Source organism: Callospermophilus lateralis, chromosome 2, assembly GCF_048772815.1.
Source record: "Callospermophilus lateralis isolate mCalLat2 chromosome 2, mCalLat2.hap1, whole genome shotgun sequence".
Taxonomy (NCBI): Eukaryota; Metazoa; Chordata; class Mammalia; order Rodentia; family Sciuridae; genus Callospermophilus; species Callospermophilus lateralis.
In genome coordinates this window covers 35,028,943-35,317,300 of record NC_135306.1, presented here as the reverse complement: position 1 = coordinate 35,317,300, position 288,358 = coordinate 35,028,943, and the positions used below count along the sequence as shown (strand labels likewise).

General features: G+C 47.1%; 1 protein-coding gene and 1 pseudogene across 2 annotated transcripts; one reads left to right on the top strand and one right to left on the bottom strand.

Moving 5' to 3' along the window:
- Window positions 1–74,932: 74,932 nt before the first annotated feature.
- Window positions 74,933–255,006, bottom strand: Pax5 (paired box 5). Of its 2 annotated transcripts, XM_076843276.2 has the most exons (12): window positions 254,964–255,006; window positions 249,142–249,307; window positions 243,791–243,988; window positions 236,225–236,277; window positions 233,428–233,440; window positions 232,825–232,866; window positions 232,424–232,533; window positions 198,538–198,713; window positions 156,386–156,515; window positions 115,617–115,718; window positions 82,267–82,353; window positions 74,933–75,121 (listed from the first exon to the last, which is right to left on the bottom strand). In XM_076843276.2, exons 1-12 carry the CDS (start codon window positions 255,004–255,006, stop codon window positions 75,045–75,047), a joined length of 1,197 nt encoding a protein of 398 aa, XP_076699391.1. In that variant the 3' UTR covers window positions 74,933–75,044. The 2 variants fall into 2 exon arrangements, with proteins under 2 accessions (XP_076699391.1, XP_076699390.1); XM_076843275.2 differs by lacking the exons at window positions 232,825–232,866; window positions 233,428–233,440 and having other exon boundaries at window positions 232,424–232,552; window positions 236,213–236,277.
- Window positions 191,809–192,614, top strand: LOC143392072 (small ribosomal subunit protein uS5 pseudogene; annotated as a pseudogene).
- Window positions 255,007–288,358: the final 33,352 nt, after the last annotated feature.

Genomic DNA, 288,358 nt, shown 5'->3' with positions numbered 1-288,358 from the left:
TTAAAAGGGCTTTATCTGGAAAGTTCTGGCACACAGAGGTGTTCAGTTACCTATCATTCCTGGGGACTTTGTCATCTTGTCTTCTGGATGGGACGAACACTCAATAGGAGCTTAGCAGACAGTTAAGAGTTGCAAATGACTTGGGCATGGTGGCACAGGCCTGTAATCCCAGTGGCGTGGGTGGCTGAGGCAGGAGGATCACCAGTTCAAAGCCAGTCTCAGCAATTTAGCAAAGCCCTGAGCAACTCGGTGAGAACCTGTCTCTAAATTTAAAAAAAAAAAAAAAAAAAGGAAAAAAGAATGTGGCTCAGTGGTCAAGTTCAATCCCCAGTACCAGGAAAAAAAAAAAAAAAAAAAGCAAAGGAAGTTGTTTGCCTGCTGTTTGCCTGTGCAGGTGCTATAGCATCTAAGGAGCTGTGCCCTCCCCTGAAAGCTCTCCCTAAGTGACCCAGAGCAGGACATGGTGGGGTGGGGGGCGGGCTAGTGCTTTGAGCTAGGCAGGGCCTGGCATGTCTACATGGTCTCTGATGGGTGCCCCCACCCACAGATCTACGCTCCAGCCCTTCCCCAGCGACTCTGAGGAGGAGAGAGGCAGGGCCGGTGTGTGCTCCCATTTCACAGAAGGGGAAACAGAGGCAATGAGACTTGCTAAAGTTTCTCCTGGAGGTGGGATGGAGGCCTGGGTTCCTCTGTGGGGATGATAGAGGACCTTGAAGTCAGCTTGTGGCACGCTGATGGCACACAAACGGTGGCAGGTGGCAACGTGAGCATGTCTGCTGTCTACAGTTAGCGATGCACTGCTTGGGTGAGGAGGGCCTTGCTCAAGGTGACTGTGAGCTCCCGAATTCTCAGCGTGATGGTGAATGAATCCCATCCATCCTGGGGAGAGAGGGAATCCAGACCCTCACCCTGCCCAGCCTGTCTGGTGGGCATGAGCTCTCCAGACACCCAGAGGAGTGTGAGGGCCATTTTACTCAGGACCCCAAAAGCTAAGGACAGGCCTGGCATTCAGCTGCCCAGTGCCTATTGGATGATCTTCAGGTTGTACTTTCCTTGGTGGGGGTGGGGGGAGTGGGAGAAGAGGGCTTCATCGTAGGATGGAGACAGTGTGTGAGTGTGTGTGAGTGTGAGTGTGTATGATGTCTCCCCAGCTTCTTTAGGGGGAGGAGGGCATCTAGCTGAGTCTCCTCCCAGGTCCTGTCAGCCAGGAGGAGAAACCTGGGAAAGAATGACGTGGGGATAGTTCACCTTGAGAACCTCCCTGAGATCTGAGCTGGAACCTGTTTCTGCCCAACCTATGGGACAGAACCCGTCTACCCATGATTACAATCAATGCTAGTTAGCAGGTGTGTCAAGTACTATTTTAAGTGCTTAGATATATCAGCTCAGTTAATCCCCATGTTATAGACTATAAACTAAGATGTGGAAGGCTTAAACAGTCGAAGGTCACAGAGCTACCAAGTGACAGTCAGGATTCAGAATCTGCTCCTAACCCCCTGTCACTCCCTCCCACTGATTGCCACAGAGGGCCACATGCATCAGGAAACGCTTTCATGAAGCAGCTCAGCATCTGTTAGGGGGTCCAGATAGACACAAGCAAGGTGCTCTGGGCTTATGAGATGGAAACAGGACCACAATGATATGTGTGGTGCAGGGTGTGCGTATGTGTTGTGTGTGTGTGTGTGTGTGCCAGCTGTGGGATGTGTCGTGTGTGGGAGGGGTATCTGGTGTGGAGGGTGTGGGTGGTGTATTTCTGTGGTGTGTGCATCAGGGAAGAGTTAAGGAGAGTTAGCACAATGAGTGGGGAGGGAGCTCCAGACAAGGGGACAGCATAAACAGAGGGAGAGAGGCAGTAAAATGCTGTGAATATGCAGCTTGGTTGGCATGTTGGAAGTGCAAAATATTGTCATGAAAAATGAGATGGGAGATGACTGGCTAGAGCAAGATTATGGAGGGCCCTGGTTATCAAGCTACAGATTGTGGGATTCACTCTGAGAGGTAATGACTGCAGGTCTTTAAGAAGCCAAGTGACATGCTCTGAAGCATGTTTCTGAAAGTCAAATCTAGCAGTCATGGGTAAAGATGAATTAGAAGGGGAGAAAAGATGAGACGACAGGAAGAGAGGAATGAGATGAGCAAATAAAGACTTGAATGGAGCCAGAGATGGTGGTACATGCCTGTAATCCCAGCTTCCAGGAGGCTGAGGTAGGAGGATTGCAAATTTGAAGTTGGCCTCAGAAACTTAGTGATACATTGTCTCAAATTAAAAAGGAAAAAAAAAATAAAATAAAAAGGAGTGGGGTGTAGCTCAATTGTAGAGCACTTGCCTAGTGTACACAAGGCCCTGGATTCAATCCCCAACGCTGCCAAAAACAAAACAAACAAAACCCTGAAATCTGAATGAAAGCAAAAGGAAGAGACTAGTGTTAAGAGGACGTGGGGAGAGCGTGAACAGCCGGATGGGGACTAGATGGGGTCTCTGGACTTTCCAGTCAAGTAAAGGGGCGGGAGGGGGAGATGTCACTCATGGAGAGAGATGGAATGAGTTTGGGGAGGTGATTCTCTCACCCAACTGGTCTACTCCAAAATCACCTCCTCAGAGGGGCTCAGTCTTCTTCCTTCACAACAGTCATGCCTATAAGGAAAATGAAAACACTTCCTGCAGTAGTGTCTGGCATTATAGTAGGTGATCACTAAATATTTTTTTTTAATAAATAAATGAATGAATCACGTGCTGGAGGGGAACTGTGAGGCAAACATACAGAATCTCTCACACTTGGAAATCAGTAGTACTAAGCCTAGAATGTCTGAGATGGTCCAGAGAATGAACAGAAGGAACACTGGTTTCATATTTTATGTTCCCAAACACCTCCTACAAAAACCTGACACATAGCAGGTGTTGTGTGTTTGTTGACCAAATTAACAGATGAGCTTACTCTTCAGCTTGCAGTTAATCTTCCTCCTGTGCATAAGGGGCTAGTGCAAGAAGAGAACAGGAAGCAGGTTTGTGTGTGAACTGGGGTCCAGAAGGCTGCTCCAGCTCCTGTTTGATGAGCTGCGATTCCCATGGATTCCAGGCAAAGGAAGGAGCACAAAGAGGGACCACACAGTTATCTCTTCTATAGAGCTGGGGAGGTGGGACTTCCTTGGGCAGGTAGTGACCAATGAGGAGGTGCACTGTGCAAAAGCCTGCCCTCCAGAACAGGACCAGGGGGCTGCCCTCAGCTGATTGGTCTGCACCACTTCCTGGCCCAGGGGAGGGATCTCAGGTTCCTGGGCTCCCTTCTCAGACTTCGGCTTTCCCTGGGCATTCATCAGATGGCTTCTTGTGCCACTGTGCCAGATCATGTCCTTCAGAGGGTCTCCATTGCCCTGTGTGGCTTTCCCTCCCTCCCTCCCTCCCTCCCTCCCTCCCTCCCTTCCTTCCTTCCTTCCTTCCTCTCTTTCTCTTTCTTTCATTTTTTTTTTGATTTGTTTTTTGTTTTGTTTTGTCTTTTTGGTACTGGGAATTGAATCCTGGGGCTTTTAACCACTGAGACACATCTCCAGCCCTTTTTTATATTTTATTTAGAGACAAGGGTCTTGCTAAGTTCCTGAGGGTGGCTTTGACTTGCGATCCTCCTGCCTCAGCCTCCCAAGCCACTGGGATTACAGACTTGTGCCACTGCGCCTGGCCTTGTGTCCCCTTTTATTCAGGCTAAAGCCTTCAGGGTTAGCTTAGTGAGTCTGGTTTAACAAATGTATTCAGCACTTCTTGCACTGGGAGGACACAGCTTCAGATCAGGTCCTCACGAGCCTCACTGCCCCTGGGTGGAAGCAGAAAGCAAGCTCACCCACCAGTCTACTGTGAAACTGCACATCATTGTGAGTGGACCAGGAAACAAAATAATAGTGGCATCATTTAGGTAGATCTATTCGGGAAAGGGACATTGCAGCTTGGCTTTAGGTAAGGACTCCATTCACCACAAGGGCAGTTGGAGGTGGTGGGATTTCTCCAAGAAGTCTCCAGGCAGAGGGAACAGAAAGGGTGAAGGTCTTGAAGCTGAAATGAGCTAGTTACATGCTGGGCTGAGCAGCCAGCCTGAAAGAAAGGCCAGAGATGAGAGAAGGGCAGGCAACGTGGTCCTCTAACTGTTTTCTGGAGTTGAGATTTACCCCCTTTAGGACATCAGGGAGCCACTGAAGATTTTTGCAGGGAAAGCACCATGTGCTTTTAAAGCAATTCCTCTGACTTTGTGTGGAGAACAGATTGGAGAAGAACATTTTTGTCGGGTGACCTAATTTTCCTCTTAATGGTAGCTAAAGTGAGTCTAAGATGAGCGACATCTAGAACGTTGAGTTGAAAGGTGATGCTTTTGCAGAGAAGGCACAGACTAGCAGTATCCTCTCTCGAAATGTGGGAGCTTGCCATGTGGGCCGCTGGCAAGTGACTGTCAGGACTCCTATCATAAGTGGAGGGAGGGAAAAAGGCATGGGGTGTCTCAGAAGCCACATAGATCTACCCAGGTCCACCTACCACTGATGTCCCAGTGCATTCCATATATTTTTCCAGGCTGGACTCTTCTCCTGTCCTGGGCAGCTGTAAGGCCAAACTTATATTTCCAGATTCTTCCATTTCCTTGTCAAAGTCTCCTTGCTTTGATGTTCTGGTTTCTAAGAGACATTGACCTGTAAAAATATGACCACCACGACCCATAGTTGAAAGAGGGTCCAAATAGCCCATAGCAAGTGAAAAATGATCTGTCCAGACAGTCCACAGTGGAGGAGGCTGATTGGGTGATCTTCCAGAATGTAGAGACCACGGGAGCAGGGATGCATAAGTTTTTATTCCTTGTTGCACTCCCAGCCCTTGCCCCCGTAGCAGGTCCTCCATAGATATTTCTTGTATGGATGGTGCTTTTACCATGTTTTCTCGAGCATGCCGTCAACTGTAAGAAACACTGTCAAGCCATTTATAACTTTTCGGGAAACACAATAGCCAGACATGACATTAAATATGCATAGCAATGAAAAGATGCATCTGGACACTAAAATGTGAAAAGGCAATATATGCATTTGAGAATTGAAAGCATGGTGTGATAACAATCATCCCTCTGAGAACCAGTTTGGAAAGGACTCATGTGGCCAGTTTGGCTGTGAAGGGCCCATCACTTTCTCTTTTTCCCACCAGTGCTGGCTTTATGCAGACACAGCCCTAGGCCTGTGGATTTCCTGAGCCCAGTTTTCCTCTTCTCCAGAAAGTAGTCAGAGCACCCCTGCCATCAGCAGTTGTGCATGGATGAGCTCCCTGGGCCATCTTGCCACTGACTTTGTAAATGACCAGCTCCACAACATATTTTCTTTGGAGTTTATAGAATAATGAAAGTGACATAGAACTGTGCAGCCAGATTCAAATGAAAGGACAAATGTAGTTGGCCAAAATGAACAATTATAGGAAACAAAGGGAAAATAACGATTAAAGATCTTTCATTACAGCCGGCTAATTATCATGAGTTCTGGACTTAACTGTTCAGGCATAGAATTAAAAACCTTAATTATATTGTCACCTTTGTCTCTCAGCTCCCATTGCCACAAATGAATCCATTTACTGTAAGTGCCGCTGATGAGCAGAAATTGATGGCAGTCCCAGCGAGGTGGGAGAGGGGGCCCAGGAGTGTGAAGGGGAGGGGCGCGCCAGGCAGCACTACCAGGCCCGCACAGCTGGGCGGCATCTGCATTCCAGGACATTATAAATTAGAACCACTTTTAATGAGACAAATACAGGTTTGATGGATTTTATGATTTCTTCTCCCCTTCAAACCACTAACAATGCTCCTCCTCTTTCTTTCTTTCTATTAGAGCTGGGCTCTTGTTAAGTGATTGCATTAATGGTCTTTGGAGACAGGCTGAATGTGGGAGGACAAGGGGGACTTCCCTTGTGAGGGCACGGGAAGGCTCTTCTCTCTGAAGGAAGACAATTCCCAGCTGCTGTTCCAAATGGGAGCCTTTTAAAGTCCGGCTCAGTGAGTGGAAATGCAAGATCACTTTGAGAGTAGGGAAATTGTAAAAGGAGGCAGCTGGCCGGTTAGGGAGCTAACCCCCTTCTGGCTAGCCAGGTCAGTGAGAGGTAGGCATGGCTATGGCAAAAGTGGTCAATTTCTTGACTTCAGAGCTGTGCGGCCTGTGGTGCAGCTAGAAGTGAGGAGCCCTAGAATTAGAACTGTACTTCTGGTCACAAACGCAGGAGCCAGATTGCCTCGCTAGAGTCCAGGCTCCATCTCTTCCTTGTAGCCCTGGGCAATTTACCTAACTTACTTGTTTTAGTTAGGTTTTGCATTGCTGTGACCAAAATACCTAACAAAACCAACTTGGAGGAGGAAAAGTTTATTTGGGGCTCACAGTTTCAAAGGTCTGAATGTATAGGCTTCCTTACTCTGGGCTCAAGGCGAGGCAGGATATCATGGGGGTCTAGTGTGGAAAGTTGCTCAGTTCACGGTGGGATATCAGGAAGTGGGGTACAGGGAAGATGCACCCTTCCAGGACAGACCCCAAGTGACCCACCTCCTCCAACTACCCAATCTGCCTAGAGTTACCACCCAGTCATTCAAACCAGGATGAGCTGATGAGGTTACAGCTCTCACAATTCAATTTATCTTTGAACATTCCTGCATTAACACTGGAGCTTTTTGGGGGACACAGATCATCCAAACTGTGCCTCAGTTTCTTCATCTCTGTAAGATGGGGCTATTGATAGTATCTACCTCAGGATTGTTAAAATGATTAAAAAATGAATATGCATAAAGCGCAAGCCAGTGCCTGGCATATTGTAAGAACTACATAAGTGTTAAACATACCAAGTTAAATACATTTCTAAATTCAAAAGTTAAGTCTCCCACTTAATGGCAATGCAAACTGCAGTGTATTACCTAACATCTCTGGGTTTCAATTTCTTTCTTTTTTTTTTTTTTGGTACTCAAATTGAGCCCAGGGGCACTTAACCACTGAGCCACATTCCCAGCCCTTTAAAAAATATCTTATTTAGAAGCAGCATCTCTCTGAGTTGCTTAGGGCCTCGTTAAGTGGCCGAGGCTGGCTTTGAACTCATGATCCTCCTGCCTCAGCCTCAGGCTGCTGGGATTTCAGGCATGCACCACTGTGCCTGGCTCTGGGCTTCAATTTCTTCTGAAAGATGGGGGGAGTCAATGTATATACTTTAGAGGTTTACAGTGCAGAGTCAATTAGAAAACGAGTGTATAGCTACTTTGTACCATTACTATATAAGCTCCAGGTCTGTTGTGCACCAGTTTAGGTTTCGGTGCTTTGGATAAAAAAGGGCAGGGTGTAATCCTGGAGGAAGTTAGCCTGAAATAAGCTTCAAGCCTTGTCTACACGGCTGTCTGGGATGAGGGGCTGTTTCCGGAGGCACTCACTCTGGGAGCACTGTGTGTGGCTACCCCGAATGGAAATGAGCAGAGGTCTCTGCCCCTCCTTGAACATCTGGGGATGGAGTGCAGGCCACCCTGGGGTCGGTGGAACTCCTATCTCCTGTCTTTGGGAGAGTCAGGAGGCTGTGTTGCCATGGTGACATGGAGGAGTTAATGGGATGGAACTCCTCACAGGGTTGACGGTGGGGTGGCAGTGGCTGCATGGTGTTAAGACATGGAAAACAAAAGGGGAGTACCTGGGTCACTCAGGGTCACCACCAAACTTAGCTCACAGGGTTTTGGGCTCTGCTGCCAGCGAGCAGGAAGGAGTCTGTGGCTGAGGGTATTTCTTCCTGCCATCTGGCTGTCCCCCTCTGCCTCCCTTTTCCCCCATCAAATAAGGGTCCTGAGGAAGGACAAAGACGAGGACAGGAAGGAGATGTCAGGGAGATGCCCCACCTTGGGGTGTGTGGAAGAATTCCCCTATGCTGTCACTCATGCCACAACCGAAGATCCTGGGCAGCTGTGAATGATGGGTAACCAGGCACTTTCATGTTCTTAAGCACCTTTGCTTCTTTAGAAACCTCAGGAGTAAGCAAAGCGCAGTTGATTATGTCCACTGTGCTGAAAAGCGAGTTGAGACTCAGTGGGGCACACTGAGGTGCTGAACCTTCCCCAGGGCTAGGTTCTTAAAACCATGACACTGGCAGGACTTCAGGGGTGCGGATGGGCAGAGCCCCATGCTACTCTCACTCCAGGTCTCTTGGCCTTTGTGGCCCTGGCTATCTGTGCAGAAGGCCAGGTCCCTTCCTCAACCCTGAAATCAGATCTCTGTGTAACTAAAGCCAATCTGGTGGAAGCAGCTTCTTGACCCGGCCCCTCCTCCTGCATAGGGCCCTGTAGAGTTGACAGGGGGCCTGGGGAGAAGAGCTGGACTGGACACCAGGAGTGGGCCAGCCTGCATCCTTCTCCCCCATGGACTCCGTGTGTGACCTTGGGGCAGCTTCCTACCTCTGAGCTTCAGCTTTCTTTTCTATAAAATGGGGACACACACGACTTGCCTTCCCATTTCAGGGTTGGCTCTGGATGTTGAACCACTTGGTAAGTTGGGTACTAAGGTTGGGAAGAGTTGGTTCTTCCATCTATGAATACCCTCCTGATGCCCGGGAACTGTGTCCCTCTGTGCCCCACTGTACTGTAGGATCATCTGTCACGACAATGTCTCTAAGTGTAACTCCCTCTTTGGCTAGACTAAGCACTGGAGGACCTGACCCATTGAGCCCAGTTTGCTGAAAGCCTGCTGGGCATGGGTGAGCTGTCCTGACTGCACAGATGTGGAGACTGAGGCTCACCTCAGGGAAGTGGCTTACCCAAGTTCCCTCTGTGGCTGAAGCAGAGGTCTCAGGTTCTGAATCCAGGTTCAATGCAATGCTGTCTCCTCATTCTTTATTCAGGTCCCATTCTTGAAGCCGGGTAAGTCTGTGGGAGTATATACCTTTATGAAACAAGGTTCATTTTGTTGCAGATGATAGAAGTAACTTTAGTTATTTAAGAAAAAAAAAAGGGACTTAAGATGGAGAACTAGGTGTTTACAGAATCTCAGGCGGGCTAGAGAAGCAGGGCCATGATATGGTCAGGTCTCCAGAAATGTCTCCTGGAACCACACTTCAGAATTGACCTGCCAGGGGAGTTCTCACCTCTGCCACAACCAGGGAAGAGGGGGATCTGGGAGCAGCCATCAGCTAGCTCCACGGCAGTAAAATGGCATGGCCAAGGCTCTGCTTCTTGATGTGCTGAGACTCCTGCAAATACTTTGGCACAAGCAAAAAGGGCATAAGCAGCAGAAACACAGCCCCTGCTGCTCTTTAACCTGTCAAAGGCACTTTCTCAAGGACATGTGATTTGCTGAACTTAAATCATGTCTTAGCTGCAAGGGCATGTGGGAAATTTAAAGTTTTGGTCTTCTTTGTTTTTGGCGGGGGGTACCAGGGATTAAACTCAGGGGCACTCGACCACTGAGCCACATACTTAGCCCTATTTTGTATTTTATTTAGAGACAGGGTCTCACTGAGTTGCTCAGCACCTAGCTTTTGCTGAGGCTGGCTTTGAACTCTTGATCCTCCTGCCTCAGCCTCCTTAGCAGCTGGGATTACAGGCGTGCGCCACTGCAACCTTGACTCTATAGTACGGGAAAGCTGATTAGAAAGAGGACAGAAAAGATATTGAGCACTGAGCCGCCAGAGTGGTATTGAGCAAAGGCCAAGAGACCAGGGAACAACTTGGACCAGGAGTGTGGTTTGCCCAGGGGAGGACCTGTCTTTGTCCAAGGCTTTTGCAGTACCCCATTTTAAGCAAAGGTGCATTGTATTTAGAATCCAGCATCCAGAGGTCCTGCTAACTAACTGGCAACCTTGGACAGCCCCTCACGTGTACACGGAGACAATTGCAAGCAACTGGAAGGACTGATGGGGAAGAACCTCCACGGCTCAGTTTCACCAGAGTCTGGGGATGACAGTCTTTAAGATTTTGGTTTCTGGGGTCAGGCCATTTGCCATATAGGATTCCGTTCTGAGATCTCGCTTCATTCTGCCACCCTCCGCTGAAAGCCAATGCCCAGGAGTGATTAAGAGCAGAGGTGTCAGCCAAGCACTCTCCCCGGCTGGGGCTGGCTAACACCTTCTGAACTCTGACTTCCCTGTGTCCCCTCCTTAATAAAGATGAGGCACTGACACTCAAAGAGGTGAGGTCAGGACTGTGTCCCAGCCAGGAGGCCAGAACTGAAATCCTGCTGGGTAGGATCCATGTGACCCTGGGTGACTATTGACCCTTTTAAGCCTGAGTGCTTTCATCATTAAAATTGCCTTCCTCCCAGTGGCACCTCCAGGATTAAGTTAGGATGAAAAGAGACATTGCTCACACCAAGTGCTCACCACAGAGTCCAGCACCCAGGGTGGGCTCAACGAACTTCTGCTTCGCTGTCATCATTGTCTTTGCTTCAAGTCAGGGTCCCTACTGCTGCGTCATAAGCAGGGTGTCATCATTCCTTTTCCTGTCCTTGGGAGTGTCATGGTAGGGCTGCCCCCAAGCCCACTGAACACAACCACATGTTAACCACCTAGTGCGTGACCAGAGCTGATCCTGGGCCCTGAGGAAAGGGAAGGGTAAGTGAGCAAACCAGGCAACAGCTTTTTAGCCCTGGCTGCACGTTGAAAAATAGAGGCCAGCTCCACTGGCAGAGATCAGGTGTGATTGGTCCAGGCTGGGCCCAGGGCACCATGTTTTATTCATTTATTTATTTTTACAGCTCCCTGGTGATGCTAACATGTAGCTCAGGCTGAGACACACTGAACTAGGTGTGCTGCTTTGGTCTGATTGGGTAGATCTTATTATTGGTCCATATGTCTTACCAGTGTATACACTTGGTTTTGCTGAATCCTTGAAGGTTAGGAATTAAGATTCTCTCTTTATGGATGAGAAAACTGGGGCATGTAGGCTTTGGTGACCTGGCTCCATCCAACTGGAAGGGCAGGGAGGAAACGCAAGAGGGTAACTCTTTTCACAAAGCAAAACCCTCTGGAAAGAATTACAGGCAACGGGAAATCTTTCTCTAGGTCCATTTGGCTCTTGCAAGAGCTGAATGCTCAGACTGGTGAGGACCAGGCTGCCTGTCTTGCCTTCCTCTGATCCCATCCAGCCCTTATCCCCTGATGCAGGGGGATGGGGAAGGGGGTCCTGCAGTTCTTTGAAGCAGGCTTAAGCTTGTCCCAGGTAGAGAGGCCTGGTGTGAAGAGGAGGGAATTCTTGTTTGGAATGAAATGTGGGGGAGTCAGGGGACTGTCAGTGTGGTGGATTCTTAAACCCCTGGAGTCCCAAGAGCAGGTTGTCACACTAGCTGGGCCCTGAGATTGGCCGCCTGATCCTCCCCATGAGGATTTCACCTCTTGCCTGGTGAACGGGGCACATTCATCACCCTGAATGTCTCAAACATTGAAAGAGATGGGATTATGGATGGCACCAGGAGAAAAATGGAGTCCCAGCTCCTGCGTAAATGAATTTATCTATTCCCAGACCTGGGTCGAAACACACTGGCCAGAGGAAGTCATTTATCTCTTTGAGAGATGATTTTAGAAATACAGTCAAAGATGTGTCATTTCTGTGCTTCCAACTTAAGGGTGAGAGAGGAAGAACTGGTGTCCTCTGCCATTGGAAGACAGCAGGAGGCCCCACTGTGACCAACTGATCTGCCTGACAGCGGGGTCCAGGCACCGGGTGCTAATTACTACATCCTTTTCTGAATTGGAGTCTGGGTTGTTCCTCTTCACTTCCTTTTGATTATCTCAGGGCAATTTTGAGAGAGCTGGGGACGAATTAAGCAGAGCTGGTGTGCACATTATTACGGCCTCTCTCTGGGCTTAAATGACTCTCTTGAAAATAGGCCTTTTTATTTATCTTCTCTTCTCCTCTCTTTAAATTGTAGCCCAACCCTAAAGGCGTGGATTGATTGTGCATATCCTTTGCCTTGTAATGAGCCTGTTTATCACTTCTGTGGTTCTGGAAATAGGAGTGGAGATGGGGCTGCTGGGGCCTCGGATCCTCCCACCAACCTCTCTTGTCCACTCAGACCAAAGGCAGCTCTGTTTCTAACCCTTCAATTTTTAAAGAAGCCACTTCAACTTTGCATCAGGGAGAAGCAGATGCAAGGTGGATGTGGCAGGTGACTGGAGCTTTTGTTTATTTCCTTGTGATTGGATGAATCATGGCCCCAGGATGGGGGCTGTTAAAGGTCTATTTAGACAAGGGAAACCACATCCGTTAACTTCCTGGCTACAGCCTGGTAGTAGATTCACAAAAAAAAAAAAAAAAATGGGCCCCAGGCCCATGGGGAGGAGACCGTGCCCTAGTGCACTTCAGCTGTCAGGGTCGGGAAAATCTGTCCTGGGACACTGATCTTTACTCTGACTCGGATTCCAGGAGTTCATGCAGAAGCTGGGTCACGGACTGTTTCTACAACCTTCTTCCAGTATTTTCTTCATCTTGGCTTTGTCAACATTTTAACTCTTTGACAACTCTTTTGGGGGAGGGTCAGAAAGATTCCATGCTGAATGCTTTGGATACAGGTGTTCTGCAGGTGAGATGTCCTTGGGGCACCACAAATGGACTTCAGGTTGGAGGGAATAATGCTAGTTAACCCACACGGCTGCTCTGTACCAGGCCCTGTGCCAAGGATTGACGCATATTAATCACGGGATCCTCTCACAATAGCTTTGGGACACAGTGTCATTATCCGCGCTACACAGATGAAATCACTGCAGCAGAGAGACTATACAACTTGCGAGTGGAGAAGTCAGGATCAAATCTAAGCAGTCTGGCACCTCAGTTTGAGCTCCTAATCTCTGTCCCACAGAGCCTGTGCCCGGTCTTGGGAGATGGACAGGATGGTTCACTGATGTTTCCCAGGTGATCCCATGCTGCTGCCCTCTTACCTGACCACATTTTAGCTCCTCTGCCTGTGCCATGCCTGTAGAGTGGCCTTCTAACCACTCTCTACTCCAACTTGCAAGGACCACCCTAATCCAGAGAGCTTCCTGACACATGCCTTCCCTGGGTTCCTCCCTACCCTGCTCTTAAGGCTCCCAAAGGTCTGATTTCTGGGTGCTCCCAACCCCTCTGTTCTCATCATCTCCAAACACACCTTTCATGGATCCTAACCAGCCAAACAGAAGGACTGCCCACATTTTCATACCTGTTTTCCCATGTCCAAGCCTTATCCAAGCTGTTCCTCTGGCTAGGAATGCCTGTCGTTCCCCCAACCCAGTTCTGTGACAAGTGCCTATTAGCTAGATCTTGTGTATTCTTGGTGCCTTGTTTGCAAAGGAAAATTTATTGTTCCTTTTTTTAGACTCCCCCAAAGAATAGATGCTCATTTTTAGAGACTTTGGAAAAACTAGACAATTGCTCTGAAGAAGAGATAACTTGAAATTCTACATCTACTGTCAATATTCTGGCATATATCATTTCAATCTATATTCGTTCATTATTTTTTATTGTGAAACATTTCAAGCACAGAGTCAAAAAGAGCCTAATATTCCCTACCCACCCTTTCTTTAATCAACTCCATAGTTTTTCTACACATAATTGCAAATTTAGTTTAAATACTTTAGGGTGATGATGTGAAAATTGTCTATACTGTTTTGAAAGCTGTTTCCCTCCCCATCCTCCCTCCCCACTTGATTAATCACAGATACTTTCCATGGTTAAAGAGTATTCTTTAAAAAGCTACATGATACTTATTCAGTTAACCAATCCCCCTTTTTGGCACATTTATAATTATTGTAAGCAATGCTGCACGTCTATGACTATTTACCAAGAACAAATTCAGAGATGTAGAATTACAGGATCAGAGAATATGAGCATTTTGATGTATTCTGCTAAATTAGCTTCTCGAGTGATTATGCTCATTCTCCTTTACAATTCCATAAGCAGCATATGAGAATATCAATTTTGTTTCATCTTGGCGAGCATTGAGTATTATCATGTTCATAAAATATTGTCGGTTATGAATGAATGAAGGAATGAATGATAAGAGCCTTTTATGGGAGTGATAATGACTCTTTGTGATGTTGCCACCACACTGCCATTCTCCTGTGACCCTCCTGTGTGAATGTGTGTGTGTCTAGGGGACCAGGGACCATGAGGGCTGACTTCCAGATTATCTTACTGTGGCTTTTAGACGTTAGCCAAGTCTGGGAAGTGACCATGCAGCCAAAGTAATCACCCTTCCTTGGGCCAGGCTAATGTGCTCCTCCCTGGCTGCTAGGATCAATACCATACTTACTGCAGATTAGCTAAATGAGCCAGCGCAGCTGGGAATGAGCTTCCAGAGACAATTACTATGGAAAATGCAGCCATATTTTAGTGGACACCACATGCGTGAGCCTCTTTGCAAATATCAATATATATTTGCTTGCTTGACAAAAATAGATCAGACTGAAGTCAGGAGATTAATCCAAATGATTGGACTGTAAATGATCCTTGTTGTGCAAAGTGTGGTGAAACCTTGACCTTTTCCGTGGTTGCTGTTGTTCAGATGATGCTGGAAATAACCCAAAATAGGCTGCTGGTTAGTGCAGCCTGGTGGTTTATTGTGGGTAGAACTTATAATGCTGCTGCTGAAGATAACCAGTCATATTTGTGTAGCATTATCTCACTTGATCTTCATCACCACCTCGGAATGCTCAATAAATGCTTAGTTAATAAATAAATGCATTTAACAATTTGCTTTGAATAGCCTTTATGGACTTGACATTGTTCTAGGTGCTGGGGGAACCGTCTTTTCCAGGAGAACTTGCAGACTGGCCTGGCAAGAATGAAATGGAACAAGGAAAGATGTAAATAAATAAGCAACCACACATTGAGACGGGGGCGATGGGGGAAGGAAAGATGATGCTGGAGGCTGGGAAAGAAACCAGGTGGGGGTGGTCGTCCTTATTGTCAGTGAGCGGCTGGGGAAGCCTTCTCTGAGAAGGTAGCTCTGAAGTGAGGATGAGCCAGGGCAAGAGAAGGAGAGAGAAGTTGTTCTGAGTCGAGGGAGCAGCATGTGAAGAGGGCACAAAGTAGGGACAGACCTGGAACAGACAGCCCAACAGACAGGCTGCTGTGTAGGGCCAAAGTGTGGCGAGAAAGAGAAGAGCCTCCCACGAGGTGGGAGAGGCAGACAGCAGCCCAGCTCTGTAGGACACAGTAAGGAATTTAGGTTTTATTCTAAGAGGCACAGGGAGCCATCAAAGGACTTTGTTCAGGGGAAGGACATGATCCAATTTGCATTTTAAAAAGATCACTCCAGGTCCTGGGTAGAGAATGAGAAATATTCTATATTCACTTTGAGAGCTGGCTCCAGAAGAATAACAAGTCTAAGTAGACAGGCTGGCAAGGTGGGGGTCCTTGGGCAGATCCTTGAAAGGGCTTTCTGGGATGCCAGGGCCCGCCAAGGCTGCAGGCTCTGATTCTGTGTTTTGTCTGATTTCACATCTCATCTCGCAGTTGCGCTTTCCCTGGGGAAGGTTTGTTACTGGCGTGATTCTTGGTTCAGTAAAGTAGAAAGGCAAAGGATGGAGAGGAAAAGAGGGAGCTGAGAGTTTTCATTGTGGATTCCACTACCCCAGCCCTGGCTGTTTTCATCCCAGAGAACAGTTCAGAGCCCCTTCTTGCTGGGCTCAGTGGAGGGGTCCCCTCAAGGAGGGTACTCCAAACTCAGGCACCAGACTGGAGGTGGCTAGGGTTCTGAGGGCAGGAGGCCTCAAGTTCCACTGTCCTAAAAGTTGTGAGGCTGATTGGTAAGGTCTCTGGCTACCTGGGTACTGAGACTGTGCCTGGGTTCTTGAGATTTCTCACTGCTTTAGTTGAATCTTCTTTTTTTCCTTCTGGTACCTGGGATTGAACCCAGGGGGGCTTAATCACTGAGCCACATCTCCAGCCCTCTTTTTAAAAAGCCATTTTATTTAGAGACAGGGTTTGCTAAGTTGCTTAGGGCCTCACTAAGTTGCTGAGGCTGGCTTTGAACTTGTAAAACTCCTGCCTCAGCCTCCCGAGTCACTGAGATTATAGGCATGCACCACCACACCCAGCTATAGTTGGATCTTAAATGTCCCCCAGAGGCCCATATGCTAAGGGCTTGGTCTTCTAGTTAGTCCTATGGGAAAGTGGTGGAGCTTTTAGGAGATGGAGCTTAGTGAGAGGTCTTTATTGAGGTTATTGAGGTTATTGAGGCTGTGCCCTTGAAAGGGATTGTGGGAACTGAGCCCCTTCCTTTTCCTCTCTGCTTCCTAGCTGATGAGGCGTGTCTTTGCTTCAACATGCACTCTTTTCATAATGTGCTACCTTGCCACAGGCCCAAAGCGAAGGGTCCAACCAGTCATGGACTGGAATCTACAAAACAATGAGCCCAAATAAACATTTTCTCTTTATAAGTTGATTATCTCAGGTATTTTGTTCTAGTAAGGAATGGAAAGCTGACTAATGTGTTTACCTTGAGCTATCCAGGCAAAAATCCACTGTTGGGTGGTATTCTGCAATGGGTTACAGTCTTCTGTCCTTGTTCTTTCCTCCACAATCTTCTAGTTCTCACCCATACCTTCCTTGTCCCTTCACACAAGTATAAACTGAAGGAACAACCACAATGTCTTTTCTGTGTGTAGCTTTTATGTAGACTTGTAGCTTATAAGTCTAGATAAAAAGGTTCGGTGTGAGTGAACTATGAAAGGAAGGGGATAAAATCGATCATTCCTTTTAGACTTAAGTCTAAAGTAAAGTATGTGTTAAATGTTTAATGGTTCAACACTAAACAAAGAGGAATAAAATGTAGAATTTCCCGACTAGTTGAAGGAAAGGAATTAGAGGAAGAATAACCCAGTGAATGCTTTGATGGATTCTAATATAGCAAAAGACAGAGAAAGAGGGAGAGAGAGAAGGAGAGAAAGAGCAGTTCAATTTTTTCATAAACAGGCTGAATATTCTCATTTGGCCACAGAAAACCTGGGCTTGGTCTTTCAGGAGCTTGGGGAGTGGGGAGGCCAGAATAGGCAACCCTAGTACCTGGGTGTGCAGTCAAGGATTTACCTATCTGCCGGCCCTCAACTTCAAGCCCCTAGGTGGCAGGACCAGACCCAGCCCCTTTCTATGTCTGCAGAACAGGGAGGTTCCATTCCTGAAGTAGAACGGGGTAAACACTGTTATTGCTCCCCACGAGCTTTGCCCTTACTTTTGGCTACTGCTAACTTCTGAAAGGAGTAAATTCTTTTTGTAAAATATTTATTTAACATTAGAATGCATTTTGACATATTGTACACAAAGGGAGCACATCTTCTCATTCCTCTGGCTGTACGTGGCTCAGAGCCACCACAATAGTGTAATCATACATGTATATAAGGTAATAATGTCTGTCTCTTTCTACTGTCCTTACCATTCCCACAACCCCACCCCTCCCCTCTACATAAACCAAAGTTCCTTCATTCTTCCTTATCCTCCCATCCCACTATGGATCAGCATCTGCTTATCAGAGAAAACATTTGGCTTTTTTTTTTTTTTTTTTTTTTTTTGCGGGGAGGATTGGCTTATGTCACTTAGCATCTATTTACATGCAAATGCCATAATTTCATTCTTCTCTAAGGCTGAGTAATATTCCATGTGTATATGTACCACATTTTCTTTATCCATTCATCTGTTGAAGGGCATCTAGGTTGATTCCATAGTTTAGCTATTGTGAATCAAGCTGCTATAAACATTGATGTGGCCGTGTCACTGAAGTTTGCTGATTTTAAGTTCTTTGGGTATAAACCAAGGAGTGGGATAGCAGGGTCAAATGGTGGATCCATTCCAAGTTTTCTGAGGAATCTCCATACTGCTTTGCATAGTGGTTGCACCAGTTTGCAGTCCCACCAGCAATGTATGTGTGTACCTTTCCCCCACATCCTCACTAACATTTATTATTTCTTGTATTCTTGATAATTGCCATTCTGACTGGAGTGGGATGAAATCTAGGAGAGGTTTCGATTTGTACGAAAGAAGTAAATTCTGATCCCACTCTGAGGATAAAAAAAATGCCTCAAAGAAGACCCAGAAGCTAAGAGACCTACATGAATGTGCATCTCACCAACAGAAAGAAAGCTCTCAGTACTGGGGGATATGAACCTCTCATACCACAGTGCCTTCCCTTGCCACGGTCCCTCCTCCTCATCTCCATCCTCCTCCTCCCTTTTTGACTTTAGCTGGAGGTTGGCTTAGAATAAAGCAGTCCTCTGAAAGGTACTGAATTTCTCCCGAGGAGTAAAAGCAACTTGAGAACGTCTGGACTTTGGTTCAATTATCTCTGGCCCCCAGAGCACTGGGGAACCAGGTGAGAACCAAGCCATCCAGAACTGTGATGACAATGGTAGTTAACATCCATCTTATCTCAGAATGAGGTGTCTCCAGAGAGGACTCATGCCCACACCACCCACACTGGGAACCTCTGTCAGAATCACACCAGAGAAGGCAGGAATAGGGCCGTGCTGGAGGATCTTGCTCTGTCTAGAAAAGTGCATCTGTTCAATCCCCGACCTTTGCTAAGTACACCAACTAATGGAGCGAGAGACATGAAAGATCTTCACAGGCCATGTGGAAATGTAATTCAAACCCAGCCTGAGGAGGTCACAGTGAGTTAGATTAATTTTCATCCTGCTCTTCCTTGCGAGGCTAACCTTTGCCTTACGAAAGAGTCCTTTAAAAAGAGATAAGTCCATGTTTATTTGGCATTTGAAGGAGTTTTAATCCTAGCAACCCTGTTGAAAGTGTCCCCGTTGCCTTGGGATTCAGCTCAGGAAATCTTGTATCGATCCTTTACATCAGAAATAATTGTTCTGGTTCAAAATCTTTCAGGTATTGGAAATTCAAATTAAGCCATTTGTGAAATTCAGTCTAATGAGGTTTATCAACTGGGAAAGTCATTTGTCAGAGGCATCTGTTGGTTTCCTCATCCCCTCTGCCATTTCTATAGGGGCCAACATCTCTGTGTGTCCTACGGTGCAGTTGAAGGGGCACCTTCTTTAGTCTGGGCATCTACACCCTGCAAATGATGTTCTTCGGTCACTCTGTCAGCCTCCCTGCCCCCAGGTCTCTTTCCTTCCCAACCCTTCCACATCTTGTCTTCTTCCATTTCTGTTCTGGCTACAGTCTCCTTTCCATTGCCCTGTCTCCTCTGTTTCCTCTTTCCTTCTAGCTTCCTGCCTCTGGCCTGATTTGGTCCTTCATTCAACAAGTCTGTCAAAAGACCAGCGAGTATCACCAGCCAGCTCCATAAGAGGCCTCTGAAACTCCCCAGATCCTCTTCAATGTGTGGTAGTTTGACTGCTTGGGATCCTGAATAATGAAAATGTATCACCAGGTTTTTATTCATAGCATTTTTTTTTTTTTTTTTTTTTGCCTCAAACTCCATCTTTCACCTGCCGAGGGCTGCTTTCTGAGCTCTGGGGTTGAGAATTGATAACATATTCCCAGCGTCTCTTCTCTAGCCCTCTGGGTTCCACAGAGTGTGATCTGGTGTCCTCTCAGCCTGGGGCGCCCAGAATAAAAAGCTCCGACCTCAGAAGCCTCCCTCCTTTTTAGCATTTTAACTGTATTTTGTAGGACTTTGTCAGTGCTGGGGTTTCTTAGGAGATAAAGGGCCAGACTGGAGAGATACTTGGAAAGAAATGATTGACAGGGCGGAGAGCCATGTGGGAAAGGGGGATATGAAGATGTTTCTCCTTTTTTTTTTTTTTCCTCTTTTCCCTCTCCCTCCTCCTTCTTTCCCAAAATGTCTCCAAGGCCATGCCCAGGCCTTTGCTGATGTCCTGAAGTCCCACATGAACTTCCTGTGTGTTTGTCCTTATTCCCCTTTCCTCTGATTCTCTCTGCTTCAAACACAGGAGAGAGAATTTCCTGTTGAATTCTTTAGAAACTCTCTCCCTTACTATAGGAGGATGTCCTTCTTAATTTCTTGCCTTATAACAAGCAGAGTGTCTTTAAAATGACACACTTTCTGAAGGTTTACCAGCAATCTGTGACATTCTTGGTATTACTTTAATCCTCTTCATGTGACACTTTCCCTGTGGGTCTCCACACTATATTCTCTTTCTGTATTTGTCTCTGTGTCCAGATTTCTCCTTTTTATAACAATGCTAGCCGTCATGGATTAAGGTCCTCTCTGATGACCTCATCTTAACTTGATTACCTCTGTGAAACCCTATTTCTGTGGGCTGGGGATGTAACTCAGTGGTACAGCACATATCTAGCATGTAGGTTCAATACTCAGTTCTGTAAAACAAACAAACAAACAAAAAAACCCAGACAAACAAAAACCTGTTTCCAGGTACTGAGAGTTGGAACTTCAATATATCTTTTTTTTAAAAAAATTTTATTCGGGGGGCAGTGCACAATTTTGCCTATAACAACAGCTATTATTCTCTCTCTCCCTTCTCTTTTCTCTCCATGCCCCCCTTTTATTTTTCCTTTGTGTTAACTTTGGCAAAGGTGACCACTGCAGTTCTGGGCTTACAGTCTTCCATCTTAGCCTCTGATCATCTTTTCTTTTTCTTTTTCTTTTTTTTTTTTTTTTTGTTTTTTAGATGTAGATGGACACAACACAATGCCTTTATTTTTATGTGGTACTGAGGATCGAACCCTAATCCACCCGTGCTAGGCGAGCGCTCTACCGCTTAGCCACAATCCCAGCCCTCTGACCATCTTTTCTAATAGTCTTGACAAAAGTCCCTGATTGCCTCTGATTGGCTGTGCTTGTCTCAGATGTCCATCTGGAGCCAGTCCCTGTGGTGTTCAAGCTGGCCATCCATGGAGCTGGGTCTAGGGCTAGTCCCACTCAAACCACCGAGTGTGTGAGTTGGGCAGAGGTGGTGTTCCAGAAGGATGACTCTGGTCTTGCTTCTTGGTGGGGGGTGGTGCCCAACAGGCAAGAGAAAACACGAACCTCAAAAGAACATGGTGAAGAGGCCTGGAGTGCTGCCTTCAGCTCCCTTAAGTTTGTTGTCTGGGGTGGGGTTGGGCTTATTTGGAGAGGATGGTCAAAGAGTGAGAGGAGACCAATGGGAAGGAGAGCAAGAGGCCACTTGGAGCTGCCTGTGAGGAAGCACTTCCTAGGCACATAGCAGTTGCAGGTGGAAAGGGCTTTAGCCATCCAACTCCCGTCCAGGAGGTGAGCAAGGGATGTTGTGCATCTTATTGAGGATGTTGTAAAGGCAGTTCACAGCAAGGAAGGAAAGGGTTAAATCAGTGGCTTTCAAAATTCTTTACTGTGACCCACAGAGTCAGATTGATATTGTGAATCAGCGAGCTTGCGCTCTCTCTCTCTCTCTCTCTCTCTCTCTCTTTCTCTCTCTCTCTCACACACACACACACGAACTGAAACAAAAGTTTCACAAAGCAATTTTCCTTTACTATAAGTGATGCACTCTGACATTGTCCCTTCTCTTTTATTTTATTTGAAAAACACTCTGAGCTCAGTAAATTGATTTCCCAGCCTGGAGCTTGAAACCCGGACTAGATGACCCCCGAGGTCCCTGCAGCGCAGTGATTCTGGAATTCTGACAGGTACCATTGGGCCAGGAGGGAGGAAAGGTGGTTTGGTAGCACCAAACATCACCTGCATAACTAGAGGTGACACTTGACTGAGCGCAGCTCTCTGGACCCTAAATTGCTGCAGCCTGATTTCTGATGTTCCTCTGGGCTCTCTCCTCCATCTTTGATGACTGCCCTGTCGGCCAGGGAGTATTTGTGACCACCTAATATTTTGCCCAGAGGCCTTCAGAGGCTCTCCATTGTCTATTTTTTCCTCTGCTGCCTTGACCAATTTTCTATGAATCTCAGTATTCTCCCAAACTCTACCCACTTCAAGTTGCCCCTCCTCCAATCTACAATCCTCATGTTGGATCCTACCCTTCCCTCAGCTTGGACGTCCTCCCTCCATTTCCCCTTCTCTAAATTCTCTCATCCTCCTGGGTAGCAACAACGCCCCTCTTCTAGCCTGCCCTTGTCCACCCCCCGGTAGTCATGAATTGTCCTCTCAGCCTGGTATTGTTGAAGGCATGTAATGAAAGCTAAAGAGAAAAATAAAACAGAGAAGGAGATAAGGAACGCCGGGCAATTGCAGCTGTAGATGGCAGGGCCAGGAAAAGCCTCTCTAAGAAGGTAACATTTGAGTAAAGACATGAAAAAGATGAGGAGTAGGCCATGGACGCCTGGGGAAGCGCCTCCCAGGCAGAGGGGAGAGCAGGGCAAAGGCCCTAAGCCAGGAACATATCTGCCACTAGGAGAGGAGAGGGTGGAACTGAGAGGGAAAGGAGAGGCAGGATTCCCTGGAGTCTTTGTTGGAAATGGAGGGAGTTGGCTTCCCCAGGAAGCAGACCCTGGGAGGACGGTGGGCAGAAGATTAGTAGGAAGTGCTCTTGCGATCAACACCTAGGAAAGGAAAAGAAAAGGAAGGGAAGGGGAGGAGAAGTGTAAGGGAGGGCAGAAAGTTGGACAAGGCAGAGGGAGGTGCGGAGCAGTGACTCATTCTCAATGGAGGCTTGTGCTGGCTCCGTGGGGGGCTCTGGAGATGGGCTGAGCTCTCACAGGTGTCCTGAGCTCGGGTGAGACAACCAAGCCTTACACTCATAATCAGGCATTGGGTGCGGGAGGGCCCCAAGAAGGGGGTATGACCTTAGTAAGGGGACTTTCCTGGGTTGATGCAGTCCCTGATGGGACGATGGCTGTGGGCTGGTTCTCCCAAAGGGGAGCCCCAGGGGTAACGTCTCGTATCCACTGTAGACTTAGAGACCAATGTGAGGAGCCTGTTGTTATTCAGGGAGACACTGGAGTGTTCTGAGAGGAAAAGAGAGATAGCTGGGCTTCTACAGGATCCCCAGGCTGCTGCGTGGAGAAGAAACTGCAGGTCTAAGCGAGGAAGCAGGGACGCGTGTAGGGAACCGATGGCTCACAATCCAGGTGAGAGGGTGGCAGCCGTGGAGGTGTGAGAAGGGCTTGGATTTTGGACGTATCTTGAAAGCAGAGCTGGTAGAATTTGCTGATAAATTTGATGTGAGGTTTGAGAGAAATGGAGGAAGCAAGGATGTTTCTCAGAACTTTAGCAAGAGCAACCCAAAGATGGTTGTGACTACCCGAGATGAGGAAGCCTAGGTTTAGAGGAGGCTGGGGAGGAGTGGGCAGTGTTACACATGCTAAGTTTGGGGTGCCCATTAGCCATCCAAGGAGACAGGGCTTGTAGTCTGGAGTGCAGGTCACAAGTACAGGTGGGGTGTATCATTTGGGGGGGTGGTTATGAACATCTGGAGTCTGTTAGTGGATTGTATGTGTGAATGATATGGGGAAATGGTGGCGATAACCTCTGGACAGACACTGGGATGCTTCTTCATGAGCTCTTCTAGGTTTGGACTGAGTGCTGGTGGCAGTGGTCTCTCTAGGGAGTGTCTTAGGCCAGACTCTGAGGAACATTCTATTCTAGGGCTTCCCCCACCTCCAGATGGTCTGAGCTCTGACAGGTCTCTGTGCCTGAATTGGGGATGTTGAGAGTGAAGTCTTGATATTGGGGCAAGGGTTGAATGAGTGGTCCCTAAGGTCCCTTCCCACGGTAAGTCTAGGTTCTGTGTGGCTCTGGAGCCTCCTCTCCCTTCACTCCTGGCCTTGTCCCTTCTTGTGCCCAGTTTGTTCCACTCTGGAGCCACTTCTTCTGAAGATGTTCCTGGTGTTTCCTTTACCTTATTTTCAGTATTCTCAAATTTCCCAAAGATCTCAGTAGCAGGCAACCTGAAGAGCAGAAGGGCGTTGACAAAATGAATTCTGACAAAGATAATTGCATGAATCCTTTATAGCTCAGCCCTAAACATGGCTCCACACTGTCAGTTTTTATTTGATTCAAGTCATGGAGGTGAATGTTCCCCTGTAGATGGGAGTGGTAGGAGGCAGGTGGGAATGGTGCTGTGGGTCAGAGGTGAGATGTAACCCCTGCTAGGGAGCCTTCTGGGGCTTGGGCCTCAGTGCCACATCCCTGAGCTTCCTTTGGTCTGGGGACCTAGATGGTCTCCAGGATGAATAGATGGATGCGTGAAGGGCTTCCGGGACCACCACGTTGGCACCGCCTGCCAGGCTGGGGATTGCAGCCTTAATGAACATTGAGTTTCTTGATGAAGCAGGCACAGGGTTGTTCCCCTGGGTAAGAAGAGGGAGCCACTGGCAGGAGGGGTCACAGTGACCTTGCAGAACTGCACTGCAGCTGGCTCTCCTCAGGGGTCCCTGTCATCATTGCTGACAGGGGCCTCTGGGCCACCATAGCCCTCCAAGCGTGCTCTCACGTCCAAATGCTCTCACTCCAAACTTCCCGGTTGTTGTTCATTGGACTGCATACCAACACCTAGGCTCCTGGGCTTTTTTGGATCAGGATCCAGGTGCCTTCGGGGTGCTTGGTGTGGATGCTCCCATGGACAGACTGTGTGGCCAAGCTTCGCCTATCCTGGCCCCTTTGACTGGAGTGACCTAACTCAATGTCCTGATCTTGTGAAATCCAAGTCATCCTTTGGCAGGTTATTTTGGTCCTTGAAATCCTTCTGAACATAGGCTGTAGCAGCTGCCATTGGCAAGTGAGATGAAACCTATTTACCATCTAGGATCTGGAAGAGGCAACTAAAATTTAACCAGCATTGTTGTCTAGTGATATTGGAGGTTAGTTTATGTGCCATAGGTATAAGAAGTTAGTCTTCTGCTGGGGCTGGGGCTCAGTGGTAGAGTGCTCGCCTAGCACGTGCGAGGCCCTGGGTTCAATCCTCAGCACCACATTAAAAATAAATAAATAAATAAAATAAAGGTATTATGTCTGCCTACAACCAAAAATAAATATTAAAAAAAAAAGAGAAATTAGTCCGGCTCCTGTTATGACGGGGTTTTATAATGTTCCCTGGTGAACATTTGATCATTGTGTACAACGTTTAATTAGTATGGCATGAACTTAAAGAGATGGCCAATGACCTACCCTCCTGGAGGTTATGTTGAATGGTCCCTTGGCTATTTAATGCCATGAGAAAAATGTAAATAGATATATGTTTGAATTCTCCACATTAAAGACATGAATGTTGGGTAATTATATTTCATTAATCATGTCAGTGTGTAAAGCAGTCAAATCAGTGAACTTGGCCCAAACCCACGCTCAGGCATTGTCCAAAGAGACCAGCAAGGCAGAGCTATTTGGGACTTCTCCTTGCTTCTTTATTTGGGGTATTCCCCTTAACCATCATTGCACAGAATAACACCTCAAAAACTAGGTGTGGGGTGGGATGGGAGATGTTATTTCAATCAAGAGTATCTGAGAAGGTTGCCTAGAGAACTAAGAGTAGTTACACTAGGAAGGCAGAGAGTTCACATACCTCTACCAGTTACTTATCTCAGCCTGATGTCCTTATTTGTAAAACGAGGGCGTTGAGCCCAATTAAACTCTGGAACATTCCAGAGACCTGATTTTTGATGCCATGGTTTTGAATGAGCAACCAGGAGCAGGATGGGCATATTGAAGACCAAATGTATGTATTTACCAGACAACCCAAACAAAACTAGCTGGCACTGCTCAGGGACATGTTTTTGTCTCCAAGGGCATCACCCATTAGCAAGGGTTGGGCCAGGATACCTATTACAAGGCATAAAGTAGGAGTGACCAAAGAGAGGTGCAGACACTGTATCCAGGAGCGGGGAAAGAGCAAGTCTCCCTCTTACTAGGAAGTATGTGTGGATCCAGGAAGTCTTTAAGGGAAGCAGTGACTTTGAGCATAGCCCTGCAGTTGGCTAGGATTTGGAAAAGAAAGGGGAAAGACCCTTTTCTGTCCTTTACTGGGGGCCTGGCACATCAGAGGTACATGGGACATGCTGCCTAACCAGCTGCTAAGCCCCTGCCAGCACATCTAATTCCTCCTTAGGGTTCTTTGGGCCTCATGGGGTGTTGCAGAATGGGAGCAGAATGGCAAAGATAAGCACAGTCTGTCACTTGTCATAGCTGTTCTGAGATGCTGATGGTATGGTCAGGAATCATTTTGAGGAAAGGCATAGAAACCCACAGGGAGCTCCAGTTAAAGAAAAACAGGAGTTACAAAGGTACTGGGAACTCACAGGCACCCAGTTAACAAAAATCACAGATGGGCCTCACGGGACCTGGGAAGACCTCAGGCACCTTCTCTGAGTTTCTACTTCACTCTTTGTGTTCTCAGACTGACTTTTCTGCTTGTTCACACATGGCCCTTCAAGGCCTTTACAGAAGGGTAATTTCTGCCTTCATCTTGACAGGTCTTCCTGCTCCATTCCCTTTGGCCAGTTGACCAGTATCCCAGTGACCACATTCCACATTCTCAGGAGAGAATCTGGTGGGGTGAGCCTGGGTAAGATGTCTTCCTTGGGTCCAATCAGCTGGGACTGGCAGAGGGCTCAGGCCCTCACACGCTGTTGATCGTTTCTTTCCATGATATTTTTTTCAAGAAAAGATAGAGAAGAAAAGATGGGCTTCTCCACCAGGAAGAGCTTCCATTTCCTGACTGTGACATGTAGTATGGGTCTCCACACCTGCCGTTTAAGAACTTGAGCTCCCCTGGGGAAGGGTATATCAGCCTAGGTCTGTTTCCACCATTGTTGGCATGATGAATATTAACAGACCACGGACAGCGTAACCAGTGCAGGAGCAATTGTCTTTGTCTACCTGGTATCTTTTCTCTAGAGCAAACCAGGCACTTTTAAAGGAATGTTTTCTATGTTGAAAGTAGGAATGATGAGGGGCATTGCTCCCTTCCAGGCTAAGTGTTTCAATGGCCTTATTGGTACTCCCAAGTTCCTAGGGTCATTGTAGGGGTCTCTAAATACTGATAACCCCAACTGAGACATAGTCAATGCTTGGACCTCAGAGGGTATCTTCCTGTAGAAATAGATATTAAATGGTCAATTGGTTCCCAGACCAGCACATAAAGGTTAGGTAATAAATCCTTTGTGATCCCTCATGGCTATTTAATGCAGGCTTCTCTACATTCATGTGATGAAAAAATAAACCCAGAAGCAAAATTTTTCTTAGGGCTAAAAGAGAACTCTGCAATCATCTTCTTATTGAGATCTGGGAGAGTATGGACTATATTCAAAATTGCATGCTATTCAGGGGTTGAATTACAACTGAACTCACAGAAGCAGTAAGCATGCAAAATACCCGGTCCATACAGCTGCATAAGAATTAGATTGTTGAAACTGGGCATGGGGGTGCACACCTGTAATCCCAGCTACTCTGGAGGCTGAGGCAGGAAGATCACAAGTTCAAGGCCAGCCTCAATAACATAGCAAGAACTTGTCTCAAAATAAAGAATAAAAAGGGCTGCGGATGGGCTGTAACTCAGTGGTAGGGTGTACCTAGGTTCAATCTCCAGTATCACAAAAACGAAAGAAAACAACTACAAGACATTGTTATGTTGTTGTTTATTTTGAATACTGATTGCAGGTTGAATTACATGAGAGATGATAGTGAGATACATTTAGGGAGTTTGAAAGGGCTTCCAAATATCTTTAAAGAGATTCAAGGTTATAATATGTGAAAAATCTCTCTTTTATATAACATATATATATAATGTATGTCTGTATTATATTATACTATACACACACGCAAATACAGGTAAGGAAAGAATCTTTTTTTTTTTTTTTTTTTTTTGCTTTTAGAAGTTGAAATCTGCATTCCTCTGTGTTTCTCTGCTGTTAGAGGACTGTAGAGCGGTATTGTCAAGTAGAGCCTTTCGCAGAGAGAGAAATATTCCCTAAAACTGCACTGTCCAATTCAATAACCACATGTGGCTCTTGAGCCCTCAAAATTTGGGTAGTGCAACAGAGAAAAACTGAATTTTCAACTGTCTTTGATTTTAAAGAATTTATCAAAACATTATTGAATTTAAATTTAAGTGTAAACAGCTACTGTGGCAAGTGGCTACCATGGTGGGCAGTGCACCCACTACTCAAGGTTCTCAGCCACAGACTTGGGGTCAGTTAGGGGGAGATAGGGTCAGACAGAAGCAGTTTCAGGGAAGATGCCCGTTTAGAGAGGATGCTGTGAGAGGCAAAGGGAAAGAGTGCTTGATACTCTCAGTATCCTATGGGGTTAAATAAGGAGGGTGAACAGTGGTCTGACACATTTGTGGTTTGGCCACCGGGGGACGCCACTGACCTAGTGCAGCTTTGTTTCTGAGGCAGGAGTGGCCAGTGTTTGTGACGGGGAAGCAGAGGATGTGACACAGAGAAGCAGCAGCCGGTGAGTCAGAAAATAGGTTCAAAGAAGAGGAAGATAGTGGCTGTTTCAAAATAACCCTATGAAGCGAGTATTATTTAAGCACTCCCATTTTATAGGTGGGGCAACTAAGGTGTGGATATTGGATAGATAACTTGGACAAAGTCATGGATCTGCTAAGTTTAGATTTGGGCTCCAGAGTCTGGGATGAGTACTCTGCTCTGTTCCTCCCATGGGGATCCTATCGCTACCTGGTGCCAGAGTCCTGCCTAGAATGTGTCAGTATGTCTTTGCCCAACTGGGTTGTCAGCACTCAAGTCCCCCTTAATGTGAAAATGTTGGGGAATTTTATGTGAAATATCTAATATTTAATCTTTTAATATTTTCCCCCTCTAGTCACTCTTTTCATCCATTTATTCATTCAGGTGTTCAACAAGCAAACGTGGAAGATACTCTGGGCTGAGGCTGGGAATACCAAGCCCCCAAAGAGCCTGGCCTTGGGAACATATAGCTCAGCAGGGAGCTGTGAAATGGATGGAAATACCCTCCATATAGTGTAGAGGGCATAGGACTTTAGGACAGGGACAGAAACAGAAGACTGGAGGGATCCTGGCCAGCTGGGGTCTCCTGGAGCTTCCTGGAGGAGAGGGCAAACTTCCTGGAGCTGAAGTTTGAAGTAACCACAGGTGTCCCTGTTGGCTTTCAGTACCCTCCTGCCTTGGGCTGACAATCTACGTCACTAGTAGGAGGATGACCTTTGACAGGAAATAGGGAACTCAGAGTCATCCAGTGTTCAGCAGCCCTGTGTGCTGGTGAGAAGCAGCCCGTTCAGGCTCCTCCTGCCTCCTCCACACACTGACCTCCTTCAGACATGCAAGACCAGCCAGAGGGGCCCTCTGAGGCCTGGCCCCCCACACAGGTCTTGCACATACTCTGGGTGCCTGGATTCCTCAGAAGCTGGCTCCTGAGGCTTGTCCAGCAAGGCTTGGAAGCCCAGGTCCCTGAAGACCTGCTAGTTAATGAGTTCTGCAAAAACTAGGTCTGTCTGTAATCGAAATGGGAGTACAAGGCTCACATGGTCCCTGAATTAATTCAGTCCTGTTAGGAAAGAGCATGGCAGAGTTTCCGCTGTTGCTGGCAGCATCCACGGAGAGGCTCTGTCTGCATTACTTCCATACTGGGACCCATTGTTTTTCATCACTTCAGCACAATCTGGAAAACATTCTCCAAGTCTATTATTCCTGTCTCCTGCTGCCACACTGAGGCAGTTGTTAACAATGCCCTTTGCCCACCTTGGACCCCTCTTCCATTTAAGTACCAGGCTGATGGGCAAAGACAGCATTTAGTGATTGCTCCAGACTAAAAATTCTTATTATTTTATTCCCTTCTTACTCCTCCCACTTTCTCTCCAGATGGGGATAAAATAAATGAAGCTGGAATTATACCTGCCAGAAGGTCTGGATGCAGTGGGGAAATGGAATGTAGTTGGGAAAATTTTCCAGATATGTTCCTGAGATCTCACAGGTCACCACCATTCCCACCCCCAGCCCGGCCATCCTCCACATTCTCTGTGAATAGGAAATCAGAGTGTCTAAAACTTCCCTTAGCATGGGACTGTTCTGAATATCCAGAGTGAAGGAAAGAAGAAATTCAGCAAAAGGGTTTTTCAAAATGGCAACCTTTAAGAGGCATCGTGCCCGCCAGAGGCTACCTTGATCTCCAAAAGTTGGGCCCCAGGATGATGGCATATAGCCTTTGTACCTTCTGGGATTCTCTCTTCTCCTTTCTACTCAAATGCCATCTTCACTGGAAAACCTTCCTTGAATACCCCAGAATTACTTATTCACTCCTGTACGCTCCCCAAAGACTATTTGTCTAGTAAGTGTTACCGGCTTATGATGCTCTTCTGCATTACAAGACTGTCTCCACTTGTGTTGTTTGGTGAATTCCTATAGAGGAGGCTTTAACAACATCACATTCAAGAATGGCTCCTTTTCCTCCTCTTACTTGCTGTATGATTTTGTGCCAATTCCTTCATCTGCAGCATGAGAATAATAACAAGCCTGTTGTAAGGAATAAATTAGAGGCCAGCTTCCTTCTCTCCGCCTTGCAACTCTTTAGGTCCACTACTGTGAGAGGGCTGGAGTTTTGGAGTCAGACCAATCCACCATTTTCTAGCCATACTTGGCCCTGTTACAACCTCTCTGTGCCTCTCTTTCTTCATCTACAAAATGATAATAATATCTGATCTGTATCTCCTACACTTATTGGGAGGATGAAACTAGGTAATGCCTGTAGAATGCTTAGCATAAGTCTGGCACAGACTAAACTTTCAAAAGGTTAGCCATTATTACTCCTTTGGTTGTCACTAAAGCTGTAAGTTTGTGGGGGCAGAAATCTCAGTCTAGTACAGTGCCCAGTGCGAGTGGAGCATATGAAGAAAAGGAAAATGATTCATTATAAACATGGAAGCATGATCCAAATATAATGCTCCATCATGTCACCCTTTTCCAGTCAAGGTTAATGTACATAATCAGAGTCTGCACTAGAGAATATGGGCCTGGAAAGTTGACGGGGACCACCTGAATCTGGGGCTGTCACCGTCCCCCTTTGCCTCCCAGCTCCTAAAGCCTCTGCCAGGTGAGTTGGAGGTAATAGACACCCACTGACAGCCAGAAACTTAACCCAAAAGGAAAGAAAATCCATGGCTGCCAGCTCACATGTAGCCGGGAGCAATTGCTAGTGAGTCAAGGTCGATGGCCAGACAGATGGGAAGAACCAAACAAGGGGCTGGCATTTGCTAAAGTTTGCTGATTCTCCAGCAGGAAATGTGCAAAACTGAACCACATGGGGCCTGTGGAAACCTTGGCTCTCCTTTTAGGCAGTGAGGGCCTGGGGCTGCCCTGAGCATGATTTCTGGCCCAGATTCATATTCAGGTATCTTTGCTTACATCTGTAGCTCTCTAGGATATGAATATCTGCATAGCCAGCATTTATCAAGGGCTACTCATGTTCTGGTTTAGGTAGACCAATCTATATAACATTCAGTCACATTTATGCAATGGACAGTTTTCTCACTATTAAAGAGGGATGGTAACAGGCTCTGCATGCGTTAGTCAGGGTCAGCTACATTGTGCTGTAGTAATGAGCACCTCCCAGGTCTCAGTGGCCTGAAGTGGCCTCAACCACATTGCATGTTTCTCCTGAGTTAGCCAAGGGCATTTGTCCCTGTTATTGTCAATAGCAGTGAGGCCCAGGCTGACAGGATAACTACTATGTGGAACAATGCTGGTCACTATGACAAAGTGAGCAAGAAAGAGTGGCAGCTTATGCATGGATTCCGAAGGCTTCCTTCTGGAATTGACAACACCAACGCTCACATATCATCACCCAGGGCAAGTTACATGACCACACTTAGCTCCAAAGGGAGTGGCAAATATAACCCAGGTTCCAGAAAAAACTGGAAATGTTAGGTGGGTGGGAAGGTAACGGTGTCACCTGGATCGGTGAGTTCATACTGCATGCACTTAAGCAGATGGCACCAGGGAGCCCTGCGTGGGCATTAGATAGGGGAACCATGACTGCTCCTATTTGCTTTGAATAAGCACAAGAAGCCAAGTAACTTGCCCAAGGTGATACAGGTGGAGCAGGAACTGGCAAATATTGTGGCCTATGCCACCCCAGCTCCTGGGAGCCAAGCATGGCCAGGATGGACAAGGGGGGCCCTCCGTGCCATGTACAGGATGTCACCACAGCAGCCCTAGGTAGGGGTTAGTATTCCCATGGGTAAGATGGGAAGCAGCTCAGAAAGATGGAGCGGCTTGTCAAACCCAAAGGCTGACTGGGATTGGGGCCAGGGCTCGTATTCTACAGTCAGTGGGGCTCCTCCATTGCCCCCCACCTGCCCACACCTGTACAGGAGGCATAGACAGGGACACAGGATGGCAAACAGCTTCCTGGACTCTTTCCTTAGGGATTGAGTCTTGGCTGTTTGAGGGGACTCAAGGGTGAATTCAGTAAAGTACCGATTTCTATTCCCAAGAGGGGTGTGTGTGTGTGTGTGTGTGTGTGTGTGTGTGTGAATGTGTGTGTGTGAGAGAGAGAGAGAGAGAGAGAGAGAGAGAGAGAGAGAGAGAGACGGAAAGAGCAGATAGGGTCCTCAACGGGAGGTCTGGGGTGACCCCCAAGGAGGCAGACATGGCTTCTAGTCAGTGGAATCCAGTGGGCTTCAAGGAAGAAGTGGCATTGGTCCTGGAATGAATGTTCTAGATTGTCTATACATGGAGATGTGGGAGGAAACTGTGGACCTCTGTTTAGAGTGTTTGGAGGAGTCAGAGTATGGCCTGTGTGGCTGGGGTCAGTCCTGATGCTGACAGTGTTGCAATCTGCAGTTGTAGGATCAACACTGACCTGCCATCCCTACCAGAAATGGCACAGAATGGAATGTTTATCATGACACTCCGGCAGATGGCAGCAAATGTCTGGAGGAAGGGGTGCTGGCTGGCCATTCCTGTCTGCCCCCAGATCTGCTCTCCACCCTTCTCCCCATTGCTTGGTGCCTGGGGAAGGCTGACCTCTATGCCCAGCATTGACGACTTTCCTGCCTCTGGCTTCCTGTTCAGCCAATGGGAGGCACCTGCTGGAAGCCAGAGGGTGTTTAGAGAAGCCAGGGTACTTACTCCCCAGGCTGATAGTGGCTGTGCCCTCTGTCACCGTCCCCTCCAGATGTGGCTGTGGTGGGACTTCATAACTGCTTTTCTCCTGGATTCCCCTCAGACCTAAGTGTGGTGATAACTCCCTGTTTCTAGCGTGTTCCACTGTCCTGTGCTGGTTTTCCTTAAACATGCTAACCGTTTCATAAATAATGTCTCCATTAAACTCCCTTCAGTCACCCCTTTTGGGTGAGCCATCTGTCCTTGCCCAAACCCTGACAATACGGGGCTCTTTCATAATCCATGCAAAGATGCTATTTGGACTTTGCAGCACTTTTGAAAGCCTGCTGGCCTTATTCTGTGGGTCTTGGGGGAGTTATTCTAAACAGAGGGAGTCAGGGAACAACTCAGACTCTACCACACATGGGATGAAGGAAAGAAGAGGCTGAAGACGGGGTAGGGGCAGCATGATGAGATCTTGTACTTTATTTAGATATTTCAGGCACTGACTAAGGGTCTCTGTGAATGTTTGGTGTGCTGAGATGATTTGAATTCTGTAAGCCAGGACAAGTCAGGCAGGGGCTCAGGGTGCAAGTGATAGTGACTAGCAGGTACTTGCCTCTCTTGCTTTCTTCTTTAGGATGTGGGTGCTGTCTCAGTTTTCCCATTAGATTGTGAGCTTTCTAGGGCAAGCTCGACCTCTCACATCTCTGTCTCTGCCAGCACCACTCAGTGGGAGGACACAGGAAGTCATCCCTGGTGAGGTTATCTGAGCTGGGCTCAGCTGGTTTGAAATGACCTGGAAACCTCTTATTGGGTGGACCCTGGTTTCCCCTGGAAGATACACCTGTCCATATCACAGAAACGTCTGACTTGCAAGGATTTTAGAAAACACCATTTTTTTCTTTTTCCAAACGTACAGCAAGCAATCAAGAACATTCCTCCTGAGTCCGGTGCTATTTCCTCTCCAGTTCACTGCCCCTCAAGCCAAATCCCAAGTCTGCTTTAATGAATATAGAAAACTCACTTGTCATTAGTTGGACAAAAGCTAATGGACTGGAGTCCTTGAGGACGGTGGGTCTCTTGAGCAAATTAAACACTCCCCTTGCAATCTTGAAGTCAATGTTAAATTGTTTATCAAACCCTTCCTTCTCAGGTAGCGTTAAGGTGAAATTTCCCACCTTCTGGCCATTAGGTCAGAAAATTTTATTGAGCTGGAGACAGGAAGGAGGTGGTAATTTCAAAACTGTTTTGTTTTGAAGAGGAAAAAAAAGCATATTGCTTAGGGTTTGGAGAAGGGTCCATAAATATACTTCACCTCTGGTGTCACTCTGGCCTTCGCTCATGGCAGACATTACTAATCAATCATATAATCCTTCCTGTTAACTCAGAACAAAAATCACGTGCAATCCAGGGCCTAGGGTAAGTGGATTTCTGCATTTTGGTACTCAGAAAAGAAGATGCCTCATGGGGTAGATACATGAGCACTGGGCTGGATAGCAGAAAGCCAGGTCCCAGCTCTGTGGCCTGGCCTTCCTTTTAGAGGCCAGTTGCCCCATTTGCCCACATGGGAAATCTTTCCTAGCTGCTGCCTGTAGCTGTTGTGAAGGTCTGTCAGGGTTTGGCTGGAGGAGTTTGCTGGGGCTGCTGAGTGCTGCCATACCAGGCGCACTGTCATGGTAGTCCTGGTGTCTTCGTCTCTCTCTCTCTCTCTCTCTCTCTCTATCTATCTATCTATATATATATATATATATATATATATATATGAAAGAAGTTTATTTAGGATCATGATGCTGAAGGGTGGGAAGTCCAAGAGCCTGATGTCACATCTAGTGAGATGTCCTAGCATGGTGGCCTGCGCAAGGGCAAGTAGCAGCCTGTGCAGAAGGCAAAGCACGACAGGCAGTCCCACTTTGTGACAGCCTGCTCTTGCAATAACTAATCCAGATCTGTGAGGGCAAGAATGGATTCCCTTGAGAAAGATATCAATTCTTTCCTCTTGAAGGCTCCACCTCCCAACATGGCCACAATGGCAATTGGATTTCATCATGAGTTTAAAGGGGACAAACCGTATTCAGATTGTGGTACCTGGACTCTGGCATTCAGCCAGCAGCAACAAGCTCTCCAGGAATAAAGATAGCTCTTCATAGCTTTCTGCTCACGGGGTTGTTGGCACTTGGGTCCTTGTGCTACATAACTACATGGTGGCCTGTGGGGTGAGGAGTGTGACCCAGGAGGATGTCTTGGGCCGACAGCTCTCAGTGCAGTATTTAAGAATCAGAATGCTGTCCTTTGTGGCAGAGATGTATTCACTTATTTACTCATTTGTTTACTTACTCATTGATTCATTCACAAATGTTTTCTGCAGGGCCAGATCCAGGCTCTGATGACTCACTATTGACTTCACTTCCTTCTATGGACCTTCACAGTCTCATGGGTAAGGGGCCCTGTAAGTGGCTGTGATTTTGGAGATAAGCTTCCATTGACTGGCTGTGTGTTCTTGGGCAAGTCATTTCGTCTCTCCAAATCAGTTCCCTCATTGTGAAACAGAAGCAATGTCCTCCCAGGGGAATTAAATGAGATCACACATATAAGAATGCCTGGTATCTGGAACTCCAGCAATGTCAATCAACAGCTGATATATGGACCAATAATACCTCAGCAACTGCTCACAGAAATGGAATTCAGGGAAATTACTCAAAAGAGGGGCTTTCAAATGCCGGAAATATTTTGATATTTGTGCAGGGTCAAAACAAATATTATTTGCCTTAAGACTGTGAGGAGCATGTGAAAGGCTCAGAATGAGGCCGTTGAAAATTGAATAACTTCACTTGCAGACACTGCATCAATTTCATTCAATTTGTAAGCGTTTGTCTCTGTATTCAGGGGGAAAAATGAATTCAGCTCCATCAATCAGCCTGTTCCTGGGTGATTTGGGGAAAGCCACCCTCTTTCAAAGGCCCAGGCTCAGCATTGTCTGGAGCAGGGCCACTGGTACTTGACTATTTCTGTGGTAAGTTGGGGACAGTACATGCGTCCTCAATTGCCTTGTTCTTTCTCTGTTTTCCCAAGTCAGGCTCCTGCAAAGTGCGGCTTTAAGAAGAGGCCTCAGCCTCATGTTTGGGGGCATTTAGAGAGGGATTGGAGAGGGTATGTTATGGCTACCTCTGTGTCCACTGCTCAATGCCATGGGAGTGACACATGAATGGGGCACTGCTACCAGGAAAGGCCAAGAGCAGGTGGACGGGAATCCTGGAAGGCTATTTATTGTCTCTCGTCACCTTTCCTCCTTATCTCTACTTCATGATACTTAACCTGAGTTGCTCCTGAGAATTCTCCTGGCAGTGGTCAAGTATGGAAAAAAAAATTTTCTGGACATGAATGTTGCTGAGGAGGAACTGTGTCTCCAGCACCCAAATGGCCATTCTTCCTGGACCTGCAAGTATAGGTGTTGACATCAGAAACCAGAGACTTGAAGAGAGTGGATCCTAAACACATACACCATTTACAAGGCCTTTACCCATCCCATTTTGCTCTCCTGACTCCTTTCTCTCACCTGCTGGCCCATCTGAAGTTCTACTGGATTCTTTAGGCTAGGACTTTGCACTAGGAGCAGCATTTCTATGAACTGAGTGTCCAGGTACAACAGTTGCGACTGAAGGCATGAAGAAGTGTGGATGACTACACTCACCACCCCTGGCCATGAACTGCCAGGTAGAGGTGGGTAGGTGAATGGGGCTGAGACATGTCAGAATCAGGAGGTACCGCCTTAGTGGGACAGGGGAGCACTGGAAAACAGCCAGTTTTGCATTTGTTCTGCTCAACCTCCCCAATAAAAGGAAAATAGAAAAGGAGGAAGGAGAAAGTGGTCTCATGAGAGAATCCAGCTGTAGGCATTTGTGCTCCTCTGAGAAGACAAGCCGCGCTCAGCTCCCCCCAGCCCCGTCACCCCCCATGATAGAACAAGCTTTGATTGTGTTAAATGTTGACTATTCTCATGCCACAGCCCCTCAGGGACAGATTCTGATGAAGATGATAGATAGACCTTGGAGTGGGAGAGCAGATGATGTTTGGAAGCACAGCGCTCGGGGAGAGCCAGTCTGGGGCTCAGAGAAAGAACACATTTTGTTTGTTTTTGTTTGTTTCAGCCGGATCTTGTTCAAGGGAGTCAGAGGGGAGGTTGCAAATTGTCCTTTTTGTCTGCTGTGGAAGCTCAGGTTTGGGGCAGCTGGTGTTTAGCATCCTATGCTGCAACGTCAGAAGCCCCCACTCTGGATCAGGCCTTGTGGGGTCTCTGGGAACACAGAAAGAAATCAGATGTGCTCCCTGGCCTGAAGGGTTGCCTCAATCTGGGGGGAGATAGATTGTATACAGACAAGGATGATGTGGAGTGACTCGTGCTGTGATAGAGCTGACATGGGGTGGGGGCATGTAGATGGAGGGAGCAACTGATGAGCTTGTGCGTGTGTGGTATATGTGCCAGGGAGGGGCAATTTCTACACTTTGTGCCTGGCAGGTCTAGGTGATGTGAGTTTTGCTATGTGTGATGGCCATTGCAAGGGGCTCACGCAGAGGTAAGACAGAAGTAATGATTGGAGAGAAAGCAGGAACCTGCTTGCGATGGGCCTTGAGGGTACTGGGGAGACCAGGAATAGTTTAATAGAGTAAGGGACCCAGTAAGATGGGAGTTTTAGGGGGAAGGGTGCCTCAGGATAGGAGGGAGAGGAACAGGCATAAGAAATAGAAACAGTGTAAGAGGTGATTCCATTTCCTTCCTCCCCTGCCCTGGGGTTCTAGGCTGCTTTTATAAAAAAATCACAGTTGCTCAGAAGCATTTCCAGGGGCTGGGAAGTACTTGCTATTAGACAGAGTGGGGTGCAATCATTTTCCCTTGGAGTATAATTACCCATGGCAGGCTCCAGGGGAGAGGGTTGTAGGGTAGTGAACTGGGGAATCAGGAAGAAGGGAGGCAGTGTGGTAAGTACTGATTGGAACGCAAGCTTTGAAACCAGACAAACCTGGCTTGAAATTCCAATTCCACAACCTTACACCTACCATTGAACACTTCTGTACCAATCAGGGTAGTCTAGGTTACATACCAGTAACAAAAAGCTCCTGAATTCTAAGTAACTTTAAATGACAGGGGTTGATCTCTTGGTTCATTTTTTTAAAAAAATTTGCTGTTTTTAGTTATACATGACAATAGAGTGTATTTTGACATATTTACAAACATGGAGTATATAACTTCCCATTCTTGTGGTTGTACATGATTTGGAGTTACACATGGAGAAGATATGTCTGATTCATTCTCACTACCTGCTCTTTAAGGGTTTGCTGGAGGTTCCTTTCATGAGTAACTCCATAGCCCAAGTTTGTGGAAGCTTTTTCTTTTTTTTTTTTTTTGGTTACTGCTTCTGCAATGACCAAAGCAATGTGGATTGGGTAGGTGACTCACTTCCTGCCTCTTAAAGTGACCCTCTTTCTACTCAAATCTTATTGGCCCAAACTAACCTGGCTGTGCCTATTTTCTCAGGGTATAGGAAAGTGAGAATTGAAATAGCTGTGAACAATCCAAATGAGATTCAAGTCTCAATTGCTTTATCTGTAAAATGGAAATAAACCTACCTGCCCCAACTGGGCACTGTGAGTCTAATGAGATAAGGCATGTAACAGTTTAGATGAAATATGGTCACACTTGAACAATGACAGCCCCAAACAAGAAAAGGTATGGGCAGCCAGGGGAACAGGAAAAGGCAGCACTGGTTGCTTTCAGGGGTTTCCTAGACAGCATGGTTGATTGGTCCAGAAAAATCGGCCATGCCTGCAACAGCTGTAGCGGGAGCTGTTGCTTTGTGTATGACCCAGGATCAGTCCCCAGTGTCCCTGAAACTCCTGCCAGTGAAAGGCTTTCCTATCCCTCTAAGAGGCTCAGGGCTGAGCTGGGGGTTCTCAGAAGCAGCTCCAGGTCTCCTCTCCAAGGCTGCGCATTTCAAATACCAACTAATGCCTTTCCTGCTGCTGCCACAGCCCCATGGAAATAGCATTTCTATTCCAGGAATCAGTTCCCATTCATCACCGTGAAGCACAATACCTGGGGGGACATGGTGACTGAGACTTCGTGAGTCTCCAAAGATGGGACTGTGTCTGCATGAGCTGAGTAATTAGAGCAGTTTTCTGCACACATGCCTAATCTTTATTTAAGACATTTCACTTAGGTACACATCCAAGTTATTCAAAAGTCAGTTTGATTGGAGACATGTATATCATCAAACTGTTTCTCATCTCTATTTTAGAACAGTCAAGTCAGCACCAGTAACCATAATGCCAAGTATTTACTGAGGCTCACTATGGATCAAGCAACTGTGCTCAGCACTTTGCTTGAAATAGCTTATTTAATTTTCATAACAACACTTCGTTTCTTGTACCTGATCTGAGAAGCTTGCAGATTCTTTCCATATGAAGGAGTCTATTAATTTTTAAGGGTAAATGCATGAAGAATGTCTAGTGTGAGAGACTGAGAAAATAATGGTAACTAACATGCATAGAGCTATAATGTTCTAGGCACTTGGGTGTACTGGATCATTAATCCCCTTGAGAACCCTGAATGATTTTTACAGTTAAGGTAACCATTTTACAGTTAAGGTAACTAAAGCATAGAGAGATGATATACTTCTTTCAACATCACAATAGCTAATATGTGGTAAAACCCGGATTTGAACCAAAGTAGTTGGAATTTTTTTTTTTTTTTTTTGTACCAGGGATTGAACCCAGGGGTCCTAACCACTGAGCCACATTCCTATCCTGTTTTATTTTTTTATTTTGAGACAGGATCTCTCTAAGTTGCTCAGGATCTCACTAAGTTGTTGAGGCTGGCTTTGAACTCCTAATCCTCCTGCCTCAGCCTGGTGAGATGCGGGGGTTACAGGCATGCACCACCATGCTCAGCTAGTTGGGTTCTTATCACTCTACCACCCTGCATCTTGCAGTCAGCAATCTCAGTGTCTTAAAATACTGGAGGGATCATTATGGGAAGACAATGATAGGTTGACTTTTTACTAACTCCTATATCAACAGAACGAGGCTCCATGTGTAAGCAAAGAGGCAATTTTGACTCCACCTAAAACGAACTACCCTTCAATTGGTATTGGGGCTGCTGTAAGATCAAACACATGAGCTCCCTGTCACCAGAAATCCTCAAGGATGGTCTGGGTTGGCTAGAATGAATGAGGCTCTGGGTTCAATCCCAGCATCAGAAAAAATAATAAATACATAAAGGGTTGGGTAGCCACTCCCAGGGAGGTGAGAGTATGATTCTTTCTTTGGGCTTGAGTTGACTTAAGTGGCCTTTGCTATCTTTTTTTAAATATATTTTTTAAATGTTGATGGACCTTTATTTTATTCATTTATTTATATGTGGTGCTGAGAATTGAACTCAGTTCCTCACACATGCTAGGCAAATGCTCTCCCTCTGAGCCACAACTCCAGCCTCTGCTATCTTTTAATGTAACAATTCTATGAACACAACTGCCATGACATCTGATTGTGCAGAATGGTTTTACACTAATATATCCTCTTCCTATTGAAAATAGTGAGCAGACGATGAAACCACATGGCAACATCTGAAGGCCCAGGGTACTTCACCAGAGCTCAGTGGCATCATCAAATTAAACTCATAGCAAAGCTATTCTGACACATGATAATGATGCAAATAATTGCTGTTACCTGGACGATCAATTAACCTTAGTTCACTTCATTGATTCTAAGTAGTATCATTTTCATTAGTCAAACTCACAAATTTGTTTTTCTTTTCTAGCTTTATTAATTTACCTGACTTTTAAAGCAATGATCACTGTGGTCGTTTTTCTTGATGCTATGTGGAGTTTTATGCTTCTCTGTGTAACCTCAGGAGGGTGGGAGCCGGGGAATCACTTGCAGGGCTAGTACAGCCAGGCAAGAGCTAAGGACCTGCAGGATGGGGAGGAACCCTGGGTGAGGGAGACCTGGCAGAAGCACAAGTCAGATAAGCCTGGGTCTGGAGGGAGCAGCCATGGCAGTGGGTCAAAACAGAAATCATAGCGCTCCTGCCAAGTGTCCCAGACCCTTAGGGGCTAAAGCCCATAGCAAGGAGTGAGGAATTGGTGACAGGTGACTGGAAGAGACTTGGTCTCTGCCTCAGCTTCTGGGCTATTATATGGCTTCCCTGGGGCAGAAGACAGTTCTTGGTGGATGGGTTTTGGCTCTGGATGCTGGGACAAGAAATCAATAGTAACACAGAAGAGATAAAGGCCCAGAACAGGGGTCCCAGAACTCCTGATAGCAAGTCCAGACGAGCATTCACAGGCAAATGTCCCGCCTCCCCAGCTCTTGCCCCCACTGGAGGCCACAGGGCCAGGATTCCAGTCCTAGGACTGCTCTTGACTCCTGATATAAAGCCTCAGTAGCATCCCTCCCTCCTCTGGCTCATCTTTCCAGCAGGGGAATTGGGATCGATATTTCCTAAGGAACTCCTGGTTCTGAAACACAGTGGAGGCAGTTCTCAAATAGCTCCTTTCCCTTACAAAGAAAGGACTGGCAGGGAAGTTAAACCAACGTGGAGTCTCTCTCGCCTCTGCTCAAGAATGGAGGATTTCTATGAACTGGATTTTTTGATTTACAGTCCCAGGAGCCATGTGGTACAAGAGGGAATAATAAGCTCTTTAGACTTGGAAGCTCCTACAAGAAATGATAGATGTCCCCAAGGGAAGGTTTATCCAGGCAGGTATCCCCAGGCCCCCATCAGGAATCAATCTCCCTGTCCCCTGAATGCCCGACATCTCCCTCATTGTATTTTCTACCTTGTCTTTTAAGCAGCTGCTTCTGTGTCTTATATCCCCCAACAGTTCAGAAGCCCCCTGAGGTCAGCCACTGTGCACCTGGTAGGCTCTTGGGCAAGATTCGTGGTGTGGCTGCTGACTGGCCAGCTGCCTGGGACTTCTTTGATTTTTAACCAAGTCTTCTTGCTGAAGATGAAAGTGTCCCACGTCATCTGGTTGGGATGGTGTACCAGAATTTGTGCTGCACACAAATGTACAAAAGTTCTGGTACTTTGGGGTTCTTGGCAAATAGGAAAAAAAATCATGGGTGGGATGGGTAATGGAAGTGGCTGAGCCATCCCCTGGAATGATTCACTGGAAGCTTCATTGCTCCTGGTGAGGGCCCTGACTCCATCAGCACCACAGTGCAGACCCCTGGTGGCCTGAGCCTCAGGCTGTTATGGGGTGTCCTCCAAAGCTTTCTTGCCACTGTCTTAGTATTGGGGACTTAAGACAGGGGACATGGTGGTATTATGCTTTAAATGATCAGAATAATTATTAATGGAGAGCTTACCCTTTAGCAAAATATAATTATGTCATTTATTTATTTGCTTAATTGATTATTGCCACTTCCGCTAGACTATGAGTTTCAGGAGGAAAAGGACAAATCTGTTTTGTTCAGATCTCAATCACCAGCTCCCAACACAGTTCCAGGCACATAATAGGTGTTCAATAGTATTTCTTGAATGAACAAGGAAGGTAGTGGAACTGAGACTAAACCTCAGCCTGCCCGACTTTGGAATCTGTGTTCTAAATATCGCTCGGCACAACGTCCCTCTGATTTTATGCCTTTCAGCTTGGCTGGCCCATTGTTGCTAGGGAAAGAGACAGCCAATCTCCAATTGTGTTCCAAGTAGTTGTCCCCCAAGTCCAGGCGTGTATATCCTGGGAGTTACTCAGAACCTAGAGAGACCAGGCAAGCAGTGTGTGAGGTACCGTAAGGGTATGGCTTCTAACTTGTGACCATGCTCAGGTGTGGCAGACAGTCAGGAGCCAGGATGAGCTGACCTACCAAGTGTAGGCCCATCTTGTTCTGTGGGGGCTGTGGGGACTTGACCCAGGTGGCCCCAATTACCCAGGTCTGGCTGGGGAGGGCAGCTGATGGCCTCGGGGTTTGGGGCTACATATTGGGGACTGTCTTATAGCTATTTCCTTCTGAAGAGGAAGAAGAAAAAGGAGAAGGACAAAAAGAAGATAATAAAAGCAAATTGTTCATGGTACCTCTTTTTGGCAAACATCTTATTGAAATTAAGATAAGCTTGACAGACTTTTGTGAGCAGTTTTTGGGACCTATCTGAGAATAACTTGCCTTGGGAGACTTCTATTAGAACTGACTCCACAACTAATAATGTGGTCTCTGTCACTTAACTCAGAAGTCCCTCCTGGACCCGCACAGTGAAGCGTTAAGGAAATGAAATCTTTTTTTTTTTTTTTTTAACATATACAGCAAAGTTTGATTTGTTGGAACATTTCTTCAACTGACAAGTTACAAGCCATGTCTGAGAGGCCCACTGGGAACTTTCAAAATTTGAGCAGCAGTTTCTAATCACTGACGATCATTAGCATTTCAGTGAATAGATTTTTGATAAGAAAAATCTTTGCTCTGTGGGAAGAAAAAAATTCCTGACATTTGATAATGCAAACAGAATAGCAATTTTAATTAGACCTCTAGCCCTCCTTGGCATGGCAAACATTGCACAAGATCCAGATATCTTCCATCTTGTAGAAGGTGAATGTTAGGCTGTGTCAAGGTCATTGGTATTGGTACCATGCCACCCAAATGGATCTCTAGAGCAAACAACAACCAGTATTTCCTGAGCACTTATTATGTGCCAGATGCTGTTGTTTAACATACATTATTTCAATTAGACCTCATATCAATCTTGAGAGAGAGCTACCATTATTATTATCATTCCTATTTTTTGGATGGGAAAACTAAATCTCAAGAAGGACGTTATCCCAAATTCCCCCAGCTTGTTAGTGGTGGAGACAAAACTCAGGTCTGTGTGACTCCAGTCTCCATACTTACCTACCACATGACAACCTCCCATATGACATTCAAATGGGGATGAGTTGAGTGAGCAGGAAGGAACAATAGGCACTCATCCTGGCTCCATCACTGAGTGTGTGGCAAGTCATGTGACCTCCACTGACTTCAGTCTCCTTGTCTGTGAAATGGGGATCCATCTGTCCTATCTTCTTCACTGGGTTCTTGGGGCCTCTGAAAGGGGGGTGGAAATAGACCCTGAAACCACATATCTTCTTTCCATTGACCTTAGCTCCACCATTTCCACCCAGAGGAAATTTGATGTGAGTTTCTAATCAACTCTTGTGTCTTCTCATGTTTATCGTCTTTGGACTAAATACCTCTTGTCACTTCAACCAGTCTGCCACAGCACTGCATTTAATACTCTGTAAAGCATCCATTATCTACAAAATGGAGTCATATTGGTCACTATGGAGATTAAATGAGCTAATGTATAATGCTCCAAGAACAAGATCTGCCATTATTGAGTACGTGTGTGGCTGCCTGCCCATTATCCATTCTTCCCTTTTACTTAGTGATTATTTTATTTGGTGCATCTGGAGGACATTATTGCCCAGTATTCCTTGCAGATACGGGTTGACCCATGGGGTATAACTGCACACAGAGAAGTGTCAGATCTTAAGTGTAAATTCTAATAACTTTATGAATACAATTAAGATAGCACTTTTACAGGTAGTTTTCCTCTGACCTCAAAGCAATCACTAATCTGTATTCTTTTACTGTAGGTCAGTTTTGCCCACTCTAGAATAAGTGCAATCATTTACTATACACTTTGTGCCTGGCTTCTTGCATTTGTCATAATATTTTTTGGATTCATCCATGGTGTCACAAATCTGTAGTCTGTTCCTTTGTGTTTCTGAGCCATGTTCTATTGGATGACTATACCACAGCTTGCTCATTCATTCTTCTGTTGATAGAAGAATGAATTATTTTCAGGTTTTTTAAACAATTGTGGATAAAATTTCTGTGACAATTGTTATACCAGCCTTTTTATGGTCACATGTTTTAATTTTTCTTGGATGAATACCTACAGGTGAAGATGCTGGCTCATGGTAGATATATGTTTAGCTTTTCAAGAAATTGTTATACAATTTTCAAAAGTGGTCATACTGTATTACATTGCAAACTGCAACGCATGTGAGTTACATCATTTTCAACAGCTGGTATTGTCAGCTTTTATCATTTTAGCCATTCCAGATGCTATGCAGTGATCTCTCATTGTGGTTTTGATGAATGTTCATTTTCTTAATTTTTTCCTTCTATGATTTATGCTTTCTATGTCTTTTCTAAGAGATGTTAGCTTACTTCAAGATCACAAAGGTATTCTACATTTTCTTTTATTAACATTATTGTTTTCACTTTTACTTTAAGATCTGCAATGCATCCTGAATTGGACTTTGTGTATGGTGTGAGTCAGGGTCCAGGTTCTCTGTTTTTCATATGAATATTCACCACGCCAACCCCTTGGTCGGACATTTTCCTTTCTTCATTTAAGAGCTTAGACTTCCTTGTCAAAAATGAAGTGAGAATGTATATGTGAGCCTATGGCTAGATTCTTTATTCTGTTCCATTGATTTATTCATCCATCCTATCACTTAAATCACATTGTTTTGATTGTTATAGCTTTATTGTGAGTTTTTAAATTGGTTAGGGTAAGTCTCCTCATTTTTAAAATTCCTTTTCAAGATTCTTTTATCTAATATTAGTCTTCAACCTTTCCAACTAAGTTTCTAAAACTTTTTGATTGGAATTGCATTTTTTTTTTTTTTTTGGTACCAGAAGTTTAACCCAGGGGTGCTTAACCACTGAGCCACATCCCAAGCTCTTTTAATATTTTATTCTGAGACAGGATTTACTAAATCACTTAGGGCCTCCCTAAGTTGCTGAGGCTGGCTATGAACTTGCCATCCTCCTGCCTCAGCCTCCTGAGCCACTGGGATTACAGTGCACCACTGTACTGGCTACATTGGATCTTTTGGTAATTCAAGGAAAATTGACATTATAATAATATTTAGTCTTCTAACCACATGACCTTTTAATTAAGTTTTTTAATTTACTTAATTTAGTTAGGTCTTTTAAATTTCTTTCAACATTATTTTATGATTTCAGTGTAGAAGACTTATACATCTTTTATTAAGTTTATACTTAAGCATTTGATATTTTAAGTACTATTTTAAATGGTATTTATTTTTAATATCAATTTTCTAATTATTTGCTCCAAATTATAGAAACTCAATTGATTTTTATATTTTTTTGTATATTGTATATTCTAAATTAATTTATTAGTTATGGTAGGCTTATTTTATTACATTTTTGTAACTTCTTTATGTTCTCCTTTGTGCATAGCCATGTTAATTACAAATAGAGACAATTCTACTTGTTCCTTTGCAATCTGTATGCTTTTTATTTATTTTTCTTGTCATATTGCATTAGCTTGTCTTTTCCCCTTAAATGTATCACAATTTTTGTAAAAGTCAGTCTTTACAAAAGCCTCATGTCATCTTTCTTTTCTTTTCTCCTTTTGTCTTCCTAAAAGAATTACAACTAATAGGTTGCCAAAATCCCTCTACTCACAGAATTGGTGTCTTCAAGATATAAAGAAAAGCTAAAAACATTTGGATTTAAGTTTTCTTGGATAGGATGAAATTTAACTTATGTAGTAGTTATCAGTGCTATTTGCCAAGTATATCCAGGTTTCTCTGATTTCTGGGCAGAAACATTGTATTTATTCTGTCTGGGTGAGGCTTTGAGATTGGCTTTGGCTAAGAAGTGAGCTCTGAAATAATATGTGCTTCTATTCCAGGGCATTGAACTACTAAAAAGTTTCCAGAATTTTATTTTCCTATAGTACATTGATCAACAATACTTGAAGTGAAAGCAACTCCATCTATTTGGATCTCTACAATTAGCAAAGCCCCCATTGCCAACCCAAAATGGACACATGGCTTGAGGTAGAAATAAAACTTTATTGTTTAAAGGCACTGAAACTTGGAGATTATTTATTATATCAGCATCACCTCACCTGTCCTGAAAACTTGCATGAAGTTTCAAAGGAGAGGTGGCCAAGCAAAATGATAATGTAAAAGAATACACTGTTTTCTTCTCTGAGTGAGGCAAAAGAAATATACCCTCAGAGAAACCAACAGTGAGCCAAAGCTTATAATATTATGCATGTCTTGTGTATAAACAGCTCCCCAGTGCCCAACACAGAGTAGACATTTAAAAAAAAAATGTCTGGCATTCAATTAAGCCAGAGTTCTCCTTTCAGCTTATACTCTTCATAATTAAAAGTACAGCACTTCCCTTTTCCCTACTACCTTCTTCTTGCCTGCAAATGGAAATGACAAAAACAACTTGCCCTCAAGAATTGTTGGGAGAAATTGTGCTGATTGCAAAATGCTTTGCAAAATGTAAAATCCTATCTAAGTGGCAATTTTCTCCATTGCTCTGCCAATTGTAATAAATAAATATTGTTTTTTAAAGCTGGTTCCTGGCTTGCTTTCCTGCGGTCATTCCATCAAACACTCCAACATGCCTGGGGTTATTGTCCACCCTGGATTTGCATGTGTGTGCATGGTGCTTGTGTAATGCTGTTTGTTTACCGAGGACTTGAGTAAGCCCATCTTGTAGCAATAAAACTGGAGAACGATGTCATAGCCCATTGGAGAGGTGATGGGTCAGAACAACTCACTCAGGAAAAGAACACTATGTGCTCCCCAAGGGCAGGGGGCTTGTTGCATTCATTTCTGCAGTCCTAGTGTGCCTGGGTTAGGAAATATTTTGATCCTTGGCTCAGCTTGGATTGAAGCTGTAAATTCCTGGCTCCTGTTTCAGCCGTGGGTGGAGGCCAGGAACTCCCAGAAACTATGCACCTGCTGATGGTTAAACTCATGTTCACCAGCCACTTACTATGACTATATTCTAGGAACAATGAGGAGTATAAAAATCACTTACATAGCCCTTTGCCCCAGCAAGCTCCCAGTTAGTAAGGAGCTGGGGGAGACATTTAATCATTCACTCACTCATTCTCATTCATATACCTATTTGGTAATTGATTCTCCCAATACCAATTCCACTAATATTGACTGATATTCCAGGTACTATTCTAGCTACAAAAAGTCTCAGCCCTCAGGGAGCCTGTGTTCTGTTAGAGGGAACAAGCATTAATCAAATATTTATGGTAATAAATATTTTATCATAAAATGTGATAAGTACTGTTGAAGAGGAATTTAGAGTGCAGTGAGCATAAGAAATTGAGAGAAACAAACTGTGTTAGAGCAGGGAAGTCAAGGAAGGCTTCTTGAAGTTGAGTTGAGACCTAAAGAATGGATTCAGAACTGGCTATGTTGGGTGGGAAGGGGTTTGGAGAGAATAAAGTCAGACAGAAGAAACTGTATATTAATACAAGACAGACTATATGAAGGGGCAACAAAAGAGGGGCAGATAACATGAAGGGGGTGGTCCTAGGAAACTGCATTATTACTAGAGGGACGGGGAGGGCTGCCTATGAGAGGAGGTATTGGGCTGGGCTTAGAAGGACAGGAAGGACTTTCACAGGTGGGTATTCTAGGGCGGGGGTGGCGGAGAAGAAGGAATAGCACAAATAAGGACTCAGAGGCAGGAGAGAAAGGCTGGGGGATCTAGCTCGAGCAGACTGTGGAGAGGCTTGAATACCAGGCTAAGGACAGTGCACTTTGTCCCATTGGCTGCAGGGAGTCACTGAGGGTTATGAAACAGTAGCAAGGTGTGATCAGAGTACTTGGGTGAGAGACTCTCCTTATCCCCTCCTAGACAGCCTGGCAACATAACCCAAAAGATCTCAGAGTCTCTGGCCACCCTTGAGCTCAGAGAGAGGTCCCAGTGGTCAGCTTTCTTCTGTCCCAAAGCCTCAAGGAAATAGTGAAAAAGAAGCAGGAGGGGACACGGGGTCCTAAATTTGGGGACTTCTTCCCTATTTATGAGAGAATATATGCATGAACACTGCACCCAAAAAGGCTCAGAACAGAGGGCTATTTGAGTACCAACTACTGCATGAAACAAGCTGACCCAAGAAAGGACTTTGTATTAGTTTTGGTACTTTTTCAGGTGCAAGGGAAAGAATGCCAATGCAATCTATAGTAGCAACAAAAAGAATTAATTGACCTATGGGATCAGGTACATCCAGGGTAAGGCACTGGCTTTAGGCATGACTGAATCCAGGGCTTAAATCTATCCTCAGGATCCTCCCTTTATCTATTTCTTGGGTTTGCTTCTGTTTGTGTATTGGCCTCATTATTTCCCACTGCTATGGAGCATCCTAGATTCAGGTAAAGAAAAGAACTGTTAAAAGCTGTATTACAGAAAAAGGACTTTCTGTATATATAAGGCCCAAGGAAGTGCTCTAATTGGTCCTAGTGGGTCACATGTCCACTTCTTGGACCAATCACTATTGCCAGAGAGAAGAGGTACTATTGTTGGCCAGGCTCATCCTGAGACTGACTGGCAGCCTCAGCAGATCACACACAGTGAAGGAGAACAGAGCCCCAGTGGAAGCTGATAAAAATAATCCAAGGGCTAATATGGTCCTTTGCTCAGGCTGTCCACTGTAGAGGAAATCATCCATGGGAGAGTGCTTACAAATTGTTCAGCCTAGAAGCCTGGGAGACCAGGTTATTTAAGAAGAGACTAACAATATAAACAAACATAACATTATATATATATATATATATATATATATATATATATATATATATATATATGAATGGGTTATATATATTATATATATAATTTATATATATTATATATATGTGTGTGTATATATATATGTGTATACTTTATATGCTTTTGAAGATAGGCATGACCAAGAATTTCAGAATGGCAAGATGATTTCTGCACTCAGTAGGGATCTAGTTGCTCTTCTGTGGGGTTTTGATGCCACAAAGGAAGCAATTCTCTTCTGTTGGAGGAGGAGCCCCGTAGGCAGGAGACCTGCCTCACCCCGTGACCTTGGATAAGTCCTTTCCTCTTTGTAGCCTTCAGTTTGTCCACTTTACAGTGAGGGGGTGTTTTAGGTCTGCTGTATATCTCACCGACTATGGCCCATTTCCACAGAACCAGCTCTTTGAGTTAAATCACTTTACAGGAGAGACCTATGGTCCCCTCAAGCACTGGCTATCCTCACAGGAAACAGGTGCGTTCTATCCCACCAGCTCCCCTCCAGGACTGAAGAGTCTGAAGCACATGACTTGTGATGAGGTTAGGAATTAACTACTATTTTGTATTCACCACGCTCCTGGCCCCTGGTTCCACTGACCACAAAGAGGGAACCAACAAAGAGGGCCTTTACCGGCTATGATTTCTAAGAAGCAGATGTACAGGATCACAGAGATGCTGGGCTAGAGGTCCTGAGAGTTCCTGAGGAAGATGACCATCCTATGCTGGAGGCTCTTCCCTATCCCCAAAAGAGTGCTGCTGCTCAACACCACCCATCCATTCTTGGACTCCTCAGGCATCCAATTTGCTATGACATCACCCTACAGGTCAGAGAAGAATATCCTACCAAGAGGGATATCCTGTGCAAAGGCCCTTAGATAGGAGGGCCTTTGAGAGGAGAGGGGGAAAGGGAGAGAGAAAGAAAGAGGGGTGGGGTGGTCAGAGATACTCCTCTCTTTTAGGGAACTGAAAGCTCAGTGAAACTGGAGTATTGACCAAATGACAGGAGCAGGAAAAAATAGGGAGGACCTTAAAGACTAAAGAGTCTGAATTCTGTCCTTCTGAAGAAAGCCAGGTAAGGGAGAAACTTTGCCCTTTGCAAGGACCCTTGGCTGTGTTGTGGAGGAAGACTGTGGCACTGAGCTGATGCCTGGGAGCCTGGCTAGGAGAGCAGCGTGCACACCTGAGAGAGATGGTAGATATGACTGGGGAGTCAATGGGGTTAGATAGACGAGAGGACTGAAAGTTTGCTGGCAGCCTGTGGTGACCCACTAAATGTAGGATACGACCCAAGTCTGAGCCAGGTGCCGTTGACTGGGATGGGGAATCTAGGGAGGCTTTGGAGAAGAAGTAGTTCACCTGGGTACGTGGGCATGTGCAATGCATGTGGAGCCATCTGGAGATTTGGGGGATGGCAGTAGAGGTGGGAGGTTCAGACCCTCCTCCAGATTCATGTCTACCCGACAGAGGCCTCAGAACATCTTACCTCCCTTGGGCCTCTAAGAGCATCAGCTCAACTCACCTGGTGCCTGGTGTTTCTGAGTGGCATTTTGTTTATTGTTTTTATTCTTGTGTTGTTGGGGATGGAACCTGGGGTCTCGAGCATGCTAGGCAAGAGCTCTACCACTGAACTACATCTCCAGCCCAGACATCTGTTTAAAACAGGGATTTCACTTCCTTTCTGGGACTTTCTCTGGGAGAGCTCTTACTTACAAGGTCTTGAAGATCCAGAAGGGCCTGTAGAGGGGGCCAACTGGGGGCCCAGGATAATCACTCTCTGGGGACAGAGAGATGCTCTTGCAGTTTTCCTTCATCAGTGACAGCTCCAGGACAACTGGAAAGTAAGTGGAGATTGAGAGGGAAAGAGGTGGCCATGTAGGTACCATTTCCTTCCTGTGGACTGCCCAGTGGGTGGGGCTCATCATAGCCACATCTGTGAGCATGTGTTCTTGTTTTATTAAACATTCCATTGAAGTATTTCTCATGGGCACCTGAGATGGTATTAATCTTATTTCTGCTTAAAAATGGAGACTACCTCTCTGAATCTAAAAGAAAAGAAATTAGAGTCCAGGCCCTTTAAAAGGCTTAGGAACTACTGAGGCGGTGGCAGGAATGGATCAGAACCTTGTAGAATTGAGTTTACATAAAAGCAAAAGGCACAAAATTGTGTCAAAAGCATTACATGATTATATTCTGGATTTAGAAAGTGTGAGGTGTATTGAAGAAAAGGAGAAAGGGTTGCCCCAACCTTCCCCTTCCCTTAGCCTTGGGTGGAGGAGGGATGGGATCCCCACCCCTTGTCCTGGAGGTTCATTGCCAGCCAGGGTAGGGCAGGGAGGGAGGCTGGCTCACTGGCAGGTGAACGATCAGGCAGGGGTCTGCACCTCTCTCGCTGTGGCCTTGGGCCACCTTCTCCGGAAAATGGGACGAGGTCCCTGATGGTGGGGGGCCTCCAGCCAGGGGCTGAGCTGATGATGAGCATGAGGCCGGAAGGAGGGAGCTGGCTGGAAGCTGGTAATTAATAAATGAAATGCCCTGGGACTGCTGCAGAGCTGCCTCACATGACATATCTGTCGCAGGCTCGGCAAACCATTAAATGACCATTTTCTGACAGAACGACTTCCCCGCCGCTGCCGAGCTGCCACGACTTGCCAGGGGACGCATTTTCTCTTCTCACCCCCACTTCTCCATCCTCCACCCCACTCCCACCCGCTTCCACTCCCTCCCTTCATCTGATCTGCCCTCCCTGCTGGGCTGCAGGTCCCTGGTGTCTCTCTTTTGCTGTCTCTCTGCACTCTCTGTGTGCTCTGTCTCTTTGTCTCTGAGAGTGTCTCTGATTGTCTTTCCATCTCTCTGTGTGTCTGCACAGCTATGTGGCTGCCTGTTTCTGTCCCCTTGCACTCCCAGTCTCTCTGTCTCAGTTTCTCTCTGTGCGTGTCTCTCTCCTCCCCTTCTTGCCCTGACATCTCTTCTCTCAGATCTCTTCTCCCTGGCTGCTCTGGCTCTCCCACCCCTTAGTGCCTGGCCCACTCCACCCCTCTCTCCCTGCTTTTCCTGTCTGTATCTGGTTTGACTCCCCCTTCCCCCCACCAGCCTTTCTCTGTGTCTGGCTCAGCCTCCCCCCACTGCTGCTTCCCCCCTCCCTGGCTGCCTGACGGCTCCAGTTCATTTCTGCCTGTTTAATTGGGCCCCGGATGAGTTTGGTCGACAGGGCCATTCATCATGTGGCCGCGGCTGGCGGCGGAGCCCGGGGGAGCCTGGCTGACAGCTCCGCCAGGCTGGGATGCGGCCTGCGTCGGGAAGTTCACATATTTGGGCATTAGTGCAGCTATTAGTTTAACAAGCTTCGTTTATCCTTGTCACTACCACTTCAGCTTCCCATGTAATCATTTGAAATGTAGATTACAGCCAGACAAATGGGACAGCACAAGACGCGTGGGGTGGAGGGAGTGACACGCAGCTCGTTAGGGCCGCCTTCCCAGCCCCATCCCTTCCCAAGCAAGGCTTTGATTAGCTTAATATTCACATGATTTCAGTGGGAAGCGCCAGTCACCTGTGCTGAGCCCAGGCGATAGGCAGAGGTGCCCAGGGTGCACCCAGGTGAGGATCCAGACTCTGCCAGGGTGCATCCCTCCATCAGAGATCACCTAGCCCTGCAAAGATACATACCAGTAGCCAGGGCCTCAGAGTCTGCCCCTGAAGCACCTTTCAAAGAGTCCTCATCCGCAGATGAGGTAGCTTCTAGATAGACCCTGGCTGTTCCCTCCCACCCTGATTCTGGTAGCCTGGACCCTAGACTACTCATCTCCCTGTGTGACCTGAGTGAGCCTCTCTGGGTTTTGTATCCCCATCTGGAATATGAAGTTTAGAATAGATTATGTGAGCCCACTTGTCCCCATTCCCCTGCCAGAACCATCTCACCCTGTTCCCTGACAGAGCCATCCGCTTCCCGCTTCTTTCTATTCTGTACGCTGAAGACGAAGGGCTCTCCTACAAATGTAAACCTGGCTGTGTCCAGTGATCCTCCTGGCCCTTGATAAAAGCAGAACCCTTAGCAGGGCTTGGGGCAGGGGTAGAGGAGGGATGGGGGCCTGGCACTGTCCCCCTCCCAGTATTCTCTCTGGCCGCCCCTCATTGTTTCCACACTTCAGTTCCCTGCACCCTTGGCAGCTGTCAAACGTCCAGTTCTCTGGGGTTTTGTACATGCTGTTTCCTCTTCAGGAACATCGCTGTCCCTGTGCCCCTCCCCCAACTCCTCTTATCAGACATCTCTTTCTCATCCTTCAGTTCTCAGTTTGGATGTTTCTTCCCCAGGAAAACTGTTCCTCCCCTACCCCATACCCAGTGCCTCTTCTCCTACATGCTCCTCAGAGCCCCAGCCTCCAGACCATAGCTCTGAACACTCAGGATCTAACTTGCTATTGGTTTTCATCTCTCACTAGACTGTGAACTCTATGAGGGCAGGGGCTGCATAAGTGGAACTTGGCCCCAGGATGCTCCCCTATAAAAGTCTGTTCAAAGAATTGAGTACAACCAGTGATGTGCCTGAGAAATCTCGATGGGGAGGCAGCCATGCACCAGGGTTCTCCAGGTAATAAAAGCATCGTGTCAAGATCCCTTCCTCCTGGTTCCCCTCTTTCTCATCCTGCTGGCTATGCATGACTTCCACTTATACATGCAGCTCCAGAAGGATTAGGGTCTGGTTTCCACTGGAAAGGCTCCATTGAGTCAGTGAGAGTTCCTAGAGAAAATGCCAGCCCCCTCACAGAGTGTAGCTGAGAAGAGTTTAATGTTGAGTCTATGTGCAGAGGTACAAACATGGGTCAGGAGACAATGCGGGATGGGGTGGCATCCGTAGGGATGAGAGCAAAGGGCAGGGAATGTTGTAGATAGAATCTGGAAATCTTGGAGCCTTGGAAGGGAGACTGAAGGAAGATGTGACTCTAGAAAGCAGCCACTTCCAGAATTGGGGGTGAGGGGAGGGGGAGTAGGGGACAAGCCATCTGACATCTACTCTTCTCTCCCTTCAGTCTCCTGCCAGTCAGTGTCCACCCTTGGCTAGATTCATCCTATAAGAAGCTAGAGGATAGGCATTCTGTATGATGTAGTCCCTGGGGATCAACCTGGAATACAGGGCAAGGCACAGCAAGGAGAGAGAGCTGGGGTGGGGGGTGGTAGGGAGCAAGTGGAGAGTACTTAGCATACTGTGGCCCCACAAGACACCTCTTTTCTGCAGGGCAGCCTTGCTCACCCCAGAAGAGCCACAGAAAAACAAATTTCAGGACCAAATGAAGATGCCCGATGGAGGGTTCCACATGGAGTGGACATCATCATCCCCTGCCTTCTACATTCATCCCTCTACCGTTACATCTCCCTGCTCAACCCAGCCGCCCAGAGTGGTCCTCAACTGAGTTTCTTTTTTCCCCTCTCTCCCTACTGAAAGCTTGTTTCTATTTCTTCCTGACACCTTCTGAATAATGACACCAGACCTTGAAACCAACGAGTCGTGAATCAAAGTGGCTTCTTGCTATCATAAAAGAGATGTTCTAAACCCCAAACATAAAGATCGTTTTATCTTTATTAATAGTTTAATGCATCTGAGAAAGCTATTTGACATTTTTTACACCTCCAACTCTTTCCTTCATGCATTGCTGGTCAGATTACACCAGGGTTCAGCCACTTAAATCCACTTAATAACTGACTAAATTCTACACTGAATTTACATTGAGCTACAAGCTGATTCTGGGATACAGATGAATTTTCTAGTGGGGAAAAAAAAGTCAACACCCTGACTCCAAAGTTGTAAATCTGTTCTTATAATGAAAAAGGAATTAGTCAAACTATTGGGATTGATGTCATGTTTAATGGCACTTCCTGATGGAGACTTTGCAGCAGAGAGTGAAGGAATGTATCTCGATTAATAATTGGGAGTGAGACATTTTCTTCACCTATATAATTAAAGCATCACACTTGCAAACACAGATGTGAAATTAATTGAAAACACATGGAGTTTGCATGGAGAACAATTTGACCCTTCCCAACTGCTGACAGACCCAAAGCATATCAGTTCACGACATTGTGAGGAGAAAGATTTGGTTGTTAATGACATCTGAATTGGAATATCATCTAATTGGCTCATTTTTATAATAGGTACACACACACACACACACACACACACACACACACACACACACATATATATATACCACTACCACGATTGCATCACAAACACATATCCAAGTACACAGGACTGCATTTAAAATAGACAGGTACACAGAGCATACCACACACAAACACACGACACCACATATAGACACATATGCAAATGTTCTCTCGACAAGAGATCCACATACATGGGTCACATATTGTACATGAATACTCCCAAGAAAGACTTAGTGAAGAAAAGGGAAAAACATGTTCTCTGCCTCTTCCCAACTTCCCAGAAAGGGAAAAAAAAAATTATAACTGTCAGAAATGCGATAGGACTGTCAAAGACATATGGAAAAACCCCAAACCAACCATGTAAGTTATGAAACATAAATCCCAATTCCATTTGTTCTCTGACAGTGTATAAACCACACATTTTTCATCAAGATAGAAAATTAAAATCCTTACCAGGTTCAGAATTGTCGGAGAAGTTGGATAGAAACCCTAGTTGTCCTGGCAAAAGGAGAAATATCAGTTGGGACCAAGGTCTCTTTCAGGACCACGGACAGCGGCAGGCCTCGACCTTGTCCAGTACCCAGGTCTGTGATTGGCCAATCATTTCACAAGCATATTCCTCATTTAAAAAATACTTTGGTTAAGCATAGGTTCAGCTTCTGGGCAGTCTTGAGCAGCCTTAATCTCCACATGGCTTGTAAGCTGTGTCTTCCATGCCTCCAAATCCATGGCTATTATTTTCTCTCTCCACTGAAGCTCACCTGTCATTTCAAACCTCCAAGTAGCCCGCTTTAACTGCAATTGGCTTAACTTGTTCCTCACAAGGAACTGTCCCCCAATAACTGTCAAATATCCACTAAAATCAGTTAATCCCAGCCCTAAGAGAATTAGATAATGCTACTATGTGCCATTCAGAGAAATGTCTATTTAACTCTGCATCTGGTTTTCCTTTCCTTAAGTCAGTTAGACATAAGGAAATGTTCCAGTAACTTCTAGCAAAGCTTAGTGTTTTCATGTATTTCCTGACAAATGTTCTCAAAGCTGAACAAGAATATTCTTTGGTTTTGCTAGACATTATTCTTCCTCAAAAGAGCCTCATGGACTGGACAGGCATCTCTTTGTGGAAGCCACACTCCCCTGTCCCCAAAGGTTGCTCCTCATGAACTCCCAAGTATCATTTTTATTTAATAATTGCCCTTAAAAACTACTGTTGATAAGCATTCTGCCTCCACTGGCAGCCTGATACTTCTTTGGCTTGGAGGTTATTTCCAATGACAGATGCCTTATTGTTGTCAGTTCTGCAATTTCATTATCCTACCTCCTAAACTTTTGGTGCTAATGTTCATGTGCTCTAGCTCACTGCCCCAGCAGGATAGTTTCTGAAGCTTCACAGGGCCTTTGAGGGACTAGGGTCACTATAAGGAAGTCCAGACCTAAGAAATGATCAGTTCTCTTTGATCACTCAGATCTGACTCTAAGTCCTCCTGGTGAATGTGTGGTCCCTTGAGTATGATTCATTTATAACCAGACTCATTGGGCTTTTGAGATGGAAAAACTAGAGATCACATGGGTCAATCTTATGTCCCATACCCCATTGCACAGAAGGAGAAACTAAGTCCTAGTGTGGACCTTCTCATATGGGTGTGAGAAATCTGGCATGAAGATACAGTTCACTGGAGGAAGTATTCTCAGCTGGCCTCTTTTGAATTTCTGAAGCAGGTCTGGGTTCCATGGCATCCCCACATGAGTCTACCCTATCTCCCATGGGAACTTCAATTCAACTCCACAAATATATCTGGTAACAATTGGCTGAATAAATAAAGAAATGTGTCTCTAGTCTGAACCAACTAGGCAGTGTGGATATAGCAGGACTGATAGTCATGTTCCAACATCTCCTTACTCCTTTTCCCAGAGTAATAGAACTTGTAGCTGGACAAACAAGACCACCCAGGACACAGATCACGTTGCTAGCATCCCTTACAGCTAGATGTCACCATGTGATTCAATTCTGGTCAATGGGACACATGCAAAAGTGTCAGGTACCAGTTTCCTGGAATCTTACTCAAGGAACAGATGAGTGTGTGTGTGTGTGTGTGTGTGTGTGTGTGTGTGTGTCCTCTGCCTGCTTCTAGAATCCTGACATTCCATTTTGGGCTCTGGGGCTGAGGGACACAGTCTCAAGAGGACCAAAGATGCCTGAGTTTGTGTCCTGAAGGCCTCCCCAGGCAAGCTGCCATATCAGCCATGGATCACCAACCTCTGGACTCCATATGTGAAAGAAGATAATCTGCCTTGTTTAAGCCACTATTATTCTGAATTTGTCAGTCATTCACAGCTGATCTGATTCTAACTATTACAGGCAGTAAAATAAATATTTACAAGGATTTGGGGAAAAGAAAGTCCTATTCTTTCTAGCTTTGCCAAGAACAAAACTGGACTTTTTCAAAAGGAACTTTTACTAAGAAACCAGACTCTATGTTTGAAAATATTTAAACTAAAATGATTTGTGTACATGTGCACCGACCCCTTTATACATATGCTTTACATAAGCATAGATTATCTCTGGGAGAGTTCACAGAGATTATCATCATGGGAAAGAAATGGGAGTCATGAGTGCCTGGGGATTGGGAAGGGAGGCAGTGAGACCCACCTTCCTAAATTTTTATTGTTTGAAATTTTTAGCCACATGTGTATGTGTTACCATTTTTATAAGCACAAATGTAAAAACAAATAAAAGCTCATTTTATATCTTAGAGGCCCCCAGTCCAGGTGCTATCCGATGAGCCTTTTCAATGCTGCTAAATGGATATCCAGCTCTTACTTGGACACCTTAGTGACAGGGTACTCACCTTCTCCCTAGACACCTTTATTTGGAAAACAAGAGAAAAAATGAGGCCAACCCCTCCTGAACTTCCCTGGGGAAAATATAGGGCCTCCTCATGGAGCAGCAGCAAGTGTTCCTGGCAGGTGTGGCACATCCCAGATGCTCTGTCAAGGCACTAGCTATAGGAACACACCCTTTTTGCAGGGTTCTCCTCCCTTCCCACAGCACCTGAGGGACTCTGCTTGTGAACCACCATCCTCCTACAACTTGCCTCCCCAATCCCCAGAATAGATGTTCCCTGTAGGCAGAGACCAGGTCTCTGTGCCTAGCTGAGACCCTGGCATGGAGTAGCCATCAAGGAGTATCTGCTGGCCATGCTTTTAAAATGCACATCCTGGCAGCTCTTCCAAGCCACTCCAGTGGATTAATGATTTTTGCTGTAATTTTAGTTTTTCCTAGATTCAAGCTGCATCAGGGACTTCCATTGTGAGGTTGGGGGCTAGAGGAACAGGGCCCTGGGAGCTCTGCCTGGCTCCTAGTTATCTCACCAGTCTTCTGCTGCCTGTTGCTTGGCCAACCAGGCTTCTGAGATCATTTAAGATGACTGCCCAGCCAGCCTGGGATAGTGTCTCTCAGGGACCTCTGTTCTGGGGTCACACTACCTGGCTTCAAGTTTTGGCCATACTCCCTACCAGTTATTTGATGGGGGTACAGTCACTCTCCAGGTTTTATGTCTGCATCTGTAAAAGTGAGGATGATAATATTTGTCTTTATCTTGTAGTGTTAGAGTAAGGTTTAAATGAGATGACATGTGAAACCAACATATCAAGGAGACATAACTCTTGGGGTATAAACATGATGAGTTAATCCCTCAGCTCCCCTAGGTGTACTATGTAAAAATATCCCCTCCTTCTTCCTGGAAAGGTTGCAGGAGATTTGACGTAGCGGTTAGATCCCAGAACTTCCTAGGAATTTCCAGTTACTAGAACTGTTTGATTTTGGTATTTAACATGAAATCCTGTTTTTGTTTTTCTTGGGGTGGTAGGTGTTGGGGATTGAACTCAGGGCCTCAAACATGCTAAGCATGCTCCCTTACCACTGAGTTACACCATAATTCCACAGTCATGTTCTTTTTGAAACTTCAATCCCAAATATTCAAAGCTGGATTTTCTCTTCCTCCCTCAGAGAAGACTGGACTTTTCTGTGGTTCCAGCAGCCCACAGAGAAGCTATAGCAATCTTCTACTGCTACACAAGTCGCCACAAACTCACTGTCTAAAGACAACATGAACTGTCTCATGGCTTCTGTGGGATAGGAGTTTCTGTGGCTATGACTTAGCTGGGTCCTTTCCAGGCTGAAATCAAGGTGCTGGCTGGGGCTGTTACTGTCAATGCCTGGGAGATAGTTAGTGCTCTGGTGCTCTTCCATGTTCCCGGGCTGCCGATAGAATGTTGATTCACTGCTTGAGGACTGTATTTGATTCCTACAGGTCTAGACTTGTCCTCAGGATCCTGGAGGCTGCTCACTGTTCCCTGCCACATAGCCCTCTCCACAGTATTACACTCTGCGTCTTCAAAGCCAAAAGGGGGGCAACTATTTCTCTGACCTCTAGACTCTCTTTGAAAGAAATGGCCTGATTAGATCATTCCACCCAGATAATATCCATTTTGATTAACTTGAAGCCAATTGGTTAGGGACTTTAATTAGCTCTGCAAAATCTCCTCACCTTCCCATCACATGGTGATCCCATATGCCTCCCATTCTCACTCCTGCACCCAGTTCTTGGGGGGTGGGCCATGGGGCTCTGTTTCCTTTGCTCCTTCCCCCAACCTCCCACCAGACTGTCCATCCCACAGCCTCCAGCTTGCCAGGGGGTGGTTCTTTGTGGGGGGCAAGTTCCACAAGACAGTGCAAAGGTGGCTATTATCAATGGTGTCCCTACTGCCCACAAGCACATGCATATCTTTGTCCATTCTCCTTTCTCAGTAGCAGGTCCCCAAATCTGCTGGTGAAGAAGATGCCCATACCAGGAGAGGGTGTGAATTCAAGTCTCTCCTTCTTGAAGATACCTCTAGACTTTCAAGGGATTCTCTTAAAGTCATCATCCCTCAGCTTTAGAGAGAAGCAATAGCAGTCCTGCCCACTGAAAGGGAGGGTCTAGCCTGTGTCCTGGACCTGCATATTCCCTGGACATGCATGTTGCCAGAGCTGACTGCCTCTCCCCACCTAATCTTGTATTTGTGGTGATAACTGTGGTTGGGGGGCTGATTAGAAGTGTGTTATTGGGTCATCAGATCCATTTTCTGAATTGTCACTTCTCAGCACTGCAGGAGATGACTGTACCCAATTTTTGGAGGTTTTATGAACTGTTGGCTCAACTTTGGATCTTGGCCGTTCAATTCTGGGACAACAGGAGACATTCCACTAAACATCATTGCCTGGGAGACAGTTAGTGCTCAATAAATGCTAATAGGCATTCTTACAATTCATCCAGAGGTGTATATTTAGAAGCAGGGCACAAGGTCAGATGGACCAGGAACTGAAGACAAACCACAAAACTCTTTTAACTCTTCCAGGACAGGAATACAATTGCTCTCTGACACTGGCCTGAGTTCAGCCAAAGGATAGGGTAGAGGTAAGGCGCAGCGAGCTGGGCCTTGCATCTTCATGCAGTTCTTTTGCTTCAGTTATTCTGCTTTTCACTGCCCCCAGAGTTTGTAGAAAAGACCTGTGTTCAGCTGAGGTTGGAGGTGTCTAGAATTCGCAAGTGTCTGAAGACATAGCTTTGGCCAGCTATCTCTAGACCGTTTCGCTTCTCTCTCACTACACCGCGAGGCTGCTTCTCAGTCTCCCTTCCTGTCGGATGTGGCCTGAGACCAGGTTCTGGGCAACAGAATGTGAACTAGAATGTGTAGCCCTTCCAGCCTTGCCCACGATAACCTCCCGAGATACGATCCCCAGGCTTTCTTTTTTTATAGGCCTGATGCAGACAAACAAGGTGAACCCTGAGGCTACACGTAAAATGGATGAGCCAAAAATAGAAAGGAGTGACAGAGGAGCAGTGCATTGTAGGACGCTCTGTGTCCTCTCCAAGAGTCCGGCAAGCCGGCATAGCACTTGCTCCCCAAAGACTAGCACCTCAGCCTGCCAGGAGCGACCACACCTCGTCCCACCAGACTGTACTTCAGCCCACAAGATCAGCACTTCCGCCTGCGCACCTTGATTCCTGAGTACCCGCGAGACGCACCTCTTCACGCGAGACCTGCACCTCTTCACGCGAGACCCTACTTCAGCCCACGAGACTGGCACTTTCACCCGTGAAACAGCCCCTCAGCCTGGAAGACCAGCTCCGAGGCAAAGAAAGGCTTAACCCTCCTGGAAGGTGAGCAAAGGCCTCACCACTACGGGCGGAACTGTTAAGGGCCCTCAGGCAGTTAGCGTTCCTTCTTCCAGAGAGAAAGTGTAGAGGAACATCTCCTATTTGACCAATTGGAAATGCCCACCACCCTTTGGGGAGGTTTACTGGTCGTTTGTAGAAGGCCTGGGTACAGAATATGAAAAAGCTGCTCTCAACTTGCCCCCCACCCCACCTTTTAAAATTTTTTACTACATCTGGACATCCCAAATGTAAAGAGTTTGCCGACGTATGATAGAAAATAACGTCTTATAAATGCCCATTTGTTTTAAAAAAATCAGAAATGTCTTTTGGAAGTGACTTTCAAATGGATGTGTTAGACCACCTCTAGGAGTAGCACTTGTCCCCGTTTGTTAAGCGGATTAGAATAGAGGACACGGGGAAGACTTTGACCGTCAGAAGAGGGAGGGCCTGTGCTAGATAGGTTTTATGTATTTATGTATTTTCCTATTATAATCATTATTTTGTTTGTGCATTTTATTCCTCATACTGTATATATAGTTGAAAATGCTAAGTACTTTAAAAAAATATCTAGACTTTCTAGATGTTCTAAAGTGCTGGAAACAGGTAAAAAGTAGAAGTGGTAAAATATAACACATTTTGTAAATTTCTTTTAAAATCCTTATGAAATTTTTTTGTGTGGGGGGGAAACAGCCAACCCCCTGTTGAGTAGTACATAATGACATGCTCATTATGTCAGTTGGCATCCTTTTAAAAGTTGTGTGCTGGTTCTTGGGAGCCCATGCCAGTGTACTTACATTGAGGCAAGCGTTGTTCCTTAGGTCTATGGATTTTGTTTTACTTTACTGTGTATATAGTGTATATAAAGGACAAATGAGTCCTGATTTACATCTAGTCTTTCTAGGTGTTAAAGAGGTTGCCAGTGTATGACAAAAGTAGAATTAGTAAACAAATTTTGTATGTTTTGTGTTAAAATTCCTAGGAAGGATTGTCATCTGAAAATTTGAGCATTTTAGCCCACTACCTTGGTGAAGGGCCAGAATGCTTATGTTATTAAGACATTTTCAAATTAGAACTATTGTTACATGTGTGCAGTTTATTCAAAACTGTCATGTACATAGTGGACAAATTGAGTCTTTACTTGAAACATCTAGTCTGTCTAGACCATTTTATTTTATTCTTAAAACATCTAGTCTGTCTAGATGTTTAGAAGTGCCCAGATATATGTTAAATGTAGAGGTAGTAAAATATTACTTTGTAAATATCTTTTTTGATAAATTTCATATGAAATGTTGTCTTTTGGGATTAGAAATGTTAAACCACCTCTGTGAGCAGTGTAGTACTATCTGTACATGTTCAGTGATGTGGAGGAGGTGAGAAAGAAGCAATTACAAAAGGTAAGATGTTAGCGTGTTCATATTTGTACATTTTCACATATCAGTTTTCTGTATGTTTTGTGCATTTTGTTCTGCTGTGTATATAGTGTCTATAATGGACAAATGAGTCCCAAATTTGCAACATCTAGTCTCTAGAAATTAAAGAGGTTGCCAGTGTATGACCAAGTAGTTAGTAAAATTAGCACATTTTGTACTTAAAAAAAAAAAAAGAAAAGAAAAGAAGAAGAGAAGAAAGGAGCCTGAGTCCCCTTGTGGAAGGCTGTCACCCTCCAGGAATGTATTATATACGAGAAAATCAGATTTCTGCTGTGTCAACTTTGAAGTTACAGGACATGCTCATTACGTCAGTTGGCATCCTTTTAAACTAACACACAAGTTCACACAGTGGGGGAGGAAATGATTGCACAGCCACATAGGGTATGCTTTAAGAATTTCTGAGAGTTTTAAAAGTTTATCTTCCATGCTCTGTAAAGTACGCACAATGTTTTAATTCCTCTTTGCAGAAAGGTTTTCATTCTAAACCCTCTTCAGGGGCCTTCCCTATTAAAAAAAATGCCCATTTATAGAAACTACCACTTAGCATTTTTGGAACTTGTTATCCTATTCAGCAGAGTCTAAGTCAGGAGGCTTTGAACTCGGACAATTACTGCTCTTGATTAACAACAAGAACTGATGAGTTGGCCTTTCCAGTGTGCTAAGCAAACTCAGCCAAGCAGAAAATATCATTGAAGGGGAAACATCAGGAAGTGATTTTCTTGGTTACATTACAGTCGTCGTGATATTTACACATGTTTGTGGATAATGTGGGCACCTCTGCTGCTTGCATGGCCTACCAGTTGACACCATTGGGTTTGACGTGTCATGTTTCGCACTTGACCTGGGCTGTAAACGTCATCCTGTAACTGCAGGCAGACAGCCTTGTGGAAAAACCACAGGCCAGGAGTGGTCAGACCTGAATGTGAGATCCTCACCCTGCCCCTTTCGAATCCCACTTCTCCAAGTGGGGCTCATGCCAGGCCCAGAGGTTAACAGGCAGCTTTGGTCTCATTGTCAGACAACTCAGTGGCAGCAGGAATAAGTACCCATTCTCTGCACACTTACCAGCAATGGGTGTTTTTTTTTTTTTTTTTTTTTTTAATGAAGTCCAGCCATGTTTTAATTTCTGTAGTAAACATGCTGTGATATTAGTTATGTGTTCATTTATGAATAATCTTCACATGTCTTTTTTCCATTTCTCTATTGAGGATGGTAGTACTTTTTCAAATAATTGCATACAAAATTTTCACATTTGAAGGACATTGCCTCTTTTCACATTTCTTAGGTTTATTTTCCCAAGTTATTTACCTTTGAATTTTGTTAATTTTTCTTAGAGAAATAAAAGTTCAAAAAAAAGTAGTCAGTCACTCTTTTCCTTTGAGACTTTACATTTTTTTTAAATTATGAAATCACTTTTATATGGAGTTTTGAAATATGTATCTATAATTCTTATCAGTTTTGTAAAAATTTTCTTTTTCTGAACAGTACTGGAGATTCAGCCCAGGGTCTTGCACATACTAGGCAAGTGCTCTACCACTGAGCTAAATCCCTAGACCATTTTATTTTATTCTTAAAAAATTTTGTGATAGGGTGTTGCTGAAGCTGGCCTTGAACTTTCAATCCTTCTGAATGATCCTCTAGAGTAATTGGGATTATTAATTTTTTTAAAATTTAAAGCAACTTCTTAATCTACAAGGAATTTATTTGAATGTAAGGAAGGAGAATCTTTCTGGGGCTACACTGGAGAGTTGAGAACTGAGGGGGCAGAGTCTCTGGTGTGGACAGAGAGGGACAGATGTTCCTGAGTAGAGACAGTGTTAGACTGGCCAAGGCAGGGTTGGCTTATCCAAGAGGATCTCTTTATTTTCAGGTGTGTTGTGGACTGAATGGTGTCATACCCAATCCATAAACTGAAGTCCTAACCTTCAGTACTTCAGAATATGACCATGTTTGAAGATATGGTCTATAACAGGTCTATAAGGTAAAATGTGAGTTCATTAGGGTGGGCCCTAATTAGAACAACTGGTGTCCTCTTAAAAAGAGACCAGGGCACAGACATGTAGATGGGAAGACTATTTGAAGACATAGAGCTAAGACATCCATTGGCAAGTTAAAGAGGGAGACCTGTTAACACCTTGCTCTTGGATTCTTCGCCCCTACAACTGTGAGAAAACAAGGCTCTGTTTAACTCACCCAGTTGTGGTACTGTATTGTGCAGTACTCAAAATGAATACAGGATAAATACTTTCAGGGCTGATCTCAAGTGGGGTCACCAAGACTCTTGTCACCATCTGCCAATAAAATCAAGCCAAGATAGCTATGCTAATTTTTAAAAATGATTTAAAAGTTGTGTAAAAATCATATTCATTGAAAAATCAGGACATATGAATAAGCAAAAAGTCAAGATCACCTGGGAGTTAATGCTCCCAGTTGTCCAAGATCACAGTGGCTGGGTCTCCTGTAGACAAAACCTCTTGCTGATGGCCACTACCTTCCCCCTGGGCTTTGAAGACTATGTGTCTCTCCTAGAGACAGCTCAGGAGGCAGTGTTCAAGGGGACCCCAGCAGCACTAAGTCAGAAGAGTCCCCTCCCCAGAGATTCCAAAGCTGTTAAGTCTATGGGGCTGGAAATGCATCTGCTCCCACCCCTCAGCAGCCTCCTAAGGAGGTCTTAAGTATCTGCATGCACCTACCACTTCCCTACCCTCCTTGAACAACTCTACCTGCTAGGAAATGACATGATCCAGGCTGGCCCTCCCCTTCCATCTAGGACCCAGGTTAGCCCTCATTTGACACAGGGCCACCACAGGACCTCACAGGGTGGGCTTGAGGAAAGGGCCATAATATCTGGTGAGCTCAGAGGTCAAGAGTCATATCCCTAACCTTGGGGCTTTGTGCCTGCTGTTGCCTCCCTCCTACTTTCTCTGAAATTTCCTGTTGACATCCTGCTCACCCTTAACAGCTCAGTTCAAAACCATCTCTTCCAGGAAGCCTTCTCTGACTACCTCTTGCCCAGCTGAATGGAATCCTTCCTCAGCCCACACTTCCCTGCCTGCCCCATGAGTAGGTGGCACTAGTCACATGATGCCTAGGATTAAAATATGCCCATCTCCATCCCCAGACAGCAAACTTCTGGTTGGTTCATTTTTACATTCTACTTTCCTCCTGCACTTAGCACTGAGGAAGTTCTGATAGACTTTTGCCTTTGGGTATAAGGTTTTTATTTCTTTTCACTATAGAAGACATTTTGGCAAAACTCACATTTGTCATTTGGAAAAACTTTCCCACAGTACATAGCACTTTTCTTCATAATACTGAGGTAAATGTTATGAAGTTTGTGCCCATTATATAGGTGAAGAAATCAAGGCTTCTAGAAGTCAAGCCATTATTTACATCAGCAAACTGACCATTAAAAGCTGGATCTGAGGCTCCCAGTCAAGGCCCTTAGGAGGCTCTGCCCTCTGCCATATGGGGATATCCTGGTGCTGGATATCCCTGTATTCAGCATCTGAGGGCTTGGCCCGGCCTTCTTGCCCTTTGTGACTGTCCCTGGAGGCTGCCTGAGCATGCTCAAGGTTGGCATTTCCATCTTCCTTCCCTGGAGGCCTCATCTGTTACCTCTATGCAGCTATCATGTGGGGGCTTGCACTGATTACTAGAGATACTGGTGCCCCATTTCTGAGGGCAGGTATGAGGTTTCTGCCCCCAGAAAACTAGGGACCAGAGCCATGGAACCAGGGCCTGAAGCGCCTGCCCCGCTTCACCAGTTCCCACAGGTTTGGGGTCCAATTTCAGCTTCCAAACACAGCTGCTTCTGTTTGAAGTTTGTGCTGTAAATGCCTTGGGAAGTAAGAAGGGCCAGAGCTCTGCCAGCGCTCTCTCACTGTCTCTCCCCCAGGAATCATCTTCGTCACCATCCATTGCAGAAATGAATGGAGGCTGTGCAGCCTGCTTTATTAAATATGAATGAGTCGCAGTCCACGGCCCCCACGTGGTCACTCGCCCACTCCATCTCTGGCAATTACTGAGTTGCACACACTGTGCCAAGGGGCACAGCGGTCCCTGCCTGCCCTTGCAGACTGACATTGCCTGGCAGGGGCAGGGCTCAGGTCTGCAGCTGCCCTGCCCTCTGATGAAAAGTCACTTCTGGGCTCCCATGTGGCCAAAATGCTCACTTCTGAAGGCTGCTGGAACAGGCACCTCCCTCAGAAGGAATGTGGATCTTGGGCTCTGAGTTCTGGCCAGGTGTACAGCTTGTGCTTTAGCGCCTAAAAACCACGTCGCCTGGCACAGGTGGTTTCTGAGCTCTGTCTGTTCCCAGACATTTTAGGTTCCTGGAGATTCAGGCTGGATCAAGGTTAAAAGCACGGATGCAGGCATTTTACCTGTTAACTTATCCTCACAATAACCCACTGGATTATATGTCTGATATAAGCAGAGTTTCTCTTTTGCTCCATTCGCTGCTCTTATCCCCAATGCCTGGGACAGAGTAGATGTTGAATGAATAAATGAAGTATGTATCACTGACCATTCTAGAGCTAAAAACGTTGAGTTTAAAGACTTTGGCTAAGGTTTTACAGCTAGTGGAGTAACAGCAAAGACAAGTCTGGGAGGGCAGGGGACAGTGCTCATCCATTGCAGCGCCCCGCCAACCTAGCTGGCAGCTTGCCAAGGGCAGGCCCTACCCCTCTGCCCACTACACAGAGAAGAGTTGAGTGATATGGCACATCATTCTGGACCCATGAATTTGTTTTGACTGGGATTTAATCAGGAGCCATCAAATTCCTCACAATCCCACGTGCTTTGGTTGAAGTTGTCAAAGAGCATCTGCAGATTTTCTAAAAATGAATGAGATAAAATTCTTTTTCTGAACTTAAAAAATTACTTTTATTTTAGGAACCAATAAAATTATGGCAAATATTTACAAATAATTATTTCACATAAAGGTTACATAAAATCAATTCTTCACAAGTAACAGTCACTCATGAAAAGACACACAGATATTGAAACTACGCCAATCTTATTGCATGTTTTTCCAACTAATCTAAAATAAAGGTGTTGCAGTCAACCATTTAACTTAAAATAAAAGCACAAATTCCAGATTTGACAAGAAAAAAAAGGTTAAAAAATTAAAACAATACCCCACCCCAGTTGCCTCCCAAGTCCCACCCCAACCCCTGCCCTCCTCCCAACAAAAGAAAAATATGTCCAACATCTTTGGCAAATTGGCACTGCTGTAATTACATTCAAATATCATTACACACAAAAGCAACACACGTCACTAAGAAAGAAAAAACCACCAATATTTCAAGTCAGTTATTTTCTACTAGAAAAAAAGAATACAAAACATAACACATTTTAGGAAGCATTTTTTTTTCAATCTGTTGGAGAAAGATCATCTCCGACTTTCAAAGGCAATTCAATTTTTTTGTTGGGTTTTTTTTTGTACTTTTTTTTTTTTTTAATAAGTAAGCGTCTATGCAGGCATCACAAACTTTGGCGGATACAGTAGATATGTATTTCTTTGATGCTGGAAGGTTGGTCCCTAAGACAAAGTCATCTGTCTCAAAGAATGAAAAGCAAAATCCATGTGTCTTCCTGTCAGAGAGTTCCATTTGCAATGTAATCTGCATTTCTACAAATACTCAAATGTCCAAAGGCCACTAGAGGGTGGAAAAACCAGGGCAGCATCTTCCAGCAGGAATCAGGGCCAAACCAGAGTTGGAATTCCATCCTTACCCTATGTGGGAGGCCCAGCAGTTAGGAACAAGAAGTGTGGCCCTGGCAATGCCAGGCCTTCACTGCCTGCTCCCCCATACTGTGCTGGTAACTTGGGGCCAGGGAAAAGGTTTGTCTCTTCCTGAGCCCCAGAACTGGCTACTGCCAGGTGTGCTCACCTTCTGTGACCAAAGGCAAGGAGAGCAGGCAAGAATTGGCATGAGGAGACTCAGCGCTTTTTCTGAGTTTCAAGTACATGTGAGGTCTCGGGGTGTGTGCGTGTTTGTGTCCGTGTATGTGCTCTGGTGTGCACACCATGGATGGAAGGCCAGATTCCGAGGCTCTGAACTTGGCAGGGTGTTTAAAATAGACTTGGGATTTATTTATTTTCTTTTTAGCTTGATAGCAATTAATTGGCTATTGATTGGTTGGAATGTTCAACTCTCCATTTCCTCAAATACAATAAAATAGTTTCATTAAAATGTATTCATGCTTGAAAATAAGGGAGCCATTAAATGGTTTCCTTTCTGTTCCACTCCAAGGAAAATGCACCGTTTGTAAATCAAAAATCCATCATCCAAAATCACTTGTTCTTAATGGTGCTATTGGAGATGAGAAATGTGGCCATAAGCATGGTAATTCGGGGGACAAGAGTGGCCCAACAGCCATAGCTGTTGGTGGACCTCAGCAGGTGAGTCTCGAAAATGGCTGAGTCACAGAGGGAGACATAGAACTGCCAATTCCCCCCCCCCCATTCTGCTGTTTTATCTGCTTCCCTCCCTGGGTTCTGCAAAAAGCTAAAGGGCAGTGCTGGCCCTCTGTCTCTCCTGCCACAGACCAAGTGCCCATCCCGAGCCAACTGCATTTGAGAAACCATTGAGATACTCCTGGTAAAGAGTATAACTATGTTTTCTTCTTGTGCTGTTCAGGTGTCTAAGATGTGGGCAAAAGAATATATAGACATACATCCAACTTGGGGATGAACAAACTGGATCCCCTGGACTGAATGCCTCAAATGGCAGTGACATGATCCTGAGATCCCCTTCAGTACTCAGGGAGTCCAGTAATGGGCCCTCCCTTGGTGCTGAGGAGCTACCAAAGAATGAAAGGAAAACCAGAATCTGCTGCTTCCAGTGAGCAGCAGTTTCACGGCCTCATCAGGTGCATGCACATAAGGGACTCACTGCCCTCCTCTGCAGCCAACCTCTGGGGACCTGGCTGCCTGAGCTGACAGTGGGGAAGGGCATATCAACACTGTGGCTCCCCCCATGAATATGCAAGAGGGAATCCTGAGGCCCGGGGACAAGGGGCTGAAGGGGCCACCAGAGGTGGGGCAGACTGCAGGCTAGGAGTCACGGCCTGACTGTCTAACTTTCCAATCATGTATTTTGTTACCTTTTAAGAAATGCACTTGCCTCAGACCTCTCCAATGCCAAAAGAACTAAAAGAATATATTCACCAGGAACACCAGTGTGCGTGCCTGGAAACCATCAGAGGAAGGCTCCAGATGGGTGACAAGGCCAGGGCTGCAGAGTCAGTCTCTCCACAGGGCTGCTGTGGAGCTGGTCTAGCCCAGAGTCCTGCAGGATCAGCCCTTTCTACCTGGGCCTGGCCTATCCAAGGGCCTGGATTTTTCTCTACATTCTTGGGATGATATATCTGAAACATAGCTCATTTCCAGCTATCTGTAGGGAGTGCTTGCTTTGTTTTTCAGATTTCCTCCCATGGCTTAGAGCTATCCTCCAGCAGAAATGTCATCCACAAGGGGATGGCTAGAGCCAAGGCTGCCAGAGGCAGGGCAGTATTCTGGGGTATGACTCCTCATGAAGGTATTTCATCCATCAGTGCTCTGTGGCCACAGCTGGGGTTCTTTGTTGTATGCCTGAAAGGCTTCAGCAGCATTTAGCTCTCTTTAAGAGCTAAACCACCACCTCTCCCATTCACCTCACCCTGCCTTCAAAGCCAGAGCCAAGGATGTGACCAGAAGGGTGGGTTTGACTATTTCTGCCACCAACTTGCTAGATGACCTGAAGCACATCTCTCACTTCTCTGGGCTCCCACCTTCTCCAAATGTATGATGAAGGTCAGGGAGGTGAGGAAGAAAGGGGGCATTTGACAAGAGGCAAGTTGAGGACCAATGGGTAAGATTTGGACCACAGATATATTTTTCTCTTGGTTGACAGTGATTTATAAGTTTCCACACTCCTGGGCATCATGGCCCCACCATGCCATGCTGCCTCTTGCCTTGCCTGGGGAATGGGATGACATTGCCTGCCTGGCTGGGAAAGCAGTTAGTTGAGGGCCCTTGAGATTGCCATCTGTGTTTTGGGAGCCTGTGGGAATCCTAAATCCTAGCTCAGGCACTCCTGTATATCGTCACAGTCTGCTCCAAATCAGAGCAGAGAAAAGTGAAGTAAGGGGACAGCTTATAATACTGGTACCCTGCACCTTGAGAATAGGATCTGGGCCTGCCAGGCATCATGGTGTATCCTTAGACAAGGTCTGACTACCTCTGAGCTCAAGGTGCAGTAGGGAAGGAACCTGGATGAAATCTCAGAAGCATTGGTGTGAATTTGAGGAAAGACTACAAGTTTCAGTGTTAATGGGAATCAGTGAGACTGACAAGTCCACTAACCCCAGGGCCCTTCCAGAGGCCAGCCTCCAGGTTCTGCTCTTCCCTCATTGTGGGTCTGGGGGTGTTTCTGGAGGATTGAGAGACAGATGTTTTCGAATTCTATAGTCGCACAACTCTGTAGATAGAGAATGGGCCCAGATATCAGAGTTCATTTCATCTCTGTCTTACCTGATGAGCCCCAAATGTCAATCTCCCCATCTGTGAAATGGGCATCAGTCAAGGATTGCAAAGCACCATACAACATCAGATATGAAAGCACTAACCCTAACCAGCACACTTTGGGAAAGAGATGATGAATTTGATATGTTTTCAGATTTCTTTAGGTTGGAGTTAAATGAATGGTATGAAAATGTCCTTTTTCAAAAAGTCAGAGCTGGAACACACAGTTGAAGGCCCATGGAGGAATGCCCCAGGCCTCCTACCAGGATGCTGGTGAAGCCCCAGTCTCAGGATTTCCATTCAGAATTCTCTGGCATCTACTCAGCAACTTGTGTCCTTTGAAACTGTCCTCTCCAAGCCCCCAGGCAGTTCTGCTGGGCAGCCTGGGAGCTCTTAATCCATGAGAGCAGGTGTGTATGTGAACTTCCGTGTGCATCTGTGTGCTCTTGTGCTTCTGCCTGGCAGCCCAGGAATCATGTGGTTGTCTAATTAATACAAATCCATCTGAGGACTATCAAGGCCTCAGGTGAGAGAGGAAAAACTTGGAGGGAGCCCCTTACAAGGGCAAGATCAGGAATGGGACAGGGGCAGGGGCTGCTGTGGTGCCACTTGGGCTCTGCAGAGGAATGATGGTACGTGTCTTTAGCAGCTAGTTCAGTGGGGGCTGACTTCTTCCTAAAGACTGAAACCACAAGAAAGGACCAGGACCCAAAGATACGGGTGCATGTCATTCCAAGAGAGGAATGGCTAGGGGTAGAGGCCCAAGACGCCTATGCCAAGGACCCCAACACCACTTCCTGTGAGGGATTAGGAGGGAGAAAGGGAGGAGCCAAGCAACATCCTGCTCCACCCTTACCTGGCAGGTGGAGGTTGGGGCCAGTTTGCCTCAGCTCCTGGAGGGGGCTCTGGCCCCAGCCACCTTCCTTCTCTGCCAAACAGTTTCCACAGGGGTGGGTACACCTGCTGTGACTCTCTGGTCTCCACCTCTGGCCAGGTACGGGGTTTCCTTGGTAGTTCTAACAGCCCCAGACACCAGTCTAGAGCAGAAACCTCTCTTGCCATCCTCACTGTCAACTCATCTCCCAGGAATATGAGATGATAGAAGGGGGTAACAGATCACCATGTATTAGGGGTCCAGGGTCCAAGTCCCAGCCCTACTTCCACCAGTCACTGCTAGGGAATCCACTTATGAGCCTGGGTCTCTTGTATTCTACAAGCCTGTTGGAGTATGGGGGAACAAAACACTTGGGGATGGCCAGAGGAAGTCTTCTCTAACTCTCTGCATGGTCCTGGGTTTCCCCAAGCTGGGCTTCAGTTTCCCCTAGGGTAGCCAGACTAGGTCTTTTTCAGGGCCCTTATAATTCCCACCCCTCAGAATGTTCTTGTTTCCCACTGGATCCAAACATTAGCAGGACTCAGGTGTCCATCCCCATATGCTTGCTTAAAAATGGAGGACATGCCCCCAGATGACCCTGTCACAGCCCCAGCTCCCCAGGAGGGAGGATGAGAAGAAGAAAGCAATCAGGCGACCCCGCTGTAACAAGTTAACCAAGGCCCGGAAAGGAAAAGGCAGCTGGGGCTAGAGGACTCACGGTAAAGCAGAGGTGTAGCCAGGATAAGACCTGCTAGGCCTGATGATCCCAAGTCCAGGCTCTTTCTACCCCAGCTCCCTGCTAACCTGGTGACATACAGACATGAGAGACTGTCATGAGATGACTAAGCCTGCCATCATGGCTATAATTCAGCCTGGTTTTAGATGGAGGCTCTACCTGGCCATTCTGAGTTGGCAAGAGAGACTGTACAAGGAATTAAGGTTCCAGGTGAAGAGATGGTGGCACCTGGCACCCTCATCTCAAAACCACTCCCAAGTCACACACAAGTTCATCACTGCTTGTTCTGTCCCTCACCCAGGAGGCCTTTCTCTGTCTCCCAAGTTTTCCCAGCTGACTTTCTCTTACCAGCCTGGCCCACAGTAAGTTCCTCAAGCTCCCTCTCTGAGCTCTCATGGCCTTGGCCACAGTTCTGACTATCCCAGCCCGTATATCAACAGGTAGGCCTATACTTTATGAAGTTAGGCATCTGTTGCCAACCCCATGCCTTTGGGCCCAGCTATATGCTCAGCTCCATGAGGATGGGGAGGTGCTACCCAAAGAGAAGGATCAGAAGTTCTGGCTGACTGCTGTAGATTCTGTGGTCCATGTGCTGGGAAAGTCCTTGTTGCTAACTGTTGTCTGTCACTGGCAGGCTTGCCCAGAATCCACTTGCTAGGTTCCTGGAGGATGGGTGGGTGAAGTGGCCACAGCAGGTGTCCCAAGTGATTCAAGCCTGGGTGTGCCTTAGAAAACATTCCAATTCCATTCAGCAGTTCCAGTGTCTGAGGGGTCAGGAAAGCCTCAGGCCCCTCCCTGGGGGTCTTCAGACCCACCCAGCCCTGACATTCAAAGTCCATGACATGATCAATACTCAGATGAACTCTTACTTTAGAACAACAGCTAAAGGCTCTCCCAGTCAGTTCTCTTGGAGTCCTTAGATCTGGAAAAGAGTTGCTCATACTGCAGTGGCCCCAGAGAAATGGAGGTGGGAAACCAGGGCATCTCCCCAAAGTATATTCCTCTTGGGAGACTTCAGGGAGGAGTTTGCAGCCCAACCAGCCCAGTAAGATTCCTAGTCAAGACACTAGAGAAGTAGGAAAGAGCAGGGAACTGGGGCCCTGTGGTGGACATCCTCAGTCCTAAGGACAGCTTCAAGCCCACCTGACGGGAGCACTCAAGGCAGAGGGGATACTCTGTGCAGAGTCAGATTGAAGATGTCCTGTGACACTGTGAGCTCATCATGGAATGGGAAGTCTGCTCATGTGGACCTTTAGGTCCACAGAAAAGCAAAAAGGTGTATATACACGGGTGCTGTTGAAGCAACAAGCTATCTTTCCTTCCCAGACCTATAGTGGATAAGATTCACAGAGGTCAGACAGTTGGGGGACTGGCAGGTTGGGCTGGGCTGCAGTTGTCTGGCAAACAGTCTATTGGTTGTCAGAGATCTGGTCACCACTGGGAGAAGCTCACTGATTGACACTTGAAATGGACAAAGGTTCAGAAGTCCAACAGGCCTACCATAGAACTTGGCAGGAAAAGGGGAGGGAGGGAGGGAGGGAGTTTCAAATGAGTAGGGCTGGTTGGGGGATGGTCTTGTTGGGCCCCTCTGGTTATCTTGGTAGGGAGGCTGGGAGTCTCTCTCTCTCAATGATATGTGTCATAAGTGCTTGGCGCCTGCCTAGCTCCGAGGGTCAGTGACGGTCATAGGCAGTGGCAGTGGCAGGTGGAGCGGCTCCTCGGGCAGCAGCGCTGTAATAGTAGGGGGAACCTGGAAGAGATGAGAGAGAGAGCACTGAAGTTGAACCTGGGGTCCCCTGTTTATAGTCTGCCCATCTCTTTTCCTTCTGTCCCCTCCCCCAGCTGAAGTCACTGTCCCCTCTCACCAAGATCTTCATCTTGATCTGTTTCCTGAAAAGCAAGACTGATGAGGGCAATAACTACATCCAAGATCTCAAGGCTCCTTGCCACCAAGGGCTGGGCTCAGCCAACAGGGGCCCTGGGCTCTAAACCTGGGCCTCAATCGCCTGCTGTAGTAACTGACATGCTACTGGTACAGTCTTGCTCATTTGTTTTACCACTCTCTATGGTGGCTTTCCTGCAACTGTGGAAGAACTGAGTAGTTGCAACGGAGACTGTGGCCCACAAAGCTGACAATATGTATTATCTGTTTCATTGTAGAAAAAGTTTGCTGGCCCCTGATCTAGAAGATGAAAAGAATTCAGACTTTATCCAATGCTTTGTGGTCTAACTCTTGCCAGCTTCTCTGGACTTAACCTCCCACAAGGACTGCCCCTGCCACTCACATTCACATACCACACTCCAGCAGAAAAGAACTGTTTGCAGTAGTCTCAAATATACCATAATGTGAATGGCAACTGTAGCTGGCTGAGCATTTCCGCCGTTCTTTGCATGTATTATCTCATTTAAATCCAGGGGCAGGTAGTTAACCCACTGATCAGACTCTCAGGCCTCTGTTCCTTTTCCCATGGCGGCCTCCTGCTTGGAATACCCAGCCCGTGCCCTTTCCCTCTTTCCTGTCTGTTAAACTTCTATGCCTCCTTCAAATCCCAGTATCCCACTCTCTCTTCTGGGAAGCCCCCTGCCCTGCACTAACACTCCCCAAAAGCCTGGGCCACACACTACAACCACTTTTTTCTGTACTTTCCCCATCCCAGGGTGGAGAGTTCCATAAAGGCAGGAGCTGGGTTCTGATCTTTTTGGCATCTGGAGCCTGGAGCCTGGTGCAGTTTAGCTGAGGTTTTGGTATAAATGAACAATAGCACTGAGTGAGCAAACAGTAGTGAAGAACCCCCTCAGCTTCCTTGCCATCCATTCATCCATTCAGGAACTCACTAACTTATTTACTCTCCTTTCCTGACCTTGTTGGGTGCAGGGATGGGGGAAAAAAATGTTAATCATCAGCCTGACCCAGTCTGATATTGAGTCAGGAAGAGGATTTGAGCTTTAAGAAAAAAGCTCTAGGGAAACACAACTTGTTCTGGCAAGTCAGCCTCCTAGAGGAAGTGGAGTTGGGCTGGGCTTGGAAGACAGAGGTGACTGGGAATGTGTGTATGTAAAAGGGCAGGTGCAGGCCCTTCCTGTGACAACAGGACAGAGCCATGGGGGCCTTCACATCATGCTAGGTTCTTCCCACTGCCTCTGGTCTGCTTTCTTCAATTCTGCAGTCTGTGTACGGCTTCCAGAAGATCTGCTCTGGTCTAAAACTCCTCCCCAGGGGTGAGAGGAGCTGGGGGAATAGGGCATCAGCTGGTCTCATAACCACAAAGTTAGAGGAACTAGGCCAATATCCTCTTTTTATAGGTGAGGAAATTGACAGTCACTAAACAAAATCACATGCCCAAAGCCACAGAGCCTCATAAGTGCCAGTTTCTGGCCTGGGATTCAGGCTGTCTTCCCCTATCTCAGGATTCTTTACATAATTCAATAACCCTAATCCTAACCCTACCTTTATTTTAAATATTTTTATGTGGTGCAGAGGACCGAACCCAGTGCCTCACATGTGCTAGGCAAGCACTTTACCACTGAGCCACAACCCCAGCCCTAGCAAGCCTCTTAATTCCCCAGATGAGACAACTCTTATTTATTCTGAAACTCACCCACTCCAATCCAAACCAATCTGGTGATTCTCCAGGATACCATAACTGGGGGCTGAGACCTGGGGTTTGCCAGTGAGGCTCTACCATATCTTGGCTGTAAAACCTTGAACATGTGACTTTGTTTTTCATCTGTAATAGGGGGTCACAGTGGGGCTATTGTGACCATAAAATAAGGATATAAGAGTACTGTGGATTGTCACTTTTCTAAGCCCTTCATGTCTATTAATTTTTTTTTTTTTTGTACTAGGGATTGAACTCGGGCGCTTAACCACTGAGCTACATCCCCAGCCCTTTTTATATTTTATTTAGAGACAGGGTCGCACTAAATTGTTTAGGGCGTACTAAATTGCTGAGGCTGGCTTTGAACTCATGATGCTCCTGCCTCAGCCTTCTGAGCTCCTGGGATTACAGGTGTGCCACTGTGCCCGGCCATGTCTGTTAACTCTTAATTTCCACAGCAATCCTATCAAGTAAGAACTATTATCATACTCATTTTATAGATGAGAAAAAGATGGTTCGGAGAGGTTTTAAGAAAGTCATAGAGCTAGTATGTAATCAAAGGAGGTGGCTTAAGAGGGCATTTTAGCATGCATCACCTCCACTCTAAACTCAGCTCCCCCTAACAGATACACTTTTCTCTCCTCCTGCCATTCAAGGAGGCAGCATGGCCTTTAGGGGCAGGACAACAGTGGAACCAGCCTGGGAGGCATGCACACTAATCCCATGCCTAAGAACTCCCAGAGACATATTTCTCTTGCCTGTCCAGCCACCTGGAGACCTGACTCAGATACCTATCTGCCTTCATCTGCTCCTTCTTCTGTGGGATAGAGACAGCGTCAGGACAGCCTCTTACAGAGTAGCTGCAGTGCCAGCCCTGCATCTCTGCTTGAGGACAAGCCTAGGGGACAGAGGTATGTGTGTGAACAGAGTCTCCCCTGTAGGCCTGGCATGGCACAAGGGCAGAAAAACCACAGAGGGGCTAGGATTGTGGCTCAGTGGTGGAGCACTTGCCTAACATGTGTGAGGCACTGGGTTCGATTCTCGGCACCACATATAAATAAATGCACATCAACAACTAATAATGTATCAAAAGAAACAACAACAGCAACACAGAAGCTGCCTCACGAAGCGGGTGGCAAGGGATAGGAAGTGGATGATAAGGTTCCCAGCAGATTCCTGGCCTGTATTCCAGCTCCCCAGCCAGCCACCTCTGGCACCCTGCACTGGCTCACCCCCTCCCAGAGCCCAGTATTGGCCAGACCAACCGTCTAGAGCACCTTGTGTGAGAGTTTGCATTTACTGTGAAAAATGAAAACATCACCTCACAAAGCGCTCTGTCTTCCTGGTGCCCATTAGACCTCCATCTAGAATAAACTTGTCCTTTCTTCTGTCATTTTTCCTCTCTAATTCACATTATCATCAATTTACTTCCTGACACAGTCATTCCGGGCTGGCTCCCTCTCTAATCCCTTTACAGCAGCCAAGGCGCTCCTATTCTAATCCTAATCGACCGCAGCCACCCTTTCTTTCCGCCAGCCCTGGCTGCCCCCTGGCCCTCATCAGCCTGGGGGGACCCACAGGATGGGATGCTGAGTCACAGCTTCCCCCACTGGGCATGCACACAGGGAGGAAAGTTCTCCCAAGAAGGTGGTGCAATGTGTCTTCTGCCTTCATTTGATGGCGTTGAGGGTCCTCACTCAGTGAAGAGGCCTCACTCAACCAGGCTAGCCAAAGTGTAGGCAGCATGTGCCAGGTTGTGTGCAATCTGAGAGCAAGTGATGGATGGTTGTGAGCACACTTGTGTGTGCCCACACACGCATGCATGCAGGGGCTCACCTATTGATTCTGCAGGAGCACCGTGGACCACAGGACAGGTTTCCATACCCTTGGCCCCTGGCACATCCCTACCCTCCTGTTAAAGAAGTCATCAGTCTAGATTCAGGGCACATGCCAGAAGAGCATCATGTTCAGTGCCTTCCTGAAAAGGTCACCACGATGACTCTCCTCATTTTACACCTGAGCCAACCAACTCCCAGACTGGTTGATGGCCTGACTCAGGCCAATCCTGGGGCCATTGCTTATGCCTGGAGCTGCCCCACAAGCTTTGAACTCCTCCTGTGTTTGCAGTTTCCTTTGCAGAAGACCTGCCTCATTGAGTGCATCCTCCCAGCTTCCCTTGCTGCCTGGGCACAGAATTGCAAACTGGAAAGAGGCCTTTCCAGGCTGTGCATTATGTGGGCTCTGCCCATGAGCTTCTTGAATGTGATTTTTAATGGAAAGGGAGCAACTTGAGGAAGTGGACTAGGGAACTCCATTGGTTGGGAGTGAATGGCAAAGAGCCCCAGCTTTGGGTGCGAGCAGGGCAGAGCTTGTGATGCTTAAGATGGGGCACCCTGGGAAAGTTGCAGCAGAGAGCAAGTGGCTGTGGGGGTACCAACCAGCAGCATGGGAATGTTTGCAATAGTGAAGCCCTGGTAGGGTGGCTGGGTGTGTTCCTGGTTGTAAGTCCCATGCCTACCCCCCATGATTCTTGGAGCCCCTAATATTCCTTAATCTGTTTTTTCCCTTTAAACCAGAATTTATAACACAAGTCTGACAGATACAGATACTAAAATAGACCAGTTCGCCTCATCACACACAATCCTTGAGTGCTGAAAACTCTCAGACCTGTTTCTACATAGGAACGAGGTCTATTTCCAAGCTGTAATATTCTGACTGAATAAGGGACAATCAGAAAACTGCATCATATATTGCCTCTGAATACAGGCTCTGGAGTCAGTGGAGTCCTCATTCTGCCACTTGCATGCTGTGACCTCATGTGAATTAACCCTTCTGAGCCTCACTCTCCTCATCTGATGATAATATGTTTTCCATAGCATTGTTGAAAGAACCAAATGAGATAACCCAAATGACGGGTTTTGCCCAGTGCTGGGTACAATTAGCAAGTTCTCATTTAGATGAATGGAGGTTTTTTTAAAAATATTTTTGTAGTTGTAGATGGATACAATACCTTCATTTTATTTATTTTTATGAGGTACTGAGGATTGAACCCAGTGCCTCATACATGATAGGCAAATGCTCTGCCACTGAGCTTCAAGTCCAGCGCAATAAATGGAGTTTTGATTCCTCTTCCTCTTCCTCATGCTATCTCCAGCCCCCCGAACGGCCCTGAGTACCTCCCAGCATAGACATGCCTGCCAAAGTCTCCCTCATTCCCCCAGTGAACTCTCTGGGACAGAGCCTTCATCTTCCCCAAATTGGACTAACAACTAGGGCTGTGACCTCGATTTCTCCCCAGTTGGAACAGCAAAAGCCTCAGAAGTGGTGCAGCCACCCGCTTTGGTTCCTTGGATACCTAGCCAGCAGCCCATGTAGTCAGTTTCCAACTTCTCAGCCTGGCATTCAAGGTCCCCCATTTGTGCACACTCCACAGACCACCCCACCTGCAACCCCATCCTTTTGTCACATCTGCCTCAGCAGTTTTGTCCTCACTTCTCTACCTCTTGAATTTCTAGGCAAAAAAATAAAGTCCACTGCCAACCTACATGATGCAAAGTCAGAAAAAGGTGCCCCTTCTGGGCAGGACTTTGTGCCCTATGTGGGTTGGATCTCAGCCTCCATGTGTCCCCCTAGGCAGTCATAAATTGAAGCCCTGGGTCAATGTGACCTCCTTGGAGTCAAAGCCTCATCAGAAGGAGCCACTGCTCCATACTGTTGTCCAGGCCTCCTTTGAGCCATTCCCTGTGGTCTCTTAGAACTGGGACCAGGGCTCTGTCTGAGGGAGATTTCTAGGGAGGGACTTCTCAGCACAGGACTCACCCACTTGCCTCCACCCTTGCTAGAAGACACTGGGTCAGGGAGACCAGAGCTGGCCCATACCTTCTGGTCCTTGAGATGGACAACTGGTCAGCTCAGAGAAAACCATCAGGTAAGTGAGACCCTTGTTCAATACTTAGAAATGATTTTGACCAAATCAAAAAAAGAAGTCTGAGATCAATCTGCAGATTCAGGTCCTCAGGGAAACTATAGTTAGTAAGAGGCTCACAGGCTTCTCTGAGATTGGGATTTTCCCCTGCAGAGACCTGCAGCACTAATTGGCAATGTGCCTCATTTCATCCACAGTTATGCATGACATGCCAAAATGCTTTGGGCAGCCCAAGGCCCCAAGGACATGGAGTGCTGGTAGCAAGAGCGAGGTAGTGTCTGTGCTGTGTGTCTGTCCTAATCACTAAACCAGGTTTGGGAGGGGGTCAAGGCTAAGACTTCAGGACTTCCTTCACAGACCTATGCTTTGTCAACTTGAGTTTGAAGACCTCAGGTTATTGCTTTTCTGATGAAGTCTATGTTTCTCAGTCCTGAAATAATTAAGGATCCAGGGAATTAACAGGCTCTCACTTAAAAAGGCCTTGTTAAGCTGGACAGACAGACCAGAGTGGTCTCAGAGGGCCCATGTCTGACCTTTTGCTCCTCCAAGTGGAAAATTCTCAGCTGACCTTGGGGAGGGATCAGTGTTGCTGCCTGCAGGCTCCACCCACAGGTGGAAAGTGACATCTATAACCCAGGGTCTCCGCTTTAGAGTTCCTCAAGTTCCAGTTGGCACTCACCAGTTAGTTTTATGTAAGTTTATGTCAGCAAAACAAAAGACTCTTAGACTTTTGAGGGCTGAGTTAGTCCTGCTTGATCTTAGGGGAACCCTAAAACATTGATGATGTTCACAATCAGACTGGCACCAGTCTTGGACAATCTGCCAATTTGAAGTTTGGGCAGGAGATGAGTACCAGCTGAGCTCTGCCTGGCAGGCCTTCAGCTATAAAGCAGCAAGCTTCCAAAGGAACTGGCACTGCTGCCATCCATGGCAGACATCACCGATCCATCAGTGGGCCTTAGCAAGACAGTTCTCCAGGAAGCCACCACTGATCTATCCAAGTTTATGTCTTTACTACCTCTTATTTAGAGAGTTCTCACATATTTTAATGGCTCTTAAGAAATACAAGTTCCTCATAGGCAGGGAATTTTCCTACCTTCTTTCTCCCTCAGTGTCTTTTTATTCTCTTCACCTTCTATGACATTTTCCCCCAACCCCCCAAGAATCCTGGGGAGGAATGGGAGCATGAGAAGAGTGGTGTTACTGCCCTAAGGGCCCCCATGCAACCCCTGTATTCCATTGTGTGGGGCAAGCTACCCACCCTACCTTGGTGACTAGACCTCAAGATGTCGAGGGACCCTGGCCCAATGAGAAGGTTCAGATGCAGCAGCCCATGGCCCAGGGCCCTGGCAGACCTCTGCCAGTACTCACCAAGCAGCCCCGGGTTGGGGAACCTCCAGGAGTCGTTGTACGAGGAATACTGAGGATGGCTATAGGGACTCCCGGAAAACTCACTCCCTGTAGGTGGAGGAGGAGAGAGAAACAGGAACTAAATATCAAATCAAGTTTGGAAAAAGCCCTGAGTCCCAGCCAGCCTGAGTGCTGGTGCCATTTGCCTTCAATATAAGCTTCAGGTACTTTTCATAACCAATAAAGGCAGGTTGGGGCCACATCCTTATTAAGTGAGCAGCCAACCTTGTCACTGTTTATTTCCCCCTAAAGCCCTTTGTATCCTGGGAGTGAAAAGCATTCTCATGTTGGCACCATGGAGCCACCAAGTTCCAGGTGTTCTGGGGGGTCACTGGCCCATTTTATAAGTCTGAGGGACTCACAGAACGGCCTTGATACACCTGCCCAAGCACAAAGCCCTAGATCACCATGCTCTCAGTCCTGGCTGAGGCCACTCCAGAACCTGGAGTGCTTCAGCTTCATGGCCCATAACCTCAGCTCCAGTCTGGCCTGTGAGTGCTGGGGTGGCTGCCTGTAGAGCCTCCTGTAGTCAGGGATGAAACATAAACCCAGACCCTCTCATTGTAGATGCAGATGGAGTCTTCTAGGCACTCTGGGGCAGTGGCTCTTGGTGTGCTCAGGCAGGTACTATGAGGTGTGCCAGGATGGGAGGTAGCATGGGATACCCCATGGATTGGCCCACCAGCTTAAAGAACAGTGTACTGCATCTGGCTCTTTCCTGGGTACACAACAGCCCCAGGAGGGTATCCTACCAGCATCCAGGTCAGAGGCAGGAGCCTGAATCCTGTCCTCCACACCCTTGCTGTCTTGCTGTCACAGCCACCATGGCCTGCTTGTCTCACTCTGTGGCCAGGGTCCCCAGGGGTCAGACTTGGGCCCTGACCCTTAATTGGGTGCCTGGCAGAGGGTGTCCAGTAAAGGCCCTGGGGCAGGGCATAGAAAGTTGTTGAGTGGTTTTCTTCAGCTACTGGGTGCAGAGCACAGGGTTCTCCTCTGTTGGTGATGACAGGCTTTACACAGCTCCATGAGCATGACTCCACAACACCCCCATAGAGATCTATAGAGGCCAAAGGGCAAGAGTCTCCAGAAGGGGCCAACCAGAACTCAGAACCAAGAGCAATGCTCTCTCCTGTGGCCTAAGCCCAAATGTGTGGCCCATGGGGCTTGGCCAGGTAGGGGCCCAACAGTGAGGCTAAGCCAAGGGGCCAGCCCTCACTGCTACTGGGACCAGCCAGCCTCTTCCCACCTCCAAGGCACACAGGCAGAGTGCGTGCATACACACACACACACACACACACACACACACACACACACACACGCTCCTCCTCAGGCCTCTCTGGGGGCCACTCCCAGCCTGACAGGCTGAGCCTTCCAATTCTCTGTTTTTTATGCCTCAGTGGTCAGGGTGTCAGGTTCTGGCATACGGAGGGAGAGCATGGTGACAGTGCTGGGCCGCAGCAGCCCAGCCTCAGCATATCCATCACACCACAGAGCCGCCTCCTCCTCCTCCTCCTCCTCAGGGGCAGGGTGGGGGAGCAGAGACACAGAGAAGGGACACCGCTCTCCCCTCTGGCTCTGGGTGCCTGTGGAGCTGCTCTTTCAGAGGCACTTCCTGACAGCACCATGCCTGGACCTGGGGCATCAGGCTACCGTGGCAAAGGCCATCTATATTTAGCAACATCTTTCTTACTGCCAGGCCCAGTCCACTGCTGCTTCTTCCAGGAAGCCTCCATGATCTCCAGCCCCCAAAATTGCAAGTCTCAGGTCCACTGGGGTGGGCGGGGACTGTGTTCATTTTGTACATGTTGTCCATCCCCAAATTGGCACTGGCTCCTAGAGGCCTACAGGGGACCACAAACAGCTCCCAACTCCTCTAGAGGATGCACCTAACTCAGGATCACTACCTTCCACCCCATCCCCACTTGCCTGGCCTTAGAGTATTAGTGACAAGGCTCTGGGATACCTCTTCCCCTGGAAGTCCCTCTCCTGCCTCTCCCTAGGCAGACCCAGTTTGCTGTATCAGCCCCAAGCACGAGATTTTCCCTGCCCTGGATGAACATCCTGGGGCATGGGTGTCTGGCCTCTGTGACTCCTCTATCTGTGTGCCAGCCCCCACAGACAGAGGGTACTCAATGGACCTCTCGTAGCTTCCTGGCTTATTCTGTTATAGATGTCACTGTGATTCCCTCCTCTACTCCTTCTAGTTTTCTTTCAGGCAAGACCCTACTATGAGGCCTTCCCTGACTACCCCATTCCTCTCTCTTGCTCTATTTTTCTGTATAGAGAGCATCCCACTCCAATCTGTCCTGTTTATCATGCTTACCTTGTTAATTACCTGCCCCTTCTACTAGGCTGTAGGCTCCTTGGGGAGCAGAGAGACTTGTCCATGTCTCTATCCCACCCGTCAGCACAAGGCCTGGCATCGAGCAGACATGGAAAACTATTTGTTGAATGAATGCATGGATAAAAAAATGGGAGCTTCTAGGTCAACCAGAGATATACTACCAGAGCAGACTTCTCTAACTCAGGTGATGGCTAGTATTACTTCCATTATTTGTCCCCATAGTCGGGGGTATATCCTGCTGTGTGCCAGGATTCAAACCAATTTCTCTGACTTCATTGCCTACCACACCATCCTGCCCCTCAGTGGAGCAAATGAACCTACTGCCCCCACCATGGTGTGCTAAGAATTGTGATGTGATAGGCAACCTCAGCCTGGGGCCCCTGTTCTATGAGATGGCCTAGAAGACTGGTGCACTCTATGTAAGGGGAGCTTGACCATCTCCAGGGCATGAGGCTGACCCAGGGGTTGGTCCAACCTCCTGTTGAGGACCTGATATGTATGGTGCCTGAGTATCTGAAGTGCTAGATAGGAAGCTTGCTAAGTATAGGACGCCCTCACCCCATGAGATATGGGGAGGCCAGGTCTTCAATCACCAAGAAAGCTATCTACATTCCTATTCTATCCAAGCCACAAAGCTTACTGGGAAGCAGTAGATCACAGGAGGTTCATGCCAACAAGCTACCACTGGATCCCATGGGCCACAGTCAGTTTGGCACAGAAGCTGGAAACAAGGGTCCTGGAGCCAGTGTGGATTTAAATCCTGGGTCTGTCTCTTCCTAGCTTTGTGACCCCCAATAGGCCACTCAACCTTCCTGTGCTACAGTTTCCTCCTCTATTAAGTAGGGCAATTGAAAGCTTATTGTAAAGACCATGTGGTTTTTGTAGAGGCCACATGAACAGAGTACCTGGCACACAGTGAAGGCTCAGCAAATGCCACCCACAATGACAATGACCCTGTATCAGTCCCCAAGACCTCCTTGCATCCAGAATCTCATGTAATGCTCTTGACTATTCTGTGAAGCTCACAAGAATGGGTATAACTGACTGCACTTCATATGTGAGAAAATGGAGCCTGCAGAGGGTGGGGAGACTTGCCCAGGTTGGGGGATCCAGGCTCCTGTCTCCCAGCACAGGGATCTCTTGCCTCAGTGACACTACTTTCCCACCTGGGCCTCTGTTTCCCCATTTGTAAAAGGACAGAATAGTCCAAGTCCTGTCTAAAGGTCCTTCTTGTCTGCTGAGCCTGATTCTACTCTGCTGCCACAGGGTTGTTCCTCCTGGGCCCTCACAGCTGCTCTGGACCCCACCTGATCCTGGGTCCCTGAGCTCTAGGGGGGTCTAGTCCTTTGCTTCATTTTCCCTGTCTGAACTCACTGCCATCCTCTGAGGGGCACTCACCTTCTTTGCTGAAACCTCATAAAAGCTGTTGGAAAAGTGAGGTTTGTCTAGCCAGAGGCCTGGGAATACCTCTGGGGAAAAGGGGAGCTATGAGCCTAGCCTTAAAGGATGGGTAGGACTTTGAGAGCACAGGGAGCTTAGGCACCCCAGGCCAAACAGAGGTCTGGGGCTAGGTGGTCAGGGTGTGACCCGAGTAGCCAGACCTCCTATGTGGCTGCTGTAGAGCAGAGCCAGGATGGGACAGGATGTTAGCATTTCCTCCTGTTGTGGCTGGGACAGCCAACGCTACAGGCCAGGGAGTGATAGCAGCTGGTGGACAGGCTGGAAGAGTAAGCTGGGGGTCCCAGAGATCCACCTGTGGTCCTGCTGCCACAGCACAGGTGAGAGGGGACACAGCCTGGGAGGTGACATAGCCATACAATCAATAGGCACAAAATCTTCCTCAAGAGCAGGAATGATATTCACAGGGCAAAAAATGCAAATCCCTGGTTCTGGCTTTTGCTGGGGTCTCCAGAGGTTCAGCCAGAAGGCCCAAGATAAAGATCATACAATAAATGCCTTTTCTAAAGATTTTTCCCCAGCACAAAGGACAAAGATATTGCCCAGCACTCGTCACCTCTTTCCACCAACTGATCCATGCTTTGGGCATTTCTCAAAAATGCCTACCTCGTAAATTGGAAACATATTCTTATTGCATTTATAGAAAAGCTTCTATGAGGCCTGCTTGGGGTGCCAGCTTGTGCCTAGGTGGCTGTCACTCAGTAGGCAGTGGGAGGTACACAGCACATGGGCCCTCCTCAGAAAGAAAGTGGGTACACACAGGACAGATACTGACTGACACAGAAGTCCCTCTACTCACTGGCTGTGTGGGCCTGGGCAAATGATTGGACCTCTTTGGGCTGAGTGTCCTCATCTTGAATATGAGCCTCTGGTCTGAATGTCCCCACTAAAACTCAAATTGAAACTTGAATCTTCATTATGAGGTATTAAGAGGGTACAAATTTAATCAAAATATGGTATTTGTAGGTATTTCAGACTTTTTGGGATATAAGGAAGGTTAAAGGAGGTCATGAGAGTGGGACCATAAGGGTGAAACCCTAATTCAATGGGTCTATATCTTTATAAGAACTGAGGTTCTATCTTGTTATATGATAGTCTTTGTCATCTTGGGACTTGGTAGAGTCCCCATTTGTAAGAAGGACTTCACCAGATGCCACCACCCAACCTCAAAATTCCTAACCTTGAGAAATGTGAGCTAAATCAGATTTTATTGTTTATAAGTATTGAGTCATAGCAGCAGGAAATGAACTTAGACAAGCACCTACATCACAGGATGGTGAGAGACAAATGATATAATGTTCCTGGAAGAACAAACCTAACTTCTCCCCATGCCAAAGAGACTGGAGAAGGTGGGAAAAAGAAATACCCTCCTCTAACAACTGGATCAAACTCTAAATGGAATTTTAGAGCTTTCGCTGCATTCTTGGATATGCAAAGGGAAGCCAAGCTCTGGGTACAGGAGTAAAGTTGGAAAGAGTTGAGTGCTGTACTAAGAAAATGGAAGGAACTGAACTGTGGGAACTAAAGATGCACACAACCCATGGTGGGCAGGGGGGATGTTTAAGAAGAGAAAGTTCAAGTTCCCATCTTAAATTGTCTGTTGGGAGTTTAACCTAGCCCCTTCCCACCTCCCATAGATTCACAAAGCCTGCTACACACTTGCTATGGTTTGAATAGTTTGTCCCCTCCAAAACTCATGTCAAAATGTGATTGCCATTGTAGCTCTGTGAAAGACGGAGGTCTTTAAGAGGTGATCAGGTCATTAAGAGGGGTTAACGCCTTTCTTAGGAGAATGGGCTTTATAAAGTGCCCATTCGCCTTCTGCCACATTATGATGCCCTGGCTAGACATCACTGCTATGGCCTAGAACTTTCCAGCCTCCAGACTGTGGGCCAAAATACACTTCTCTTCGTCACAAACTATTCATTCTTAGGTATTTTGTTATAGCAACAGAAAACAGACTAACACAACACTCCAAGACTGGCATTGCTGTTTTCTCCCCACATGAAAATCAGAGGAAGTAGTTGGGGTGTTGTGTTTGGGTGGCCATTGTGGGTGGGATGAAAGAATTTAATTAGAGAACAGTATAGATCATGGAGCCCAAGAAGCCTGAGCCAGAGGTGAGCATGGGAAAATGAGTCTCCACCTGGAGATGTTGCAAAATTCTCGGGGAAGACATCAGACTTTTCCATGAGATGGCAAACGAGGGTTTGAATCAATCTTGAGTTCAAGACACAGGGGATGGCAGCAACTCTTGGTATTGTTTGAAGAAGGGAAAGGTGTGGTGAGGCCAGAAGAGTCCACTGCATGTGCAAAGGCAGGGAGGAGGGACCAGCAAATGGTTCATAATGGGAGTCCTTGGCTACTGTCATCAGGACTGAGAATAGAGGGCTGTCCAGTGTCACCTTCAGGATGTGCTCCAGCCCCCACTCTTGTTCAGAGCTGCTCATCCTGGAGGAGAAGACAGAAAATGGCCTCTGGAGTCACACAGACTCAGGCTGTAGACCATGCTCTGCTGCTTATAGGTTGTGTGGCTTTGGGATTGTGGATTTACCTCTTAAGCCTCAGTTTCCTCATCTGTAAAATGGAGAAAAGGGAAGTCTATTTTTTAAGCTTGTGGAGAAGACCAAGTGACTTTGTGGTTACAGATGATCTCTGCAAACCTGTGTGAGGAGCAATATGAACCTTCTCTTCACTGATGGTGGAGCTATCAAGCTCAGCAGAAGGAGTGCTCCCCATACTCCTTCTCAAGACAGAAAAGCTGAAGGAATATTAGAGGGACATCTGTAAGGCCACCACCTGGTTCTGCCATAAAGTTTTGTTTGTGCTTGTCATATATCTCCATTTTTTGCATTTCCAAGTAAATTGCAAGTATCAGTACATTTTCCCTTAAGTACTTCAGCATGCATATTATTAGCTGAAGTTCATTATTTGTTTAATGAACAAATTTTTCTTTTTGGATGTAAAATTTACACATAATGAAATGCACAAATCTTCAGGGTACTATGGTGTTTTGAAAAATGCATGATACCCAGGTAAAGTTACAGAACATTAGCATCACTCCCAAGAGAGAAAGTTGTCTTGTGATGAAGAAGAGAGACATCTGACCAAATGAGAACCCGACTCTGGGGATCTGAGTCACCTTCCCATGCGTGCAGAGCTCTGAGTTCAGCACTTCTGCCCAGACCCTGACTTGCTGAGACTCCTGACCGACCAATTGAGTTCCACCTCAAACCCCTGCCACAGAGCCACTAAACAAAGAAGTTGGAGGAATGTATGTTCTTTTCTCAAAGACTAAGAAGGAAAGCAGAGGCTTAAGAGACCAAGGATAAACATGGGGTTCTCCCAAACAGCACTGTCTTCCCAATACAGAAGAGCTGACTATAAAGACCAATGTGATAACATGAAAATAAAAAGTTTCTGGGGGCTGTGATAAGCTGTGCTGAATGCAACTGCCCTGGAGATTCCAGGAACAGGAGCTTCACCAGAATCAGAGGTGTTTTCAGTTTCCCCTTCGCTCAAAGCTCTGAGATGGCAAGAAAGTCAAAGTTTTCTAAAATTCTCAGAAGTGACAGGTAAACGGGCTCAGTGTAGCTCTTAATTAACCCAAAACGACACCTGCCAGATGATGGGGATTTGCAGAGCGCGCTGGGGGCCGACCCCATCTGCAGATGGTGGGCTCCCACCTCTGCTCGAGACCTTGGCCGGCTGTAATTAACATACAGAAAGTCTTTCAAAGTGACTTCGCAGCCAAGTTCTATTTCTGAAGGAGTCAAACTGGGCTTGGAGAGAAAATCTTTGTGGAGGAGGAGAAGGAGGATGGAAAGAGTTCAATAGGGCCACGAAATTTCTTCAGCTTCTCTCTGAGGCTTTGTAGAAGTGTCACGTGCAGCAGATCGGGGGTCAGTGTGTACCGGGCATTGCTGCACAAAACTGTCTATGACTTGGGTGATCAAAACCATGGCCTTTCACAACATGTATATTTAACAAATAGATCTATACATCCACACAGCACTATATTTAATAGTTTAAACTATTATCTATAATGTACATATAGGCAGGATACATACACATATGGGTATACATAATATGCATACACTCTGGATTCTGGGGCCCTCTGAATGAGTTTGAGCAAGCCAATTCTCACCAAGCCTCAGTTTTCTCATCTGTGAAAATGGTGTGCATGGAAAAGATTCACATAAAACGACCTGCAGGAGGCTTCCCCTCCTGCACTACAGACAGGAAGGCCCACAGCCTGGGCCCATGAAGGCCGAGGCTGTTCGCCCTCCCTCTCTACACAGCAAGACCTTCCTGAGCTCCCAACAGGGAGACGAAAACCTGAGCTCAGTAAAGGTCAGCCCTGTCAACCCCGACAGCCCAGCACACCGCACATCGATCCATTGCTGGGAAAAACCTCTTCTCCCACCAGCTCAGGCCAGCCATGAAGGCCTTCAGAAAAACAGGGAAGAGAAAAACCAAGAGAGAGGGCGAGCGTGACGGGGAGAATACTCAATGCTTCTCGTTTCTGTTTCTTGGAGAGAGCCACAGACTTTGTGGCTGAAGAGTAGCACTGGGTAGGTCACAGGGACACTGGGTGGAGACCAGGGCCAACCCACGTGAGACTCTGTCACTGGCCAGCTGTGAGGCAGCTTAGTGACCTTTCTGGGCCTCAGTTTTGTCCTCTGTAAAGAAGAAGCTGCTATGCCCATTTCCTTTTGTCCCCACCTATGAAAACTCCAATGTAGGGAACCTCTGGTGATTCCCTGCTGCCTGACAGTGCCCCTGCCCTAGGCCACAGGGCACCCCCACATCTACCAGCTGACAGTCCATCAGGGGCAAGAACTGGAGCTTTTGGGCCACATGATGCCCATTGACACAGATTGATGGCTGTCCAGTGTTTTGAAGGAACAGTGTGTCATTAGTCTCAGACCAGACAATTTCTATGTTGTCCTGGCCACAAGGCTGACTTCTTTTATCCTGTGGCCTGCTTGGCCATTGTAGGCATCTCCACTGGAGACTGTGGCTATCTGTGGCATATTTTAATCAGTTCTGGTCCACTGTTCATACACTGTTTTGCTGTGGTCTTATTCCAAAATTCTGTCCCCTCCTGTCAGCATCTAAGCAAACAGTGGGCAGGACAATAGGCAAATGATCCCTGCAGACTCACCGGGTGCTGGGTAACACCTGACAAGAGAGACCTCAGCATCTGGCATGCCAGCTCCTAGAGCATTGGTACACCCAGGCTGTAGTGCCCATAGATGGCACACTCATTAGGACCAACACCCAAGAAGGCTCACGAGTAAAGGTCCTTCAGGTCTCTACCATGGACCTTCCCAGTCACCGTCTCCTGCCTTGTGCCAGGTCCCAGGGCTCCACACAATCTGTGTTCCCCATGCGTGTGCCACATTGTCCTCTTCACCTGTTGTTCCTTTCATCTGAAATGCCACCTTCTTTCCCTCATGTTCAATTTCCAATTTGTCAAGACCCAGCTTAGATACTACCTCCTCCAGGAAGCCTTTCTGGATCAACTGTCCTGCTGAGGGCATTCCCCATTTTTCCCTGATTGCCCAACCCTGGGCTATCACTACATTCTCTAGCCAGGCTCTGGGTCATTTGTGACCCCATCTAGCCTCCCCTGCTGTTGAGTCTGTGTCCTCCTCAAGGGCAGGAAGCAAGGCTGACCGTCTGTGACAGATGGACCCTGATAGCCCCTTCCAGCCCCAACATAGGGCCCTGCCTCCAATACACATGCTGACCGAGTAAGCACTAGGAGTGCCCAATAGTCCCTTGAGCCAGCCCCAGTCAGAATCAGAATGGAAACAGGTCATGAATTTCATGCTGGAAGAATTGTGCTGGAATCTGTGCGAGGAGTCCTTGATCCCTGCAGAGGAAGCCGGTACAATACAGAGAGGCAAAGGGGCTAGGTCTGCTGCAGGAACCACAGTGCAGGTGCCACTTGTGAAGAGGGGCTCAGGACGGATGGTCTCCAGAGGGCTCGGCACACCGCCTACCCCAGACCTTGACAGACCTCCCCTGACACACAATAAAGCACTAATTTTGGATCACTTCAAAAGAGCACAGGAGTAAAAACTTGAAAAAGGAAGGAGCAAAAACATTACTGGTAGTTATAGCCCAGACCAGGCTAAAGCTGGCTTGCAAAGATAAGAAAGTTCTAGGTTTTTCTTAGAGCCTTTTCTCTGCACCCATTTTACCACTGGAAGATGCTCATCCTGGAAACCTGAAGAGTTTCTTTGAGGTACCAGAAGACCTGTCTCATAGACTCACCCTCTAGACTCCAGGTTCCACATTCAGGTGGGATAACATTGAATTGTATTCCCAAGAAAATCCAGCTCACGTATCCGTGATGGATGCTTAATAAATTCCCGAGGTTCTTGTGCATCCGGCCTAAGCTGGATTCATTCCAACCGTCAGGACACACTTTTCTTGGAGCTACTCAGAACAGCATTGGAGTTGGAATGCATGATTAAAAAGTTGGTTGTGGTAGAAAGTAACACTGTCCCCCCACTCCGCAAAGTTCTAAGATTCCTCATGGACCACACACACTGCACTTGGAGAAAACTTATATTACATTTATGACTTGGGGATCCTTTTACTTTTATTGGTGATGGGCTTTTTTTTAATGCTTTTTTTAAGTTGTTGATGGATCTTTATTTCACTTATTTATATGTGATGCTGAGAATCAAACCCAGTGCCTCACACATGCTAGGCAAGCGCTCTACCACTGAGCCACTACCTCAGCCCCAATGGGCTTGATTTTGATCAATCCATTCCATTTGGCATTCAGGGTGGCTTGACTCCATTCAGAGCTCTGTGCTGGACTCCAGGGGGATACACAGTAGACAAATCCAGGCCTCCATGCTCTTGGGACTCCCTGTATTGAAAGTGATTCTTAGATCCAGACAAGACATGGGGGTGACAGTAAAGGGCAAGTGGATTCAGAAACAGAGTGTCATTCATTCAGCTAAGGTATCCAGGAAGGCTTCCTGTAGGAAGTGATTGCAATTTGGGCCTCAAAGGATATTCAAACTTCAACATTTAGATGGTCACTAGAAACATTTAGAAGGTTACTACTAGCTCAGGCTATTTTCTGAAGTGTTGAAGTGCATGGAAGGGAGTCTCCAGTTCATCCCAAGCAAAAAGCCAGTCCAGCAGGCTGCAGTGTGTCCTGGTGCTAGAGCTGGATATCGAAGGCTCCTCTGAAGGCCCCTGTTCAAGGCTTGGTCCCTGCAATGGAGCTGCTGGAGGTGCTCTAGACTTTCAAGAGGTGGGGTTACGGGGAGGTCCTCAGGTCATTGAGGGACCCCTACTCCTGTCCTCTGTGCTTCCTGGCTTCCCATGTGAGGGCCTGGTACCTGAAAGGCAGTGGAAGACTCCTGGACACGGAGCCAGTCGGTCCTGGTCAAAGCCCACCAGCACTTCGTGGTAGGGCGAAGTCACTTTAACTCTCTGAACATAAGCTCCTCATCTGCAGTGGCTATTAGGACACTTACAGGGATAAGAAATATTGATGCATTTCAAAGCCCTTTGTGAATTAAAAAGTGTCATACAAATGTGAAGGGGATATTCCATATTTACCTCCATCTTTTGTGTGACTGTTGAAAAAAATAGGTACACTGGGGCTTTTCTTTTTAAACAAAAATTATAGTTCTAGATATATTTCTTATATTTCAACAAGCATCTAATTTTTTTTTTCTGGTACCAGGGATTGAACCCAGGGGAACTTAACCACTGAGCCACATCCCCAGCCCTTTAAATTTTTTTTTTTTTTTTTTTAATTTTGATACAGGGTTTCACTAAGTTGCTTAGGGCCTCACTGAATTGCTGATGCTGTCCTGGAACTTGCAATCCTCCTGCCTCAGCCTCCCAAGCTGGGAAGTGTCTAAAATTCTTGACTGAGGAAAGAAAGCCTCACACTGTGTCTCAATCACAGTGTGGCTTTGGGCACATCCCTTCCAGGTTCACTTAGCTTCAGTTTCCCCAAGTGGACAGTGGTGACATGGGAGGAAGACAAGATTGGCTGGTGTCTGGTCTTTCTGTGCTGAGGAACACTGTCCTCTGCAGCCCCCACCACCCCCACCACTCCTATGCAGATGATCCTCTGTTTAAATCATGAGTCCAACCACCCACCTTTGCAAAGGGTTCTGTGAGGTCTTTTTTGTGGGCAAATAGACAATTTCCACCAGGTTGACTACAAAGATGAAACAAGTCCCCAGCCCCTGTCACCAGACCAGGACTCTCCAGTACAGGGACCCAGTAATGTCCCCCCACATAGCCCCAAAGCCTATAGGGACTCCTTCCCCCAGCTCAAGGCTGGCCCGGAGCTGACTTACTTTTCCGCGGCCTTGACCTTGGCCTGTTCCTCAGAGCAGCCAGGGGTCCTCTTCTGAAGAAACTGCCTCCCCCAGCTCTGCTGGCCTGAACGCCCGTGGCTGACTAATGAGACGGAGGTGAAGGTGTCATACCTTGCTGGGAAGTCACAGTGCTAGTCCCGACCTGCACCGCCTGCCATCAAATTTTAATGCTGCTGCTGACATATTTATGGAATGCCTCACCCAGTGTTTGCGAGGAGACCAGACAAGATTTACCTCCACAATTACTCCCACATGCGCGCTGGCAACTTGGCGGCACCGAGGCTCCAAGCCCCACTGTGCCCCAGGAACGCACTTCATTCTGTACACCTTTCCTGCCCCCAGCAAGCAGGGCCCGGGACTGGGGAGGGGGAGATGAATCAGACACGGTCCCTGCCCACGGAGAGCCCGCGGTCTGCAGGAGGGAGCCACACACACATAAATTACCTGCACCCTGGGTGGCTGGGGACTGGCACTGAGACAAGTACTAGAGGCAGGACGGAGGGGAGTTATTTCTTCCATCAGAGTCCAGATCAAGAGGGAGGTCAAAGATCAGGGACTCTCAGGGTGGCCACTTGCTTTGGTTTTCTTGGTCACTCCTGTCTTAGGCTCCTGGGGCTCTCCATTCCCTCCCTGATGCTGGCCTCGGTTCAGCAGCCTCTTTCAATGTCTTTGCACCTGTGCCGTCCTTTGGGGCTCTCCTTCCCAGAGTTGCCTGGGAGTGCCACCCCTCCTTACCCTTCCTCCCCTGCCAACACATCTCTTCCTCTTTAAGTTTTACTGTCCCCCACTGCAGAGCTGCCCAGGGGCAGGAGCCATGTGCCGGGTTCCCAGCCAGTGGGTCTCAAACCTTGGAACCATCTGGGGGCCTGGAAAACTCCAGAATACCAGGCCACACCCCAGATGGTTCACGGGGACTGGAGTTCACAGGTATTATTGGTCTAGACTTGGAGGCGATTCCAGCGCACAGTGAGTCTGAGAGCCAGTGGACAGGGACTGGTCCTCAGGCTGTGTGGCATCACCCTCACCTGAGGATGCTTAGAAACGCAGCATCCTGGCCTGGTCTAGACTTACTGAGCCACAATCTGCTCTGTGAGATGATCCCCAGTGACATGAGTGACAAAGTTTGAGGAGCACTGATTCACGTTGAAGAGTTTCCCAGCATCCTCAGGGGCACCCTGGTGTCAGTCCCCTGAAGTAGAGCCCCTAGGAAAGCCAAGCTCCAAGAGGGCTGGCCACTGCTGGCTAACCACCAAGAAAGGCTGGCTCATGTGGGTGGACTCCAGTCAGGACATTGGGGCAGGTGCCACCATTGCCAGAGAGCTTGACCAGGCACGGGTTCTGTGGAGGGAGCTGAACTAGGACCACCCCTCAGCATGGTCCACACAACTCCCAAGGCTGGAGCCCTGATGCAGTCCTATCTCTACCACCAACTTATTGGAGCAAGGCCTTCCCTGACCAAGCCTCGGTTTCCCCAGGAGCACAGTGAGGAGGTCACCCTCAAGTTGGCTGTGCTGAAGGAAATCTGTTCAACTGACACTTTCCTCTGTCAGCCAGTCCACAGACCTGGCAAAAAGGCAGCTTTGGGAAAGGGAGGACAAGGAAGGAGGAGTGGAGACACCACCCACGGGAACACATGCAGAGCAGTGGGAGAGCCCCACAGGTGTGCTGGGGAGACCCACTGTGTGTCCACTTTACCTGTCCATTCCCCAGAAACTGTCTGAGTGCCTACCGCTCAACACTGAGGACAGAGTCCCCAATAAAAACAGACAACAGGCCCACCCTCTGTCAGCTTATGTTCTAGTGCCACAGACAATGAACAAGACAATTAAGTTAAAACAAAGCATACAGTATGCTAGATGGTGTGTTAAAGAGAAGACATAAAGCAGGAGACAGAATAAGAAACATTGGGGAGGAGGTAAAATTTTAGAGTGGGTACGGATGACTTTTCTGAGAAGGTGATTTTTGAATAAAAAGCAAAAGGAAGTGAGAGTTAGCAATGTGAATATCTGTGGGAAGAGCACTCCAAGCAGAGAGAACAGCAAGTGCAAAGGCCCTGAGGCAGGTGTGTGGGTGGTATGTTGGTAGAACAGCAAGGAGGCCTGTGTGGCTGGAGAAGAGAAGGGAGAGGGAGGGAAAGAGGTGAGATTAGGGAGGGAAGTGGTCAGGCGATCATGGAAGGACAGTGACTTGTACTCTGAGTGAGCAAAGGACATGGCCTGACTCAGCCTACCTAGGCTGCCATGTTGGGAAGGACTGAAGGGGGCAAGGGTGGGAGGAAGGCCACTGTAAATAGAGATTTAAAGATCGACCTGTCCCCAGAGTGGAAACTGCTGGACTGGGAAGGGGATGTGGCCATGCAAGCAGAGATCAACTGACCAAAGTCAAGGATGCTCACAGGGTGGGGCTGTTGAGTAGAAGGGTTCTATTCCTGGCTCTGCATGACCTTGGGCCAGCCCTTCCTCTCACTGAGCCTATCACAAAAGCCGCACCGAGGGTCACCGTGATGTGGTAGGACTCTGAGGGCATGGATGGGGAAGCTGGGTAAACGGGCACCTGTCCTGCGGCTCAGGAAGGCAGGGCGAGGCATCCTGCTTGTCCACTAGAGGGAGCTGTGGCAATGCTTCCTCCAGCAGAAATGGAGTTTGCCAGCTTCCTGGGGCCTCATCAGGGGAATTTCAGAAGTCCCCAGCGGGGCTCCCTGGGGTGGGAGCAGCTGTGCCTCTGAGAAGTTCCCATAGTGCCAGGGATCCTGTGATTGGCAGAACTTTTCCTCTTCAAAAGACATTCTGGACAGCCCAACAGCAGCTATTTAAGAAGTTGGTTCCCTGGAACCCTGAGGTTCTGTCTGTCTCTTCCCATGACCCTAAATACACAAACCAAAGGGTAGCTGGGGACAAAGGTCGCGTGGGAAAGGAAAGCCAGCCCTGGCTCAAGGCGTTTGGTGTCCAGCAGGCTGAATGGCTGCGGGTTCACACCTGCACATTCTTGGGCCGCAGGTTACTCAGAGCAGCTCCTCAAACAGTCCCAGCATCTGCCCCGAGCCAGGCTCCATGCTGCATGGTGAGGGATTCTGCCACACAGCAGAAACTCAGGCTGTGAGGCCTCCTCTTTTCCTCTAGGGAGCCAGAAGTAGCTGCAGTTCTGAATTTCTCAGGGTTTTTACCTCTCCACTTAGCTGAAGATCTAAAAGACCCAATAAGATGCCCTAAAAACAGATGAGGGTCGGGCAGGACAGCCATGTAGGGATGGCTGGGTTGTTCACTGCACAATTGCAGCCAGCCAATTGGGCAAATGAAGATTGAGATCTAGCCCGCTCTTTACTCACCAAACTCTGAATCTTAGCAGGAGGCTGTATCCACTTATGAGAAGGAAGGAATAAGGTCCTGAGAAGTGGCCTGGGAACAGCCTCGGGGAAGGTTCAAATAAGCTCTATGGTATCAACTCTCACTCCCACAGTAGCTGCTTCTTTCTGCTGGCACAGAGGAGGAGGAGAGCATACAGACACAGCAGACCTTCAAAGATAGCCACACCTGCTCCCACCTGAGTTCTGTCCTTTCAACCTGCATTTATTTGGTACCAAGGATGTGTCAGGCACAGCAGGAGGCATAAATCATCACCAGGTGGGACAGTCACGCCCTTCGCAGGAACTGAGGGAGGCCGGCCCAGTTCAGGACTGGGGCCTGGGTTGCACTCCAGCAGAGGCCTGATCTGGCTCTCGGGCCCTGCACTGTCTGCTGTTCGACCGACTCTGAGGCCTGGGGTGTGGCTCAGTGGCAGAGCACTTGCCTAGCATATACGGGGGTGAGGGTGTGTGCTTGGGTCCCATCCCCAGCACCGCCTCCCCCACCCCCAAACACACACACACACACACATACACACACTCACGGGAGTTCAAGGTCAGCCTGAGCAACATAGAGACTCCAACTCAACAAACAAAAGGCTCTTCAAGACTAGGGGCCTTTATCCTGATGCTGCCCCTCAGGCAAGTTACAAAGAGGAAGCCAGCGCTCCTCAGCTCCCTCCTCAGTGGCTTGGGACAACACCAACCCAACCTGACCTGCTGGGGCAGCAGTGGAAGTCACAGGTGGGAGAATGGAGAGTTAGCAGGGAAGTTCCAAGTAAATGTCATCACAGTTGCGAAGCAGAGCCCCCTCACTGCCCCCCTCCACAGTGCACCCTCCCCCACAAAGGTACCGACGGAGGGCCAGGGATGTTTAGGAAACCGCCTTCCCTCAGAGCCTGGCAAACCCGGGGACAGTTCCACTGCCCAAGAGTACTGAGTGCTGGGCTGCGGTGTCCTGCACATGCCACCATGCCACCCAGTCCCCCACCCTCCACCCTGAGGAATTCCGTGCACAGAGGTTCTGGGTGCAGGGCAGGGTATGCTAAGTCAGGCCTGGGAGACAAAGAAGGGGGAGAGCTTAGCAGGACTTGAACCTGGTCCTTGCGGATGTGCAGGTGGGAGAAGGTGCCCCCAAGTCCCCTGGGCCACCCAGAACCCACCAGCTGGGAGGGTCCCTGAGCCAGGGGGCCACCACGCCACCCTCACTCTGGCCCCCTGCCCCAGGCCAGCCAAGGCTGGTGGCCCCAAGCGTGGGCCAGCCTCCCCCACAGCCCACCGCCTGCCCACCTCCTCCACCGGCATGGTGGCAGGCCCTGCCTGCTCCCCCGGGAGCCCGCCGCCAGGCCTGATGGCGCTGATGGAGGGAGGGAGGCCGCCAAGCTGTCAGTCTGGAGGTGCCCCTCGGAGCCCCTCCTGGCTGGAGCAAGGAGGGTGGGCCGGCGCCGGAGCCGGGCTGTCAGGGCCTTCACAGAGACGAGGCCGGAGAGGCGCTGCCTGACAGCTCGCCCACCGAATTAGGACCATTTGCATGCTAATTTCTAGCGCTCTAACGGGCTGGCAGGCTGGCTGGGGTGTGTGGAGTGTGCAGAGAGAGGCGCTAGGCCTCCCCGCCCGCCCGAGATGGAACAATGCTTGACTGATCTAGCTGCGTTAACGAGCAAATTATGGTAATTTTGTTATTACAAATGCATAGAAATTTCCAAAGCAGGCAGCCACTCAGGGCAGCTCCCTGCTCCTCCCTGCTCCTAAATACCGAGCCCCCTGTTTGTACACAAGAGTCTGGCCCCAGCTTCTGGGATAGAGATTCTCAGGGGCCAGGCTTCCCTCAGAGGCCTCCCAGAGAGGCCCTGGGTGAGCTGGCTGGAGCTGGCTCTGGGTTAGGCCACAGATCCCTGCCCGCAGCTGCTGCTTCCCCCAAACCTCTCCCTGTTTATGTCCCCAGAAGTCTCTGTCAGTCCCCGGGCCTGGGGTCTAGCAAAACTGCCACAATCAAGCTGTTCTCTCTCCATTCGGAGCAGGTAACACAGACGGTTCTCCTCATCGCTGTGCCTGGGCTTTGAGAAATCCATTCCATCATGTCTGTGCCCAGACTATGGACGGGGCTCGGCACTGAGGAGAAGCTGAGGGATGGTCTGGTGAATGAATGAATGCATGACAGAATGAGTGGAGGAAGAGAAGAGAGGAGGGAAGAAGAAAGGGAAGAGGGAGGGAGAAGGAGACCAGAAGGGATCCAAAAATGAGGACAATCGAGAGAGAGATCTGGGCCAGTCGGCTCGCTGGTGGTGCGATTAATCCAAGACTTCACCAGAGGAGTTTATTTGCCAATTGGCAACCCATCCCGGTATTTATAATTATCCACTGTAGAAATCACAATTTGCCCCAGTTTTCCTGGTGATCTTCCTTTTGATTGAAGGTAATTTGGGAAGCATGCTCTTGGAGTGCATCCAGAGGGAAACTGCTTCCAAGTCACTCCCAGTTCCCAGCAGGGACAAGTGGCCGCTCCAGGGCAGGGCTGGGCAGGACAGCTCCGTGGTGCCACGCCGTCAAAGGCCAGTCAGTCCACTTGTGGAGCTGGGGGTGGGTGAGTGTCCACTCCTGGGCCTCCGCATGGAACACCAACAGCACTCTTATTTTATGATGGGGATTTCAGGTCAGGCCGATGTTACTGAAAGATCAAGAAGCTGCCTCAAATCCATTTTGGAAGTCAGTGGGGAATAAATCATCAATTACAGAGGGAAGAAGGTCCGCTCCTGGTGTCTGAGGGAGCCGGGACTCACCCAGGGGCTGTGAGGCAAAGGCCTAGATAGAAGCTGAAGCTCTGTGACCTTAGCTGGGGTCCTGGTCAGATTTTTCTATTTGTTTGATTTTCTAACTGGGTCACAACTTCCAGAGGGAAGCTGAACCCAGGAAAAGAAAACAATCATTCCTTTTGGACCAGCTACCTGACTCTGGGGGAAGAGCGGGGAGGGAGCTAGCACCTGGGCATGATGTGGGGCTCAGGCTGACCCTCTGCCAGGCCTGGGCCCGGGAGGCCACTGACTGCATCCCCTGGAGCAGGGTAGCTGAAGTCCCTGGGGAGGCCAGGTCCCAGGCCTGGGGGAGGGATCTGAACTCAGGGACACAGAGCAGGATGGGACGAGGAATCCTGACTTGCTGAGACCATCCCATTATTACCAAGTCTGTAGGAGGAAGAAAGACAAAAATGCTTCTTTTCCTTGCTTCAGGAAGGAACTGGGGGTGAGCGGGGACAAGAGAGCAGGCTACTGCCCAGAAAGAGGGCCAGCCTGGCTCCTGCTTTGACTTGTCCCGTGACGCTGCACTAGCCTTTGCCATGTCCTCAGTGGCAAAGTCCCTGCCCATCCACCGTGGAGGGCGAAGTAGCTGTGGCATGTACAGGGGCCATCTCCGGCCCTCTGTGAGGTGTGGCCCTGCCTCACCCTGCACAATCACCCCCAATCTTGGCCTCTGCTGACTGCCTGCCACGTGTCTCCTATAGGGTGGACTCACCCAAAGCCAAGGGCAGGGCCACGAAAGGCAAATGCCAATTTCTTTGCATCCATTTTTCCACTGGTTCATTCCCAGGAGTCCCCCCTGCAGGAATCTCCCACCCAAAGCACTTTTGCAAAGGCTGCCTACTCACAAAGCCCCAGTGCCTAATTCTAGGTGATATGGTGTTTACTTCAACCCAAGAACCCTCTCCTTTTCTCGGATCTGCTCAAACCACACCCTTCTCTAGTGCCCCTCGGAGAAAGCAATTTCTAAACTTTAACCCGTGTCCAACTCCAAATTGGCAAAGTCATCCAGCCTCAACTACTCACTAGTTGTGTGACCCCAAGCAAACCCCTCTTCCTAACCCCTGTCCTGCCTCAGGCTACAGCGAGGATCCGCTGCAGCTACTCAGCGATGGCACAGCTCTGGCCCATGGTGCTCATATTCTCACCATTATCGTGAACGAGACCTCAGAATGGCCACTGTCATCCTGTATCCTGCTCTGGCAGGATAATGCCTGAGGAATTTTTGACCTGGGATTGCTCTTGAGACAAAAGGATATAATAAGCTGGGCGCAGTGGCACACGCCTATAATCCCAGCAGCTCAGGAGGCTAAGACAGGAAGATCGCGAGTTCAAAGCCAGCCTCAGCAATGGTGAGGCACTAAGCAACTCACTGAGACTCTGCCTCTACTAAAACACAAAATAGGGCTGGGGATGTGGCTCAGGGGTTGAGTGCCCCTGAGTTCAATACCTCACAACCCCCCCAAAAGGACATAATAACACAGTTGTCCATTTAAAATTTTTTCTTCCCATCCTCTTTTCTCTCTCTTGCTCTTTCCAGCTCCTTCCCTCTTTCTTCCTCTCTTTCTTTCAACCCTCCATTTAAGCCTCTGTGTTTCGGGTCCTTTATTCGGAGCCTCTGCACATAGACTCCTTATAAAGAAAATTCATTTGTTCAGGGTCACCGCGTGGTTTTTCATTAAAAACAAATTACCCGCATTCAGGGAGGACATCTGGGCTTCGCGGGTCCCATTAATGACTATATTTCCAGCCTCCCTGGCCCGGTTGGGCTCCCCTTGCCTGTCACCCCGCGTTCCCGGCCCCAGGAGGACAATGAGAGTGACAGTCAAGTGAAAGGGAAAACATGAGGGATGAGGGCGAGAGGCGAGTCCCCTGAGAGGGGAAGGAGGGAAAAGTGAAAAAAATAAATAACTCAAACAGAGGGTAACAAGGGCCATTGTCTCAGCATCTTCCAGCAAGAAACCGGAGCAAATATGGGGGTGGGGGGTGCATTTAAATGGAGCTCAAGCCCTGTTTAATTACAGACTGGGCCCTAAACTCTTGACTCTGAACCAGACAAGAGGAGGGGATGAGCGCTGTATTCAAATAAGTCCACCCACATCCCTTGAGCACCTACTGTATGCAGGGACTGGTCAATGGAAGATTCTGAGAGGAGTTCCAGGTAGACTCAGAAGCAACCAGGAGACGGGCACACTTGGCCACCACAGCCCTGCCGATGCAGAGCACGGGGGTGCCATGGGGGTGCACTTGAGGGGAGGCGAGGACCCAGGAGGGGGAGCAGGCTCCCTGCAATAGTGTTTAATATGGGCCCAGGAGGATGAGGCGGAGGGAGAAAGGAAAGGAATAGACTGGAACCCAAAGTGTGAGTTCCCTGGTGCCCCTGCAGGAAGGGCTTCTCCTGAGCCATGAGGGACTCTGGGTTAGGACAGCCATCCTTAGCCCTGAGGGAGCCTTCCAATCGGATCAATCCCAGGCACCAGGGCTCGGTGAACTTGAGACACAAGTTCCAGGGTCCTGGCCCAGCTGCTGCAGGCAGGCCATGTGTCCTGAAAAGGCACAGCGCCTCTCCAGAAAACATAAAGACTGAAAAGCCCTTGACAAACTAAAGACGACAAAAAGCAGAAGACCCAGTCAACAAAATTAGAGATAAAACAGAAGCCATTGCTACTGAAATCAAGAAGATTAGAAACTATTTTTTAAAATATCCTCCAGTCAACTAGGAAAACGTAAAGAGATTGAGCTCTCTGGGCTCAGTTAGCCTCTGAAGGAGACAGAAATGCTCCAACCTGACAAGGGACTGTCAGATGGCAGCGGGGATAACAGGCCTGTGCTCCCTCTTCAGATAGGACAGCTCCATGCAGGCGGGGGCTGCGGGGGCTGCTTGTTGTAGAATTAGGTCGTAAGCAGGGGCGGCTGGGCCTCATTTCAGGACGTTCTCCTTGGCTCTCACTGCCCCTGAGGGCTTTAGGCACTGGAGAGAAATATTCCAGATGGGGTGACCTTCAGGGTAGAGGTGGTGGCTGGTCCAGCTGAGGGCCTGCAGCTCATGAAGTCTTAGAGACGGGGGCTGCAGATCCCACCAAGCCAAAGGGAGTGAAGCAGCCCCAGCAGACTGAAGCTGGGGTCTGGAAGGAGCAACAGCCTCCGAACCTTAGCGACCCTGGCCCTCCTCACCCAACCTCCCACCTCCCTCCCCTCACTCCACCTCCCAGTGGACAACAAACCTCCCAGGTTGACAACAAGCCTGAGGATTGTCTCCTCCCAGATCTCTGGCCTGCTCTGGGGAAGCATCACAGATGACTCAGAGGTTTTGCTGGGCGGTAGGCCTCCCCATTCTTTGATGTGGACAATGGCACTTTCTCACTTTCACTATTAGCAAACCTCTCTGAAAAAGCTCCTCAAACATGCCTGCACCCAGCCCTCTACAGAAATTCTGACATCCCCTTTCTAGGCCTGATTCTCCTCTCTGTGTTCCCAGAGTCCCTGGGCTTACTTGTTACTACACCTGTCCCCCTGTAGGCCTTCACATGCTATGCCTGGCACATGTAAATGCTCAGTTAAAAGGGAGGGAGGGGAGGGAAGGGGAGGGAGGGGAGGGAGGAAGGGAGGTGGGGTAGCTACCTACCTCATCAGCTCTAGGCCCTGGCTTTAATTATTATGGTCAACAGGTCTCTCCCAAGCCCCTCCTTCCCAGCCACCTAGGAACCATTTTATAGGAGGTGCCACCCCAACTTACAGCACATTAAATGTGCCACAATAATAATTTCTGTTCTAAAAATGAAAAAAAAAACTTATTTTTTTATAATCTTGCTTTTGAAATTATTTGGCCATAAGTCATTTAATCAATGACTAATTATGATTTCTCTGCAATCAAGGCACAGACTTAGAACTCTTGCAGAGGGAGAAAAATCTAACCTAAAAATTGTTTTAAAACATAATGAAAGTTTGATGAGCCTTAAATTTAGTAGTTAATGAAGTTAATGTTACAATGTGTAGACATTTCATATAACATTAATTAATGCCAGCGTTCCAGGTTCCTTTTTGAATTGTACAGGCAAAAGGCAAAAAAATAAAATTTCAGGCCTCAAAGTGTAAATTTCCGAAAAGCTCCTAGACCTTTATCTGGGGACTTCTCTGGGCCCCTGCGTCCTGGTTCCGGGCTCCACGTGGAACACCAACCTCATCCTCCGAGAGCTCCAGTCTGCCAGGGACTAAGACGCATTCACAAATAATGTGAGAAAAAGCAGAAGGAAAGAAGAGCAGGACAAGGGAGCTGGGTGGGACGCCTGAAGCGGCAGACCTCCTGCCGTTGTCCAAGGACGAAGGCTTTTCGGAGCCCTGGACACTCCTGCCTGGAGAGCATGGCCAGGCCTGGCTCCTCCCAGAGAGGGTGGCCATGAGGCCCTCTTGGCAGGTCTTTCAGCAAGAAGTGGCACTGGAAGCATTTACAGCAGAGTGGTTTCAATCTCAGCACTTAACTCTCAGTCATGTGTCTCTTCCACTTGCGGTGGGCGGTGGCCAGGAGCTGAGGACCGAGCTGCAGTCCCTGTCCAAGCCTTTGGGTTTATCTCTTGGATTCATGTCCACTCCACCCTCTGGTCAGAATCTGACTTGACCATCAGTACTTCAGGACTAGGTCCAAGGACCAGCAAGGCCATCCATTCCCCACGGGACACCATGTACCTCCCGTGCTCCGCCTATACTAACTGGGTACACCCACACTTTGGGGGGCCCCCGAAAGAACAACAAGCCCAACCTGTCCCCACTTCATCTGCCCAAAGTTCAGACCTTCCACAAATATTCCAGTTTCTTCTAAAGCAAATCCTTTAAAATCTCCTAAAAAGCCATCACAAGCCAGTTGTTTTATTTTGTATTTTTAAGTAAAGCAGCAGTAGAGGAACAGCAGGAGGAGGCTGCAGTCGGACCCCCACGGCCGCACATTCAGCCTTGGGTTTGAGTCCCGCCAAGCACCATTAGATGGAGCTGGACGCTACTACAATGTGACCCCGACCTGGAGTGGCACTGAAGGTGAAGGTGTCCTCTGCCAGTTCTGATGTCCCACTTCCTGGTCAGGCCAGGGAGCCCATGACTTTGGGCAGGGCCCTCTTTCCCAGGTAGGACCCTGCTTCTGTGTGACATGTGTGAAAACACAACATTTCCCAGCACCTGCCTGGGCCCACGATGTCCCCGTCCCTACCTCTACACTCCCCCAGGGGACACACTGCTCACCGGGATGGAATGGATTCTGTCATCTCTGCTACCTCGCTTGTTCCAGGGCTCCAGATTCCTAAGTCTCTGAATCCCCAGGCCAGGTGCAAAGGCCCTGAAGGTCTATCCTGGTCTGCACAGCAGTGGTTGGGGCTTCCATATGGGGACGTGGGATCAGCACATTCTCAGGCTCCTTCCTTCAGTTCCTTGTCCACACAGGACAGCCCAGGGCTGTGGCCTCATCACTTCAGAGACCAAATCTGAAGGGAACTGCCCACTTAGAACAGAGGTGACAGGGCTCAGGCCCTTCAGTCCAGCCAGGTGGTGACATCAGTAGGATGGACACCACTGCCTTAGCAGCCCTGGAGGGGCAGGACCAGGAAGACCCCTCGGGAGCATTCAGTCTAGCATCCCTACCCCTGCCTCCTATTTTAAGAGACAGTAGAAGTCCTAAGGCCATGTTTCAAAGTCGCTCTGTATGGCAGCTGGGATCAAAACCAGATCTCAATTTGAGCAGGACCTTCGGGCCTTCCATGTCCTTTCCATCTCAGAGTCTTTGATCTTGCCTTTTTTTTTTTTTTTTTCCTTCACAAGTGCAGTCAAGAGCTCAGAAAGCCTGCATGGGTGTGTTGGTTTCTCCCCAACTCCAGGGTCACTTTGGGGTTCCTTGGAGCTTCAGTTTAAATACAGTGTCCAGATCAGGTTACTCCAGACCCTTGTTCCCCACCTGTGAGGACACAGGTGGTCTCACCTCTCAGTCTCATGTCCAGATCTGCCTTGGCGGAGCCTGCCCTCTGTCAAGGCTACCAGATGTGCTGCTTGGTGCCCAGAGTTTGGCAGGGGGTGAGGCCTGGGCCTTTTCCATCAGGCCCAGCCTGCCCTCCAGCTCTTCTCCTCCACCACCCCTAAGGCTTTGGCCACACAGCTCCTGCTGGATGCCTGCGCTCTCTGGCCTCTCTGGGGCTTCTCATGCATGGGTCCCTTACCCACAGTGTCTTCTTGAACTGGCTAACCTACACTTCAAGTTCCAGCTCGAATGACTCTCTCCCCCAGGAAGCCTTCCCGATTCCTCCCATCCACCCCAATTTCCTCCAGCAGACTCAGCGGCCCCCTCTCCTGATCTCCTGGGCACTTTGTACGTTCTTGGGTTTTAGCTCTTAGCATAGCATGTAGGGACGTTTTTCTTACTTTTCAAGTAGACTGTGAGCTACCTGAGGGCAGCAGTTAGCTGTGTCTGAAACACCACACCTAGTCCAGAACTGGTGCTCAGTGTCTGAGGAAATGTTTGGAGAATGAACAAATGAAGGAATGTGAAGTTTCATCCTTGCTGTGTCTGGGGTCAATTCCACATTCCTGGTGTGGCAGAGTGACTAGAGGCCACCAGAGGGCAGCAAAGAGTCAGGAACGAGCAACAGGTGTGAGCCCTGGAGACCAGGACAGGGTGGGCAAAGGCGTGGAAGGAGCCTGGGAGCCACCAGGAGCCCCAGAGAGAGTTTAGGAAGAAATTTAGAGGTGGGAGGAAGCAGAACTAAGAAAGAAGGCCTCTCGCCACTTGAACAAACCCAATGCTTGGGCTAGAGAGGCCCTCGGAGGGCACTGGTTCAGTCTCCCATCCGATGCCCGAGTCCCCCAACAAGCTGTCTTTGGCTGCAGCTGGCCCCTCCCAAGTCTGCCCATTCCACTGGTTTCCCTTCTAGTTGCTGGGAAGGTTCTTTATAAAAAAGGTCAAAAAAGTGTCTCCCTGACTCCAGTTGGCTTGTTCCAGCATCACCTATGGACTTGTGCGGAATATATTCACCCCTGGTTCACATACCAAATGAGACCCACAGAGTGGAAATGACATGTCAACTCACACAGGTGTCCCTGACTGAGCCAAGCCACCATCCTGCCTGGTGCTTGACCCTATCCCCCTCTGGCCTGCATGTCTTCCACTGAGAAGCCTGTGGGACAGGCGAGACTCAGAACCTAGGGTGATCTTGCCAAGGGCACAGAAAAAGCCCTTCCTCCTTCCCTCCAGAAATTCTCCACCCCCCCCCCTCACTCAGTTGTTGCCTAGGGAACTGTACAACCCTCATTTCCAATGACCCTCACAAATAGCAGCCGAGGCAGGGTCAGAGAGGCCTCAGAACTGTGCATGTCACACAGCTGCACACGCTTTCCACAGTACCCCTCACCTCTCTTGGGGCACACCTCCATGCTTGCTAGGCTCCACCCCAGTGCTCTTGGCCTGCTTCCCCACCTGCCCACAGAGGGCTTTGCCTAGAAGTCTGCTGGTCTCCCAAAGTTGCCAAGGCCAAAACCTAACCTTGTTCAAGTCCAAAAACAAATACAAAACCTATTCATCAGCCTCCTCCCCAACCACCTCCCCTTCTGGTCAACCCCCTTTCCCCACCTGGGCTAGCTAGGCTGTGCTCCCTCCCACAGGAACTCATGCCGGCAGCTGGGCTCTGTCCCCACGCTCCCCTTCAGAGACCCAGGACCCAGAGGCCCAGCTTTTGGCGTTCCCTTTGCCAAATGCCTTTCTCAATTGCACCAACTGCAGGTACCTCTCTGTTTCCTCCAGGCCAAGGCATTCAGGGTCTGTACCCCCCACTCTGCTGGGCCATGCTCTCCCGTGACTATGCTCTTCTCTAATTGGCTCTCCCATAGGTCCACACACTCCACTGGTCCGAGCTTCACTGGAGAGCTTTTGGTTTTGATGTCTTCCAGGCCAGGCCCGCATAGGTGTGCCTGCTAGGCTGCTGTCTCCATACCACACCAGGCTCAGACTCCGAAATAAGCAATGCTACTACTATTAGTTGACACATATGAAGCTTAATGTATGCCAGGAAAAGTTCTAAGAATTTTTACTTGTATGATATCATTTAATTCACGTTTATTATCATCATTCCCATTTTAGATGAGGAGGAAACTAGGGCCTCATCTAATAGAGAAGTTATATAACTTGCCACAGGTCACACAGCAACCAGGCAGTCAAGCTCCAAGTACATGTTCTTAATCACTCACCCTCCTAAACTTCACCACATGCCTGCCAAGCTAGCAACCTGCTGCTTCCAGCCCCTGGTCAGCCCTGGCATCTTAGCTACATGGCTCTACCCCCAAACCCATTATGGACACAGCAGATTGAGCCAAGCTCTCATTGGAAAATTCCCCATTTTTATTTCAACCACTGAGTCCTGAGTGCTCCTAGGTGCTAGGCACTCTGCCAGGAAGCAAGGACGCAGCTGTCAACACCCACAGCCTTGCTTAGTGTCCAACCCTTACACACCCACACAGGCCTGAAGGGAAGCCACGCCCTAAAGTACTCCAATAGTGCTTAGTACTGTGAATGCAAAACACCAAAATGCTCTGGGAGAGGAACGGCTGGAGGTCCTGGTTTAGGTGGCACATGGTGGGCAGAACAATGCCCCCCAGCCAAAAATGCCTAATATCCCAATTCCTGGAAGTTGTGAATGTTATGCTACATGGCAAAGTGGAATTAAGGTTGTAGGTAGAAAGAATTAAGGCTGCTAATTGGCTGCCCTGAAGATAAGGGGTTAGGTTTGGTTATCCAAGTGCGCCCAGTGCCATTACAAAAGTCCTCCTGAGTGAAGAGAGAGGCAGGCTCTTCTCTCCATGTTGCCAGCTTTGAAGAAGAAGGACTGGGCCACAAACCAAGGAAGGTAGGCAGCATCTATGAGCTGGAGAAAGAAAGAAAATGATTCTTCCTGAGAGCCTTCAGAAGGCACTCAGTCTGTGGACACTGGACTATAGCCAAGGGAGGCCCATTATGGACTTCTGGCCATGAGAATTTGAAGATAACACTTTTTTATTGTTTTAAGTCACAAATTTGTGGCAATTCTTTATGACAGCAACAGAAAATTGACACATTTAGGTAATGGGGGAGGCCTCTCTGAATAGACAAAACCCAAAAGGGTACAAGGGACCAGCCTTTTGTTTTTTGCACTGGGGATTAAATTCAGGGGCACTTAACCACTGAGTGCATCCCCAGCCCTTTTTATTTTTTGAGACAGGGTCTCACTAAATTCCTTAGAGTTCAGTTAAGTTTCTGAGGCTGGTTTTGAACTTGCAATCCTCCTCCCTCAGCCTCCTGAGTTGTTAGGATTACAGGCATGCACCACCACTACACCTTGAGTCCTTTTTTTGTGTGGGGGGGGTGGAGGTACTGGGGATTGAACTCAGGGACACTCAGTCACCCAGCCCTATTTTGTATTTTATTGAGAGACAGGGTCTCACTGAGTTGCTTAGTGCCTCCTGGTTGCTGAAGCTGGCTTGAACCTGTGATACTCCTGTCTCAGCCTCCTGAGCGGAGCCGCTGGGATTACAGGCTGCGCCACCCAGTCCAGCCCCTGGGTTGAGGTCCTTTAAGCACAGAAGCCACAAGTGTGGAGGGGGAAGAGCAGGTGCCTCATTCCTCCTGCCAGAGCGCAGTAGACCCTGTGCCTGCCCCGTCCTGCCGCTATTCCAGACCCCGACTCTGCCCTCAAGCTCTGCTCCATCCTCACCCTCTCCTCCTAATTGTTTGAGAGAATAAAAGCTGTTAGTTCAGTGAGCAACTTAACTGCAAGGCATCTTGAAATGAAGTCCACCAGTCCATGGCAAGCAGAGTGCCCAGGACCACAGAGACCTGGCCATGTCCCTCCATGCATGTTGCTCCGACAGGCCTCCCATCAACCAGCTTCTGCATCAGCTGCAACCCAGGGAAGAAAGACCATGATACCATCTGGCCTTCCTGGCACTGTGGCCTAACACCCCAAAACAAGAGTCAAGTAAGGGGTCATGAGACAGGGCACACGACTGTTTTTAAAGACGCTTACCTTGTTTCATTGAAGCCAAAGGCAGTGAACTCCCTTGTTTCATTGAAGCCAAAGGCAGTGAACTCCCTTTCTACTTCCTCTCCAGCCCAGAATTTTTAAGAGTTTCAAATGCCATGTCAATATCTGTTACGTTACACAAATACCTTCAGGCAGGAATCAAGCAGTTACACCCATCAAGACACTATGGAATCTTTGGTGCAAAACTTTTGGCATTTGCTGAGACTTGATGAAAATAAAATCTGAAAACTGTCTCCATTCTAAACTGATACAATATATCAGATATGCTTTCTTCAACATACCCGATCAGCAAAGGGCTATCTGCAGAGTTTGCAGAGCTGCAGAAACAGAATCTACAAACATTACAGAACAACTAGAAGCCACATTTTGCAGATGTGGGGATGCCCTGGAGCCAGAGGACGGACAACACCCTGATGACCAAATCCAATTCAAAGAAAGCATGAAACCAAGCCAACAAGCCAACATTAAATACAGAACAATGTTATGTCTATTTTTTCAGGTCCCAAAGTTCAACTGCCCAAATGCACCCTGGAGGCAGCCCCTCCTTTGTGTATCCTAAAAGCAAAAAGGATAAATGGAAGCCTTCATTTATAATCCTTTTCTGGGGGGTGGGTGGGTATTAGGGATTGAACTCAGGGGCACTCAATCACGGAGCCACATCCCCAGCCTTTTTTGTATTCTTTAATTTAGAGACAGGGTCTCACTGAGTTGCTTAGCACCTTACTTTTTTTGCTGAAGCTGGCTTTGAACTCGTGATCCTCCTGCCTCAGCCTCCTGAGCCGCTGGGATTATAGGCATAAGCCACTGTGCCTGGCTGCCTTTGTTTATAAAGGGAAGCAGTGTCAGCTGATGTTTTTCAGAGCCTACATGGGAAAGCCAACCCGGAAGGTTTCCAGTTTCTCTGTAGATTGCACTGCCGAGCCTGCTGGAGGTGAGGAGGGAAGGCCATTCCATACCCGAAACTGACCACTGCAGTTGAGCAATCTCAGAGAAAGGGAAGCCGGAGAAACAGCTCCCCAGAAAGCTCAAAAGCTTTCTCCAAAGGGCAAATAGGCCTGTTGGGTCTGCAAAATGGGATCATTACCTTCAGCACAGTCACCATGAAGTGAGTGCCTCTTGGGCTCAGAAGCCAGAGAGGTAAAGAATCAGAAATCTGAACAAATACAAAGTTGAAATTCCTGATCCCTGGAACCTAATATGTGAATGTCATCTTATATGATGGGGCACAAAGGGAGATGAGGGTCTTTGCAAATGTGATTAAGTTAGGATCTTGTGATGGGGAGATTATCCTAGATTATTCAAGGGGGTCCTAAATGCACACATTCCCTTATAAGAGAGGAGATGGGGGAGACTGGCACACAAAGAAGGTGATGTAAAGATGGAGCAGGGGGGGCCACCCTGTAATGCCTGTAATCCCAGCAGCTCAGGAGGCTGAGGCAGGAGGATCACGAGTTCAAAACCAGACTCAGAAACTTAGCAAAGCTAAGCTAAACTCAGTGGGACTCTGTCCCTAAATAAAATACAAAAAAGGGCTGGGGATGTGGCTCAGTGGTTAAGTGCCCCTGAGTTCAATCCCTGGTACTTAAAAAAAAAAATTATGGAATAGGGAGAGGTCAAGACCCTAGACTTGGAGTCAAGTACCAGACAAGGGCTGCCAGGAGGCATGGACAGCCACAGAAGAAAGACCTAGGTCTTTTCCTAGAATGTCCCCGCAGCCCTGCCAACACCTTGATTTGGGGACAAGTCATACCAATTGCAAAGTTCTGGGCTCTATAACTGTCAGAGAATAAGTTTCTAAGTTGTGAGCACCACATTTGTGGTGATTTGTTACAGCTGCCACAGGAAACTGATACACAGGCCCATGTAATTTTCCCTGCACCTCCTCCTTAGCCTGCACTCACAGAAGGACCTAGAATGAGCTAGGGACTGTGAAGGGTGCAGAAGGTAAGAAGGTCACTATGAGAGCGGTGGACATGGGCAGAGCTGATGGGGAATACACTTTAGCCCCAGTGGAGGCCACACCAGGAAGTTTCCTGAAGCCAGTGATGTTTGCACTTGGCTCTGAAGGATGAAGCTGCATCCTGACAGGTCGAGCAGGAAGTAATCCAACCCAAGGCACAATGTGAGGAAAGCCAGTGACCAGTAAGAGTCCAAGGCATGCTGGGAATCAGCAAATGGTCAGGGGTGGAGAGCTGAGAGAAGAGGCCAGGAAAGCCAGCTGGGGGCATATCCTGCTATGCCCAAAGGGCAGAAACTTGGCTCTGCCAAAAGAGGGGCCTTCTCTGAGCTGGGGACAGTGCTCACAAAGACAATATGCGCAGGCTGCCCAAAAAACAGGTGTGGAAACTAGAGTCCCAAATACATGACTGAGGAACTGGAGCTAAGGGTTGTGCCCACTAAGCTCAGCGTCCCAGCCCTGGTGCTGAACTGGCACCAAGTACTGGGAGGTGCAGAAGAGAAAGCAAGGAAGCCAGGCACTGGGAGAGGAAGAGGAGAAGGGAAGGGAATAGAAACACAGAAGAGGGCGGAGTTGGGATTCTGGGACAGCAGCCCCCTGGCCAAAATTCTTATTTTCCTTCCTCCATACTGCACAGCCTCCCTCTGTACTACAGGACAAAGCGCCAGGGGGCCCTGTGGTCACCCCTTCTTGCTCCTGCCAGCAGAGTAGGTCAGACCGTGCCCTTGCTTGGTCCTGTGAGTCTGGCTGCCACCACTAATGGATGAGGAGCCTCCACCCATTCCTGCGGGGGCTCTGCCAGGCCCACAGCCATTTGTGTGTGGAACCTGGTAATTAGGGCTGGAGGAATCACAGGGCCAGAGGGCAGGCTCTGTTTGGATAAACTCGAGAAAGTTCAGACACTTCTCTGAACTAGGCCTCTTAGGGGTCTGCAGCGGGAGCTGGGAGGCCCAGCTGGGTGGCCTGGGTTTCAACCTACTAACATGCCCTTAGGATGGGGCATGGTGCTGCTGCTGCCTCCCCTTCTGCCATCACAGAGGCAGCACTGGGCACACGAGAGGGGGAGGCTGCAGGGGATCAATTTCTCATCTGCAAGCTGTGTGGCCGTGGGCAGCTCCCTGACTTCTCTGGGTCTCCACCCTCGAGCCTGCCCACCTCGCAGGGTTGTTATGTCAAAGGGTTCTAGAGAAAGGACTTCACGTTCTATAAAATGCTGCATGAATATGAAGGGCCATTCCCGGGTATTGCTTGGGATCTGTCCTACTGACTGAAGATTGGGCAACGAGAAGCTGGATGACAAACGATGTCGTGGGCCCCACCACCTCTGATTGCAACATTTCCCTGGGACCTGCCACGGGCCCATCCTTGTAGCAGAAAAGGCGAAGGTTTTGCAGGTGGAACCTGGCAGATCTTCCTGGCATTGGCAAGGCCCAGGGCAAGAGCACACACAGAGGCCATTTCCCATATGTCTCATATTTAAAAGTCATAAATCAAGCTAACAAACCGTTAAATGAAATATGCTCCATCCTCCTACCTTGTTAAATACATCTTCAACACAACCTGGAAGACCAGGGTGGAATTTAGATTCCTGGGACGACTTGGTATTGTGTGCCAGGATGTGCCGCCTGGGGGAAGCCCACTCTGCCGTGATCTCACCTGCTGCTGGCCCCACCCCATCACCACACAGGGCTTCCTACACACCTGTGGGATGCTGGTCCTTACATCCAAGCCCTGTCCACATTCCCATTATGAGTCAGTCCTCAAGCCTAGGGGCTCACACATGGGTGACATGGGCTATCTTTAGGGGACAGCCCTGGGGAAGAGGCATGAAGACACTCGGTCCTACTTGAGGCAGTCTCTAGTGTGTGCTGGAAGGTGGGGTGCAGGCGCCTCCCCTGGTCCTGCAGACTCCCCTGGTCTGTAGGTTGCTGTGGGGCTCCGTCCTGGCGTCCTTTTTGCCTGGGTCTAGGGTGGGTCTACCCAGCTTCTAGTGGTGGCCCTGCTTCCTCCTTTCTGGGTGACCCAGGCACTCCCAGCCCCTTTCTGGACTCAAGTTTTTAAAATAATAATAATAATTATTATTATTATTAATTATTAGCAAACAATTAATAATCACTAATAAATAACCACTAATAAAGCAGGAGGAAGGGCACCCTGCCAGCTTCTCAGGGCTATTGTGAAACTCCAAAGAGAAAGTGGTGTGGGGGGTGGGGAGAAGTCCTCTGGCTTTTCTAGTTTCCCAGAGAGTCAGTGGTGTATTAGGGCCAGGCACTGAAAAGAGGTGTGACCCCTGCAAATGGCCAAATGAGAAAATGCTGCCCCATAAAGGAAGTTCAGTGACATCTAACGGAGACCTGATTTCTCCCCAATTTTTGACATCTTTCATAAAAGGGTACTTGGGTATCCCTGCTATGCTAATGCCCTGAACACCCGGCCACCCCACACCTATGTGTGCCCCAGCTCCATGATGCAAGGGGGTGTGATGTTGGGGTCTCCTTTCCAAATTTCTTGAAACCAACACATCGCTGACCAGAGGAGATTAGGTTTCAGTGGTGTTTAGTTTATAATCTGGTGACCCAAACCCAGCAGCCAACATGCCAGTCTTGAATACACCATCGTCCACCCAAGGAATAAGATGGCCAAGAGCAGCTCAGGGGTTCTGCCACATGAATTGGGTGGGAGAGAGAGGGAGGAGGGAGAGGAGGCTGGGGAGAAGCCCCCCACTGCTGGCCCCGCACCCCTCTGTGTTCAGACTCCCCAGGTAGCCAACAAGGGGCTGTTTGAGTGACAGTCGAAGACTGCCTCTCTCTGATGGCCTCCCCTTGCTGCCGCTGCCTCTGTCCCAGACCCAGCTGCAGGGAAGAGGCTGAGCCAGACCTCCGCCTGATTTATTCAGGTCTGCTTCTCAGAAGCGCCGAGGTCACCCGGGCTGTTTGGGGGGATGCCCCCCCTCGAAACCCCGTCCGCGTCCTGCTGTGGAGATGTGGACAGTGCAAACTCACCAGGCACCATCCCTGTCAGCGTCGGCGCCGAGTAGCTGCCCTGTCCGGCGGGGGGGACGTGCGGAGGGTACCCGGGGAGGGTCGTGCTTGCCAAGTCGCGGCCTGAGGAATCAAAGCAACAAATCACAGGGTGAGCATCTCCGCGGCCAGCTGCTCGTGTCCACAGCTCCCCGGACACGTCTGCACATTTGTCACGTCCGGACGCTGAATGCCAACGTGCCCCCGGTTTCCCCCTCCACTCATGCGTGCTTGTGTTCACACACACACACACAGACACACACACACACACACACCTCCAGCCATCCTGGCTTCACTCAGCAAGAACCCAGTCAGGGCTCTGGCCTGTCCCTGGGAAACCAGAACCCCTTGGGGAGGTGGACCGGCAGAGGTGCCAGCCTACTGGGGCCGCCTCCTCCCCAAGTGACTTGGACAGCCCCAACTTCTCACTGGTGCTTCTGAGGGGCCTTCTGCACAGTCCCCTTCCTCCAGCTCTACCGTCTGACACCACTACCTTCAAAGACTCTCCAAACGCCTCCCTCCTCCTCTTCTTTGATGGCCCCCCAGTGGGCAGTGGCATTTCCGCCTCAGTCCCTCCAGCCCCACGTCTAGCCCTTGGCCCTGAGCCACTCCTTCACTCAGTGCTGATTCAGGAAGCACCTCCCGACTCCAAAGGCCGCTCCAGGACTGCGACTCAGAGTGAAGGCCTCTGTCTTCAAGGGGTGGCCACTCCAGCCATGAGAGTCCAGCTCTTTGCAGGCAGCCACCCCTTGCGGTAGTGATGACCCATATTCCACACTAGGAAGCCTGCCTTGTCATAAGACGTGGCACTAACAGAATAAGCCTGTGCTTCATCCAAGGATCCAAGAGCACCTGCTTCCAGATGAGGCTGGAGAAACCCTGAGGTAGCTGAGCACTGTGAGGGAGGCACTGCCGGGGTCCGTCGTCTCTTAGGGTGAGAGTAGGGCCTGCAGCCCTTCAAATTCCTACGGCCAGTTTTATGTCCCAAGGTGACCATGGGTCAGAACAATAACCTAGATGTGGGGGTCACACTGTTCTGTGATTACCATTGGCCTTGAGGGCAAGACACCATCTTTGAAGAGGGAATTAGCGGTTTTTCCTAAAAATAAGGGATATACTCACTGCCATCCGTCCTGTTTAGTGGGCAGGAAATGAGGTGGCCTGGGGACCAGGCCAGCCTCTTCTGGGTGTGGACACTGAGGACGGGGATGGGGGTGGGAGTGGGGAGAGTGGAAGAGGCCCTGAGATTGTGCATGAGCAACCGCTGGCCACACACAGCCGGACTAGGCCCTGGAGTGCCTCTACAGCCTCCCCTAGAGTCCAGCCACACACAGGTTGATGACGCTGAACCGAGCCCCACAAGTAGATAGATGGGCATAGGAGAAGGGCCACCTCTGACAGATGCCCCCCAAAGAACAGCCAGCATGTGGGATAAGCCTTGAATAAACCAAGAGTCCTCCAGTGCCATTATTCAAAACCACCCAGCAACTCTTGGAGGCTGTGGCATGCCACAGGATTCTGCCTACTGTCCAGAACTTTCCAGAACACTAGGCAGCAGCAGACAGGAGGCTCCCCCTCCCTCTGCTCACTGCCTGCCTGGCTTTGGACTAGGCATCCTGGCTGAGTCTCTTCACATGTGGCATTGTTAGTGGGGAGCAAACACCTAGGGCTTACCTCTGGGAGACCTTGGTCTCCCACAAGATCCCATCCATCACAGCTATCGTGACTCCCCGGGAGAGCCCATGTTAAACAGAAAGGGAAGCTGGCAGAACCGGTCATGCTGACAATGTGGAGGAAGGTGGTTTGTCCTGACCAATCCTGCTGTGCCTCTCCTCCAATCCAACCCCCACAGCACTGGGTGGCAGCTCCCATTTCTACAGGAATGGCATGGGCCCAAAATATTTTCTAAGTGAAAGAAAGAAGCGGCTCTGCTAGAGGAGCAGGAGCTTTCGGGAGTCCATAACGGTCCCCTCATCGAGCTCAGGGATAAATGCAAGAAGGGATCTGGGAGGGTCATCTTGACCAACCCCTGTGACCATTTTGCAGATGGAAAAATTGAGTCCTCGTGTCCCACAGGAACAGGTGGCAGAGTAGGTACCTCAGCTCAAATTTCCTAATAGCCCAGACCTCTTCTACTCAAGCAGTGCCATGGTGGGGTGGGGAGCACTAGCGCAGTCTTCCCCACCCACAGCTGTCAGAAATTCAGAGGCCTGAAGGCTGCTGGAAAGGCATCCAAGGAAGCGGAGTGATCACAAGTCACACTCCTCAGCCAAAGATTGAGATGACAGTGGCCAGAATGGGAGACAGGTAGAGAGGACAGCCAATGTCAGGGGCTGGCCTGATGAGCAGGCTCCCCCACCAATCAGAGGAGCATCTCCCATCCTGGCCCCGCCCCCAGGCTCACACCCCGATGATGAAAACTACCAACACTTACATAGAAATCATAAAACAAGAGCCTGTGTCCTAAGTATTTTAAATGGTTAACTCCTTTAACCCTCAACAACCCCATGAGGAAAGGTACTAATACCATCCCCATATATAGGAAAAAGAGACTTATCCAAGGCGGTGCACTACTGGCCAGGATTTGAAGCCAAGCAATCCAGTGTCAAACTCCACTCCCCTGCCCTGAGCGTGGGCCTGTCTGCTCCAGTGCAGAAGCTCCGCTGCCTCCCAGCTGGGACACTGTCACCATTACTTACTGGCTCCAGTTTGCAGAAGGAAACTCAACTGTACAGTTTTTATGGGTTAACAGTTGGGGGTGGAGGCTGGGACATAAGAGGGGGACTCCACATCTGCCTCCTAAAGGGTGGAGGGCCTTGTTCTGATAGGAGCCTGCCTGGTGCAGAAGCCCACGCTTCCCAGAGCTGCTTAGGATGGATGAGAGGATGCTGGGAGGGAAGCACAGTGGATCTGAGGCCCAGCTCTCCTGCCTCCTGGGACTGGGTTCTCCCTTCCATAGCTGGCTGCCCTTTTGGTCTTGTTTGGTCAACGGTTTCTGCCACTGTTACATATGCTCTAAAACCTTGATCCCTCTAGCAAAGGTTCAGAAAATCAGAGCCTCACTGAAGCACTCAACTCAGAAAGCCAGATAAAAAAGCAATAAAAAGAATCAAGGGAAAAGAGGAAGAAGGAATCGATAAAGAAAAAGCAGAAAATAATGAATTAGGAAACAGAAAAGCAGACCCAACAATAAGCACAACCAAGAATGGCTATTTGAAAAAACCAATAAAATAGACCAACTAGGCCAAGAGTTTTTTTTTTAAAGACACAAACATCAAGATAAGGAATGAGGAGAAGATATAACCAGAGCCACAGAAGAGATGACAAGAAGAAGAAGAAGGAGAAGGAGAAGGAGAAGGAGAAGAAGAAGAGACACTTCACACTAATAAATGTGGAACTCTGAACAAAATGTGTAACTTTTTGGAAAACATAAATTACCCAAGTAACCCAATAATAGGTAGAAAATGTTAGTAGCCCAATAACCTTGGAAGAAATAGAAAAAAAAAGTCCTTTTAAAAAGTAAGAACCTTAATCCAGGTGTGGTGGTGCACTCCTATAATTTCAGCAGCTGGGGAGGCTGAGGCAGGAGGATTGCAAGTTCAAAGCCTTAACCACTTAGTGAGGCCCTAAGTAACTCAGTGAGAACCTGTCTCTAAATAAAATTTTAAAAAGGGTTGGGGATGTGACTCAGTGGTTGAGTGTCCCTGGGTTCAATCCCTAGTACAAAAAATAAATAATAAATAAAATGCTAGGGCTTCATCCATTTTGCTTCTTCTTTAAATTTTTTTTTTGTACTTGTAGATAGACAGAATGCCTTAATTTTATTTGTTTATTTTTATGTGGTGCTGAGGATCGAACCCAGTGCCTCACGCATGCTAGGCAAGTGCTCTCCACTGAGCTACAGCCCCAGACCCCGTTTTGCTTCTTACGGGGCAAATTTTAGTTAGTTTTTATTTTGGAAAGTTCTTTTAAATCTTCAAGGTACATATCCTTCTGTTATTAAACTCTCCCCAGATATAAAAAACCAACACCTCTGAATCCATTTCACTAAGCTAACATCATGCTGATATAAAAACTTAAGAAAGGTAGCACAAACAATAAAAAGTGAAGGCCAGTTTCACTATGTACTAATACAGTCACAAGTTACTTGGGCTCTTCATTCTTGCTACTATTAACTTATTACACTGATTGAATGTAATCACTGATAGAGTGATATTAGAAACACAACAGAAAGCCACAACCAAATGAGGTTTATTCCAGGTATGCAAGGATGGTTCAATATTAAAATATTGGTCAGGCTCTCAGGTTAATATATCAATTTCCAAATCCCACCCTTGAGCGTCTGATCCTCTGTGGAGCCTTTCTAAGCCCTTCAAGTCTTTGAAGTAACTGCCTCTTCCAAAGATGCCCCTGCTCCCCACCGTGTCCCCAGTGCAAGAGAGGCATGGAGCAGGGGAACCCACAAGCTGGAGGTGAAGATACTGGTGATTATCAAACAGCTCATATTATGTAACCTCTTCCTTTTTTACATGCATTAATTCCTAGTGACTCTATGAGGTGTCAACAGTTATCATATGCACCTTACAACAGAGAAAAACTGAAGAATGAAGAGTTTGTCTTGTATAAAGACACGAATTGGGTTCAACATACTTTATATATAAATAGTGATATAAAAAATTGAGGTATATATTGCAATGCATTCCACTGTCATTTTTTCAATCAATAATAATAAAAAAAAAAGAATGAAGAGTTTAAGGAACCTGTCTATGGGAACATCACTAATAGGAAACAGCGAGGCTTTGAACTGATGCTGGACATTGGGATCTTTTGACCTGATGACAATAGAAACAAAATAGAACTGGGTGAGAAAACACACAGGAGAGGCTTTTATTGGGGCTTCCATTTAGGAAGGAAGATACAACTCCAGCAAGAAGACATCAGGCTGGCCCCCTAGAAGAATGACGGGAGCTCGTTTTATTGGTCACAGCAGGCGTGGGATGGTGGCTGACGAGGTGTGCTCAGCTCAGGCATTTGGCCCTGTACTAAAGGTAAGTTACTGCAGCCCGTTCAAGAGAAGGCATGCGGGGAGGGTGCCTCCACAACGCAAGCTCACACTGTTGAGGGTGGCACATGCCAAGCCTCCTAGGTCTGCTCTGGGGCCATGAGCCATAGCCCATGGGTGCATTTTCCCTTTGTCCCTAGGGTGGTCCCTGACTCAGAACCAAGTGGCCTGGCCCCAGCCTGAGCCTCTGTTGGTGGGGAGAGGGGCTGACAGGGAGGAGAAAATGGACAGAGAAGGAAGGCTGAGGAGGGGGATGGATTAGTCAGGTGAGGAACGGGAAGGGAAGAGCAGGGGAGAGCAGGAAGGGGATCGTGGAGTCAACCATGGGCTGTGGAAGCCAGACCGAGGCTGAGTGTCTGTTTGGGAAGAAACTTGCCAGCATTAACTGCCACACTGAGCTCACAAGGGCAGGGTTGCCAGGTGCCTGGCACACAGCAAGCACCCAATAACTAACTGTCTGTAGGAGGCAGGACAAGACCACCCAGAGCCCTTTGGCTGATTCCAGTCCCATGCTGGCTTCTGAACTTTTATGAGACTCAGAACAAGTCACGCTCCCCTCCCCCGCCAGCCTCAGTCTCCCCAGTTTTAAAAAGAGGTCTGAGGCCAACGTGTCCCAGGTTCCGATAGTCCTAGTGTCCCCAGTGAGCACATACGCAAAGGGCAAGGGAGCCCCGCATGTAGCTTCCTGCCTTCGCCGTTCCTCTGCAGCTCGGGACTCTCTACGCATCCCTTTGGTGCCTGTGCCTGTCGCCCGGAGGGTTGGAGACCTCCCGCGCTGGCAGCCAGCTCTCCAGCTTCAGCCCCACAGGGGCTTTGTGCCAGCTCCAGCCTTGCCCAGGATTTGCCATCATGCCAGGGGCTCATTCCTGTCCAATCCCTCCTCCCAGCCACTGGGATGACACTGCATTGCGAAGAGCTGACAAACAGCCACACATATTCCCCAAATAACTCTGTCCCTGAGCCCCCCATTACCAAGGGGCTTCTTTGTATTGGCTGCATTTTTATCCAGAGAATGTCCCTAGAACTAAGGCTTCATCCTGTGGCTGCATTTACTTTCCATGGTCTAGTCAGGGACGCCAAGGGCCCAGGTTGTCACCTCGGTGAGCAAGGAAGTGAGGGACTGACAGCTGTCTGTGTCATCTGAGTTCCTGAATCGCTCCTGCTGTCAGTCATGGTGGGGGAGGCTGTTGATGGACATTATCCATTTCATCCCCAGCTTCCGAAATTCCACAAGGGAAGTGACAGGGGACTGACTGCAGTCCACATACAAAGCAAGGCAGCAGAGCACAGTGACTAGGAGTGTCAGGACCACCAGGTGCAGATTCTTCCTACCACTTTCCAGCTGTGTGACCTTGAGGGGGTTTCTTAGTCATTTTGAGCCTCAGTTTTCTAATCTATGAAATGGGGATACTAATAGCCAATACTCAGACTGTGAGCCTGGTGCACATGTACTCATTTATTCCTCTCCATGACCCTATTAGAGGACTACAATTAACCAGTTTTGTTGAGAGGGGAAATTGAGGCATGAAGAGTGTCTCCTCAATAGCTGGTAAGTGAAAGGTGAGGTCTCAAACCCAGTCAGTCTTACTTATAAGCCTGCGCTCTCCACCTCCACTCCTCTCACCGGGCTGCTGTGAGGATTATGGGAAGATGTAAGCAAGACCCGTGTGGCACAGTGTAGAAGATGGGGTGCTAGGCCCCAAGCACCCCACTGGCACACCATCAACTTGGGAAAGATGGTAATTAGACTTTAAAAATTCGGAATCAATCTCTCTCTCCTCCCTCTCTCTCTCTCTCTCTCTCTCTCTCTCTCTCTCACACACACACACACACACACACACACACACACACACACAGATACCAGGAATTAAACTCATAGGCACTTAGCCACATCCCCAGCCCTTTTAAAATTTTTTCTTATTTTGAGACAGGGTCTCATTAAGTCCTTGGGGCCTCACTAAGTTGCTGAGTTTGGCTTTGAACTTGTGATCCTCTTGCCTCAGCCTCCTGAGCTACAGAATGACATAGTCCTAAACCACTTTTTAAGCCAAGTAAACCTTTATAAAAACCCGGAAGGAACACTTTGCAGCTCCTCCCACCAGAGCACAGGAGTCTGCTCTGCTCCAGGAGTTTTTTTGGGCTCAGGCACGTGCCTCACTCTGGCCAAGCAGAAGCTTGAAACCCAGTGTGTGGTGGGGTTGCCCCTCTGTGCTTCCCCATCAGCCACCATGAATGAGAATATGCTCTGGTCCAAAGAGAAGGGCCTACATGTGAAGCAGAGATGGACCCAACCTATCCTGGAGCCAAGCCCAGCCTAGATCAGTCAGTCCCCAGCCGCCCTCTGGAGGCATGAGCAAGAATAAGTGATTGCTGTTGTAGCCCTGAGTCTCAGTGTGGTTTGCTAAGCAGCACTATTGTGGCCACTGCTGGGCTTATTCTTTACTTCCAAACACACTTTCTGGGGCCTTCTAAGGACATCTATCTGAATCCAAGCAGAAGCTGGACACCTCCTAGTGGGACACTCACAGAGAGAATTTAAGCCTGAAATCTGCTTTGATATCCTCTAAGGACTCTCCTGGCACTGAGCTGTGTATTCTGTGACCTCAGAGAGTCTGGGTATTTTCAGCATCTCAGGTATGTCCCCAGGCTGGGGAGATACTACGGCTCATTCTTAGGTCAGATTCAGACCTCTGGACCAGGATGCTAAATCCAAATTGATGCTTCTAAACCCGATATGACACCAGAGCATGTAAATACATCTTGCCCAACTTGCATGTAACCTTGTCTTTTTAGAGAAAATCATCAAGACTTGGCCTTGCTTACTATTAGCAAGTAGTCCTTATGGAACTTTGGAACTCAAGACAAAAATACTTGATTTAAAATAACTCACTCTTAATTCTGGGAGAGAGGGAAAGAATTGGCACCTACCCCTGTTGTACAATTGGGGAAACTAAGGCCCAGAGATGAGTATTGCCAGGCTCAAAATCACAGAGTATGTGACTTCATCTCAGATGTCCTGACTTCTAGTTACAGGCTGTTCTTACAGGATTATTCAGTCCCCTCAAGAGAACTGGCTCTCCCAGATGTTAAAACATTCTACAGAGCCATAAATTTTATAATTAAAAGTGTAAATCTGTTTGATTGGGAGACAAATGGAATAGAATAGAATAGAAAGTTGAGAAACAGACTCAATTATACAGGAAATTTAGCAGATGCTGAAGCCATCTCAAACTACAGAGGCAAATAGGGACTTTTTAAAGATGAGGTTAGGAAACCTGGAGAGTCATTTGGAAAAAAAGATTAAGTAGATTGATTCTCCACACCATACATAAGAATAAACTCAAAACATATCTGAAAGACAAATGTAAAAAAATGAAACTATACAAGTATTAGAAGAAAACAGGTGCATTCTTCTTTAAGCTAGCTTCAGGAAAAGGCTTCCTAACAATCACTCAAAACCAGATGCACACACTACATACAAAAATTAACTCCGAACGGAGCAAATACCTAAATGTAAGCATTAAAACTATAAAACTCTTCAAAGAAAACAGGCATAAATATTCATGACCTTGGATTAGGCAATGGTTTCTTAGACATGACACAAACAACCAAAGAAAAAATAGAAAAACTGAACTTCATCAAAATTAAAAATATTTGTGCTTCAAAGGACACCATTAAGGAAGCCACAGAATGGGAGAAAATATTTGCAAATCATGTTTCTGATAAAGGACTTGTATCCAGGCTATACAAAGAACTCCTGCAGCTTAATAATAAAAAGACAAATAAACCAATTAAAAAATGAGCAAAGCATCTGAATAGGCATTTGTCTAAAGAAGAATAAATAAAATGGCCAACAAGCCCATGAAAAGATGTTCGACATCATTAGTCATTCTGGAAATACAAATCAAAAGCACAAAGAAACACCACTTCAGGCCTACTAGAGTGGTCAGATCAAAAAGACAAATTACAACAATCTTTGGCAAAAGATGAGGAAAACCGAACCTCAATACACTGCTGGAGGAAATAGAAAATGCTGCAGCCACTCTGGAAGAAAACCTGGCAGTCCCCGGAAAGGTGAAGAGTAGAATCACCACAGGACCCAGCATGGCCACTCCTATATGTACACCCAAGAGAAACGGGAATGAATATCTCCACGAAAACTTGTACCTGCACATTCTTAGCGGCATTTCCATAACAACCAAAAAGTGGAGACAACTCAAATGTCTGTCAACGGGTGAGTGGATAAAGAAAATGTGGTGTATCCTTACAATAGAATATTTGGCAATAAAAAAGAATGAAATACCAACACATGCAGCCATGCAGATGAACTTGAAATCATTGTTAAGTTAAAGAAGCCAATCACCAAAGACAACATATTATACGAGTCTATTCATACAAAATGTCCAAAATAGGCAGATCTATAGAAGCAAACAGGTAGTGATTGCCAGGGGCTGGCCGTGGGGAAGGGGGGATGCTGACGGTGATAGGATCTCCTGGGGGGCTCTGATGACATGGTCTCAAGTCTCAAGTTGATTGTGGTAATGGTTATACACTCTGTGGTTATACCAAAGCCGTTGAATTGTACGTGTGACATGCATGGATTGTACGGTGTGTGAATTATATCTCAGTAATGCTACCATTTTTTTTATTTCTTATTTTACTAGTTCTTTTCAGTTATACATAATATTAGGATTCATTTTGACATAATTATAAAAGCATGGAGTATGTTTGCTCTAATTCAGTCCCAGTATTTCCCTTTCCCCTCCCCTCCTCCCTCCTGTTCACTTTCCTCTATTACTGATATTTCTGCTATTATAGTTTTTTTTTAATAATTATTGTCTTGTGAATATACATAATGGTGAGATTCACTATGGTATATTAATATATGTACATAGGAAACTTAGGTCAGATTGATTCCACTCTTCTTCCCTTATTCCATCCCTCCTCCCTCCCCCTTTACCCCTTTCTCTGCTCACTGATTTTTCTTCTATTTTGAATGAATTTTCTTTTTTTTAAATTTTGGACTAATTGTTACTGTTCTTGAAATTATCATCTAAATGGTCATTTGGCACCAAAAATGTTGGAAGGACATAATATTAAATAAACTGTTTTTAAACCAAATAAATTTATTATATGGGGGAAAAAGAGGCAATAAATGAAAAGACTGAAAACAACCGGATTATGCAAAACAAACAAAAACTCTTGGCTGACAAATACAACATGAAGCCCAACGATAAGTGACAAGTTGGGAGAAATCATTTGGAGCATATACTGCAGACAAAGGGCTGCTATCCCTATCCATCAAAACATGTAAAAATTGAAAAGATCAAAAATTCCATAACATCCTGTAATCCCAGCAGCTCAGGAGGCTAAGGCAGGAGGATCATGAGTTCAAAGCCAGCCACAGCAAAAAGTGAGGAGCTAAAATTCAAAATAGGGCTGGGGATGTGGCTCAGTGGTCGAGTGCCCCTGAGTTCAATCTGTGGTACCAAAAAAAAAAAAAAAAAAAAAAATCCATAACAAAAAATTCAGCAAAAATATTTATCTATAAAATGACCCTTAAGATGAATTGAAAGATATTCAATTTCATTCATATACAAGAAAAGCAAATTAAATTCAAAATGGTACAATCCCACGTGGAGGAGAATTTAGCAACATCTAATAAAACTATACATGCATTTACCTTTTGAATAGGCAATGATTCTTGTAGAAATTTACCCTAAAGATAAGTGCAACTTCAGCAATACAAAACTGTACATGTATGAGGTTATTCATTGCAGTATTATATGTAACTATAAAATGATTAGAAACTATCTAAATGCCCAAACATCTGAAACCGGTTGAATGGACTGTGATATGAACTTGCCGCAGAGTACCACGCAGCTGTACAAGAGGATGAGTAGTCGATGGACCTCTGAGTAGAGTGCATAAAATCCAGGAGCTAACCGCTGGCCTCTCCAATCCCTTTACAGAAGGTTGTCATTCCCCACATAATGCCAGGTCAGAACCTTGGGAAAGTCCAAGGTCAGGTTCCAAATGACTAATAGGAAGCCTTGAAGGGACAGTGTAGAGAAGGGGCAAAAGTAGCCTACTGTCCCCTGGATGTGTGTGAGTTTGGAATGCTCAACAGAGGGAAGATGTAAGCTCTGGATGCATCTGGGAGAGAGGGCAGGGCTGGGCAAAGGCAAGCCATAGCTGATGTTGGTAGAGGACCTGGCCTCCAAAGGGTAGACTCATCCCCAGGAGACCTCCAGCCAGCTCTGAGAGCATCAGGTGTCAGACATGAAGCCCCCCCCCGCCACCCCCACCCCCGCCGCTTCGCTCACCCTTTCATACAGGCTCCCCAGTTGCCTCCAGAGCACATCTAGACCCTGGAACTTGGCAGGGTCAGGTGGAGCTAGGAGTCAGAACTGAGTTGAAACCTTATGGAGGGGTGGCTCTGTGTCCTCTCACCTGAACTCTGGGCCCACCTCTGGGACTGGTCAATAGAACTACAGCCTTCCAGAGGATCCTTGGAGTCTAGGCCAGGCTCTTTAGATGTCTTACCTCCTTCTATACTCACAGCAACCCCATCATGAGGTTTTTATTATGCCCATTTTACAGATTTTATCCTCAAAATATCTGTAAGGCAAACTATTATCCCCATTTCACAAAAGTGGAAACTCAAACACAGAGAGATGAGGCACCTGCCCAAGCCCCCGCAGTCAGTAAGAGATGCAGCCATATTCAAACCCAGGCCTTCTGGCACCTGATTCCTCCATGTTCCCCCGGAACACTCAGCACTTTTCCTCTTCCTGCTTTTGGACTAGAGGTCCCCAGAGATCAAGAGCTGCTCTTGTCCCTCCCTCCACTGTCCTGGCCTGGCTCACAATAGGGGTGCAGAAAATGTCTACCAAGATGACATGAACCGACTGCCATCTCACCAGCATCTCAGAAAGCCTTTCGTCATGAACTCCACAAAACAACTGGGCCTAACTTATCAGTTTCTGCTAAGATGCAACTTTATTTTCCAGTACATCCCATTTCTAGGTAGCTCTTTCTGTGTACACTAATGCAGGGTGGGTGGGTGGGGGTGATATGAATCCAATTAACTTCAAATTTAGCTCATAATGAACTTATCTCATTTTTCTACCAGCTCGGTTCTCTTCGTGTGGCAGTAATTAACCACTGGGGGTTGTCACTCCCAGACACATGACACAGAGATCCTTTAGCCCCTCGCTTCAAACCCTTGCAGAATTCATTACCCTGACAGTGTGCAAACCCTTCACTTTGAATACCACAGGGCACCAATCCAGCTCCCCCTCTGCCCACCTGACTGTGAGTGTGGGTGAGAGGACAGAGCAGGCCACTCAGGGAGTCCTTAATTATTGTGAATGAGGTAGGTGGGGGCAGGAAGCTGGGGATGGCCTGGTGGCTTGGTGGCTGCCAACTTGACAACCCTGGGGTGGGATGTTCTTCCCAGTGGAGGGAGGTCTCTGTACACAAGGACCACACTATAAAGGAATATGGTGGAGCTGGTTGGCCAGGTCCTTTGTGATCATTTCTGCTGGGGACACCTCATTCCCAGGAAGCCTGCATACCCCGTGCAGTAGTGACCTCCGGTAAACCCCACTGCTCTCTGGGTGTTGGTTTTCCCAACCAAACATTCAAGCAGTGGGAACAGATGGCCTGAGCTTCTTCCTGCTCCAACATTCCCTGAGTGGCATCATCGTCCCTCTGTGTGGGTGGCAAGGAGGCCGGAGCCGGTGGCTACAGAGACAGCAGTGCCCACCTGTCTTGGCGTCTGCGCTCCTGCCCACCGCACCGGACTTCCTGGAGACCTTGGATCATACCCTAGTAAAAGGAGGCTAAGCATCAGGCTGGCTTTCATGTCTCTAGGAAAGAAACTTCTAGAAGGAGATGGGGCTGTTGACCTGTACAACATTGCCATGGGCCTTCTCACCAAAAGTGGGCATGGGTGAGCAAACACCTGGCCCTGGATAGCAGTCCCTTCTTGGTGCAGGCTAGTTTTTAAAAGAAGCTGGATTTCCGTTTTCATTTAGAGTCACTTCACTGGGGACTCTCTTTACTATGTAGATGCTAATAACTAACCCAGTGTTTTAAAATGTAGACTGAGGAACAAAGAAAATGTGTTAGCCCCCAAACAATCAATTTTCCACCTTTACTCATTTTCAAAACCCCCAGGTCCCCAATGGAACCACCTCACCACCAGCAGTTTAACCCACTACCAGGTCTGGCTAAGGACAAGAGCCCTGCCTGGGTGTCCAGGTGTCTGCTAAAGCGGGACCCACCCTGCAGGATGCAACCCTGCAGGAAGTCAAAACACGGAGGAAAGTGGGTTCTAGGAAATGGAAGCCTGAGCACAGCTAGCCCCCCCCGTCCTGCCATCTTTCTCGTTTCTGTGGGTGACAGCCTCAGCCTCCTGATCACACTGGCTTCAAAGATACCTATCCCTCATCGTGTCAAATCATTCCCCAGCCCCCTGGCTCCTCTCCTGGATGGGCTGACCTGCTCTGTGTCAGCCTGTTCTCTTCCCCTGTCCTCTGGCTATTCCTCCCAGACCTGCACTGCTCAAGGCCCATCTGGACTCAGTGAGGACTCCAAAGCCAGTGTGTTGAGTCTTGGCCCCATGATTTCACCAGACACATAGACCCTTCTGCTGCTGGGATTTGTACAACATCTTCTCAGAAGACCCCTCTCACAGTCATAGAAACAGGAGAAACCTTCCTGCAAGTTAAGAAACATTATTTACAACTTTAAAAATGAAGTCTTAAAGGTGGGCAATGTGCACAGCTTCTTTATGCTATGGGGCAACCCAGGGCTCACGTCTGAGAGAATGTTCCAGTGTTTAATGAACTCTTTGCGGTTTGATTAGGGCTCAGATGCTGTGAAGTTACAGGCAAATATTTAGGTATGAAAAATAACCCTGAAGATTTGAGCTATAATGCTTTCTAGGACCTTAACCGATCTTGTTTCTAATCTAGTAATCTTATTCCAACTTCCTTTTTTTGCAGACCTGGATTGAACCCAGGGACTCACACGTGCTACACCACTATGCTCCCAGTCTCTTATTCTAACATTTTTTAAAAATGCTTTTCCTGATGCATGATATAAACCCTGTTACTTAAATGCTCTTGAAACCAGTTTTACCTCTGTATAGGTTCCCTCATTAACAAATGGAATTAAATCTTCATTTTACATATTGGCCATTTTGCATTTGTACAAAAATTGTTATTGTTTGAATAAGTGCCCCCCAAAGGTCCCTGTGTTAAAGGCTTGGTCCCCAGGGTGGCATTATTGGGAAGTGGTAGGACTTTTAGGAGGGGGGACCTAGGAGGAGGTCCCTAGGACATTGGGGAGTATGCCCTTAAGGAGGACTGTGAGACCCTGGCCTATTTATTTATTCTGCTCCCTGGCTCATGAAGTAAGTGTTTTGCATCTCATGCATTATCTGCCAGTGCCACCAGGGCCCCCACCAGAAGCCCAAAGAAATGGCTCCACCTAATCTTGGACTGGAACCTTCAGAACTAAATAAGCTGTTTCTCTTTATAAGTTAATTATTTCAGGTATCTTGTTACAGTCATGGAAATCTGACAAACACACAGTATATTTTTAACTTCTTAAAAGTACATTTTGACATCTATTGTGGGAACCATGCCTGAGACGGTGACCTGAGCTGAAGATTTTCAATAAATACTAGAGCAGATGGCAGTGGACAACTGTCACCTAGAGGGTAAGAGAAATGGTCAATGCTGGGGACTTGGGGAGGGACCTGATCCTTCTCCGCAAGCCTGGCTGGGTGTGGACACCTAGGGCACATCACCAGGCTCACTGCTCTGGCTGGTGCTGAGGATGTGTGATGGTTCAAACAGGCTGCTCTGAAGTCCCCTTGGTTGGACCTGCCCTGGTAAATGGTGTGCAGATCCAGGGATTGGGTGGGGGGATACTTCATTAGAAGGGAAAGGTGGATCCTCTAACAGCCCACCTCAGTTTGTGGACTTCAGAGTGCTAATGCAGACAAGCTGCCCGTCAGGACAGCAGATCTGGCGGGCTCCTAACAACAGGCTTATTAGCCATCAGCTTAGGTGATGTTATTTACTTAGAAACAATAACCCTAAATTTCTTTTCTCCAAATTACTTAACCCTCACGTTTAGCTAATTCCGACTGGCCTCCTTGTCCTGGCTAAACATCTAATCTGGATTTGTAGAGCCAGGAAGACAAATCTGAGAACCCAGGCATCGAGGTGCAGTGTACATTGCTATTATTAGCCCCTCCCATTCCTTCATTCCAGCAGACGTAGTCCACTGCCCAGCAATCGCAGGAAGCTATCAGACTCAAGTCGTGTGTTTCAGATTTGAGAGCATGTTTGAATTTTGCCTGCCTGGCCTTTCAGAGCCGACCCTGGGGCTCAGTCAATATTTCCATGTACATTTGTGGCACGATCTTCCTTGAACTAGTTACTGTTGACCCAACATAGTAGAACAACAAAGGCAGGGTTCTAATCAGTGAGGATGAAGGGCAACCCCACCATGCTGATGGCTTGCAGCCTCCTCCAGGCACAGGAAGAAGGCAGTATTTACAGCAGAAGGATCCAGGGCAGCTGTGGCTAGTTCGAGAGTTCACTCATTCATCATTCACTCATTCAGATAGCATCTGACTCCGACTAGGTTTTAAGTACCAGGCTGAGTGTTTCAGAGGACCCAGAGATGATGATACTAGTGATAACAACTACAACAGTAACTATGGCTTACATAGCTCTCAACCATGTGCCAGTGCTGTTCTAAATACACTGTATGTACATCTCGTTTAACTATCACAGCCACCCTGGGAGATAGAATTCTTTACAATCCTCAATTTGCAGATAAGGCACCCAGTAAGTAAGATGCCAACTGAGGTTCTGACTTCAGAACCTATGCTCCCCCCACATGTCTCATAGATTCTGTTTCAATAAGAAAGTCACAAAATACAAATGAACTCCCCTTTGACCAGCAATTCTGCTTCTAGTACTTTACCTGTGGAAATATACAGAAAAATACATCAAGGTTTACAATGAAAGGGAAGGAAGGAAGGAAGGGAAGGGGAAGAGGGAGGGAGGAAGAAATCCAGCTGTCTATCATAATAGCTAGAATAAATCAATTAGGATACTTCCTTATGATGGAATACTACAGTTTTGAAAAAACCATGAGGAAGATTTGAATGTGGGGATTATGGAAAGATCTCCAAGGTATATTAATGAATGAATCAAGCAAAGTGCAAGAGAACCTTGTGTAAGATATGATTCCACCTGTGCTAGTAAAAAACGGAAAAGATCTATATTCCAATTGATTAACATACTGATAGCATTCACAAGACACGGTTAACTTGGGGGACAAGGATTATGGTTGGGAGGGCTGAGGCTAGGGGAAGGAGACTTATTTTTCATTTTATTTTTTTTCTTTTTGGTTTGAATATTTAACCACATGCATGTATTACTTTCTATTCAAAATTAACATTTGATTTAAAATTAACTTTAAGAACCAGACACAGTCTGTGCCCCAAGGGGTTCTCACTGTCTAGAAGGGGAGATAATAATGAATCTAAGATGCATGAAGTGCGGGCTCCTCCCTGCCCCTGCTCTGGGACCAGAGGTGTCAGGGAAGGAACTTCTTGCTTTCCAGGACAACATCATGATGCCAGGTGCACCTTAGCCAAGTCTCAAGGTCCCACCAGGCCTGTCCCAGGCCATCAGCTCAGGACACACATAAGTCATGTGAAGATGGAAATAGGAGCACTGACAAGTACAGAAGGAAGTGACTCTTTGCCCACAGTGGAAGCTTCTGGAGCTGGCCACTGCCCCCGCCAGCCCCCCGCCTACTGTGCCGCAGTATCTGCTGAGCGCACACTGGGTGGATGGAGTGCAGGAGAGGCACAATCAAGCTTTTCCTATTTGCCAGGCTTCCTTCAGGTATGGTATCACTTAGTCACTAAAACAACCCTAGGAAATAGAAATTGTTCATGTCGTGATGGGAGGCTGAGCCTAGGGGTTAAGAGGGCAAGTACTGGCAGCAGCTGCCCGGATGGTTTATCAGCTGTTTTGCATGCTTGGGGCAAACCTTGGTTTCCTCATCTATAGAATAGGGAAGCAGTGCCACCTCCTTAGACTGTTTAAAAGGATTGAAGACTCAGTACGTGTAAAGCACTAAGAAAGGTGCCTGGCCCATGCAAATGCTCCCAAATGTTAGTCATGCCTGTTTTGACCTCTAATGTACAGAGGAGGCAACCGAGGCTGAGAGACATTAAGTGAGTTGCCCAAGCTTGCACAGGCACAAAGAAGCCAGACCTGGGGCAGGACTGGAAACGCCAGCAGCTGTGCCCTACCACCAGGTTCCTCTGACCAGCTTGGTGGGAGGGTCCTATTGGGCCTTTCAAGGTAAGAGTTTAAGTCAGGGCAGAGAATCTGGTGTAAGCTCCTTAAGGCGCAGGCAGCCCCAGATCAAAGGTTAGAAAACCCTCCACTTCCTCACTATGCCTCAGGCACATCCCTCCCCTCCCTGAACATCTTGCCTGTGATCTGGGAGCCCAATCCCTCCACCTGGGGGAAGATCGCACAACACTACCAAGACCTGAGGACACACCACCCATCTAGTTCAAGAAAAAGTCAACAGGTGAACGGCTAAGCTTCTGATAGGCTTATGATCTCTCTTAAAGGGACTCAGGCCTGTCACAATCCTAAAGCAGGGCCACAGCCAGTCGAATTCTGGTCCAGAGGCCAGGTGTAGATGTCACAAGCAAGGCTCAGAACTGAGAAAGCCCAGCCAGAAAACACGGATGCTTTGTGACATGGGCTCCCACTCCTCAACAGCGTCCCCAGATCTAACAGTGAGGCTGATGCTGGGAACCCACTGCTGAGGAGGCCACTGTGAGGGAGCAGGGCTGGGCAGGTGTGCGGCTGGCCAGGGAAAACCAAGCCCACCCCGCAGAGGCACCTCCCAGGGAGCACAGCAAATTAATGTGCTGTAGAGAACACGCATTAAATCGCACTGCTGGGCTGGCGCTGCAGGCTGCCAGAGCGCCAGCCAGCCCGCCCCGGCCCTCCCCTTCCAGAGATGCTGGCTCAGGTACCAGGGCTCGGCCGGCTCTCAGAGTTCCTGGCTGCTTCTGCGAGCTCTGGTGCAGCTCAGGCTCCTGCTTGCAAGCCACCGCCAGTTCTGGGTCTCCATCAGCCCTGCCCTGCATCCCCTGTGGGCCACCAGGAGCCCCACAGGGGATCATAGAAGTAAAAGTGCTCGTACAATGCAGGGGCAGGGGCCCTACTGAATAGGGAGCTTCGTGTCGTCACGTGGGGGCAAGAATATAAGTCAGCCCGACTGGGTTCAAGTTACCAGCTATGCACCATCTCAGTTGGGGAAACCGAGGCTCAGGGAGGCAAAGGGTCAAGTCCAAGGTCTCACACACAGCAAAGGGCAGAGCTGAGGTTTTATTCCTGCAGCTGGACGGCAGCCTTCCTGGAGGAAGAGGCATGGGGGCTGGGACTCCGTGGGTAGTGTTGTTCTGGAGGAGCTGGCAGGGCTGGGGATGAGGTGTGGGTCTGAAAAGCCAGGCACTGAGTCTGAGCTTCCCCAGGCTCAGGCAGAGGTGGGGCTGAGCTGGAGCAGCGGCTGATGTGTTAGGTATGAAAGCTGAGGCCCCAGCTGTGGGGACGAAAAACCTGACTGCCTTTACCTGACTTCTGCAGTCAGGTGGCACCAGAGCCTGACGGACACTAAACACCAAGGAGGCCACAGGGTTCAGTCTGTGCCTCTGAGCCTCCAGGGGACCTTGGGCCTCTAGACTCCCACTCCCCCCCCCCAGTGAACCCTACGTCTGTTTTATATAAAGTTTAGCAGGAAGGTTCTAGCTGAATGAAAGTTTCCTTGGAAACACACACACACACACACACACACACACACACACACATCAAAAAGGACCTTGACAATTGTTGGAAAAGAATCCATTGCCTATTCTGTAGGTAGGGGAGAAACCCAGCAGGGCAGGCCTTGCCAGAGAGCCAGGCACAGCCAGGCCTATGTCCAGAAACTCCCATACTTCTGGTCCAAATGTCCTTTCCCTTGTTTTCTCCTTTTCTGCCTCTCCTGTCTCTCTGCACAGAACATCCCATAAGTTAAAACAAACAAACAAACAAACTGACTCTAAGTTCTTTTCTCCCAGTGACCGACGATCTTCTAATGTCCCTGAAGTGAACCAGGAATGCTTTTGCGAGCAGATCCAGGAATGCCAGTATCTTTTGGGGCCCCACAGACCTGGCCCACGTCAGCAAGGCCTCTGAATCTGCGAGGCAGGGCCAGGAAGGGGGACACACGTAGAATCCTGATGTCACTGAATTTTCCACTGACCTCTCCCTCTGCTACCAGCAAATGATTGCACCTCCCTGAGCTCTGCTTTATACAACTGAGAAACGGGAATAATAATCCTTGCTCCCCCTCCTGAGGTTCCTGGGCTTTGGAAACAGGAAAAAGAGAGAGGCAGGGGAAGAGAGGGAGAAGGAGAAAGAAGGCAGAGCCTCTGAAAAAAATAAAACAAAATAAAATAGAAATATTCAAACCTGCAACCCAGTGTGACATCGACTAAAGTTTTGAGGCCCTACAGGCCAGGGCTTGCCATCCCAGCCACTTGCATTCTACTTATGCCACCTCAGGCAGGTTGCTTAATTTTCACACCTCAATTTTCTTGTCTCCAAAATGGGGCAAATAGTACCCACTTCACTGGGTCATTGAGGTCCAAGCCACATCTCCCTGGAGACAAGACACGTGAAGTCCGGATTCACACATGTGAAAGGCCTCTTCCCCTCTCTGGTCTCTGCGTCCCAGGTCCCCAGCAGTGCCCTCCCATCCCAAGCCCCTTCTGCTTCAGCCATCCCCACCAAAATGAACCTCGCCGGGCAGGAGGACTCAGAGAATTAAAACATGCAATCGAGCAGCTTCTTGACGGGAAACGCTTTGGAAATTTTCGGCTCCATTTACTCCTCAATCTAATTTTGTCCTCGGATGCACATTATGTGCGAGATGGGATCTCATGTGGTTTGCCCAGCGCTCCACACACCAGCAGGAGGCACCCGGCGTCTCGATGGCTGCTCATGTCTCTCCCTGCCACGTGAGAGGCATAATGAGGGCACCCAGCAGGCTCTGGGGCACCCCAGGGCAAGAAGGCCCAGTCCTGACACCCTGGCACCCAATGGCTCCACTTCTCCCACCTTTGAATCAGCTTTTAATTAGGGAGCGTTGCCCTTAGCCAACTTCAGACACTGGAGCCCCACTCCACCCACCCTGAACTGTCCCTTTGCCTGGCTCCAGCCATCTCCAATTGGACCCTGCACTCCTTGCCTCCCCTCTGCTGTAGGTCAAGTGCAGAACCCCTCTCTGCCCTTTTCTGATCATTTTGCCTGGAATTGTATAGGCTCCAGCCCCCACCCCAACCCGAAACTAAACAGCAAGTCATTCTCCTCCAGCTCGCCTCTGTGCTTTAGCAAACGCTGCTGCTGCTGCGCCCTGACAGGCACTTGGCCCTCTCCAACGTTGTCGCCCCCTGTAACAGAGCCCGCCATACCCTTGCCCCACCCGCTCACAGTCCCACTTTCCCTCCTTAGTGTTCTCAGGGGCCCTGGATGCTATTTTGTGTCCTAGCACTCTTCAAACTGCCTGGGACAGCTGTCCAGTAGAAGACACGAACTCGACCCTTCCAGCGCAGAGACCAGTTCCTGGGCACCCCCATCTCCCCATGGTGCTCAGCATGATGCCTGGCACAGAGCTAAAAGCAAATGCTCATCAACTCAGAGGACATTTTCTGAGACACTGTTCAGGGCTCTGCTTCTGTTAAGTGCTGAGGTTTTGTGCCCACAAGGACAGGAAGCTTTTTCCCAATGGGAGTTACTTTCTATGCCTCCACCCCATGGAAGAAAAGCAACCAACCAAAGCTCAGAAGCCACTCAAGTTCTAGCTAAAGAGAAATGCCTCTCAGCTACCCTCCTGACCCACAGGGTTGGGACCAGGCCACGGGTTCTTGCTTCTTCCCTCTCCCTTTCTCTTCCCCCCAGTCCAGAAGCTTACTCTAACTCAGATCCTGAAAGACAGCCCTGTCCACGGCTGTCCTTGGGCTTCAGGGTTCAACTGTCACAACCTCCATCCCAGAATCCAGAGTAATCACCCTATTTTCTTTGGGTGGTTTCTGGCAGATGTGTAGATGTCCTTGGGTTTTAATTTAATGCTGTCTCAAACCCTGTAGCAAGAGGTGGACTAGAGTAGCTAAATGACTTAAAGAACAAGGTCCTCCTAATAGCCAAAGCCAAGGGTTCCCAGTCCTTATTTTCTCAGATCTCTCTGCCCACTCTCTAATTCTTCCAAATGTTTTTAGCTACCTGACACCATCACACACCCCTCTTTGCTTTGGGAAATTTTGTTCTTCAAGAGCTCAGGCTTGTCGAGACAGAAATCAGAAATGTGATTTCCCAGCCTCCTTTGCAGCTAGGGCACAGCACATTTCTGGGCCCACCAAGCAGATCCACGTGTGCGAATCTTTAATTCAGAAGCCAGTGACACAAAGAAGCAGGCACCACATGGAGTCCATCTGCTGAGGCAGAGGCCCCGTGGCGACATCCGGCGTCCAGTGACGGTCGTGGGAGTTGAAGGGTCTGAGTCCACGGGTGATGGTGTGACGTCTCCTACAGTAGGGCTTGGATCATTCCTGGCCACGGAGAACCTGAATGTTCCTAGGGAACCTGAATGTTCTCTTATCCTTAGAAAATTCCCTTCTCTGCTTAACCAGCCGGAGAGACAATTCTTAGTTGTTGACAACTAAGAATTGGGACTGCTCCAGCCTCTGAGATGGGAAGGCTTGGTGATCTGCTTTGTCCCTCACCTATCACCTCTTCCCAGATTTCCCTACTTTTGCTTTTTCTTCAGCCACACTTGTTTCTCAGAGTCCCTTCCCAGGCTTCTCTGCTCTTGACCTCTGTCACCTGAGTATCTTCACTAAGCCCCCTGACCCTGCTCCTCCCACCATCTCTAACCCACAACTTCCAAGTCCACACCCCCAGCCCGACTCCTCCCCCACTGCCTGCTGGACGTTTCTACCAGTGAGCCAACGTATCTGTCCCGCTCCTCTTCCTGTGGTACTTGTCTCAGCCAATGGCTCCATTATTCACCCAGTTTCAACTCCAATTAGGGCCCCCCCAGATGGCACTTCCCACCACCCCCCACATGGGACTACTGCCAGTTCTGCCCCCAGCACGGGGTTTCCCCCAGTCACATCTCCACACCTGCGTCCAGGCCCCACCTTTTCCCTGGGTTTTCACCCCCATCCAGGGGCCCAGGCTCCTCACTGGGTCTCTTCCTCCTCACATCCTTGGTCAAGACCCTCAAAAGCGATCCTTCAAATTTGCTACCCCCCTTCTGACCCCAGGCACTTGGGAGCCTCGTGGGCCTGCCCTCCCTCCCCTCAGCTGCTTACCATGCTCTCTCTGGCTGGACACTCTTCTTTGCCTCTCTCCCCAGCCTGGCTAATTTCTGCCCATTTCAGTACTCAGTATCACCTCCTATGGGAAGCCTTCCCTGGCTGCCCACCAGGCAACCTTAGGAAGGTGTAAGCGGCCCTCCTCTCACTTCTGCCTCATCTGCCCCATGTCTCTCTCGTGGCAGTTCCGCCTTTAAAAAAGGTTCACTGAGCACTTTATCTGGGCAGGAAACTTGCTAAGAAATGGACATGCGTGAGCCCATCTAGTCCTCATAACAACCGGCGAGGAGAGAGTTATTCTCCTTTCTAGGTGAGGAAATCAGGGTCAGTCACTAACAGGGGGTCAAGGATTGGAGCCCAAGCCTGCCTGGCAGATGTCCTCTGCTCCCCATGGTCATGCTCTGCCAAACCCTCCCAGGGTGCTCCCTCTGTGTCCATCTGGCGTGGCCCTGGCCAAGCCACTTCATCTTGATGAGCCTCAGTTTCCCCTTTGGTAAAGTGAGGATCAAGTCTCTCCCTGCTGTCCTCCCAAGGAAGGAAGGAGGATCTCAAAAGTAACAGATGCTAAGTCACTTGGTAAACTGTAAAGGATGGTGCACACACAAGAAGATATGAGCAGACTTTTAGGATTTGTTCCCCTGAGCAATTTCCCCTGAAGCATCTCGGGACCTTCACCTAAGAACCAAAGGCCTTCCACTTGCTCCTTCTTTTAGGGTGAGGGTGAGGGGAGGGTTCCCATTTCTTCCTTAGACCGGGATGTCCCCGGGATATTTAAAGTCCCCACCTAGCTGATCCCATCCACCCCTCCCGAAACACAATTGTGACAGCTGAGCAATGAAAGGCAAGAGAGGGAAAAAAAATCCATAAAGGCTCAGCAAAGCAGAGGCCAGTGGAATTCTCCAGCTCCTGACCACCAGTTAGTGACGTCAGGATTTATAACTGTATTAAATGGTGTGACAGGCAGCCTTGATATATCAGTTCCCCCCTCTTCCCAAATCACAGACAATAAAAGCTTTGGCAGTGAAAGTCATTCATCATCATAAAGACCCGAGACATCCCAGTCATCAATTTCACTCACATCCTTAATACACTGGAGAGGGTGCAGGAGTGAGCACCTCCAGAGGGGGAGGGAGAAAACATGGAGGGAGACTGAGCAGGAATAATTACAAAGGTCAAAGAAGGGATTCATCTGAGAGGGTGCCAGGGGCAGTGCTGGCCCCTGCTGGAGGTGTGCTCGGGACCCAGAGCAGTTGACGGGCCTGCTTGGGACACGCCCCTGGGAGCCAGGAATAGAGGAGGGAGTGGTGGAGGGATGGAGCCACCTTGGGTCCTGGGGCCTTGGGCTGCACCATGGGAGCCTCTTACTCCATCAGCCACATTAGCACAAAGGAGATTTTAGAATAAGAAAAGCACAGATATCTTTTCATAACCTCACTCTATATTAGCACAGAGGACTATGCAGGCCAACTGTGGTCCTCTTCTGGACCATACTTTTTGAGCAGCTTTGCAGGGTTGACATTCATTACTGGTTGGAAGGATGCAGACCCTAACGTCGCCGGTCCATCCAGCGGGTGAAGAAAGACTCACTGCCCAGAGCGCTAAGTGCACCATCAGCCATTCCTACGTCTTCCCTGGACTCTCAACCCTCCTGCCCCCAAATCCAGCCATCTTGATCCTGCATAGAAGTCAGGGACCCTGGGGAGGAGGAGGCAAACCCCAAGACAAGCTCCAGTTGGCACGGCCAGGCCTCCCACCGCAGCCCTACTCTCAGCTTGAGGATGTGACAGTCTGTGGAGGTGAGCACCCCACCCCCTTATCCTCCCCTTCCCTGGGCCTGGCCAAGGTCCCCCACCCTGCACCTCCTGCACTAGTGTGTGGCATCTGATTTCCTCTTGAGTCAGGAAGGAATAGTGACCGGAAAGCTGAAAGCCCATGGCATGGGGACAAAGAGCTGGGGACTTTCATGGACTTGTTCCTGAAGAGGACCAGGTGCAGGGGGCACAGCCATCTGCAGGTCATGGCCTTCCCTCTCGAAGACCAGAGAAGGAGGAAGAAAACCTCCTGAAGGAAAGCAGTGACAATCATTTTTCTCTCTCTGAAAACAAAAGAAGAAAGCTTGGGGGCAGGTGGGGAGCGGCTGGCCATGCTGGTCTCCCCACACTGGGCCACACAGCCTGGGCAGTGGGTGTGCACTGCAGGGGCTGAGAGTCCCCAGAGGCTGGGTACCTTCCGGTGTCCTGAATGGGTACTGCCTGAGTTTCCCAAGGAAGAAGGAACTTCTTCCAGCTGCTGTCTACCCACACACTGTGCCAAACTTCTCTGAGGGCCTGATCCACACAGAGAGGAAGGTGGGTTTATGGAGGTGCCAGCTTTTTGAGGGTGAGTTGTCACAAACACCCTTCAGCCAAGATAAGGACCATCGAAGATTAAGGCCCCCACAGGCATCCCCAGATCGACGCTTTGGCTTGGTTTGTACTCTGTTCCCCAGATCAGGGCCTGCCCCACTCAGACCCCCTCTGTCAGACTTCTTGCCTGGCACTGGCAAGCCAGGCTTGGTGAGAGCAGTGTGGCTCCGCTGCCAAGCGCGTGGCCTCTGCAGTCTGCCAGTATTTGATCCTGGCTCCATCACTCATAAGCTGTGTGAGCTTCCGCCAGTTTCTATGTTTCTCTGTGCCTCAGTTATTGCACCAGGACAATGGAGACAAGAATAACTCCCTCCTAGGGTTGTTATGCAGATTGGACAAGTTAACAGAAAGTCAAATGCTGAGACCAATGCCTGGCACAGAGCCAGCTGGATGCAATAGCTACTACTCTTGTCGGTGACTCCTATTGTATCCTAGCTTAGGCTGCTCAGGATGGAGACTGGGGAGAGGCCTCACTCTGAAACCCACCCTATATACCAACTCCTCCTTGAGGTGGACAGGTGACACCATCCTAGACCTGGGGCAACAGAGGGGTACAAAAAGGACTAACAGGTATGGAAAGACAAACGCTTCTCTAGACAGGCTCATCCAGATAGGCAGCAAGCGTCCCTAAGGATCCAGGCTGAACGCAGCCTCACCAAACATTTATAGACCATCTCAGAATGGGAGTAGAAGTTCTATGGCCTCTGATAATGAAAATAAAAGCTAATAGAGATAAATTAGAGAGAGGGTTTTTTTTTTTTTTTTCCTGGAGCTGTGAACATTGTCGGGGGAAAGGACAGGAGGCACTAGAAGCTAATGCATTGGGGGAGAAATAATTAGGATAATATCTTAAAATCAAATGTGCCTTTTTTGCTCACCAAAGATATGTGTGTGCGAGTGTGTGAATCATGTCAATAACCTTGACAGTGACCTAGAAGGGTGGGGTGCAGGGTGATTAGTAACAGCCAATCATGACAGCTCCTCCAGCCAGCCAGCACTTCCTGAGTTCCGCTATATTCTCAGCCCTACACTCGGCTGGGCTGGAGGAGGCAGAGATAATTCAGAATCTCATAGTATACGCAGAAAGAATCATAAATCAAGGCACAAGGGGGTACTGGGCATAATGGAGGGCTGATCGAGGACCCATGTAGGGAGTCTGCATGGGGTATGAGGAGGGTTTCCTGGAGGAGGGGGGAGCACCTGGGGACTGCTCCCAGGAGACATGCACTGAAGGCACATGCACAAGAAACTAGCAGGTCCGCTGGTTGCTCAGTCCCTCAGAAGGACATGAGAGTCTTTTACAAGCCAAGCTTGGACCAGCTCCTGTGCACATGCCTGGTGAGGTGGGACCCTAGCACAGTCAAGATGGGGGGCTCTCCATGAACTCACAGAAAGGGCACAGGTCCTTACACTGAGGGGTCAATTTCACATACTTTCTGTCCAGTTTGCGCCCCCACAGTCCTGCAAGGAGAGGATGATCTGGGGTTACAATTCCCACAGGGCAGATGTGAACCCTGAGGCTCACGGAGGGCAAGGGGATCCTCAGAGGAGTTGGGATGATGCCTAGTCAGTCAGTCCAGTGCTCTTCCTGTCACAACAGATGCCACCACCTCTAGGCAAATGACAGCAGCATCCTGAGTAGAGACACCAGCAGGAGCAAAGGCTTGGAGTCGGGAGGGGGCGTGGCTGAGTCAGAAGGTGGTAAGAAGACAGGACTGGATGGAGGGTTCCAGGGGAGGGCTTCCTGGAAGAGGTAGACAGATGGCAGTGGGGGGTCAGACTGGGGAGGAGGAGAGGGAAGGGAGGTGTTCCATTCTGTAAGGAGGAAGGCAGAGTCTGGCATAGAGGAAAAAGCCCTGGAATAGAAGGCAAGCGATGGGGGTTCCAGGGCTGTCTCACTTTGGGGGAGCTTGAGTTCTCAGTTCTCAGGGTCCCCATCTGTTCAGTGACAGAGCTGCAGGAGGTGATTGCTAAGGGCATCAAAATTCCAAACTCTCTTAACCTTAGGTACCTTGGAGGCTCCAACTTGTCACACAGTCGGAGACAGGGTGAGGACCAGCCACTGCTGCAGAGACAGCAGGAAACAGAGCCCAAGAGATACAGAGGTCCCTGTCCCCTCACAGATGATGGGTCCCCCAGGGTAAGGAGGCAGGAGACTTTTCTAGGCCCTTGGGAGTGTGGTAGAAAGAAAAGTGGTTCCTCAAAGAATCTACATCTTAATTCCCCAAACCTGTGCACATGTTACCCCACGTGGAAAATGGCATTTTGTAGGCTGGTTGAATTAAAGCTTTAGAGAGGCAGAGATCATTGGAATATCTGGTGGGACAATGTGATCATAAAGGTCCTTGTAAGAAGGTGGCAGGAGCCAGGCATGGTGGTGCAGACCTGTAATCCCGGCACCTCAGGAGACTGAGGCAGGAAGATCACAAGTTCAAAGTCAGCCTCAGAAACTTGTGAAGTCCTATTTCAAAATAAAAAATAAAAAGGATAGGGGTGTGGCTCAGTGGTTAAGTGCCCTTGAGTTCAATCCCTGGTACCAAAAAAAAAAAAAAGGAGGAGGAGGAAGAGGTGGCATTGGTGTCAGTGGTGGGAGGGCCAGAGTCACAGAAAGGTGACAACAGGAGCAGAGGTCAAAGCTGAGGGAAGATGCTCTCTACTGACACTGAAGATGGAGAAAAGGTGCCATGAGCCAAGGACTATGGAAGCCTCCAGAAGCTGGCAAAGGCACACTGCAGGTTCCCCTTTGAGCCTCTGGAAGGAACGCAGCCCTATGGACATCCTGATTTGAGGACTTCTGACCTCCCACGCTGTCAGATAACAAATTCGTGTAGTTTTACAGTGGTCATCTGTTACAGCAGCAGCCAGAAAGTATGACAGGAGGCCAGCGGAGAATTCAGAACAGTGGAAGAGCCCCGGCCCCTGCCAGCTGTCCCTCACCCTGAGCTGTGAGGACCCAAGCCTGGCTCTGCCTCAGGCTGTTTTCCTGAGCTCCGGATTTTTAAGTAGCCCAGGAAGATGCTCAGTGCCCTTAGTATCAACTCATTTAGTCCACATGACAAAGTTCTATCCCCATTTTATGGATAAGGAACTGGAGGCTCAGACACCAACAGTTGAGAAACAGAGGTCACCCATTCCTAAGTGGCAGAGCAGGGGTTCAAAGTCAGACAGTCTGATCCGGAGTCCGTACAGAGATCAGGCAGTCCCATCAGCTTCCACAGGACCCCCTCCCCACCCAGACCAGCCTAGCTGTGCTTCAAGGGAATGTGAGAGAGCTGTGCTTGGCTTCCTGCCATGATGCAGAGCTCACTACCAACAGGTCGGTGCTGGAATTTGGAGAAAACCATACCTTCCCCTTACTGGCTGGTGAACTCAGGCATTTTCCTTTACCTGTTAGTTGGACAAAAATAGTACCTATGTTTCCAAGAGTAAAGAATTAAATGACCCAAAGCACGTAACAAATGCTCAATAAACATTAGCTATCATCATTATTATCTCTGGAAGCAGCCCATTTAGCTCTCAGAAAGCTCCCACTGTTTAGAATTTCTCCTTTGCACTAAACTGAAGCTGGCCTCCCCGTGGCTTCTCCTCATCTCTCCCCACACAGCCCTGAGCACCAAGGAGGCAGCAGCCAGACCCCAAGTGGCTCCAAGTCAGCAGCCTTAGTTCTCCCTTGGATAACAAAGTTCCCTGCCCTCTTTCCTTCCTGGGCCTGTCCTCCTCTGTCTGCAGCTCTGTGGATCAAAGGCTAAGAGGGACTCACCCTGTAGCTCTGAGGATATGGGTCAAGCCCAATGCATTACTAAAGAAAAGTCCCTGGTGGTTCATCCACATCTTTAGAGAGAACAAAGTTCCTGACTGACAGCTTAGAGTGTCTGTAAACTATGAAGCACGTTTTAAAAATTAAAAAAAATATCAGAGTTTGAACCCATGTGTGGGAAATAAATTATCTGTGTATAACCTGGTGCATGGAACCTTCTGCATAGGAAAGGCTCTGGGGGACATTCACCAAACTGTCAACTCTGACGACATCTGCGGTCATTAATGCTCTTCTGTAAAACTGGAACTTATTTTATAATGATCATGTAGTTTTTTTTTTTTTTTTTGGTTAAAAAAATAATTATTTTAAATAAAGAGGAATGATGAGAGATCAAACCAAACTTCAAAGCAAATAAGCCAAGAATGCATAGCTTTCCCTGGAGCAGCTTAGACATCACCTCCTCCGGAACCTCCCCAAACCTCCCCAAACCTCCCCAAACCTCAGAGCCAAGGTAGAGCCATGGAGGGAGCCATGGTTCCCTCCACTGTGGGAAGAAGCACTTGGCCTCTCCCAGGGCATATCTGGTTTTCTTTTTGGCTTTGTTTTGTTCTGGATTGTACATGTATCCACATCGCAGCCCCCGTCAGACTGATTTTGTTGAGGGCAGACACTCCACCCCCCTCAAGACCCCGTCTCAACTAATAAGAAGGAGAAGTTCAGTTTGGGTGGTGAGTTGAGTGGAAGAATGAATGAAGGCTGGACGTGGTGGCCCACAACTGTAATCCCAGCAGCTCAGGAAGCTGAGGCAGGAGGATTGCGAGTTCAAAGCTAGCCTCAGCAACTTAGCGAGGCCCTCAGCAATTTAGTGAAACCCTGTCTCAGAATAAAACATAAAAAGGGCTGGGAATGTGGCTCAGTGGATTAAGTGCCCCTGGGTTCAATTCCTGATATTAAAAAAAAAAAAAAAAAAAGATGAATGGCAACAGCTCTGCAAACTACCCAGGAGCTATTGTTTGGCGCTTCTTCCTCCAGACAATGACAAGGCATTGGAGATCTCTGACCAGGAGAACAAGCTAATGAAATCGCTATTTTAGGAAGATGGATCACAGCAGGGGGGCTGGGAAAGCTGGAGGCCCAGAGATCTGCTTGAAGGCTATTTGGAAAGGTCGGCTCCAAGCTGCCTGCAAGTGTAAAAAATCTATGAGTGCATTTGGAGGAGCTCCATCCAGTTTTGTTTATTTTTATCCTACAAAATACAAGGTCAGAAATGAGTAGAGTACTTTCTGCTGAAATTATATTTTTTAATTGACACTGCACTTCACACAAATATTAATTCATTTATTCAACAAATAGTTCTTGGGAACACTATGCTAACCTGAAAGCAAATCATCATTTTCTTTGATGTACATTTTAATTATGGAGATGCTTGAATTCCACCTTGACTTTAGAATGATCAGACTTCTGGCACTTCTGAATCCCTGAGTACCCTCCTGTCGGGAGCCATTCTCACACGTGACTGGGTGACTCCCGGTCAGGGTCTGAGGCGCTCTGGCTGTGTCGGAGCTTTCCCGGCCCTCTCCTGTTGAGAGAACCTGTCCGTGTGGGGGTGTAACTGACCACTGACCCCGGAGGCCCAATCACTGACCCTGACCTTGGAGTGCGGCCCCCCTTCAACCTTCACTGGATGGAATTATCCCCTGAGTTTCTTGCTCCCCAATAAAAGGCTACTCCCTGGCGTGCTCGCTCTCTCTCTCTCCTGCTAGCCCTGAGTAATCCTTGCTGCCCTGCCGGGCGGTTAGAGGAGGGAACCAGAGAGGGGAGCCGTCTCGGACCTGGTCATAGAAAAAGGTAACTGAGTCTGTGTGTTTATTTCGATCTCTGCTAGCTAACTTTTATGCCAAGAACCTCATTAATGAAACCATTGCGCTGGCCGCGTGGTAAACCCTCCCAAACACTAACATTCCAAAATCCAGGTTCCTAGGAATCTAAGACTCTATCATTATGAATCTATTTAACATTTGAAAAACAAATGCCAATAGAATTCACCCTGGATTGTTCTGGAATGCAAGTAGCCCTGTATCTCAGGGGAGAGTTCCAATCTTGGATATCATGTTTTCTAGCGGCAGCCCAGTGCATGCCCTGAAGCAGACCACTGCTGCTGCAAAGGGCCCATGACATTTACTTTGGAGAGAGTTGATACCTCACTGGGAGGAGAGGCTATGCTGTTGTACATCCCGAGAACTCTGCTCGTGGTGTCCCAGGCGTTCCGCTCTGACAGTTTATGCACTGAGCTGATCCTAGGGAGACCCACTCCAAGCAGGCGGAACAGCCTGACACAGGCCTGGAGTCGGGGACTGGCAGGGCCAGCTGGGTAGTCCTTCCCGTCTTGACACAGAGGGTTTCTGCCAGGCAGGAGTAAGAGTAAGAGGAGACAAGACAGGATGGGGCGATGGGACTGTGCTGGGTCAAAAAACGCAAATGGCCCAGGGTGCTAGCTGGTCAATAAGCAAGAGCCTGGCTGGATGTTGTACGGGGCATCTGAAGGAGGCAGCCACTTCTCAGTCTCCCCCAGGTGGGGTTACATGGGCATGTAGACCCAAGAGGGACAAGTCCTCCGTGTTTTCCAGAGACGCCAGACATTTCAGTCTTTTGTTAAATCATCTGTTTTTTAAGGCATATTTAAATATAACTTTTTGGTAGTTGACACATTGACATGGTTCAGAAATTTAAAATGTAAATGATATTCCATGAAAAGTGCTCTTCTCACACCCTCTGCTTAAGCATGGTCTTAAGTTCCTGAGGATTCTTCTAGAGTTTCTTTAACTTGCACAAATACAGATATGTATTTGCAATGTCTGAAAGCATATTATATTACACAAAAGGTAGCCTTCTGTAGATACTACTCTGTACTTTGCTTTTTTCATAAATTATGTATATCAAAAATTCCACTCAGGACATAAAGAGCTTCTTCATTCTTTTCTCTAGTCCAAGGCTACTCCAGAGTATGTATCAGCTACTCTTTACTTCGTAAGTCCCCTACTGATGGACATTTGGATATTTCTTTGATCTTTAAACGGATAGGTCTGATTTTTTTTTATGTTTAAAAAGTGCTTTACAGACCAAACCACCTCTGGACTGGGCCTTAGGGACACATGCCAGGTGGAGGGTCATATTAGGCAGTGCCTGGGTCCATGAATTCATAGTATAGATGTTGAGCTAGACTGAAGAACCTGTTTCTGCTCTCACAGTTGAAAGGAAATCAAACTGAGAACGGCTTCATGGAAATACTGCTTGCAGATTCTTTGCCTTTGAGGCAGTGAGATCCCCATCACTAGAGGTAACCAAGCCCTGATATGAAATGAACTCCAGACAGGGTGAAGAGGCTACCCAACCTCTATGGTGTCTCCTGACTCCAAGAGCCCCCACAGCCTGCTTTACAGATTGGGCCCAACTGGCAGCAGCTTTAGGCACCTTATTCATTCATTCCTTTATACATTTAAAAGGCATTTTCTGAGGCTGTATCTTCTGCCAGGAATCCCTTTCCCCCACATCTTCTCAAAGCCTCTCATTATTCAGATCTCAGATCAATTGCCACTTCATCCCCCACTATACCCCATTCACCACCACCCCCAACCCCAGCCCCTTGCAATTCTTTCCCCCAGTTTATTTTCTTCAGAGCACATGCCAAAATGAAGTCACATTACATGTTTGTTGTGTGTTTACTGTAGGTGGCCTGGTTTTCCCCAACAGTCAAGGCCAGTAAGGACAGGGGCTATTCCCCGGGTCACCATCGTAGTCCCAGCCAAGCACAGAGTGAAAGCCCAATAACAGTCACCAGTGATATTACCTTCCTTTTCTGATGCATGGAGCAGCTCTGATGCCCCAGCATCTTCCAGCGGAAGCTCCAAGGTTAACCACTGGGTTCCAGCTATCAAGCTGTATTAGAGCTTTTACTGTAATTTTCGCTGCACCTTGTGGCAGCCTAGATACGTAGACATTTCTCCTACTCTTGCTTTTCATTATTTATTATGACTTCACTCAGAGGGAAAAGATATTTAGTTGCATCTGATGCACCTCAAAAAGGCTCATAAAAATGGGTCAAAGGGGGCGCTCCTCACAGGAAAGATGAACAAACGGCCCTTCAGAGCTGCCTGGCATCCGGCCGAGGAGAGCGGGATGGAGGAGGCCGAGCACACAGGAGTAGGAAGCCTCCTAGGAGAGCCCCAAGGCCACTCAGCCACATTGAGGGTCTCCCACTGTGCAACCCAACTTGCCTCGCTGGTCCTGAAGACTACCCCAAGGCCTGGAGTTCATGGGTTCCCAGGCCAAAAGCAACACCTGCACAGGTTTGGAGTGTTTCTCAGAAATCCCCAAACACACAGCGGATGTCCTGCCCTTGATGACAAACTCTAGGACATGTGGGAAAGAGTCTCTGGACCACACCCAGACCTCCATTCCCCCCTCCTCTCAGCCAGATGGCCTGACAATCTCTAAGACTGAACACTTTCTGTGGACCTTGGCAAGGTCAGGCCCTTTAAGACTCCCTAAGAGACTGCATCCCCATACAGAGATTTGTCACTAGGCAAATTTCTCTTTGTCTTATGCCCCCAAGACAGCGGTAAAAAACTTTTTGGTACCAGGGCCTGAAATTTACTAATTGCTACTATCTATCGAGTGTTTACCATGTGCCCCCCCCCCCACCACCACTGTCCTAAGCCTCTCAGGGACCACTCAGTAATCCTCACAGGGTGCTGTGACAACTTGAGTGTGAGTCCTCTTTCCCAGGTAGGGAACTTGGGCTGAAGTTAATAACTCATCCAAGATCACCCAGATAGAATATGGCCATGCTGGGCTTCAAGTTCAGGCAGGGTGGCCTTCCCGCTCCAGAGACATGCTTAAAGAAATGCCTTCTGAAATTTGAATGGGATTTCTTATAAGTCCCTCTGACCCTTTTTTGGCACCAGGCTGGGAGGTGGGGCAGGGCCTTGGGTGAACTCCAGTTCCAGCTCTAATTCAATGAATGTGGCCTTGAACAGGCCACCTCCCCTCTCCAGGCCTCAGACTTTCCAGTTATGAAGAAGAGTCAGATCCCATGATCATCCCACCCCAGCCCTGGACATTAGCGTGAAGGAAGGGTGGCAAGTGCTTATACTGAGTTCTGAGCCCTCTGTCCTCCCCTACAGCTGCCCCCACACACTCAGATACCCACTTGGCAAGTCTCAAACCCTCTCCCACTACAACTGACTTTATCCCCAAATACAGCCAAGGGAGGCAGGTGGGGCAGACATTGCCATCCCCATTTCATAAATAGGGAAACAATGAGACTTAGAGAGAACAATCAATTTGCCCAAAGATAGGACCTATTAGATGGTAAAGTCCAGACTTAAACCTATTCCTCAGACTCCTAGTCTGGTGCTCTTTCCTCCAGCCCTCAGCTACTGCTCAGATTAAAAAGGCAAAAGAGGCGTGCTTTCTTGGATTTTCAAATTTGGGAAACTGAGGCTCCAAATATTGAGCCAAGAAAAGGAGCAAATCAGAGCTGGAGGACTCAGGAATTTGGTAACCACTCTTTCTTGGCAGGTGCTCATCCGCTGCTCTATAGCATGGTTTCTGTTGCTTAAAGTGGGCAGTGTCCATGGGAAGCCTCAGACTCCAGGACCTGGGTCACCTATTAGGCCAGTGCCTTCTAGTCTTGTTGCACCAAAGGAAGCCTCTCTGCCTCTTCCTGCCATTCCAATCTACTAATGCAAAAATGTGGTTCCCAGGGGAAGAGAACAACAAGGACACAGGCTTGAAACCAGTCCTTTGTTCTTCTGAAGAAAAGACCACATGAGCCCAGCTTGGGGCAAGACTGCCAGCTCCTTGACCATGGGGGAGGTGGGTAGAAGCAGGAAGTCTGGTGCCTCACCTGCTGTCCTCTCCGGCAGGTAGGCACAGTGGCTGCCCCATCAGCAGGCCGATGGCCCAAGGTCACACCTGCAGATAATTAGTCCCAATCAGGATAGGCCCAAACTGCTGACAGGATAGGAACCGGTTCACAAATGGTAAGCAGTTTCTGAACCGTGGCCCCAGCTGGTAGAGCAGGGGTTGAACTTAATATCGAATGTGTCATGTAAATGGTAGTAAGAAATGGACTTGCTCTCTAATGACATCTTTCTTGGACAGCATGGAGTGTGAGGACTGGGATGGAGCAGCTCAGGGAATACCTACCTCCCACCCTGCCACCCCAGACCCCTGGGCTTGTGGTCTTGTGGGGAGAAGTAGCCACTATGCTCTGGGTCTTGTGGGAAGAAGGGCAGAGTGGGCTGGAATAGTCCCCCTCATAGATTCAGAATCTCGTCAGCAAGAACTTCATCAGCACAGCCACCAACACAGGTGGTTAAATAAGTGCCCTGTAGCAACCTGGAGCCCCTGGCAGTTCTTAGGGGATGTCCTTCAAGGGGTCGTAACAGTTCACAATGGGACCTAACTGCTTCCTAGAGGGTGCTTTGAAGTTTTATATGATGAAGGGGCATTTGCTGGCCTGCAGTGAAACTGTCCCATACAATAAAAATGTTTCCTTCATCCTACACTGTTCTCCTGTCCCGCCAAATGTTCAGGTGTGTAAAACAACAACAACAAAAAAAAAAAAAAACCTATTTACAAATATCCAAATCTAGAACTGAACTTCATTTACATATAAGTGTGAACTTGCAATTTCCATGGCCTTCATATACTCTGACTTTTCTAGGAAGGCAACTACCAAGTATACCATGTAAATCAAGCAAACCTTTGTCTTACAAGGAACTTTGGCAAGAGTTCCTCTCCTATTTGTGAAATCCTGCTCAGGATAGGCAGGCACGAACCCCTGATCCTCACCCCTACCTATGTCTGGTCAGGGGACTGCATTCACAGTGGTGTTTCCTTGTATGCGGAAAGCTCTAGGCCCCTCCATTATGTCACGGGGGTTAGACATTCAGAAGGTATGCATATCAAACACATATTACTTAATAATAAATAATGTTGCTTTTATTTCTTCTTTACTCATCGGGCATTGTTTTGGTTTTATCTGAAATTAGATGTGAAAACAGTCCACATTCTTTATGAATTTAATTTCAGGAGAGTAAAGGGACATTGTAAATATTCACTATCCCAAGGGGTCTCTGGGTGGGACTGGGTAGAGAATGCCAACTTGATTTATCCTTAGCATGTGATCAATGCTCCATAAAGCAGAGGAAGGAGTGTAGAGATCTTCTACCGAATATCACGTACAAGTGTCTTGATATTGTGTGTGTGTGTGTGTGTGTGCATATGTGTTGTGGGTTCACGTACAATGGTTCCATTAACCACAATATAATTTTTGTATTATATTTTTCACTGTCTCTATACAATAATATTATATTATACTTTTATATAAATGGGAGCATACTTATTATATGCTCACTTCTACTCAAACATGTATCTCAGATATTTATTTATGTCTGTACAGATAGCTCTACTTATTTTTGATGGTTTCATAGTACTTTATTGTATAAAAAAGTCATAATTTAGTTAGCCAGCTCCTATTGATAGAGGTTATATTGTTTCTATTTATTTGTTATTATGATAATTTTATGACTACTATACATATGTAGATATCATTGTGCACCTGTGTGAATATATCTGTGAGAAGAATTCCTTAAAATGCATATAAAAGTTCTAGGTCAGAGAATAGGTATGTATATTGAAAAATTTGATAGGTATTACAAGTCCCGCCCCCATAAGAAACTACATCAATTTATACTCCATTTACAGTATATACAAAAAAATATCTGTTTCTCATACCTTTTCCAACACCAAACCTTAATCTTTAAAAAGCTAATAGTATTGTTTTTAAGTGTCTCATGATTATTTTAATTTGTAGCATTAAAATTATGAATCAGATCCACATCTTTTTTATATACTATTGGGGCATCTGCATTTTTTTCCTATTGAATTACCTATACATACACTTTGCCTGGCTTTTCTACTGACTTTTTTTTTTCTTAACCATTCTTAAAAGTTCTTTACATATTAAGGAAATTCTTTCTTACCTGTGTTCTACTTTTTGCCCCCCAATTTTGTTCATTGTCTTTTGGATGTTTTGTTTTGTTTTGGTTTGGTTTGGTTTTTTGGAGTACTGAGGATTGAACCCAGGGCCTCTCTACCACTGAGCTACACAACCCCAGTCCTTTTTGTTTTATATTGAGACACGGTCTTGCTAATTTGCCCAGACTGTCCTTGAATTTGCAATTTCAACTCCTGCCTCTGTCTCCCAAGTCACTGAAATTGCAGATGTGCGCCACTTTACTCAACTTCTTTTGGTGTTTTTACCTACATACAAAAGATTCACCATTTTAACAGTTATTCATATTTTATTTTTATTTGCAACATACTTTTTAAAAGAATACTTTTTAGTTGTTGATGGACCTTTATTTTATTTATTTGTATGTGGTGCTGAGAATCGAACCCAGTGCGTCACGAATGCTAGGCAAGCGAGTTACCACTGAGCCACAACCCCAGCCCCTATTTGCAACATATTTTTAAAAGGCCTTTCCTAAGATTATAAAAATTTTCCCTTATGTTTTTCCCTAGTTTATTTTTTCCATTTAAAGTTTTGATCAACTTGAAGTTTTTGTTTTAAATAATATAATTATGCACACTTATGGGATGCACTGTGGTATTTTGATACACATGTACAATGTGTGATGATCCAATCACCTCAACAACCATTTATTCTGATATAAAGAGTGAAGTAGCCAGGTGCCATGGGACATACCTGTAATCCCAGCAGCTTGGGAGGCTAAGGCAATAGATAATGAGTTCAAAGCCAGCCTCTGCAAAACTGAGGTGCTAAGCAACTCAGTAAGACTCTGTCTCTAAATAAAATACAGAACAGAGCTGGTATGTGGCTCAGTGGTTGAGTGCCCCTGAGTTCAATCCCTGGTACTCCTCCAAACAAAAGTGAGGTAGGGGTCCAATAGGCTGCATTTATAAACACCTACATATATTTGGATCTGTTTCTGGACTCTCTACTCAGGTCCATTATTTGTCTGAAACTTTACTTTCAAGAACAATTTCAGTTATTGGAGCTTTATTGTATGTTTTTAATTGTTCTAGAGCTTCTACCCATTTTTTTAATTGCAGAATTTTTCTAACTATCCTAGAGTACTTATGTATCCAATATTTAACATCATTTGGACAAAGTCTCCTACCCCAAATCTGTTAATATTTTGTTTGAGATTGCTTTGAACTAAAGGACTACTTAGGGGAAATGGACATCTTCATGATTTTCAGTCTAAGAACAAACAACATCTCTCCATTTATGTCCTTCAGTGGAGTTTAAGTTTATTCCTAAGTATTCTCTATTTTTTGTTGTTGTTGATGAGCTCTTTTTCCCTATTATGCTACTGTTTGTTTATAAGAAACCTAGTGATTATATTGATAATAGATTATTCTTAATTCTTCAAAATTAAGCATATTTATGACTTTAGGATGCTTACAGTCTTTTCCTACTCTATTATGTGACTTTAAGATATGAATGCTCTTTGGTCATCGGTTTACCTGAAAATACAATCCACACCCAGACTTGCTGCCTAGGCCTGCTGCACCCTCTGCAGGTGCCAGGACACTTAACCCACCCGTTGCCCTCAGCGCCAACCTTCTAGGTCAGGGCTGTTCAACTCCAGTGCTTCTCCAGGTTGGGATTGCAGGATAAAGCGGGAGCTGCTGGCTGAGGGCTGTGCAGGCCTGTCCTGAGAGGCCGCCGCTGCTGACACTAATATCCCATGGCCATGTGGGAGGTGGCCCAGTGGAACTGCTCTTCTAATTTTTTAAGGGAAGCCAGAAATTCATATAAATTTTTAAGTGTGGCTTAAATTTTCTTAAAGCCCCGTGTGAGGCAATTAGACATATCTATGTGATAGATAACTCTTTTCACTAGCTGGCCACTTCTATAGACAAGCACCTCAGAAAGGAGTCCTCGGCTTCGATTCAGTGGATTATTATCCACAAGGATGTGCACAAACAGATGTAAAGTCTTCTAATCACAAGCCCTCTCTCTGCAGTGCGGTCACCTCTGGGATCTCATTTCATCATCAGAAGGACCCTGAGAGACCAGGACCATTTCACAGATGGAAAACTGAGGCTCAATTTTCTAAAGGCAGACAGCAAGGAAGTGGCAGCCCTAGGATGGGCCCCTAGATTACCTGTGTGGTAGAGGGGACAGCTGCACAATCCCTGGTGTCCACTGTGGTGCCACTGATCACTACCTATGACCTTAGCCAAAATATCCAATTGTCCTGGTTCTTTAGGCAAGAAACAGACATGCTTATAACAGGACCCACCTCCCAGGGTTCTCCTGAGGGTAAAACAAACTCACTCAGCAGAATGGCTAGCACTCAGTAAGCACTCAAGGAAGTGACAGTGACGATTATTACCAGCTGGTCTAGTCTTCTTTCCACTCTCCCACCCCCACCTCCCTAATTGTGCTTCCTTGAAAAGAATAAGGATCAGGTTCTAGGGGACTGAGGGCTGGCTCTCACTCTTCTCCTTACCCTTAAATTGGGCAAAATGGGAAGCTGTGAGAAGTCCTGTCATGGACCCTGCTGCCACCAGCAGAGAAGACCTCCTTCACTGTCTGTGTAAAAGTTCACTCAGACTGAAGCTCCCTGGCTCCTTACCCCGTTGCTTACCTCTCCCAACCCACAGCTCAGCTGCACTGCAGGCTCCACCCCACCTCAGGTGCACTGGGATCAAGTCACTCTTGCCAGCCCATCTGACCACCTTCTGGTACCCAGACCTGCAAACAGAGCTCTAGCTATTTCAGCCTGAGCCCCAGTACTGGCCTTCAGGTTCAGGCCTCAGCTGGCCCTCCCTGCCTGGCTGCTCTGGCCTAAGGCATGCCTGGGACTAAGTTCCTGTCTCGCCCATCCCTAGTCCTAAAATTTCAACCCAGAGCTAGTTCTCAGCATCCCTGATGCACGCACAGCCCACCTGCACATCTGAGAACTCCTCATCTCTGTCACTACTCACTGTGTTCTGCACACCAGCCTGTGGGAAGATCCGGCCAAACCCCCACCCAGTGCTCAAGCCCAAGAGCAGCCCATCAGTCCCCCACTGTCCACTTGTATTTCCTGCCTGCCAGGTTGGGCAACCCCCTGGAGATGGCCACTGAGCCTGTTCCTGGGGTTCCACGGGGCAGAGCGATGGAGCTATGGAGAGGGGTCCTCTGCAGCAACAAGCCCAACAGTGACAGGCCACATAAAAGGGTTCAGAGAGGGGTAACACTAGCTCCATTTCTTGGGTACCTACTGTGTGCCAGGCAAGAGTCAAAGCACCTTATACAGAGGAATGTGTTCATCCTCGCAGCAGCCCTGGGCAGCAGGATTTTGCTATTCCTATCATACAGATCAGAAAACCACAGCCCAGAATTCTTATATGACTCACCTGAGATTGCACAGCTAGAAAGAGGCAGGCACAAGCCCAGTTATGAGTGGAAAGGCCAAACTCTTTTGCTTTGCCTTCTGGGGATGGAGCCCAAGAACTTGGCTCATGCTAAGCAAGTGCTCAACCACTGAGCTATACCCCAGCCCCAGGGCCCAGACTCAATCTTCACACGGACAGTGAACATCCTGGCTACCTTGGGCCTTCCAAGAAAGCAGTTGCTTGGCACCTACCCAGCATCTTCCAGCCTAAGCCTCTGGCCTCCTTGACTCATCCCCTGTCTAGAAAATCGAAATGCCACCTGTGAAGGGTTCCACCCCTCCCTGAAGCTGGCACCAAGCAGGGCTGCCTGGCTTAGGAGAGGGATAAATCCCAGACTTCTGAACACTTGACCCCACTCACAGGCACTCCCCACCCCATTTTTTTTTGTTTGTTTTCTTTGAGAACAATGTACAATTATGTCTCATCACAGCCAAAACTGCAGCCCCAGCAGTCTCCCCCTGACCTGTTTCAGGACCTTATAACCTCATTAAAGTAAATGGCCAGTCATGTCTAAAAGCACCAAGAAGCCGTTCTTCCCCTCACCCCAGTTACCCTCACCTGTCACAATGGGGTAGGACTGTGGGCCCGGCACGCTGCTCCCGATGTCCGCGGGGGTGGGGCTGGTCAGGTTGGCCTTCATGTCGTCCAGTCCTCCGGCCAGTGAGGCCATGGCTGAATACTCGGTGGTCTGAAAGAGGAAGCAGAGACACCTTAGCACCCCCGTTCTGAAGCCCCCTAATCAGATGTCACTGCCATGTTCTAGGCTGAGCCACTCAGCTGGGCTAGTCCATGCTTGTGCTGAGGCCCACAGGGGCTCATGATTCCTCTGGTGTTGAAAGGATGGGTTCAGCTCGGCAGAAGGAGAGTTGTCCAGAAGTAACAACGGTCCCCAGGTGAAGAGGGGAGCGGGGGTCAGGGCAACTTCTCAAGAAGTTAGACCCTGTGGCCTGCAGGTTCCCCTGGCCCAGACCTAAATAGCCAGAGACATCCGTCCCCCTCAATGCCAAGAAGGAGATATCAGTAACCAAAGCCAGGTATAACTAGCAGTCAGAACAGTGTGTCTGATTTCTGTGCTCTCTATTCCACAGGATAGAACTGTAAAAACAAGGGTTTAAAAGAAACTGGGAGCTCATCCAGGCTAGACCCTCTTTCACAGACAGGTAAACTGAGGCCCAAGAGGAGAAGGGCTTTGTGCATGATAGAACAGGCAGAATCTCAGCTCAGGGGATGAGTTACCATAAACTGTCACCATAAATCCCATACATCAAGCTCTCTGAGTCAGTTTGGCAGATGGTTTTAAATTCTAGAAGCATGTAATCACCTGGATGCTGGAAACCTGGGGTGCATAGTCCCACTCATCAAGTCCATGCCAACCCCGTGCAGTGGCCATGCTCCTTTCTTTAGGCCACTTCATGAAATCGGAGCTTGCCTCGAGTCATTTCTTTGCCATCCAAGTCGTGTCAGAATGGCCTCCAGAGGAAGCAGGGAAGATACCAAACTGCATCTTCCCATTCAAGGACAGATCAATTACAAGCATGAGCCGCACATCCCTTCCTCCCACCAAACCCCACGCAAATAAAGAAAGCATTTCCAAACACTTAAGCCAAAGACTTTGGCTATGCCTGCCAAGCTTTGGTGTAGGGAACTTCCCAGGACCTTGGCATTGCCAGGGGGACACATCCTTATGTGTCCAAGGTTATGTCCTTGGCACACAGGGACAGAGAAGCAAGCAGTTTTCTGTAAGGGGTTGCAGGCCCCCAGGGTAGGATGTTGAGGACTAAGCCACCAGAGGGAAACCAAAGCAGACACTGGGCAAGGGGCAGGCGGAAGGGATTCAGGTCAGGCGGAAGGGATTCAGATCAGGCATGATCCTGGCATTTTTCTCTGTAAATCAGTTAGAAAGCACTTCCCAGGCAGCTTCAATGCCAACCAGGGTTGATGGCAGCCATGTGTCCAGAAGGTGCTGCAGGCCCCGGGGCCCTGAGATGATGCTTCCTGAGGATAGGTGGTCCAGAGCACCCTGGGCTCATCCATCATCTTCCAGCAGAGGCTGATTCCAAAACACGTAGAGAAGAGCCCAGACCCAAAGTGAGCCCAGGGACTTCTAAGGGAGAAGAACAAGGCCGGAGGGCGGGCCTACCTCCATCAGGAATTACTATGAAGCTGCAGTAATTAAGACAGTGCAGTATTGGCACAGAGACAGATAAATAGACCAATGAAACAGAACCGAGGCCAGAAACTGATCTGTGCACATATGGAACCTTGATCTATGAGAGAGGAGACGTACAAATCAGAGGGAAAGGATGGACTCTTTAATAAACAGTGTGGGGTAACTGGTTATCCATTCAGAAACAAGGAGAAAAAAGAAATTGGATCTTTACACCAGACACAAAAATCAATCCCAGGTGGATTAGAGACCTAAATGCAAAAAGCAAAGGCATCTAATGTGGCCAGCTCTAGGTCCAGCCATAAGTCCTTGGGCATAAGCCTGTCCTTCATAGAAGAGGGACTGAGGGCCTTTTTGTCCCCAGCTGCTCATATAGGGTTCCTCCTCCTGCAGTCTTTCCTGACTACAATTACTTGGGAGGCACGAGTCCCACTCTACCTGCTGGCCCTGCCAATTGGTACCGGGAGACAGCAACCTCACTAGCACAGCAGTAGCTTATCAGCCACTTACTCTATCTACACCAGAAGCATTACCTGTGTCCCCCCATCTCATCCTCACAGTCGCCCATGAAATAGCCTACATTGTCCCCATTTTACTGATGGAGAAATCGAGACTCTTATTATAAGAAGGAAGTGACTTGCCTGAGGTCACACAGTTTTTAGGTCCCAGAGCCAGGATTCGACCTGGGTCCATCAAACTCCATAGTCTTGACAACGACCCTAATGATTTTACTACTATTGGTCCTGACTCATTAAGAGGTGGTGAGATCAATAAGGTGGTCCCAACTATTTTTTTAAGGGAAACAAAAATTGAATAGAACTGAAAATATCCAAGGCTCTCACAGGTAGAAAAGGCAAGACCTAGTTTATGAATCTTTGTTACACATATCAGTGGCTGTATGTGTGTTAGATGGAGATGAAACTCCATTTCTTGCTCTAAGTTATGGCCAGCGGTGTTGGAAAAACACTGCCTTCATTGCATGCAGCAGGGAGCCGTGGGAAAGGTCACTGTCTAGACTTGGTTCCTGTAGCATGGAACTTGGTCATGGCATTAGCCTCCTAATTTGCTAAGGAGGAATTTGGAAGTGAAGCTCACCGGAAGCAGCTCCTTTAGTGCACTGCAAAGATGGAGGTCAAAACGCCTCTGCAAGGCTCTCAGGTGGCATCTTCTAGAGTTTCTGGGTCCCTGGGGATGGGTTCCCAGATATCCTGCTGGAGGCCTGATCATAGTGGATTTGTGCTCCTTCCAGTATTCAACTCTCTTGTGTTCTACATGGGCTGTGAGACCAGACCTGTTCTTGGACAAATCCCAAGAAAAAAGACACATGGTCCCTAGAAATTCCAGCCAAGAAAAATAAACGCACAGAGCCATTCTCATAGGGCAGGGAGTGGTCATGAAAGGTCTTGGGGCAGGCTGTTTTTACCCTACGATGAGCAATCCCTGACCAGGCTGGGAACAACTAGAGGAAGGCTCCGAGGTGATGGGACAGGAGTGACCCACAGGCAGGACACATGCACTAGCTGGAGAGGGCGGAAGTATAAAGGGTCAAAGTGGAAAGGTAGACAACTGGGATCTGACCGCAAGGGGTGCACATGAACACGCGGCTGTGCAGTGAGTGCGCCCTCAGAGCCGGGCGGCACTCCAGCCTCAAGTCAGTGCACCTGCGCCCTCCCCACCGATCCCAGGTCTGCTCCCTTCCCGGCCTCCAGCCTCCCCTCTCTGGGATGATCAAGGGAAAGTCTGCTTCCCCCAAAGACGTGGCACCAATGCCATGGAGAACCATAGAAGGGACCATCAACCCCACCTCAGAGTGTCTTTACTTTCCAGATGGAAATTGCTATTTGATTTTGCTTTAGTCAATAAGTTCAGTATCCAAGTTCATCTAGTCACTCCAGCGGCTGGGTTGGGATCATCTCTTCAAGACAGGACATCTTCAACCTGTGCGACACACACCTGGGGAGGTCCAAAAACTCCAGACTCAACCACCACCAGGTAAAGCAAACCTCCCTAAGAGCTGTGGCTTGGGGGACTTGGAATGAGGCCTCAGATGCCCCTTGTCATTGTGCCTCCCACTTTACCACCTGGCCAGTCCTGCCTGAAGCTCAGCCCCTCCTCATTGATGGGAATTCTGCAGCTCTGCTCTTGCATGAGCCATGGGATGCTGTCATTTCATTTTGCCCAATTATTCCCCAAGTCCTCATCACTGTCTAACCCTTGGAGCTGCCAGTGATTTTTTTTAAAGGCAACTGCATCTTTCCAATATCCGGAGCTCCCTAGAGCATTATTGCACCAGAGGCTTCTCAATCTCACCAGGACCTGTCCTGCCTCAGCCTGGAAACCCATCTCAGTCACTGAGAGAACTCTTATACTGTCTGCAAAACCCAGCACAAATGTCACCTCCTCCAAGACATTCCTGGCCCTATAGCCCTAAAAATAAGTAACTACCCTCTCACTCTGCTTCCACACTTGGTGGTATTTTCCAGAAAGACCTCCTTTATCAGACTTCCCATCACACATAATGGCTGTTTGTCTGTCTCCCTCCAGGTTGCCTTGAGAACATGGAATATACTGGTCACAAAGTGTTTGTTGAATGAATGACCCAGTAGCACAATATAAGTCACAGCTCTCAAGAATTAATTGGGAGGTGTTTGGACAATAGTTCCGAGTGATATGCCAACATCTTCTGCCCTCCTCTCCCCTCTGCCCCTCATCAAGTCAGGTGACTGGAAGACAATGTCCCTGTCCAAAATTAGACTCTGGGGAAATGTCTTCTCTGGTATGTGATGGAATATTAGGCATTCAACATTAGTTATGAAAAGAAAAGAAAAGGACCATACAAAGATTATGTTCTTTTTGTTTTGCTTTATATTTTGGTACCAGGGATTGAACCAAGGGGTACTTAACCACTGAGCCACATTCAGCCCTTTTTCATTTTTCATTTTGAGACAGGGTCTCACTAAGCTGCTGAGGCCAGCTTTAAACTTGTCATCCTCCTGCCTCAGTCTCCCGAGCCACTGGGATTACAGACATGGGCCACTGCACCTGGCCAAAGGATGTGTTTTAAAACCTCTGCAGACACTACCCACTAGAATATTCAGATTCTTCAGCAATCACTTCTTCATTTCAGTACCAGAAAAAAAAGGGGGGGTTTCCCCTTGATGAATGGTTAATTTGCTTCTGACTGAACAACAAGAACATCAGAAACCACTGCATATCCCTTTTTGCTTTGCTGCCAGGAAACTCTGTCAAATTCAACCACCATGATCATATCATTGCTGACTCCTGGTACAGTGATCTTCCTCTTTACATAATTTCTGAACTTCTTTTCACACTTAACTCATTTAAATACACGCAATAGCTTATTTTGCAGGTCACCTCAAGACCGTTGGGAAAGTGGAAGCTGGGTGAGACTGAATGATAGAAAAAGAAAGATGGGCAAGAAGGAAGAAAGAGAAGAAAATAGAGAAGAGAGTAGAGAAGGTGTTGTGGGTGCCTCTTCTCCTGCTGACACTAGCAATCTACTTGCATTCCTCATAGCTACTTGGGAAGCCACGGGCTGGCCAATGTGGGGCAGAGAAATGCATACAGTCACCCTGCAAAAAGGTGTCAGCATGCCTATACCCTTGGGAGCACTGTCCCATCCCACCCACCACCATCCCAGCAACTAACAGTCACAGGCAGTAGCTGTATCCCACAGTAGCTGTGTCCTAGTGCTCTGAGTCCTTGGGGCTCTTTCTTAGGATATCATCTTGGGGCTTCTGCTCTCTTCTCATTAGGGACCCCCTGGGGCTGTCCTTGCCCCTGACTCAGGAAGAGAAATTAACTGAGGTCAGCAATTCACAGACCACCCACTTCAATGCTATCAATTGGGATACAACTTCTTCTGCCTACCACCACAGACTCCAATAAGGCCTCAAGGTCAAGGTCAAGATCACCAGCCCCCCCATAGATACCATGTTCCATTAATGGAAAGCTTTATTCTCTCGAACATCAGTCAAGAGGATACTCGGGGTCTCTTTCCCAATGTGAAAAAATGGAAATGGGATGGACTTCCTTAGTTAATTTTTATTCATGTCATGTATAATCTATACCCAGCAATAGAAAGAACACCGGGATAGGAGTAGTCACAGCCAGGGCTTAGCCCCTTTCTCACCTGTGTGAAGCAAGCAAGGCCAGCTCCAGTGAGAAAGCCACACAGGGAAGAAAGAGTAAAATGGTATTTTAATCCTAATTCCTAGATGTCTCCTCCTAAGAGTGGGAGCTCAGAGAACCTCAGCGCTGTTTGCAAACTATGCAACGTGAGATGTTCAAGAATCCTTGCAAAGGATTTAGGAGGACGTGCCCCAGGAAAGTGCGCACTGGGCATCATTTGGGTCCCTAGGAAATTACCTGGAAAAGGGCTGCCTGGGGCTGCACCAAGTATTGTCCCATCAGCACGGGGCACCACTGCCACAGCATGGAGGAGAGAAGAAACAGACACGTAAGAAGGAGGACCACGGAAGGAGCGCATGGCATCGGGACTGGCGTCGGGACAGAGGGGCCAGCGACTCAGATGACCTCCTGGCCTAGAGGCCTCCCCATCACCTGCTGGGCTCCTCCAGACACAACGCCCAGCCGTGGGTGGCCCTTAGGAACCTGTCCAGAGCCAGGCCAACCACTCCCATCCTGAGGACCAGATACCAGCCCCCTGCACACCTACCCAGACGAGGTGGAGGCTGGAGTAAGGAGGAGGGTCCTCAGGCCTGGGGATCAAGATTGAGGAAGCAGAAGGATCTGCCCCCAGGCCCATCCCCTCACTGATTCCCACCTGCGTTGGGACTTCCATTCAATGATCTGTAAGTCCCTTCCACTGCTGACCCCCTTTGCCACTATAAGTGGCTATATACGGTGTGGATTCCATCTTCAACAAATGAAATGAAAGGTAAGAGAGTCAGAGGGGAGTTCATAGGTTAAAGGAGACTGGATACATCAATCTGTCACAACATGGACCCCGATTCAGACAAACAGATTGTAAAAACCATCACGACATAAAATGGAACAATTGTAAATATGAATACTGACGAGGTATTTTATGACATTAAGGGATTTGCTAACTTTTTAGATGTGATAATGGTATTTCATTTATTGATTGATTGATTGACTGTTGGTACTAGGGATTGAATCCAGGGGTGCTTAACCCCTGGGCCACATTCCTGGCCCTTTTTTAAAATATATATATATATTTTGAGACAGGATCTTGCTAAGTTGCTTAGGGCCTTGCAAATTTGCTGAGTTTGGCTTTGGACTTGCAATCTTCCTACCTCAGCTTCCCAAGCCACTGGGATTACAGGTGTGCCCCACTGTACCCAGCAACAATTATGCATTTTAAATGGTCTTGTCTTTTAAAAATTCATTCCAAAATATTTACAGATGAAGTGACACAATGTCTGGAGTTTGCTTCAAAATAAAGTGCAGTTTACATAATGTGGTGTAGCTATGCAATGGAATTCTATTCAAAAGTGCAAAGGATACACATCACAACGTCAACAGGCCTCAACATGGATGGGCCTCAGAAGCACTCTGATAAGTGAAAGAAGCCAGGTAGCAATGACATCCACTTATATGGACTGTCCAGACATGGCCAATCTCTAGATATAGAGAGCAGAGCAATGGCGGGTAGGATCTGGGGGTGGCAGCAGGGATTAATTTATAAACTAGCACAAAATATCTTTCTAGAGAGAAGGAACTGTTCTAACCCTGAACTATAGTGATAGTTGCACAATGCCTTAAATTTACTAAAAGCCACTGACTTGCACACTAACAATGAGTGAATATTATGGTATAAAATTATACTTCAATAAATTCATTCAAAAGTAAAGTGGAGTACAGGGAGATCCGGGGTATGGGTGAAACAAGACTGGAGTTGGTAACCTTGCATCCGGGTGAGGGGATTAGACTAGTATTTTATCTCCTTTCAGAGTTTCCATAATTAAAGTGAAAAAAAAAAAAAAAAAACCCAGCCAGCCCATGTTTGACTCGCGGTCGCTCTTGCTGGCACTCATAGGTGGTCCACAAATACTTGTGGGATAATGAGAGAATCCAAGAGGTCAAGGTCAGCCAGGAGTTTGCTCTTGGCCTTCTCTTCCTTGTGCCCCTGCCCTGCTCCTCCAGCGCCAGGCCCCCTGCATCTTCAGGGACTCCAAAGTTTCAAACACAGCACGCGTCAGATTCTTGTCTGCCTAGCACTTTCCAGTTGGCAACGTCCTTGCAGGTGCCTGACGTCCTTGGATTTCCTGGGATGCGAGCAGATGCAGAAACAGAGCTCAGAGAGGGGAGCCCAGGTGTGCGGATGCCAAGCTCAGCGCCAGTCCCCAGCCCCAGAGGCAGAGCTAGAATCAGAGATGACTACACCACGGGCCCTGAGGGTAAAGCTCACACACTTTCAGTGGGACATCCTTCTTCGGGAAGCAGGCAGGTCACAGACCCAACTCTACTGCTCCTGCTAGTCGGAGGCCAGAAGGAGCCATGGTCCATATTTTTAACCCTGGATACACAAAAACTCAACCTGGAAAAGTGCTTGAGGGAGTAGCCTTGTCTTGATCACAGGATTAGATGGGTTGACAGGGAGCCTGGTGACCCAGCTCTGCCTTGGTCTCCAGAGCAACCTGGATAGACCCCTCCCCGACCCAGGCCTCAGTGACTCCACTTGCCATTAACTCATGGCTCAGAACTGCCAGGGCCCTCTTGACTCTGACACCTCACTAAAGTCAGAGTAGGGTCCCCACCCTGAGCACTGGGCTCTCCTTGACGCAGCCTCAGTCCAGGATTAGGCTTCACCCTGTGGGTTGGTGAAGGTTTTTCTCTCTATCCCAAGCCCCCAGATCCAGAGATCTGGCAGCCATCAGGGGAGGCAGGGAGCCCACTAAGGCAAGCAGGACAGAGGTTAAGTCTTACTCTGCCATGGTAGGTGATAGTTCATGGTAGGTGATAGTAGGCAGGCTCCTGTTCTAGGTTCCTTTTCTCATTTGTAACCAGGGGACATACAATCGACCTCAAAAGGTCAAGAGAAGGCAAACAGGGAGTGATGAGAATGTCAAGTCTGGAGGGCAGGGCTTTTTCTTTCCATTTTTTGAGTTCCCAGGGCCAGATAGATTAAAAGAAAGAAAAAAAAAAAAGGCACTTTTAAAAAGTCCACTGCAAAGGATGACAGGAGGGAGCCTTGTGATGGCACTGCTTTGTGTCCTGAATCTATCACTGTCAACAGTCCAATTGTACTACTGAGTACAGTTTCACCAGGTTATGTCATTGGAGGAAACGGGGCAAAAGGTACATGGGATCTCTTTGTATGGTGTCTTACAACTACATGTGAATCCACAATTATCTCAGAATACAAAGTTACATTTATTTATTTATTTTTTAAGTGACAAAGTACTAAAATCCTGGCTACTCTGGAGGTTAAGGCAGAGGATCACCCATTCAAGGCCAGCCTGGGCAATCCAGTGAGATCCTGTCTCAAAATAAAAAGAGCTAGGGATGTAGCCCAGCGGTGGCAGAGAGCTCCTGAGTTCAATCCCCAGTACCAAAAAATAAAAAAGTAACAAAGCAAAAACACGGTTTTAGCATGGAAGGGTGATGACTATCTCTTGCAAAAGAACTCCATCATGCTCAAAGCATTACTGTTCACATTAACGAAGGGGAAGAATTGCCAAGGGTTCTGAAAGGCCTCGCTCTGTCAGGAAGTCCTCCATGATTTCCTCTCCTCTGTGTTTCTAAAACAACGGAGTTTGCAGATGTCTACTGAACACCTGTCACTCTGCCTTGCACACTAACTGTTTAGGGTCCCCTGAAGAGTGTGAGCTTTATAAGAAGAAGCTGTGTTTCCCTCATCCTTGTGACGACAGCAATGCCTGCTTCGATCAATGCCTGTGGAACCAAGTGACTGGGACAGGCACTATGGCCTGGTATCAGAAGTGCTTCCTGGGAACACCAAGAGGATAGATGATGTCAAGGTGCTTTTATTCATCTGCAAGTACCCTGGGCATGGATGAGTCGTGCTCTTTATTCTTTTGGTTCTCCAGACCTGTGACCAGGCCTGAATCAAAAGGGTTTGCAGTAGAATCGAGGGGTCTCCAGGAAGAGATTTGCAAAGTTTAAATGACTCATCTCCCCAACACCTGTTCTGGGTACAGCCGGCAGGTCCCCTTGTAGCATACCCCAGAAGGTTCCCCAACAGTGTGGGAAAGCAGGAGAAGCCTTCGGGGAGGGAAATGGAGTCAAATACTGTGGTATCTGTTGAGAAGAAACTTTTCCAGCAATGACTAATCAGGAGGCCATTTTCTTGCCCTGGCCTCTTATAAAAATTTGGTAAGCTTCAAATCTCAGGGACCCAAAGGAGTTCAGGGATTATACAGGCTAATCTTTATTTGATGCTTAAAACCCACCAAATGTGTGTCACTATGATGGGGAGCTCATTGCTTCTCAAAGCAGCTACTCCATGGTGGCCACACAACGCTGGCTGTGAGAAAGGACTCACCCTGGCCCTCAGTGGCCTTGAGGGTGCTCTCTGAGGCTCCAGTTCCAATAAGTGTCCTCTGGGGCTCCCCCATCACATCTAGTCCACTACTGCTATGTGGACACACACATACACACACATTCTCTCTCTCTCCCTCTCTCTCTCAATCTCTCTCTCTCTCTCTCTCTCCCCGCCCCCTCAGGCCAAAGGCCACCTCTCTGTATCTTCTTCTCTCTGTCCCTTCTGCTTCCTGTCAGAACAAACTTTGTAAAGGGGGTGCTCTCTGCAAAGACCCCTGGGGAAGGAGTACCTTCTTTGTCACTGAAGAGTCCCAGAAACCTCCAAAAAAAGAAGGCTGGGGCCAGGCCTTCATGGTGAACTCAGACTCTTCCCTCTGCAATTCGGAAGACTCCACCAGCCCTCAAATAAACCCTCTCACACCTTAATCACAATCAAAAAGCTTGCATTCACTGGATGTGTCCTACACTCTGGGGACAGCCCTAGGTATAAAAATACATAAATTTATTTAATCTTTTTATATATTTTTTAGTTGTAGATGAACACAATACCTTTTTATATATTTTAATTTATTTTTATGTGATGCTGAAGATCAAACGCAGTGTTTCATAGGTGTGAGGCAAGCGCTCCACCACTGAGCCACAACCCCAGCCCAACATTCATTCAATCTTGACAACAACCCTATGGGGTGTTACTAACTCACATTTACAGACAATGAAAATGAGGCACAAAGAACCAAAATAATGTGAATGTGTTCAAATAACTCCCCAGCAGAGTGACCCCAAAGTCAAATGTCATGGACGCCACTCTGAACCACCTCTCTCTGCCACTATGACTTGCCCCATCAAGTTAGAAGGTGAGAACACTGAGGTTTAGAGATAGGTCACTGAGGTTTGGGTAAGTCACAGAGCAGGGTGAAGCTCAAGTTCTGCCAAAGTCTGAGCTCTTTGTCTTGATTCTAAATTGTCTCATAAGTGGTAGAGCCCAGAGGGGGACCCCAGTTGCTGTACCAGGTGCATCTTCCCACATTTTAATCTTCAGATAACCTGCCTGTTCCTGACTCTGAACCCTTGCTTAAAGCCATTCCCCACGCCCACCCTGATGAGTACTCTCTCCCTCCCTTTGTCCCTATCTTAACTATCCATTAATTAGATCCTGGGTCAAGAACCAATATTCTAGAAAAAGCTTCCAGATTGGTTCAGCCATGGATGGTGTTGATTTTTATCCTTTATTCTTCTCATTTTAGGCAGAGAGCTCCTATATGATAAACTCAGAGGACAGCCATCCCCAGATTGAATGCCAGCATTAACATTAGTGGGAAACAATAAAGAAATAAAGGGTGACATGTGGCATTGTTCGCACCATTGGAAAAATCAAGCTTCTGACTCATGGCTTGGTTCAAGCCCTCTCTGTTCTTTACTGAAGGTGACATTATGGCTTTTAGAAAGATGAGAAATTAAAAGGAAGTCAATGCTAGTCTCAGGTTTTAACTCTTCTGGGTAAGCCTGGATTTTAGAGAATGTTCATAAAAGATAGAAAACTAGCAAGTGGAAACAGTTCACTGCTTATATGCCTTTTAATCAAGGTTAACTTTGTTTAAGAACCTCTGCTTTTCATTATGGAAATGTGTTTGCATTTTGCAGTGTTAATTCCATGAAGCTTGCACTTCAGGAAACAAAGCATGATAATCATTTTTTTGTGCTAATACCTATAATTTACCTAAACAAGCAAGCCATTTGCCTTGAGACTATACATGTAAACAAACACACTTCTCCTGAAGGCTCTATTTGAGCTTGATTTTTAACTATTCATTTTTCTCCCTCCTATACACACATATATTAATTCAGCCTCCTGATTTTATTTCCTTCACCTCTCTCCCACAAATCAAACCTCAAACAACATAAAACTGAAGGCTAGAAAAGGCTTTACACACAAACAAAAGCCATCAAGCCAAAGGCAACCGAGATGCTCACATCGCCCTGTCCAACCATCTCCGTTGGGCAGCCTCCCTCTGCCCAACTGTCCTGGAAAAACCCCAAAATATCTCATTTTCACTTCCAGGAGGGGAAGAGGTTTGAGCCCCCAAATAAAAGACAAATTCAGTGAAACAAGAAGCTGGGAAAATCCAGGCAGGCTTCTCCTTGCCACCCCGTGTCAAGCTCACAAAGAGAAAAATCGTACCATCCGACATGGTTGGGAGAGTTTAATCCAAAGCAGTGCTAATTAATATCCCTGGCTTTCCAGAAGCCAGTGCCACATACAGCTGCGAGGGCAACAAGCCTGTTCTCCCTTCAATTTTATGGGAAGAACATTTTCATTACAGAGCCTCCTCCCAGGCCCTCCTCTCTCAGCCAGATTAGCCTCGAAAAGGAAGCCGGGATGATCCATCTATCAGGGCTCCTTCTCCCTCCATTAATTTCATTATTTATATCCCATTTTAAAAGTTTATTGGTGCAACTCCCTGTGCACCTGGCCGGAGTCCTTCTGACAACAAGCAGGGGCACCTTCCTGAATCCCCATGTCAGGGGGAGTTTATGCAATTTGTCACCAGAATATGTCACCTCCTTCAACTTTTTTGAAATTTGCCTTGGAGGAAAAGCTGACTCCAAAGGCAGCTTCCATCACCACCATTTTAAAAAATCATTATCGTTAAATGTGAAAGAATCTAAACTCACCCTTTTGTGAAGTATACATGAACTTGATGGTGCAGTGAGCCATGGTGGTCCCCAGGGGCCCCTTAAAGTCCTGGGGGAGTCCTTATATGTAGCCCCCCACTCCCAGGCAAGCATCCCCGGTTGTTGGGACAGGCTTGATTCATCTTTAACCCAAACTGCCGGACCACAGGCAGCCCTACTGAGGCCACGTGTCTTCCCATTTTGTTCTCAAACCCCACTTGCCAAGGCTGTCTCTTTCCAGCCTCCTGGAGGGACCCCAAATCCAATCTAAATGTCTCAAATTTACCTGTTTGTCTTTTATACATATAAATAGCTGCATTTCCATTCTCTCTTTGTTTCTCATTTTCATTTGGTTCTAATATCTGCATGTAAATGTCGGAAAACAGCATCTGTAATTGGAGATTATGAAGTATGGCCAGCTCCTGACAGGCTGCTAAGGAAGATGGATTATCCTCATTTTTCTGTAAATTTTGTCAATTTTGGAATTCATAAGCTATCAACACTGATCAAAATGGGACTTCACAGCTGTGTCAAAAAAAAAAGAGAGAGCGAGAGAGTGAGAGAGCAAGCAAGAGAGTGTGCGGGCAAGTGCTCGCAGGAGCCCGCATCGTGTGGGTGCAGCAGATTGGATGCCCAGCATCGTTGTGACCACCCTCGTCCTCTGTCCCCTCCTCTCCACGCTGGCAGCTCCCTCAGCATGAGGCCTAGTCCCCCGACTAAATCAAATAGCTAAATCACGAGACTAGAAGGCCGCAAATCCTCCAAGGCACCCACTCAAACCCGGACTTAATTTATTGCCCAGCGCTGCCTTCCTTATTTATCCTGAGGAGTCGGTGGCTCCCTCTGCTCGGGCCTCTGAGATGTTCTACTCCTTCCAGACCATCACAGCCCACTTGAGGCAATTGTGTTGGTCTCTCTCTCTCAATTTTCCCATTACTGGGAGTAAGTACTGTTGGGACTCTGTAATAGCCCGACTGCAGCCCATATCAATAACAGATGAGGTTTAATCGTCCAACACAAAAATTATTTAGGCGCAGTAAGGACATTCAATGTCATTTGCATAATGGCATTTCTATCGCACGCACCTAACCCGTCTTGCATAAACAAGGCCCTGGGACCATAAATAATAATAAATCATGACGTCTGCACGCCTCTTGTGGTAATAGGAGCCACTCTTTGTGGAAATTATTTCAGCAGGAAATGGGCACCGTAATTTTAAAGACATGTGGCGCGGTGAGGAGCGGTGAATCACGTGCATGCACACACAAGCCCCCAGGAGTGGCCAGGGTCCTGCCCTGAGCCCACAGCAACATCCCTGGGGGCATCTGGAGAAAGAAAGCAGGTCTCCAGGAGACAACGTCCAGGAACTCTAGAACAGCCACTAGACTGTACCATTGTCCCAGGGAACAGGGCAGGAGAGGGAAAGACACAGAGCCCAGCAGGAGGGAGAACTGGACTTGGACCTGGAGAAGTGCCCAGGCCCTGGAATCAGAAACTCTTTGCTCTTAGGAGATCAGAAGCTCCCTGAGGGCAGCAGCTTTCGTAGGATATACAATGAAAGAGGAAGATCCTGGGCCCAGGTGGCGGGAGGATGGCGTGAATAGCAGAGGCACAGACTGGAGGAACAGAAGTGGGACCTGGCACAAAGGTGTCGGTACCACTGATCTGGTGAATAAATGGAGCAAAATGCTCAGAATCTCCCAAACACACTGAAGGTACCTGTGGGGTAAGAGGAAATGCACAGCTGTGCGCGGTGGCACACACCTGTAATCCCAGTAGCTCTGGAAACTGAGGCAGGAGGATCACAAGTTCAAAGCCAGCCTCAGCAAAAGCAAGGTGCTAAGCAACTCAGTGATACCCTGTCTCTAAATAAAATACAAAATAGGGCTTAGTGGTGGCGTGGCCCTGAGTTCAATTCCCAGGACACCCCCCCTCCCACCCCCAGAAAAGAGGAAATGCACAAGGGTGGGGTGCTGGTCAGCAAAGCAGGTGGGTCTGCAGGCTTGATGGCAGATGCTCTGGATGAGGATCCTACTCCCCCACCTCCGACCCAGCCCTCCGTGCCTCAACTTCTCCACCTGAGGAACAAGCCTAATAACAGTGCTCACTCACAGAGTTGTTCTGAGCAGCAAAGGAGAGACTGTGCAAAGCGACCAGTTCCTGATCAATTTGTGCTACTGATATCCTTTTCAGGAAGCAGCTGAACCAAGTTCAGGTTCAAGCTCTACTGATACTAGCTGTGTGACTTAGGACAAGCTACTCCACTCCTCTGGGCATCAGCTTCTTCCATAAGATGGTCCCCACCTACCTCCCAGAGCTGCTGTGAGACAGCTGAGGTGCACGTCGCTGAAGCTCTGTTAGAGTAAAGTGCTGCCTGCCTGAGACATGGACGCTAACACCCCGCGAAGAAAGAAAGAAGGGGAGCTTTCCTACGCCTGCCCAATGTCCTCTCCAGTCACTCCCGGGCCCTGGAAGTACCCTGAAAAGCTTATGCTTTCCAGAAAAGTTGTAGCAGGATACACACAAACCAACTCAAGTGGTACATTTTAGAAAAAAGCAAGTTAAAACCACAATGTACAATTTTTCATCTATCATATTTTAAAGGTTGATATTCCACTCTGGCAGACTGTGGGGAAGCAGGTTTCCTCACTTAGGGACATGAACCTCTTTGGAGAGCAATTTGAATCCCTCTTTTAAAATTCATAATCTGCATGCATGGAGCCAACCATTCCACTTCTGGGGATTTATCCTGCAGGTGTAGTCCCACTCATACACAAGTAAATGTATGCAAGGATGCTCATTGCAGGCTTTTTTGAAAAAGAAAAAATATTAAAATCAAATTATTGGGAAGATTTTTTAAAATAAATTATGATACCCTACATAGAGAAATACCATCATAGTTGTTAAAAAGAATGAAGCAGTATTCTACTGATGTAGAACAATCTGCAAGAAATGCTTGTTTCTAGAAAATAGCAAAACTAGAAGCATGTAAATAGTATGTTGCTATTTGTCTTCAAAGGGGGAGAATTATATTTAAATATACATATTTAAACATATGCCTAGCCCTTACTCGATTTTGCATATAAATGCTCCTCAACTCACAATGGAGTTAAGTCGTGATAAACCAATTGTAAGTTGAAAATATTGATAAGGAAATGCACAGCTGTGCGTGGTGGCACACACCTGTAGCAGCAGCAGCCCTGGAAACTGAGGCAGGAGGATCACAATGTACCTAACTTACCAAATATCATAGCCTAGTCTACCTAGCCTACCATAAATGTATTTAGAACATTCACATGAGCTTACCCTTGGGCAAAACCAGCAACCCAAGCCCATTTTATAACAGAGTGGAATAGCTCATGTAGAATACTGTATATACTATACAGAAAGTAAAAAACAGAATGGCTGTACAGCTATGCTTTTTGGACCCAAAATGGACTCAAAAATTCCTGAGTTAAATCATTCCAAGTTGGGGGGGGGCATCTATATTTATATATACTTATAGGCAAATCTCTAAAAATTACAGAAGCAACTGTCACCTGGAAGGGGAACAGGATGGCTGGGAGAAAAGAGATGGGAGGAGACTGACTTTTCCATGCATACAACAGATATTCTCTGAAACTTTTACCATTTTGCATATACTACCTATTAAAATTTTTTGAATGAGAAAATAAAAGTGTTGCTCAGGCAGGTGCTAATGAGCAGGGTCTGACTTGAACAAGGGCCATGCTTGTGTCCATGGGCCCCTCAGGCCCCATGTGTCTTGAGGGGTGCCCTGTATACCCCTGTATCACCCAGCGTGGCTGTTATGAGCCTCTGGGGGAATGTGTCCAGCAGCAGGCAGCTGATGTGTTGATCCACATGCCCACCTGTGTCTAGCAGCCTGTCCCACGGCCCAGCCCAGGACAAGAGCTCAGGCCCTCTTGGTCAGATTCACAGCTCCAGGCAGTGTCCTACCATTTTCAGATGGGAGCTAAGGAGGAGAAATTTGCTTGAGACACTGTAGAAAGACACGGGGCCCCAAATCAGAACTTGGGTTCCAGGAAAAGCACCACTTGCTGTTAGGAGGAAGATGTTTCAGCATCTCTCTGGTTCTCACTTTGTTTCATCAGCCAAAGGGGAGTAAGAGCTTCTGTCAGCCCTCAAGTCACAAATGGATTAATAGGGATCAAGTAAGATCACAGATACAAAAGGGCACTTCACAGAACTTTTCAGGAACGGAAAGCCAAAGTCCCTCAGGTATGCCGGGCAGGGCTTGAGGAAGATCCAGGGGTGGCTACACGTGCAGGGTCCGGCTCCTCTGCAAGAACTGTGCTCAGCTGCTGCCACAGCTTTTGTTAGGCTTTGTTCCTCTTGATCAGAAAGGTATTGTTCTTCTTCCTCTTTCCTAGATGCAGGAACTGAGGCACAGAGAGCTTAAAGTTTAAGTGGGTTTTCCATGAATATGATCTTACCTAGGTGGTGGCTACAAGTGCCCATGTTGAAGGTGAAGTTTTCGGCCGAAAAGTGGCTGGACACAGTGGAGCCTTTTCCCCAGAGTGCAAGAGCACAGGAAGACCAGTTGCCATGAGAGGTCATGGCCAACCCAGTAGGCCCAGGAGGCCAGTTGGGTGCCTTCAGCACAGCCAACTCTACTCTAGGGGGCTGCAAGGGCCCCCGCCACTCACCAGGGAGCACAATACCCACCGTCCCCTGGCTCCCAGCTCTCAGCCCCCAGCTCCCAGGGCCTTCTCCACGTCAGGCTTGCCCCGAGCCCTGCCAATCCCATTTATTCTTCTCCATCTCAGTTCTACCAAGGATCACGAGTTTGAGGCCAGCCTCAGCAACTTAGTGAGGCTCTAAGCTGTTTAGCGAGACCCTGTTTCAAATTTAAAAGACTGGGGATGTAGTTCAGTGGTAAAGCACCCCTGGGATCATTTCCCAGTATAAAATAAATAAATAGGACCAAAGATAATCAAATGCTTCCAACAATGAACATAAAAACTAAGACTCAGTGAGGCCAAGTAGCCTCCCCATGACCATGAGGCTGATATGCAATAGAGTTGGGATGGAACTCAGGCAGTCTGGCTTCAGAGCCTACAGTCTCAACGACCATTCTTCCCACAGCCTCCAAAGCAAAGATCAAAGCTAGAGGTTTACAAACTTGCATCAGGAGGGATGGCATTTGGTCCTCCTACCTACCAACTGGAGAAGAGAAACCTGCTAAGTGACTTCATAGAGTTCATGAGAAGCAAACTGTCCATCACTCAGGTTGTCTAACTGACTCTCAGTCCAAGCAGGATGTCTCCCCAGGCCCCTGAAAACTGAAACCGAGTAGGACATAATGGTGCACACCTGTAATCCCAGCTACACCAGAGGCTGAGGCAGGAGGACTGCAAGCTCCAGGCCAGCCTTAGTAATTTAGTGAGACCCTGTCTCAAAATTGAAAAATAAAGGTCTGGGAATTAGCTCAGTAATAGAGCACTTTCCTAGCATGTGTAAAGCCCTGGGTTCAATCCCTGGTACTGGGGGAAAAAAAAAAAAAAACACAAAAAGAGACCTCACTGAATACCCTCCAGATACAGGGGTGATTTCCACAGATGCTCTCTTAGGATGTCCCTTATATAGGTTCAGGTATCAGACCCCGAAGTGCAACTTGGTGAAAGTAACACAAAGGAGATCATCCAGGTGGTCCAGTTACCAAAGTGGTTTGATCTAAAATAATTTTAGAATAAGTAGAAGACACATGGATTATATTTTCTCCAAGCAATTCTCTCTAAATATTGTATCTCTGAGGCAAACTAATGACAATGGGAGAGAAGCTACTCTGTGTCATCAATCAGATACAGTCCCAGCTGGGAGTGGCAATGACACTCTTATGTCTCTTAAGTCAGTGGCCTGACAGGGTCCCAAGCTGGAGCCTCCCAGAGTGAGCTGAACAATTACATACAGGGACAGGAATCTCTTCAAAAGATTGTTTGGGTCTTTTCCAACACAGAGAACTATAGATGAGAGACTCCATTGAGTTCTCCATTGAGCTCAGTCTTGAGGCTTATGAACTAGAAGATATTTGGGGCAGGTGTCCCATCTCTGTCATAAAAAAAAAACAAAGGAAATAAAACTCACTGGACAACTAGCTTTGACCAATGCTTCTTCCAGTACCTTCTAAGATGAAATCTATGCCAAGAGACCCAAATCAAGTAGACTGTCACGAGGGATTGTTATTTATAAATCTGTTTAAAAACAAGAAATAGGTCCTAAAAATATAGAATATTTAAGTCACAGCTATTTTTTTCCAGTAAATTTTATCAGCTGGTCCAGTTGTCTGAGCCATTCCTGGAATGAGACAGAGGGGTCAGTCTTGGAATTCCAGCACCACAATCCCCCAGTGCATCGCCTTGGAAAGGTGGCTTTGCTATTCTGTTCCTCAGTTTCCTTTTCTGTAAAACTAAGATAATAAAAGTCCCCACTTAACAGGGCTGTCGAAAATATTAAATAAGTTAATATATGCAAAGTGCTTAGATGCTTAGACCAATATTTAGCACAAAGCCATACAGTCAGGGACTAGAGAGAGGTTCTGTACCTATACTGCATCCTAAAAGAGGAGCACGCAGGAAACTGCACTGCTCCATCAGGGAGCAGTTCCCTCCACCCCAAGGCTCATAGCTGCCATGGTGTGGCTTCCCGAACCACAGGAACTCCACAATAGCAAGCCGTGCTGCTCTGAGCATGGTTATGTGTGTCTCTCAGGGCACAGATAGACAGCTTGAATTTTAAGCCAGAAAACTGTTATTGAGAACCAGCCAGAAATCTAAAGAAATCCAAGCAGCTGACCTCAGTTTGTAGCAATGAGAAAAGAAGCTTCCCTAGAACCAGCCAGCACCTGCCCCACACTCACCAGCTTGAAACCTCTAAAGATGGTGACCCCAAACCTGCCCCCGTAGGGATCTAATGGCCAATGTCGGGTCCTCCCAGAATGTTTCCCTGTGGCTGAGCTGGGGCAGTGAAGGGATCTCCTTTCAAGGTTACATATGCCCCCGGAGTATAGGCACAGTTTTCTGACTAACCAGGTAATGAAAAAGAAAACCAGGGACTGAAGACAGGTCACAGGGACTCCGGGAACCCCTTGTGGGTTAAATCCATTTTGGGCAACTTTACCAACAGCCTGAACTGCCACAGATTTGAAAACTTGGTGCCCACTTTCTGCTCCTTACCTGCTAACCTCGGGAATCCTTTTGGTATAATGATGTGTCTGCCATGCCCAGAGCCAAAAAAGGAGGGAAATGATTTTTTTTTTTTTTGAATCCCAAATATCCATTTGAAAGAGGGTCAGAAGCCCAGAAATAAAGGACAGTGCTGCCCCGGCACAGTTATTATGGGACTTCTCTAGATTTATTCCATGTGCCATAATTTGGCACCCAGATTCTGTTCGTAAATGAATTTGTTGAGAAAAATCGACATAAATTAATACATCTGTTCCTAAAAGGGTGCTCCATGGGGAAGCTTGCCCCCTTTCCCAGCAGCTTCAGATGTGGCCCCACCAGGCCACCAATCCTCATACTCAGACAAAGAATGATGAGTGCTGAAGTTTAAAGGTGATAAGATTATAAATATTATTATTAAAAGTGATAAGTGATAACCATGTATCCAAACCTACCATATATGTCTGGCCAGGCAAATGTAATGCAAAAACTTTAAACTTTGCTGTGGGTCAAGTATCATCCCCTCAGCTACTTACCTGAAAGGGTTTGTTATGAGGATTAAATGAGATAACAGAAATGTTTAACTGTATGCACTTTCCAGATTTATATACCTAATTTCATTAAATCATGTGTGCATATATATATATATATATATACATATATATATATATATATATATATTTAATATATATAATAAATAAAGCATACATATGCATGTTATGTATGTGTTGGGCTCTCCAGAGTCATCCCCCATATCCCTACTATACTTCACCCTCTGGCCCCCTGAACCTATCCCCTTCCCAGGCAGAACACACATACACATATCTTCACACTTCTGCTCATCCTCCTCCCTCTCCACCACTCCACCTAGCAACTTCTCACTCACCCTCTGCCCTCCTATTTCATGTGCAACCCCCAGACTATAGCTGTGTGTGTGGGAACCTCATCTCTATCATTCAGACATTTCTTGAAGACATAAATTATAATGATCAATAACATCCACTGAGTGCTTCTCATGAGCAGCATCAGATTCCAGGACCAGGCGACACAGTGCATCCTGAACCGAAGTGTCCCTGAGAACATGGCCCCATCTCTTCCTCCAGGAAGGAGATGCCAGGTTCTGCAGGGCTGGTCCATTAGGTATACTAGAGTCTGGGATTTCATCCCTCATTTCCCCCTTTGAGGCAGATAAAGGAGGCTGGAAAACTCCTGTCCTCTGTTACACACACACACACACAAAAAAAAAACATGAATGTGTTTGTTTTCAGGGGAAAATTCTTATAGTACAACTGGAATTAATAATTTATTACAAAGACGTCTTAGCTCCTCAGGCAGAAGTTCTAAAAGTGATACAAATTGTTATTTTGATTGCTTTAATGGGATTTCCCCCTTGAAGCCTGAGCTCATTTGCCTGTGTAATCTGTAGCCAGGCAAACAGTAAAATCAGAGGAAACCTGGGGAGGAGAAAGTTCCCAGCCACTCTACAGCACAAAGGTTCTGCCGCTGCAGGCAAACAGAGCCTCTAATCTCTGGCCTCCCAGACCCCACCAGACAATTCCTGGCTACCAGGCCTCCCTGATGAAAACCCCCTCCAGCCCCTCTCCAACTTCCTACCTGCCCCACCCAGGCCTACCTGCATGGGCTTTCCTGTGGTTTCCCCCATGACCTTGTCTTTGTGCCCTGGGAACCTCCCATGTGAAAAAATGCTCCTTAATAATAATAAAATAATAACAATAACAGCAATAAAAATAACATTATGGAGTGCCTCTGATGTGCTGAACCCTCTGCTAAGCTCTCTATGCCCATAATTTAATCAGTATGGCCTCCTGTAATACAGGCACTGTTATAATCCCTATTTTACACGCAAGAAAATCAAAGTTCAAGCATTGGTAACACTGTAGGCTTAATATAAAAACTTCATACACAAAGGAAGCTAATGCCTGTTGGGGAGGCGATGGTAACCAGCGAGCTCAAACTCAGGACAACAGGGAGAACCCCAGGAACCCCAGAGGTATGCCTGCAATCACTGTCATTGCCATCGTCTCCCAAGAGGCTCAGAACCAACACAACAGGTTGCAAAGTCACAAGCAGCTGCTTCCAAAGCCTGTACTGCCTCAAGCAGTCCTCCGGACATGGGTCTCTGACATGGGTCTCTCCAATGGGAAGCATACTTCCCCCTGTCCTCAGGACACTCTGCAAGCTCACTGTTCCCCAGTGCCATCTCTAGGCCACCCTAGCTCTCTGCCACAGCATCTCCTCCTCAGATCTCCACACCATCTGCCCAGGCCAACCAGCTCCACACACTGTTAGTGAAATGCCCACTTCCCTCCTGAAAGATCCCCCCTCCTCCAGACCTCTCACTTCACCTGCCCTTGACCTCAATGAGCCCATTGGCCTGGAGATCCATGCTCCAGCCTCAGCCCTATGGATGCCCAAAGATAATGCTTTATCCTCTCATTTCGACCCGATCTCAAATCCCTAAGGTCCCTTATGAAACTCCCATCTCATCATCTTTTATACTCTTGTCTTAAAGAGCCAGGTCTTTCCAGGAGCCTCAGGATTGCTATAACCAACAGATGGTTAACGCTGTCCAGCCTTCCAGTGAGCCAAAAATGAGCAAGGCCAATCCCCTGCCTGACCCTAGAACTATCTGGATCCTCTTAGACGCAAAAACATTGAGCTGGACTCGGTGATGGTCTTCAGTGAATTCATTTCCTCTGTTTCATAGCCAGGACCTCAGGAGAGAATCAACAAATCCATCTTTTCTCCAAAATAGAAGAGAGGAAAGCTACCTCTAATTTCCACCAGGTCCTGGTTCTGCTCTGTGATCAAAAAGGAGCCCACCTCTGCTTAGCTTCCCCTGGTGCTCTTCCAAGATCAGACCACACTCTTGGTGTCCACTGAGTTTTCTGTTCTCCAGACCAGACAGCTCAGCTCATCCACAAGTTCCTTACAAGACGGGTTTGGAGTTTGGGAAGTGGAGTGGTATAAGTGGCCGGCAAGATAAAAAAGGGACCAACCCTGGACTCTGCCTTGCTTCAGGTCTAGCTTCTATCTGTGTGTCTTTGGACAAGTTGCCGTCCTCTCTTCTTTCGGTTTTCTCACCTGTAAATGGGAATATCTTTACACTGCCTATCCCCAGAGCATGGCTTGGGGGAAGGTACAGAAAGAGCTCAGCACAGTTCCCAGCACAGACTAAGTACTTAGAAAATGTCAGCTACTGGTCTAGTCCCTGATTACCTCCTCTGGTCATGCTCCAATTAGTCAACATCATTCTTAAGGTGAGATGGCCACCTGAATCCCTCTAGAGAGTAGGGTGGCCAACCCAAAGGAGAACAGTTCAGAGTTTGCCTTCACTGACAGCCACATGGTTGGGTGCACAGCCAACTAAAACACCTAGATCTTTCTTATTAATGCTCCTGTTGATCTTCATGTCCCTTTGCCTCAGTTTTCTGAGCTATCACCTTTATAACTATGAAGGTATGATTTATGAAATGACCAATCCATTTTGATTTCTACGTCTGCCCCCAAATGTTCTAGCTGTAAATATTTACCCACTGCTATTTTAAAGAACACAGTCTAGACATTCTTCTTTCATTAGTTAGCCCTTAACATTAATAGCAGAGACAGACAGACTAGGCAAGATAGTCTTTTGTTTTTATTTAGTATTTATTTATTGTGTGGATTTTTTGCAAATCATTGTACTACTGAAATTTACTCTGAAGCTCTTTTTCTAACTTCTTGAGTTGTTGCTTAGCTATTAATCTTTTATTTTTTAAAAAAAATGCATTTAAGGTTATGCATCTCTCTTAAGTACCACTTGAGCTTCATCAACCGAATTTTGATATGCAGTAGGGTGATTTTTTTGGTTGTTGAGCTCTAGTACTTTATAATTTCCATTAGGATTTCTTATTTTGACCCGTTTTGTTTTTAGGGTTTAAACACAGATTTTGAAACCATATTTTGCTTTTAATTAGCAATTTTTAATTTTATTGCATCATGATCAAAGAACATAGTCTGTGACGTGGTTTTTTGGTATTGTCAAGACTTGCTTTCACAGCTAGCACCTAGTATATTTTAAGTGTCCCATGTGTGGTCAAAAAGCATAGGTATTCACCAATTGTTGCCCTTTTTATGTGTGTTTTGTTAAGTGTACATTTTAAGTGTCCCATGTGTGGTCAAAAAGCATAGGTATTCACCAATTGTTGCCCTTTTTATGTGTGTTTTGTTAAGCTTGTTCAGTATGTTATGCAAATCTTAACAAATATTCTTGCCAATTTTTGTCATCTTGAGCTATTTATTAATAGGAGGGGTGTATTAAAGTTCCTCAAGGGGCTGGGGTTATGGCTCAGCGGTAGAGCGATCGCCAAGCATGTGCAAGACTCTGGGTTCTATCCTCAGCACCACATAAAAATAAATAACTGAAATAAAGGTATTGTGTCCACCTACAACTAAAAAATAAATGTTAAAAAAATTCCTCAAAATTTCATGGGATTTATTCATTGATTTTCTTTCTTTTCTTTTCTTTTTTTTTTTTTTTTGGACTGCAAATTGACTCCAAGGACACATTATCACTGAGATACATCCCCAGTCCTTTTTATTTTTATTTTGAGATAGGGTCTCAATACTTGCTGAGGGTCTCACTAACATGCTAAGGCTGGCCTCAAACTTGCAATCCTCCGGCCTCTGCCCCTGAGTCTCAGGGATTATGGGCATGTTTCACCATGCCCGACCACTGATAATTTTTGCTCTAAATATTTTGAGGCTCTGTTGCTAAGTATATACAAGTTAAGGATTGCTACATCTTCCTATGAATTGTTCTTGTTATTATTAAGTAATGATCCCTTTGTCTTTGAGGGTGCTATGGGCCTTAGAGCTTATTTCCACTGATAGTGACATTGCTCAATCACATTTTTTGGTAATTATCACCTGGTCTACACTTTTCTATTTTGTTGCCTGTAACTTTTCAGTACCATTTTTCCCCCAGTACAAGCGATTGAACTCTACCACTGAGCTACATTCCCAGCCCTTTTTATTTTTATTTTTCTATTCCAAGACAAGGTGTCACTAAGTGGCCAAGGCTAATCTTGAACTTGTGATCCTCCTGCCTCAGCACCCAAGTCACTAGTATTACAGGCATGCACCACCACGCCTGGCTCAGTACCATTTTGTTTTTAGGTTATTTTCCTATAAACAGAGTATTTATAGGTTTTGGTTATTTTATATCTCTTCTATATTATGTAAAATTTTTAATCTACTTACTGAAACTGCTCAAATGCTCTTATTTATGTCTACTCTCTACTACCTATTTTTTCATTTTTCATTGACCATTCTTTTTCCTTCTCTGTCTTCCACTGGAGTACCCTCTTTTAGCTTCTTCTGGTTTGGAAGAAGGTTTGTTTTTAGGGTTTAAACGCAGATTTTGAAACCATATTTTGCTTTTACTTATCAATTTTTAATTTTATTTATACATTCTGTTATTATGTATAGTAATGAGCATTAGTGGGTACTCTTAATTTGTTCCTTGACCTACCTTATCAAAAGTTTATCAATATATCTACCCTCCTCCTCCTTAGAAATATGAGAATCGTAGAATGTTTTTACTTCCATCAACCCCTTTCTTGTCTCTTTTTCTACTTTGTTTTTATACCCACAACACTAGTCATTATTTTGACAGCCAATTATCCCTACTGTATAATCCTATTTATATTATCCTTTATTTATCAATGTATCTGGTTATCATTGCTTCTTAAATCTCATCCTCTCCTTCTGTATTTTATACCCTCCTCCTTTTTTCCAGTGCCAGGGAGGGAACTCAGGGCTTGGACGTGCTAAGCAAGCGCTCCACCACTGAGCTCCATCCCCGTCCTCATGTCTTTTTTGTAGCCAACATATAGTTGAGTTCCATGTTTCTTTAATAACTCTGACAATCTGTCTTGTATAAAAGAGTATAAATATGAATTACCATTTACAATCAAAGTGATTATTGATATAATTGAATTAATGTCTACTGTTAATGTTCTTTGCTCCTTTTTTTCCACCTCTTTCTTCCTCTTCTAGTTTTAAATGAGCATCATATTATTCCATATTGTCTCTCCTGTTAGCATTTCATTTATGCTTCTGTTTTTTTTTTTTAACCAAGGATTGAACCCAGGGGTACCAACTACTAAGCCACATCCTTTTTTTATTTATGTATTTATTTTATTTTGAGACAGGATCTCACTAAGTTGCTTAGGTTGGCTTTGAACTTGTTATCCTCCTGCCTCATGTTTTTACTTATATCAACCCCTGAGCTGCTGGAATTACAGTTGTGCAGTGCACCATTGTGCCTGGCTATACTTCTTTTTTTTTAAGGTTTTTTTTTTATTACTTTCTCTGGAATTCACAACACATATTTATAACTAATCCAAGTTCACCTTCAAATAACATTACTCCTCTTCAATGGTGGTACAAGTACTTTCTAATAGAATATTCCTTTCCCTCCTCCCCACCCCTTATAGCATCATTGCAATTCATTTCACTTATCTATGCATATTAATCACCCCTTACAATGTTACTTTTAGAACTTTACACAAACAGTGAACCTTTCAAATTAACTAAGAAAAAATCAAAAATTTCATTGTACCTTCATCCATTCCTTCTCAGACTCCTGTTTTTGTTTGGGGGTTTTTTGGGAGTTTTTTTTTGGGGGGGGGGGGGTACTGGGGATTGGACCCAGGTGTGTTCTACCACTGAGCTGTAACCCCAGCCCATTTTGTTATTTTTTGAGACAGAGTCTCACAAAGATGCTTAGAGCCTCACTAAGTTGCTGAGGCTGGCCTCAACCTTGTGATCTTCCTGTCTCAGCCTCCTGAGTCTCTGGGATTACAAGTGTGAACCACTGTACCCAGCTCTCTTCATTTTCTTGGTGTAGATCCAAACTTCTGACCCATCTCATTTTTCTTCTTCCTAAAGTACTTCTAGCATTTCCTGAAGGTCAGGTTTGCTAGTGATGAATCCTCTCCATTTCAGTTTTGACTAAGAAAGTCTTTATTTTATCCTTTGCTGTTGAAGAATAGTTTTCTAAGACACAGAATTCTAAACTGGTGGTCTCAGCTTTCAACCCTTTAGACATTTTGTTCCATTCTCTTCTTGCTTGCATGGTTTCTGACAAGAAATAACTCTGAAGAATAAGAATGTAAATAAGATGGATTTTCTCTGTTTTTGTTTTTACCTCTGACTTTTTCCAAGATTTTCTCTTTGTCTTTGATATTCTGACATTCGGCTATGATATGCCTCCACACAGATATGTAGGTGTTTATCCTCCTTGAAATTCTCTGAGTTTCCTTCATCTGTGGTTCCATCTCTGTCATTAATTTTGGAAAATTCCAAGCCATTACTTCTTTTAAAAAATGTCTTCATTTTCTCTTCCCCTTGCATTCTAAGTATTCATACTAAATTCCTCTTAAAATTATCCCATGGTCTTGACTGTCCTGTGCTTGTTTTTTGTTTGGGGTGGAGGTGGATTATTTCTTCATCCTTTTTTTCTCTTTGCAGCTCAGTTTTGGAGCTTTTCTTGACATAAGCTTACTTATTGTGTACGTGGCTGTGTCCAGTCTACTGATGAGCTCATCAAAGACATTCCTCATTTCTGTTGCTATGTTATTTCCAGCATTTCCTTTTGATTCCTTCCTAGAATGTTCATCTCTCAGCTCTGTCACCCATCTGTTCTTGCATGTTGTATACTTTCTCCTTTACATCCATTAACATAGTACTCATGCTTTTTTTTTTAATCTCCTAATAATTCTAAAGTCCTATCCAGGTCTGGGTCTGATGATTACTTTGTCTCTTCTTACTTTGTGTTTTCTTACCTAACTTCCCATCAAAAACTGTTTGTGATAGTCAAGTAGCCACTATTTGAAGTAAGCAAGCCTTCAGTGGGAGAGTTATGTTGATCTTGCAGATTTCAGCCATAACTCTGTATTCTTGTCCCTCTCCAGATTTTGGAGCAACTGTTTGCCCTGTAACCTCAATTAAATGATGGGTCAAGAAAACATGTTGATTTTCCATTTTTTACCCAATGATTTTCCAGCTTTATTTCTTATTGTAAAGATGGGAGAGACAACTTCTAAGCTCTTCACTTGTTGGAGTGGAAACATCTCTCATATCTTTCTTATTACTTAGCAGTTCAGCAAGAGTCCGAGAGTGGTAAACTATGGCTTTGTCTGAAAATGTCCTTATCTGCCTTCGCTATTAAATGATCAACTATCTAATTATAAGTTAATTATTACTATCTCTTAACTCTTGAGGATATTTTCTACTATGATCTGACTCCTAATTATGATAAAGAAAGAGTCTCATCAGTTTAAACATTACACTTTCCCTTTGGTTGCTTTCATTATTTTCTCTTTGTCTTTGATGTTCTTTAATTCCCTATGGTTTTGCCTACATGCTTATTTATTTTTATTTAACTTGTTTGGGATTTAATATGCCTTTCAATCTACCGATACATGTCATGCATCCGTTCTGTTTTGTAAAATCCTTACCATTATTTCTTCAAATATTGCCTCCCCTCCCTTTCTTCTATTTTATTTTTCTAGTCCAACTATTACATGCATGTTGAAGTTTCTCAAGTTATTTTGTTTTATCTCTTAACATTGCTTTCATATTTCCAAACTCTTCAGATTTTTTTCCCATGTTTCCGGCAATTTCCTCAACTCTGTCTCTCAAATCACTAATTTTCTATTCAGTAGTTTCTTTTCTAGTACTGAATCTCTTGATTGAACTTTTAATTCCAATGGCTATAAGGTTTATTTCAGCCTCTTCTTTTTTCATGATGTTTTGCTCTTTTGTAACGGTTTCCAGTCCTCCTTTAAACTCTTTAATCATTTTTTATCTCTTTTAAATTGTCTATTATTTTAGGCTTCTGGAATACTAATCATCCTAGTTATGCCCTCTGACTTGTCATCATTTCCTCAAGCCATCAGCATCTTTTTAATTGTGAGCTCAAATTTAGTACTTATCACTTATTCTGTCTTCGTGTTGTGCACAACAAATTGTAGAAGGATCCAGGTGAGAATTTTTCATGGGTGTCTAGGGGCATCTCAGGAATATCACTGATGAGTCCAGTTTTTATATTAATTTCTATTTGTGGGTTTATTATACATAATATAAAGTGAGATACCACACCTGTATGTAGGTGTCAGAGTCTTAAGATTTCAACTTCTCGTAGGAAACTTTTATTCTATTCTGAATCCTTTGGGGACTCAAATTTCCTTACTGCTTCCCTGGGCCAGAAGGTAAAAATGACCTTGTGCCCACTTCAGAGACAGTGCTGTCTGTCCAGGTAGCCAGTTGTTTCCAGGGGTCTCACTTCCAACTCTCATATCACATAGGTCTAAGGCCACATCTTCTGCCCCAACTTCAGCATCAAAACCCCAACCCCTATTCACTAGGACTGTATCTAGGACTAGTCCCTGGCCTAACAGGAATTAAAGCTCAGACTCTGAACTCCCTCCCCACCTCCCCACCCCCAGTACTGGAGATTGAACCCAGAGATGCTTTACCACTGAGCTACATCCCCAGGCCTTTTTATTTTATATTGAGACAGGGTCTCACTAAGTTGCCAAAGCTGGCCTTGAACTTGTGACCCTCGTATCTCCACCTCCCAAGTAGCTGGTATTATAGGAGTGTACCACCACACCCAGTTTGAAAGCCCTCTTCATTTCCATCCCCTATGAATGTCTCTCTTTCTTCCCAACCATATACATGTATATGTATATGTATGTGTAATATATTATTGTTATACTTGATTCAATATTTCTATTATTTGAAATGGGAGGGGAGCCTGTAGTAGCTCCAACCTTGTGAACAGAATCAGAAATGTGCATTCTTTTTAAAAAAAATAATTTAAAAACCAATAAGGTTTTCTTCTTATTGTTGTTATTTTTAGGTGCTTTGTGAATTACCAAACTCCTTGAGTCAAATTTCCTGTGCGCCCTTAAAACCAAACAAGCTGTCAGACTGGAATTATCTATTCTTTTGTCCTTTTTTTAATTGCCAGTGTTGCTTAGCCTTGCTTGAGGGAAGCATCTCTACCCAAAGTCAATTCTCATGCGGTGCCTCTGGCAGCATCAATTGCTATTACTGTATGCCACACAGCACAGCACAGGTGGTCAATGTCACTGACATGGCATATCTGTAAAAATTTCTTGGATGAATGAATGAATAAATGAATGAAAGAACATCCTAGCAAGATGCAGGCAGCTCTTTGACAATTCACTTGTAATCTTTAAACCCCACATACACAGAATTTGCCTGTCATCAGAAAGAGTAAAACAGACAGGAGGAAAAACTGTAAACAAGTCAAAATAAAAGTAAGAGATGGATTTCCAACTGGTCTTATCCCTCACAGAATGTTAGAGCCTGAATGGGTCTCAGGGATTACCCAGTCCCATCTGCCACCCCAAGTACAAAAACCACGGCCCAGAGAGACTGACCCAAGAGCCATCATGACAGCCTGGGCGCCCCGTGCTTTTATACCATGTCACATTGCTCAGTGTCCTCCAAAGTCTTATGGAACAGGCACAGTGATTCCTTGGGAAGCCACTCCTGTGCTTGATCCACAAGGAGACAAAGAATACTCAGTGTTTAGCATATATTTTAAATCACTTAGGAACAAATGGGTATTCCAGAGCAAGTCTGGGCAGCAAAGCAAAGAGGGCTGAGGCCACAGAGAGTTCATGTAATTTTCACCTTTGGGTCACTTTCAGATGATGGCGATGGAAGGGTAAGGGAGAGCGGGGCTAGTGTAGAGGTGCCTGGTACCTCTAGAGATCTAGGAAGCAAGAATTCCAGAATTATCCATGTCACTGTCTCATTTCAAAGAGAAGATGACACTTGAGTTAAATTGAGCTGTAGCATCTCAGTGTTCAGGAAGCTATTTTTACCCCCCACCCCCTCTCTTCATGCTGGGAAGAACTGGGACAAGAACTCCTGCCCTCTCCTCCTGGTTCTGCCCTTCCCTCCACCACCCTCTTGTGGCTCCCTGTCATGGAGGAGCCATCATCCTCCAGGTCAGAGTTTAGGACACTCCCTGAGCCGTGTTCACTGGGAGCCAAGTCGCTGTGCTTTGAAGGTCTGCCGTTATCCTCTGGAACTTCAGGCTTTCAGGTATCAACTAGGCCAAGCCAGGCCTACTTCATGGGCAGGTCCAGCCATGTCCTCTCTCTGTCTGTTTTTTCCACCTATCCCTAGGGGGGTAAGCCAGAGCTAGACAGAGCTCTCAGATATAGAGGGAACATACCAGAAGCTTCACTTGGGTCTCTTCTGGTCTATAAAATGCTTCCCGGCTCAGGTTTTCAAAGAATCCCAGAAACAGTTGGGAAGATGTGGGGTGAGTCTTTGGGAACTTGCTCAGATACCCAAAGTAGTCCCTTGTCTATTTTCCTGAGGTTGGCCACCCTAGACAGGAGGAATGAGGGAGAAGAGTCAAAGCCCCACCCATGTCCAACTCCTACTGCTCTCAAAAGCAGAGTCTCTCAAATAGTGTGCTGAGATATTAGAACCTCTTGGCCTTCAAGTGACCAGTGGGACTTGGAAAAGCAAAAGCCTGAAGGACAGCAGTCTCCATCATGAGCATCCTTGGTAAACCGTGTCACATAAATATCAGCATCTTCCATGTTGTACCACGGTATGGAGAAAACTGGGAAGTCAGAACAAAAGCACGTCCTGCCTACCATCTGCTTCTTTAATCTCCAAAACACAGGACTCTTCCTGCCATCAACATCCCCCTGTCCTCATGCACCAAGCCCTCATCAGACAAGTCAACCAGATTCTCGTCATCAAGGGCTGTGCAATGGAGCTGGGAGCCTGAGACACCTTCCTATCACTGGAAAATTCTCCAGTTGGGAGAGGGAGTTCCCAGGGTAGCCTTTGAATAATAGAGATAAATCTCAAAGCCCCAGGCCCCATAGCCACAAGCCCATCTTCCTGGAGCATCAAATGGGAGAATCTAGGAAGAGCTGCCTCTGAGTGTCTGGCGTTTTCTGAGTTTAAGTTTGAGCTACTACAAAGGCTGCATTCTTTTTTTTTGAGAGAGAGAGAGAGATAGAACTTTTTAATATTTATTTTTTAGTTTTCGGTGGACACAACATCTTTATTTTTATGTGGTCTGAGGATCGAACCCAGTGCCCCACGCATTCCAGGCGAGCGCGTTTCCGCTTGAGCCACATCCCAGCCCCAAAAGACTGCACTCTTGAGCCCCATGGTCACAGCCCCTACAGAAATGCACAGATTGGCATGTGATCATTCTTTTCACCTATAAGACAGAGCCCGGCAAAACCTTCTGCAGGACCTCTAAGTGTATCATGGAGGACTGTGGCCATTGCCTTGCAGGGCGGGCCTCCACTGGAAACCCATGTGAAAATTTCCTTCCATTCTGTCAGAAAAAGATATGGCTTCCCTTTTGACTCAGCTACCCAACTCCTCAGTTATATACCCAAATGACTTAAAATCAGCATACTACAGTGACTCAGTCATTTATCAATGTTTATAGCAGCTCAATTCACAATAGCTAAACTATGGAACCAAACCAGGTGTCCTTCAACAGATGAATGGATAAAGAAAATGTGGTACACATACATAATGAAATACTACTCAGCCTTAAAGAAGAATGAAATCATGGCATTTTCAGGTAAATGGATGGAGCTAAAGAATATCATGCTAAGAGAAATGAGCTAAACCCAAAAAACCAAAGGCCAAATGTGGATGCTGATCTATAATGGGGAGTGTGGATAGGGAAGAATGAAGGAAATTTGGATTATGCAGAGGGGAGGGAGGGGAGGGTGTAGGTATGGGGGTGGGAAGGACAGTGGAATGAGATGGACATTATATACATGTATAAATATACTACTGGTGTGACTCTGCACCCTGTACAGCCAGAGGAATGAGAAGTTGTGCTCCATTTGTGTACAATGTGTCAAGACACATTCCACTGTCATGTGTAACTAATCAGAACAAATTTAAAAATAAAACATTTTAAAAAGTGGCTTCCTTTGAAGAATTGGCCTATTTCACTCAGTGGACAATAAGCACACAAATGATTGTGTTTCCCATCTTACTTTGGCCATCAGAAAGTTCAGGATCAAATTTGAGCTCAATTCTCATAACCCCGGGGGCTTTTTTAGAGTTGGGTGCAGGGATAGGTGGGAGAACAGACAGAAAGGGGAGAAGCAGTGCATCATGGGGCCATGATTCCTGGGCAATGCCATGGACCAACGAAACAGGCCAGCCCCAGACAGGCAGGTAACCGACTCCAAGGGTACAGTGACATTGCATGTACTTTAGCAACAGTCTCCTAGTCCCCCAACCGTCCGAGTCTCTTTATAGCAATCAGAACAATCTACTAATCTCTATTGGTTTAGATCCTGATTCCCTTAGTTTAAAATTTTGTGCTGCCTTCTTCCTCACAAGACACCACCCAAGGCCCTGATCCTGACCCTTCATGTTCATGCCCCACCTCGATAACTGTCCCACATACCACTTCCCACCTCTCAAGCCTACCAGCCCCTCGGGACATCTTGTGGTTACTAGATCAAGGCCTTTGCAGCGTCAGGTCTTTGTGCAGGCTGTTCCCTCGGCCTGGGACACTGTTCCAAACACACTTTACCACCTTACCACTTTTGGCTTTCCTCAGAAGCATGCTCTGGAACCCCCACCTAGCCAAAGTCCCACTCTCCGTTCTCATCACACTCTGGTCCTCTCCTCAGAGCTCCATCACACTGTAACTATCAGTAATGACCACTTCCTTCCACCTAACTCTTCCTTTCCCCTCTGTTCCCCCACCTCCCCCACCACTGTGACTGGTGGTGTTGTGTTGATATCTGTGTGTTGATATCTGTCTCCATCACTATCAGGTCAATGCTGGGAACCATGTCTTTTTTCTTTTTCTTTTCTTGCTGCCAATTCCCCAGGACTTAGCACAGTACTGGCATAAAGGAGGTCCTCAATGAATAGATGCTAAAATCAATCAGGAGGTGTCTCTACCTGCAGGGACAGGGAGCTGACACCAGAGGCATGTCTACACCCACAGAAGGCAGGGAATGGAGAATGTGGCCATCTTACTGAGCATATCATTTGGGGCATGTTGTTGAATCTCTCCCTGCCTCAGTTTCCACATCTGCTACATGTCGGTAACAATTAAGATAAACTCGGCCTTGCAGGGATACTGTGAGTCAGGGACTGTGTCAGAGATCCTTGGAGATCATTAGTGATTTTCAGTTACTCATCACACTCTGCCAGCCCCATACACCCCAAGCTGTGGCCCCTGTCGGCAGGACACAGGTCTGTTTAATCACCTCCTTTTTCATGCTCCCCAGAGGGACTTGGTACTGAACTTGCAGGCAGAGGATGCAGGAAACTGTCTGCAGGCAGTGGGGCTGACAGCAGCCACCAATATCCAGACCTCTGGCCCTGGCATCTTTGCCTGAAACTGAAGCCCTGCTCTGTACACTGGAGGAGCTGGTGTCACCCACTGGCCCCCAAGACCTTGGAGCCTGCAGCTTTGCTGGTCAGAGCGGTGGCCCCTGCAGCTCCAGCTGATGCTCTCTGCCCACCCTAGTGAGGATTCCCGTGGGGGAAACAGCCTCTCAGTCCCTGAAGCTGCAGAGTCAAAGGACTTCTCGTTTTGTTGCCTCCTCTTCCCTATTCCCTCCTCCCACACTGCATATATGTCAAAGGATATATTCTACCTGCAAGCCTGCAATGACAGGAAGTTCACTACTTCACAAAGAAGCCTATTCCCCTGTTTAAAAGCTTGCACTATTAGAGTTCTCTTAGTCCATCTCCTTTCCTGCTCCTATCTCCAAGTCTTCCCTTCTTTAGATCAAACAGTCCCAATTCCTCAATTCAGTTATCTCTCCTAGGAAAGAATTTTCAGTGCTTCTCATTTTATCTGCAAGCAAGGAACTCACTCTGAGCATAACCTGTGACAGGAAGGGCAGGGTGAAAGGAACAGACGAATAGGGCTGTCACCACCCTAGACCTCTCCTTATCCCCGCCAGAGACCACACTGATTTGAGTGGCAGCCCCAGCCCTTCTAACTCATGCTCAACTCCCAGGATGAGTAGACTGAACCCCAAGATCCCAAGATCGTACCTCCAGGCAACTGCCCCCTCTAGGAATCAGTGGACAGCTTGGTTCTGGAGCCAGGCACCTGGCTTCCAATCTTGTCTCCACTTTACTGTGTGCCCTTAGCTAAGCCACTACACTAACCTCACCTAACCTCAGCTGTTCTGACTGCACAATGGGATGGCAGGAGCTGTTGCAACTTGGTAGGGAGCTGGGGGCCACTGTGGTTCTCCTAAAAATAGGGCCAGGCACGTGGTAAGCGATGAATATATATTAGTCACAGCAATTCCACGCAGAGACTAAAACAATGCATTTATGGCATCTTCTCTGGGAAATACCAAATGGTGGATGAGGCTGGTCCAATGGAGGAACCCAGAAGCCCTGGTGGCCCTGGAATGGGTGGCTTCCAAGGAGAACAAGGTCCCAGTCATTGGTGAGGGTGGGAACACATCAGTGGTGGCTGAGGGGGGGTTCATGGAGGCAAGGCTGAAGACAAAGAAAGGATCCCCGTCACCAAGCGGGGCTGCTGGCCAAGGACTTGAGATCAAGGCCCTGGAGGAAATATATCTCTTCTCTCTGCCCATCAACGAGTCTGAGACCATTGGCTTTTTCCTGGAGGAAAAGGTTTTTTAAGATCATGCCTGTACAGAAGCAGACTTGTGCTGGCCAGCAGGTGAGGTTCAAGGTATTCGTTGTTATTGGGGGCTGCAATGGTCATATTGGCCTGGGAGTTAATTGTTCCAAGGAGTTAGCCACTGTTGTCCAAGAGGCCATCATCCTGGCCAAGTTCTTCATTGTTCCTGTGCAAAGAGGCTACTGGGGGAACAAGACTGGCAGGCTCCACACTGTCCCTTGAAAGGTGACAGGACACTATGGTTCTGTGCTGGGGCACCTCCTCCCTGCCCCCAGAGACAATGGCACTGTTTCGATCCCTGTGCCCAAGAAGCTGCTGCTGATGGCAGGTATGGATGACTGCTACACTCCTGCCAAGGACTGCACTGCCATCTTGGGCAATTTGGCCAAGGCCACCTTTGATGCCATCTCTAAGACATACAGCTACTTGACCCCTGATCTCTGGAAAGTGACTGGGTTCACCAAGCCTCCCTATCAGAAATTTGCTGATCATCTTGTGAAAAACCCACACTGACTGGTTTGAGTGGCAGCCCCAGCCCTTCCAACTCATGCTCATCTCCCAGGATGAGTAAACTGAACCCCAAGATCCCAAGATCGTATCTCTAGGCAACTGCCCCCTCTAGGAATCAGTGGACAGTTTGGCTGTGCTATGGCCCAGTGCTACAAGCCCAGGTTCTCTGTACAGAGGACCCAGGCTCCAGCTGAGGCTTCACCATAGGGGTTTTATACAAGAAAAATAAAGTGCATAAAACATTTTTGTTTTAAATACATTTATGAGCTTAGACAAGGAGCACATTGGTGCAGGCTAATGAGTCAATACAGACCTTTGAGGGCAGGCAGGTAGGATTTACAAACAAGCTGAAGGAATGTTCCACGCAGGGAAACAGTGAGCAGGGGCTTAGAGTGTGAACATTAAGAAAGTAAAACAGCTGCAGTTCCTGCCAGAGCACGGCAGAGTCACCCTGTTGCTCACAGCTCATGCACATGCACACACATGCCAGTCCCAGGAGAGGTGAGGCCATGGTCAGCAGTGCCCTCCAACACAGAGCAGCCCAGCCCATGTAGGGCAGTGAGGGCTCAGGCATGACCAGAGCCGAAGCTTCTGTGAGCAAGCAAAGGGACATGGGGCAATGAAGGGTCACCAGGAGGAGGGAGGTCTGGAGCTGGGTTTCAAGTATGAGGAAACCACCAGGGTCTCCTGTGTGGGGAGAGACTTCAGGAAGAAAGATCCAACTGTAGCATCAGGGACAGGACAGGAGGCCCCAGGGAAGGTTGCTTCCAAGGCAGGTGGAACAGTCCAGGCCACAGACAGCCCTCTGGGGTTTGGGTCCCCTCCTGCTCCTCCAGCCCATGGTCTCTGACTTCCTTTCACTGGGTGCACATTCTCCCATACTCTCACCTCCAGACCTTTGCCCCCACCATTCCTCTTTCCCGCCATTCCTCTGGCCTGGAATGCTCTCTCCAGCCAACTTTCTGCCAGCTCCTGCAGATCTGGATTCCACACTCCCCTCAAGACACTAACCTAACTTCCTCCAAGAAGCCTTCCCCTCTTCCATCCTGGCCCCACCTGTCTCCCCACCCCTCTGCTCCCTCCTCCATCTCCTCCTGGTAGGACCAGGACCCACCAGAGAGGAAAATGTGCTCCCTGGAGGGAACTGTGTCCGGAATCCTCATCTTTCTCCACACAGTGCCAGCCCCTTTTCTGACTCATGGTCAGTTTGAGGCCATCCCTGATGACCACACTCGGTCATGCTGGGAAAGGCAAACAAGCCCCTCCCAGGAATAGGAAGCCCATGGGAGTGGGCAATGCTAGAACCTGGCTTGGCCCACCAACCTGGAGAAATGCCACCATTCAGAGGGCAAAGTGGCTCACGAGAGCGGGAGGCACTTCTGGTGGCTTTCTCTGTTAGACAGGGGACAGGCTTCTCCCGGGTTAACCCCCCATGACCTTTGAACTTCCTAAGAGGTCAGCAGCACGTCCCCTTCCCCAGCTGTCTCTCTGTCTCTGGCCCGATGGGAGGGAGGGCCCACGGCCCGTTCCATTTTGCGCCGGTATTGATCTGTTGGCAGCAATGGGCTGGATAATTAGCCAGGAATTAGGGTTTCTATTACAGCCAGGAGGCTGCTCCAGCTGATTTATCACCTGAATAATTTACTGTGATTGAAAGGAAATTAAAATGAACTCCATTTGACAACTGTGAGCTTTTATGGGCTTTAGTGAAGGCTCAAAAGCCAGATTAATAGCCTGGTGTTGGTTAATAGTCTGCCGAGAGTAAATACGGCAGGCTGCGCTCAGCCGCCTTCCTGTGGTGGCCGGAGGAGGGACCTGCTCCGCCAGAGCAGGCGGGTGACCACGACAGCATCAGTGCAAGTTTTACTGAGACAGATTCCACTGCTGGACACACACACACACACACACACACACACACACATACACACACACAATCTCCGTCTCTCCCTCTCTTCTCTCTACCAACAACTGCTTCACTCTTTTTTCCCCTCTTCTCCTCCAAGGTGAATTTTACTCACTGCACATGTAGGGAAAACAATTGCTTTTTCAATAACCATTTTAAAAAGGAAGCATTTCATTGCCCCAGGAGTTGGTTTCTGTTAACCCCTCAGCCAGGGCAAAGAGTTTACTGTTTCCCTATGAAAGCCTGAGCCTGGTCCACCCACCTAGGGCAGAATTCGGTGGGAAAAGCAGCAAGATAGCATGGAGGGCCCTGAGCACATGGCAGTGACAGGCAGGACCCCAGCCTGGCCTTGAACAGGAATGTTCCTCCCAGCTGGGCGGAGGGAAGGGGGTGATTTGGCAGGATGAGACTTCTTCAAGCTAGCAAGTCTCTGGGGGTCCTAGAATAGCAAGTAGACTCTGGCTGCAGCAGGTTAGTCAGAGAACCATCCCTAGACACCCCCCAGGGGCATGGAGGCCCAAGGAACTATCTTATACAACATAAGGTCAGAAGATTCCGAGGTCAGAGTCCAGCCCTGTGGCCTCAACAATCCTGAAAATGAGGTAAACAATCTGGGGAAAATTCTAATCTGTACCGTGGGGAACACAAATCTTACCCAACCTGTTAAGCAGGGATTTAACTTGAAGATCCAATGAAAGACCTTGGAAGACTGAAGGCTCTCCTGCCTGAGTGAGGAAGGTCTCTGTAGCAAGGTATTGCTGCTGCTGCTCTATCCCTCACCAAATTGTGATGACCTCAGCACAGATAAGGAAACCGAGGCTCAGAAGAAGAGTGATTTGCTCGACAGAGCAGAGCCAAGACTCGAATCATCTCCCCCAGTTCCATGGCTAGTAGGTACTCTTTCTTCTTTGCCACACTTCTCAATGAAGGTGACATCAAGCCACCATCTAGGCCACTAGGCCACAGAGACACAGACTGAGACAGCTAGATCTGCTGGCAAATGGAAGAGGTGACTGGCCTCCAAGGGCAGCAGCTCAGAGCCCCCTTCTGGTGCCACTCCAGGGCCCACAAGGCAAGGCCTGTGGAGCAAGCAAGAGGGGGCTCAGGGAACCCGTACCCTTGACGAGCATCCCTTCCCCATCTGCAGCCCTTGCTCAAGCTGTCATTTGTCCAAAGCTACTGAGAATCGGGCGCGAGGGTATGTCATTCATAGTCCAGTGCCTGTGTGTGAGGGCAGCCCCGCGGCCTCACCTTCCATCTCTCCTCATTACAGCACATTACAGGGAGGTGAAGAAGATTAACTAGAAAACACTGAGTCAGTCATTATCCTGCCACCCGGTCTGCCCGCAGGCCCTGCCTCAAAGCCCGCACAGAGACAGGCCTGCAGACGTGCCTGTGCCATTCTGAAGGACACGGCTAGAAGTGAAGTCCTCACAGAGTTTGTGCTTCAGGTCTCCTCCCTGTAATGTCCCCCATCTCAGCATGAACCCATCAGGCCTATCCTCCAGGAACCCCACCTGGAGCCGCCTCCACCACGCCATTGTCCTGGACGCTCCCAACTGAGGCGGCTTCTCCCTCTTTCAACACTTCAGGACCCACAGAACCTTCTTCCTTGTCCTGCGGCTTCTCAGTCCATGTCACAGAAGCTGAGTCTATGGCTCAGAAGCTCTGAGACCGGACAGAGCTGATACCTGACTATCACCTCTGTCCCAACAGCCCTCATGTAAGAAATGGGTGGTGTCAATGAACACCTGTGCAAGTAGGTGAATGAGCACTGGGGTGGCTTCTGGGCTCCTCTGATTGCAGAGCCTGAAGCCTCTGCCCAGTCCTCCTGGATACCCAAGCTAAATGAAATAGGACACAGATTCTGGGTGTCCACGAGAATCATGGGAAAGGCAGAGGGAGACTCTGACACTCAATGTCTGCAGTTAGTAAATACGGGCCTCACTAAAGGGCCGGCAGCGGCATGCTGGAAGGTCAGGCTGTGCCGAGCTCTGGACCCTTGCCCTTGACCATGAACTTGCTTGGCAACTTCAGAAAGCCCTGTTCTCTCTCTGGATCTCTAAAAAATAAGGGAGTTGAAAGCTTGCCTCCTTTGTCCCTGCTACCTCTAAAATTATGTGATCCTGTCAATGGTTAGATCATTCTCTCCTGGACTCTGAAGGCAAAGGTGGTCTCATCTGGGAAGTTTTCCTGATAAAGTCCTCCCTCCCTCTCCTCCTGTGACAGGGGAAATGTCTCAGAATGGCTTGGAGCAATGGAGCGAGGCTGTCTGTGATGGAAGCAGATTCTTCTCCCTAAAACCCAGGCTCTAGAGCATGGGGTCAGCTCTGTCCCCACACGTGCCCCTGCCAATTCCAAGGGAGGCGTGGCTTGACTTGCAGGAGAAAGGCTAACATCCTCACTGTAGTCTACAAGCCCAACCCCTCTCTCCAATATCACCTGCTACCCCATCCCCTGAGTCCCAGGAACACACTGCTCTCTTTCCATCTCCCACCCCTGCCATACTCTCTCTCACCTCAGGGCCTTTGCACTTTCGTTCACTCTGCCAGGCAGTTCCCCCCACCCCATATCTCTTCTCTTTGTTCTGCCCAAACCTCTCAAGATTCAGTATAAGGGCATTTCCCACAGTGGCCTCCAGGCTGGCTTGGCCTCTGCTTTAGGCTCTTGGAAAACCTCAGATATCTCCGCAGCACCAAGCCCACCCGCGGTCCATGGCCCTTTGAATAATTCTCATGTTTTGTGATTCTCCTACAAGTCTGTAGGCTCTGAGAGGGCAGGCCCAGGCCTGTTTTGTTCCCTGATGGACCCCTAGTGCCTGAATCTGTGCCTTGCACATAACAGACACTCATCCATGTTTAAGTGAATTCATAAGGGTGGCCTTGAGCAAGCTGCTTTGCCTCTCGGAGCCTCAGTTTCCCCATCTGAAAACTAGGTGGCTAAATGGGCTATTAAAGCCCTTGTAGGAACTGCCCAGAGGAAGCCAGAGTGTCATAAAATGGTAGCTCTGTAGGCCTTGTTCTCTCCTGGGTCCCCAAGATCTCCAGGACCTTGTCTCTCCATGGGAGTTTGCACACATGGCCTGCCATGTTTTGAAGGACTCCTTGGGAAAACTTCAGAAGCAGCATCTAGTTAGCATTTAGAGGAAGCTCAGCAAGACCAATGTCTACCCCCAGAACCAGCTAGGAAAGTTACTGCTCACAGGGTCTCCCTGACTAGATCCACGGGTCCACTAAAGGGGTCCTCTCAACAGCTGGAAGCAAGTCTGGGTTGCCCAGGCCTCAAGGAACCAGTCAAGATCCTGGCACAGACGGGGCATCAGGAAATATGGTCCTGAATTGAATCTGGTCCTGCAGGGACCTTACTTAGGCCCTGACAGCCTCCTCTGCAGCCACAGGCAGTGACTGCCCTTCTGCCCAGGCACAGCGGGCTGCCATCCAGTCAGGAAGTCCTCCTACTTCCCTCCCTCTCCTCCAGTATCCAGGTGGGAGCTTGTCCAGTGAGAGACTCCTTCCCTTCCAGTCTCTTGGGTTCCGTCTCTAAAGCATGACAGGTGACCTGACAAGAGGCTGGCAGTGGGGTCCTCTCTAGTACCTGCCCACCTGGGTTACTGACTGGAGAGCCCCCAGGCCCTAGGGTGCTTACATATTTTGACCATCACCATGATTGATAGGATAATGACCCAAGATTACCTCGACTGGCCCAGAAGGTCATTATACACTCCTGTCCAGAGAGCCCTGGGAAAGGACACCAATCAGCAACGGCAGAGCAGCCAGACAAGTCATGTGCGCCTGGCCGGCCAGAGACACTGGCACCAAGGCAAGAAGCCTCAGAGCCCCAAACACGCCCTCCTGACCTTGTGGGGTGTTGTGACCTGCCAAGCTTGGCCAAAACAGTGAAAAGTCCACTGGCAGCAGAACCCACCGGGCTCTTCTCCACACCCTGCCAGATGCCTCTGCTTCTGGGAGAGTGACCAGGCCTGCACTGCGGTGGCAGGGGTGGCCAGCTGAGCGAGGGGCATACCTGCTCGGGCTTGATGGGCTCCGTGGTGGTGAAGATGTCTGAGTAGTGCTGCCGCTCAAACACACGGTCCAGGACCTCCAGCTGCTGCTGCGTGAACAGGTCTCCCCGCATCTGCTTCCGGAGGAAATCTCTGCCTGGAAGTGAGTGACCATTCGGCACCGGAGAGTCCTGAATACCTTGGATGGCATGAGAGAGGAAAGGTGAGTAGAGGTGACACAAGGTGCTAAAGGAAGACAGGCCAGACCCTGAGATTGGGAAAAGGGCCCAAGACAGCCTCAAGCCCAGCTCCCTCCCTAACGAGAAAGGAGCCACCTGGCCCTAGGTCACCTGCTGGTGACCACAGAGCCAACCTCCCATAGGCACAAGCCAGGCACCATGCAAACCCCTTTATATATATGTCACCTCATCTAATCCACGCAGTGACCCCCAACGTATTTCTATGTTAGGCTGTGGCTTGAGTTTGACCCCTATGGGTTCAGGTGTTGGAATCTTGGTCCTCAGTGTGATGGTACAGAAGAGGTGGGGCCTAATGTGAGGGTCCCTCCCCTCTTTTGCTTCCCGTCTGGTGATGTTATGTGATCTCTTCCCCTCAGATGTGTTCTCATCTATGGTACCATCTGCCATGAGGCCTTTACTAGAGTCAAGCCATTGGCTTGGAACCATGTCCTTGAACTTCAAAAACTATAAGCTAAATAAAACTCTTTTCTTTATAAAGTTATCCATCCTCAGATATTTCATTATGGTAATAAAAAAATGGACTCATCCACTAAATTATTATTTTCCCCATTTTGCAGATAAGAAAATCAAAACCTAGAGAGATCAAATGAGATTTTGCCTGAGGTTTAGAGCTCTGGTTTGCTTAGTGGCTTAGACATCAGATGCTACCGCCTCTCCCACACTGAAGACCCTCCTTGGAGGTACAGATTTTCCCAGAGTTGATGTCCTCACCCTAGACATTTGCCACCACATCATGTGATAATTCAATGAAACCCTGTGCTGTGAAGGCTGTAGAGAAATGGGCAATCATACAATTCTGGTGGGAGTGGTCGCACACCTGTACTAGACAATTTCACAAAAGCTATCAAAATCACAAGTACATGTTCCTTTTGATGGAGCGGCTGCACTTCTGAGAATTTATTTTATAGCTAGACTTACATATATAACAAGTGATACATGTACAAGGTTCTTGGAGCAAAAAACTTGGAGCAATAAGACAAAGTTTATTAATGGGAGATTGATTAAATAAGCTGTGGCATACCTGCAAAAAGAAACATGGTACAGAAGCCAAGAAGAATAAGAACTCCCTCTAGGAGAAGATGCAGAGAAAGATACTTTAAGATACATTGCTATGTGACAAATAAGTAAAGCACAGCACAGTGTGTATAAAACACAATGTTTGTGTAAAAAGGAAAAAATATGACTTCATGTCATATATTATTAAAATATACTTATGCTATCTAATTTTCTATTATGCAAAATATGATATTTTATGGAAAATATTATTTATAAAATAAAAGAAACAGATATGAATGATGCGTAAGAAACATATATAATGTTTATCCATTCAGAGGTAGGAATTTAGTAATCGGGGGAGGTAGAGACAATTCATAGTTGCTTTTTTACTTGACTTTGTTTTGTTGCAGATTTCAAATGGATTGCCTGAAATATAATTTTTAAAAGTACATGATTAAATTCTCTGGGTGTCCTGTTGTGTTAGCTGTTCACACTGCAAGTCTCTGGTGATGATGCTTACATTTCAAAGAAAATATTATAAGTTATCCATTAAAAAGCAAATGGTGGGCAGGGGATGTGGCTCAAGCAGTAACGCTCTCGCCTGGCATGCGCGGGGCACTGGGTTCAATCCTCAGCACCACATAAAAATAAAATAAAGATGTTGTGTCCACCGAAAACTGAAAAATAGATATTAAAAAAATTCTCTCTCTCTTTTAAAAAAAAAAGCAAATGGTTCATTAAAAGAATAGAAAGTTACCAAAAAAATAAAAAATAAAATAACCTAACATTACATTTCAAAGCCATAGAAAAAGAAGAACAAATCTACACCCAAAGAAGTAGAAGACAGGAAACAATTAAAATCAGAGCTGAAATCAATGAAATTGAAACAACAACAACAACAACAACAAAAAGATTCAAAAAAATCAATGAAACAAAAAGTTGGTTCTTTGAAAAAATAAATAAAATTGATAAACCCTTAGCCACGCTAACAAAGAGAAAGAGAGAGAAAACTCAAATTACTAAAATTTGTGATAAAAAAGGAAATATCACAATGGATGCTACTGAAATACAGACGACAATCAGAAACTATTTTGAATATTTATACTCTAATAGAAAATCTCAAAGACATCAACAGATTTCCAGAGACATATGACCTACCCAAATGGAATCGGGACATAGAAAACTTAAAACAGATCAATTTCAAGTAATAAAATTGAAGATGCCATCAAAAGCCTGCCAAGAAAGAAAAGCTCAGGTCTTTGGTGGCCTCTGAGCTGTCCAGCTCCACCCTCCAGCCTCCCCACATTCTCCCTCTGTTCCTTTCCTGTCCTTACCTCGGGGCCTGTGGAGCAGTCTCCACCCCACCCTCGTCCTCTGCTTCTAGTTGGAGCCTGACTTCCCTGGCTTCTGCCCAGGTGAGGCCATACCCCTCCTGGGTCGCAGGAGCACAGGAGTACATGCAGTACCCTCAGGGGAGGGTCCCCAAGGATTCCCTGTGCATACACTTAAGCCGCCCTTGTCCTGAACCTTTACTCTGCTGGCCCTACTCTGCGACCAGACAGTGACCCTGCCTGCAGGGATCCTGAGGGCCACCTTCCCTGAGCCTCCTTAGTGGAGGTGAAGCTCTGGCCCCTGGGCTCTAATCGAAGAGCCCAGCCTATGAAGCTACTGGAGAGAGATCCTGGCACAGACGGGGCATCAGGAAATATGGTCCTGAATTGAATCTGGTCCTGCAGGGACCTTACTTAGGCCCTGACAGCCTCCTCTGCAGCCACAGGCAGTGACTGCCCTTCTGCCCAGGCACAGGGGGCTGCCGTCCAGTCAGGAAGTCCTCCTACTTCCCGCCCTCTCCTCCAGTATCCAGGTGGGAGCTTGTCCAGTGAGAGACTCCTTCCCTTCCAGTCTCTTGGGTTCCGTCTCTAAAGCATGACAGGTGACCTGACAAGAGGCTGGCAGTGGGGTCCTCTCTAGTACCTGCCCACCTGGGTTACTGACTGGAGAGCCCCCAGGCCCTAGGGTGCTTACATATTTTGACCATCACCATGATTGATAGGATAATGACCCAAGATTACCTCGACTGGCCCAGAAGGTCATTATACACTCCTGTCCAGAGAGCCCTGGGAAAGGACACCAATCAGCAACGGCAGAGCAGCCAGAGAAGTCATGTGCGCCTGGCCAGCCAGAGACACTGGCACCAGGGCAAGAAGCCTCAGAGCCCCAAACACTCTACCACTGAGCTACAACCCCACCCCCTGCACGCTGCCCCCAGGTGATTGGGACTGTCCTCCAGGACTCCCACACTGTGTGGACTGAGGTCCCTCCCTCCTTTGATTCTTTTTTCACAACCAAAATTGTACGGCCTGGCAAGACCTCATCCCAAGGAGACTGTGCCTGGTTCTCCCTCACCAGGCCCTGGATTCACATCAGGAACCCTGAGGCAGGGAAGCCAGTCCCTGGCCCTCGTTTGGCACCACAGCTCTCTTGCCCCAGCCTGCGCCTGCCCTAGCACGTGTGAGGCCGAGTTCGATCCTCAGCACCACATAAAAATAAATAAATAAAATTAAAAAGGCACTATGCCCAACTATACCTAAAAAACATAAATAAATATTTAAGAAAGAAAGAAAGAAAAGTCCTGGACCAAAGTTGCCAAGTCATGTCCCTTGGTATTCAATAAGATCTAGTAACAAAGTTTAAAACTGCTGTGAGCCTAAAAGTTACCATCTACCTGTTTTAGTCTACAGAAATAATTATTTTACATTTTTTAAAAATGGGATGAAATATCTTTTGTGAGTCTTGGACTTGACCTGTTCACAATGTAAGCAAGCAGGGAGGGCAAAGATGCCCTGCAAGGACGTGGCCTCATGGGGCCACATCATTCCCCTGGGCTCTCTGGGACCATGCTGCCCCTGCAGAGCTGACCAGAGGGCTAGGGAAACGCAGGCCCAGAGGCAGGGCATCCACCTCCACTGGTGGGAAGCCGCAGGGGCACCAGCATGGCTCGGCTGCTACTGAAAGGTGCCCTTCCGCAGGCCTTGTCCAGCTCTCCCCTGCCAGCACAGTGCTGCCCTCTGCTTCCTCCAGCCTCTCAAATTCCCACCAGGTGGGGGATAAGACCAAACCAAGGAAGCAGGATGTCACTTCACTCTGGCCCAGGCTCAGTCAGAACCTGGTGCTTCTTCCCCTGCCCATTTGCAGTGCAGGGTCTGACATTTGAACAAAGACACCAGTTTGGGGTGTTCCTATGCATACTGGACTTTCTATGCATACTGACCCTCTACAGAAGGGTCTTCAGAGGTGGCTCACAAACCCCCTGAGAACACGGATCCCAAATGGATTTTTTTTTTCAGTATTGGGAATTGAATCCAGAGCCTCAGGCACACAGGTGAGTGCTCTGCCACTGAGCCGTTTCCCCGGCCTCCCACATCCATTTGGACCCAAGAGGATGTCATAGGCTGGGCCACGCCTGAATGACCAAATACCCCAACATGTGGGCCAAGGGAGAAGCTGGTCTCTCTGATTAAAATCCCCAACATAAACCTAGGCCTCTTCTGGCAGCCTGTAACGCTGGTCTTCTGCAAGACTGGTGCCAGCCACAGGATACCATCTCCAGAGTCCCTTCTTCCATCTTGGCCCATCCCCATGGGGAACCACTCCCCCACAAGGTCACCAAGACTAGCAGGATGTGGGAGCTCCAGCCCAGGCTGTCTGGCCAGAAGTGTTCTTCTGTTGGTCAGCACTCAACAAGTGGCCCTGTTCTCAAAGTCCTATGCACCTATGTGTACACATATGTGCACACATAGGTACACACACATACACACACAGGAAGATGGACCAGCCTGCTTCTACTCAGCTACTGCTCCAGTTACTGGCCAGTCATCCTGGCCCCAATTACTTCTGCCAGAGTTTGACCTCAACGTCAGTCCCCAGAGCCCTGTTGACTTTCTCTCCGCCAGAGTCCACATCTGTTTTTAAGAGACTTTTTCCCTGTCCACCTATTCAATTAACCTCCCAGCCTGCACCCTGCCAGCCAGACCGCAAACTCCTAACGCAGCCTCCTTCCTGTCAACTTGCTACCCAACTGCCACCAAGGCCTCACTCTGCTCCAGGTGGGCCAGGCCCCACTCCTGCCTCCTACTCATCCTTCCCCACCAGATCTGCCAGACCTGCCTCTGGAGGGAGGCCTCTCCCAGCAGGCCAGGCTCCGTCTCTCTCCAGTAGCTTCATAGGCTGGGCTCTTCGATTAGAGCCCAGAGGGGCAGAGGTTCACCTCCACTAAGGAGGCTCAGGGAAGGTGGCCCTCAGGATCCCTGCAGGCAGGGTCACTGTCTGGTCGCAGAGTAGGGCCAGCAGAGTAAAGGTTCAGGACACAGGGCGGCTTAAGTGTATGCACAGGGAATCCTTGGGGACCCTCCCCTGAGGGTACTGCATGTACTCCTGTGCTCCTGCGACCCAGGAGGGGTATGGCCTCACCTGGGCAGAAGCCAGGGAAGTCAGGCTCCAACTAGAAGCAGAGGACGAGGGTGGGGTGGAGACTGCTCCACAGGCCCCGAGGTAAGGACAGGAAAGGAACAGAGGGAGAATGTGGGGAGGCTGGAGGGTGGAGCTGGACAGCTCAGAGGCCACCAAAGACCTGAGCTTTGTTGAAAGAACCACGGGGAGCCCAGGGGACAGGGCTAGGGGCTGAAGAAACAGCCACACTCCCATTTCTCAGTCCCAGAACTGAATTGCTCACTCCTTTCCAAACTTTGCTCGTAAGCCTCATCTTTTGGTAGATAGCAGGACCTGGCAAAGACGAGGCTTTGCATTTGTGGGTGTTTGGTGCTGGAGTCAGGTCGTCTCCTGCAGGAGAGGTGACATGCTCAGAAGGAACATGAACCGCTCTTCACTGATCTGTGTCCTGTTTGCCAGGACAGACATAGCCTGCAGGCAGCCTCATCTTCCAGCTCACCCTCCTTCCTGCCCCAGCCTGTTCTCCATCTCCCTTTCTTAGGGCTCTGACCAATTTCTTCCTTATTTTAGAAGCCAAATCCCCTGATCCTTGAAGCCCACATTGGGCTATTAGCTACTTTCAGGGAAAACACTACAGGCAATTCATCTGTGTCTCCTCTAAGAGAAGACCAGTGGAATAAATGAACGACTTGTAATACCTGGGACAACCACCTTCTCTCTGCACGTCTGGTCCGCAAATGTCAGGACTCCTCCACCTGAGCGCACTCGTTCATTCACTCCTCCCTGAACCAAGCTCAATACATGTTGACGTGAGGGACACAGCAATAGGCAAAAACCGATGCAGCCCTTGTCCTCGTGAAGAAGGAAAATGTTAACTGAAAAATAATCAGAGCCAGGTGTAGTGGCGCTCGCCTGTAATCCCAGCCACTCAGGAGGCTGAGGCAGAAGGAACACAAGTTCGAGGCCAGACTCAGCAACTTAGTGAAGCCCTAAGCAACTCGACAAAACCCTGCCTCTAAACAAAATATAAACAAAGGCTGAGGATGTGGCTCAGTGGTTAAGTATCCCTGGGTTCAATCCCTGGTTTAAAAAAAAAAAAATCATTATCATCATAATCATCATCATCATCATCATTGGAAGTCCAGGTGCAAGTATCAACCAAGACAAGCACTCTGACGAAAAGGTCCGTGGGTCTGAGAGTGCAGGGACACATGACCTGCCTCTGAATGCCCACACAGTAGGTGCAGTGAGTCTGAATCACATAGATTATAGGCTCAGAGGCAGCTACAGAAATGGACACCAAAAATCATCCCCTGCCCCAGGCAGGTCTGAACCTCCAGGACCGCGGTATAAGCTTCCCTTGCATTCTCCTGCTGCACTGCAAAGATGCTGTCTGATTTAATTGGAGAATGTGGTCTTGGAAGCAGAATCACTACAGAAATGCTCGGACCCATTTTATTCCAGGGAGAAAAATCTAAACTCACAATGTGAATGGTATGTTTAAATATACGGATAGACCCGGGCGAAAGTACAAAGGTATACAGGGGCAAGGTATCTTTAAATCTTTTTTTTTTCCTACTCCAAATCAAATAATATGTAATAGACCCAGTGCTGGGCTTAGTCAACCATGGCTCGTAGAATTAACATTCTGGAAGCTAGCTTCAGGGGAGCAAGGGGCAGGAAGCCCCGTCTCGGGGAGCAAAGAAATGCTGGCTTTAAATTTCAGGTTAAACCAATGTTATTCACAGCCCGGCTTTGAAGCTAAAAGCTTTACACAATCGGGTCTGGTCACGCAAAGAGGGAGGAAGCAAAATAGCCTCAGATTCCCATCTGTCAGGAGAAAGCTGTCTCTTGTGTGTCTTAAAAGATCATAAACCCATTGCGTTTTCTTCAGAGCGCAGCAGATTCGGGGGTTTTGCATTTTTCTTGGAGGGTTCTGGTTTGTTTCTTTAAAAATCATCATGCACTTTATGTCTGCAGATGCTCACTGGGAGGAAAAAGATAAAAACAAACAGGAGTCTCCAAAATCCCTTCTGGCATCATGGCCTTTAGGATGCAACCTCACTGGAAGTCCAGGAGCCCCGAGAAAAGAGACTAGAGCCCCTGGGTCAGCCTCCAGCTTTACTCAAAGTCCCATTTCTCCTTAGGGCCCAGGCAAAATCCAGAGTGCTCACAGAGCCTCCTTCATCCTCACAGCTTCTCCTCAGCATGGCAGGGCGGCTGCAGGGCTCAGGGGGAAAAGTGTTGGGAACCAGCAAGTCTGACTTCTAGCCCCAGCTCTTATTTGCTGTGTGAGCCCTGGCAAGTTACTCTCCCTCTCTGGACCTCAGAGGCCCCATCAGTAAACTAAGGAAGCTGAGATGGTTATATCTGAACCTTTCCTCCTTCAAAATCAACCTAGATTTTGCCTACTAGATAATTTTTTTTTTTTGGTGGGGGATAGATACTGGGGATTAACTCAGGGGCACTCGACCACTGAGCCACAGCCACAGCCCTATTGTGTATTTTATTTAGAGACAGGGTCTCACTGAGTTGCTTAGCGCCTCATTAAATTGCTGAGGCTGGCTTTGAACTCATGATCCTTCTGCCTCTGCCTCCCGAGCTGCTGGAATTACATTAACTTCTTTTCCCATTTTGATTGTGCAGTCTTTGTAGGTGACCTCACCCCTAAAAGATCCATTCCACCCCCTAAATGATTGCCTTAGTCAACTGAGACATCCCGTTCTCTTTGCCAATACTTGGTTTAGAAATGGACATGTATTTAAGGAGAGGCTTGTTGAGGGGGCATCTCACAAAAAGTTGGAAACAGGAGGAAATCTCTTTTTCTTCACTGTTATAATTCATCCTGACATTTTTTTAAATTGTGATGATAACTCCCAAATCCTATTACTGTTTTTAGGCAATACCATCCTCCCAGCTTAACCCAGGGTCCCAAGGCCTCCCCAGGTTAGGCCATTTTGCCACTTCCGACCACAGCTCTGGCACCCACTGGGCTCCCAGGCCTGCTGCCCACAGGGAGAATGACAGAGAGAGCCAGGTCCTGGTGGAGCATCTGCCCCAGCAGCTCAGAGCCATGGTGACCGGGAAGAGTAAACAGCTATGACCTAGGGCATTTCCAGCTTGGGTCAAGTAAGACCAGGGAGCTTGGAGTCAGTCTCCTCCTGTGACTACAGTGGCTAATTCTAAAAGCAAATCCTACCAAAATTGAACCATGCTAACTTGCAACTTCAAGAAATTATTTTAGATGCAACTTTTAAGAAGTTTGCTGAGGGCAAGTAGCTCTAGAATATCTCCATGGGAGGGGCTAGGTATGACCATTGGTGACAAAAGGGGGAAGGGCCAGGGAACTTGTTCATTAGCAAAATTTCCTGCATAAGATTGAGAATGGGACTAGAGATGTAGCTCCATGGTAGAGCCCTTGCTAGCAGACGCAGGGTACTGGGTTGAATTCCCAGTAAAACACACACACACACACTCACACACACAATTTTTTTTTTCAGTGAGAGCATCACACACTCACACACACACACACACACACACAAAACAAAAAGATTGGGAGAGTTTCATCTTTCCCTAGAAATAATGAAGGGGGCTGACAGAGACAATGGGGATATAAGGGTCTCTAGGGCTCTGGATGGAGTACCATTCAGTGCCAGGTATTGAGTCGTTATTATTATTATTTTGCATTCTTTCATTTCTTAGATCTTCAGAGCATCTGTGTGAGGTGTACATTCTACAATCATTTTGTGTGTGTGTGGGGGGGGTGGTACCAGGATTGAGCCCAGGGGTGCTTAACCACTGAGCCACATCCCTAGCCCTTTTTTATATTTTATTTAGAGACAGGGTCTCACTGAGTTCCTTAGGACCTTGCTCAGTTGCTGAGGCTGGCTTTGAGTTTGTGATCCTCCTGCCTCCGCCTCCTGAGTTGCTGAGATTACAGGCATGTACCACCATGCCCAGCCTCTGATACCCCCTTTACAGATGAGCAAACTGAAGTTCAAAGAGTTTGATTCACTGAGCTCACTCAGCTCGTGGCTGGGGTTGTACCTTGGCCTCTAGTCTGCAGATCCATTGCTCATTATACTCCTCTTGATCTTCATGCCTCCTACCAGGACCAAAGCCCTCAGTGTCCTCATCTGCATTTTGTAAGGACTTCTGTAAGGACTAAATGAGATCATCTTCTGTAAAAGCTTATTGTGGTTCCTGGAGAAATGTTAGCTGCTATCATCATCATTCTCATGAGGAAAACCGTTCTAAGACCCCTAGGATAAAGTCCAAGTCTCCCAGGCCTCCATGATCTGTCCCACTTAGCCAGAGTCACCCCTCCATTCATCCCACGTGCCACCTCAGGAAGCAACTTGTCAATCCTTGAGTGTCCCTTCACCATGCTCTCCAATGCCACCACTCATTCTGTTCCCTCTTTGGATGTGTTCTTCATCCCTGTCCATTAAGTCTCAGCCTAAAAACCACCTGCCTCCAAGTCCAAGGCTGAATGAATTGCCCTTTCAGTGATCTCAGAGGAGGAAAGAGTGGAACGACCAAGGGTTTATGTTCTACCTACTTCTAAGATTTGAAGCAGTTTGTAAAATGTTGTACCAGAGAGGACGATAAATGACCAGAGCTCAGCTAAGCTCCAAGCTTCGGGGAGTTCACACCAAAACCAAATCTCAGCAAGTCGTATGTTGCTCAGACTAATGACGACAACAAAAAAACGCCGTTCATCCTTCTCCTGAAACTGATCAGAGCTTCTGTTCTCTGCATGGTCCTGTTTTGGGGGCTGAGGGTATGCCAGAGAGGACTGATAGAAAGAAGGGGACCAGGAAGAGAGGCCAGCTGAGTCAAGCATGGATGAACAGCAACAAGGTGCCGAGTGAGGTAAGGCCATGGATTCCGGGCAGGGGAGCCGCATCCAGTTGGCAGACTTTTCTAGGGCAACCACTATAAGCAGCACTCTTTGCTGGGGACCAGGGTGGCAAGGCTGGAAATGTCCTATGGCAGCCCCAAACCAGCGCTCCTGGTGACTTTGTAAGTCCTATCCTAAACTAGAGGCAGACTGAGAAAAATCAAAGTGGCATGGAGGTAAATTCTAGTGGAGCTACCATTATTCAGCCATTAGTTTCACTCAATCTTTCTTCTCGGAGAAGGATAACGCGAAATTGCAGAATTGCCAGATAAGTTCAGGTTCAACTCGAGGGAATCTGATTGTGCTGCATGTTACCCAATGAGTCACAGGCTGTGGGAGAGGGAAGGACCCCCAGGGACTGATGACTCCACACTCAGGGACATCAAAGATGAAGCCAGACAGCCAGACAGTCCAGGACGAGACAGCAGATCCGAGCCCAGCTGGGCCTACGTAGTGAGGTCTCATTCCTGAGCAACGTGCCGGGTGTCTGGCCCTGCCCTGAAACTAGAGCTTAGCACGGTTTAAGTCTAAGCTCCTGCCCTGGGGTGGAGGATGGGGAAGAGAAAATAATTACAGCATGGTGTTAGGAGTGAGTGCTGGGAGCTTGAGAAGCACAGACGGCCCTAATCCAAATGGTAGTAGCCAAATGGTATTCAGAACTTATGAGGTAAGGTACTACTACTCTGAGCACCTGACCTACTGAATCCTTACAAAAGCCCTATGGTGCCCCGTCCACTGTTGCCCCTTCCCATTTTATAGATGAGAAAACTGAGGCACAGAGAGGTTAAATCATTTGCCAGGCTACACAGCTAAGAAGGGGAGGAGCTGGGATCCTACCTCAGGCAGTCTGATTCCAAAATCTGCTTTTAACTCTTACACTAAACCGCTCTGCTTAATACAGACAGGGACAAGGGTGGTCCAGAAAGGGTACCCTGGGAAAGATACAGCCTGAATCTTAAGAATGAGTAGGAAGAAGTTAGCCCCAGAAAGGGGCAGAGAGAGGAAGTGCATTCCAAGCAGAGGGAACAGCATATGCAAAGCCTGGTGGCCCTAGAAAGCATGGTGCTGGGGAATGGCCATTATTCGGCATAATAGGAATGCAGGAATTGGGGAAAGCCTTGCTGTTTACCTGCTTGGCACCATTGCTCAGTATCCAGAACCTAACAGACTCCAATGTACAAACAGCACAAAGATTATCGAAACTCTCAGGGTGTTGGTGTGAAGCAATGGGATTTCTTTGTTAATCAAGACGAGCCCAGTGCCACCTATAATCCCAGCATCTTTGGAGGCTGAGGCAGGAGGATCTCAAGTTCAAAGCCAGCCTTAGCAATTTAGCAAGGCTCTAAGCAACTTAGCAAGACCCTGTCTCAAAATAAAATATAAAATGGGCTGGGGCTCAGCCCCCCGGTACCCCCCAAAATAAAAAAAGAATCAAGACAACCTTAAAGAATAGGCAAAAAGGAAGCAGTACCTTGTGCCTTGACACAGGACAAGTCTGTTCTCTATAATCCATACTGTCCAAGTCCATTACCTCGTCCTGTAGCACCTAATTACTCCACCTTACAGAGAGATGTGCACGCTAATTAGGAGGGATGTTAACCACCATAGTGAAAATATTCCAAAGCAAATGAAATATTACTAGGAGCAAAAGGGTGATTTTTTTTTTCCCTGAGAATTGTGCTTTTAAATGAGATCAAAGAATGCTAAAGGCTTCGTTTTAATTACACCTGGAAGGACTTTCGCATGCAGCCCTTTCTCAGCTCTCCTGCACACAGCCCTGTGTCTCCCATCCCCCACTGCGCTGAAATAAATAAATAAATAAAAGGGTTTAAAAATCATATTTACTCTGATATCTTTGCATTACCCCCATTTGAGTTTTGAAATGACTGTCTTCATTTCTCCCCCCACTACCAAGGACGTTATAACTAAGAAGATTCATATTCTGAAGTGTATCTATCTGATCACTGCACAAATGTTTTCAGGAGAAATCACTATATTTCTCCAAGATGGGTATGGGTTTTGTCATAGATCAAAGTGAGAGAGAGGAAAAAAAGATAAATCATCAGAGATCCAAAAATACTTTTCATTTGGAGAAGATATCAGGCCATTTCGATGGGGCTGATGGAGTCCCTGCTCCGTCTCCATTACCTGCAGCAGGCAGCCCCAGCCAGGAGCCAACTACCAAGATTATATTCCCCATAAGATGGTCCCCGATATATATATATATATATGATCTTCAACCTCTATTGATTGACCAATTTCACAAGCAAAGACTGGTGAAATGAAGCTGAAATGAACATCATGCTTTAACTCATTGAACCTATCAGGCCTGAGTTAATCTCACTGTCCACTGTCTCTGATAGAATTCAATTGATCAATCATGTTTCGGTGATAGTACCATTTCACTGGCTTATTGCTTCTTCATTTCAGAGCTTGACCTGTTAGATATACTCAGACTGGCTAGACTCCTCTTGGATACACAGAGATCAGCCTCTGCCTGCCAACGTATGTCATCTCCTGTCCCAGCTGAAAAGAACTCAAGAGGCTTTTGTGTATATCCGTGGTGGTTTTTCCAACAAACATACACACATGAGGGGTGGATTTATGATGGAGAGGAATCGAGCTAGCACAAATGACAAGAGTGGCTCTTCATTCTGCATGGAAGCACTGTTAGTTCCCATTTCTATAGTCAAGTTGACTTGTTTGGGTATCTGTATGTGGTAGGGGCATATTCTTGTATTCTACTGGCAAGACTGTAAGCCTAGACAGGAAAAGGCACATCAGAAAATGACAACGACAATCATAAGAACAATCTCCACCCCTAGAAACGATATACATATCCATGCTGAACATGAAGCTGTTCACCTGTTCTTCTGATTCTCATGATAACCTCAGGTGATGGGTCAAAGATTAGAATTTCCATTTTACAGATGAGAAAAAGGGTTCAGAGAGGTGGAAATAGCTTGCCCAAGGTCACATGGCAGTTATCAGGCCTGGAGGGACTGAGAGCCCTGGAGTCTCAACTCAGTACCTCTTACCCCACCTGAAGCCAAACTTTAAAGCAATTTCATATTTGCTGAGCCATTCTAGGTAAACCATTTTGTCTCTGAATACTTGGATGAAAGAAACAACTCTGAAATGCGATTCATATCACTGTAGTTCTTAGGATAGATTTCAAGAGCATCTGTGGCTTCTTGCGTAGCTTGGAAACTGAGGCCCAGAGTGCAACATGCAGTCGCTCAAAGTCATCTGAACACTAACAAGTCTAACAGGATCTGGGGCCCTCAAGTCAGGATGTTTCCCCTTTTTCTTGAAACCTCCCTAATTTATGACAAACCAATGAGCTCCTGTCAAGAGAGAGAACTTCATTCCCCACTGTCAGCAAGGCCCAACACGCTGCTATGGCATTTATTTTAATTTCTCAACTCCGAGCCAAGACTATGCTTCAGGAAATCCAGGGAGAGCCCTGGCCCCGGCTGGCTGCCTGGGGGAGGAGGCTCTTGGCGTTGCAATGCTGAGCCCAGCATGAGGGTCCCTGGAGGAGAACGCAGCAATGACAGTTTGCAAATAAGCCTTGCTCTGCTCAGAGCTGGTGGAGTCTGCAAACATGCTAACAGACTGTCCTCTGGCCACAGGGAGCTGGGGAGAAGCCATAAATAACCAAGCCCTTTGGGAGGAGCCAATGCTGAAGCCAGACAGACGGAGGGCAGGGAGGGGGCTTTGGGCTACCCAACCTACCATGCCACCTCCTTTCCTCACAAAGTGAAAGCCCACCTTCCAGCAGCCTTACTTCCCACCTCCCAGATTCCCCAGTCCTATTCCAAACAGCTGGCCCCTTGTCCCATCACAGTTCTCTCCATGAACCCCACCCCAGTGCACTCCTCATCTCCTCCGAGCTTTGTTATCTTTAAGAGCATTAAGGGTCTGCTCTTCCTTTTCCTTATATATTTATTCTCTTTTCCCTCCTTTCTTCCCTCTAAGGAATGTCACTCACTGGAATGTCACTCATGTGGACATTTTTTTCTGTCTTATTCATTGCCTATTCATCCTCAGTATCCAAAACAATGCCTGGCACCCAGCAGGGGCATCGTAAATACTTGTAGATGAATGGAGGGAAAAGTAGAAATTTTATTGAAACAAACAAACAAAAAACAGGTACACAGGTAACAGCTGCTCCTTGGTAACCTCCTAATAAACAATGACCAATCCTTCCCTAGGGACACCTGATGCTCACCTCCCTGGCCTGGCTTGGGAAGCCCTACTCACCACTGAGATCACAGTGCTAGACACCAAGTTGGGAGCCTGTAGATAGGCAAATGAGGCTCTGCCCTGGAAACATTTAAGTGACAAAGATGGTAAAGTCCAGGGTGCAAGCTCTGGTTCTGCCACTTGCCAGCTGTGTGGCCTTGCACTTCCCTCATCTCATCTGTGCAATGGGGTCAATAAATCACACCAGACCTGCAGCACTAGTCAGAGCAAGCAAGCTGGTGGGCTCCAAGCAAGGCAGTACCCAGTGCACAGCAGGCATCTCACATCAGTGGCTGAGGACAAGAGAAAAACATTTGCCTAATTATAAAGGACAAGATGTATGAAGCTGCATGCCCAGCTAACCCGAATCCCTTGGTTCAAGCATGCATTTGTCTTTTGCAGGTGCTGTGACCCAAGCCATAGCCCTGTGAGGCAGGAGACCTCAGTCTGTGGCCTCAGCCTCGGAGACCTCAGTCTGTGGCCCAGAGACGAGGCCTAGAGATGGAGGTATGGTCCAAGCTTGGGAAGGTACTTCAGAGAGCCCCCAGCAGCCTGCAGTGAGAACCCAGAGTCTGAGAGGTCCTGTCCAGTATGGGAGGGAAGAGGTTAGAGAAGGCTTCCTGGAGGAAGGAGGTGACGTGATGAATGGTCAGAATTTGGATTTAGGGGCATGAGGCAGCAGGCAGAAGGGATTCCAGACAGTGATCAGATGTGGGTGGGGCTGCGCTCACTGCCTGAGGCCACCTGGGATCTCAGAACTCATGCTGTAGGGTCTTATAGCTTTCAGACCCCACATGTAAATCAGCCATCCTCTGTGTCTCCCCAGCAAGGGGAGTTAGAACATTTAGAGGGAGGGACAAGGGATGCTACCCAGCACAGTCCAGCATGGTCAAGAACTGCCCTGTACCCCACACATCTTTGTCAATTCAGATTGGCAAAAACTTTATACATATTGGAGCCATGAACCTAATTCTGTTTTACTTATGTCCACAGAAACGTCATGTTTTTATTTACATTGACTTTCCCAGAACATAACCACCACTCCATTTGAGGGAAGATTATGCTTTGCTTTGGCTGGAATTTTATCAGGACGTGTTCACAATTTCAGAAAATCAGTTTGCTGGTGGCAACACCACCAGAGGTATTTATATTGCCAAAAAACACAGCTGTCCACATTTGTAGCTGCTGAACTCATGGTGATTCAACTCATAAGTGCAAGCAACTAACTACTTTATTACGTCTCCTGGTGTAGTCACGCCTGAGCGTTTACATAATGAAATACATCGTTTCATTATGATTTTATTTTTCTTTCCCCTTTTTGTTGCAGTTGGGGCGTTATATTGATTTTTTTAAATTATGTGTCTGCGCAGGTAGGTTATATTTGCTCTAAATTTTATTTTAGGATAGCAAAGGAAGCACTATAAAATATTTGTTTTAAAGAGGGGAGGGACAATGGGTTAACAGGATTTTTTAAAAAGAATCTTTTGGTTTGGAGTGGGGGCTCATTGGGTTTGTTCTTGCTGGTGGTGTTGGTTTTGGTTTTTGGTGGTGCTAGGATCAAACCCAGGACCTCACACATAAACATCCCCAGTTGTTAGGTTGACAATATTTAAAATCACTATAGTGGTGGATGTAGCTTGGTGGTAGGGCACTCAGCTGGCATGTGAGAGGTCTGGAATTCAAGCCCCAGCACCGAGAAAGGAAGGAGAAAAAGGAAAGCATAAGATCACTGTGTATGATTTCCAAGCCCTCTCCAGTGCTGCCACTTAGAATCATCCCAGATTAGGACCATCTTCCTAATCTGTCTGAAAAAGGGCTATCTCTGGGGAGAGAGTTTTCCAGACTCCCTTTTGAGGACAGTCTCCAAAAGCAATTGTAAAACAAACTTCCTTGACCATGAATGGTAAGAACTTGTTCCTAAAAGACCTGGAGCACCCGCCCTACTACCCTTTTTAGAAAACCATTTCCCAAATACTAGAATTATCTAGAACTAAGCCAAGAAGGGACCCCAGTTTCCACAGCAACTTCACCTTCCTGCTGGAGCATTCACTCATCCAAGGCAAAGAGGAAAAGGCAAGGGAAGAAAATACACCTTTTAAAAAATCAGCACACCTGCTGCTCTGCACACAGTGAGTTTTGGAGCTCTCAGAGCAAGGGTGGGGCATGGGGGGATAAGACCCAGGTTAAACTGTGAGAACAGGGGAAGGTGTTGGGGTTTATCCTATTTCAGCCAACTAGCAGAGCAGTTCAGTGGAGAGGTTCTGCAAACGGACTGCTTGGGTTTCAATCCCAGCCTTTAATTTACTGGCTCTGTGACCTTGGACTGGATATTAAACCCATCATCTTTCCCATCTGCAAAAGGGAAACAGTAGCAGTACCTACACTTTTTGAAGCTGCTGTGAGCACAGTGCCTGTCACATCATGGGCACTTCAATCTCACTGTCAGCCTTGGAAAGCTGAGAAGGGGGACAATTTTTTCCACTGGTCACACTGCAAGACCAGAGAGCAGGGAGCTGGGCACAGAGACCTCAGTCCTGGCTCCATCTTCGCTGTTGACCACTCACACTCAACTGGCCCTTGGAGACTGTCAATTCTAACTCCCTTATCTTATAGACAGGGATGCTGAGGCCCAAGGAGGGGAAGGAAATGGACGAGGTTCACACAGAAAACTTGTGTTGGATTCCCAGTCTAGACCTTTTCCACAATTTCTTGCTGCTTCTCAAACATGCTACTGTATATCAGTTTGTATATCTGTAAATGGGGGTGACTGTCACTGGATGGCACCAGGGATCACTGAGTACAACAACAAAGGTAAAAGATCTCAGCAAACCCGTGTTAAAGTCTGCCAACTCAGGGAATTTCGGTGAATGCTCAGCCCATAGTGGAGCCTGACATATTTATCTCATACACCACATTATCATCTCATGGGCCAGGAAGTTCAGCAAGGGCAGGGACCTGTTACGCCAAAGTACTTAACATATGGTTGGCTCTCAGTTGAAGTTTGTGGAGTTAGCAGTGAGTTATAATGAACCTGAAAACAGAACTGGAAAAGGATTAAAGAAAAAAAAAAGAGGAAAGGAGTAGGGTGTGGAGGTGCACACCTGTAATCCCAGTAGCTCTGGAGGCTCAGGCAGGAGGCTTATGAGTTCAAAGCCAGCCTCAGGAATTTAGCCAGGCCCTAAGCAACTCAGCAAGACCCTATCTGTAAATAAAATACAAAAAAGGGCTGGGGATGTGGTTCAGTGGTTAAGCGCCCCTGAATTCAATCCCCAGCACCAAAAAACAAAACAAAACTGTCTGTAACCAGGGGAAAACAAGACCACAAAGAAGTAGTCCACACCCACACTAGCTCCTTCCACATCTGCTCTGAGACCCAGGCTGGAATGAATGGGAGGTAGCCCCTGCCCCTGGAACCCATGGTCTGATGGAGGATTCAATAGGAGCTTGTAGGGGCTCAGAGGCAGCCATTCTGAGGGCAGCCTTCTCTGTGGGGGTATGGAGGGAAGAGCCACGGCACAGAGCACGGTGATTTGGATGGGATAGAGGAAGGAAGGCTATCTCTCCGGGGCACAGGGGCACATATGGCAGGGCTGAAGTCCAGTCCCCAACTCCCCAAGCCACAGCATTCAAAGAAGGGGTGCTTTGTGCTTTTTGCTAATTTTCCATGGTGCAAGATAAAAAGCTGATGTCAGGTCATCCTTCAACAAGACCAGAAATCAACCCTGGCTGGAGAGCAGAGGAAAGAAGGGGTGGCAGGCGCACACTGTCCAGTCCAACAGCAAGCAAGGAATTCAACGAATTCCCATCGCAATTCTGCACGGTGTGCCCATCACTCATCCCGCACCTCGGACCAAGGCGGCCCAACTGGCCCTCTTCTCACCAGCCAGGCTCGGGTCTGACACTTGCTCTGTCCCAGCCCCCGCCCCCCGCGCCCCTGGGCCTCGGTGCGTATCATCTGCTCGGCTGCCCAGCTCCCGGCTGCTGCCGCGCCCGCGCCCCCCGGGGCCCAGAAAGCTGGCATCCGTTGTTACCATAACAAACTCAATTGTTCTCAGCAGGGCCCCGGCAAATAAAGTCATTCATTACGGGCCTCTCCCGGCCGCCGTGGGCTGCGCGGCAATCAGCGGGCCGCGGGCTGCCCCCTCGCGGGCCGAGACACGCGCCAGCGCCATTACCTGCCGGGGTCGGCCCGCGGCGCCGCGGCCGCCACGCTGCGCCCCGAGGCCCAGCCGCGGCCGCGCTGGCGGGGGGAGCGCCCGGCCGCCGATTAGTTTTATCTCGGAACGTCAATTGACTTATACTGATTGGCTTCCTGCCGCCAAATGTCAATTAAATTGCAAATGCTCGGCGGAGGCCCGGCGCGGGCGGGCGGCCTCCTTCCCGAGGGCGCCGCGCGCTGCCTTCTTTTGCGCCCGGTTCGGCAGCGGTTGAATTGATTTTCCTTCCACATCTCACCGGAAAATCCAGATCCCTCCTAGGAGGCGTTCGCCCTCTTCCCGGGGGAGGCGGCGCCCCAGAGCACCCGGACGGCGGGCCGTGGAGGAGCATCCCATCTCCCCCCGGGCCGCCGCTTCTCCGTGCAAGGTGGAATTGCGGAATCCCCGACATTCCTCAAAGGTTTTGAGATGTGCCTCTTGTGACCTTGAATGATTCCCTTCCCGCTCAGCTCCGGCCTGCTTTCCTCACCTGCCATAGAGGGACTTAAAGAAGGTGGTGGCTGGGGCTCCATCCCGAGTCTGGGTGTACTGGGGGGCAAGGACTGGCAGAATCTACAGTATTCGCCTGGTGCAAAGTCATGTATGGCATGATCTGATCTCCACGACCCTCTGAAGCAGACTAGGACCACCGGCATTTACAGAGACTTGGGGCACAAGTTAGGCGAATTGCCCAAGAGCTCACAGAGGATGATGGCCAGTTAGGTTTCAGACTGGGCAGCCCTTTTTCAGAAGCCTGTGGTTTAATTATGTATACTCAGGAAAACCGCTGTGAGGAAATAAGGACGGGGGAGGGAAAAGTCCCCAACCTAGACTAAGACACCTGCCACCGCATAGAGCTGAGCCAGGTATATTACATCTGATGTGGAAGATCACCATGCTGGCTTCACACACCTGACAGCTGACCCTTGGAAAAGTTAGGGAATTTGTCCAAGGTCACAGGTGGGCAGGTACATGAGATGAACTACAGGGATATTCTCCTGGGCACTCAGAGCTTTACAGTTTGAGACAAGACTTTGAGGAAGTCATTCTGCTCTCTTTTGCCAATAAGAATGCTGAGGCCTAAAATGGGTTGCCCAAGATCACCAGCAAAGGACAGGTGGGCCAGGACTGAAGGACCTTGCCCCTCCAAGTCCAGTGCTCCAAGCCCCATCTCAAAGAGGCCTTGAACAGAGTCAGGCACAGACTCTGCTCTTAGGCCTCTCTTCTGCAGGAAGCTAAGAGGAAGACACAGGTTATAAATGGATTCAAGCTGGAAGATGCTCAGAGCCGAGGGGAAAAACATTTGCTAGAGGACTCCAGAGAGGTTTCCTCCATTGTCTCCCATAAACCTTCCCCTCTGCCTCTTCTGTCTGCCTCCTTAAGGTTGTCTCTGGAGAAAGAGGTACGCAGGTTCTTAACTGATAAAATGTGCCAGCGTTTAAAAGATACAAACCTGACCAATCGTCCTTTTCAGAAAAGAGATGTTCGCGGAACAAAAGTACCATTCAAAAGTGCCGAATGGCGTTGTGTCTCAGACAGAAAGGAAGCTAAGAGAGAGAAGATGGAGGAGGAGGGCGGGGGAGCAGCAGCGAGGAGGGAGGAGAGAGGACCGGGAGCTGGAAGGGTTGTCCAGGCTCAGTGCATCCAAACCAAGGCTCAGAAAAGGCAGGAACTCAACTGAGATCACACAGCAAAGCAAAACTGAACGGGGAGGAGAAACCCAGACTTCTTACCTACCTCCTTGAGCTTGAATTATTTGAGTTTCTGAGGCATAAGGCTAAAATTCTGTCAGCAGAAAATCTGGTTGTTACTTTTTTTTCCCCTTCTGATCCTAGCCTATCATTGGGTTTTATATAAATTAATAATTAATTATTTCTAATTATATATAATGTTGCTATGTTACAAAGCAAAATAAATAAGATAACTATTTTTTAAAAAGAGAGAGAGAAAATGAAAAAGCTGAGGATTTAGAAGTTTCTTGACTAGGTCGTCTTGAAGAATCTTTATTCAGTGTAAAAACACTTTACTCTGATAATAGAAAAAATACTAGTTGATATTTCCAAAACTTGCTGTGCTGGTCAAAATATCATAGGTAATACTGTTTAGTTATCAGAAAAAGTAGAAATTATTATCCTTTTTTGACAGGTAAGGAAAACAAAGGTCATAGAAGTTAAGGCACTTCACTGCCATAGTGCACACAGCTCCTAAGAGGACCAGCTGGGCTTGAACACCCGCTGCCCACTGTGCCTACCAGGCTAACATCAGCCACCTATACCTGAAGCTGACCAGCTTGAGGGTGTGGCAGGGGAGTGTACACAGCAGCATTGAGGGAACTTCAGAAATGGGCTACCTGAGTAATAAAACAGGCCCAAGCCAAATCCTCCTGGGTTCAACCGCTCAGCGCAGAACCGAAAAAAAGTGGAATTGAAGGTACATGCTAAAGAGAGCTTAAAGCACTCCCAGGGACACTCAGCAACACAGCAGCATCATCCTGTGTGACACTCTTGTGAAAGGCAGACCAGAATGGCAGGTAAGGATACTCTGGAGCCAACTATCCAGGTACCAATCCCAACACTGACACTGCTGAGCTGTGTGACCTTGGGCAATTTCCTTGATCTCTGTGAATCTACAAAATGGGGATAACAGAGTATCCACTTGGTACAGTGGTTGTATTAACTGGGTTAATAATTTAAATATATACACTCAACACTCAATAAGTGCTAGTCATTATAGTTGTATTGCAGTTCCTTTTCGGGGCCATGATTACACACACGGAGCATATGCTTAAGTAAGGCAGGCCAGAAGAGAACCACAGTTGCCACAGTTTTACCTGTGCACATTCATATGTCTGTATGTGCATGTACATACATGTGTGCATTAGACCTGATAGAACTCCCTCCCTCTAAAATGAACCTCACAAGGTCCTTCTTATGAGATCTGATAGCAATGACTGGAAGATGGAGATTTGGGGTCAGGGAGGAGAGGGAGCATGTTTGCGGTGTAGGACTCTGGGTACTGCTCTGTAGGCTGCACCCACTAACCAGATGTGCACATAGTTTCTGTGAATCTACCCACCCACCCCCCGCCGCATTCAGTACATATTTTATATGCCCCAGGCCCTCATTTGGGGACTAAGGTGACAAGGGTTTCATAGACACTTCAGGAGAAATAGAAGAGTGACCAATGTTTTGATTAGCAGGTCCCATGTGACTGGGACAGGGATGGCAGGGGAGCTAACATGCTCTCCCCAGTGAGGGCTAAAAGATGGGGGGACGGGCACCTAACAATGGTTAGGAAGGCACTTCAGGAAGCCTTTACTTTGGAAATGACGTTTAAGCTAGATCCTGAGGTTCTGGAATGTCTTCTGGGTACATGGGGAGCAGGGCATGGTGAGGACAGTTTTCCAGGCTATACAAACAGCATTGTAATAAAAGGCAACCCTTAAAAAAAAATAATAACCTTTTCTGGGCTCTTCTCACACCTCGGGGACTTTCCGAGTACTTTATGTACACGACTTCATTGAATTTCACTAACAATTCAATCATAGGCATAATTGGTGCCTTTGGAAAAACTGAGGATCGGAGGTGAAAATAAGTTGCCCAGAGTCACAGGCCTGATGATCGGTGGAATCAACTAGAACTCTGGTTGTCTGACTCTGCAACCCACATATGTAACTCATGGGATGGAAGCAGGATGGAGCATGTGGTGCTGAAGGAAAGAAGTTCAACTTGACAGGAGTGAGCATGAAAAGAAGAGAGTGAAGAAGGTGGGTCTCAGGAGACCGGCAGATGCCTGATCACAGAAGGCCTGTTAAAAAGATAGCTTCTGAGAACACTGGGCAGATACGAAGGGCTAAAATTCTTCAGGCAAGTCATTGATCTGAACCTTATTCCGTCTGCTGGTGCACAACTATAATCCAAGCTACTAGGGAGGCTGGGGCAAGAGAATTGAAAGTTCAAGGCCATCTTAGGCAACTTAGTGCAATCCTGTCTAAAAAAAAAGAAAAAAAAATTAAAGGACTGGGGATGTAGCTCGGTGATAGAATGCCCCTGGGTGCATCCCCAGTACTGTACGCCCTGGACATATTTCAGAAGAGCCACTGAGGCCACTGTATACGTGGAGGACAGACTCAAGCAGACACCTTCCAGAAGGCTTTTTTTCTGTGGTCACAGGCAGAGGCACAAACTTTCTAAGTGGTGAGGATGGTGGAACCCCTGCCTCTGACTTCCTTAAATTACAGGGGAAATAACTACTCCTTCCCCTCCTACGGCACCAAAAAACACTTCAATTTTGATTTTACATAAAATTCTGAGAAGGAGATACTATTAAAATCCACACAGGTGGGAAATGACCTGCCCAAGGTCACACAGCTAAAAAGAAAGATCCAGACTCTAACTTCAACTCCAGGACCCTCTCTGGTTCACTACCGAATGTCAGAGCCCAGGAGACCCTTACAAATCATTTCTTCAAATCTCCATGATTAAGCATGAAGAAAATAAGGCCCGGAGAGAAGTGACTTGCCCAAGGTCACACCTTTTACAAAGTAAAGACTTACAGTACAACCAAGGACTCCCAGAAGATCTTGTTAGGACATGGGGGCCATGGAGGTAAAGGACCAGATTAATCCCCAACAGTGATGGTCCAGCCTCCCCCTCCCCAACTGAATGCTGGTAGAGAAGTGAGACTCAGGAAAATGGTCAGCCTGCCTGGGCATCCTGGCTCCAGCTCAGTTAAAGAATTCAGACCTCACAAATGGCCAGTTCACACTGCCCTCTTACCCCTCTTGTCCCTAACCCTGGGCAGCAACTAAGCTGTCCTGGGTCAATGGTGCCACCTGGTGGCAGGTTCTGGGAAGTACCTTGCCCCTGCCTTGCTTTTAATCCTTTCTCATCCCTCCAGGGGCCCGCCTTTCTCTTTGTCTGCTCACAGCTCAGCTGGTTTCACTGCCAGCACTCTTTCTAACACACACCATCCTCTTTATCTTTCTTATATCCTTCTCCCTCTTAATTCTTCACAACTACATCAGGACATTTCCTTTTTCTCCCTCTCCCCCATTTTATTCCATCCATGATAAAATGACCCAAGAAAGGACTAATGTAAATGAAAACTGGAAATTTCAAAGTGAAATCAGACACATGCTCACGCACACACATAGCCTACACACACATGCATATGAGTCACCAACCACCAGTGTTCCAGAAATACCCAGAAGCCCTGTGCAATCAAACAAAATCTTCCCTTCTTGTCTGCCCTTCAGACCTGCTTTTCCTCAAAGGCCAGGCATGGAGATAAATACCAAATCCACTTCCTTATTTTTGTTTTATTTTATTCACAATGAATATCATTGCTGTCCCTCCGCCACACCTGTGCCACTGAAAATATGCCCCGGTAGGGTCTGCAGGTAAATGCAGAGCTGAGACGGGTAGGGAGATGAGGTTGGGTTCAAAAGCACCCAGTGCCCAGCTCTGAGGGAGCACTAGATAGCTGCTATTGACACAGAAGAAAGCATGCTGAGGGGAGATCAGACCTGGCATTCTGCAAGGACCCTCAGCAGTTGTGCCTTCCTGTAGGAGCTCAACCTGAGACAGGAGCAAGAAACATCACATATCCCACTCTGCTAGAAGGGGTTTTCCAAAGCCCAATGTGTCTTTCCACTCCCTCCCCAAATCAAAGATCTGCCACGGTTCCCACTGCCTCAGGAGCTCAGAATGGGAGGAGTAGATGGCACCTTTCTCATCATGGAAACCACTTAACTGCTCTCCTATCTGTACAGTGATGACCAGCAAATTCAGAGTTTGCAGCACCTTGGAACAGAAGTTCTCAAAGTGTATCCATGGACCCTCAGGGGGTTGCCAAGACCCTTCAGGAGGGTTGTGAAGTCAGTTCTTTTCATCATAATGCCACAATGTTATCTGCCTTCATTCTAGTTATTTCACAAGTCCAAAGTGGTGTTGTCCTGAGTCTAAGATGTGTAGCATTGTGACAGGGGAAATAAAAGCAGCTTGAGAGGCTGAGGTTGTGGCTCAGTGGTACAGCGCTTGCCTAGCATGTGTGAGGCACTGGGTTCGATTCTCAGTACCCCCAAAAAATAAAATAAATTTTTTTAAAAAATCTGTCAACAACTATATATATAAATGCAGCTTGAAAATCCTGCTGCCTTCTGTTAAGCCAGACAGCAAAGAGATCTACATACTTGTAAACCTGCATGACTCTTACTAAATATTTGGTTTGAAAAAGTTCTTATTTCAAGAATACTATTTATTCTACTTTATTAATAGATACTTGTTTTAATAAATTAATAAGTAAATATTTTAAAATGGCATCCATCTTAATGAACCCACATACATTATAACTCCTTGGGTTCAGTCCTCAATTTTTAAGAGTTTAAAGATGTCCCAAGACCAAAAGTTTGAGAACTGCTGGTCCCATGCCCCCAGGGCTGTCCAGAACACCCATGCCAGTTGGGCTAGGGTGGGGGAGGGGCCAGGGCAAAGCAGGTGTGTAAACAGGGGTGGGGGGCAGGGGGTTCAGTGGCCTTGGCTCTCACGGCAGACTCTCACTCACTGAATCAAAGTGAAACTCAGGGACCCAGGAGCTAGGAGGAACCGAAACCTGTCCCTCACCCATAGGACAGGCCCTAGAGCTCTAGGGAAAGGCCCACAGAGCCCCTCAATTAACCCCCTAAACTCTTCCTTCATCCAGGAGGCCTCTGGCACTTGTCTACCTAAATCCCAGCTGAGGTACTCACAGCTCAAGACAAGACAAGGGAGAATGGCCCGCTAGGCTGGGAGCCAGAAATCCAGGGCCTGCATCCTTGCCACTAACTGCTACCTACATGCCCTTAGGTAAAGCCCAAGCCCTCTACCCCTGAACTATCCTCTCTAGAGAGTATGAAGCTATTAGTCTCAGCCCCACTGTTCTTGGCTCTGCCTAAGTGGCTGTTTACCCACCTACCTTGAGCCTTGGAGCCCATCTGCCCAATTTGCTAACTGCACAAATGCATGTGAACACCAGGCCAGTTCCAGAACCTGCCTCCCATGGGCTTCAGCTGCCCCAGACTGGATGGAAACTTTTTTTTTTTTTTCTTTTTTAATTCATGCTGAGACAGGGTCTCACTAAGTTACTGAGGCTGGCTTTGAACTTGCCATCCTCCTGCCTCAGCCTCCTGAGCTGCTGGGATTAGAGGCATGTCCCACAGCACCAGGCTTGGAAACCTTTTCTTCAGGATCTGTGCTAGGATTCCAGAATCTCAACAGCCTTCCAGCACAGAGAAGCAACACAAGGGCTATGAGCAGGTGACATGGAGCAGTCTGAGGGCTGCAGGCCCACCAGCCCAGAGGGCAGTTGCCACCCAGTGGAGCCAAATCGATCCCCCTACCAATGGCCAACATGCACACATGAAACCTCCTGATTTTGAAATGTCAGTGACAAATTCAAAAGTGTAAATCTAGAGCAAGCCTACTAAAGTCTAACAACCAGCCTGGCCATTGCCACCTGATTCTGAGCAATACCCTCCTAGCAAAGACCTTGGTCCAGGCCCCAGCCTTGACAGAGAACTTGGGGAAAGGTCCCCCCACACAAGGGCACATCCAGGAGACTCTTCACACAGGACTAGAGTGGGGACCGACCCTAGGAAGCCCCAACAGAGACCAAGACAAAACAGCGATAACCTCTTTCCTACCCAAAAGCCACTATGAAAAAGGGGATACCCCTGTGTCTGCTGGCTTGATGAATGAGTGGGCCTAGCAGGGTGTGAAGGACTGAAGGCCAGACCCTGACCACCTCCCCAGGGGAGTGGACAACCAACAGCCCACCCTCAAGGAGGGCATTCCAGGTGGAGGGTCCTGCATGGGCAATGCCACCGAGAACACACAGGGACTGCAAGTACAGAGGGATGAGAAGTGGAATGGGAGGCCACAGTGGCAAAGTCAGGGCTCATGGCCAAGAGCCCTGGGATCAGTGGGCCAGGCCACCTGCCCCCACCCCACACCAAGGTGATACACTCATGGGGATGGGCACGGTGGCTTTCAAAAGTGGGGATGGCAGATGGCAAAAGGAACAGACAAAAGGAAGGAAGAAGAGAGCTGAGGTTTGTCACATTGAAAGGCGGAAAATACCAAGGAGTCTCTGAGGAGGCGATTCTCCCTCTGGGTTTTCTCGGCCTTACTGTCTGACCCGGAGACCCTCCTCCTTCCCAGCGTATTTTCCCATCTGAATAATAACTGGAGGAAGATGTCCTACACGCTCTCCAAGGTCCAAGCCAGCGATCCCAAGAACTGCCCAGATGCCCAGCCTGCCTAGGCCCAGTGGCCCTCCTTCCCCTGCACCCTGGAGCCCTCCACCATTTTGTGCATCCAGTGCCTCTTTTCATGTAAAACAGAGGCTTGGCCCTTTTATTCCTCTGGAAGGGGGCTGAAAGACTAGGAAGCCTGAAGCAAAAGGAAGAAAAGGAAAGTGATGGGGCCCTTGGTTTTGTAGCTGACACCTGGGGGCACTGTTGCTCAGCCTAGACGTCCCCGGGGCTCCCCAGCTTCTCCACACCCAGTTCCTTCAGTGCCCAGGTCCAGACTGTTATAAACAGGAAGTTGGTGGCGGGCAAATCAGTTAGTTTCAGCTGCCACACAGAATTGTGGCCAGAGCCTGCTATCCTCAGCCAAATATGCCCTCCCATCTTCAAGCCCCCAGTAGCCATTTATTAAGCCCTTATCGCCACCCGGCCCTGAATTAAACCCTCTGTGGCAGCCACTTGCTTTTATCCTCAAGATAATCCCTAAGGCTTGTGTCACCTCTCTCTTCCAGATGCCAAAATGGAACTCTGAGAGATGACCTAACCTACCCCAGGAAGTCCTCAGGCCATTCCATCCCTGAGCCTGTGTCCTCATCTCAACATCTTTTGGGTGACTCTCTGAAGAGGACAGAGGTGTGGAATCTTGGGGACACAAAAGCTGCTTGTAACTCCTGTCTCCAGAATCCGGAGCTTTGCCTCACACGGGTTCCCTCTGGGAAATCTGAGAAGGGTTTGGCCACCATCAACTCTAGTCCTCCGCCCCTCCCCCACTCTCACCCCCCGCAGAGAGGTAGCCAAGGAGCTCTGTATGTCCAGGAGAGGGAAAGGGTCTTAGGAAGGAGAAAAGACAAGTGCCTGCCCATGGTCAGACTGAGCACCCCAAACCCTCCACACGATGGCTCCCTTGGAGGTCTGCTGGGCAGGGCTAAGCTGGGGTCCCCCAGCCTGAAAGACAGACAGAGAGAAGGGAGTTGGTAAGAAAGAGACAAAACAAGAGGAAATATAAAGAGAGAGAAAAAGAGAGAAGAGAAGGAATGTGCACATGGGGGCGGGGTGAGGGTGTGGGCAGTGGGGTTCAATAAACAGAATGTAGTCAGATAACAGAATGACATGCACCCCAACAAAAGACATGGGAGAAACACAAGAACAGAGGAGACAGGTAGCGCTAGAAAGAGGGACGCAGAAAGGACTGACGGGGAGCCCCCAGCCAAATGCCCCCAAACTTCCCCCATGGTGATCTCATTGGACTTGGCTTCTTTCTAGAGAATTGGTTACTTCTGAGTTCTGGCTGCCCTTCTGTGCCCTCCTGAGACAGAAGCCAGTCTCTGTCCAGAAGGCTGGAAATCCCACTTGCAGCATACCCCTACCGCCCCACAGAAGCTTCTGGCCCCCACGATCCACGCTGGTGCTGGATGGGTCAGCTCTCTGAACTGGTGAAAGGGATTCTCACTCCACTGACCTTGGTGTGTTCAGAGCCTTTCAAGTTCTGGGGGAGGAGGAGAAAGGAGGTCCAGAGGACCTGAATGGGGGCCCTGAGACAGGCAGAAGGAGGCCTCAGCAGAGATCAAAGGCCCAGGAAGCAGCAGAGGGTCTGAGGCTGCCCTTTCACCCATGGCCGCTATTCACAGGCCTGCCTACTCTGCCAAGCCCAGCCCCACTACCACTTCTCTGGCCTTCCGGAGAGGGAGGGACCTCCTCCTCCGGCCTAAGCCCCAGCCAGGCAGATTCCTGAGGCCAGTGCCCCCACCGCCTCTGTGAAAGCTCTCAGCTCAGACCAACCAAGAGATGAGGACACCCCCTCTCCCCTGGGTAGAACACCAGCCTGACCCTCAGCACTTCCTGCAAGCCTCCTGAGCATCTCTGTGAGCCAGGCCTATCCTGGGGACTGGGGTGGGCACAGAAATGCGTGACATGGGCCCCTGCTGAGTCACATCCACAGGCACAGAAGACTCAAAGCCAGAGTCAGAAGGGAAACAAATGGGAAAAAACCACTCAGACACAAGCATAGTTGAGAGAAGCAGGCTGTCGCAGGCCCCCAAAGTCACAGCGTCCAAACCAGGAGGCCTTCTTTGACTCTTTGGCCTCTCATGTGGCCAGCCCCTGCTCACACAACCAGTGACAGGGAACTCACCACCTTTTCACGATAACACTCCCATCCTTGGCTCAGCCTGGCTTTGGTCCAAAAGCTCTAAGTGGCTCTCAGCCGTCTTCTACCTCCCTTAGTTTCCTCTAACCATCCCTCTCTGCCTTCAGAGGTCACAGGGACCTAATAATATGTTTCCTCAGTCACCGAACAATTTGGGTGAGACAGATACTGGGCCACATCCTCAACTCTGGTCTTGGACGCATCCTGGGGAAAAAAAACCTAGAACTTCTAGTCTGAACTGACCCTTGTCAATCTGCTAACCTAATGATGTTCTAACTTGTTTTCACTACAGAACTCTTCACTCAAGCAGGGCTCTCTGTGGATTCCCCATGATTGAGGAGGCTGGAGCTCCCATTCACCCTCCTCGCTAATTCTGAGCCCTCTAAAGGCATGTGACTACTCCATTCCACCAAGGAGCATTTACTGAGTACCTATTATGTGTTCAATGTTGTCCAGTACAGTAGCCATCAGCTATTTGAGCACTTGAAATGTGTCCAGTACAACTGAGGGACTAAATTCTTTCATATTATTTAATTTTAATTACTTTTCATTTTAAAACAGAAGCCATGTAAAATATTTTCCCCACTAAACACAACTTTAGTGTTTTGACAGGATTTACTATATTTAACTTTCACTGTCAAGTGTTTAGCATCTAAATCGTGATGTGTTTTGAGTGTAAAATACATACCCTATTTCAAAGACCTAGCAGAAAATAAAAGGGAAACCCTGTCGTATTATTTTTAATCTCATTACCAGTTGAAATGATAATATTTGGGATATATTGGACTAGATAAAATATATTATTAAAATTAATTCCACTCATTTGTTTTCACTGTTTTTATGTGGTCCCTAGATATTTTTAAATTACATGTATGACTTGCTCTCTATTTCTAGTAGTTGATGCTGAGCTAATCACTTTCATATCTACCCCGATATCCAAAACATCCAGCACAGTGCATGTTCCTTGAGTCTCTAAACCATCAAAAACAATCTCTCCACTGCTTCCAGACTAAAAGTTCAGGGACTGAGGTCATACCTGAGCCCCAAGCGCTCTTGCCCCCTCCCTCCCTTTCCAAGTCCTGCCCCACTGGTCCTTTCACTGGAGTCCCCGTCTTGGCACAGATTGGAATACTCTCTCCTCCCTCTACCCAGCCCTCTGATGACACCTCCTAAGAGGAGTCTTTCTAGATCCTTGTGATCAAAATCGGCCCCTCTCTGCCTTGCTCTGCCCCTCTGGTGTCACCTCACACACATTAGAGAGACTTTGGATTTTCAGTCATGACTGCCAGCTCACCTTTTGTGGTTGAACACTATTCCCTCCCACCCCAACCCTGAGATCTGGGCAGGATCACAGCCCCAGGATATGACCACAGAGTAAAACCCAAATCTGGTTGGAGGTGACTATGCACCAGGGGCTGAGTAAGTGACTCCACCTTGCAAAGCCTCAGTCATCTCAGTCTGAGAAATGGGGAAGCACTCTGCTATCTTCCTCCTGGTGCTCTACTGCCTCTCTGTCTCCCCTATCACTCTTCTTTCAAGCTGCTGAGGGCTCCTGAGAAAACATGGACCTATCCTGGAAGCCATACTCACAAAGCCATGGCCTGCACCCTACCTAAGACAGCACCTGGGGTGCCTGGCTACTTCCCTGTTTCCCCAGTGGCTGGTTCTTACTTTCTCTGCTCTCTTCAAACTCCCCACCTCTGGGTCTCACCTTGCTACAGTCTTGGTGGCATCCAACCTGCCAATGGTACCCTTTTGTCGTTTTTTTTTTTTTTTTTTTTTTTTTTTGGTACTGGGGATTAAATCCAAGGGTGCTCTACCATCAACATCCCCAGCCTTTTTTTTTTTTTTTTTTTGAGACAGAGTCTCTAAGTTGCCCAGGCTGGTAGGATTACAGGCTGCACCACTGTACCTAGCCACCAGCTTCTGCTTTAACTCTTCCCCTCTACACCATTCCTAGACTCTGCCTGGCCCAGGCCAAGGAACAACTTTTTGCCAGACAATTCCAGAGGATGTCTACAGCTCCCAGGCTCCACCCAACTCCCCAGTCCACGCCAGCTATGTGGCTTTGACACTGTGGGGGAGCTCCCTGGGGCCCTAGTTACCTCTTATAATAAAATGGGGGATTTCTGCCTTTTCATCCTCCCCTGGAACCAATGCAGGGATCCCGGGAGGTACAAGGGAAAGATGGGAAAGGACAGGAGGAGATCCCTGCAGCACTCCCCCCCCAGACACTTTCCTGATGTGAAGCAGAGCATTTCTGCCCACCTCTCTGCTCAACCATCTACCTTCTCAGTGAGGCACAGCAAGAGTGAGGGGAAGTTTTGGTTACTGCTTGGGTTCCTCACTCTTCCCAATTCTCTAAGCTTCCAGGACCCTCAAGTTATTCTCTCTTAGCTCATAGACCACAGGCCGGCCTTCCTCCAAAATCTTCCTGGGGATCAGGACTCTACAATAAATTTCAGAACTATAAGGACTGCAAAGACCATCCAATCTTGCATCTGATTCTTGATATTCTTGTACAGCAGCCAGCAAGGATCACTAAGTCTGTTTGCATACGGAGTACTCACTAGCTCCCTGTTATTCCCTGTAATCCCTAGACCGCTTTCATATGTACAAAGTTCTTTCTTACACTGAGCTGGAATTGTCTCTGCATCTGCCACACACTGGCCTGTGAGGCCACAAAACAAAGTCTCTTTCCTCTCTCTTTTCACATCAGCCCTTTAAATGTTTCAAGGCAATAATCCAGTCCTGCTTATTCTGTTCTTTTTTGTGCCAAACATCTCTAGGGCCTTGAGGTATTCCTTGGATGCCATACCTAGATCCCCCTCCGCCCAGGCTATGCTCATCTGTCATTGCCCCTCTAAAGATCAATGTCGCAAACGGGCCACAGTTCTCAGAGAATGACCTGACCAGTACAGAGTAGTCGAGACTAATACTACCCACTTTCTGACCACTCTACACTATTTTAAGCAGCTTGAGAGGCCAAACAGAGACCTGATTAGAGACCGTTAGCCAACATAATCCACAAACTCGGTAAAGCAATCTCCCCAAATCAGGACCTGTCTGTGGTAAACTGGAATTTTTTCCTTCTCCTAAAATCTCTGCCTGGACCCCCAACTTCAAGGAAGTCTCCTACCCTCCAACCCTTCACCATGATCAAACACAGCCAGGCCCCAGCTGCTGCGAGTCTGGGTGACAGTGGAAGAAAAGATGATACCATCAACCCCATAAACCAACAGAGATGGCAGCCCCACTGCCTCCCGCAGCAGCCAGCACAGCAACCCGCCGAGTTAAAGACTTCTGACATCTGCTTGGGAGTGTCTGGAGCAGGAGAAAGAGGTGAGGCAGGTGCCACAGGCCATGAATCATCCCCACATGCCCCCCAGCTGCAGACAGAGGCCACAGGCTCTACACTGCCTGGGGCACGCAGACCACAAGCCAATCCACCGCTGGGCCGACTCAATTTTCTAGTTACAGATCTTAAGTACTTAGGCATGTGCTCCCGAGAACATACATCCCTTACACGGCGCTGAGAAAGGGAATTGTGTGGAGGAACAGAATAATTGAATCAAGATTTCTGTCACGCTGCTCTCAGGCCCTAGACCACCACAGCCTTTTTTTTTTTTTTTTTTTTTCTTTCCTGACTAAGGTTTTACAAATTCCCAGGGGGTCATTTCAAACCGATTAATGTCAGCCAGCGCTGGCAGCCCATCCAGTGGAAGGAGATGAGGGTTAAGGTGGGCCCGTGTCCAGCACGGAGACGGCCGGTTCCAGAGACCCAAGAACACTGAGGGTTTGAGGAAAAACCAACCGGGAAGATTGTCATCTTTGTAATCCCTGTGAGGCCCCTGCACTCCTTCCTTCCAGGCCCACGGGCAAAGACGACATAGTTATTTATTGCCCCCACACCCCACCTTGACCAGGCTGAAGGCCTTCTCCTCTGAAAAGTGTGCCCAGTCCCTCAGAGGACCTACCCCTGCTCCCTCCACCCCTAGTCCCCTTCTCACTGTAAGACAGAGTGGTGGCTGCTTTGCCCAGCTCCCTGCTCTCTCCTCCAAGGCTCCAACACACAGGGGTCATTGGTATTAAGCTCAGACCCTCCACACACAGGGTCCCTCAGGTATCATGTCTGCACAAGCAGGGTCTTCCTAAAGGCCACAAAGCTCAGGCCACCAGGGCTCTATCAGGCCCATTGACTCCACCCAAGGCGTGAAGATGGGAAGAGATCAGCAAGGAACCCACAGTTCCAGCAGGGTGCCTGCCTGCCCCTCCCTGTCCCTGCATTAAGGACAGGGGCCTAGGAACTACAGCCCTCTGCAGTTAAGGGGGTGCTGAGCAGGCACCTTTGCTCCCACCCTCTCTGAGCACACCAAGCAGACCCCTCTGTCCCTCCCCGACAGGGCTGTGCTACTGCCTCTTACCTTCATCTCTCTTGCGCTTATTGGTGTCGGCGCTGGGGGACGTGATGCCCAGGATGCCACTGATGGAGTACGACGAGCCAGCTGAGTCCGTGCTCACCGAGGACACTTGTGTCACAGAGCCCGTGGACACTGCACAGAGGAAGAGGAGTAGTCAGGGCCAGCAGAAGGCTGAGGGGCAGAGGGCACCAGTGCTGGCCTGTCACAAAGGCACTCACCATACACTAGGCTGGGTGCAATGGCAGGGGAGCAAGAGTTTTAGGCCCGTGGTACCACCATACAGGCTTTGGCTGTTTTGCCCAGGTTCTCTGCTGCTGAGGAGCTGAGGGGGTAAATGGGCAGCAAAGAGGACTGTCCACACAAAAAAGAACAAAGGGACAGAGTAGAAAGGGAAGTTTAAGGATGGAGAAGAGAAAGAGGGCAGGTGGGGCCCACCATAGGCAGTGCTAAAAAAAGACCTCAAGCTAGTCCTCTTGGGTGTGTTAACTCCCCGCTCACATAGCCACCCATGCACGGTGACATCAACACACACACATACACAGCCAACTGAACAGCAGGCCTCTAGGTCTTTTTATAGTTCCCTGCGGCATTTCCTTCTTCCAGTTTACCTAGATCTTATTTTTAACATTAATTATGACAATAACAATCACTTATGTCTTCTGAGAACTGAAGGCATTATCACATTTAATTTGGAGAACCAACTTATAAGCTGTTAGTGATGTTACTTACCCCATTGGAAAGGTAAGGCAACCAAGACTCAGAGAAGACAAGTGGCTCATGCAAGATCACACAGAAAACAAGAGCCAGAGTGTCGACGGGAACCTGGAGATTAAAGTCTTAACCCCTGTAACTAATCTGCTCCTCAGTCATTTTTTTTTTAAGAGAGAGAGAATTTTAATATTTATTTTTTAGTTTTTGGCGGACACAACATCTTTGTTTGTATGTGGTGCTGAGGATCGAACCCGGGCCGCACGCATGCCAGGAGAGCGCGCTACCGCTTGAGCCACATCCCCAGCCCCGCTCCTCAGTCATTAATAATGAAGAACCAACAATATGCCTCTCATTAATGCAACGCTTTTCATTTGATGACTGTGACAGCCCTGTTTATCCAATGAGGACACCAAGGCTCCACAAGGTAAAGGTATCCAAAGTCCTCTAGCTGGTAAGCTGCAGCCCCTGGCCCCATCATAGCCTCAGATCTATTCATTTAGAGTCTAGATTTCTCCTGCCCAGAAGCGGGAGGCAGAGGTCTGTCATTTGTGACTGAGACCCGATCTCAAAGACCCAAAGGATGAGAATGAGGGGAGAGGAGACTTCTGTGCAAATTTCTCCTGGACTCCAGGCCCTCCCAGAGCCCAGGGAGAGACCTGTCCTCTTGTGGGCCCTCTCCAACTCCACAGCTGAGTTTCCATTTCCGCCTGGCTCCCTACAACCTACAGACCAATCTCAGGCATTTCATTGGGCTATAACCAGCTGGAGGAAGGAGGAGCTGCCTCTGGCTCTGAAGTGTAGAAAATGACCAGAAGTAGTGGTGACCCCACAAAGAGCCGTCCCTTTCTTTGGAGGGGCTCCAGCTCCTTGCTCCTTCAGACCCAGAGGGACAGTGCCTTTCTTCCCATGTTTGCGTTTGATTTTAGATCTTCCTTAAGAGACCCAGAAGTAGAAATTCTTAACTTCTCTTTTCCTTCACCAAAAAAACTCCTCAAAACAGATTTATGCAAATCTCACAACCTTTTCTGTATTAAGGTGCAAAGAACAGAGAAGGAAAGAGGATCACAGGTCACTTGATACTTATAAGCCACTCTCACTAGGTGACAGGGTAGATGACATTTGATTCAGGATTTTGTGACTGCAGGAGGTGTAAAAGATCCAGATTCCAAACAATTACAAACTGTTATGAAATTATTAAAGAGGTGACTACGGAAAAAAAAAAAAAAGATCCAGATTCCAGTTCTGCCTCCACCCCTTCCTGGCAACAAGATCTCTGGCTAATTATTCAATCTCTCTAAGCTTCAGTTTCCTCCCTGCTCAGTAACTTTCTAAACCATAAAGGGCTGTATGCACATGAGATGCAGTATTATAAAAATGTCTGGGACAAACCATTCTGCTGACCTACAGCAAAATTATTCCTCTAAACCTATTGAACGAATATTATCAGTTACAACTTGTTTGATTTGCATTGCTTCGCAACCTGAAATGGTTAAAGCCACAAGTGAAACCTTTTCTTGTTTTTTGATTTTTGTGGTACTGAGGATTGAACCCAGGGATGCTTAATCACTGAGCCACATCCCCAGCCTTTTTAAAAATATTTTATCTAGAGACAAGGTCTCTCTGAGTTGCTTCGGGACTCTCTAAGTTGCTGAGGCCGACTTTGAACTCATGATCCTCCTGCCTCAGCCTCCGGAGCCAGTGGGATTATAGGCATGTGCCATCACCCCCAGCCACAAGTGAAATCTCAGCCACCAACACCCCTCCACCCCAGAAGCCTCCCTCAACCCTCTCAGGACAGCCCAGCAGAGTTGGCAGTTCCCTTCATTCTGCTCTCCTGACACCCATACCTTTTTATTGGGCTTCATCTCAGTGTTTTGCAAACTTCTCTCCATTACATTCTCCCATTGGACTGAGAAGCCCTCAGAAATAGGGGGTTTTATCCTGCCTCATGTGTAGCATTAGTGGTGACAAACACTTTCTGGAGGTATTACTAAGTGAAGAATTATCTCAAGGCGGGGAGGAATTCTTTCTTACCTTTATCCAAAGAGACAACCTAGGAGGATCGGAGACCTTGGAGAACACCTGGTTTATGTCCTCCAGTGAGAAAACTGAGGCTCAGAGAGGTGAAGGGACTTTCTCAGCTCACTGGGTGAGTTATGACAGAATTGGAACTATAAGCCAGAACTCTGTAGTTCCCCATCGCCACGGGGAAGTCCAGGTTTTCAGGTAAAGAAGGATTGACGGTGATGAGGGCATAGAAAGGTTGCTCAGTTTGGATGTGACTATGCAGAACTCACAGGGACTGTGAACTCTCAGGGCTTGCTGGATGGTCACCCACTTTCTTACAGTAAAGCAACTTTCCTCCAGCTAGAGAGAGGTGTTTCTTTTGTTCCGAGTGGAGAAATAATACCTTAAAGGGACAAGTCATTTTCAACTTGTCCGTGAATCAAAAGCCAGGGAATGTGTGAACTCTTGAGTAGTAGGAATAGAACTCTGCCCTCAGAAGGTCAAGGTCACTCTCAGACTTCACCCGTGAGCACCCGAAGCCTCACCCTCAGGCCTGGACAGTTCACAGAGTACATGAGATCGAAGCAAGAGCAAGAGCGAGAGAAAGAAAGTTTGGGAAGTTTTGCTACATCTTCACTCAAGACTGCAAGTGCACAAAGAATTGTAGAAGGGCTGGTTGATAGAAGAAAAAAACACATTCAAAACTACTTACTGACTAATGATGCAGAAAATGTTATGAATAAGTATCCCTTTCTTGATTTATTACTTTAATTATCTGACATTCTATAGACCCCCATTAGTGGATTTTTTTTTTTGGCTTAGATTTCAATTTTCTGTCTCATGGTGAAAGCTATTTATCATAATAATCAGTAAAATTCAAAACCTTTTAGCAGTATTTATAAAATTCATTTACCAGGTTCAGCCCTTGGAGAATGACAAAGAAGGCGCATTAGTACGTGTGCCGAAGTGTTTTATGCAGAATTATCTGTCCATAAGAATGATTAAAAGTTCTTTAGAATATTTGGAGCCCATTAGATTTTCAAAAAAAAAATTTTTTTTTTTTAAAGTTCTTACCTATGCTGTGACTGGAAGCCGGGACAGGCTGGTTGGGGGGCTGCTGAACTTTTGTCCGGATGATCCTGTGGCAGTTGGGAAAAAACAAATGGCTATTTACCATCAGGAAGGGAAAAGGCTTCAACCATCTATGCACAGACAAACAGAAAACCCAGAATCAAACTGGGACATAGGGACAGAGGTGGGGGAAGATTAAGAACCCAGGTTGGGAGTTAGGAGTTGGAAGAATTATGGACTATGCCTATCAGCTCCTATATTACTGGTTGTCTTTAGTAACCTGCACCCACTCTCTGAGCCCTGAGTACTTCTTCTGAAGAATGGGGACATTGCGTTCACATTACAGGTAGGCATTCCTCTCTCCTGCTCCAGCTCCATAAGGGACTCCCCGAATGACTTTGGGGAGTTTTTTTCATCCCATGGACCTCAGCCTTCTATCCAAGGAATGAAGGAACCAAACCACGCAGCCTCACTGTCCTCAAGGAGCTCTCTTGGCTGGTTTCTCTGCCCTAGAGAGCCCATAAGCAAGATCAATACCCCTACCAACTGGAAACTTCCAAGGGAGAAGACATGTGTTGCTCAGGAATGACAGAAGGTTAAAGTGCTACCAAGAGACAGCACTTGGGTTTAATTTTGCTACAAGGAAAGCAGCCTGGTACAAAGCCTCATTGAAAAGATTCCACAGGGCTGGGAGTCAGGGGCGCCCTGCCCTGTCTTTCATATGAACTTGATGGTGACCTTGATCAAGTCCATTCCATCTTGAGCCTCAGTATGATGAAGGAATTGGAACAGACCATTCTTTGCTTATTTGAAGTAGTCAAATCCTTTTTGGAAAGAAATGTAAAATAAAATTTACCCAAAACCCAGTGTATAAAAGCAGTACTGACTGCCCTTTGCCCCCTGGAAGTTCTGATGTTCTTCTACAGAACCTTGGGCTCCAGGGAGCCTAGATGACAAGTCTCCAGCTGGGACAACACATAGGACCCCCAGAAGATAAACAAGCCCAAAACATCTTTGAGCACAGAACAGAGCCAAACAAGAAGTCCCTTTGGGATCTATAAGAAACTTTCTTCCTGGCATTTGGCAGAAAGGTGCACCATAATAAAATGTTCAACTTCTTGGGAAAAGTTCTATTTCCACCTCAAACTCTTCCTGTCTTTTTTTTTTTTTTTTCGATGTGATCCTCCTGCCTCAGCCTCCTGAGTAGCTGGGATTCCAGACATGTACCATCACACCCTATAAACTATTCCCTTTTAAAAGGACATTTATTAGAGGTTTGCCTTATTATAAAAGAAATCATATGTGTTCATTGTAGACTATTTGGTCAGCTTGGAAAAGTGTAAAGAAGACATCCCAAATCACATTTCGGTATATTTCCTTTATGATGACTTTTCTGTGCATATTTAAAAATAACCATTTTATCTTTATCAGGTTTAAATCACGTACATACACAGTTTTATATCCTGTTCTTTTTAAGGCACATTCTATGAGAAGTTCTCCCACATGCCTGACCATTATATCTGGATTTATTTCAATGCTGCGCTGGGTCCCCAGCTTATGTAAATGAAGGACTGAAGAACAGCAGGTGCCTCCCCTGTCTCTCCTTAGCCATCCCCAAACACACAGTAGGCTCTGCCTTCCAGGGTCACCAGGGCATGCATTATCTTCAGGTGGTAACCTGGATTGGACTTTTCCATTCACCCTACAGCCTACAGCCTAGCCTCAGGTCCTCTGCCACCCTGGCCACGGGAGTGCAGCAAAGAGCCTTCTGAGCTTTTTTTTTTTTTTTTTTTAATTCTTTTTTGTAGGCACCAGGGATGGATGGAACCAAAGGCCTTGCATATGGTAGGCAAGCACTCCACCACTAAGCTAGCCACCCATTCCCTTTTATTTTATTTGGAGATAGAGTCTCACTAAGTTACCCAGGCTATCCCTTGAACTTGTGGTCCTCCTACCTCAGCCTCCTGAGCAGCTGGCATCTCAGGCATGCACCATGGCTCCCTCTGCCCTTTTCTGATGGGTCAGCTTAAGCTCTGCCTCAAATATATTCAGAGTGTGTGCTTGTTTTTTTTTTTTTTTCCTACAATATTCAAATCACTTACTCTAAGCAAACAGAGTGACTGGTCCAAAGACTGGGGAGGAAGGCAGTCTTTTTGACCACCTGGAATTATGCTGACATCTGATCTAATTTTTACATTTTGTGTATGTCACCTTCTCTGTGTGTATGTTTCTACAGAGATACAGCTATACTGGTGAATATGTGGAGACACCAGATATGAATATAATCTATCTACACAGTAAATATGTGGTAAAATATTTCATAACTAATTGCACATAAGTAAAACAAAGAAAAATCACATTTTCCTCCTTTTTCTTTTCAAATAGTTCTAGATCACAAGTAATGCCTCATCGATTTTCATAAATTGTTGATAGGCAGCTGCAGCATAGTGATCAAGTATCCAGCTCCAGAACCAAATTACTAGAGTTTGAATCCCAGTCTTGCAATTTACCAGCCACATGACTTTGGGTAAATTACTTCACTTCTATGCCTCAGTTTCTTCATCTGCAAAATGGGACTAAGAATCATTCCTACCTCCTAGGGTTAGGTTAGGATTGAATTAATTAACTACTTAGAAGCAGCTGCTCCATAGCAAATGCTCAATAAACATTAGGGGTTATTATTCTCAGTGGAGTCTTCATGAAGATTAAAGAGAAGGTTTAACCTTAAAAATGTTCATGTTTCACACTTTTCTTAAAAAGCACATGGGGTCCCCTTGAGAAGGAGCAGGGAGAAGAGCCTTTCTATACTATTTTTAAGGCTGTAATGATGCTTTATAAGGAATTCTACAATTACAGGACACTCTCCAAAGCTGCTCCCAGGGATGAGAGATTTTTCCCATCTGCTTGTAGCAGCCACCAAGTAAAAGTGAAGATCGTCTTCTTCCCTTGGAAAGAAATGATAGTGGGAAGAAAAATACCAAATGTATCCAAGCTATTCTAAAAATCATTAAAATTTTTTAAATTATATGCTGTCATCAAGACCTGTCCCAATGGGAGTTCACTAGGACTTTTTCTAAACCCAAGACAGTTGGGACTAATTAGCAGCCAACACTAAAAGGAATATCCTTGGACTGGGGTGTGACTCAGTGGCAGAGAACTTGCCTAGCATGCACAAGGCCCTTGGTTAAAAAGGAGAGCATATCCTTATGCTGCTGCAGAGCATTTGACTGTGTGACTGTGACCCTGGATCCGTAGGAATGTCCTTTGGTCCAACAGAGAAGACAGCTCAGCAATCAATCTCTTCCTAGATGAAGAAACTAAAGTCCAGAGTGCTCAAGTGACTTGCCCAGTGTCACACAGTAAGTCAGCTCAGGCTTCCATCCCTCAGGCCTGAACACTTTTCCTTGAGCCACAGTTGAAGGAAGTAGTCCTTCTGTCAAATACCTCCCATATGAGGCATAAAGCCTATTTGAATTCAAAATCAATTTAGAATTTGAAGACTAAAACTTCAAGAGAGCTTACATCTTACAGGCACTTTAGGATCCCCTTTCTACATCGGTCCCCTTACTTTGAAAAGCTTACAAAATTACACTGAAAAAAAATCAAGGTGCCTTGAAAAGGAGGTGGGGCTGCAGAAACACCCCCATCCATGGCCCTAATGGAACTGTCATCAGTGCAGAAAGAAGCATGGGCCATCGGCTATGTAGAGCAACCAGAAACCTCAGTCCAGCTGGCCAAGCGGGAAGGGGCCCACTGGTGGCACCTCTGCCTACAGCTGATGTAAAGAAGAAAGGGACACTGGGAGAGCAATCTCAGAAGACTTGTTGCCAGAGGTAGGATGAAAAGTGGAATGAACCAAGTGTCACCCCGGGCTGCCTCGGCCCCTTACATGGTATTTTTGTTTTTATTTTAATTAGTTGCTGATACAACTAAGTTGTGAGCTTTGCCACAAATCCTTGATTTCAAGCTTCTCTTGAAAAATTAGAACACCCGGCAATGGGAACCTCCCCCATTCTTACATTGGTTATCCCTCTTAACTGGGAATGACACTAGTTGTCCCCACTATTTGGCCTCTGATTTAGAGTCACAGGATTGAAACAGAAGAAGGAAGATCCCATTCCACCCACTATTTGGGTCAGCTCTGGGACAGCCACCTTCAGATGAACTCAGGCTGAATTCCAAGAGTCCCCAGGCAGGCTGTGCCGCATCCCAGCACACAATAATCCATAAGAAGTCAAATGAACAAGGTGATTTGTGTCCCTGGGAATTTCCCAGAAGCCTAGCAGAATTTGCTCAGTGTTGCCCGACCCCATGTCAGTCATGTCAGTCACGTTTCCTGGAGTTGGTCCCAAAGACAGCAGAAAGGCACACACTTCAATGGGTGAACAGTGGAGAGGACCCTCTGGCCATCAAAGTAGCTATAAATGAGGCCACCACTGTCTCCCCAGCCACTTGAAAGAGACAATGGTGAGAAGTTGCCCCCAGGGAGGCAGGGGCAGTGAGAGAACTGAGGACCCTCTTATAGGGTGACATGTGACATTTGTGAAGCAGATATTTAGAAGTTGCACCCATTTGAATGTAAAGGGAGTTTTCCTTCATATGGAAAATAAAACCGATGCTGGTTTTCCTGTGAGGGAAGAGGCGGGTACTCAGCATGAGATTGTCCCACACTTCGTGAGTTCCCAGAATGCTCCCCGAAGGGAACATCAGAAAAGGTTATGAGTGGAGGGATCTGGAAGACAGTCAGCCAAACAGCTGGCTGCAAGGCTAGAAATGGAGTAGGAGTGACTGTGTTACCCCTCCTTGCCTCTTTTCTTATGGATCCTCAGTTCTGTCACTTGCAGAGTCCTACAGGACAGTAACAGAAAGAGACCTGCCCTCCTTTTACTATCCATCTCTATCTCAGGGTCACCTTTCCCTGCTACCCACACCTAGGACTCAGTTTCTCTACCTGCTTCAGATGTAACAGCAGTGTAGAGACACCACCAGCTGGCCACAGCTATGGACCAGAATTCCAGGAGGCCCCTAAGGTTTGGCATGGCTTCAGCAACCAGCATTAGATCTCTTCTAGCCAGACACAATGCATCAGCTGATAGGTCCTCCTTTCCTCTGCCACATCTGTAACCATTGCTCTCTTTGCTCTATAAGTTTCTTTCAAATAATTTATTTTTTAAATTAACTTTAACACATCCATTGGTGGGGAAAAAGTTCAAAGTTCACAAGATCACTGGTTTGGTAGGCCAGTTATATTTTTCTAAAATATATGAAGATAAATTAATCACAAGTCAGGTTGGTTTTGGTTTTTTTTTTTTTTTTTTTTTTCCTGGTACTGGGGATTGAACTCAGGGGCACTCAACCACTGAGCCACATCCCCAGCCCTATTTTGTATTTCATTTAGACAGGGTCTCACTGAGTTGCTAAGCACCTCACCATGGCTGAGGCTGGCTTTGAACTTGCCATCCTCCTGTCTCAGCCTTTCGAGCTACTGGGATTACAGGCGTGTGCCACTGCGCCAGGCACAAGTCAGTTTTTATCCTTGGATTACAGAGGATCTAAACCAGAGCCTTGTAAGAGGGTTATGCTTGAAATGAGTTGCTACTGTTTAAAAACATAGATTTCACACACAGGAATACATACATGGACACAAATACACACAGGTCCTAGTTTCTGACTTTTCTTGAAGGATGGAAAAAATCTGGCAAACATTTCCGGCAGAATTTATCTGGAGCTGAGAAGCAACTGCCCCTCTAATAAGGCTTGAGCTATCTTGATTGCCACAGGTCCTACCATTCCCTACAGCCTGCTGCCTGACCTGATTTCCTCGATACACTATCTGCCTGACCCCACATAAAGCATTAGAGTTTGTGACCCCCATGGTCCACCTCAAGTCATCTCATGAACCACCTAATTATATGTATACCCTGTGCTGAGAAACCTGTGGCCTCCGGAACCTGATCACAGATGTGACTCATGTCCCTCTCCAGAGCAGCCACCTGCTCCAACATTGCTTTAGGTGCATGTGTCACCACATCTGTGCTTTTGGAGGCCCAGAATAAAAGTCATGATGCTTTCTGTGTCATGGAAATCCTGCAACAAGCCAGAAGTAAGGAACTCACAAAACACATTGGAGTCCCTCATAATACAGGAGAAGAACAGGCGTTCTCCCCACCCACAACCCGCCCAGTCACTGCTACTTCCACAGTGACTTTGTCTAGGCCATCCAGACTTGTAAGAGGACATCAGAACTCTGGCCTGGATGAGGTGGCCTTCTAGAACAGAGACGGAGAAGCTAAGTGCCCCACTCCCCTCTCTCTCCGCACCATACAGGATGTCAGGGTCTTGGCAAAGGTTCGCAGAGAAAGAGGCTAAGAGTTTATGAACCAGTGGGACTTGAAATGTCAACACAGTGATTTTGTGCATTTGAGTCATCACAGAGGAATAGGCTGTCAGGAGCAGAGGGGACCTCAAGAGACTTTCCAGTCCACCTCTTTCTGCCAGGGGTGAGGGGGTCCTCTATGTCCAGACAGTCTGATCTTGGAGAAATGAAAACTGTTCAAGTTCAGTCTGCTGGTTTCCTTTTTCTTCATGGAGCTTAGAGAACAATCATTTATGTTTACCTCACAACTTCATCCCTAATGCTATTGGTTCATATGGAGTTGAGACTGCACCCTCTATGATAGAAGACTTTCTTCCAGAAATTAATTTTTAGGGCTGGGGATATAGCTCAAGAGTGGAGCACTTTCCTAGCATGCACGAGGCCTCAGGTTGGATTGCCAGAAATGCAAAATAAATAAGCAACTTTATTCTTAATTGGTATTCCGACAGCATCATTCAACATTGCTTGGATCACCCTAGGGAAGTGAGGAAGCCGTTGTGGTTCCCAGGACAATGATGGGTCTGGCACCTTGGTGTGTGGTTCCCTGTCTCCACGGGTGAGAGATGGGGGAGTTTAGGAGAGGGCAGTCCTCTCACACCAGAGCATCCTAGCACCCTGGACTTCATCCTTGCAGATGAAAGACGTACCTCAGAGCCACAAGGGCCCTGGGCTTCAGAAAGAGCAAGAGTATGTTGAGATTCTGCTTGAGTTGCTGGCAGAGAAGCAATGACAAGCCAAGTCTCCCAACTCCAAGTGAGAGCCTTGCTTCCCATACTCACTTGCCCAACCTCTGCCCTTACTGGAGGCAGGATTTTCTTCCTGGGAACCTCCGAGATGGACAAGTGCAAAGACCTTGGGCCTTTGCTGGCAAGGACAGGGACACTTGTGGAGCCCTCATCAGGACAATTCACTGCAAAGTACTCCACACAGATAGATGATAAAGAGAATGATAAAAGTTACTCTGGACTCAGAAAATTCTCAAGCAGTCAAGCTAATGGCCTGGGCTCCTCTCCCTAGGCCAAGCATTCCTGTCGACTTTGAAGAGAAGGAACAAAGACCAGCAGCCCCCAACTTGGACCTCTTGTCCACTAACCCCTAAGGGTCCTTGATAAAAAGAGAGACAAGATCTTCAGAGAAGATATACATTGAAAATTCCAGGACCCATGCATCCAGATCCCAGCCCCCACCAGCAGCAGCCCCCTCACCTGTTGATGGAACTGACACTAGGCACCGTGTCATTGTCACACACTCGCTCTGCCAGCAGCCGGTCCCTGATCTCCCAGGCAAACATGGTGGGATTTTGGCGTTTGTACTCAGCGATTTTTTCTACCACTTTGGGCGTGGCAACCTTTGGTTTGGATCCTCCAATCACCCCAGGCTTGATGCTTCCTGTCTCATAATACCTAGGACCCAAGGAGAAAGGAGCTTAGTCATGAGGAACCAGTAAACTAGATGAACATTGGAAATGTTCTGAACCCAGATGTGCTGTGAATGTAAACTACAAATCAGATTTTTTAAAATTTAGTGCCAAAAAAATGCAAACTATCTTACTAGTAACATTTATATTAATTATATGTTGAAGTGATAATTTTAATGTTAGGATAAATAAAATATGTAATTAAAATTAGTTATACTCATTTCTTTTTACTTCTCTTAATGTGCTATTAGAAAATTTTTAAATTGTAATTTAAAACTTTTAACTTTCTCACATGACATTCTATTGAACAGCGCTAGCAGGATGCTAAAGATTAACAAAATTATTTGGCATTCATGTTTCAATTTACAGTTTTAAAAAATTCTTTCAAGTCAGTTTTCCCAATTGATTCTCAACAGTTCTAAGCACATCATTCATTTTGAATGAATGAATGAGTAAATGAATAAATAAATGAAAAGGTGCCCTCTATGGTATAAAATGGAAATTCAAAGAATTTAAATGGCTTCCTTGGGGCCACTGAAGATCAAGTGGCCAAGCCTCTTGAGCTAAAAATTTTCCCAGAAAAGTGGTTTATACCTTTGATTTTCCATTCCTCCCATCCACCAGCAGAATCTCCAGCATGCTGTAAAACTGTCCCCTAAAATGCAACTTATTTTTTCGTAAGAGAAAAACAATAGCCCTGGTGTAAAATTAAAAGGAGTGTTGGATTCCAGAATTAACTGGAAATGTGTGTTGGAAATCAAAACCCAAGCAATCAGAAAAACCAACCACGAGTCTCGGCAGCTCTTCTAGGGGCCTCCGCTGAGGTAAATGGCTGTTTCTAAGGACATTTCCATGCTATCAGCTTTTCCTCGTTAACGCAAATAGGATGTCAGGGTTTTACAGTAAAACCGAGACCAGGGAGAAGAGTGCCATGAAAGATCATTTCAGGGAAAAAATGACTTGATTCTTTTTCTGAATCTGAGCCGTCACTGGATGTCTCTCTCAATACTTACAGAGGAATTTTTGGCTTCCTCTTCTGAAGGAGATTATCTTGCAGTTGAATTTTTTTTTTAACCAAAAGACATTTTAGAAACAACTACTAATTTTTAAACCTAACCAGAGTTTATAAGAGGTAAGGGAACCAGATGATTCTGGGATAGGTAAAAATGTTATCCAGGAACAAAGGCAACATTTATAGAGATGCTGACATTCTCAGCCTGGGTAAGTCTGTTTAGGGCTAAGTTAGTGAATAATTCTAGATTAGAAGAAATAATTTGAGAGCAATAATGTAGAAGTTCAAAGTCTATTTCTCACTGAGAAGAGTTATTTACAAATTTTGACCATAAGGAAAAACTCAACCTATCCTCCCTCTTTCTGAGAAATTGCTGAAAGCAATTTTCTATATAATTTGCTAAAATATTTTTATTATTCACAACAGCGTTTTTAAAAATCATAGTTTTTTTTTCTTTTTTTCCCACGAGTCTAGGAAAGTACCTAAATCTAGGCACATAACAACCCGACAATGTCCAACTGTCCCCTCAATTTTACCATAAAAAGTGAATTTTTACTTATGACACTTGCTATTTAGGCACAACACTCTAAAGTTTACAGGGCTCTTCTTCAAATTATCATGCCAATCTTTGAAGCCAGTGGGGTTTAAAGAAGGGAAAATAAATGATCAGAAGACTAAGCAACTAGCCCAAATCCATCTATAAGTTAGAGGCAGCTGCAGCCTTCAAACCTTACTTTGAATCCAGTGCTCTTCTGCTAGAGCAAACTGCGGCTTTGGTTAAAATTTTTTAAAATAATAATAACAATGATTCTTTGCAATTGTAGACAGCTTTACTATTTACCAAGCATTTTCACACACATCTTTCATTCACTCGCTGCTTGTCTAGCGCCTGCTAGGACAGGGATGGTCTCAGGGCAAGAGTTACCAATCCTGTGCTGCATCTTCAAAATATGTTAGTTGAATGAGTCTACACCATTCACATAGCAACTCAGAAGGCAGCAGGATAAAGTCCCCCACTTACTTGGCTGGTGGGTGGCAGCACTCAGGACTCCGCTGCCATCCCACCTGAGCGGTGCCAACTGTGGGAGGCTGTGGTCTTGACACAAGAGGTCTCTGTCTTCCTTTTGACTGACACATGGGCCAGGCACTTAGAAGGCAACACTGACATTGTTGAAACCCCAACTCGCAACTGTGTCAAGTGAGGATTCAGACTTAATAACCATCCTTTCATCTCAGCAAAACAGCCGTGCAGCCCTTTGGCTTACAGACAAAAGACGAACGGCAGTCACCAACACTCAGTGTCCTTCCGTGCAGAGAGTGTTAGTCTGGGAGTCAAGAGGTGTAGGTGCCTGTCAGCTGCTCTGACACTAACTCGCTGTGTGATCTTGGCCAACTCACTTAGCCTCTCTAGGCTTCAGTTATCCCTTTTATAAAATAGACGGAGGGTGTTTACCCTACTTGACTTGCAGGGTTGTTGTGAAAATAGAAATACAGAATGGTTACAAGACATCTTTGCAAAATAAAATAAAAAGCATGGGCTGAGGATTAAAGTCCTGTATAAAATGTTTATTTTTTGCTGTATAACAACACATCACCCAATTCCAAATAGCCTGAACCTCCCAACCAAGCTCCAGTGGGAAAGGACAACAGCTGAGCTCAGGGTAGATTTAAACTTGGCCTCACATGACACTGGGCTGTGCGTCTCCAGCCTTTAGCAATCTTGAGATCTAGACTGACCGCCCACAATTCTGGAAGACTACCCGCCTTCCTGCGGGGAAAGGGGTCTCTGCCTGCCCCAGTTACTTTGCCTACTTTTCCATGCAACCTCTGAAGAGCACAGCTACCACACACCAGACACTCTCTACAACCTTCACCTTGTAGTGCCTGTCCAGGTCTTCAGTGACCACCACCACCCCCCCCCCCAAAAAAAAGGAAAGAAAAAAAACTGTCAATTGAACAATCCCAGTTCAGAAATTCCCAGTCACACTGTTTTAGGGCTGAACTTGTTTCTTAAAAGGCAGTTCTAATTACAGTGACATTTTGTCCACTGTGGTTCTTAGTTATGAAAATAATGAGCTATGAAATTCCAATTTATTGTTGACAACTTAAACGGCCAGGCACCAGAGCGACGCGTAACTTCCTACTGCCACTCTACCTAGTGACAAATCTATTCCGGACTGAGGGAGGCTGCCGGCTGAGTTTGGAAGGATCCCTGTCTGCCTTAGTCTCCATGGGAGATTTGGAGGGCTCTAGGGCAGCACAACATGAGGACCCAGCATTTGGACGTCTGCTCTGAGAAAAGGCTCAGTATCTTAAAGATTTCAAACAGCAAGCAAAATGTCGGCTCAGCAAGGATGTCTCAGCAAAAACAAAGGAAGGGCCTTCTTTCTCTCTCCCTCTCCCTCGATACAAAGAAGCTTCGCAAGAAGATATCTGAGACTCATTCAACTCTAAAAGTCCAATTCTGAGACGGTCTAAAATATTTCTCCTCTCTTTCTTTTTCTCTCTCCTTTTGTCTTGTTGTTTCTTTCTATTTCTCCTTTAAAAACCATTCTCTTTCCTCTTTGTTCCCTTTTTCTCTTTCTCTTTTCCTTTCCTCTGTGCTACTTTCTTCTGCTACTCTCACTCTCACCTTCCTGTCTAAAACCACCCTCCAGCAAGAATACAAGACTGATTTCCTGAAATCTCTGAACTCTGGCAGAGACTCATTTGCTTACAGATCACTAAATGGGAGTGGATCCCCCAACCTCCATAGCTGAGGTACCTGCTCTGGGCAGGTAGATGAGACATAAATACAGGAATCCAGGACCCTAAAGGAGCTCCCAGGCCCTTGGCCCTGAAATACCTTCCTTTGGCCTCAAGCAAAACTGCAAGGCTGTTTTATACATTTGCTTCCTCCAGCTGAGAGAATTTCTTGAATTCCAGCAGACGGAAGAAAAAGAGCAAGCAGAAAGTCATGATGTCACTGACATACTTCAGAATATTTATTTTTTATTCAGGCATCTGTTCTCAAACCATAATGCAGGCTACAAGACAAAGGTTGTTTTCTGACATCGGGAAAGAAATGGGAAGCAGTGAACGGCTAAACCCAAGAACGTTCCTGCCTGCCAGGAAAGACCTACAACACCACCACATGCCCAGAAACAAGCCTACAGCTTTGTTTGCGGGTGTGGGGAGACACAGGTGGCCCAGGAGTCGTTTAGACTCCATCCCACCCCAAGTGCTAACTGGTTGTATAAACCTGGGTTAGTCACTTTGCCTCACTAGGCTTGTTTCCTGGTCTTAAAATATGCTTCACTGGATCATGCTGAGGCTACTGAGAAAATAAACGGGAGCGCTAAAAGGCTATACAGCCCTCTGGGAGAATCGTCATTGTTAGTATTTTGCTTGCAGCAAATCGCCGGGTCAAGTGGCAACTTTCAAATGTCAGATTTGAGAGTCAGCTTTTGCTGTCTATCCCCCACCCCCATTTAATATATACTTAGGATGCCTGTCACTACAAAGGAGACACCACACATAGAAGGAAAATACAGCAGACCAACATAATGTGGTTGATGATAACCCAAACTGAAAATGATGGCTAACTTTTAAAAGTGGAATATGCTTTTTGAAAACATTAAAATGAAACATTGAGGGCTAGGCATATAGCTCAGTGGTAGAACACCTGCTTAGCATTTGCAAGGCCTTGGGTTCAACACACACATACACACACACAAAAAAAAAAAAAAAAGGAAGGAAGGAAGGTAGGTTGATTAAACTCTGGTGTATTATATTATACCTTACAGAGTCTCTACCCAGCTCTGCCCAGGGCCGTGAGCTCACCTAAGTGGATAGGGGAATCTCCTGAGAACCTCTTACTCCTGGGTTCTTTAGGATAATTCACCAGGCTTTCTAGAAACATGTCCCTCCTAAATCTTCCTATTCCACTTATCACTTGAGATGGAGTTACCCAGGGTCACTCTGAGTTGGATGGCCTCAGAAGAGCTTTGCAAATTCTAAAGTGCTGTACATGTAAAGTGAATTGCCATTATGGTCCTCACTATGACACTGGTACATTAGACAGCTGCTGGGTCATCTTTAAGATCTTTATTTGAAAGTTCATGGAAGCCTGGAGCTCCTGCCTTTACCTGCCAAGAATTTTGCTGACACAACCATGGCTGACCCGAAGCTGCCTGGAGATGTCGCAGGGCCTGACACCTTGATGAGCAAGTTCCACTATCCTTTGGCGGACTACATCTGGAAGTGGCCGTCCGTTCACAAAAACCCCCCCAAGCTGATTCACTCCTCCATGTCCTGAAACAGATCAGAAACAAAAGGCAAGGGGAAGGGTGGTTAGAACCAGTCACATAGTAGAAGCACCATTGTGAGCACCCAGAGGCTGGATGTCTTGCTCCTGGAGTCCAATCCCACAGACCACACTGGGTTGCTTTTTAAAATTAGGCTTAGCCTTTGTCCATCTTCAAGCAGTCATTTGGGCCAATGACAGTCAGGATTGCCATACTGTTTCCTTTAGTTATTAGCATTTCCTTTGCAATTTTAAAACAATGGACTTTGAAAAATATTTAATCTATACTAACAATAGGAGCACGACTTATTACATGAAACTTAGGTCTAAGGAAGATCCTGGGGAGAAAATTATGCTTTAAAATACATCAATTTTAAAGAGGAAAGAAAAAACAACAGAACTCTTTTCCTTCTAACGAATGTCTTTAAAAGTGAAAAAGGACTACTCCAACAAACCTACATCTCAGGGAAAAAATGTTTTTAAATCAGCCATCTAATTTAAGGGCTAAGGACTTAAATATATATACATTTGCAGAGTACTGAGACAAAACCCAACCACTGCCTTCATAAAAATTTTTTTTTAAAAAAAAATTTTAAATCCTTCTGTAAAGGTAAGCCTGGCATGTGGACTTGACCACTATACCCTCTCAGAGCACACAAAAGAAATGGGTCATAGGATCTTCTATACACAGCACATTCCACTTCACTGTATCATGATTTGTTATAAAAGCATTTCCCTGGAATTTTTGGAATATGTTTGCAATTGACAAGCAGCTTTAAGTTGGTTAGGGGGAAATAAAGAAGCCAAAGAAAGCTTCTGAGTCCCAGGATTTATATGAGGTCTGAGGTGGATTTGAAGTAAAAGGAGTTGGGGAGTGCTATCGATATGCTCCCTTCTCTTACATCAAGGTCCATCTGGAGTACCTAAGTAAATTGAAGAGCTAACCCAGTAAACACAGAGCAATCCAATGTAGCAACATCATTGACCTTGTAGCTGTTAATCAGTCACTAACTGACATTGCTGAGGTTTGGGACGAAGAGCCAAGCCCAGAGCGTATACTGTTGCTTGGCAGCTCAGAGGCAAAGGCAGGGGAACCTCCTTAACTGGTACTGGCTGGGCTGGGACTGGACTGTACAAGGGAAGCCAAGGCACCTCTGAGGTCACATACATATACATTTTCCAAATCTAAAACTCTATAAAATAGCTACCTCATCTCAGTTGTTTTCCCCAATTTTCATCTACTACCTAGGTTCATGAATAATATTTGCAATGGAGGGGACAAAAATACTCTTAATATAGCCTATATCCTTAAAACTATCCAAGCAATTCACTGAAGTTTCCCATCAATATTTCCTAAAATGACCACGTCCAGGCTTATTTCAAAGAAAAAGATGATCTTATATATAATTGCAGTACTTAGTTCCAGTTTTATGCTGAATTTTTCTGAATTTTCAAAATGAGCTTTAATCAATGTTAATTGTTCTGAAACATTCCAGATATAAGATAAAAGGTAAAATATTTCTAACAGGATTTTGCAGTTAGGAACACAATTGTACAGTTTACCTAAACAGAAAGACTGAAGTCACCTTGGCCAACAGCCTTAGGAACGCTTGGTTCTGGGGCTGGGAGCATCTAAGAAAAATGGATTATATATATCTTTCAAGACAGGATGAATTTAAGTAAAAGAAAGTAAATTCAAAATTGGTATGAGCTCTGAGAGGTCAAAGGACTGCGGGGGTGGGAGGGGGAGCAAGGAAGCTAAAAACACCAGCACACTTTTGGAAGGACCTGGAAGTCCAGGCCTCATGGCCCATCTGCAAAAGCCTGTTTGCTACACTACTAACCAGTTGAGACTTTTTGCCCCAAACACAGCAGCCATCTTCAAAGGACTTTAATGCCAAGAGTAGTCATTTGTGAGTTTGGAGGGTTGTATTATATTATGGAAAAAAACAATACAAAGACAAAAGCACCAATGAATGTATAATCTGGTTTTGGACAGAGCAAATACCCATACTCTTTACCCTTGACCACAAAGGCAAAGCTGCTAAGCATCTTGCAGAATCTGATGCACATCTCCACAGCTGGCACTAGACCCAGAGAGACCTAGAGATTTTGACATCCCTCATCAACCTGGAAATGCCCCAAACCCACTTGGACCTCTTGCCTCGGTTTTACCCAACAGAGTTCTTCAAGGATGGCAGTGAAAAAAAATTCATAGCTGTGGCCTGAGGAAAGCCATTTATCCTGAGACTGGAAAAAAAGGGAAGTCTATGAGAAGAAATGGGGGACAGGGAAAGAAAAGAGAAAAAAAGGAAAGTGTTTGGGAAAGGAGCAGAGTGATAACTAAAAGAGAGAGATCGCAAGCAGAGAGAGAATCTGAAAAGGAAGCAGCAGATCAGGCAGGCAGAAAAGGAGGAAAGAAAGGAATGGAAAAGCCAGAACAGACCAAGAAAGGAAAGAGAAGAGAAAATGGAGAAGTGCAAGGAGAGAGCATTTGGAAAACAGGAGACTATAGAGTCAGACTTCTGCTTTCTGGTGCCCCCCACATAAGCACAGCATCTCCTTGAAGAACCCAAGTCCCCGCTTCTAATTCTGTGGACTCCAGGTAGTTGAGGGCTTATCCTCTGGAAGGGTGCTGGGCCAAGAAAATCTTCACTTTCCAGGGGAAGTAGAATTTACAGAGGGACTGCAACAGAGACAGGTGCGAGCAGATCAAGTGAAGACTGGGAAACAGACACAGATACAAGGGAAACAGACCAGCCTCTACAGGGCAGAGTAAACAGGGTTTAGAGGTGGGTGGGTAAAGAAAAGTTGAATTACAGATGCCCCTGGGGCCTTTGTGGCTCTGGTCTGGAAGGCACTGGCTTCCATAGATGCTCCTCAGGTTCTGATAAGGACATGCAACCCACTGGAGGCCCTGACCACACCCCAAAGACTATGGCTGGGCATAGGGTCTTGGGAAGGTCTTTGCTGATTCAGCTGTGGACTGAACTACAGGACACACAGGGTCATTGAAATTTCTCCTAGATACCAGAGAGGAAAAATGAAGGGGCACACAGACATGTGAACAAGAGCACATGGAAAGATTAGGCATGAAATCCCCCCAATGGACTCTCCAACAGGTAGATAGGCAGTGACACACATGAACAGTCAGGCTGTGGACACAGATATGGTTGAACAACACAAAGTGAGAGTCTTGCACATGTGAATTCACCCACACAGTCTGCTGCCTCTATCTGGAATCTGAGTCCCTCCCTCTCCCCTTCAAAGTTTCATGTTTATCTTCTGTCAAAGATACCCAAGAAGCTACTTTAGCTTTGCTCATGTGAACTTCTGTTAGTCTTTCTGACCTTAGTGTCATATTCTATAAAATGGATCTAACTGAAGTTTTGGATGATACTCAGGAAGGACACTGGCTATAAAAGTGCTTTATAACTGGTAAAGATGCTTGGTAAAGATCTTAGAGGGGAGTCCATTGTGTTGATGTGAATGATGAGCCTGAAATGGGGAGTGGGACACTTTTGAACTATGAAGCCTATTTCCTAGCAGTGCCTGCCCTCCTTTTAGAAGTTGTTTTGCTCAAAAGTGGTGGTTGAAGAATTGGGGCAGGAAAAAATCAACCAGGGCCAGCAAGGAAGATGAGGAAGTGGGATTTTGAGCCCCTATTTATTACAACCACCACCCAGAATCAGTTTTTCTCCCCCATCCCCACGGCCTGCAAATTGGGCTCCAGAGCTGGCCTATATTGTTCAAGCAAACAGCTTTGGATGCCAGAACCAAAGGTTCTTCCAAAAAAGCCAAGGGCTTGCACCAGCTCTGGAAGCTAGGCTGGCTGGGGCCCAACCCCCACAGTGCTGCCAGGGAGATTGAAAATGGGAGGAGGGGGCAGACTAAAGGCCAGGGCAAGGAAGCACAGGCAGACATTAGCCGTTGGCTAATCTGCACCTGGAAGAAGCTGCTTTCTCCATGCTGATCCACAGCCAGGAGACCACCTAGTCTGATACTATCTTCCCAAGGGCTGGGAACGACCTCAGAGCAGCCGAGCTTTGGGCAGAAGAAGGCAGCACGGGCCTGTGGATTCCAGCCAGCAAAGAGAGAAGCACTGGGGGCAGCTCTCCCTATCTTGTCCCCCATTTACTTCTTGGCTGAGCCAAGGGCTTGCTCACCTCTCAGAGTATTGCTCCTAACTCATTTGTTTTCCGGCTCCTTCTGTAAGATCACAGCTTTTCCAGAGCCAGGCTCAAGTATGTGCAGGAAAAAGACTGCAGAGAGCACTAGGGTCACTACGGACTGGAAACCGTTTGAGCACAGGCCCCAAATGGTGAGGAATCGTTTGGGCTGGTACCAGAACAAGAGGCTTCTGTGCGCAAACCCACCGCTTTGGAGGATTACCTTCGACTCTGAATTTTCACACAAAGAGAAACTGACCTGCCTGCAGCCAGCCCAGCTGCCTAGACAAGCCTTCCCCTGCTTGCCAGGCCACTCGGCACTCCCTGGCAGCCACGGACATTCTCGCCCCGGAAGCTTGCCTTCTCTCCAGCCGGGTCTCTGCTGCCTTTGTTAAATGGGGGACTCACGGCTAGGGAAACCGAATCCTGGGCTAACAGAGATTGGAGAGGGCTCCTGGCCACTGAGTAACTCCTTGACCTGCAACCTGCAGAGACCGAGCTGGGCACCAGAATGGTTGTTGCCAAAGCCTCCTCCGCCGGCTCCACAGCCAACAGAAAGGAAACGCGATTCGTTCCACTTGGAATTTCCTTGAAATCTCCGAATCTAATCCAGCGTTAACTCACCGTGAGAGGAGCGCTTATCTCACAGGAGGCTGTGCTAATGGGTGAACTGGCAGGATCCCGGATCAATCAGGCGGACCTTACCCGCGCCCAAAACGACCCTTCCCGTCTCCTACACACGAAGCGACTTTCAGAAGGTGGGGGCGCCTGTATGATGACTAATTGGCTTCTTTATTTCTTTTTTCTTTCTTTCTTTTTAGGGGAGAAGCCACCACGAGGCAGGCGTCCTGCAGGGAAGGACCCAATGGGGTCTTTAAGGGTCTCTGTATGAACTGGCCGTCTCCTAAGCAGAAGCTTAGCCCAGGGAGCACGACTTCGTTGATTTTTCAAATCCCCCTCCTCAACTCCAGGACGCCCTTGGAGCCCTGGACCCGGTGTCCTTTCTTAGCTCTCAACCTCTTCCTCTACAAATACAGAGATTGGTCAGGGCCCCGCTTTCCCTCCAAACGGCAGTCTAGATCACCCACCAAGGCTGAAAAAGGCGCCATCAGGGTTGGGGCACCGTCTGAGACTCAGACTGACCTTTCGCAACAACTTCGTGCCCTCCAACTGGCCCAGCCCGGAGCCCTCCACGAGTCCCAGCCAGGGTTCTCCGGATGCCCTGAAATGTCCCTGCTGGAGCCCCAGAAAGGCTGCAGCTCGCTGCCTACACTACGCGTTGCTGGAGGCGGGATTCCAGGACCAGGTACTCTGGCCTGGGCGGCCGAGTGCGTTGTTCCACGTCCCCTGCCTGGAAGCCCTGGCACTTTGTAAAGTTGGCTACACAGCTACAGAGGTCCAGGGTCCTCCCAGCTTTAGGACCTGCCCCGCGGTCCGGCACCCCCAACCCGGTCCCGGCCGGAGAGTGAGAGAAGCGAGTTCGCCGCCTACTTACTATGCATGGATGCAAACGGGTCGTGCTTACAGTGTATTTCCATCGGGGCGCTCCAGACTGCAGGCCGGCCCACGCCGCCGCCTCCCGGCGCCAAGGGGCTGCCCAGGGCGGCTAGGGAACCGTGCCACCAGGCCGGGCACCGTGCGAGCCAGGCTCAGAAAACACTGCTGGAGCCTTAGAGTCTCTCCCAGAGCCTCCCTGCTGAAGATTGTCGAAAGCTCCGCGGAGAGGCGGGAAACGGCGCTAGCGCAGTCGGTCTGGGAGCGGGCGCCCAACTCTGACTGGCTTCGTTCCCCGGCTGGTTCAGGCGGCGGTTCCCGGCCCAGCCCGGGGTAGCTGCGGCCAAGGCGCCCGCGGCTTCGGGGACATAGCGTAGGGGCCCACCTCCAGCACCGCTAGGAGCCCCCGGTCCCCGTAGGAGCAGTTTTCAGGAGGCCGCGGAACACACGGCCCTTAGGCTCACTCAGGAAGCAGCGAGGCCCGCAGGCTGCCAGGCTGGTTCCGCGGCCTCGCTGCCTCTAGGGTCCCACCTCGACCCCTCGGTCTCCGCCAGATCCTTTTTCTCTGTTTCTCTGAGTCTCTGGGGCTCGGACTTGCCCCCTCCGCCTCTCTACAACTGCCTCTCCGACGTCTCAGACGAAGTTGCGGAGAACTTCCTCTCTGGCTGCGCAGGGGCCCGGGGGGGTTCGGAGATGCTTCCGCCACTGATGTTGGGGCGGAGAGACTTCGGAGTCCCCAGGAGCTTGCAACCCTTAAACCCAGGGACCCGCTGCCTTCAAAGTTCCCGCGGCCTCAGCTGCTTCCCCATCGCTGGGAACAGGAAAGGGGACAACAGCGACCGGCTCCTTCTCGCCTGGCTATCTGCCTCACGCCTACCAACTCTTCGAACCCCGCTGCCCTCTTTTGGGGGTTCTGTTTGGACTGTCTTCCAGATGCCTCTTCCGGGACAGCCGCCGCGCCTGCCCCAAGCGTGGAGCGAGGGACCGAAGAGAGAGCAGAGGGTTCCCGCCACCAAGGCCGCCAAGACTGTCGGTGCTAAGATGAAGCCACTGCCGGCTTTGACTGCCGGTGCTTCTGCTGCAGCCGCGGGCGCTAGCCTTTCGCCTGCTCGGCGCGCACAGTGCGCCACCGCGCCGCCCCGGAGCCGCTTTCAGGACCCGCTGCGTGTGGACAGCGCCGCCCGGGGCTCAGCCTCCCTCCGGGCGGGGGCGGGGCGGGGGCTAACCTGCCAATCACGTTCCATCAAACCAATCAGAATGAAGGCATTCAGCCCTGGTCCGAAACACCGCCCTATTGGCTAAGCAACCCACGAGCTCCGCCTGATTAGCCGATACCTGGGCAATGGGAGAGAATGGGGGGCGGGGCCCGAGCGGCGGCGCCACGTTCATTGACAAACGCGCGGGGCCAAGGCCTAGTGGATTGTGGATGGGGGAGGGGAAAGGGAGAAGAGGGCCCACGCAGTGCCTAGAGTGTCTAGTTGCTGCTCCTACCCGGGCCCGCACTTCCCTGCTGCGGTTAGGATCCTGGAACGCCCTGAGGCATTAGCGGCCGAAGCGGGGTGAGGGGGGAAAATGAGGGAATAGTCTCCAGAAGGGAAAAACAAACAAAACAAAAAGCCCACCCAAGAGTGTTAGAGGAAGCCACGAAGTGCAGTAAGATCCTGCTTTCAATCTAGGTGATGGACACCTAGTATGCACATAACGGCAAGTTCTGACCTCGTTTTCTTCATCTGTAAAATGGGCAGAGTTGTGTGAACTCGTTTGTGATGAAAGCTTCTTCCAGGAAAAACACTTCAGAATTTTATCAAACACTTGCAAAGCCATAACAACCTCCTCTTTGTCTTACCCTCTCCCTTCCTCTAGCTGCAGAACTTACAGTTCTGCATTAACCAAAGACAGAGGCATTGGGGAGAAAGATATGTAATAATCCTTTAAAATTAATATCCAGAACATTTCTGGGGAAAGAGGCCATCTGAGGCTGTGGGCCAAATTGCCCAAGCACAGAGCAGTAGGACCTCCTTCCAACTTCAGACTAGATGCTGCTAACGGCTGTGGGGGCTGGTGATGCTTCAGCTGAATACTTCTGTCAGCAGGAGCAATTCCCTCACCACCACCACCACAAGGTATCTTGGAACTGGGTGAGCCCACTCTTCTCCAGTGCTAGTGATAGTCTCTGAACCAAGCAGCTAAGCACCCATTATATCTGCAAGAGTCCAGCAAACAATATTGTACCTTCCAACTGTCAGAAAAACCTCACCTCACCTAGCCAAAAGTTCCTGTAGTGTTTGTGGGGAAGAAAAAAAAAAAAAGGATTGATTTCTAGCTGAACTTTCCTGATACAGAAGTGGTCTTTGACCAGACAGTCTCAGTTTCTCAGGGTTTTAAGACTCTAGGAACACAATCAAAATAACTGGACCTTTAAAAGGAAGCATTTGTCAGCCTTCTTCACCTAGAAGGCTATAGTTTTGTGAGCCCTACAGTGTGCCAGCCCTCACCCCCACAGAGACACTGAGCACTCTTCTGCCCCAGCAGCTTCTAGGAATGGTCTGAAGATTCACCATTTCAAATTCATAAGTGATGATCTTTTAATATTAAGCATAAACCCACCAAAACAGTATTCTGATGCCTGTTCCAGAGAACAGAGCACAGGCTGATCCTGGGAGGATCCCTGGCTTCATTGTCAGCCTGTTTTATCTCCTTTCCCCTCTCTCTACCCCTGCTTCACTTTTCATACCTCTAAGGTGGATTTGCCCTTGGATCCACTTTCTGTGTCTGTCTCAGACCCAGCTGTCCCTGACCGGTAGACAAGTTTCCGGTGCTGACACCCAACCCCACCCCAGCTGGGGCACAGCTGTGGAAAACAGCCCCCACGCAGGCCTCTAGGGACCCAGAAGGCCGTGGTGTGCAGGGGAAGTGATGTATCTCTCCATTGCCTGGAACTCTGCAGATCTACATCTTAGTTACCAATCCCAACCCCCACCTTGGAGCAGGAAGGTCACCACAGGAGAGGAACTAGGATAGAATAGAGTTGGCTTCATCCCATGGTGCCCAATGGGTTGAAAATCCTCTGAGGGAGTGTGGAGACACCCTAAGAGTCGCAGCCAGTGATAACCCTACATGTGGCTCTGCTCCTTGAGATTGGGCCTACAAATCCAGATCTAGAGTCTTAGAACTTAAAGTGCTCTGAGGCTATGCTTCCCCCATTTTACAGATGTGGAACCTGAGTCCAGGAGGTGGATGTGACTTGTCCAAAGTCACACACACACAGCAAGCTGGGGCAGAAGAAAGGCTGTAAACTTTTCTTCAAACTTCTTCTCCAGACCCCTCTGGCTAGGCATAGCTGGGTGTCAATGGAGGAGGAGGGATCCTGCCAAATCAAAGAACCGGTTTTCTTTGTAAAGCTTGAACAGAATCCCTGGGGCATTTGGAAATGGGATAAAAACAGAGATATAATTCCAACAGGAGTAGCACAGATTCTCTTTCACACAGTAGGTGTTTCACTTCTTTGGGGCATTTGAATGTGTGCTCACACAGGACCAGTCTAACCTGTGCGCAGAAAGTAGCTACGTTGTGATGCGCCTCGGAAAGGAAGTTCCCATGTGAGAGGGGATTATTCATCGCCACCTGAGCTGGACAGCCTACAAGAACTTCCGAACCCAAGGCGCGACCAGAACTGGTATCGTGGCCACCTAGCCCAGCCTTACAGGCCACCAAATGGCGGCCCAGAGAAGTTACATTCCTAGCCCGAGATTACACAGCGATTCCAATGCAGAACCCAACTTTTGCGCCTCAGTCCTGTCTCCCTACACCCAGAAGCCGCAAGCTATGTCCAAAAGAAAGAGACTAGCAACGAGCTGATCTCGCCGATGCTCTGATCGTGGTTGTGCTTTAAAGTCTCTCATGGTTTCTTTCAGCAGCGGATCAACATAGGGTTGGGATCAACCCTATGAGAAGCGCAGGGGACAGAGACCGGGAAAGGAAATCATCCAGGTAGAAACTTAATTTATGTAAATCGAATCGCCTTTGAAAAGTTTTGCTATTGGAAGAAAGCCCATTGAGAATAATGTTTGAAGAGCTAAAACAACTTTGGAGAGAGCGTCCACCTCGGTATGCAGCCAGAGACCTCACTTCACTCGGTCACACACCCCTCCCGGTTCCCCTTTTTCGCCTCTGCATGACTCCCTCTAGCGCACAGCAAAACTGTAGGTCAGAAAGCTGGGGCTGTTTAGAGCCCTGTAAAGCTGAGATCTATTCCCGCAGGGGACTCCAACCCATTTCCCAGCTCTTGCTTGGGAAAGCGAGGACTTAGGGGACTCAGACCAGTTCTCAGTTCGGGAAGATCAGAGATGCTATGGGCATCTGTGTCTTAACCTGGTAGGTTCTCTCTAACCTTCCTTAAAAAAAAACAAACAAAAAAAAATCAAAAGAAAGAAAGCAAGTGGCTTGAAATTACAAAGCAATCTCTGGTACAAAAAATCTTGCATCGTTTTCTACACCTGAATCAGAAGTCTGCCCTACCTGGCCCAAGTCTGTTTGCAGGAATCTTGAAGGATATGGGAGAGAAGGGAGAATTTAGCCAGGTTTTTCAAGAACCAAGTACACCACCCTTATTGGAGTTAGTTATCTTTATCAGCCTGGATTCCGCCCCCCACCCCACCCCAGAGAGACCAGGATCACTAAAACAAACTCTTTCTCAAAGACTTGAGACTGGGGGCAGCCCTTTCTTCTAGAGCCTCAGCTTCCTCTGCACCTAATGCAGACAGCAACCTCTGAAATGCCACTTCTGGAGGCTCTGTGAGATAAAGTTCCACAGAAGGTTATTATCATTCCATTCTGGGATCATTCTAGAGCTCTGAGACTGAATGCCAGTGCCCAGTGGAAGTGTTCAATCTATACAGGTCTCCCTGACCTAGGGACTCAGGGTCTCCCACTGCAGGTGGCTTACCCAATAGTAGTTTTCCAAGGGTGTGGGGGGAGGTGGGAGGGTAGAAATCTATCTCTTCTCTTAGTGGGAATATCTTGTTGTCTAAGGGCAAGGAGTTTTTGCTTCCTATTCTCATCATAACTCCTGTTTTGGGATCTACAGAGGTCCCTGCTCTCTCTGTACCTCTTCTTTTCTTTTTCCACACTACAATGAAAAGGCCAGAAAAGAAGATCCTTAAGGGAATTTCTGCTAAGCTATGACCTTGCCAAACCTTGGGCTTAGAACAAGGACATACTTCCTCATCACTGTACAGATAGGAATACTGAGTTTGGGGAAGGAATAAAATATGAATAGGTTCTGAGGGAAGGAAAGGGAAGTCTAGTGGTCTATGAAAGTTGTAGAGGTTGGAAAGAGGAGAAACCTTTCCAGGAACCAAACCTGGATGCCCTGAGTACCAGCCTGGACCCCTGCTAGCCAGGGCCCCCCATATCTCCAGCCAGGAGGAAGGTCTATACAGACAGGCAGAAGTGTAGTATCATCTAGCTGTCACCCTTTCCAGGGAAAGCAGCCCTTACCCCAACCCAACAGGTTGAGGAAAGAGTGTGGTTCTCAGGATTTTAAGGTCCAATCCTACTAGGATTCCCTCTTACACAAACCCCACCCAGTCCAGCTCCACGGAGAATAAAATGCTTTATTGATTAAATGATTATTCAGGCGATTGAACTAATCAAAGAGCCCATCGACCGCCATGAATTACATTCTTTGTAGACAGCTTGTTGGGAGAGGCAGCCCAGCTGGTGGGCCACAGAGACCCTCTCCCTGACCCTGGCGTACCTCCAACCCATTTCCAATGCATGCGCAACCTCTAGGTGTCCCATCTAGAGAAGGCGTCACCATCTGGGGAAAGAAAGGCTGGGGATTGAACGTGAGGAAGAGGAGGTTTCCAGTTTCCCTTTTCTGCACCCTCATCTCAGGAAGGCTCTTCTGGTTCCCCTGCCTCTTAGATTTTTGCCTTCACTTCTTTTCAGTTGCTGTTTCAGAAACACATCTATGCCCAAGAAGTTGTCCTGGGTTTGGGGTCTAAGTTTATCCCTTTCTGTTCTTTGACCTTTGGTTGGAGCTGGAGTAGAGGTGAGGGTTCACAGATGCCCTAGGATGGGGGAAGGGAATTTCTTGCCAGGGCTAAGAGTGTGTTTGTGTGGGATTTGGCATGATAGCCCCCACCTAAAAAAAAAAAAAGAGGCCTGCATCAGCATATGCCTCAGAACAGACAGAGGCCTACTGCCCCTGCCACCTCCTCTCAGACATAAACACACACTGCTACCCAGTGCCTGGCCCTGTAGGAGACATATGAGCCTGTGCCAAGAAAGCGTGTGTGAGTATAGTCACCAGAGCTAAATGCCTTGGCTAGGCACACACATCCACCCACTTGTGCTCTCTTCCATTGGAGCGGCACCCACAGGATAGAACCTGAGCATACAGTGCATGTGTGCACGTGCATGCACACATGCAACCAGAGCCTGAGACTAGTCTAGGTGAAAGCAAAGACAGGCAAAAGTAGCCCACTCTCACCTGCCAAGTGTGTACCTGCCACAAGAGACCCTTGTGTACAAATGGTAGGCTTAACACAGTGCCCAAAGAGTACAGTTGTACACACTGCACACCAAGGGCCCAGACCCTGAATTTACACCTCCAATACAGTTCCATCCCCTAACAATGTGGGACTTCGGCCTGACTATACATGCTTAGAACAGTAGACCCCACATAGGCCCCAGACCCATGTCTGTGCCTACAGGCAGGCATTCTACAGGATTGATGTACACATTGGAGTTGTTAGACATCCCAAAATGGAAGGGTCAAAGTAGTTACCCCTTTCTCACTTTCAAAATAATATGGAATATACAACTGAACACAGAGTCTCCTCAAAGCAACAGAAGTTCACTCAGACACTTATCTAAACTATATATAAACCACTCACAGACACACATTTTGAATACTTAAAAGAACATATATACAAACACCAACTCATAAACACACACTAATCCATACAAAGGTATAAAGATGCACAGACACGCAAACTCTTGGACACATACTCAGGCATTAAAAAATACATGTACAGGGACACCCTGAACCCATTGTCACTCATGCACACGCTGAGCTCCTTATGTAAACACACAGACCCAAACTTACTCACCTCCAAATAGACACCAATACAAACATTCAGAAACAGAAACAGGCAAACTCAAAGACACTCGGACTGATGCAGAAATGTGTGAACAGACTGGTTAAAAGATATACAAACACGCTGCAGATAGACATACAATCCCTGAGAAAATACGGCGCACCGCCCCCCACCCTCCTCCAGGGTCACCAGGCCTGAGGACCAGTGCCCGGTGGTGTCCCAGAGCTAGCATGTCTGGAGCCCATATCGCGGTCCTACCTGTCCTGCCGGTCCGAGGAGTCGGATAATTTTTCTCTAAATCCATTTTGATATTTCAGGACTTGATGGAATGGACAGGGAAAAAAAAGTTTCCACTTTTTTTTTTTTTTGTGACTTTTTTTTTTTTTTTTTTTTTTTTTGATGCCCGGGGCCGCTCACAGGTTGGAATAATTCAAGCCTTCCGCTCCCCCGCCGAGCTGGGGTAGCTGATCACTGAGCTGAAACTAAACGTTTTAGGTGGAAAAAAAGCGTCCGAAGGCACCGTGAAATGATTAAGGAACTAAAGAGCTTCTCGCCATGTGAGATCATGTCCTGTTCTCGCCAACATCACAAGATGTCCCCAGACACGCCGCGCCCCCAGCGCGCCGCCCCGCACTGCGGGCCCGGAGCCGGGAAAGGGTGACCGCGCTGTGCAGCCGGGCCTGCTCAGCGTGCCAGACGGGGCGGACCGGGCCGGGCCAGAGCAGCGAGAAACCCGGAGAGCAGCAGTACTGCCGCCGCGCCGCCCCGGACTTTTATAGGGGATGGGGGGGAGGGAAGGAAGGCTTCAGACTGCGCGGGGCTCTGGTCCGCGCGCCTTCGGGAACCGGCAGAATGAAGCCGAACCCCGAACTCTCTTATGAAACCTGCGTCTGGGGGTCGTGGCTCTCTGTGCTATGGTCGGAGCTGGTGATCCCACCATGTGCAAAAACCCACTGTATTTGTTGGCCCAGGCCGTGTTTTTGTTTTTAAAAGAAATTAGCCACTCTGCCAAGCAGGTGCTTTTTAAGGGGGTGCAAAGGCTAGCAGTGTTGCCAGGTATTAATGGAAAGTTTCAGCATCCTCAGATTCACCCCTAGGGCGGCGCCCGCCCCCAGGGTTCCCAGTCATCCCACTCCACCCCCGTTTGCAAAACCAATACTATTGCTGGGCCCGTAACTCTAGGACAGGGCCAGATTCCTAAAGCCTCCAGGTCCCACTCAGTCTTCAGGTCCCAGATCTCCTTCCCGTTCCGGCCCAGGGTACAGAGGTTAATCTGTGAAATGCTGGAGATAAATTCCGAGTCCCCTCTTTGGAGCACCCGGGCAGAGCAGAACATCTCTGGAGACTGGCGGAGTTCTGGACGCCTTACCCCGGCTTATAAATGGAATCCCATTGCCCTCAGGCCGGGAGACGTTGCGGCATCCCTGAGGCCCCGGGACTTGATTCCAGGGGGGAAATCAGATGGGCAGAGGTGTGGCATGTCCAGCCCGCTCTCTTCCGCCCATTCTCGAGGATCCCCTCCCCATTCCCCCTCCCCAGTCCAGCTGCTCGACTTGGTCCCTGGAAGCCTGTGGGGCCCTGAGGCGGGGTGGTCGCTGAGGAAAGGTTCTCCAGGGCGGGGGAGTGCTCCGCAGGAGAACTCTTGGCCCGCCGGACAATGGCAGTTTCGGAGAGTGAATCGTCCTCTGCGAGTGTTTGTTTTTTGGAGGGGGTGGTCACGAGGCTGGGCCGCAACCTAGGGGGAAGAGCCTAGAGTTCAAGGAGAGGGGGGCGGGCAGCGGGAACCGGACATCGCGTATCCACTAAACCGATTTCTCCACAATCGGAAACGTGGCTGTGGATTCCCGAACGACCCCCCCACCAAGTGGTCTGCGCAGTCCCCCTGCGCCTCCTGCTCCCGGCAGCCTGCGGGTCCCGGGTCCCTACTCAGCGGTTTGATTTTTGACCATCTTGGAGCGTTGGACTCTCCCTCCGAAGCCCGGCCCCAGCTCCGGCTTCCCGCTCTCCCGCCTCGCCCGCACCGGGAGGCAGCGTCAGGGAGGAGCGGCCTGTCCGCGCCTGGAGATCAAAAGCCCTCCCGGAATTGACATTTCACCCCGGGATGGGGGCGGGGGTTGTTGGGGTTTTCCCCCCTCCCCATTTAGAGGGTTTTGTTTTGTTTTCATTTTCTGTTGAGTTTTCTTTTCATTACCTATGAGAATCTTTTGATTCGGGTGTTTTGTGTGTTGTTTTTTCGTGGAATTGATTTTAGTGGTTTTAGTCTATGTCTTTTTGTTAGGCTTTATTTTCTGTCTTGTGTATTTTGATTTTGTGTGTTTTTTGTACTTTCTCCTTGCAGATTGTCCTTTTGTTTGTCCTTTGCAAGGCTTTTTCTTCGCGGTGTTTTGATGTGTTTTAATTTGGGGTTAGTGGGTGTCGTTAGTGGGTGTTACACGGGTAAATTGTGGGTTTATTTTGTTTTCTTCGATTTTGATTTTGTGTTTGTGAGCTGCGCTTTTGGATGGATGCTTCGGGTTGTATTCTGTGGGAGAGTTGATTTTAGTTTTCGTATTTGTGGGATGCTTCGGTGAATCTCGCGTGTGTGTTTTGGCTTTGGGGGTGTGGATTAAGGGAGGGGACACCGGCCGCTCCTTCGTTCCTGCCAGCACCCATGAAGTGCAGAGGATTAGGCCAAACATCATGAACCGTGGGTTTGCCATGCTCCGGAATACCTGACCCCAGAACTGTCGCTTTGCTCTCTGCACTCTAAACGAGCGCAAAATAAACATGCGTTCCCGAGGGGGCGCCCACTGCTAGCTAGGGACCCGCGGGTCCTGCAGTGCGGGTGCTCGGTTCAGACTTTACAGAGCGCCCTTCGCGCGGTACCCAGGCCTAGCCGCCACCCTTTTGCCCATCCAGTCAGCTGTGGGTCGGTGCCTCCTTAAGCTTGATCAGAGTGCTTCTAACTTCTCCGATTCCCACTGTGTAGGGCTGAGAGGCGACTCCCCGCCGCCGAGCAGGTGATACACCAAGCCACTTCGGGGGACACGGAATTGGTGTTGCGGCCCTACAGTTACGGGGCAAGGGGGCAGACGCGTGGAGTCTAGGAACAGATGGGCATCTGGATCCCTGAAAATTCCCCATCTCCCTTGCCCGCAACCCAGAAACCCAACCGTGCTCAGCTTTCGGTTTGGATGGCCCGCCTAGTTTACAATCATAGATAATGGAATCCTCACCGAACACGGGCATTCACAGCTAGAAAACGAGAGCGGGAGAGAGAGAGAGAGAGAGAGAGAGAACGCCAGCCGGAGCCTTGGTAGCAGCGGCCTGCATGGCGGAACCAGTGATGGCACTGCCTCAAGGGAAACCAAACTGTAGTGACCGGAAATGTTCCAGGGACGCAATGAGGCATTCTTTCTGTCTGCGTTGCCGGGACAACATACCAACCTCAACACACCTCGGATTGTTTAATGCTACAGCAGGGAGAAAAATAAGAGAAAGAGAGAGAGAGAAAGATAATTTAGAGGCAGAGAGACACGTTAACTAAGCCGGCAAGGAAAACGAGGACAATCTAAAGAGAAATAAGAAATGACAGAGACAAAACTGTGGGGAAAGGCAAATTTGGGACCTAGGAAAGGGACTAGTGTGGAGGCTCCTCCAGGCCCCTCCGCGCTCTGGCATTCTGTAAGAGAAAGCAGGAACCCGAACAGAGAGTGACAGGGAAAGAAAAAAGACGCAGAAGGGTTTGGCCTAGGCACGCTGCGAGCTTTCCTCCAGCTAAGACGCTGCATTCAAGGGAGGGGGAGGCTGACGTCGGGAAGCAAGGGACCAACATTGGCCTCTTCAACTCGGCCAGGAAACACCAGTGGGTTCCAAAGCTCGAGGAGCGGGGTTGGGGGTCAGTTCCGCCCAGCGATTCCCCTTCCCGGACCCCCAGCCCGAATTCTAGAAAGGATTGGGCCATCAATGTCCGCCAATGGGCCTTCGTCTGTGCTAGCCTCGGGAGGAGCCGAAGGGAACAAGTCTGGCCCTGGGGCTTCCCGCAGGAGTCCGCGCAGGGGATGGGTGGGAGCAGGCGTCCTGGCAGGAGGCAAGAAAGAGGCCCCGCCCTAGAGCCAGGGCACCAGTTCTGCAGTAGCCTAGCCGGAGATGGACTCGCAGGATTCCCGGTCCGCGCAGAGCGCACGTGGTACCGCACCTTCAGCAGGCGGCGCCCCTAATTCTCAGCCCCGCCCTGCGTGGTTTGCCCGGCCTGGACCTCAGTGTGAGAGTGGACGCCGAGTCGCGGCGAGTAGGTCTCTAGGTGATATGAGTTTAGGGTTTACCCAGGGGCGGTACCGGTATGGATGGGGGCGCCTCTCCGCCCTCAACTCCCCGAGCGCAGGGCGCAAAAACAGCGCACAGCTCTGGTCTGTTGCTGCCGCGAGGTTTGAGACGGTGACCTCGGCAGAAAGGGGCTGTGGATTGGTTTGGGTGAAAAGATACTTTGCTGTCCGTGAGGTCTCCTACACCTAACAGGGCTTCGAGCTCTGGCTGCTGGCTCGCTGGGGCACCATGTGCCAGCGACTCGCCGCCCGGAAATACTCGGGTAGTTCTGGGATACACAATGGGGCTGGGTGTTGGGGGAACCTGATGTTCATGTTGGATTTTTGCTATTGTTTTTTTTTTTTTTTTAACTTTATTGCTTTTCTTGCTTTAATTAAAAGTGTTATTGAGAGAATCCTCAAAGAGCGCAGACCTGGGTCGTTTAGATGGGTTCATTTCAACTCAAATCCAGTAATTCAATTCAGTTCCACGACTGGTTTCCAGTGCTCAGATACACATGGCAGACGTCAAGTGTATGCGGTATACATATGCACAGAGACGTGATTTAAAGGCAACTCTTAAGAGAATTTTGAGACAAAATTTACTCTCCTGGAGTTACACATTCGAAATACATGAATATGGAAACCAGACAGTCGGTTGTATTTAAAATCTGCCAAACATGTTCGAGCAATTCACTATTACCTAAGAATCCAAAATGAGGCATTGAAGAGTTACTGGCATTCTGAATGAAAACAAGTTAAATTAGTTTCTTTTTAAATATTTTCTTTTACATTTAATAATACCAGAATACGTAAGTAATAAAATCACATTTTGCTAAAGAAAGTTGATATGTAGGATTTTTTTCATATCAGTATTTATACAATGAACTGTTAACTCTCCCCATTTCTTTTTTTTTTCTGGTTCTCCATGTGATTTGAGCTTTAAAAATTCATGCAAGTCCGGACTTACATTTATTTAATTTGTTTTAAACTAATAACACTTTAATGTGAGCTAATGTGATTCCGCAAAGTATTGGAACCTAAAGAAACCTAGTTCATATGCGATTTTGAGTGAGGGTGAATGCACAGGCTAAACAATTCTTTTAGATTTTGATGCAGATCAGTATACTGAACGGAAGTGAAGCAAGCCTCTAAGTAGGCCCTTAGTGTTCTCAATTACTGTATTCTCCATTTTTCTGTAATAACTTCAGAGCTGTGGCAGAGGATCACAGCAGGATTGGGACACTTTTCTAGGAGCATACAGTGTGAACCTGTATATGGACAAGTGAATACCACAGTCTCAGGGCAGGTTGTGGGCTGATTGCTATTTTTTCTTTGGGGGAGGAAGTCTTATAGGGTGGTCAGGAGACTGCAATATGTTAAGTCTGGATTTAAGGACATGCCTGAAATAAAACTGCTCTAAAAAGTCTTTCAGATTTGTTGCTGGCTACCTATTTTTAGGAACTTCTTCCAGAACTCAGCCCAGAGTAAGAAAAGAGGAGCTAAGCTGGTGTCCAGAGGACCTTTGAGATGAGCCCTGAACCCAACCCCAGTGTCTAGCAATCACCAGAGATACTTCTCAAAGTGCTTAACTTCTTTATTTGGTACTGGAGGCATGGGCTAGAACTTCCAGCGTGGAATGCAAATCTAAAAAGTGCCTACAAAGAGAAAAATTTATACACACACACACACACACACACACACACACACACACACATATACTTTCAGTGAGATGAAAGTCTTTGGGGATATTAGTTTAGTATGAGGAGCTTACAAACACAGGACAAGAAAGTTGTTTCCCCCCAATTCACGAAAATATGTTTAATGGGAAATGGTGGCATTCTATCTTGTTTAAAAACACATAATATCTACATATCACAGAAGGAAGCAACCCACTGTTAAAGAAGAATCCAAAAGGGGGAAATGAAGAGATTTAAAGTTCAAGGATAAAATTTTCAAACTAAATTCATACTAAAAATAACCATATCAAAATCTCATACTAAAATGCTGTACAATTTTCAATTAAAACAATTTTTACAACAAGTATTAAGAATTTCCTGGAGAGATCTTTATAAATTTGTCAAGAAAAACAAAGAATGTGTATTCAGGTTTTATATTTACTGTATATGTTTGTGTTTATATATTTATGTCTGTATATATACATACACTCACACATCAACCCCTGGCAGGCTGAGAGGTCACAGATGGGTTTTCCTTGTTAGGCACAAATTCTTATAAACAAGATATAAGATGGAAACAGTTTGGTGAACTGAAAGGGGAACAATTTTTTTCTACTTTGGTACAGCAGTTGGTGTCTCATTTATCATACAGTTTGAACATAGACTCATGTACCCCATGAAGTGACAAAAGAGAATTAGGCAGGGATGAAAACCTGCCGGTATCTGCAGGCGGCGCCTCAAAGCACTCCCTTGGACACACGTTCCTGGTGGTGGGGAGGTTGCTGCCTCTAAACCGGGACTGACCTTTTGTCTTTTGACCTCTGATGCATGAAATTAGGTAGCAAAAGAAAATTTGAAGAAAAGGATACAAAAACATGGAAAAACAGCCCTCCCTGACAATAGTCATTGTATCAGATCATAGTGGAGCTGCCCTGCACAGCCCGAAGTGCTTGTTTTTAAGGCTGTGGGTCTTCCTGGCCACTGGGGTTCCTGTTCTCCTTTGTGGGCAATCTGCATTTGTTGGGGGAGGGATTAAGCACTCTTTTTAATTAAGCTCAGAGCTATGTTTTGTACTGGCTCTTTACACCAAAGCCCGGGTTAGCAAGAGTACTGGTTCCTTCATTTCTTCTGAGTTCCTCTGTGTAGGCTGGATGCCTGGTTCAGATCAGACAGCACAGCTTCTAAGACCCAAAGGTAAACTCTGCCCCTAAAGTCCTTTTAGCCACGCAGGCCAAGGTGATTTGTTTCTCAGCCCTAAAAGACCATACCCCAGTGGCTAGCTCTCCACTCTTTCTCCAGACCCAGAAGGAGAGGGTGGCTTACTAGGGTTCCCTGTCCCCTTGGCCTAATAGGCCAGCCTGGCACACTCCACTGTCAGGAGAGCCAGGACAAAGGAACATTGGTGAGAAGCCCTCAGCTTCCAAATAGCATCCTTTGAACCTCACAGTCATCCTGGGAAGGAATGCACAGCCTGGAGCCAGAAGCCAGGATGCAATGTCCCTTGAGCTGCAGGTTCTGTCAGAAAAGTATGAGGATGCATGTAGGAAAGTATGAAGACGGGAGAACTGAGCAAGAAGGACAAACCAGACTTGGGAAAAGTGGCGTAGAGGAGACCTTCCTGGGAGAGTGACCTATGTTGAGTAGGACTTTGTAAATAAGGACACAGAAGGCATAGTTAATATCCCATTTTTGCAGACAAGGCTACTGGGTATCAGTGTACAGATAAAATTCTATGAACAGATAAAATTCAAGGGCTTGTAGGATGGTAAGAATGGCAAGTGCTTCTGAGGGAAGGAATTGACAGTGGTCTGGGGGGATCCGGAAAAGGAGCTAAAGGAGGATGGATTGGATGGGCAGGCCCCTGCCACATCTCTGCCCAGCTCACCAGAGCAGCAGCTACCTGCTCCTCTCACCAGGTGGAGTAAAACAAGATAAGGAAAGATACTAGAACCAAAGGAGAGACTCTTAGTAAGCTTAATTTCAATGATTTTCTACCTTCTCCCTTAGGAAGTTTACAAAGTTCCTCAAACACTTCAGCCTGGGAAAACAAACAGACCTTGGTCTGAAAAGTTCCTCCTTACTAAATACACCTTACTAAATCCTAGGCTGTGGGGAACACTACTATTCCCCACTCAGGCCCTGCAGTCCCGAGCTTGCCCTTCCTGTTACCCTGGGGGATGAAGTATTTGTGTCCCTGTCCTCATCACTTCCAGTCTGTGAACTCCCTTAGCAGGAATTCTCCCTGGGGTCTTTCTGCTCCCTTATGCTGGAGCTTCTAAACTTCAGCGTGAGAGGACTCCCATATAAACCCATGGGCTGGTCCTGGAGAGCTTGATTTAGTGTTATGAGACACTTGGAACCTGAATGTTTAACTTCCCCATGTCAGTCCACTGCAGGAAATATCTGACTATCTGTGAAAAACAGTGACTTAGAAACTTTTCCAGGACTAAACCGCTGCGATTCACCAATCCCTGCCCTCCTCATCAGGTCTGCAGCTGTCCAGATGTTGAGAACTTGGAACTTCTCAGGGTAGCAGCATCCAGACTGCAAAAGTTCCAGCAGCCAGATTTGCAAACTATTCCCAATTTGCCTTAGAAGTACCAAAGACACTTCTGAATTCAATCCCATTCATCAAAGAGAACTTGATATAGCGCTTAGTCCTGAAGGGAGATGAACGCTTTCTGTCCTCAAGTTGCTTGCGGTCAGGTTGGAGAAATAAACCTATAACACAAGGTAGAACTTGGTCAGGATTTTAATCAAATATAATTAGGGAAATGAAGGAGGAGTCCTTCCTTCCTTCTAAGGGACATCTATGATGATTTCTTCATCTTCATCATTTCATCTGGGTTTGGAAAAGATGGGGACAAGAATGATACAGACCAGTTCAGCGTGAACAATAACTTGGAGGTAGAAAATCATGGCCTGTTTAAGAACTGGCATGACAGGAGGAGAGAGAAAACTTTATGGTGTTGAAACTGGGACCAGCTGAGGATGTAAGTACCCAAGAAGATACAGGAAGAACTGCATTAGAGCCCTCTTGCTCACAGCTCCCGGGTGGCATTCATGGAATCATCTGGATTCCTTGGGAGCTTTGCAAGACCTCCTTGCCAAGCCTCTCTGACTGAGCCCTTGCTGAGTAGGAGTCACTGCTGCCTGCTTTTTGATACTTTTTGTGCCTGGGGCCACTCCATGAATGAGTTTATCAGCTCCCTCTAGGGCCTACCCTTCTGTTGGTGCCTTTGTCACTTTGTCATAGCTCTTTGTCCTCTTGTCTTCACAATGTGTGATCCATTTCATCAACTCCAGAAACAGCACAGAACTTGCACATAAAAGATGTTCATGTGAGAGTCAGAAGAACAAATGTACTGAAGGGAAAAATCTTCCCTAGACTGGGCCTCTTGAGCCCTCTTTTGGCCTCTAGCTCCTGCTTCCACATCCTATAAGTAGGACTTCACTTCTCTGCTCCCCAGTTTGCTCACTTGTATAATGGGGAGTGTGTTTGCAGCCCCCTCAACTTTCTTTCCCATGGTGGTGTGAGAACCAAATGATATAACAGCTGGCTGCTTGCTCCACGAAGTATTGTTAGGATGGGTTTAGATTCCTCAAGGCTGTTTAAAGAAAATCATTTTGGTTGACTAAATATATTTATCTTTTGGTAGAAGAGCCGAGGGCCCCACATTTCTGACAGGAGTGAAGGTTTGTATAGAAAGAGGTTGGCAGAACTCATGTGTTGAAAAATTGTGTTTCTTTTTACAGCATCCTTTTCTAGCACTGAAAGAGAGAAAGCAAAGAAATTCAACTCAAGCACATCTGAGGGCTGTAAGGTTAACAGCTGTCATGATACTGCTGCTAAAATTCTGAAAAGACAGTGTTGGATGTTGAGTTGCTGGGTTAAAACACAGTTGGGCAGAGTTAAAGGGGGAAGAAAATCTTAGATCCTGGAGGGAAAACAGCAAGAAATAATGGCACTCAATAGTGCATTAATGAGAGGTCCTCTACTGTGTATACACAAATCTATACACACACTCACATCTCTTCTCTTATTTAACAGATGGAGACACTAAGAAACCCAGAGAGAGAAACAGAATTGCCAGAGTTTCCATAGCAATTTAGAGGAAGGGGCAGAACTAATGAGAGCAACTGATATTTTCGTTTGTTATATTTTTTCTTTCTTTTTTAAATCTTATTTTCAAACTTTTTTTTTTTTTTTTCTGGTATTGGGGATTGAACCCAGGGTGCCATACCACTGAGCTGCATCCCCAGCCTTTATTTTTTTTTCTTTTGAAACTGTGTCTCACTAAGTTGTTTAGGGCCTCCCTAAGTTGCTGAGGCTGGCTTTGAACTTGGAATCCTCCTGCCTCAGCCTCCCAAGTTGCTGGGATTACAGGTATGCATGACCAGTTCTGTCTGCTTTTTGGAGGGGAAACAAGACTGAGGTCTCACTATGTCACCCAGACTGGTCTGGTCTTGAATTCCAAGCCTCAGATCATCCTCCCACCTCAGCCTTCTGAGTAGTTGGGATTACCTACCACAATTTTTTTTTTTTTTTTTAGCTCACATTTCTTGAACATTTACTGGGCACTGTACTTCACATACCTATTAAATTTCATCCCCAAAACAAATGTGTGCAGCAGGTTTTACTAAAGCTCTTGTTTCACAGATAAAATTTCAACTGAGGCTCGGAGATACCAAAGTTGCTCAAGATCACATAGGAGATGGCAGAGCCAAACTTGAAAGGCAGTTCTGATTTCACAGACAAATGTTTGAACCATTAACATTGTATTGCTTCCTTAAAGCTCAATAACCTCCTCTTCCCACCCAGCCTGTTTCTACCTCTGTGTGTCCTTCATTATATCACATTAATTCTTCTTTTTGGCAGTCCTGGAGGTCAAACCCTTGGCCTTGAGAATGATAGGCAGACAACTCTACCACTAGACAACTCTACCAGTCCCCAGCCTACTCAGCCTACATTGTTTTTTTTTTTTTTTTTTTTTTTGTACTGGTTATTGAACCCAGGGGCACTTTACCACAGCCTTTTTATTTTCTATTTTGAGACAGATTCTCAATAAATAGCTGAGAGGTTTGCTAAGTTGCTGAAGTCAACCTTGGACTCCTGATCCTCAACTTCTCAAGTGGCTGGGATGAGAGGTGTGTGCCACTATATCCATCCACAATAGTTTCATTATCCTAAAAATGCCCTGTGCTCCACTTATTTACCCCTTCTTTCTTTAGCCATAAACTCTGCCAATTACTGATCCTCTTACTATCTCTATATAGCTTTGCCTTTTCTAGAATGCCATATTATTGAAATCATGCACTATGGACAGTCTTTTCAGACTGACTTCTTTCACTTAGCAATATTCGTTTGTTTCTTCCATGTCTTTTTGTGGCTCGATCCACACTGATTCTCATAGAAAATAAGATCCAATTGGACACAGTCTTAGAGGATTCGCAAAGCAGTTTTGTGTCTTCCTGCACATTATCTCAGGGAATCCTGACACCAGACCCAGGTTGCAGTTGGGCAGAAGTTAGCATACTCATTTCATAAAGCAAGACTGTTGAGGTCCCTTTGGTTTTGACTGGACCTTCTCCAGCAAAATCTACAAATCTGAGTGGAAGTTAACAGGTTGAGAAATGTGTGTGGTCAAAATGGTGAGCCAGGCCCTGCCAATAGGGAATATGGAACTAGCCTGGGGTCTAGGAATGTGGCTCAATGGTAGAGTGCTTGCCTGGCATGCATGAAGCCGGGCTTTGGTCTCTAGCACCACCATCACCACCACAACAAAAGAATTGGGACTTGGCTGAGATAACTTTTAATTAAAGAGAGAGAAGGGTGGGGGGAAGGAATTATTTTTTCTTTATATGTTTGGAATACAATGAGATAACCCTGGAATTTTTTCAGTACTAGGAACTGAACCCAGGACACTGTATCATTGAGCTATATCCCCAGCCCTTTTTTTTTTAATTTTTTGAGACAGAGTTTCACTAAGTTGCTGAGGCTGGCCTCGAAGTTTTTCTTATTTGTTGGTGGATTTTTTTTTCTCTTTTCTTTTTGGAATTGGGAATCAAACCCAGGGCTTTGCATATTTGAGGCAAGTGCTTTGCCAATGAGCTACATCCCAACTCTGGCCTCAAACTTTTGATCCTCCTGCCTCGGCCTCCCCTGTAGCTGGGATTACAGGCATGCACCACCACACCCGGCTGCTAATCCTGGATTTTAAAAACTCAGCTCTGGTGTTTGTATTTTAATTTATTCTCAGAAGGGTAGGAGGGTCTGGAGCAAGTGCAGTATGTGGGTTTTATTTCATGATTTGCTATGGTAAGCCACATTTAATCCCTTTTTCAGTGAAAGGATTTAGGAAGGATACAACAGAATGTATCTATCTGTTGCTTTCATGGTATTTTCCCCCAGATTTTTATTTAGTTTATAATGTTATAACAATAAAGAAAATTAAAAGGAATGAATATTATCCCTAATCCTACCATCCTAACAAATGAACTGTACAGTGTTTCTTTCCTGTCCTTTCTTATAGGCAAAATTTACATAGGTGATTTATTAGTGTAGTTACAGATTTGTATTCAGCTTTCTTGTGTAACAGTTTATCATTACAATGCCACATGGTCTTCATAATTACCGTTTAAAAATAAATGTTTTAATAATTATTTTAATGGCTGCTTAATACCCTTTTAAGTGGATATATCATTCCCTGGTATTGCATATTTAGAAGGACTCCAATTTTTCACTATCACAGATAATCCCAAAGTGCATGTCTTCATACATATCACTTTCTCCTATTTTTGTCATTTCCTTAAAATCCCCAGATCTAGATTGGCTGGGTCAAAGGGCCTGAATTCCTGCATGATTCTTAATATATATGGGCAGATCGCCTTGCAAAAGGCTTTTATAAATTTATTTAGCTTCCAGTGATGAATGAGTATCATAACTTCACACCATGTTCTTGCCACAACCCAGGACATCTATCAACAAATGAAATGTAACTTGATAAGCAGTGTTTTTAACTAACCAAACAACGGTTTGACAAACTCATTGTAGGCTCTCTTTTCCTTAGCTCTATTTCTGTCATATATTAGATGCCTATACCCAGAATTTGTGGAAGCAGCAAAGCAATTATCTTACCCACTTTATAGCTGAGTAAACTGAATCTTGACTCAGGGTTTTGCCCAAGGTTATCCAGTAAGAAAGTTGAAGTACCAAGACTTGGGCAAAATTACAAGTGACAGTTGTGAATCAAAGATGATTGCATTAGTTTAGTTTCTTATAACCTCCCAGAATATCTTCTTCTGGGTGTTTTTTTTTTTTTTTTTTTTTTTTTTTTTTTGTGTGTGTGTGTGTGTGTGTGTGTGTGCTGGGGATTGAACTCAGGGACATCTCCTACTCCCTACCCCATACAGTTCTTAAGGAAGGAGGCGGGGGTGGGGGGTGCTGAGGCATGTGTCCACAGGTACATGTGTAACTTATTTTACAAGTATCATGGACCTCCTTTCCTCCAATTGCTACCCCAAGTGCAGGCTCACGTTGGAGGAGATTTGACATGTTTTTATCAGAGAGTCCTTGATCTTCAGAGCCAGGGGGAACATCAAGAAAATCTCATACAATTGGCTGATTTTGGAGATGAAGACCTTGAGGTCCAGAAGAAAGAAGACTTGCCCAGGTTCTTTCACAGGGTTGGCGGTAGTCATCATCCACGCTCTGGTTTGAAATGTTACTTAGAGCCTAAAGCGGGTCACTTGTGTATGAGATATTAATAAGTGTTTTTGAAAAGAATAGCAGGAGCCAGGTTTAAGAGTGCATACTTGTAATTTCAGCTACCTGAGAGACTGAGGCAGGAGGATAACAAGTTCAAGGCCAGCCTCTGCAAATTTAGAAGACCTTCAGCAACTTAGTGAGGCTTTGTCTCAAAATAATATAAGGTTTGGGTTGGGAGGTAGCTCAGTGGTGGTAGAGTGCCCCCTGGGTTCAATTTTCAGTACCACTACCAAAAAAAAAAAAAAAAGAAAAAAAAGGTGGGGGGTGGTAGGGAGAAAAGAAAAGGAAAAATATATATATCAGAGTCAAAAACTATTTGAGAAACACTGGAGTCCAATACCACAAATGATTCTTGGTTTTGTTGATTGACTTTTTACTTGAACAAATATTTCCTTTCTACTAGATTTTATTTTTTGATTTAGAGTTCTATTTTTTTTCCTTTTTTAAAACTAGGAACTGCATACATATTGCTCAAAATCAGAACATACAGAAGGAACCTGAAGGAGTCTCTTCAGTCTACCTCCTGTAACCTGGTAATCAGTGTCACCAGGTAATCATGTGCACATGTACATCCAGCAATCCATCTTGGTGAGTGGTCTACGTTAGTACATAAAGAACTTCTTCAATCTTTGTATTGTTTTCCTCCTGCAACATTGGAATATAGCCAACACTTTAAGATTTGCTGGGTCAAAGAGCCTGAATTCTTGCATGATTCTTAATATATATGGGCAAATCACTTTGCAAGAGGCTTTTATACATTTATTTTAAAAAATTTGTTTAATCCACACAGTCCCCTGGAAATAGGAAGTGTGTCGTTATGACTATTTAAAGAAGATAGAGAGTTCTGGGTGGGGTGGCATATAACATGTGGTAACCAAGCAGAGGAAAGAGATCACTGCCAGCTGGGTCTGAGAATTGGCCGGGAGCTGGCATCTGAGAAGGCATTTGCGACAGGTGAGTTTCCAGCTGGTGAAAAGTGACAAGCAATTGTTCACACCACAAATGACCTTTGTTTTAAAACAAAGAAAGCCAGCAAATGTGACTGTGGCCAACACCAACATCTAGATGCTGAGCACAACAATTTGATTTTTATTAGCTATATTTGTTGCCCATATATTGGAACCAATCTTAAAGTGGAAGTCAGACGTGTATATCAGATATCATTTGGAGTAATGAGTGCGTTTTCCTAATCTTTCCAACACCAACCTAACAACTCATCTCCAATAGCATGCATACTAATTAATTTGTTTTCCATATAGTAATAAGATTAACAACCTCACATTTACACGGGGTACTGAGTCATGTTCAAATAAAACAAGTTCTAATGAGAAAAATTGAATGCGGCAGTAAATCATGTCCCACCCGGCAATCCAGGTTTATGTGTGTTTGTCTGTCTTTGCTACACGTATTTTTGTCAGGATCTCATTGTAAACAGATGATTTCTTTCATGTTGGGTTAGTCTGGGTAAATTTGTTTAATGAACAACAAAGTCATTGTAAACACTGCACAAATCTGAGAGCCTTGCAGCGTGGCTGGGAATCTTTTAAGCTGCTTCAAAAAATGAAACATGTTAACCACAAAAACAATATTGGGGGAAAACACTATTAATAGATCAAGACTCTTAGATATGCAGCTTGGTTCACTTCTATCCTGGGCAACTGAAGAGTTTGGAGTGAAATGAGATGTGGCTTTCCACAGACCCTCTACCTCCCCTAATCTGGCCTCAGTCTCTCCCTTTGTCAACCGGAGCTGTCTAGGACTGTGAATGCCCTGCCTGTCAATCATCAGAATCAGCTGCAGGTAGAAAGCAGGAAGTGAGGGCTTTAAGAAATACTCATGGGGACTGGGGCTGGAGCTCAGTGGTAGAGCGCTTGTCTAGCACATGCAAGGCCCTGGGTTCGATCCTCAGCACTACATAAAAATAAATAAACAAATAAAATAAAGGTATTGTGTCTAACTACAAATAAAAAATAAAATATTAAAAAAAAGAAATATTCATGTTCAGGTGTGGTGGAGTATAGCTATAATCCCAGCCACTTGGGAGACTGAGACAGGAGTATCACAAGTTAGAGGACAATCTCTGCAACTTTGCAACACCTTGTCTCAAAAATAATTTTCAAAAAAATTTAAAGGGCTGGCGGAGGGCTGTAGTTTTGTGGTAGAGCACCTCTGAGTTCAGTCCCCATTCCAGAAAAAGAAATACACATGGATAAGTTGACCTACTAAATCCCAGTCTTACTAGACTCCAAAACCCCATTTCTAGGGCATGGGGTTCCAGAATCTTTTGTACTTTTGAGAACAAGTTCATCAGGTAATTTGCTTCTAGCCAGGACTAGATTACCACTAAGATAATTTCCAGCTCTTATGTACTCTTTTTTAATCTCATATTTTTTATTGGTGCATTATAGTTATACATAGTGGTACGGTTTGTTGTTACATATTCTTCACAATATAGCAATATAATTTACCTAATATCATGCCCCAGTATTTTCCCTTTTCTTCCTCTCTTCTGCTTGTCAGTTTTCCTAACTTCTGAAGAATGGGATCCTACTGGAAGTATTTTGTGTCTTGCTTCTTTCACTCAACATTGTATTCTATTTCCTGATTAGATGGGGGGGGGTCACCGGTATTCCCTTTTAATATGCATTTTTTAGCATCTGCCCAATACCTCACAATAAAAGAAGAAAAACTGAGGGACTCCAAGATGGTGACTGTTCAATTTTGTCTTCAGGATACAACCTACAAAGAGGGCTCTTCTTTAGTCTTAAAAATGTGACTTGGGATCCTTCTTTCTGAAAGGACCCACTCCCTTCCCTGAGAATGTCCCCTTTTCCTCTTCTGTATCCCTTCTAATAACTCATGCCTGTTACTCTGAAAAATGAAAAGGAAAAAAAGTGCCTTGGGAAGCTGCAAGATTTTTACCAAAGTTAAGATCCTCGGGGAAGTTTTTCACCTGGGGACATTACCCCAGAGCTTCCCAAATACCTTCCCTTTTCCTCTCCTCTTAGTAAGCATTGCCCAGCCATGTCCACACTTCATACAGCACACAAGGCTGTGCCTCCCCTACCAAGTGATCTAACCTCTCTGGGCTCAGTTTCCTCACATATAAAATGATGACTTCACCAGCAGTACAATGGGGTGGGTAGGGGGACACACTTATAAATAAGGTATCAGGACCCAAATTACTATACTTCTGTTTGGATCTGAATCTGCACCTGTGGAAAGGTGACAGTATGGCAAATGGAGGTTATAGGGTTTGGGTTGATAAAGCTGAGAAAAAGTGGGGAAAAATCATTTTCCATTAGGAGACCCAGTTCAGCAACACTTGAGCATTACCTGCCCAGGCTGCCTTCCGCCTTGCTCTGTGGGGAGTCAGGGTCTAATGAAGTAGGATAAACCACACTCGCACATTAGTTAGCCTTGGCACAGGCAGGATTAACTTTACACTCCATTTGCAAGAGCAAAGCTCCTCTCCTAGAGTTTGTTATAAAGGGATTTAGAATCACAGAATGATAGAGCTGGAAGAGAGCCCTAAGACATCATCATAATCCTCCCCCGTCATTTTACACAGGGTTAAACTGAAGTCTGGAGAGTAGAAGGGACGTGCCCAAGGTCACCTACTGACAGTGGCAGAGCTCAGATTGGAGCCCTCCCCATCTCCAGGCCTGTGTCCTTGCCACTCTGTCACGAATTACATTATTTTGCCTTGGAACAAAGGTGAGGTAACAGTTACATTATTAGTAGTAGTATTAATTAATTATCATTTTATTTCAGTTTTGCCCTACATCCCTTTATAGTGACATCCCTTTATATAGGTTTTGCCCTACATCCCTCCATATTTAGGTTTTGTGGGCACATGAGCAAGTTTTGCCCTTAACCAGCTGAGCTAGGCTCCCCTGAATTAGTGTAGCTTTGTAATTGCTGTTCCCTCTATCCAAATTGCTCTTCCCTCACTATTCCTTCTAGAAGGACTTTGCTCAGTGTCACCTCCCCCAGGAATTCTTCTCTGAATCATGGTCACTCCAACCCCACTAGACTGCAAGCTAGTGTAGGGACCACTTCTTACTTGTAAACTTTTTGTTTGTTGATTTGTTTGTTTGTTTGTTTTAATTTATTTTTTATTGTTTGGGCATTAAGGATTGAACTCAGGGGTGCTTTACCACTGAGCTACATCGTCAGATTCCCCACCAACTTTTTGAGATAGGGTCTCACTAATTGCTTAGAGGCTCATTCAGTTTTGGAGGTTGGCCTCAAACTTGGAATCCTCCTGCTTCAGCCTCCTGAGTCACTAGGATTATAGGCATGTGCCACCATGCCTGGCCAGAGTAAATGAATAAATGACCAGATGAAAAAATTAACCAGCAATTAAATGCACAAATAAGTGAATGAAGAAGTCAAAGGTGGGTAGGAGGCAGCACTGGTTTTAAGCAACTGAGTTCTTGACAACTTGTCCATGTTAGGTCCTATCCCTCCTTGTGGAAGACTATGGTCTGCCTTTTCTAGACAGTTTCTGTTGCTACCATGACCCTCCACTTTGTAAGAGTGTGTTTCTGAGCACTTATCACTGAGATGAATCTACCATAGCCTTGGACTCTCTGCTCAGACCCCAAATAGACCTGCAGTGAGCTGTCACTTCCTTTCCTGCCACCATCTGCCACTAATTCCCCTGAGCTGTCTGCCCTAGGAGGCACATCTAGGAAACTGCCACATAAGACCTGAAACCAGACTCCTAGACTAGGTGACAGAGCCCCTTACTGTAAGGTATCAACACCAATTCACTATGGGTACCTCATTTCTAGCAACTCCTGATTGAAAAAGGTATCTTTGGACATCCCTTGTTTGTATACAGATCCCTGAAAGGGAAATTCAGGAGCATTTTTGTTTAAATACCTATTTATGTGTATATGCTCAAGGAGTACAAATTGAAATAAAAGTGAGGCACCTTGGTGTAGGTACCAACTTTGTCAGCATAGGAGAATGGTCAAGCATATGGGCTCTGGCATCACGCAACTGGGTTTGAATCTTGCATCTCCTCCATCGCTTACTACCTGTTCAGCTTTATGCATTTATTTCCCCATCTGTAAAATGGAGATAATAATATTGCCTGCCTCCTAGGGCTTTTGTGAAGAATAAATAAAGTAATATATGTAATTTGCTTAGAATAGTGCCAGGCACATAGTAAGTGTTAAATATTAAGAATTACTTTTATCTCAGAACCTTAGTTCATGTCAGTCCTTCTACCTGGAACAGTCTTCACTCTGGCTTTTTTTTTTTTTTTTTAAGTTGTTGATGAATACAATACCTTTATTTTATTTATTTATTTTTATATGGTGCTGAGGTTAGAACCCAGTGCCTCACACGTGCTACACAAGCACTCTACCACTGAGCCCCAACCCCAGCCCTTCACTTTGGCTTTTTGATCCTATACCTAACACCTTCTTATCCTGCAAATCTCCAGTTAAATGGCATCTTCTCAGACATTGCTTCCTTGACTTGACCTAGAATAGGCTCTCCCCCACCCCAGTTATACTGAACAAGGGCTTGTGGTTTTATTCATAGCCCTCAACATAATTTGGAATTGATTAGTTGACTCGTTTAATTGTTGCCTCTTTCCTTCCTCCAGACTAAAAGCTCCATGCAGGCAGATGGGTTTCACCCAGGCTAGGAGATTGTAGGTGCCTGTTGATCAAACAACTGAACTGTTCATCAACTGACTGTGTGATGTCTCATCCTCCCTCTGGCCTGGTGGTCTCCATCAGTAGATTGAAGAGTCCAAACTCTGGGCTTCTAGGATTTTTAGACTCCAGGATCAGCATGTTTGGAGACAAGGTTCTTGAGGGAGCCTGGCTATGTGAGTAAGAGTAGGGTGGAGTGGAAACTGGAAATGTCACATCAGTATCTGAAACTGACCTTAGATGAAGTCGTTGGCATGCCCAGGACAGGACTCAGTCCCTCTCCTCTCTGCGCCAGCATCCCTAATTATTAGAGATGGAACCCAGGGCCTCATGCATGCTAGGTGACCACTCTCCCACTGAGCTACAAGCCCAGTCCTTTTAAAACATTTTTTATTTTCTTTTGAGTAGCTGGGATTCCAGGTGTGGGCCACCATGCCTGGCTTCAGCCCTTCTCCTTTCAGCTCAGTGGATACACCATTGTTTGTCCTGTGCCTTGTTGTGTGGACTTGGGCAAACACTTTATCCTCTGGGCCTCACTCATGGATTGAGAGGATTTCTCAAAATGCCCTGAGGTAGGTAGACTGTGTAAGTCAAAGTTATAATCAAGTGGACCATGGATTTGGATTTTACACTTTTTAAATAAAAGTCTTCTTGCTCCATTTTTTAAAACCTTGTTTTTTGCAGAAATCAAATATGAACACCTCAGTCACCCTACATCTCCATCCAGAAGGACACATCAGAGCTCTGTAGCAGGGAAGGAAACTCCCTCTCTCTTTGAACTATTGGTTTTTAAAAGCATAGGCAGTAGGAGAGAGTGGGAAAGGATCGGGGATGGCCCTTCAAGACTTGTTCAAGTCTCAGCTTCACCCCTTATTGGTTATGCATCTAAAGCAAGTTGCTAAACTTCCTCAAGTCTCCGTTTCTTCACCTGAAAAATGAAAATAAAAATATCAACTTTTTTTTCTTTGTACTGGGGATTGAACCCAGGGGTATGTAATCACTGAACCACATCCCCAGTACTTTTTTTTTTTTTTTGGTGGGGGTTACCTGGGATTGAACTCGGACACTCAACCACTGAGCCACAGCCCCTGCCCTATTTTGTACTTTATTTAGAGATAAGGTCTTGCTAAATTGCTTAGGGCCTCCCTAAGTTGCTGAGGCTGGCTTTAAACTTGCAATCCTCCTGCCTTAGAGTTCCAAGTCACTGGAATTGTTACTGTCTAGGGGTGTTAGGTTCATTGTCTCCATTCAGTAAAGAGTTGAAGAACAGGATACAGAGAGAGCAAGCAGCAGTTTATTGCAAAAGTCACAGTAACAGACTTCTCTAAAGAGAAGGGGCCCTGGAGCCAGGGTCTGGTGGGAAAATTTGGCTTGCTCTTTTTATGGACTCTGGAATTTCCTTCTTTCCTTATCTCCTCCCCTGTCCATGCTCTACTATTATTCTTTGGTGCCCCCTGTGTCCATGTCTATTTTAGTTTTTCTATTGGATACCCACTTGGGGCACAAGTATGGAAGTGTCTGTTTGGGTATCCTGCTTGTGTCCACGAGCACTTCCATCAACCAGGAAGTTGACCTCATTGGAAGACCCGCTCCATGTCCTTTGATCTGATCCTGCCTCTGACCTCCTCACTCGCCATCTTGCCCTGGCTACCTACACCCTTCTACATCACCCTAAGAAATACAGGCATATGCCACCATACCCCACCAATATTCACTTTGTCAGGTATGTTATGAAGATTAAAAATAAAAATGCCCATGTTTTAGTGAATTTTTGATCTCCTGGGCTTCCATCCTTGAGGAACATCTCTATATCCTCTGCCCTGGATCCCAAATGGTAAGAATCCAACACTTGAAGACAGAGAATCTCTGAAGATCATTCAGTGAACAGCACCAGGCTGACGTCTGGCACCAGAGACCTCAAAATGTGAGGAAAAAAATATTCCCTTGTTATTCATAAATTAAACATCACCAAGTTTCTTGGAAGGCATTTCAGTATTAGACAAGGTTCAGATTTAGAGTAGCATGTTTGTAACTTGCTACTCTTTGGAGGGAGAAGCACTTGCCTGCCAAATTGAAGGCTACCTTTCAAGTAACAAAAAAAAAAAAAAAAAAAAAAAAGAGAGAGAGAGAGAGAGAAAAGGCTGACATGTGAGCTAATACTTTATGTGGTTCTGATTTTACTGTAACTGTCACTTTCCCAGTAAAAATGATTTCACCTATGTAGGGGGTCTTAGAGGTCTGGGTAAAGTTCATAAATTGTAGCAAAATGATATCCAATTTTATTTTATCCTTTTGTATTGTGAAACTGGAAAATTTATGACATTGTAAATTATCAGTTGGTTTTCTGAATATTAAGTGTGAAAACACAGAACAGTGTTTTGATCTATTTCATAATTTTGTAGTTTTTTTTAAAAAAATGAATGAGCATATACATAGAAATAGTGACTACTTGAATACTGTATTTACTTGCATTTTTTCAGTACCTCAAGATTCCTGTATATTTTAGAGTATAACAAAATATAGATGTGAGTTGTAAAAAAAAATGTGAGGAAAGGTTGAAGGCCATGGGGTTCTAAGGTTGTGAAAAGAACAGGAAAGTGAGGAGAACACAAGGACTGGCTTCAGCATATTAAGGACCACGGAAAGAGTACCATCCAAATCTCTATGACAGGGAGGGTTGGGAATGCCTCTGGCCAGTTCCTGGGACCACTGTTGCCAACATCACATCTGGGAGGGGAGAGTTACAGAGGAGTCAGGTCTGAAGAGACCCTGAAAGGAGCAAGAGAGCCAGTGGATACATGGGACAGTAGGGGAGGAGAGAAGGAGGGCAAAGAGCATGTCCTGGTTCCCTGCTAAAAATGAGATGGGCTGCAGGGTGGGGAGCAGCTGCTACTGCTGTGGACCCCAGAGTTGACTGGGGGAGATTACAGAGAAACAGATTTGGGCTTCCTCCTGAGGATAGTTTTCTACTATCTCTATTAGTCAGCCTTATTTTGGAGTTGGAACTGACAAAAACCCAAATCAAGGGAGTTCAAGGGGGAAAAAAGATTAAATTGGTTCATGTATGTGGGTACTTCAGGGTAGAGTTTCAGAAACTGAGAACTTGAAAACTGTCACTGGCTATCTCCCCATCCCCTCGTGGGGTCTCTCTCTCTCTCTCTCTCTCTCTCTCTCTCTCTCTCTCTCTCTCTCTGTTAGCTTCATTCTCTCACTTTGCAGATGAACACTATAGTCATGGCCATAGACTCCCAGGCTCAGTGACCCCCATCAGCAAGAGAGTAGATAGTTCCTGAGTACTTTGATACATCCAGCTTGGCACATATATTCATCCCTGAGCCAATTACTGAGGCCAGAAATAGGCCCTATGATTGTCAGACCTGGGTCACATATTGAAATATATCCATGTGACCTGGGAAATAGAAGTCACTTTGAGTACAATATTTAGCAGAGGGAATTTACTGATTAAAAACAAGTGACAGGGGGCTGAGGCTAGCATGCATGAGGCCCTGGGTTCTATCCTCAGCACCACATAAAAATAAACAAATAAAATAAAGGCATTCTGTCCATGTACAGTTACAAATTTTTTTTTTTAAACAAGTGATGGAAGAGCTTCAGAAGCCTATGGGGAAATAGTGAAAAAACCCAATTATCACCAACAGCTAGATGCCACTGCTGACCATAGGTTGGATAAATAGTGGGAGTAAGTGGTGTTTCTGGGGTTACCTAGCAGAAGTTGGAACCATAGTGGGTCTGTCCAGCAGGAGCTGGAGTCAAGTCATGGAAGAAACACAGCTGCATCAGAAAGAAGGGGAAGAAAGCTTCTCCCTTTCTTACCCTCCAGTCTGCTGATACCTTCCATATGTCACACCCACCTAAACCCAGCTACCAGGGAGCCTGGGACTTAGAGGCTGAGTGGGTCAGTCTCCAGCCTTTGCAGTACAGAGAAGACAAGAAGAAAGACAAATAATGGATAGGAGGGCACACAGGCTGGGGAGCAGCCTGGTACCTCTGTGACCAGGGAGAGGCAATACCCCTGTGACTGGCTGTCCTGTCATGAAATGAACAATCAAAAGCAACGAAGAAATAGCAGTTCCTCCAAGGAAGTTGGTGCTGTTATTACAAGGGGTAAGGATCTTGGGCAGTATATGCCAACTGTCCTAATGTGAAATAGGTCACTTCATAAGGTAGTGAGATGTCCATTACTGGAGAAGCTCAACAAAGACTGAATACCCACCTGTCAGGGATCCAACAGAGACATTGCTGAGTACAGAGAGGAAGGACCAATATCTTTAAATCCCTTCTTGCTTTTACCTAGTAGATTTTCTATAGTGTTTCTATTTTTCAGACATGCTGTTTTTCCTGTAAGCCTAAGCTATTCATTTATGTGATTAGCACAGAATAACAAATGTGTAAACTGCAAGCATGTTTGATTTGGAACCCACTGAGGAATCTGGCGCTATCAAGTGGGCTACTGATTGTATTTCCAGCTTGCATCTGGTCCTTCTTGTTACATCTTTGCTCCTGCGCCAAGCGATATCATTGCCAAAAATGGTCAGAGACTTAAAAGTTTACTTTTGCCTTTTGGCAGAATCAGCAAACTGGATCATTAAAGTTTTGTCTTCCCTCTTTGAAACTCCCAAAAGAAAAGAAATCACAAGAACAGATCTTGGCAAAGAAAGAAAATGAGACAAAGAATGTAATCATAACACTAGTGAATGGTTTTCAGACTGACATCTGTACATTAAGAATATGTAAAAATACCAATTTCATGCTCTGACAGCTTATTCTGCATCAGGGGTGGGGTAATGCCTTGGGAACGCCAAATGTCAAAGCATTACATAATGTCAGCTATTCATGTGCTCCTTTGATGAGATATCTCTGGGAATGGGAATTCCTTAAGGGAGAGATGTCTTAAAAGAGGAGTGAAGAGGGAAGGCATAAGAAAAGAAAGGAAGGAAAGAAAGAAGGGATAGGAGAGAAGCTATCAAATCAGAACAGGAGAGTGACTGTGTATAGAAGTTAATGTATATATTTTTAAACAATACATAAAATCCCAAGTCTAAGCCACCATGTGTGGGGGTTATTTACCTGTTTCATTTCCCACATTGGAAGCTCCATGTTTGGTTTCTTTTCTTTCATACTTCTAGCAGTGCTATTTTGTCTGAATTTTACAAGATCAATAGAAATCTAAGTAGTTTAATTTTTCTGTTCCATATTATTTTTTTTGTCTAAATGTATAATATCACACAGTGATTATCATACTGTAAGTAAAAATTGACATCCTTTCTAAAACAATATTTTTTCATACTAGGGATTAAATCCAGGGGCACTTTACCACCGAGCTACATCCCCAGCCCTTTATATTTTTATTTTGAGACAGGGTCTTGCTAAGTTACTTAGAACCTTGCTAGCTTGCCGAGGCTGGCTTCAAACTTGTGATCTTTCTGTCTCAGACTCTTGAGTTGCTGGAATTACAGGTATGAGCCACTGCACCCAGCCCTTTCTAAAATTTTATGCTAGGAATTTTCCTATAGCATCACATGGACCATCAAAGACCATTCTAATTACTTAAGAATATTCCCAGGTATATTTGTACTAGAATTTACTTACCCATTCTTGTGTTATGGTACTTTTAGAGTTCCTCCCTACTTGTCCATAGTTCTAGATAAAACATGATAAGTATCTTCATATACTCAATGCATTAAAAAATTTTTTATATGGCAGGTACTGTTGCAGACAATAGGGATTATCAAGAAGGATTTTGCTTCAGGGTCCAAGGAGATAGACAGACAAATGAACACACAATTGCAATTCATAGGTCTGTTGCCTTCCTCCCCAAAGCACTGCATCAGTACCACTCAGGCACTTGTTAGAATCAGGAATCGTGGGCCCCACTTTAGACCTATTGAATCAATGTTGGCGTATGTGTGTGTGTGTGTGTGTGTGTGTGTGTGTGTGTGTGTTGCTAGGGATTGAACCCAGGGCCTTGTTCATATGAGGCAAGCACTCTACCAACTGAGCTATATCCCCGCTAGACCTATTGAATCAGAATCTGAGTTTTACCAAGACCCCTAGGTAAATTATAAGTTTGAATCATGCACAGTAGTACATGCCGGCAATCCTGGCAGTTTGGGAAGCTGAGGCAGAAGGATCACAAGTCCAGAGACAGGCTTAGCAATTTAGGTCCTAAAGCAACTTAACAAGATCCTACCTCAAAATAAAAGACAAAAAAGGCTGGGATGTGGTTCAGTGGTAAAGTGTAAAGTGGTAAATGTTCAATCCTTAGTATCTCTCTCTCTCTCTCTCTCTCTCACACACACACACACACACACACACACACTCACACACACACACACACACACACACACACACACACATATGCGCTTGCGCGCGCACAAACACACACACAAACAAGCTTGAGAAACTGCCAATTCCAATCCCCTCCTGTACACCTTGGTAGGTCACTTGATTGATAAATCCCAGTCTTTCCTGTTTTTCCAATTTCTCTACATTTCTACAGCCACAAACTTGCATAAGTCTCACCCGTCTTAAACACGCCACTAAAAAACTCCCTCAAACCTCCCTTGGCGCATGTTTTTCTATTGTATGATGTTTTGTGAGACTTTCTAAATGCTCCTCTATAATCTCATCTCCAACTTACTCCTTATTTCTCACCACTTGTCTCAGACTGCTCTGATGACAGGCTCTGGGGGCGCCCCTGGATGCCCAGGCAGTCAGTCGGTGGACCAGTGGACTCTCTAGTTTTCATTTGACTTTACTTCTTGGTATTATTTGACACTACAATAGATTCTCTCTTCTAATACTCCCTTCCGTATTTCTTTTATGTCACTTTTGTCTCTTATCCTTTGCTGCTAGCTCCTTGGT

Coding starts and splice junctions, on each gene's coding strand:
- Pax5 (XM_076843276.2), bottom strand. CDS start 255,006: ATGGAAATACACTGTAAGCACGACCCGTTTGCATCCATGCATA. Junction 243,989..249,141: donor GTCAGCAAAATTCTTGGCAG/GTAAAGGCAGGA, acceptor CTTGGGTCCTAG/GTATTATGAGACAGGAAGCA. Junction 82,354..115,616: donor GCTGACAGGGATGGTGCCTG/GTGAGTTTGCAC, acceptor CTCCACCTACAG/GGAGTGAGTTTTCCGGGAGT.